The following is a 288,358-nucleotide window of genomic DNA, read 5'->3' on the forward strand; positions in this document are numbered from 1 at the left end:
CCCAATGCATGTTCTGTCCCATAGTGACCCAGCAGTGTGGTCAAAATTGGCTTGTTTTGTAACCCAGCATTGTTACAAAAGTGTGTAGGTTTCACACATGTGAAGATGACAATATATAAATGTTAAACCAGTTAACTAGAATTTCACTTGCCATTTTCAGATTGCTGGGGCGACATGGGCTCAGGCAGTAAGAGCAGTCGTCTGGCAGTGGGAGGGCTGTACGATCCCGCCCTGAGTGTGTCGAAGTCTCCCTGAGCAAGACACCTAACCCCCAAATGCTCCTGATGAGAAGGTTGGTGCCTTGCATGGCAGCCAATCACCGTTGGTGTGTGAGTGTGTATACGCATGGGTGAATGAGAAGCATCACTTTGGATAAAGGCGCTATATAAATGCCAACCATTTACCATGCTAGCTTGCCAAATCTGTTGTGAATATTGGATTCTTTGATGAAGTAACATCAGGTTTGTAGGTACAGTACCTGGAATCAGTTTTATACACTGGGTTCTGTCTGTCGTGTGGGGCTGCAGACAGCTGATGGTGAAACTGAGGGGGGCATGATAGCTGAATGAGTGGCACCATGAGAGCTGTGAGTGACACAGGTGATCTGATGGGCCAGGAAGTGGTCTCCAACCAAGACAATGTGACCCACATATAAACCCAGAGTTCATCTGTGGGAGGTAGTGATGTTAACACTATAAAGAGAATCAGTTACTACCTCCTGTTATAGAGGGGGAACCAGCTGAGTTTAGCCACTGTGTGATCCCACTATTCTGCGAAACACAGTGAAGAGAGATAAATCTATCACCCTTTGGCCTCTCCTTACTTAGACACTATAGTAATTCAATGTACAATGTGTTTGCTGGGTTGAACTGAGCTAAGTGTGTTGCCAGAAAAATATAGGCCTACATTTCTGGCTGAAATTTTCAGATTAGAATCTTTGCTGTAAATTGTGCAAGCGAGATGATTTGTTTGACTTTACTAAGGCATATGAAATATGCCTTAGTAAAAATATGGCAGGACTATTACAATTGAGCTTTCTGTGTGGAAGTAAATAAGCTTACTCTGCCTAAATAACTCATTGTGTGCTTCATGCATCAAAATTCACACGTAATACAGTAAGTAGGCCCACAATACTGTGACATATATTTTGATGGGATAATTTAGGATAACTAACAATAAAACAATGGTCATATTATTAGTATCGCTAGTAGCAAACCGGGAAAAGTAATGTAGCCAGTTTCAGCCGTAAACTAATTTGACATAGCGAATACTTTTTATTTTAAACGAGGCACGTGACACTTTTCACAATACTTGAAAATGGTCTTTCCATTCGTCCTGGTGGTTAGATTGAAATAATTAGACAATAGCTACGTTGAGAAAACGAATGCTGCAACAACTTCATAATGCATAGACCGTATTCCAACTAGTTCAGGAAGAAAGAAATACAGCTGGAATATTGTTTGTTCAATTAGCCTGTACGGTAACCGCAGACCAAAGGTAGCCAGGCAAAACCAACGGTTCCCTTTCCGCTTTCTAAAGCGTTCTGCAAACCTGGCACCGGGGAATCTACAGTCTACGTGCTCTTGGTCGTTCCCGCCACTGGACAGCGACTTCACCTCTTTATTCTTTCGTCTTGTGGCATCGTGGACGGTTACGCATTGGGTGTCGCTATTTTATTTGCACTTTCTCCATACAAACTGATTTAATACAGAAGTGTTGGATATAAACTGCAGGTGTTTCTGAAGCAATACTGACCCTACTGCGTGGGTGAAATTTATGCCCTCATCTCCACTTATCACGATACAATTTATCCTCCCAGCGGATACCGGACAGCACTACAGAAGAGTACAGAGATGGTGAAATACGGAGACTAGTCCGCGGACATGGGCACACCGGAGGGGAATTAAAACAAGGTTGCGATGTGCGTTTTCAGTCCGGCGTCCGTTTAAATGAACCCATTAGTCAGTAGAAGCCGCATTTGTTCTCGACAGTGCGGAAAATCAACTGCGTGATTGTGGAAAGTTTTAGACTGCGACCGGGATGCAAAAATATGATCACACGGCATCCGACTGCAGCCCAGCAAGAGGACTCTATCTTCTGATTTTCTAGAATAACTCTCTCGCGCCACCAACACTGACGAACTCAAATGAAATAAAACATTGGAACCCATATTTATTGTAGGAGGAAATATGAGCTCTAGATAGGCTACGCATTGCTGCAGAACTGGATGTGGATTGAGGAGATATCGTGAGTGTAACCCTACATACATCACAGTTGACCCACGGATCATACACAAGAGGTGTCTATTCACTTCTAAATCGGATAAGAATATTCTGGTGTGCCAAAATAAAATCAAGTGCGATTATATAGGCCATCTGTTTATTTTTTTGCCACGGCCATCTTCGTTAAAGACTATTGTATTAATTCGGCTAAGGAGAGGGGCTCATACGATGCAGACATATGCACCGCACACGCATCCACATATTTATGCATTTATCAAGAAAATACGCGTATAAAATATACGTGGGTGGGATTCCTTCTATTCGCTGCAAAGGATGTGGAGACCCATGACAATAAACCGGGGTGAGATGAACGACATTAGCACGAACAGCTGCCTGTATCGGTTAGCTGGCTATCATCAGCGATTCGAGAAATAAAGGGAATAGTATATTACAATGGTTCACTTCTTCGCGCCTAAGATATTCGACGTTCCTCAACGCAGCGCGAGTTCCGTGGAAGCAAGTTGAATTCTGAAACGGCTCCTGATTAAAAAAGAGAGCCCACTGTTTCCATGCGCCTTTTTCGTTGGCATCACGGTATGAATGTGCCGATTGTCCGACGGGGATCCGATCTCTCACTGAATGGTGATATACATTAATTACCCACCAAGTCGTCTTCAGGGAAACAAAAAAGGAACAATCGCACAACAGTTTCAGAAATAGTCGACATTTTCAAGACTATTTTACTCTTGAACCGGAAGGCCGTGTGGAGAGATTTTCTCTGGAGCTGTGTCTAATTGTTACAAGACACGTCTGGAAGTACAGTATTGGGTTGTGGATTTTTTTCTTTGGTCGTTGTTCTTTTTATCTCGCTTGGATCAAGTTGGAATTAAGGTGCGGTTTTCACGCTAATCAATGCGGACAACAACGGATTTTTTCCCAAGCTCTGCTTCCTCCATTTGATATTAATTATTTTCCTTTGGATTGCAAAATGATTGTTCGGGACTACGTTTAAGACGCGCTTCATCTGGGTGAACCGACTGCGATTCTAAAATAAAGAACCATATCGGATGTCCTATTTTTGTGCATGTAAGTATTTTATTGTGGTTCACGTTTTAAGTCAGGATGCTACCATTTAAAAAAAAAAAGATTTTGTGAGGAATTGTCCCTTGCCTGGAGACATGACTTCATCTAAAATTCGTGGGAAATTAATGGAACAGTTCATATGTAAATATCTATAATAGGTTACTGCTTCCTCGTCTCCGTTTGATATCGCGATTTTTACCTTTGGTAGCTACGGTTTTGCATCATGATTGAATTTGCGCATATGAGCCTACATGGTGCACTGTTTGCTGGTTCCGCTTTCATTCCACGTTTTGTGCATACGTATGGATAACTACAAACAAAATGCCTTAAGAAGTCTCAGTATATGACAGCGTCCTAGGGGAGAGATGCAGGACGGGTCTGCTATATAAGTAAAACTACTATTATATGTTTCAGTTTATAACACTGACAATTAATGTAGCAATGGAGATCTGGCAATCTTGGAGTTGGGATCTATCTTCAAATATAGCATGTAATTGAAAAGTAGCGTAGTTGGTAGGCTATGCGCTCCCTCCAGGATTACTTTATTGAGGGCAGAGCGTGTTATGTATGTAGCAACGCAGGGTGAAAATGTATGGGAAGACGAAGTAAGACCGTAAGCAGCGCAGCGGACATCAAGCGCTTTTACAGAGAAGAGAATACGATGGTGAAAGCCAAGGTAATTCAATATCAAAGTAAGGTGTGTGCTGGTAATGGCTTGACACACACATAGCCTATATATATCGTACGGTGTACTATAAGGGTTATGGAATAGTAATTGTCGTTTGTCGTGATTGTCTTGAACAATTTCTACCATTATAGGCTACTGTACTGTATCCTGTGTCTGTTGTGATTGCACTAACGCACATGGGCTACACTCGACCTTTAACAGGATCAAGGACCACATACCGACGTATTGCTTCCGAAAGTATTGTATTTACTTAATTGCAGTATTTTTAATAATCTACGACATTATTGATGTTAATACATGCATTGCAAGGAACACGCTTATAGGGTACTTTTTCCTGTTGGAGGCGCCAGATAAATGCATGGGTTTCTGTTTGATTTCATGACAATTTTGTATTGTGGCAGATCTTCATAAATATTAATGCAGGGAGTGTAAATGCATTTTCGTTTTCAGTTCCGACTTGGAATCTGTCTTGCAGGTTATTTAAGCCTTTCTTAAACTTACTGTATATCCACAAATATGCCTTCATATTTTATTCATTTTTTAAAGTGGCTTCACATTGCTACATTTATTAAATTGGTAGTATACGGCCAAGTACATGCTATACATCTGCATACGCCATGTTGATAAAGTTGATTATTGGAATAGTATGTACATCGCCTAGGCTCGACCGCCGGGCTGCCTTGAACGTAGCTGTAATGCAGCGGTAGGGGTTGTCTTTCCGACTCGGGTGTGTCCGCATCTGAGCGGCTCTGTTCTCTTGCGTCTGGTGCTGAAATATCTTTGACCAGTCAGCAGTAGCAACAGCAGCATCGGCGTCGAGCAGAAGCACTTTGGAGCAAACAGCAATGCCGAGTGTTCCTGCGGCCACTTGGGGCCACTGACAGATAACTCAGCACCAGCTAATGCGTTCAAAGCTAACTAGCCGAACTTCGCTGCAGTACCGTAACACTGGAGGTCTTTTTTTCAGCGTTACCGTCTTTATAGGGAGGGTGGCCGAGTTATTTCTTTTATGAGGTTTTTGTGTCATTCTCATAAGTCAGCAATTAACTCTCAAGAACAACAACAACAATAATAATGATGATGATAATAATAATAATAATAATAATAATAATAATAATAATAATAACAATAATAATCATCATCATCTTCATAAAATACTGGTGCTGTTTGTAGCAGTCAAATCTGTAATACTGCAATAGTATTGAGACTATTCCAAATAGCATACTGTATATGAATTCCCTGTTAAAAAGGACGATAAGGCTGACATCTTTGGCTGGTGATTGCTTTCTTAGTTATATAGGCCTACTGTGCTGAAAATCATGCTGAAATAAATGACCTGCCTGGGCTGACATGTGGAACATGAGAGCACATCAATTACACGGTGAACAAGTCTTAAAATAGCTAAGCTACATCTGAAATGAAATATGTCACCCTTTCACTGGCCAGCCCCTTGCTGTAAGGACGGGCTACTCATTTATCTTTGGCGCATTTGATTTGTTGTGCTTCTTACATACACATGACCTGTTGTTTACAAAGCCTTTTGCGTCTTGGACAAGAAGCACTTGTTCGAGACTTGTGCTTGTGTACCTTGCAGTGATGGCAACAGACCTGGGTCAAATACGTCATTGTTTTTGATTGAAATATCATTTCCTGTGCTTGATTGGTTTTGACTGGGGCAATTGAACCAACCAAGCGGACCAGAAGGCGGGGTTTGCCATTTTGGAGAGTATTGCATAGGTTTCAATACACCTGGTAAGTTCAGTAAAGCATAGCAAATAAAATAAGTATTTGACTCTAAAACAATGACTTATTTGACCCAGGTCTGGATGGCAATGGGCCACGTTAAGACACATGCCCTTCTCTCATGCCTGATCAATGCCTAGACTGGGACAGTATCTTCTTGTGGTCAGTCAGTGAAGTGGACATAGCTAAAAACAACCAGTGCAACTGTAATCATGGCAGATGCATTTCCTTGATCCAACTCTTGGTATTTTGTCATGTTACAGACTCATGGCTGTTTTATTTCCCAGTGACTAATGACTAAAGTTAGCGGTAAATGTGCTACTTATGAATGGAAACGAAAGGTATGATTCTGTCTGAGTGTGAATTGGAAACGTTTCAGCCATAGCTGAAAATGTACACCTGAATTTATGGATGAGTAGCGGCAGTTGGAGGCTGGGAAGCTGAACTGGCATGGTGGCCACGCCCCTTATGAGGACAGCTATCCATATCTTAAATAGATCCAGGTTAATGATACCTGGTGGTGAAAATGACACCAAGATGTTTTTGCCTTTTCTAGCCTGCAAGTCGGAATCGAAGAGGCCGGAACCATTTTGAGTCCCGGTGATTTGTTTTTACTTTGAGGCAGTCCCGTCAGTTTGATATGGCTTTCTCTCATACACAGTACCTTTGATACAGGAAGTCATGCCGTAATTCCAACCGAAGATAAGATTAAATGTAATTTTAAAAAAATCAGGAAACTCATGACAGATGGAGAAAAGAAGTTCTAAGTAATGTCAAAAATATTTTTAGGCCTTGTATTTACTACTCAAAGACACATATTTTTACCCTAGAGGATGACTAAGATGATTTAAAAAAAATGAAATGATTTATTCAAGAATTATTTTGAAAGATGTGAGGTGTTGTGTTTTGTCAGTGGGACAGACTGTTGGGTGGGTGGTGAGGGTGGACCCATTAGGGAGAAGGTGGGTGGGTAACTCAATGTCATGACATTACGTTACTTGAAGTGTATTTTCTTGCTTTCAACCGCACACCTGTTGTGTGCCAGCCATTACAAAGTCGGCATTCCTGATAATCCTCTGTAAGCATCTAAAATATACTTCCTTCCACACAAAAACCTGTCTGGCTCAATTAAATACAAACACTAAGGTGGAAATAATAGAGTAAAAACAAAGAGCAATTTTACATAAGCAATTAGGGTTATAAATGCAATCCGTACAGCTGCTTGCATTTTCTCAAAACATATGCACACATCCCCATATCTATATCCTCTTCACCCTCACATGGAATGTCCTTGAAGGAGCACTCCAGAGACCTTTTGGATATTTTTAATGATTTAGTGACTTTTAATGCTTAAAATCCAACAATAATGATAATTTCCCCTCACCCAAAATGAATTGAATACCTCCATAGTCCATTTTAATGACTTGAGGTTTCTGACCCTTGTCTCACTTCAGTAGGCCTTTTGTAAATATATCCTATACTCCCAAAACAACGTGCAGCTGTATTTTAATGAGAATAATGTGTTCATGTAAAGCATACTGAGATTAATCGTTCACATAAAAACACTGAAATAAAAGGTTGAAGACATGACCAATTGTATGTGAAGCTTAAGCTGCTGTGCAATTTGTAATAATGAACCCAGGTCGAGTGTGGACCAGCTTCAGTTCAGATTGATGGGTGGCAGTGAGATTTTTTTTTTTTTCCTCATAGCTTAACCTTTCCTTGACTGTGTGGTGTAGCGTGATAGCTCCTGAAAATCTTTGGCTCTTTTAATGTTCATAATTCAATCTTTCACCGATGTAGATAATAACTTAGACTAACTTAGATGGACGTATGCATGCAGGCAAAGCAATGTAAATCTCCTATTTCGAATTGCTTGGAGAAATGACAAAATCTGAAAATCAATGACTTGTAAATTACGGCATGAAATGAATATTCCATGAAGCAGTAAGCCTGCATGGCGGAACACGGGATGAACGTGCTGCAGCTACTGTCTGCGGCTGCAAAACGCTTCCAGGCAACTCGCGCCGCAACACTTAAACCAGAGAATGTGAAGAATGGCCCTGACGTTCCTGTCAAAAAGGACTGAATGAGTTTTGGCACAAACACAAACAGCCCTGTCAATAAGCAGAAGACAGACAGAGGACATTGGCTGGCAGCATGTGCAGCCATGGAGGTTAAGGGTTATGTTTCTGTATCGCTAAATCACTGCCAGTAAACACGGAAGCAATGTTCGTATAGCTTGTGTAATGGAGCGTGGGGAGAGCGCACATTACCGTTAACCTTATACATCTATATCAATCCCTGCTCACTCATATCAAGCTAGAACAAAAGTTAACGAGTATTTCAGTGTTAAGGGCTTGTATTTGATTAGGATTTTTAAGGCGAGCTGGATGCATGTTTTCTGTTGATCCTCAGGATAATTGTCGGGCGAGTGATTGGAATGCCCAATCAAATTCAATCTCATTTAATCTCAGTTCAGCTTTTTCACAGAACATAGCACCCAGTGTTAATTATTCTCAAGTATCTTACCTTTTTACAGACGAACGATGACTCATCCTGCTATATCAATGTATTGGAAGTGATTTGGCAAATTGTTTTTATGTCAAAGCAAGCAGCAATTTTTCCTCCTTGCGTCGTTAATTTGAACGACGAGAAGGTATTTAAAATGGAGAGAAACCTCCTTAATTTATGTATAGTGTTATCGGAAGCACAGCAAAGCAATTTGTATATTTGCAGGGCTTGAAAGCACTGGGTATAATTTGCCTTAACATGATCAACATCTCAGAGATTTGCATATGAAACAAATACTCCCGCGACTTATCAGATCAACCCACCTTCTGGTTTCAACATCCCTGGCAAATGACTTAGTGCATCAGGTCTTTGTTTTGGAGAGATCTTCCGGCAGATAAAAACAAGCATATAAATAATGCCCCACTTCCTCTTGTGTCTCCTGTGATTAGGAACTATTGTTTTAACTGGAAGAGGGTTTCAACAAAACAAAAATATTTAACTGGTACAGGGAAAAATGCATGGCATATTTGAGCATGACATTTTGCTCAAACGCCTACAGTGTCTCTTCAGCTATGACGTACAAGTATTGTGTTAAATATAAGCTTTGCAAGTCACCCTGTTTTGGGCATCCACCAAGTGAGTGAGCAACAGTGATGTGAATATTCAAACGCTCTGCCGTTCTGACTGGCATTTGGTTTCAGCATATAATAAACATTGCTCTTTTGTTGCAGAGTGAAATTCCCCTCAACTTTTCTCCTGTCATCTTTACATTCAAAATCGTCGGAGAGTGGCGAGCCAGCGTTTTCTGCCTTGTGGCTGGTTGTTCTCTTTCAAGCGGGCTCACTTGGGATAACTCTCGGGCCACATTTGTTGTTATAGATGTAATACTGGCAGCAGCTGGTCATAGGGGGGTGGATGGAGGCCCTTCCTGCATCTGAGAGAAGTGGGCTGCCTTTAGATTCTTTTGCTTTCCTGGAAAACATTTGCCTTGCCAACGCACATCAGATAATTCATCTGGAGTGAAAGGCCTGGATGACAGGACAGGCCTCCATCTCTCAAGTGATTCATAAAAATGCATTCTGACAGACGCCCACAATAATGCCCGGACTGTCATGTGGCGGAGAGTCATGTTTTGCATGAAGTCTGCCAAGGGGAGGGTTAGCCTTTATACCATGGAGAGGACTGATTTGGTAACGTACCACGTGATACTTTATATTTCGGGGTACGTCAGACGTTGAATCAATCCGCAAACTATGCCAGAAGGCAGTAGTTGGATTGAATATTTTATAGCATATTTCCACCTTTCTTGGAGCATTTTATTGTAAATAAAGTTTACACAAGCACTCAAAATGGTGACCTTTGTATACTGTAAGACTGGCTAGTGTCTGTAGCATCGACAAAAGGCTTAGGGCTAAATGTTTGAATGCCAATAAAACATTAAATCTATGACTGCATTGTAGTGAAGCATCATTAATGTCAACCTCTTTTGTAGGAAACAAGGCATTAAAGATTATACAGACCCTCTTACTGAAAACTGCTAATAGCAATATGACATCTCTTTATGACATGTCTATAATAAAGTGGGCTGACTGGATGATTAGATTACAATACGCAAACAAGAAAAGGAAATACAGGGATACAAATTCTGAAACACACATCTTGCTAATGAAGAGGTCTGACAAATTAAAAAAAAATCTCTTCCCTAGCAAGGTATAGAAGTTAGCATCGAATGTTGCCACCAAAAAAAAAGTAGCCATGATTATAGTCGATGTTAGCTGTAGATCCACCACCAGATCCAGCGCCTTTCAAAAATAGAAATGGATCTATAAAAGCATTTGGGTCATTATAGAAGGAATTTCCAAAGATTTTGCTTGCTAGTGTATGAAACACCTCCTGTGATATAAACATCAATCAATTTAAGAAAAGACACATTGCCCCGCCTGGTGAATGTGAATAAAATCTCTAATGTCAGTTAGGCTTTAGCTATGTACTTGGCTAAAGTAAGTTGGTCTCACAGTCTCAGTAGCGGGCTGACTCACTAGTGACTTATAAAATGGCGACTTCCCTTTGTGGTATTATTGAAAGATTGGGACACATTTTCATTTAAACAGATTGATGGACATGATAAGCTAGGATGGACTACACCCTCAGGCGAACCTCAAGCCCAAAACATGGCAGATGCTATAGCAGATGTATGCAATTTATTCTTTGAAGGCTGTTGTTCTTTGTTTGTTCCTTGTAATGGTTTCTATAAAGCCAGAGACTGGTGAAGGGGTGCTATGTATCTATATTATTTATTTATTTATTTATTCGTAAGGGACCATGTACAATATTAGACATAAATGTTGCTATTTGATGAATTGTACCATTACATTACAATACATTATTGCCATTTTGCAGACGCTCTTATCCAGAGCGACATACAGTTGATTAGACTAAGCAGGAGACAATCCTCCCCTGGAGCAATGCAGGGTTAAGGGCCTTGCTCAAGGGCCCAACGGCTGTGCGGATCTTATTGTGGCTACACCGGGAATCGAACCGCCGACTTTGCGGGTCCCAGTCATTTACCAGATTTAGCTTCAGCTAATTTCCATCTGCAGTGTCTTGGCAGGTTACAGTTAATACATATATAAGCTGCACAATCCACAATAACAATAGCAATATACAGCATGTCATGACACAACTAGGCAATAGACATTGGGGGATATAAAAGTGTAGTAGGACATATATGCAGAAACTGTTATAGTGCAGTAAAATGACACATTAGCTATACAATCAAATGGAATCCTGACATTTCATGATTACATGTTTGTTTAGCCTTAACAGATTTTCTAGATGTGCTGGGCATGTTTTGTGCATGTTTCGGAGATCCATTGCTGTCTTTTGGGCTGTTTGCCATGAATGTGACCACCACACATTCTCTGTGGGTAGGGGCTGTGATGCCAGGCTGGGGACGGCCTTGACGTCACGTGGTCAACAGACACACAAACTCAAATGAGGGTTGGCTTTTTGCCATTTATTAACCCCCAATCAAACATTAACAAAAATCCTTCACCAAAAATACTCCCAGATCGGGAAAAGGCAAGCAGCTAAGCATTTAAAAAAATTAAAACTAGCCAGGAAATCAAACCACCAGTCCAGCTCTGTTCAGTCAAAACATCTCTCTTTTTTTGGCCTGACACACCATTGTCATCCTGGAAGACCCCCCCCCCCCCTCCCAGCAGGAGAGAGATGCATCAACTTGGGAAGAAGGAGATCGCACATGATCATTAAGCTCTGATTTGCATTAGCCTGAGGGGATAAGTGCGCCCAAACATTCCGGGAAAATGCGCCCCTCGCATGGATTGCCAGAACCCTTCATTGTTGGAAGCACGCGGGCCTGTGAGTGCGCATCACGTGTGCACTTGTGCATTTATCAAGAACACGGCGAAGGATGATTTATCTGAGCATATCACATTTCTCCACTGCTTAGAGGTCCATTTTCTGTGCTGTGTGTGCGGCAGTGCTCACTTGCATTAGTCGGTGGAATAAGTGGTTTGAGCTCTGCAGGCCGGCGAGGGCATCCTGTTCTGCAGAGTTGTCTATAGAACGCTGATGAAACTCTCATATGCAAAAGGCACTTTGCAGTTGAATTTTATATTACGATCAAACAAATTGCATATGTCCTACAGATATAATACGATATTCCCATTCCTTTCTTACATGTCGGCAACTATACGGTCTAACAGGGCCGATAATCATGTAAAAATCTATGTTTTCTGTGTTTCATTTCGTAAAACAACCGTATATGATTTTTACAAACCTTTTGCATGTGGGCGTTCTAGATTGAAATTTGCAGTCAGTTTATATTGGAAGGAGTTATTAATTCTATTGTGATTATTTGCCCAATTGAGCTTGCTGAGAAGTGAAAGCGTAATTAACTCATGAACCTTCACTGTGTAGATACTTGCTTTTGGTTTACTTAGTGTCCCTCATTTGCCCAAGTTTTCCACTTTTTGGCTGCTTACTGTAGCACACAGCAATGATATATAGATATATAGTATCTGCTGACATTGAAGGTCCAAGATAATCAGATTTCAGTGTAGCTCATTTGCTATGCTGAAAAGAAAAAAAGTACATGGAAGTTTTGCATTATTCAGTATTAATAGAATTAATATTATGAATGTGTCAGATATTATTGAACCAAAATCATCTTGTGTTTTTATTTATTTATTATTATGACATACAGAGCATTTACACAGCATTGTACTGTAACAGGAAAAACTCTGTCTTTTCATTTATACATTGAGGTAATTCCTATATTACAGGGATGTTTTGCTGTATTTTCTGCTTACAGCAAATATTACACACCACATCTGAGCTTTTTCAGAAGCATATTCTAACTATCATTTTATTCAACTCATTATCTATAATTATTATTATTATGCTGTAAATGAATACTGTTCTGTTCTTGCATCACCTACGAGAGCATGAAAAGGGCACGGCAGTTTGGAGTTTGCAGCTTGGAAAAAGTCTCATTCAATAAAAGCCTTTGCCCGCTCAGGTCTCAGTCGCATACAGCACACATAAAACATTCATTGCGTTGGCTGTTGTGTCAGAAACGTGTATCGGCGAGGCGGTCTGAAATGACATGTCTGTGGCCTATCTGGGAAGCCCATTCAGCACGCACGGCGAAAAAGGTGGGCTCAAGCCATTTATTTTGAATGCCTTTCTTGTTTGGGCAAATTGTGAAATTTACAAATATAATTCTCTGTAAGCTTCTTAAAAAGGCTACCGCTATTTTCATATTACAAAAGAGAGAGAGAGAGAGAGAGAGAGAGAGATAATGGCAGGGAAATCCTTTGACTGCTGCTTACACGTAGCATTAGCATAGTAATAACACACGCGTATGGTGGTGATCCACACTACCGGTGAGGAAGTGGATTAAACAACGAGCGCACTGACTCAAAGCTGCGCGCCACTGCAGCCCCTCCCCTCCAGACTGGAGAACACGAGGGCTATACTCGTGATGGGAGAACGAGGTATCGTGCCAAGATTGTGGCTGACAGCAGATCGTAGTACGAGCAATTATCTTCAGAACAAAACACAATGATAAGACTGTACGACTAGTAAATTTATATTTCACATTCAGGCCCCCTCAGAATCTGCGATAACAGACTCCCGATAATCTTGTGTCGTACAGGCTACAATCACTGCATGTTCTTTCACTATAATCATGCTGAATAAGGAGGATCATGTGATCGCAGTGTCAAAGCATCGTTTTGCTACCAGAAGCCAAAAGAGGAAAAAGGTGAGTTTTCAACTCACCCATTAGTGGCTAGTATGTACTTTCTGTTCTATGGAAAAAGCTAGAGGCAAGCGAGAGAAAGTGAACTGTTGTCTTGACAGAAATGAGCAGATGGCATTATGTGGTTTGAGAATTTGCTCCTTGTGAAAATTTAGACATATTTTTCATATTTTTTTCCAGATAGATTGCAAGGAAGTAGTAGCTACGACCTCACAATTAGGAAATTGCTAGATGGGCAGCCTAGTGTAGTGATTTTGAGCTACACTCAGTGACCACTTTATTAGGTATTTATTATACAGATTTTTAAGACTTATCTTTAAGACTTCTGCTGCTGTAGCCCATCCAGAGCTACAGAGATGCTCTTCTGCATAGGACTGTTGTAATGGGTGGTCATTTGCATGACTGTCACCTTCCTGTCAGCTTGGACCAGTCTGGCCTCCTAATATCGGACCTCTCTCATTATCAAGGCATTTCTGCCCACAGAACTGCTGCTCACTGGATTTTCTGTGTTTTTCCACATCATTCTCGGCAAACTCTAGAGCCTGTTGTGTGTGAAAATCAGGCATTTCTGATTCTTAGCCATCTCTGCATGCTCTTATGCACTGTGTTGTAGCCACATAACTGGCTGGTTAGATATTTGTGATAACTATCTTGCGTACAGGTCTACGTAATAAGGTGGTCACAGAGTATATATATCGCCATTTAATATTTACTTTCACGGATGTTTAAATGGCAGTGCTGTTTCTCTCCGGGCGTGGCTGTCGCGGTAACCTTTAGACAGCGGTGGCCCTGCCACAGCTCCAACTGTTTTTCCTCCGTCTCCTCGGGTCCATGATGATGGGCATGCTGTTGCAGCCGCCTTCCTCTTAGCCAGTGTTTTGATCAGTATGACGTGTTTCCGCTGGGCAGTGACAGTGAGCAGTTGTACAGCAACCATGGACTTGTTTCCAACCGCCTATTTTTCTCCTCTTTTTTCCCTTTCCTTGCTACTTTTTATACTCCTAGCTCCACCTATCGGGAGAGGCTAGACTAAGACGTGAAGAAAATGTGAATTAGGCGAATGGAATGTCATTGGTCCTTCAAACGTCAGTTCGAAGGCACATCAGTTCCAGACCAGACAGATGCATGGCAGATGGAGAGAGGTGGACCCATAGGTTGATCATTTATACGTCACCCTTTCTGAAAAAATACTTAGGCACAGGATGTGCTGTTTTCTTTCTTCAAAGGAAAGATTGGGAGTTCCTAACGTCTACTTTTAGCTCCTAGAAGGAACACGTAATGGGTTGTAATGTCCTTAAAGATGGCAGAACTCAATCGATTTCCGGGATCAGGAGCAAGGAAAAGAAAATAAGCAATTGGAATGAGCCCTATGTCATAGCACTGTAAAAAAAAATGCTAGACTTTTCACTGGGGCATGTCAGGCTTTGCAGGTTTTTAGGAGGATATAGAGGCAATTAATCTCACTTCACTGATCACATAGGGTGACATCACCCTAATAACGACATACTGACTTCAGTATGTTCCTGATATAGTCAGTGACAAGTAAATTTAGACAAAATCCTTCTAAAATCCCTTCAATGCATTCCCAAGTATTCTTGGTGTCATAATTCTTTTCACTCAAGTCATTAAACAATCCTAGGCAAGCTAAATAGTATTTAAGATATGGATATTTCTTTTTCCCCAAAAATGTTTTGCTCAGGATCCCAGATGAGGATAGTGGGACATTGAGAGAGTATAACATTTTATGATTTTCTATAAATGATTACAAACTGATTTTCTGCTGTAAAGTGTTTTACAGCAGCAAACTAGCATAAAGGGATTACAGGGAATTTTCTCTGGTGCAGGCTAGCCCGGATGACAATAGTCTTTGATAAGATGAAAGCTTATTTTAAACCTTTTCCAAGCACTAGCCTTTGTACCTTTTCTGCCTCTCTCGGTGAGACTGCTGAGTGCAGCACCGATAACTATCATTATTTACAATTATTTTTGATAGATGTGAAAAAATATTAGCGACTTACATTCTTTTACATTCTTTTTTCTCAACTTTTGAGAATCTGCTGGCGAATACTCTCTGGGTATATCTGGGTACATGTTGTCCAAGTCGTAGAGGAGACCTGTCTACATAAGGTGCTATGACTTGCATGGTCATGCTCTTCTTTTATAACCTAAGAGGAGCTTAGTTATTAAACACACCTCGAATCAATGGAATCGGCCATTATCACCGTAGTTCCCTGTACTCTCCCTCTGGTCATGTAATCACGCGCTGGTGTTTATCTGTGGACAACATTGCTCTTGGATTGAGTTGAAAACCAGCAGCTTTCCCACTGTGCTTGTATTATGGCAGCCCCCCAGAAAAAGAAAAAAAAGAAAAGATTGTCACAGTTCACAATGGATTTGTGGCCTTTTTGGATCCGGTTGAGAGATCGATCCCGAGATCGGGCTTCGGGGGGGAGAAGCAGACGCTTGGCAGAAGTCTGACAGCTGAATGGCTGTCGGGTACAACAGTCTGTCGGGACGATGCACTCTGCAGCCATTTTATGGCGTTCAAAGACGCCATTCATGTGCTAATGACTGTGAAGTGTGAAGTGTAAAGCCTGCCTGGAGATATTTCTATTTTCGACATGCAGGTAGGAGAGATATATTTAAAAAAAAGGAGCCAGTTAAATGCTCTTCCCTCTTGGCCTCACTCAGAAATCTGTACGGAGGACCGGAGATGATTTTACAGAAGAATAAGGGTATTCAGCGAAGTACAGAGGATGTATGCCCATATTAGGTCATATAACTTATGCATTGCCGTGTAGCACCTGTTCTATTGTTAAGGGTTGAATTACATTAGCTGAGGGCATAATTATATTATTCTAGTACACAGATTTTTAAGCTTTCATTAACCTTAATGCTTTGCAAACTGTGAGCGATGTTACCAAAATGGCATCATCGTACTGAAGTACAGTTACAATTTTAAATATTATTTTCAATAAGCTGTTCTTTTTTGCTAGGTACAGTCTATTTTTAATAACGTGGTGGCCTCCCTGACAGCAATATCAAACCCGAGTGGTGCTGTTAACCTTCTGTAATGTTGAATGTTACCGTCCCTGGGTCTGCGAAACCCATTTCCTGCGAAAGATATCCTCAACGGGGGACGATAGCACAAATGCTGACACGAAGCCTCCGCCAAGGTGTATCCAAGGATACGCTAAATCAGTGTTTCTTATCATCCAGGGCCTCCTCTTATCAGTGAAATGTAGAATCACACCCTTCCTTTCTTTGCTGGGAACCTGCTGGGACAAGGAAGCTGGTATTGTTTCCGTTACCGTCAGTAATCGAAGCGCACCACGAGCGGGGACTTAGCACTTGGTACGAAGCGAGTATTTGCGGTGTTGTTGATGTCGTTGTCATGGGCAACTTGGCTGCCTAAATACATGTCTGTGCTGTGTTGGTGAATCATAATCTGATTTAATACCATCGCTGCTGGAATCAAACCCAAACTCATAGCATTTATGCATAGTGATAAGCCATTGACGTCACTGTTTCAAAATAAAGTATGATAAGTGAATATCAATTGGCTAAATTATAAATGCAGTAAACACATTGTAATACCGATACATTTCATAATAACATAGATCAAGAACTTCTGAAAATTATGCATTTGTTACAGTTCGTGATGTTACCGCTATATACACTCACCGAGCGCTTTATTAGGAACATTTTAACTTTATTACGCCTACTTATTCATGCGATTATCTAAGTCTAAAAAATAAGTAATAAATACCTAATAAAGTGCTCACTGAGTGTATATGTACTCAATTGTCAATATAACCAGTATTCAGTAATAAACCTAGAGATTAAAAATGATAGCCTGTGAGGAAGTGCATGGAGATATGCTGTGATGTGCAGCATTCAAGTACTGAATCATACAGGCTCAGTTAATGATCGTCATTTGTCGCATACTAGGTAAGAAGATCGTGTTGAATGCAGCTGAGCCTTAAACGGGCCATTTCAACAGATCTTCAGGCTGCCTGAGTCTGTCTTTTGAATATGCCTTTGATCCAAGAGCCATTCCCCATAATTTGCACACTCATGTTGAGGGAATGTTTGTCAACTGTTTGCGTTTCAAGCGGTGGTTGTGGATAGTGCTTTTAGACGCAGAATTTCCACGTGATGTGCAAACAAACAAGACAGCGGTTTAATGCGTAAAAAGGGATTGAAGTCAAAAGCAGTGATGTTGCTTGCTGTGAGAAGGGGGTGTGAATAGTTCATGTCGATGGGAAGGAAATAGAACAATCTGGATAGGAAGTATTGTGTATAAACCCAGTGGTAATATACAAGTTAGAGTATATAAAAGGGCAAGGACTTGTGAAACTCTTAGAGCTTAGCTTTTTATTTTTTCTTATTTTAATTTTAGGGAGAGTAGATGGTCCCCCCTCCCCCTTTCCCTTTGTGTTTTTTCAGTTCATTCACACTGGGGAAAAGCAGAGAGGCATACCCTAGACCGCAATGGATCACAGTACAGAACGCATCATGGTGGGGAATCAAATCCGCAAGCCACAACGTTGCACTATGGACTGTGACATACAGGCGCAGCCATCACAAACATTTCACAATATTAAATCATCTGCAGTGGTCTCCATTAAAGACCAGGGGCCTCATTTATAAACGTTGCGTAGGCACAAAAGAATGCGTACGCCACTTTCTAAGCAAACTTTGGCATTTATAAAAAACGAACTTGACCGGAAAATGTGCGGTCCTCCACGGAAACTCTGACCCATGCGTACGCACATTAACTGGGGAAATGAGAAACTGTGCCTTTAATGCTCGTGACGTAAGACCAGGAAAACGGGAAGTGAAACAGGATTTAAAAAGGTATAAAGATTTGCCAGGAGTTATGGCTGGGTATGGCTGCTGTAGGGACGTGCTTCGTCCCTGTTATACTTATTAAAGTGTTGTGTTGTTGAATCTCGCTATACGGGTTCTCTCCCTTCCTAAGTGCAACACAACATTTGGCGACGAGAGAAGTCGAAAATGATATACAACAGATACCACTGTGTAAAATAAATCGAAATTGATTGTTGTTGATTGTACTCTTAAAGGGTTCTGATTTTCTGCATGTTTACACTAGGACTCGGAACTATACTGTCCTCTCAGGTCCTATTTGCACTTTGTTGTACGTCGCTCTGGATAAGAGCGTCTGCTAAATGTAATGTAATGTAATGTAATGTAATGTAATGTAATGAAATATTACCTCTCACGTATCATATACGAAGAGTTAATTTGCAAAAACGGATAAAAGCCTCTCTTACAACGAATAAACAAACAGCTGTTTGATTGATGCTCCCTGGAGTGCCCAAAAAATATGATTTAGGATGATAAATATAAACGGAGATGTTGTTGTAAAATAATCCCTCAAATATGTAGACGAATTGTTAAACAATACTTCATGTTATTAAATGTATTCTCATAAATAATATGGTGAACAGTCGGACAAATTGCGCTGCACTGATGCCGTTTACAATGCGTCAGTCGGGCAGATACGAGCATAGTTTCATATATTGTTATCATATTCATATATTACGTTTTATAATGTGTTTATTATTATAAATTTTTGTTCGTTTTATCTCTTAATTTTGTAACTGTGTTTTCAATGGTGCTAGACAAATGACGTGTATTATTATTATTATTATCATCGTCATCATCACATTCGTTGTGCAGAACTGTTCGTCATTTACAGGATAATTCCCACACCTGTAGCTTTTCAGAGGTAATCAAATGGCTGAAATCCCTTTTCTTGGCCTTCTTTTCAGCGTTTGCCATTGTCGTCTTCGTGAAATGCATATTCATTAGGGGCGTTTCACTGCCTATTTATAGGCAACTGTGGGCGGGACATGAAGCCGGGACATGAAGCCGGCAAAGCTGCGCCACATTTAGAGTTGATTGTGATTTATAAAGGAAAATTGGCGTGGGACGTGCGTATGCACTGTTTTATAAATCAGACTATTGTTTTGCGTACGCACGTCCTAGGTTTCATGCTTACGCAACCTTTTGACGTGAATCCTAAGCACAGTTTTATAAATGAGGCCCCAGGCATGTAGTCTTTGATAGCTTACCTCACTCTTATTATTATTAACCTTAATTTATACTGTGTAGCTCAACTGAGTATGCATGCTCATTTGCAGCAATGCCCCCCCCCCCCCCTTCTCCCAAAATAGCCTAACCTGCATGTCTGTGGACTGTCAGAGGAAACAGGATCGCCCAGAGGTTTTTGAACCCAGGTCCTTCTTGCTGCTAGGCGACAGTGCTATCCAATAACAAAATTTGAAAACGTTCTCCCCCCTGGTTTTCACAGCCACTCCCCAGTAATGTCTGTTCAAAATAACCAAATAAGCAACTTCCAGAAAGCGTGATGGCTGAGGTGGATATGTCTGAGAGGTGGTAGCGAGGGAAAATGTGCCGCAGTACCGGATACAGGCCCTGAACACGCTACTGCAGTGCGCTCATATATTATTCAATATCTCAATTTTTTCAATTGAAAAAAGAGAAACCATGAAACATACACCTGTGATAATCATAACACGATGTGGGATACCATGGAGAGAAAGAATAGAACATTGATGACAATATCAGCACGACATTTTATGGTCTCCTAAATGATACACTTTGAGTGTTTCAGTTCAGAGACGGGTGACACAGAGATGCTCATTTCAAATTACACTGAAACACACACATAAGAATTTAATATGATATAATTCATGATTTAATCAAGAAAGGGTACACAGGTCTCCTACCTAAGGGACCTTGGGATGATTGTAGATTGTTTTTAGGGGGGGGGGGGGGTGTCAAAGGAGAGACCAAGAAGCAGAAAAGGGGGCATGGGAAATCAGCAAATTAGCCGTGCTTGAAAAGATAACCCTCATCTCGTAGACTGAACTGGAGTCCTCATTGGGAATGGTGTTTCCCTGAATGATCTTTGAAATGACAGAATGACAAACTCATTAATCTTTCTACCATTACTGCTATGGGTATGGTGAATTACCTGACTAAAAACTATAACTGCTTTTTTTTTATGTTTGATATGCATCTACTAAATAACTAGTCATGGTCTTCAATCAGAGACCTTGATAAGTATAATCAGGCGTCTTAGTGCTGGGCTAAAACACAAAATTCCACCCACATCACCCCTTTTTGGGTAAGATTGAACACCCCTGTTTTATTGTCTAATTGTATGTATGCTAAAATTGTCCAGCTCATAATACAGTTGGGGTGCATGGTTTCTGCATAGTGACATACTTTGTTTTGGATTGATGAATTACAACAAAATGGAGAGCGAGAGAGAGCGCTTTGTAAATCAATGTAATAAGCAGTTGTGGCACAATTCAATTTTTAACAGACATGACAGCATAATCAACACAATCTGTACATGTCTTAATTTATGCAAGGTAATTTTGTGGAATGGTTATAGTTTCTGCATATGTATCCGTAGTTCTGGATGACTGTCAAGAGCTTGTTCTGGTAATGATAAGGCTCAGGAAATGTACTCAATTTGCTCAGGGCTGTGGGTCAATTGCAGCATGCCCTCGTGTTGGAAACTAGCACAGGATTTTCACAATTTCAACACGCATTCATCCCCACTTACTGTCTTTATCATCTTCATAAAACAATTGAAATTAATTTGTATTGGGTTATTATACACTCACTGAGCACTTTATTAGGAACACGTGTATGCCTACTCATTCATGGGATGATCTAATCAGCCAATTGTGTAGCAGCAGTGCAATGCATACAATCATGTAGATACGGGTCAGGACCTAAAGGTAATTTTCACATCAACCATCAAAATGGTGAAAAAATGTGATCTAAGTGACTTTGATTGTGAAATGATTATCGGTGCCAGACAGGGTGGTTTTAGTATCACGCACATCAATCTCTAGATTTTCCAGATAATGCTGCGAAAAGCAAGAAACATCCAGTGAGCAGCAGTTCTGCGGCCAGAAACGCCTTGTTAATGAGAGAGGTCAGAGGAGAACGGCCAGACTGGTCAAAGCTGACAGGAAGGTGACAGTATCAAACCTCTAAGTGGACAGCAGCAAAAGGTATAAAAATAATAGGTATAAAAAAAGTGTAATAAATACCTAATAAAGTGCTCACTGAGTGTATATATTTTGCCAGTTCTTGATTGAGCGATTAGCCTGAAAGTGTTGGTCATTCAGTAGCTGAATAGAGTCCTGGAGGAGAGTGACACAGTCACGCTTGAGTACCAGTACTTCCTACTGGCTGGCAGGGGGATTTTTGTGAAGAAAAACTGCCCGCATTTCTTAATTGAGTTCATTTGTTGGAATTTCAAATATTTCGGAAAACCCATGAAAGGGTCCAAATGCCAAATGGCGTCGCGTTAAAAGGGTACCTAAATGGTGCTTGAACCAATACCTCCTTTAAGGTCAGTGTAGATTAATATGATAAGTAGTTGTGGCACAATTCATCTTTGAGCTGACACGATAGCCTAATCTGCACAATGTCTCACTTTAATTTAATAAGACTGAAGGCAGACTGTAATCGACCCATTTTTTCTCCTAAAATAAGTCCAATGATGTTTCACTGTTCTTTTGGCCCGTACTATTATTGATTCTCTATATAATAACTGGCTCTAAGATGCAGATCTTTATTTAGTACTGCAGAGGTTGTCTGTTTTCCTGAATTTCTAACTTGGTGGAAAAAGTATAAAAACAATCGTCATTTGAAAAAAAAGAAGAAAAAAAGATTTCTAAAATGAAATCCAGATTTTGTTTGATTTATGTTCTAATAATAATAATAGTCATTGCATGCAGTATTTATATGCATTATTCTTAATATGTTGGTGTCGCTACCTTTTTACATTACATTTTTTTACATTACCTTAATGGCATTTGGCAGATGCTCTTATCCAGAGCGACGTACAGTTGATTAGACTAAGCAGGAGACAATCCTCCCCTGGAGCGATTTAGGGTTAAGGGCCTTGCTCAAGGGCCCAACAGCTGTGTGGATCTTATTGTGGCTACACTGGGGATCAAACCACCGACCTTGCGGGTCCCAGTCATATACCTTAACCACTACCACTACCTTAACCGCTACCCCAAGTAAGTGGTTAATTATCATAGCACAGGAAGTGGCATATGAAATGTGGCACAATGCCTGTTATGGAGAAAGTACATACACCATGATGCCACCATGTCTTCGTGTCTTCCCCTCACCTCAGTGTGGATGCGGTGAACTCTCAGTGACCTTGTCTGCGTCTCAGCTCACCGCAGGGTGTCAATCTGTCTTCGGGTGTGACCGAAACAGCGCCCCCCTGTGGGGGGGGGGGGGGGGTGAACTGCCATCCATCTGTCGCTGTGTCCCGGGCTGAATGGACCCAGCCTGGGCACTACGTGTGCTGTATGTGTCCGCCCGTGGCCAGGCCCCCTCGTGGGTTTCCCACTGGATGCCCGACCCGTGGCACCATTCCTCGCCCTTCCTGCCAGTTCCGTCAGAACACGCGCCTGTCGGGCACTGAGGTGAGGGCTGGATCATTCACTCTCACTTCGGCTGCTCGGGCAGGCTGGGAAATGCGGTCCGTTTTTGCCGGCCATCGACGGGTCATCTGCATGCCTTTGTTAAAGTAGAACAGTTACTGGCAGTTTGAGCACACAGTAATGCCATGTTGTAGTCTATTGGGCGAGACACAGTCTATGCAAGATTAACAAAGGGTGACTTGATTCACATATGTGATGATGTTGGATGTGTAATTACTACTAAAATTACTGAAATGTTATTAAAAAACAATTCTAACATCCTCAATACCAGTCACATTTGCTGTGTAATACTTTTCTGGGGCATTCTCATATTAGCCTGTTATTGCCAGTTTTCAGCTCAAATTCTAATTCTTATTATCATTAAGGACATATTATAAGGTCCATAATCCTTATGGACATATTATATTGGCCAAATATAATGACTGTTTGGCAGCAGTAACATTCATTAATTCATTCATTCATTCATTATCCTAACCCGCTTATCCTGAACAGGGTCGCAGGGGGCTGGAGCCTATCCCAGCATACATTGGGCGAAAGGCAGGAATACACCCTGGACAGGTCGCCAGTCCATCGCTGGGCAGCTTACAACATGACAAGAAAAAATGGCCAAAGTTTGGGAATGATGAGATTGTTTGGAATAATTAAAGGTAGAATAGGCCATTTCGACTTCTAATGGTCAAGAGAGGAATAGCAGCAACAAACACCTTCAACCCACAACACCGTTTATCCCACCTCTTCTCTGTAAATGCTGATGTTGAAACGCCATTGGCTGTGGCATTTAGAACCAATTTTCAACCTATGAGCTTGAATTATTGTACAGTTATACAATGTTTTGGTACAGAGTGTCGGGCCGTCAGCATGCCAGTGAGCCTTTTTCAGTGATAGGAAGGGATTTACAATGGTCTTGTAGCAATGTTTTAACACAAAAATCTTACCTATTGTACCTTTAAGCATCTATCGTATGGGTTTTATATATGGGTTTAAGATAACAATGCACAGCCATTGCCCTACAGGAATAATCAAAATTCAAAATGCAAGGCACTTGTGAATTTCACAGTAAGTATATAACTACATTTACTGTAGTTTCTGCACATTCACCGCACCCGTCCACAATATCTTGTTGAAAAACAATGTGAAATTCCTAAAGAGAACAAAGGGACACTTCACTTATGCCAGGAAAAGGGGCCACTGTGTGCCTTCCGCATTGGATAATTGCGTGAAAATATATTCAAATGTATGCACGAGCTGTAAATCATTGCAGCAGGTATACCTCTCAGGTGAACATATGCAATGTTATGGCAGAGTAAAAAAAAGGCGAAGATGAAGAATGGGCTTCAATGAATGTGAAGCAGCCATTATTCTAGCTCCAGCACAGCAGCAACGATGCTTTGTCAGAAATGCTGTTCAGCTGTTTTTAAGGTTTAGAATACAGCACTCAGTTAAAACACGGCACTGTATGCGAAAATGTTGTCACATAGTATTGTCTACTTATGTCTACTTGTGCATTATCTGAATGCTAGAGGGGTCACCATTAACCGCATCCTCAGAATTCTAACCCTGAACTATAAGTTCCTGGCTATATGCCAGTGCTATCAATTTAGCGTCACGGTTCACTTGATTCAATCCGTGTGAAACCCAAAAGGTTTGATTTGGTCTTATTTTCAAACGATGGCTGGATCAAGTCTCTTGCCCTACATCTTTGGTGTTTTGTTAATTGATTATAAAAGCAGAAATGGAGACAGGGAAATAGTGGAAGTTAAATGTTTTTTTACAAAGTACATTTATCCTCTGAATCAGTACCCCAGTAAAATGATCTTTTTTTCATCAAGCTGATGAATGAAGAAACCATACAATTAGTGTTGCTTTCCGCTCATGAAGAATTAACAGCTTCTCAGGCCATACATCGCTGTCCTTGTGATACAATGGGCCCCAGAATAATTTGCACCCTGAATAAAAATGGAAAAGAAAATTGCATATGACAAAACAAAAAGTACAATAATCTATTGTATGTTCAAACATATGGAAAGAGTATGAATGAAGTATTATAGTTATGTCTCAATGTTTCTTATTTAGTAATCTCAATTCTTCTGAAAACCACAGGTGCCAAAATTATTGCAAATTATTGCAAGTGCATATTATCCCCATGGATGGTAAAGAAGATGGTGAGATTGCAGAGATTGGTTGGGGTGGGGTTTGATTTCCCATTGCAAGCAAAAATGGTTGGTTGCCACAGACTACACCATTTTGCCACATCCACATGTGATTTCACAAAAGGTGTCTTGTGTTTGAACTCGTTTTGTCTCCTACGCTCCAAAACAGCTAAAAGCGATGCCCTTCACTTATCCATTGCTTAAAATAAATGAATAACTCTGGTGAAATCAGTTAGCTAATGCTGTTAATGCAGTTCACAACATTAGCAAAGCGATAGACAGGAGTGTGGTTGCCTAACAACAGCAGAAAAGACACGTCCAGTGCTTTTTTAATAGACTTCATAAAATCATACATGTAGTGCGCCGATTGGTGAAATCGGCCTCTGAGAATTGCTCTGTGAGTGAAATTCGCTCATAATTGCTTGTACATTCCCTTTATAAAACTAGAGGAGAGGGCCTATAAATAGTACTGACCACCTACGTCTCGCTGCATTGAAGAGCTCATCAATATTTGACGCTGGCCTGTCAAGGTGGAGATATGATCCATTATTAAAAGCGTGCCACAACGCTGTAGGAAGAGGGGGTGGGGGAGATGATGGGCGGAGCTACAATCAAGCCAGCCAATCCTTCATCTCCCGTCAAACTCCCTCCAAAACAGGTTGGGGCATGAACCTGGTTATAGGAATAAGATGGCAATCCTCTGTGTCAGGTGGATGACTGGGCTGCGTCGATAGGCGCGAGGTCAGTCCGACCGCCGCATCATACGTTGGCCAGGTTGAGCCCGGATCCTTCATTTCGGGAGAATTTCCGCTTCAGGCTACTTCACGTACAGGCGGTGTGCATTCTTCACAGCTTCGGTTTCCAGGTGCCATAACGCTTAACATGCCTGGGAGCGCGGTATATTAACGGAATGTAAATCGCACAAACTTTGAATATGTGACAGAAAAATGATGGGGGGGTGGGCTGTACCGCTGTATGTACAAAAAGCCTCTGTATTAAAACACATTTCAGTCATTTGTGCAGAACGGTAAAAAAAGATTTATGTTTGGAGTCATGGATGCTCTGCAGAAGGTACGAATCACTCGTATTCGCAGAGAAACACACAGATGGGCTATGAGAAATCGCAGCAGGAGTGTTAAGTCTCGCTCAAAAGGGGCAGATTTATTTTTTATTTTTTTCTTGTTTGTCAGTTTACGTTCTTCAACAACAATTCGTGATTGATTAACTCAGCTATTGTTCCAAGTGGAACACGAAAGATAATAAGATGAGTGTTATGACTCGGCTGCGTTTGTTTAACTGAATTGTGATTGAAGGTATTGAAGGTCTGTGCCTAAGCCAGTCACAATGTGTCCTTTTCATTGGTTTATTAATCCACCACTCCCCATCTGCCACATCTGTAACTGACGTGGCTTCAAAATGAGATGTTTTCTCGTCTTCGGTTTTTTTTCTTGCCAGTTTCCGTCTAGTCACGAGACTCAAAATCTTTTTTTTTTTTACTCTCAAGTACAAAATATTAGCTTGTTTTCAGGTACTGTTTGCCTGACAAGTGAAATTTTCATACCTAGTTGAAAAAGATCGCTGGCAATATTTTGGCCTTATTTAGACTATAAGGATAAAATGCTTGTTGAGATTGACTTATTTTGTAGTTTGCAGTGAACAGCACATGAAGGGCCTTCCTCTATCTAATGTCTGCAGCCCACCTTGCAAACTGCAGTGTGACAAGTGTTGGCTGACAACTTATGCTTCAGAGGAGAGCGTATGCCTGCCTACTCTCCTGGGTCGTACACCGCATACCAATGCATACAACTGAGCATTCAAAATTGAGGAGAAAACCATTGTTAATCTCTACAAGCTGTATTTGAGGAGCCTGTGAGTTCCATAATGTTTGGGACAAAGGCATACTTTTCTCTTGATTAGGCTCTGTACTAATCAAGATTTGTAATCAAACAATGCAAATGTGGTTAAAGTGCACATTCTTTTTATACATGTTTCATCATGTAGAAACTACATAAGTTGTTATGCATACCCCCCCCCCCCCCATTTCAGGGCACCATAATGTTTGGGACGAAAGACAATCAGTCAATTGCTTCCTTAGTGCAGGTATAAGGGTTTTCAGTTTCAGTATCTAGTCTTGATTCCAGGATTTTGATTGCTACATATATAATTAAGAATATTCTGGATCCTTTTTTTCTATTTTTGATCACTTGCTTATACCGAAAGGGAGTCTAAATATCATTCTGAATATTTTAATCTGGTGAAACTGAAATGAAATGACCAATGATTCTGTCCTTCCCGGACAGAAAAGTGCTTGACTAAAGGGAGGAACCTCAACCCACTTACCATAATTTGTTGCAACAATGTACAGCAGCAATTTGTGCCTGAAAAAATCAACACTTCAGCTGAGTTGCATAAAGAAATGCTTTCAGCACGAGCTTTCTGCTCGGACTAGAGGGAAAATGTCCTCGCGGCTGAACAACACCATACCCAGCAGCCAGCAGGATTCCTTGGTCTCACATTCAAGCACCTACCAAGTCCAGGTAGCTGTAGTTTCACCAGATTGACAGAAGGCTGCTACAGGGTGGTGTGATGCAAGCACATTGCAATTTGCAGAAATCTTTTTAGAGAGCTGTTGTTTCGGAGGGATTTAAATTATGACAAGGGTGACAAATAGCACTTCATCGCTGTTGAGCTGCTTTTCATGGAATCATTTAATTCAGCATTTTTGCCTCTCAGGTTCCCATCAATAAGCATTGATCATTAGTGCCACTGTATTTGTTTTTATTTTCATTTTATTGGTAATTGCATTTTGGAGATTCAGTTTGGAATTCAGCTATTCCAATTCAATGAATTTTGTTTAATTAGGGAGTGGTTGGTCTTTTTATTTGGTGTGAGATGTGTTTTGTAGCATGAGAGCATGAGACAGAGCTAATATGCAGTATATACCCCAGAATCCCCACAAATCCACAACTTAAATGTTTTTTTATTTTCTTATGAAGGCCTGCTGCTTAGATATGTGAGCAGCATTTGTAACCTAGGCCCAATGGTAGGTGGGCAGCTATGTTTTGGCCCACCACCCAACAGATGTAGAGTTTACATTTGTATCTTCTAGAACATTGTTGCCAACTGCACATATACCCCAGAAATATACGGTTTTACTTGGCTCAGGAAAATAGACATTTGAGCTCCACTCAAGCCTGAAATAAATAAGCAAGATTAGCCAAGGAGATTACAGAAGTGGCTGCTCACTTCTATGCACAGAGCACTTCTTTATGCTTTTTGCCGAGACGTAATCTGTGTTTTAAAATGCTAAGCCATAATCTCTGTTCTTAGCCCCATTTCTTCCTTCAGTACCGTCATATTGAGATACAAAACAAATTCATGGAAACTAACACACACTGAAGGAGTGTGTGTGTGCGTGTGTGTGTGTGTGTGTGTGTGTATGTGTGTGTGCGTGTGAACTACACGTCTGTAATCCTTGCCTTGGGTTCAGCTCTTTCAGTGACTTCACATTCTTAATGAGATGAACAACAGAGGGTCATTTGCTGAAGGCTCAAAACCACTTGTGTGGTTGATGAGTGTAAACTGAAGTCAAGCGAAGCACCATCATTGCAGCATGTGAGTCAGGGGGAGTGAGAGAGAACAATTAGAGTTTTCCAGAGCACTGGATGTTCAGGGGCAACTTCTGTCACTTGTTGTGTAGGAAACAGGAGCCTGTTATGTATGGCATTCTCTGATGCATTGACAGAGTGGGCATTTTGAAATTAGATGTGGGGGTCCTTTTCAAATGTTATGAGCACACTTCATGCACATATTTCAGCATTGTTGTTATGAGCAGACAACAAAACAAATAAACTGACAGCTTATTTGAAGAGGTTGTCACTTTAACAGAGAAGCATAAACCGAAACCTTGAACAAATTTTGTCCTTGGAATAGCTAAGACAAAACTCTGCATCGTTTAAGGGGATGGTCTCGATTGCAGAGCGGCAAAGGGACTGTTATTTACAGTAGACGTGGTTGGGTTGCATAAGTTAGGCTATTGGGAAGGTATGTCAAGGTAAACAGATGATCACCGAAATAAACTACGTGACTAGCTAGTCCTATAGCTTGTCAAGGCCTACACAACAAATCTGACTGATTTGCTACCCGCCTTGCTACAGTCAAAAACTGCACAACTACACCATATTATTTCGCAAATAGCCTAATGACGGTCTCACAACGCACCCTGTTATTACTGGAGATATCACTGTACTCATTACATTACATTACATTATTGGCATTTGGCAGACGCTCTTATCCAGAGCGACGTACAACAAAGTGCATACCCATAACCAGGGATAAGTTCGCTGAAAGACCCTAGAGGTAAGTACAATTTCAACTGCTACCTGTACAACAAAGATAAGGACAAGGGCCATTTTTTTTTTTTTTTTTTTTTTTTTTTTTTTTTGAACAAACAAACAAACAGAGCAAAAGTCACCAAAGTTAACTATCCAAACACTGCTTACCTAGCCAACTAAAATACTGATACACAAGTCACAGAGACAACAATTAAGGTTCACAGGGAGGTAGGGAGGGATGGGGAGAGGTGCTGTTCGAAGAGGTGTGTCTTCAGCTTGCGCTTGAAGGTGGGGAGGGATTCTATAGTTCTGACCTCAACGGGGAGTTCGTTCCACCACCGTGGAGCCAGAACAGACAGTAGTCGTGAGCGTGAGGTGGAGGTTCTGAGAGGGGGAGGTGCCAAGCGGCCTGTGGAGGCTGAACGAAGAGGTCTGGCAGGGGTGTAGGGTCTGATGATTTTTTGCAGATAAGCTGGGGAAGACCCTTTAACTGCTTGGAAGGCTAGCACCATAACGTAGACTGTTCTGTTGACAGACGTTTTGTCACTGTTGATTTGGCAACTGATTTTTGAAGCCATCCATTCCTCCGTTTTATCTTTTCTGTGACCCACTTTTGTGTTTATAAGGCATTTGGGGCAACATTAGCTCAGGAGGTAATAGCGGTTGTCTGGCAGATGGAAGGTCGCCGGTTCAATCCCCCACCCTGGATCTGTCGAGCAGCTAACCCCCAATAGCTCCTGACGAGCTGATTGGTGCCTTGCAGTTGGTGTGTGAGTGTGTGTGTGAATGGGTGAATGAGAGGCATTAATCGTAAAAAACGCTTGGATTAAAGCTCTATACAAATGCAGTCAATTTACCATTGTGACTCCTTTATTAGGTTAGGACTTGTCTGTTATCATCACTAACCAGTAGCTACCTGACCTTAAAATTTCACGGCCAAAACTAGCTTTCAGTTGTGTCATTCTGCATTGCCACTTGATACTTGACACTGGACAACAACATAGTAATGGAACATTTCCCAGCAATCTTTGCATATCAGAAAATATGAAAATACAAGGATTACTGCCAAAGAAAGTACACCACAAATAATGAAATTAAGCTTGAAATGCCTTCTTCTTCATATGTTTCACATGCTCAGGGCTGCACTGCAAAAAAAACCCTAAAATTATTTTAGTCTTATATTGAGACTTATTTATTTTAGTTATGAAAATATTGTGACTGAGGTAAGACAGTTTGACTCAAATTTCACTTGTCAAGAAAACATTAGCTTACAACAAGCTAATATGTTCTACTTCAGAGAAAGAAAGTACTGATGTTGAGTACAAGTGTTGAACTGATGGTTTATAAGGCACAAACCACGCATGAAATTGAAATTAATAGCGTTTCTTGTGCCATGTATGTTTGGCTGTGGAGACCCAGTGCAGGGCCATACTCACTCATTGCCTGTGCCCGCTGTTTGTGATGTTCATTCTCTGTTTGATTGGCAAGATGGAGGCTAGGATGGGCAAAACCCAACCTTACCCACTCCTGTCGCCACGCCTGCTCTGACGTGTGAGATGCATCATGAGCCACTTCATCAAGCCAACATGTCCCGATCTACAACTACAGCTAACGTCACAACGGACACAAACTCTTCTGTGTCCCTCCATTTCCCGGGTACGGAGGCAGATGTCTTTGCAATCTAGTAAAAACGTAAAATGCCAGCACATGTTTAAATAGGTAAAGTTCATTACGATTAATCTGCTGTGTAAACGTATCTCTGGAATGTGCCCAGCTCCCCAAATTAATTTCTCCAGTGAGCGTGCCGAGCTGTAGAGCCAATAGCATTTAATTTATGTAACTCCCCTCATTCTCTGTATGGTCCTGGATGAAACGGTGATCAGCAAATATAATTTCCATTTCCAAACACACATCTGCGATGCAGCAGTAATGAATACATGCCCACTAATGAATGATTGACAATAGCTCTGATAACCGCGTGTGCTTTCGCTCTCCCGTTGACTTCTCGAAATGAATAAACACCAGTAAACACTCAGTAAATGCACCGCTAAATATCTGGTGTATGGCTGTAGATAATAAACACACAGTACACTAGTCTTAAATGTCATATGCTGTATTCCGATCGACTTGACACCGTACTGATGTTCACGGTTTTGTGTGCTACACTGCAATAAACAAACAATAAGTAAATCTCAACAAGTAATTTAGTCTTATATTGAGAATTAAAATCTTATTTATTTTTCCTAAGTAAGAGATAACTATTGCCAATGAACAAAGGGATTATTTCAAGATTTGCCAATGGGGTAAGAACATTTCACATGTCAAGCAAACAATAACATAAAACAAGCTACAATTTTTCTGACAAGACTAAAATATGCTTGTTAAGACTCTTTGCAGTGTAGTTTATTCATCAGGTAAAAATACAGTCTGTATCTGCATTTGGTGAGACTGCACACACGCCATACTTTGCATACATAATCCATAAACAATTTTACTTTAATTACAGATGTCTACTGGCTGCCATGCCCCCACAGTAGGACTGAAGGCAGAGCAGCAACATACTGTAGGCCCAGCATAACACCAGAGCTGACACAGAATCAAAAGGCATTGAGAACCATGTCTGGCAGCCTGAGGCTGGAATAACATCATAAGCGGAGTATTCCTGTGGCGTGCCAGTCTCCTATCCTACATATAGTGCGCAACACACATTACACAGCACTACCCAGCCTGTGTAACAGCTATAGTCCACTGCATGGGCACTACCCAGCCTGTGTAACCGCTATAGTCCACTGCATGGGCACTACCCAGCCTGTGTAACCGCTATAGTCCACTGCATGTGCACTACCCAGCCTGTGTAACAGCTATAGTCCACTGCATGTGCACTACCCAGCCTGTGTAACAGCTATAGTCCACTGCATGGGCACTACCCAGCCTGTGTAACCGCTATAGTCCACTGCATGTGCACTACCCAGCCTGTGTAACCGCTATAGTCCACTGCATGGGCACTACCCAGCCTGTGTAACCGCTATAGTCCACTGCATGGGCACTACCCAGCCTGTGTAACCGCTATAGTCCACTGCATGGGCACTACCCAGCCTGTGTAACAGCTATAATAAACTTGTATTGGTGCTGAAAAGAAGTGTGCTCTGCATTGCAAACGCATCGCGTCCAATGTTCCTACTGGAAAAAAAAGCTCAGTGTAGGTTTTGAAATAACTAGTAGCTGGTTGACCAGTTCAGACCAGCTCCCAGCTCGACATGGTTTAGCTGGTTGACCAGTTCAGACCAGCACCCAGCTCGACATGGTTTAGCTGGTTGACCAGTTCAGACCAGCTCCCAGCTCAACATGGTCTGACCAGCTCAAGCTATTTTTTGCAATTGCTGGTAGCTGGTTGACCAGACAAGCTCAGGCATGCTACGAGCACTAACTGGCAGCTCTTTGGTGGCTTGACCACGCTCATTGTTGAAGCTGGTCACGCTGGCATAGCAGGATGTTACAGCAGGGGTAATTCCTGCCTGAGAGTCGCCCTGAGATAGACACAGAAACGAAACCCGGCAGGGCATTTATTTTGACTTTTTTGGTGAACCACTCATCCTGACACTGGCCTTATTGCAATTTAATGGCATCTAGTTTTTCCAAACCATCGACTTTGAGAGATGGTCGGCTTTCAGGGGAAGAAAATATCCTGGTAAAGGTTGGACTCGCAGTGGCACTGACCCACAGTGAAGGTGCCTTTGTTTTCCCCACTAAATCATGGAGGGCCACTCTTTCCAGCTGCTGGAGCACTACATTGCACTGGATGGTTGGCAGGCCTCGTTCCTCTGATGCAGTTTTCTGTCTCTCGTCAGGCAGTTATCTTAATCCTCCTGCGTCGTGTGGTCTCGGTGCATGTTTTATAAGGCGCTCGTGGCAGATATTGATCAATTATGTAAGCTGCCTAATTCATATGCAGTACATAATCAGAAAAAAAAAATGTATTTCTTAAAATGTCCTAGGAGGTTTTAGATGGGCCAATTGCGCAGTCAAATTCTTTGCTCTAATTGAGTGTATTGTCCACATTTTTAATTTAGGAACAACTATGGAAAAAAGAGTTGGTGTATTATGTTATACGATATAAGAATCATGTTACGAAGCAGCAGCGAGGGAACTGCCATCCAAATGCAGCTTCGCACTTTGGCAATAAGGTAGTGTGTACATGGATGTAGAGAACTGTAAATATAACACCAGTGTAAAGTGGAATTAGTTTTATAATTGAAGCTGTATATGGTCTACTGGAGTTGTAGACCATATACAGCTAGATTAGTAATTGTAAACAGGTTTCAGGATTACATTTGCTGATAATGCTAGTTAATTAAATACACATGGCACTACATTAGACAGAAAATGAAACATAGTGGTTGAAGAGCATAAACTATGAAACATATTATTACATTTCCATTAATAAAATATGTATTTAGCTGTTTATTTATTCATTTTAATTCAACTATTTTTTTCCAAGGGAGACTAAATCAGTTTATCTGAAAACATGCCTCTGAATATGAAAATTATATAAATGGATAAATATTTACTGGAAGATATTAATCTGTTTCTTAGCCAAGGTATAATCTAGCTTCATTTGATTGCGTGTAACCTGAGTCGATTTATTTAACCAACATGCCATTTTCCTATCTTTCTGACATTATCTGTCACCATTCTTGGCTTCATAATACAAAACAAATGTGCCTATTAACATATTTATCTAATGTAGAATGAGATTTGAAGGGATCGCTGTCAGTAAAAGAACAATCATTCCAAAGAATTCACAAGAAAGGGCCCTACCTGTACCTTTGCGACCAGGTACCAATCGAAAATGAATACATAAATACATTCCTTGCAATTTTCCATAATCTATTTGATGGAAGGAAGGCCATGTTTTAGACGCATTAATGTATTATTATTATTATATATATTTTTATAATATTTTTTTTTTATGAATTATAATGAATAAATTATATTTTTATTGAATGTAATTTTCAAAGATACCCTGTCTATTACTGAAGAGCTCAGAGACATTCAACTTGGCTGTAGATTTTCCATGATTCTGCCCTCCATGGGAATACAGAGGGAGGATTATAAAACTTTTCTCTGCCCATGTTATTTATTCTGCTCTCTGTGGCAAAGCCCTTTGACTGGGTCAGTCTGCTGATAACATGATGGAGATAGGCAGTTTGTGACTGCTTTGCATTATGGGAATTGCAGTTTTTTGTTGTTGTTTTTTTCAGTTTTTCAGTAACAATGGCCGTGACTGCATTGCTCTGGAAATGAGTGCAAATGGTACAGTTAAACAGAATTATTTCCTGCATTAGTTCACGATTCAGTTCCTCTCAGGGCTTGCCTGCTGTATGTGGGAGCCCAACATGAAAAGCATCCAATGTTTTGATTAAAACTGCACTATAATTAGGTACAAATATGCATAACCATGGATAAAAAAAGCAGTGCCACACTGGGCCACGGCACAAGAACATACACTGATGTTCCTCCAGGAACCTACAGTCACATCCAGGGCTGCAATGTCCTCTGCTTGCTGGTTCCCTGTTACATCCTAAAACTTGATGAATCTCTCCTTTTATGCCATTGTCTGTGACGAGCGCCAGCTGCACTGTATTGGCAATGACCGTTGTTTCATCCACCATTACGGCTTGGACGCTCCCTTTATTTTCTCTTTGATGGGAAATATACAGTCTTCCTCTTTATTTTCCATTACGTGAGCAACAGCACTTATCAGGTCATTCTGTATTTTACCTGAGGTGCCAAAGAATGCCTTAGATGTGGATAAGTGATAGTGTAAGTCTTCATCCTATTCTGTTAAAAAGGGAGGCAGATCTGGGAAATTGCTGCAATCCACTGACTTCATGGCCCTCATCCTGGCCCCTGAAAGCCAAACTGCGGATGAGACTTCCAAATCTCCCCGTGTTCCTCACCTTTTCACTGTTTGTTCGGCTAGTAGCTCAACTCCAGATAGTTTTGAAATTCTTGCCTTAAGTTGACCTGTTGTGTGATGCTGTTTTCGTGCAGTCTTAGTCAAACAGCTTAGATGGTCAAATCTTTTACTGCTCCCTACACCTTTGTCGGTGGCAAACAAAAAGCAATCCCTGCGGCACAGACACTTATGTTGAGCCAAGAATGTTCGCCATCGGTATCACTCCCAGTTGCTAGGCTGAAAATGGCAAACATACCTTACTTTAACAAGTTGGCTAATATCCATTGGCTGCCCTGAGTAAATGTTCATTAATTTCATTGGTTGAAAAAAGTAAATCCAAAATTTTTGGCCAGGGTAGTCTATTGAGACACTGAAGGCCCTGATCCAATATTCCCCGTAGAGACACTGCATACAAATACTCTGATGGGTTTAATTTTTCTTCTTTCCCAGCTCCCTTGCAATTACTGAGCTCACCAGTGTGCTCTTTCCTCTTAATGATGTCCCAAACAGTTTGTTTTGGTAAGCCTGTAAACACAAGCCTATTGTTCGGGCAATGTCTGACTGTTTTTTTCTTATTTCTCAGCCTCGTAATGGCTTCCCTGGCACAACTCTGGTCCTCATGTTGACAAGCACCAATAACAGACTCCAAAGGCAATCAAAAGCCATTGTCAATTCTAGATACTAAAAGCTTTCTTGTACCTGCACTAAGGAAGCGATTGAATACACCTGACTAATCAGAAACAGCTGAGAAGCCAACTTCCCTCAAAATGAGGGGAAGATGTATGAAGAATTCCTACATGGATCACCCAATATGGGGATGTAAGTCACTTTAACCTCATATTTATTGTTTGGAGCTGTGGTGGTGCAACGGGCTAAGATGCAGTGACCCTTGCTGTTGCAGTTGCAGTTGCACACTGAGGACTAGGGTTCGATTGCCGGGTTTTTGATTTCCCTGAGTTTGGCCGACTCACGTGGACTCAGCAGGGGGAGGCTTGCCGCATACAACAACAGCCCCGATCGCCTCGGAGTCACGGTCACGGTCGCGGTCAGACACAACGCGGCTTGGAGAGGGCGTGGCGCTCTCCGGATCGTTACATACATTCGTGCTGCCCAGGGACGTGGTGGTATGCGTGTGGTGTTTCCTAGATAACGTGGGTAATTGTACCACTGTCTAAATGCTTATGGACTGCACTGTATACCCCAACTCACCCTATTTCCCTCCACTCTTCCTGCTTTTCTGACAGTGCCTTGTTTTTGCATTGTTGAAAAATGAGCACTTCACAGTCACTGCAGTTATTTGCCTGTTGGAGCCTAAATGGACTATGCAGCTCTTTGAATTAGCATATTTTGCATAATGCAGTGTGAGTTATTTAGACCAATCTGTGCAAAATGGATTGACCTGACTCTTTCCCCAATGCAGAAAACCACAACAGCTGAAATGAGAGATTTAATTACGGGTCGGCTTTTCTTTGTTATGTTTATGTAGTGTCAAACATCACATTAATACATTGCCTTGGGAACAGTCAGAGTGTATGGTCTCTAAAAATAGAGGTTGCTGATGCAAAGCACGACAACAGTTTTTAAAAACAAAATTGAGATTTCTGTGCAAATGTATTGGTGTGTTGCAGAAACTTTGATTTAAGTTGTATTTAATTAAATCAGCACAACTTCATGTAGCCCTTTCCCCAGCATAAAAGGACAGCATTCTCATGGAGATAATGAAATAATCACCAGTGACTTTGAAATGGAGTGGTCCAATCTTTGGTCGGGAGTACTTATGGAAATTATCATGTTAATCTTGCACTAAACGTCACAGAGCCTGATTATGAAATTCAATAAACCTACTGGTCTATGAAGAGCTGTGGTAGTCAATAAGCCTCTGAGCTGTGCCCTGCTGATATCCCTCCCACCAGGGAGACCTCATTACCATGTACAGCAGGGCCCAGATTAATACTGCCGGACGCATAAAAACCAGGCTTTCCCTGAGAACCCAAGTGGGGCCTTATTCATAAATCATAAATCATAAAGATAAAAAAACGAAGAGTTGCAGTCACTTTTTTATGCTACCAAATATGTTTTGCGGAGAATGCTAACAGATATTCAACATATACAAAACCATTGATTTATTGATATTGAATAATGGAATAAGTCCATCTAGTTTTGTGCCTTTGAATAATGAACCGCATACAAACACAAACACACGTACGGTACATGCAGTCCCGCACACAAAAATATACAGCGAGCTCCATGCGTCTTGGGACAAAGATGTGTCTTATTCGGCTCGTGCTAACCTTGACCGCTAAGCCACGCTTGCAAATGTGCGGTGTGAAGGAGCGCCCCCGGCATCAGAGTTGTTTTCTGCGTGCGTCTAAATTGGGAAAAATGCCAAGACGGCTTACTCTGCGAGCATGCATTATAGATGAGCTTTGTGTATGCAGTGCTTTTAACCGTGACTTGCAACATGCCTCCCTTGCCTCATTATTCCTCACGTAACGTGATAAATCCTAAGGTTTAAGTCTTTACAATGTCAGATTACATCCCTCTGGCCTGCCGCAAGTCTGATCCGCCCTAAAAATAAATAAATAAACAAATAAACACTGCTTGTCACTTTACCTCTTCATATACCACTTTCTTAAATTGGATATTCTTCCTTTTTTTCCTGTAGTAAGTGGTTTCGGGAAGGCTTGGCGTAAACAGTATTGGTGTTGCTGACGGTTCTGGCTGTGGCTTTGAATAAATGATTAGATTGCGCAGATTTCCTGTATCCTGTTGCATTGCATCTAGATGGGGCGAACAAAATGTGATTCCAGCTGCTTGTGTGCTTCCATACGTGTGTGTGTGTAGGTGCATTTGCCTTACTGACATTAGCCTTACAAGTGGTTACTGAATAACCTGCCCTATAATAAAGAGTAGCTTTGCAAAGCTTACGAAGTGCAGTTTTTGTTTACTTTCTTCACATTCTGTGGTCATTTTTGAGGTCATAGTTTTATGGGAGTATTATTGGCTCATAAATCATTAAATAAACAATATAAATCTTTCACAGAATATGTGTCATAAATATTAACGTATCTTACAATCAAAATAATTGGCTTGCAAATAAAAATAATTGGTTTGAAAATATGTTTTGTACACACCAGCAAATCTCTCCTGAACTGCATTGTAATTAAAATAAATTATAAAAGAAGATTTTTAAAGAGATATACCATGAATTGGCATTCACTCAATAACTCAATGTGCATTTTTGCATCTCCTGGTATGTGTGGAATCACTTGCACTCATTTGTTGATTCTTAAGACTTCTCTAAGGATTCTCACATGTGCAAATGTACAGTATGCACAAATAGGTCTTTTTTCCCCACTGAGACTACTCGAACCAATCAGATTTGAGGACATCCTTTTGCTTATGCCCACGTTGCTCGAACTAATCAGAGCATGTGTGTACTCATTTCAACCATTTTGTGAGATATGACAAGATGTGAGATATTTATTCATCTTTATTTGTGTAAGCTTCAAGCTATTTATTTCATGCTTTATGAGAAAGTAATACCCCCATATAATTTAGGGGTGTTTCGCAACAATGATACTGTGTCCATCGGTACACAGCTCTGACCGAAGTTCCTCTTTGCTGATGCGATGTGTTCATGTTTGACGCATGTTGACATAGCTTTTGATACTATTCTCCTTGCCAACAGTACCTGTGTAGTTGCCTTTATTTTGTTGAATATACAAACACCAGAGTTTGTTGATGCTCTTCTATGTGAATCATATATACCAGGGATTATGAACTTCCGGTTTTCCACCCTCCCTTTAACGTAGGAGTCAGGTGTGAAGACAGTCCGGCCAATCAGTAGCACTAATGACCCGGGAGAAAAGAAAACTTGGGCTGGATTTGGATCGAGGGCCAGAGTTGATAATTCCTGATATATACCATCGAGTGAATCCTGATGAGGCATCAGGTCCTCTGATTTGGGGGGTCACTTCACTTGTACGGTTCATATTCTTTATTTAATGATTTATGAGGCAATACTATCCCCATGTACTTTCGGGGGTAGCATCAGGGTCTCTGACTTAGAAAAATAAAGGAAAGTCAACATTAATCTTTGTTGGTAGCTTTGTTACGTAGCCTATGCTAATGGCAGCGCTGCTCTCACCACAGGTAATCAGTGATCTGTACAACAAAGCTGTCACAAGTAATCACCATGAATACGGGTGATGTATGTATAATTATACGCGCACGATCATTTGGAGCGCAGGAGCGGCGAGCTTTGATCCCATCAGTCCTCACGTGCTCCGTGTGACATTTAGCAGATTACTGTCCGTGTCACACCCAGTAGGAAGAGCACTATACGACGCGCGCTTCCCAGGAAAGGGGGAATAAATCACAGATTTATGTAGCGATTGGGTGGGGGTAAAGGCCTGGATCTGCCTGAATTTCACTCTCGAGTTTCTGTCCAGAAGAGGGTGACCCAGTCCTGAACCTGCTATAGCACCCAGACCTGGGTCAGATATTTTACTGTTTTTGTTATTTATACAGTTGTTATTGTTACAATCTCAGTAAAGCTTAGAAAAGTATATGAATCCAACTACGTTTTGAATCCAGTTACGTACTGTATTTGACCAAGGTCTGGCACTTAACAGAGTTTGGTAGCAGATTGAAGTCACAGAGCTTAAAACATTGAAAAATGATGACGGTCCCACCAGCCCTGTTATGTCTTGCCTGCAGTTTTTAAGGGCGCCAATAGAGATGGAGATAGCAGACCAGGCGATAGGTATTGCATTATGGGATAGGTACATGTGCAGAATTTTAGCAGAATTTCATCTCTGGCATCTCGTTTAGATTCCCTTCAACGCATGTCTGAGATGCAAGCAAATTGTATAATTGCTTCACTTTCCCCCCATGGGTGTCCCGACAGATTCTTAATGTCAGATAATCGGGTGCTTGTTATCAGTCAAATCTTGACCCCATGAATATTTTCAGAGCAAATTCCACCGCCGGGTAAACAACCGAGGGCTGCAATCTGTCATCGCCGCACCCGCCAGAGAGGGAGAAAAACATCCTGTCGCGAACGCTAAGAGGCTAACTTCTCCAACAGAAGCCCCGCAGGAACGCAAGGTGCAGGCCACGCGATTGCACCGCGGTAGCAGACGAACAGTATTCTTCCCTCCTATAAGCTCTGGATGAAAGGGACAGAGAGAGTACTTTCTTTTAAAATACAGTGCGGATGACTCATGGCTGTCTCTCCTCTCGTTTTCACAGCTCTCTCTCTCTCTCTCTCTCTCTCTCTCTCTCTCTCTCTCTCTCGCTGTAGTGAGTCACCCGCGCGTCTGAATCCCAGCGCGCCCTACCCTCCCCGGTGTCGTGCTAGCCTTTCGGGTTCTTCCATCCGGCCGTTAGCCCTGCTCCCCTGTGTGTTTCCATGTTCTCGTTGTGTTCCGTCTCCAATCTACCCTCTGATCATTGGCTGACTGTTCTTCTGCATGTGCAAAAGGTTTGTAAAGATGTATATAAGAAACACAGATGGAGTATAAAGAAAATCTAAAATATATATATGTTATAGAGCTGACATTTAAAATTCTTACATGACTTCACTAGCATTTTAAAGGTACAATAGGTAATAGGTACAATATTTGTGTGAAAACATTGTTACAAGACCATTGTCACTCACTGACATGTTGACTCACCCTCTGCCTTTGTTTATAGTCCTTAATTTGCCGGTTTCAAAATATGCAGTTGACGGACACTCAAACCCAATGTACCCAAGCATTGTACAGTTGTACAGTAATTCAAGCTCATTGGTTGAAAATTGGTTCTAATTGCCACAGCCAATGGCGTTTGGGGGGGGTCAACATCAGTGCATTGACAGAGAAGGGGTGGGATAAACAGTGTTGTGGTTTGAGAGTACTTGTTGCTGCAGTTCCTCTCTTGACCATTAGAAGTCACTTCACAATCCAATGTTGTGACATATAAAAGGGGTCATCATCATGTAAAAATTAATGTTTTCTGTATGTTTGATTCTGTAAAACATACTAATCAACAAATATGATTTTTACAAACCTTTTGCAGATGGGTTCCGAGTGCAACATAAAGCCACGTTTGAGTTGTCGTTCAGACCAAATATCAGAATCGGGAAGAAATGTGATTTTGACCGTGGAATGATTGTTGGTGCCAAACTGGGTGGTTTGACCATCTCAGAAACCGCTGATCTCCTGGGGTTTCTAGAGTTTACAGGGAAAGACAAAAAACATTGAGTTGAGTGGCAGTTCTGTGGGTGAAAATGCCTTGTTAATAAGAGAGGTCAGAAGAGAATGGCTAGACTGGTTGAAGTTTGACAGGAAGCTGACAGTGACTAAAATAAGCATGTGTTCCAACAGTGGTATGTAGAAGAGCATCTCTGAACACACAACACTTCGAACCTTGAAGTGGATGGGCTACAACAGAAGACCAATAACTAAAAAAATAAGTCTCATGAATACCTAATAAAGTGGTCATTAGGTGTATATTTCTGTCACCCTGAGAGCATGTCAGTTTCTGCCACGGCTGAAAAGTTATTTCTGCCGAGAGAAAGGCTGACGGGGCCACGTCCTGAACGCAATAACCCATAAATTAACTTAATCAACTTCCGTATGCAAATTCCTCATCACAACCGCAGATCCTGAATTTGATTACAAGGGTAATGAGTTCCGGTAATGACTACTGAGAAAGAAGGGTGTGACTGTACTAATAATTCTTTTTTAGTCTCGCATGCTACTGATTGTACAAAACAGAGCGGTGTAAAACATTTTATTCAAGATCCCCTTCTGAGATTTGTTCTTTTTCTTTCTGTGCGGAACAGAAATCACTCCAGCATCTTTTCAGAGGGGGTTATTTTTAACAACCGCGGTCAGCCAATCCGATCGCGTGTTGCTTGCGTCGCACGACAACAAGATGGATACTGATTGAAAAATGATGGTAACTTCTAACCACCACTGCAAGACAATCTCTTTTGAAACAGTGGTGGTGAGGCCTGTTCTGTTAACCCCCTTTCCGAAATTTGCCCGAGGTTCAGGTCCCAGACCGTACAACTATACCCTACTCATTACGAGGTGAAGATATCTCAGTCTCTGCAATGTTGTGATTCAAGATTTTTTTCCAGATGGTGCTCTATAATTGGCGGATTGTTATTGGCTGGAACATGTTGCTGGGTCAGAAACTGCAGGCTGTGAACAACCCAGCAATCAACCCAGCAACCGCGTCCTGATGCGTAAGCCCACAACAAATTCCATATGGGTGCTTTTTATTTTCGACAAACCTATTTTCATCTGGGGCTTGTTCAATCGGAAAACGTTTTTGCTACGGTTTCTGTGTCGAACGAGATGTTCTCTCCCAACTGTGTGCAACGTTTTGCAGCAGGCTTTGAGGTATGTTTGCTCCTCTTTGGTGGGTGTGTCGGGGGTGTAGCCCAAATCAGTAATGACGTAGGCCGATGCTTTAAAGGCTGGAGAATGCCTTCTCATACGCCATAGGAGGAAACCGTACTGTGTCAGTCAGTCCACCCATGGTTGGCAACAGGATGGTCAACGTGCCACCGTTTCTGTTGAAATAAACATTGCAAGTTCAGGGCTGAACGTGGGCCCGGGCTTCTTGTTCAACAGGCTAAATAAGCTTGTCCCTGGTGTCCAATTGTCTGTCTGACTGCTGCGGTGAGGCTGTGGGTGTGGCAAGGACACATCCAAGCATTTCACGGCCGTCCAAGGATGATAATCAGTCAAATTGATGGTAAAGAAGTCTATGAATTAATACAATCAGCATAGTTTATTTTCCTAACAATAAATAAGAAACATGCATGCAGAAGTAGTACATAGATGCATGGATGTATTAAATACTCAATGTTCAATACAGTGAGTAAAATGTTAGTCATATCTGCCATGTATACTATCTATTATATGGTTGATCTCATGAACCTTACATCGAAACGTAATTTTGCTTGAGAAATTGAAAATATTGTTTACATTTTATGCAAATATATTTGGATGTGGTCTTGAGAGTTTTTCCACAAGCTGCTTGCTTGCTGTTGGGATCCACACAGCCCGATTCCGATGATGATATTGGTTGAGGATCATTAACATTTGAGTGCCCCAGCCACAGGAATTGACTGAATACAGAGAGCCTGGTAATATTCCAGGACTGCTGATGAAAATAGTGTGCTTTATGTCATAAGCACCTCTAGCCAGAAATACAACCAGGCATCATCAACACTCCTAGAAACCATAGCTCAGCCCAGGGTGTGTCGAAGTGCCCTAACCCTCAATTCCTGACAAGCTGGTTGGTGCCTTGCATGGCAGCCAGTCACTGTTGTTGGTATGTGAGTGTGAGTGAGTGTGAATTAATTTCGATAAAGGTGATATACATGCAGACCATTTACCATAGAAACAAAGGTTCAGCTTCTGGCAAACGTACCCTCAAGCTTTACAACAACGTAGGTACTCCAAAAATTCTAATCTGTTTCAAGCCCTCAACATGAAATTGATGATTCTCTTTCGTCTAGCGTACATTAGCGCAACATTACCGTAATATATTCCAATTAGAAAGTTGCTGACAGTATCAGATCAGTTTGCATGCTTCTGCCATATAAATCATGCTCCTGATTTACATATCTTATGATGTGTTTGAAACAAATTGATTGTAATGAATGCGAAAATCAAGCTCTGCTCTTTATGCAGAAATTCTGCAGGAAAAAAACCCAGCTAGGTTCGCTAATTAATGTTTTCGGTCCCGCTCAAACGGCGTTAGCGTTCCGAGAACATTCGGCTGGAACGAATCTCTTGGTGCAGTCTGGGTCCATCCATTACGGCTTAATCCAGAGTTCCAATATTAGAGACATCTGTAAACGTTAAAAAACGCACCCCATTAGCATAGAGAATGGATTCCCTTTGAGCAGAGCTGGGGGAGTAACAGAGTGTATCACTCAGGTCCATCAACCAAACAGCCTTGACCCTCCAGAACAAATCTCGGCTGCTTCAAATAAAATTGATTTAATCCCTCGACTGGACCCAGAGTGAGGCAGGGCCCTTTCTCCCAACGAGCGATGCCCCTTCTGCTCTTTGGTGCTGCCAAAAAACGATAATTGTTTGGCGGCAGCCAGAGGTGAAAGGCTGAATCCCAGCAATGAGGTCGCTGATTGAGGCCTCTCCCTGGCAAAGGCTTTGAGATGAAACTTCTGAAGTCAATGTCACCGGCACTTTGAGAATGGGATTTGAGGAGGATTTGAGTCGCCATGTCGCAGACGGAGCGTGCGCTACAGCGTGGCGCATGCTCCCCTGGTTCGAACGCAGTCGGCAAATCTGCTTTTTATTTTAATGTGCGCATTTAAATCTGAGGGCTTGGCAACCAGTGATTACAAGGAGGGTTTTAATTTAGATTATCTCTTAACATGCATAACGCCTGCTTGTGCTACGAACAGCTGGTTTATATCTTCTGAGAGATTTTGTTATCAGCGTCTTGAGCTTTTTCTAATCAGTTATGGTGCTCTTCATTTCGGTAGCGTAATCAGAGATTATGTCCCTATTGAAACTGGGTACACAAAATGTACCCCATTTCTACTCTCTACCACAACTCGTTTTTTCTCCCTTTCCTCTCCTCTCCCCCTTTCTCCTTTGAACACACCTCTCCTTTTTTTCCCAACCACCTCTAGTCTCTCTTGCCTTCCATTTTCATACACCACCATATCCTTCTCATATTATATTCTCTTTCTAGAAAGCAATACCCTCCCCCCCGCCCTCTCCGTCTTGATCATTTCTGGGTGTGTAAAGTCTCCCTTTGCTCGACTCTGAGACAAATCAGGAACCTATCATCTTTCCTAACTTGTTGGCTCCCGTAGTCTCACCACGTGGGGGCTTGGCGGGACCCACTTCTGTCCATAGCAGCCGCTAGGCCGGCTCCACTGCAGTGGGCGCTGGCTGTTTACCGCCGGTAGTGCAGGCCGCAGCCTGTCCCCTGGGGGGCCTTGGAGAAAGTGGGGCAGCGGTTTCTATCAGCATTCTTCCGGCAAAAACCTTGCCGCTTGGAAAAGGATCATTTGGTGGCTTCCACCGCTCCCGCATCCAGAGGTAATGGAATCACGCTGCAGAGGAATTCACATACTGTGGCAGTTTGCATTATCTCTAATGTGGATGCCGGCGCTTGTTGTCATAAACTATTGACACGAGCATACAACCGTGTCGCCCGAGCAAATGGTGGGTGTTGTTTTCCATTGCAGCTCTCGTGTTTGGGCTGAACCTTCTGAATTGGGAGACTAGGTCCCAGGTGGAAAGGAATGCCAGTTCTTGATAGTTTATAGATTAGCTTTTTAAAATGGGATGAAGTGCCTTTGTAGGAGTAGGTTTCAGAGACACGGGTCAATAAGTGAAATGTACATGGTTAGATCATGTCTAATGCCAATGCAGGGAAAATCAGCCACATAGTAAAATGTTCAGTATTAATAAGTCAAGTGTCATGAAATAATTTTACTTTTGAAAGAGTACATTTGATTTCTGATTTCTCTTAAACTCACAGAAGCTCGGTTTGAGTTGCATTAACACCGATTATTTTACTGTGTGAAGTCAACTTCTGTCATTTCAAGTAATATTATAATTATATATGCGTATATTCTCTTGTAAGTGGTTTTGTGGTGTAAGTCAATGGGGAATATATTGGAAAATACATAATTAATAAAGAAAAAAACAGCACTTCACTTTAAATTATTTCTGTCACTGTTGTGCCAATTTTCCTTTGGGAGAACAGCTAGACAACCTCCTAATCAAACAACAGTATATATATATACTATATAATATATTCTATACTGTTGTTTCATCTTCCACATGGAAGCCTGTATCCATACAGAGGATAATGGTAATGGTTAAAGCATGGCAGCATAAATTAGACCCCTTACTGAGCATCTGAGACTCTAAGTGATGGCATGTGAGAAAGTGTTTACATTAGGAGGCGCTAAGGAAATGATCTGTGAATCTGATGACTAATCCAGTCACATCACAATTGAACCTTGATGAGCAGGACGTCTTTGTACGGAATGCCGAAGGGTCCACAACGTGCTACGTGTTGCGTGTTAACACGCAAATTTAATTCTTCTATCGTGGCAATATGTCAGGATAGGACAGCATTTTCTGAAATCTGTATCCAACCGTACTGGCATGAAACAATCGTGGTAAACATTGCATTACAGCGTACACTGAAGCACAGTAGCTAGATGACAGTAAGCAGTCTTTCAATTTAAACACAGCAAGTATGAAACACGTCTCTATGATAGCTTCGTTTTTCAAGTACAAGGGTGAGTTGTAGTAGTGGTAAGAATGAGTTCAAGTATCTCTAAGATATTTGCTGATTTTATCAGTACGTGAAATGTTTTCCACAACATCCTGGGACTAGTCGTGAGATTCAAAGTATTGTGTGTGCCATGTTAATCCCGTTCAGCCTTCATACTGCCAGAGGAAAAATCAATTACTTATCTAAACATACCGTAAACTATGTCCCCTTACCCTACTACAAATGTTTCAGACATGAGCAGTTTTGGGAAAGTGATCTTATGTTCTAATGCTTCTGCAAGCTTTATTCGTGTTGATTAAAAAGGCTATTCAAACTGCCTCAGTAAATTGGGTAGCCTATTGTCTAATGTCTAATTATAGTGCCCTCCAAAATCTTTGGGATAAAGACCCATTATGTCTTGATTTGCCACAATTTTAGATTTGGAATCACAGAATTAACGTGAGGTTAAAGTGCACATTCTCAGATTTTATTAAATGGTATTTTTATACATTTTGGGTTCACCATGTAGAAAATACAGTCGTGTTGGGACACATGGCTTCACAGGTGTTTATAATTCCTCAGGTGTGTTTAATTGCCTCCTTAATGCAGGTATAAGAGAGCTCTCAGCACCTAAGTCTTTCCTCTAGTCTTTTGATCATTTTTGGAAACTATTATTGCTGTACACAAGGACCAAAGTTGTGCTAATGAAAGTCAAAGAAGCCATTATGAGACTGAGAAACAAGAAAACGGTGAGAGACATCAGCCAAACCTTACCAAAATCAAGTGTTTGGAACATAATTAAGAAGAAAGAGAGTACTGGTGAGCTTACCAATCGCAAAGAGACCAAGGAAGACCTCCACAGTTGAAGACAGTTTCTCTCCATAATAAAAACAAGAAGAAATTCTCTCCTCAAACACCTGTCCGACAGATCAGAAACACTCTTCAGGAGGCAGGTGTGGATTTGTCAATGACCACTGTCTGCAGAAGACTTTATGAACAGAAATAAAGAGACTACACTGCATGATGCAAGCCACTGGTTAGCTGCAGGATGGCCAGGTTGCTGAAACTATTAGGCTTGTAGAACACCAGACCCAGATGGTAGACCAAATAAAGGCAGTTCGTAGTACAGTGTCCAAGCAATGGGTCAATACGCCAGCAAACAGGAACAGTAAGGATAATCCAAAATGTAGTCGTGGTCACAAGCGAAGGGTCGAAAACAAACAGGTCAATCGGGCAGAGTATAGTATAGACAATTAACAATCGGGCGACGAAACATACAAACAGAAGGGTTTTTATAAGACAGGTAACAAGAAGAAATGGCAATCAGGTCTGGAGAAACAATCCGGAAGTGAAAACGCAGGTGAAACGAATAACAATGTATGAACAAACTGACAGAGTAACTACGGTGTGGACAGAGGTTACTAAGACACGGAAACACGACACACAAAAGACTACACAGTGAAAAACGTGAAACCTGACAGAAACATTTACTTGTTTTCGGATATCTTCTGACCACGTGAAACACATATGAACATATAAAATATGAACTAGCTAGCTATTATTTATAACAGTAACTGGCTTGCTCATTATTTTGGAACATTATCCCAAATGTTTCTTATTCAACACAGGCTAGAGCTAATGTGTGGCTTTCTGTAGCCAAAAGAACCTCACTGCTCCTACTGATTCTGTATTTTGAAGTAATTAGACTGCCACACAACAGAAGGCAATAGGGCTGAGAATAAGCAATAATTATAACTAATAAGTCATCATTATTGGCGTATCGAATTACAGTACAACAGGAAGTCGTAGCTGGGTGATGGTCACTATGTCCCATGTTATGAGGTAACAAGCATGCAAAATCCCTTTGTCAACCATCAGCATGAGAAAAGCCAAAGAACTGTCAATACAGAAGACACAGATGTAATTTACCAGCACAAGTCGGGTAATGGCTACATAAATGGTTCAATACAAATACATACATGTTAAACATACCACTTAGCACTGTAAGGGCAATAATAAAAAGGTGTAAAACATATGGAATGATTTCAAACTTGCCAGGAAGAAGACGCAAGTGCATATTATCCCCACGGATGGTAAGGAAGATGGTGAGGGAAGATCACAGTTTAAGAATTGCAGAGATTGGTTGTGTCTTGGGGTCACCAAGTCAAACCAACAAACCAACAATCTCTTTGGAAGGGTGGCACAAAGACAGCCTTTACTGAGCATGATAAACAAAACCAAGCATCTTCAGGTTGCGAGACGTGACTGGAAGAGAGTACGATGGTCTGATGAGACCAAAATGTAAAAAATTGTACCCACCATCAACATGTTTTGCAGTAAAATGGAATGCATACATAAGCACCTCACAGAGCAACAACGGGAGTCGTCTGAACTGAAGAGAGGGAGTCAATGAATCTGAAAAGATCAGCTAGGTGTTTTCTAAATTTATTACAAATTATAGGAAAAGATGCATGGCTGTTATCTTTGCACAGTATAAAACCAGGGGTGCCAATAATTGTGGAACCTGATTTTTGGGGAGATAGTTTTTGTATTTCATTTTGGTTGATTCAATTGAATCATCAATAAAGCACACTGCTTTATGGACGTTGGAAAATAAAACTACTGTCAATAGCTGTATTATTTTTTAGTTTACAGCAATTCTTGTGCATATTTATCTAGGATGCAAATAATTATTGAGCCCACTGCATATGCCCTATTTCTACAGGAGATCTGCAAGTAATTATATGTATTTTAAGTAATTATATTTTCAGAAAAATAAAGCCATGTTAAAATGATTTGGTTTCATGCATAGGCGCACACACACACACATTAAGTCCCCTTCATGCTAAATATTGTTTCTCAACCTTTGAATTGGGCACATATGGCATATCCTGATATGTCTACCAATTTATTTAATCACTTGGTTTTGATTGTTTTTTAATTGAATATGCACTTAACGTCTTGACATCTATGTTAAAAAAGGTGCTTAAAAACATGCAAACAGGAACTTTCTGCCCCTTGAATGACTTGAAGCAGCTGTTTCAATTTAGCTCAATTCTATAATTAGTTCATTCATTATACTAGAGTGATACTATTTAATAACAGAATTCAATTAGGATAATTAGAGTCTGTATTAATTATTTGTGTTAGTCTCAAGTGGATAGAAACATTTTAATAAAAATACCTTAGTACACACATACTATTCCAATTCTCCATTGCTCTTTAACAGTAGACACCTTTCCAGTGGAAAAAAAAGTACAGGCCAATATTCAATTAACAACTTAATTAATGAAACCTAACAAACCGGAGCTGTTTGAGCTTAGTTAGCACAGATGAACACAGTGGGGAGGGGGGTGCATCCAACTAAGGATTGTCCCCTTGGCTGTGATGTGACACAAGGTCCTGAGGTCAATCCCCATTTATCTGGGCACACTAAAGCACAAAGATTAATGGCGATTCTTCACAACAGTATTACAACTCAGTTGGTGGGCCCTGAACGCTCCTGGGCTAAAGAGCAGTGCTCTTGTGCACACTCCTGTGTTAGTGAGCAGTGCTCTTGTGCACGCTCCTATACTAGCGAGCAGTGTTCCTGTGCACACTCCTGTGCTAGCGAGCAGTGTTCCTGTGCACGCTCCTGTGCTAATGAGCAGTGCTCTTCTGCACGCTCCTGTGCTAGCGAGCAGTGCTCTTGTGCACGCTCCTATACTAGCGAGCAGTGCTCTTGTGCACGCTCCTGTGTTAGTGAGCAGTGCTCTTGTGCATGCTCCTGTGTTAGTGAGCAGTGCTCTTGTGCACGCTGCTGTGTTAGTGAGCAGTGCTCTTGTGCACGCTCCTGTGCTAATGAGCAGTGCTCTTGTGCACGCTCCTATACTAGCGAGCAGTGCTCTTGTGCACGCTCCTGTGTTAGTGAGCAGTGCTCTTGTGCACGCTCCTGTGTTAGTGAGCAGTGCTCTTGTGCACGCTCCTGTGTTAGTGAGCAGTGCTCTTGTGCACGCTCCTGTGCTAGTGAGCAGTGCTCCTGTGCACGCTCCTGTGTTAGTGAGCAGTGCTCTTGTGCACGCTCCTGTGCTAATGAGCAGTGCTCTTGTGCACGCTCCTATACGTTTCATTTACTAAAACTAGCTGTATATATACACACCGTATATGATTTTAACAGACGTTCTGCACATGGGTAGAAGTAGAGGGCCGGGTAATAAAACAACAGAGAGTGATAGCAGCGATGTCATAAATCACTGTGGAACTGAAAGACCTCTCCGTCTTACATCGTCTATTTTTATCCCTCCTCCCTCTGCTCTCGCCCTGTGTACTGGCTGTTTTGTTGACTGTTTGCAGAATCCACTCGCTTTCTTTCATTAATTAAAGGCATGCAGAAAGAGCCTCTCGGATGTCCTCGAAACTGGGCACTAATTTTCCCCCAAGGTTGCTTTCGGCTCCTCTGGATTCCGGTGTGTGCCTGTCTCAGTGTTAGCCACAATCTCTCACCATTTAGATCACTGTAAATAATACACCTTAGCAATGTACAAAGACCAAATGATTAATATTAGCTACATCACACACAAAATATATTTAAAACATGCAAATAATATGTAAATAAGGGAAATCTGAATTTGGCACTGTAAAAGTCTGTATAATCTCCTGAAAAAAGGGGTTATATTTATTTTGGCAGTTGGCCCGGTGGAAATGTCAGCTTACTCGGGGCAAGTACAACACTGATGAAAAAATGCTTAATGTCGAGCTGAGTAACTCCACTTAACTCAAGGGAAAGGTTAGTCTGAGCCTTGTATACCTCTTAACATAAATGACTGTGATTGAGGCATTGAAAGTAATTTAGTTAAATTTGCAGAAGATACAAAACTATGAGGTTTAACTAACAGTTTGGAATCTACTAAAGTAATCCGGGAAGATTTGAGAAGTGTGGGCGGAACCTGGCAAATGAATACTGCACTATAAGAAAGATATAAAGGCGCTGGAAAAGGTTCAGAGAAGGGCAACCAGATTGATTCCATGTATAAAAAATAAGAGTTATGAGGATAGACTTAGGGGGGGATTTGATTGAGGCTTTTACATTTATTAAAGGGATTTACAAAGTGAAATATAGACTTCAATGTGAGTTCGGTTAACGAAATGACAGGGCACAAATGGAAATGCTATGAACGTTGAGGGAGAAACACTGGGGGTTTTCAAGACCAGGCTTGAAATGGTGCTAGATACTATTCAGTGTTTAGGCAAACTAAGCAGTAGGTACACTTTGTGGTCGGAAAAGGCAAGCATTGCTCGGCTGAATGGCCCATTATGTTTTTTTTTTTTTTACATTATATTATGTTATGTCATATTAACCAGGGCCGCATTTCCCGATAACGGTATCTCTTAGCATTTTACGAAGACTCGAAAGGTATACCGTACTAAAGTTGTGTACTTTTCTAGGTGTGTTCCCTGAACTATCCCTGAGGAGGTTGCTTTAGGCATAGCTTCTATGTGCAATGTTACTCGGCCCCTTATGAGAGAAATTAGTGTTCTGCAGGAATACTTTAAAATGTTGCATGTATCACTACTGGTGGGAATTAATTAATATTATTAAAAACTTACAAATGAAATTAATACATTTTCGCCAAATTATATATACGGTTTGTGATATGGTTTGTGGCTACGCCACCTAGCAATATGCCTTCTTTGCATTTTATGTTTTATTGACATTATTTTAATATCTTTGTCAAGGTGCCTTAAATGACTTTGCAATCAGGGTTGATTTGCCAGAAGCACCATCACATTATTGGTGTAATTCACTATTTTCTCTGATTAGCTGACATTTTCACCAACAAGCAAAACGCGCTAACACGAAACCAACATAAGCTATGGCGAAAAAAAAACAAAGAAAGGTCCCACAGCTTCACAGCAAATGAAATGGAGATATTGTTAGAGGAAGAACTATGGTTAAACATCACTCCAGAGTGGGAAATCTTCAGTTCATAAATATCATTTAAAAGGCAATTAGGCAACATGTTCAATAAAGTGCAGCATGCATTCTTAGTAATGTTCAATTTTATTATTTGGATGAAAACAGTGCCATTAATGTGGTATTTTAGTAAAATTATTAGCCAACTACAACTGCAAAATTATTAGTGTACATATTGCTTAACAGATTGGGATGTAACTAAGAGCAACAGCTGATTTCAGAGGCTTGCAGTCATAACAGTGGTGGCCACTAGTGGAATCAGCTAATTCGATAAAGGTATAGCATAGAGTGGTCCAGACTGACCTTACGAAGGTACGACATACAGAAGGTATACTTAGCTAGGAACATTTTGGGAAAACTGCTGAGACATTAAGGTAGAGCTTAAGGTATAACTTACGAACAACGTAGTGTTAAGAAGGCTTCGGGAAATGCAGCCCAGCTTGTTAATGCAAATACTTAATCAGCCAATCAAATGGCAGCAACTAAATGCGTAAAAGCATGCAGACGTGGTCAAGAGGTTCAGCTGTTTTTCAGACTAAGTGACAACACATCAATCCTTTAACTGGATGGGCTACAGAAGTCCAATAATCTAAAAAAATAAGTATAATAAATACCTAATAAAGTGCTCACTCAGTGTATATTGTTACCGTCCAAAATTGCAAATATATTGTGATATACATTTTAGGCCATATCGCCCAGCCCTAGTTGCTTGTTCATTTCCAAGTGATTTCAGATTTCCAGATTTTGAGCCCAAAAAGCATAACCAGAAACGACTTTGGAAATAACAAGCTGAAATTCACATATAATCAGACTTGGCAACCCTGCAGAGCATGTGTGGATATGTACATACCCTTCTCGCCCGGTCAGGATGAACAGGGACGGCAGAGGTAGAGAGATGGGATACCGCCTGCTCGTTTACTGACCGAGGCTGGCCTCGCTTTTTCAGATTGATAAAAACATAAGAAATTGGAAAAATGGGTTTCCAAGCGTAATTTGTCAGCCATTAATTTACTTGGGCGGCCAGTCCAAGTAACACCTATGTGGGAAACACTCATGTTATGTGACAGGTCTGTATGTGCCTAATCGAAATCCAATTATTTAATGCTGAGGACCCAGACATGGCAAGAATCTCGTCTCACTTTAAGCTGTAGTTCCGGCTGACTTACAAAATATTTAAAAATATTTAATTTTTTTAACAAATTTGAGGTTTAAATTATTTCGCCTTATTTTTCAGTTATACATACATGCAGATTACCACTTTTGGAGGGCACTGTATTTGAGTGAAATGTATTATTTTTGCTGTATATACATATATTTGGTATTTGGATTCGAGATGAAAAGATTAATATGAGGTAAAAGTAGCAGTCAGCTTGTATTTCATGGTATGTATTTTCATGCATAATATGGTTTAGTATTTTACAGAAACAGCTGTTTTTGTGGAGTCTCCCCACATTATTGCATTCCCAATACAGAACTGCACACATAGTATATAATGAGCAGTGCACATCTTATTAGTTATTAAGCCAAACCAATACAAAACACTACTTAGCAAAAATGAACTAAAATAAAAAAGTAACAATTTTTTAAGTTCTGAAATGAGAATGATTATGTTTACATTGTGTACAAAAAATATACAGGTACTTCCTTTGCCAAAATGCAGGAAGAGATGTAATATACTATATGTCTACCATATAATATATGTCATTCATATAATAGACAACTTAAAAAGGTGCTGTTCAACTGATCTAAATAAAAATGGACAGATATTTTGAACACATTTTATAAAGATGACATTTATTTGGATATACACTCAGTGAGCACTTTATTAGGTATTTATTAGACTTCTTTTTTTAGACTGCTGCTGTAGCCTATCCAATTTTGAGGTGTTGTGTGTTCAGAGATGCTCTTCTGCATACCACTGTTGTAATGCGTAGTTATTTAAATTGAAATGTATTTTCTTTTCTGTTATATTTGTTGTGCTCGCTAAATTAATGTATTTTGTGTGATATTCAAGAAATTGTATTGTATTGAAAAAATACCATAAAACTAATTGGGAAACACAAGCAGTCATTGTGAATGGCAGAAACACAGAATTAAAATATTGTGATAAAATGTCAATTGTGAATTAGATTTTTAGTTTTTTTTAGATTTTGAAATCCTGGCTGGCTTTTTCAAATGTGAAAATGAAATAGCATAGGTTACCCTTTCCCGCTCTCAACTGGTGGGATTGTTCTCATAGTTCATGTGTACTTTTCACATGTTGGGTGTTTACATGGTCTTTGGGTGTGAACTTGTGGTTTTTGGTAGCCAGGCTGTTAATATAATGGATAATTTTCATCAGAAATCTTGAATAGGTAATTCAAACAATGGATATTTCAAATAATATCAAATATAATTCAATCCACATAAGAAAATAAGATTACATTCTAATGAATAAGAATTTCATTCTGCAAGTCAATTTAATCAAAGCCAAATCTCAGCAAAAGCCAAATAGCTCTGGTTGAAATGATTGGCACCCTTTATTGAGTCAATGTGCAACTGACGTACCTAAGTGCACTTTCAGTTTCGACCATTGCAATATGAGAACCATCACTTGGCTTTGAAAAAAATCTATATTTTTTTGCATGTGCAAATGTGTGAGGACATACTGTATGTGTGTGTGTATGTGTGTGTGCGTGCGTGTGTATGTGTGTGTGTGTATGTGAGTGTGTGTGTGTTTGTATGCGTGTGTGTGTGTGTGTATTCACACTCTGTCTGCTCGTCCAGAAACATCAAGCATCATCAAAAATGGTGGCGTCAGATCCTAGGACTGGGAGGACTAGCGGTGTCAGGGCTTAACCATGAGGCCACGTGTAATCTTGCTCATCATGACAGTGCTGTGGACTAGTGGAGTAATGGGCTGATTAATTTGGAAAGCATCCATCCTCTCCTGACACTTTAGTGCCAGGCAGTGGACATAGCTATCTCATACAATATATTCACTTCACATGTGTTTAACCAAGAGAGGTGTGTGTGTGTGCGAGCGTGTGTTCCTCTCACTTTCTGTACCTCTCTCTCTCTCTACACCTGTTATTACATGTGACATTACCCTGGTGTCATCCAGGTCTCCGTAGGGGACTTCATGCAGGGCGATTCCACTTCCTCTTCTAAGCACGAGTGACTCATCACTTTGACCCGTAGGTCTCCAGTCTTTATATTCAACACAGTGTCAAATTAGGGTCAGTCAGAGTGTTTTATAAAAATAAAAGGGTTTTGTACAGATGTGTGGCTTGTATGCCTGTTCTTATGTCACTGCCAGCCCATACTAGCTCCTGGCTTAAGGGGGATAGGCTGAGGAAAAAGGCACTTTTGTTTAATCAGCCCGCCAGTACAGTGTACACGGAGTTCTTGATGTGATTAGGTTTGTCTGTACAATGTGCTATTTTTCTCACCAGTTTGTGTGTGCTCACATGACGCAATAGTACAGCAATGGCTTTGTATTCAAAGACACACACGCTGTCTTATCCATATTTACTTAATTTAATTCGAGTTTTTATGCAAAGGATGGGAAGCCTTGGATGTCTTCAATTATATGGGTATGGTAATTGATTCTATCTTGTAATGGCTCCTGTCCATAGGATTAACAGCATTTAGGGCAAAACCATTTTTCATTACAGTAAGTTTCTTCCCTTTTTTTTTTTTTTAAGATTAACTTAAAAAAACATTTGAAATATTTCATTCAGTGATGGTTATATAGGTGCACCAGGGTCCCTGCTCCAGGAGGGCCCATTTGTCTATTATGTGTCTTATATCCGTTATTTTTCTTTTCAGGTCTTTATATTTTAACCACTCACCGAAAAATAACACGAATACGTATTGTTCCTCAGTAGTGTGTATTTATATATCCTTAACTAAGCAAATTCGTCTCGGTCATGGTCAAATTACATGGTTATTTCTTTGCACAATATATGATCACGCTAAATTTATACCGTGTGTCTATTTTACAGAACAAAAGGCTACAATGAACTATTCAATGAAATAACTTGTGGCAGGCTTATTCATTTGTCGTTGGTGTTGTTTTCTGATGTGCCAGGAGTGCTGCTGGGAAATATGTTTGCTGTTTTCCAATGTGAACTGATCATGTGTTGATATTAGCTAGTCTACTGCGTAAAATACTGAGCGCCATTTAGCTGCCTACTGTGAAAATGCCCTTGAAGCACGAAAGTAGATCGCAGAAAAGAAAGGATAAAGAAGTACCAGGAGGAAAAGTTACGAAAAAACCTAAACTGGACGGCTTTCTGGAAAATAATCACTGAACTACTACCCTGTTCCCAGTCGCAGTCGCCCATCGCAATCATTGCACCCGACGGCGGCGAAACGTAGATATAACGTTAGCCTACTGTACTTTTTCAGGAGAAAATTCGGCTGAAAATTGAAGGTTTTCTAGCAACTAGGACGTAGCCATTCTACATCCAGCTAAACCCTGAGCTGTATTGGGATTAACCTAGTCCGTCTATATGTCAAAATGTCTCTCAACCTATATTTCCACCCCCTTGATTTTGCTCAACGCAGTCACCGTGAATTCGAGTTGTTTGTTAAATTGTTGGACTGGTTTTCTGCTGTAAACCTTGCGTTACACCAATGTTAAGTCAGGGGGCTGTTTTAAAAGAACGTATAGAAAGTATAAATTATATCCCTTTACAAAAAGGACGCGACCAAATATGTCCGTTTAGTTTTATCAACTGGAGGAGGAGTTACGTTCTCATAAAATTTCTTCTTACCGTGAAAAGTCCCGACCGGTTTACATTCCGCCAGATGTGCGTGCAAGCAAAATTGCTATCTTCGCGACAAACAGACTTCGCTGCACATTCGACTCGCGAGGTCCTTAGATTAGGTTTACCTGACCCGCAAATGTAGTTTAAATGTGTTTACAAACTTTTTTGATCTAAAGAGGTGACTATAGTCGACTATATATATAGATATATTTTTTTAAACCCTTTGAGGCTCAGGCACGTCATACTCGCGCTGTCCTAAAATTCCTTCTTACCGTGCAAAATGCCCTACCCGTAACGTTAGCCTACACACAAGCTATTGTCTACGAAATTGTGGATTTACAACAAGAGTAACATTATCGGCCCACGCTGTTTATTTACAGGGCACTTTTAAGCAAGCGTGTAATGCTTTTCAGTCTTAATGCTTTACATCAGTTAGCTGAACAACTCGCTCTTAGGGTTATGCTACATTACTTCAGATCTGTCTTATGAATAGGCTACATAACTGGGGGAAGCTGCTTAATTACGCTGCTCTTAACTGGAACAGGACACCTCAAACCTGGATGACCGAAATAACGTGGAGGGTTAGATAATTATTTTAAACGAGGTCTTGAGGATACACGCTGTTGTTTCAGGTAATGCTTTCCATTTTTCTTTCCGTTATTGTCGACGACTTTTTACCTTGATCTTGTCATTGTGTGATTGTGATTCTTCTTTCTCTGTATTTTGTACTGATATGATTTGCGCATTGTTATGTATCCCATAGCACTGCTGGAGCATTACTCATTTGGTCTTCCTTGGTTAAATGAAGGTTAAAATAAATAATTTGAACAAATTGCAAAGTGTCTTATTTCCTGGACAATGAATTAGTTGCATTAAATCAGTGCATTCTATCTGACAATTTATGATCTACAGCATGTAGTGGGTCATTGAGAAAGATGTAGGACTACTTAAAAGATGTATACTATACCTCTGCCCAACATGTAAAATGCATATAGGGAGCCCATATGAAATAAAGTATGATGTTTCTGATATGGTGTCTAGTGTAGGCTATATACGTTTGGGGGGGAAATGCAAGGCTATATCCTGTCACAGCATGAATCAAACACATAAATTGGAAAAAGAAACCTGCTGAAAATAATTCCATCGTAGCGGGGAGCGTTTAAAATCATTAGATAATGAATCCCTAACAAAAATGAAAAACTAGACTACACATGAAACTTTCAAGGTGGAATCGAACCAGCGATCGTACACGCTGAAAGCCTCGATTTATTCACGGAACCACCGTTTGACCAAAAATGGCGATGGGCTGCAGAGAATATAAAAAGGTCTGGATTTTTCACGGTAAGCAATTCTCATGAGCCAAAGTTACCAAAGTTACTCATGAGTAGGGATGTGTATCGTTAGGATTTTATTGATACCGATACCAATACCGATACTCCTTATCGGTGCCGGTATTTATTGATACTCTTATCGATACCACGGCGTGTAATTTAGTGTATAAAATAAAGACGTTACAAGATGGTAAAAGATTCAATCGTTTTTTATTACCACAAGGCGGGTAACACCCGCAACATCATTAAACAACTTACAGCACCTGCCTTTTAAGCCCTTAGCAAGTCAACATGTGCAGTGCGAGGTATGTCAAAAAAACGAGCAGGCAGCTCCATACAGCCTTAAAGGTAACTATCAATGTGATAATGCTTCACCAGAACAGAAGGTTAACTTTTTAAAATTACAAATGCTTCTCAGAATAGATTAAATAAAATAAAAAAACTGTTGTTAGCGTCTGCCGGGTTGCTAACTTTAGACATGTTGTTTAGGCAGTCAAACACGCCGCACTCCTTCAGCTTTATGCTATATGCTATGGGTAGACTGCAAGTGTTTCATGATGTTGCTGGTGTTACCCCCTTTGACGCAACTACTTTCTTGCATATATTGCATTGAGCCGAGGATTAATTGAGTTTGAAGTGAGCCCATACCTTGGAGCGCTTAGCTCTTACGGCCGACATATTGACTACTAGAGAAAACAACGGGGCGCTGTATTTAAAGTATTGTCTTTAAAATCTGTCAAATGGTGCTGTGTGTGTATGGAATGGAATAGCTTTATTGTCATTGCACAGTACAGAGCAACGAAATTACAGTTGACAGTTTCATCCCGTCCAAGAAACATACAGAGGCCATTTCGTGGCCAACATGGGGAGGGAGACAGGAGCAGGAGAACTATCATTAGATAAGAAAGAAACAATGGGGGGAGATGAGGGAAAAAAAACACAACTCCCCAAACTGGGCTCCTTTATGGGGGCCCAGTGTGGGATTAGGAAAAAAAAACCTCGGCACATAAGCAAACAATTAAACATCACAACAAGAAAACTCGAGACATGCACATTTTGGTATTGGGAAAGGTCTCAGGGAGGGGAGGTGTCACAGCTCAGACACTAGGGGGAGCGCGCAGCCACATGGCGCAACGCTCAACTCCCCAGCTGCTCTATGATAGGGAAAGACTCGAGGGGGCCGACTAAGGCGTTGAATCCAAGGGTGTGTGTGCGTGTGTCTTTGTGTATGTGTATGTGTGAGCCTCTGTACTTCGTCACCGCCCAGGCCAACAGTCTTCTCTATCGGTGGTGAGGATTGGAGACAACCTTAAGTCCCAAGTGGTGAAGTCCACAGGAGGAGTAGGGAGGAGAGGGGTGGGGTTTGGGGGATGGGCTGAGCAGCTGTCTGCATACCATCCAGGAGAGTAGAAATCGGCTGTCCAAGGCCGAAGCGGGGGAGCCAATGAAGATAAGCTTGTTTGGGTTAGGCCGACTCTGCAGTTTTCTGCCTGCCTTAAAGTCTCACTGGTTCTCTCGGTCCAAATTAGCCAAATGTGATGGCCCATTCCGAGTCGTTCCAATCCACTTCTCCAAGTCGTTATCCATCTTGCGAGTGAGGCGATGCAGTTCACCTATCGCTTGAGTCTGAGTGTTCATGATTCAGAGTTACAGGTTCAGACAGAGACTACACAAGGACAAGAGCAAAGCAGGAGAGATAAAGAAAATGCGACCGCCTCCATCGAGAGTAGCAGAGTAGCAGCACATGCATGTAGGTAATATGCGTTTGCATGTGCGTGCCTGCATCTCGGTTGGCATTTTTTGTCAGAGGAAGGGCCCATAAAAAAGTCTTGCACCGGGACCCATAAATAGCTGCCGCCACTGATTTAATTTGAACCAGGCCATAACAAAAATAGTTCAGATATGCCATAATAACTGTCTGGATGAAACGGCGTCTACTGTGCTTGATTCGGTTTGCTAAGGCCTGTATTTGGGTATTTATTTTTCTTACACAATACAAATGATTAGGCTGTGTCTGGTAGTCTGTACAAGAGAACAATTTTGACCTACAATAAGCTGTCAGCTGCTGCCTTCGGACCAGACAAAATGTTTTTTTGATTTCTACCGCAGAACAAAACAACTTCAAATTACATTTTCAAACATTAGAATTACCTTTAAATAAATCTGTTTTGTCGTTTCTCAACAATGTTAATTCACTAATAACAAAAATGTATGTGCCAAACTATGTGTCTGAAAGAAAGAAAGGTCAAGACATGGAAGGGTAATGTCTGCCTCCTAGTGTAGACCAGGGATGAGCAACTTGGGGTCCTCGAGGGCTGAGAACTGCTGGTTTTCCACCCTCCCTTTAACCTAGGAGTCAGGTGTGAATCAGTAGCACTAATTACCTGGGAAAAAGGAAAACCTGGGCTGCATTTGGATTTGAGGACCGGAGTTGGTGATCCCTGGTGTAGACATCAGGGTTGGTAACATCAGGGCCTGACATCACAAGACGACATGTTTATCTGAACTGTAGCAAACCTATTGGCACAGGTGGAGGCAACCTAGCTAACAAAGAACCCTTTTATGCTCAGACAGGAGAACAAGCGCATGCGAGGTGCTGGCTCTCAGGAACACTTGAAAATTTGAAAAGAAAATACTCATACCCTCACTCTATGCCCCAAAAAAACAAATAATGTGATTTTATTGAGCCTTGCAAACAGTTGACGTTTCAACCTCAACGGCCTTCATCAGAAGGGGACGTCGTAAAGTGCCTTTCCAAAGTGAGAAAGAAGGGGAAAAGCATTTATAAAAGTAGAAAGTTGGAGCTGAAAGGTAGGCCAGTGTTCACGGTTGGCTAATGCTCATGACCTTGCGTGCCACGGCAACTGTGCTTTGGGGAAGGGCAGACGGCAGTCTCTCCCTGGCTCAGTGACAGACGTGTTGTAAGATGTCCTCCCCCTGATTTCACTTCGAAAAGAACGGTGGTCAGCACAGATCATTGAAGTCTGTTGAGTAGCATATGTTTATAGAATGGAAAAACAGCCTGAATGCCTAAAGAACTCTTTGAAGAGTTGGAATCTCCAAAAAAGCACTGTTTGGCAAGCCCACGACAAACAGACTTAAAAAGCAGGCTGAGGAAATCCATCGTAGCAGCTTAGACATGTGGAATGATGTTTGGTAATGTTTTGTTTCCCCCATTTGTTCTTGTGTGCATCTTGAATGATTGTAATGTTTCAGATGCTTAGCTGCATGTTTACTGGGGACTGACTGACAGCGCTGATATTAAACATCCCATTCAAACAGCTGAATTTACACACAGGAAGTTAGGTTAGGGTGTTCTTTTCACTTGTGATACAGCAGTATTGAAACCCAAAACCACTAGGTTGTAAATCAGCTACCTCAAAATCATAATCCTGAAAACCAATTATTGTTGTTGGTTTTGTTGTTGTTTTTTGGAAAAAAAGGCCTTTCTTAAGTAATAATTTAAATGTCATTATCTCATTTTCATTCTAAAAAACTTTTACTTGAACTGCTATTTCACGGTTTTAAATGGTTGCTTAACGTCAGCCATTTTGAATGCCAAAGCATGAATTGATGGGGTAGATGGGGTGGTGGATGCATCTCTTAAGACTAATGTAGTACACAGTCCTCAGGGTAAGGTCACTATCTTACACAATGCTAATTCTTCAACTAAGGGCAAGTGCTGTGGGCTTAACCTCGGAAAGTAGTGATTTTACAGGAATTATTATGCATATGCTTAAGCATTCCCTTTAGGAAATAAGATTAACTGTGTTCACAAACTGCATCCATGGATTGTGTAAAAAAGAAAAAGATCATACCTTGGGCTCTTTCGAATCACTTATTTATCTCCCTCCTTTGCCTTACCCGGAAATCGATTGAGATATGCCATTTTTAAGGACATTCCAACCTGTTCAATGTTTCTTCTAGGAGTTAGAAGTAGAAGTTAGGAGGCTCCCAAACTTTCCTCTGAGCAAGGAGACGATTGCTTTCTTTGCTGAAGGATTCTTTGGGAAAGTGTGACGTATAAATTATTGACCAGTGGATCCACCTCTCCCCATCTGCCATGTCTAACTGACGTGGCTTCAAACTGAAGTTTGAAGGAGCAAGGACATTCCATGCGGCTAATTCACGTTTTCTCCATTTCCCCGTCTTCACTTCCTTTTCTTGCCTCCTTGTCTTGCTTCTCCAGATGGGTGGAGCTAGGAGTAGGGAAGAGTAGCAAGAAAAGGAGATAGGAGGTGGGGAAGAAGTGATTGGAAAGAGCCTGTTGTTTTATGCATCAAGCCGAATCAATCCAACGCATTCATGCTGTACTTATCCATTTATTCCAAGATATGCACAAACTACACATACTCTAACATTGTGTAGTTTTTACATTGTTTGCTGCTTATTGACCAATGGTGGAAATTTGGTTTCTTCCTATTACCAGCCACTGAGTTTTTCCTTGCCACTATTGCCCTAGGCTCTTCCTTGGCACTTTATCAGGACCTTACTGAGGTCACCAGTGCTCTCTGCCTTCTTAATGATGAATGTTTAGCCTAGGAGGTGCTGGGTCTTGTTGTCTATGCTGGGTTGATTTCTCAGCCTCGTAATGGCTTCCTTGACTTTCATTGGAACAACTCTGGTCCACATGTTGACAGCAATCAAACACCTAGAATCAAGACTACATACATAAATGTATCTTATGCCTGCACTAAGGAAGCCATTGAACACACCTGACTAATCAGGAACACATGTGAAGCAATATCTAAACATTGTGGTGCCCTGAAATGGGGGGACTACGTATAAAAAGTTGTGTAGTTTAAACATGGTGAAACCATGTAGCTTTTAATTAAATCTGAGAATCTGCTCTGATTACAAATCTAAAATCGTTGAGTACAGAGGCAAATCACTGGTTTAGTCGCTGGTTGTGAAATAATTTTACAAAATGCTCTTTTACAAAGGAAAAGTTTAAAACAAACAAACCGAACACAAGGGTTATTCTCACACTTGACAGTCCAATCATTTGGATTTTATAGGCTCTTCAAGTATAAGATAAGTCACAAAACTAGACACTTGGGGTAAGTGTCTATGTAAGGCTACATAGAAGGTGCTGGACTCTATGAGCAGTTAGTCTGCACCAATTATTTGCTGACATCTCCAAACTAGGTGGCTACAGCAGTATCTTGTAGCTTGAATTCACCGGTCTACAGAATGGGAAACTAGTTAATCACTTCACACAGATAAGGAAAAGTGCTAATGAAATGCCTCAGATTTTCTTTCTTTTTGTGGAAGTTCTGCTCATTTTTTAACTGCTCACCTTATAACTGATATCAACAGTTTATATTGATAATGTTATGTTATTTTGTTTGTGAACATCTGAACAGGCTAACGGATGACTTCCTGCACGTGCTACATAAAAAGCAATGCAGATGAAGAGTGACAGCTGTTAATTCAATGTATTGGACGGAGCCAACTGGGTGGGTTCCCTGTAATCACATCTTGAGACAGTGCCCACTGGGGGACATAAAGTGTAAGGAACGTAGATGCTATGCCAGAGTGCGGCTGGCACAAGCAAACAACTTTGCAATCTTTTGACATTTGTTGGATATCAAACTTAATGAATTGGGTTATGCCTAATGAAAACCCCGAAGGCTGGCAGCTGACTGATATTACAAACGCACCTGCCAAATATTAGGTTGTTCATAAACATGACTTGCTATCGACATGTTGCACATAAGTTTTCGTAAGACTTTAATACTGGTTTTGTTTATTTTGGATGACTGAATGATGCAACGCAAGAAAGATGAAGTGTTGAAATAAGTCCAGTTTGAGTCCAACAGAGATTGAAAGTAGAGTTGATCTTCCACTTGTAATTTTGTTGAGAATATTAATACACAGGCAGCCAGTAGACCACACACATGGGTGGTTAGACAGAAGAATAGATTTGATATCTTGTCAGAACTCAGAAAATGAGAAAAGTGATGTAGCATAAAGGTTGTGTGAGGTTTTATAATGTGCACAAAATAACATTCATGAATATTTATAAATTAAAAATTCCAAAGAGAAATTATATTGCAGTAAGACAAGCATTACATGCTTTAAGTTGTGTTTTGAAGCTTTGCGTTTTTTCTTCCCAAATACAATTTCCAGTTCAAAAAATCACATACTTTAATCGTATTTGGACTGTACTTTGATTATTTTAATCTAATTTGTCCAACTATATTCAGCTGAAGGTTGTCGCATCACTGTAGCCTCTTTGTTAATTCAAGAGAGCGCAGACAGCCAGTTCTCCTCTGAAGCACATGCCTCTGTCCGCCACCATTTTGTTTCACTCTGTTTTCCATCAGCTGAGAGGCATGGTGAGGCATATCAATCCCTCCTTGCATCACATTACATCATTTTACATTCATTTGGCAGACGCTTTCTTTCCAGAGCAATGCATAATCAAAAGAACATAATGTCCTGTCACCTGATTGATGTGAGAATAGTACAAGGAATCGTGCCAAACCTGACTAAAAACTTTGGCAGACCAGTGAGTATACGGTACACTGAAGCGCTAATACTAAAGTTAACTGCTAACCAAGAGCCAAAACACAATGCATGAATACATACAGATTACAGCTAGAACAAGAGACAGCCCCCAAAAAAGAGAAACAAAACATAAAAAGAACACCATAGACACAAAAGATAAGGGTTGGTGGTGGGAATGGAACGGGCACCAAGATTTTTACTGAAGAGATGGGTCGTTTGTCTGTGTTCCATTGCTGTTTGAAGATGTGTGATCCTGCTGTTGTGACCATTAGTGGAAATTCCTTCCACCACTAAAGAGTGCCATTGTGACTGGGAGAAGTACCTATGCAGAGTTTGTATAATATAGAGCATATACTGTATACTTATGATAGATGCAGATGGATAAGATAGAGAGAGAGATTTATCTGCAGGCCAAAGTTCAGCACAGTTGTTGATACATGTCATAGCTTACCTCTGATAGATCCAGGTAAGCCCTGTGGCTCAGCTCAGCTCAAGAGTCAAAGTCTAGTAACTGCCTTCAGATGTACAATCCGTCACCTTTCTGAAATCAGAATCGGAAAACAATGAGGAGTAGAGGAAGCCTCACCCAGCCGTAGCAGAGGTAATCTCCAGGGGTGGATAGCAGCTCTGCTGCAGCTCGAAATAATGTTTGCGATGCAAAACATCTTTACTGATGACAAACAAGCTGAAGCCAACGCAGCATATGTTCTCTATGAAGGCGTTGAGCTGATCACATGACTCATTTTTCATCCTGTGGCCTGATTAAGGCCCAGCAGTGGCACTCCAGAGTCAGGGGAACGAATTAAATCCAAGCTCTCGGCAAAACAGTAAGCAAACCCCTCCCGCTAAGGCAGCTTGCTTGTTTTCTTTGGGTTTTGCTAGAGCATATTGGTAATGAGTGATTTGTGACCCGATTACTGTTCTGACATTCTCCCATTCTGGATTTTCAAGGAATGAAAGAACACATTCATTTAGACATTCATTGGGCTATGTTCCTGTATTTGCGCACTGTTTTCAAATATATATTTGGTATGGAGGTTTGCTATCCTTCCAGATTAGGAGCCATTTCTCAAATCCAATCACTTCCATGGTTCTCATTGAGCTGTGACTGATCTTTGAATGAAGAAAGATGGCGAACTTGGCTTCTTCTACCATTCATATTCAGGTTCTCCACGTCGTTCAGTGCTTACCCTGGGGACAATCTGCAAGGGGAAAGAATTAACCATTCGAGAGAATAAAAGCCATGGACCTATGATAATCATAATTTGCTGCAAAAGGAGATGTAAGGTATTCGTAAAAGCTGTGGTTCCACATTTCACCGGAAAATAGCAGTTAAACAAAGTGAGTAGGCCTATTCAAAGGATTTTCCCTGGCAAGGCAGGTGATAGCGTCATCCAAATTTTTCACTTCTCCAGGCAAAAGAGTATGTTGGCTTAATCCCTTTTCAATATCCCATCGAAATGTCAATATGCTAACACAAATGCAGAACATGTCTTAGGAGGCTTACTGTAAAGAACTAGCGTTCAGTCTGCAGGTGACACTTACTGACAAAGCTAGACCTTTTCAGCCACAGTTGGAAAAACAGTTGGAAAAAACAGATGAATGCCCTTAATGTCAACAATGGCATGTCATTCAGCCCACGTTGTGCAATGTGCAGACAATCAGATTTTATTCTTATGCGCAAGAAGAATACCACATCATATACACTGTCCGACATGTTGAATGTCCAAAATAATAAAAAAAAGTCAATGATTGCCCACCTTTATTTATTTATTGCAAGAAAATTATGTAACATTTTTCAAGAGGGGTCAGCCCTGTTCAGCAGTGACTTATACAGAAGTAAACTTGCACACCCGGGAAAGCCTGAGGTCTGGTGTGAATGGCAAGGATATTGATGCAGGTTCAAGCTGTACTCCTGTGAACCACAACTTTGATCCAATCACTGGCATTCTCACCTTATTTCCTGGACACCTTTGTGATTTTGCTGGAGAGCAAATGCTACTGAAATGTATTTATGTGTGTGTGTTTGTGTGTGTGTGGTCTGAATAAGGAACTGAGGGCCTTGGATAGAGAGAAGGCAGGGCAGATGCAGATAGCAGGAGTGCTGTGTTGGAAGAATCTGTCTTTTGTGGTCTCTGACTATCTCCTTGTTATTTATGTGAGGGCTGTGAATGTGCTGATCTTGGCCAGCTTATAAATAGAGCTCTGGATATCATCATAACAAAGAGTGTGCTCATATGGATAGACAAATGCTGACTTGCTTATCACCGGTGAATAAGATCGTGAGTGCAAAGAAGAAATCCTAATGTTAAATAAACTTGACAGCATTGGATCAACTCTGAATACTGCAATAGAGCTGACTTTACACTGAAGGTTTTGCTGTGTGGCGGCCATTTTCTTGCCCAATGTATCATAGTGTGATATTGATACAGTACGTATGTGATATTGATAAGTATTGAAATGTGTTGATCATAATAATAATAATATTAGTGCAAACAAATCTGCTCAATGCTTATCCAAATAGCTGTCCAAAAATGGATTGTTTCATTTATCTTGGGGCTGTTGTTTCTGTAAAATAATGCAACAAAATGAAGGAGACATTTGTTTTGAGCCAAGACATTCAAAGCATATTAGTTTCTTTGAGCATTCTGCATTTACGTTACATTTGTCTTGGTGCGTTTTCAAAAAGGCCATTTGGGGACTCCAAAAGGTAGTCTGGGTGTAATGAGGTGTAATGTACTATATATCTTATATGAAAATTATCTTGGAAAAACTTTCCTGAAAAAAGTGTTCTCTTCCCTGGCTGTCACCCTCCCCCTAACTTTCCCTCTCAACCTCCCTCTCCTTTCTCCCCCCTCTGGCAGCAACAGGTTCATAACATTGTAAAAATAATACAATAATAACATCTAGTATACAAATGTATTGATTGAGTTTCATTGATTAATGTTTTTGTCTAATACCCAACCCCCATCAACAAGTCAAACATCCCACTATTTCACATTCCATTTATTATTCAAAAGCAGGCCTGCACCTTAGATATAAGCATACTGAATACTAATAAAATATTTAGAGAATGTAATTAGATGCTCACCAATATAAATGGGGTCAAGTCACTGAAAATGCCTTATAATGTGGAGTCAAAGGCTCAGAAATATTAATGTCGGAGGAGTGATTTCTTCAATTCATCCCGAAGCAGAGTCTTCTATTTAGACTTGGGCATCGCAAAATACAGTTTATGAATTGTTTGTTGTAAAACATCAACCTTTCTAGGCATGAAGTTTCAAGAACTGTTTTTTTCCGATGTGTAATGATCTCGGCGTGTGTACTGAAAAACAGTGTACACAGCCAAAAATCTTTTATTTATTTTATGCAAGACTAACAAACTATACTCCATTTGTAATTTTGTTAGCTAAAGGCTACTCAGTCATCACTGTAATACCGTACTCCTAGCTGGTTGTTGCTTACGCACAGAGATGTGCATTCCCTATATGATGTGACTACTTTACCAGTGCTGGTCAGAGAACCTCATAGCTGGTTGTGTTTCAGAGAGCCTATAGAAAATATTGATAATAGCATTCCTATGTACAAGTACTTTTGTCCAAGTATGCAATGGCAAAGCGGTCAAAAATGAGAATTCCTCCTGATACATTTTAAGTAAATAATGGAAATTGATGTTTCTCTTAGTTGGAAGGCATTTTGAATGATAAACTATTACCTATTTGGTTCGCTGGACCCTTGCCGTGAAAAGAATACTGAATTTACCCAGATTCATGTCGTCTGTGGATTTCCAATATCTAGTTAAGGTGCCCACCTTACCCACATGTTACAAAATAAAGAACCGTTGTCGCTAAGGCAAAGTTATCTTTAAATAGTTTATACAGATAGAAATGTGAGTTTTAATGCTTTCCAATGGTTCATCCTGTAAGCATATTGATCAAAAATTTCACAGTGGAAAAAAGAAATGAATTCTATTGACTTATGAGGCTAATATTCTGTTTTACTTATGATGTGAATATGTTGTCTGTGATCATTTCTTGTGTTTCTGATCAAAGAAAACATGACTACCTAAGAAAACAGTGTTGCTACATGTTGATGAGGCTAACTTAGCTGCCAAGGCGACCATCCATGCGCTTATGCACTGAGGGTTTCTGGGATCCTGGGATGGCTGTTCACACTCGCCATGGGAAACTAGACCTCTCATCTCTAGAGGAGTGACATTATCTTCCCTTAGGACACAGAGGTGGTCGTGCCAACAGTGTTTGCCCAGACAAGGCATGCTGGGAAAACCATATGGCTCGCATGAAGCCACAGCCTGTGGGACACATTAAGGCCTCAGAACCCACTGCCATTTCTAATTATTGTCTAATCAAGTGCATCTGCTTTTACTTGCCGTCTAATTACTTCAAAAACAGTCAAATGGAAAAAATAGAAAGAAACTGAAGTCAAATACGCCCATCCACTGTTATAAAATGGATAATATTGATGGTTAGAGGTTAGTTCCTGTATGTTACATTCTTACATACATGAATAACCTTCATGTGGATTCCCTGCTGTATTTTAATTATTAATGCTTTGAGAGTAATTGACAACATTTGGAATAGCAGCATCTGTTTGAACTGTACACAAACTGTGCACCGTGACTGGGTGTTGTTATTCATTAATTAGCACATCTTGATACAGAAGTCACCGGATACAGATACGTGAACTCGATGTAGCATATTGTTTTTCTATTTTGTAAAACTGAGCTATTTTAAAGTGGCATACGGCCTGGGCCATCAGCCAAGAGGCTGTTCCATCTCCACACCGAGTTTGATAGTGTTTATTTTGAAGTGGATCCTGAGATGATAGAGATAAATTCAGGTTTTTGTGTTTCTCGAAGTTGCTGTGGGTAGGACTAGGCTTATTGAAGTTTGATCAAAACGCTTTTATTTTAGAATAATGATGAAGTTTGATTGAAATGCTTTTATTAAAACTGTGAATGTTTAGAATGACATGCCGTGTAGAGATACACAGGAATCTGAAGGGATACACCCACCCGGGACTCAATTATATCCTAATTCTGTTACCTTTTTTTTTTTTTTTTTTTGGTTTTTTTTGGCATTTTTTTTAAACCAGGGACATATTCCATTTTTCTTTTGAATCTTGTCTTTGCATTGATGACAATATTTAGAATATACATTCAGTCGAGCAACACAAATATGTTTTGTCAAACTGATGGATGCATATAAAAGTGCTGTTGACACGTCTGAGACAAGACATTTTTTTTTTTTGAAGATCTAAGAAATGCACAGTTCTTCTTAAGGACAGAACATGCATTTGAGTCTTTTAGCAGTGTGTCATAAGTGGATTTTACAAATTAATGGCCCTTGTGTTAATTACAAAACAGTTTTCTGAAATGCTAAATGACATAAATGCTGAATATCGTAATTATACCTCAGTAGCAGGAAAGATGGTCATGAAATATCTTTTATTGAACAAATAAATTAATTGGCCTCGTGAGATGCAGAACATTACAGTTGTGCGTCACATGACAGGCATTAAAACTGGAGATCAAAATGGAGAACCTGGTTCTTCCATTGTGTAGCTAATAAGTTCATCTTGCAACCCTCCCTTGTGTCGAGGACTAAGAGTAGAAGCAGCACTTTTTTGTTAGGCAGACTATTCATTATACATGTTGGCAAAGTATGGGGGTGTTCTGCTTGTTATGCCCCTGTCCCCTCTCTCTCTTTTAAAGCTGGCAGTGACAGTGCACAGCGCGCTGTCGAGATGCTAATCACTATGGCTTCTGTGGCAATTAAATTTGACTGAGGAACATCAGCACTTGGCCTTTGTAATTACAGTGCCATTGGACAAGGTGACATGGGGGGGGGGGGAGGGCGGGTTTGGGGGAGGGAGCTTTCCTAAGAACACGTCTTTGCAAAGTCATCACGCTAAACACGATATCATCCTGTGTTTGGAAATGCGGCTGCCTTCCAGGCATTCAGTCCACTTTGTGCTTGTTTACAGCATGATTTCGCTAGTTCAGCTGTTCATTTGTCTTATTTTATGTATTGTTTTACGTGATGATATTTGGCAAAAATAAATATAGCATCAAGTGTACACACAAAATATAAGTGTTTAAGTATAATAACTACTGTTCATCTATACGTCACATGTTTTAATGACCCTACATTTATCTAGATTGATCTGAAATTTGCCTGCAGCATCCAATTCGGCTAGCTTTTTAGTGGTGTATATATAGTGCAGTCCATACTTATTTGGACAGTGACATAATTTCTGTTGTATTGCTCTGTACTCCAACACATTGGATTTGAAATGAAATAATGAATAAGGGGTTAAAATGTAGTTTGTCCGGGTATGTACGTCCATATCAGGCGTCAGAAGGGCTTCATTGACTTTCATACACAACTCACAAATCAAGATAAATACTGAAAGCTCCCTTTTCCTGCACTAAGGAAGCGATTGAACACAGCTGACTAATCAGAAACAAGTGTGCAGGGGGCCAGCAGAAAATTCTGAATGGGGTAGCCAAAGAGGAGCAGTGTCATATACTGTAAAATACCAAACTGGTAGCTGTCATCTCTGATAACTTTCAATACGTTTTGTGAAAATATGTGAAAAATGGATTTGTGAAAAACACTTGACACAAAACATCCATTTATGCTCTGTCATTAGTAGCATATTAATGTATACAAGTATATTTTTACAGAATTTTTAATGTGACTTTGTGGATGCAGGCGACACGGTCTTATACACATAACACTTCTACGCTATTGTCATGCTACTTGAAAAATAACCACCTGTATCTAATAAGCCAGCTGCATTTGGTGGTTGAAGCAAATAAATGCCACGGTGATAATTGGAAGTTTTATGGTAGTTTTTACATAAAATGTTCATGAAGGTAGCTCTATTCAATCATCAATAGAACTTTGGCGGTGGGATGGCAGTTAAGATCTGCCCCTGCTCTTGTGAAGCCATTTGTCCCAAGTATTATGGCACCCAGAAATGGGCTGTACACAGAAATACCAGAAATGTCCTACACAGATCACCCGATATGGAGGCAAACACCCAAACATTTAAGCTGACAGACTACATTTGAACCGCATGTTCATTATTTAATTTTTAAACCAATTTCATGGAGTACAGACCCAAAACAACAACAGAAATTGTGTCACTGTCCCAATACTTACGGACTGCATTGTCTGTCATGAAATCACAACACTAGACCGAAACAGAGATTTAACCAGATGAGGAGGTTTCAATTATTCCTGCCAGGCAGTCCTGCCAGGCAATTACATGTCAGAAACGGGCCTAATATATGTATTTAGTTTCTAAAAATAGAAGCGAGATGCAGAAAGGTACATAGATCTACAGACTGGGCTGTAGCAAATTGCAGTCGTTCACTGCAGCACAACAGCCTGTGGTTTAGACGGTCGTCAGGGAGGACTGGCAGAGTACAACCAACTAAGGTTACAGTGCTAGAGGAGAGCTGAAGGAGATTGAAAAGACAGGGTGGGGATTCATAAATGAGGACCAGTGAACCTACAGTATCTGTGAAGCGAAAGTGGATGCGCATGCACACTTGCGCATGGGGATTTGTTGCGGCGATGCATGGCTAGTTCAGAGGCAAAATAAATCAAATGGCAGACCAACACCCTCACTAACACAGAATGATATGCGCATTTGTAAAATGCTGCATTAAAATACAAAAGAGGAGAATATTACTGTGAGTGCCTAAGCAAAGAGTACTGTGTTACTGATTATGAAGATGAATCTTGGAGGTCTTTATAAAAAATAAAAATAAAAAAGAATTTCAGAATTGCTCATGTCTGTGTGATCCAAAGTATGCAGCTCTGTCGATAAGTAGTTCAGCTCAGCTTGTTGGATTGAATTGTACAAAGACAATGACCAACACATGCCTATGGTATCGTTTCTGTCCAATTCATACATTACTGGGAATTCTGTACCTCAGCTGCTTGCCTTTTGGGGTTCAGGGATTGTGTCGGCCCAGTTTTCCTCTGTAAAATGTCTTTGCGACAGCGTTTCTGTAAAAAGGTGCGATAGAAATAACATTGAATTGAACTTCATTGAATTAAATGTGCCATAGTTGGATTGTATACTAAACATACATTGCTTGAGATCAAGCACGAGTCAAAGACACCTTCCTCCCAGTTTTGATATTTTACATGCAGCCAAGATGGAGGGATAAGACGCATCAAATGGAATCCCTGAGGTTTAAAGTGTCTCCTCTTCCCCCATTTCCCCTCACTGGAGCATTAAAGGATTCATCTAGATAGTACTTTACTTGCCTACACTGTATAGTTGTTTAAATTGGATCCAGCTAAGCTAATTAAACCAATCCTGGCTATTTGGATTTTATTACATTCTCCTTGCCATAAATTGGAATTAATCTTTCAAATTACACATTGTGGAGAGATTCAATCCAGTATTGCATTAAAAACCTCGTCAATTAGTCCCGATACTAACTGCGTCGTGATTTTAATATGGTGCCTCAATTTGGTTATCAACCATTTTAAGAGTCTGTTTTTTATGATAACAAATCGACTTCCGTGTTATCTTGGCACGGCTAAATGCCCATTTTGATTTATTCAGTGAGCAATTTATCTTTCACGTCACGTGCACTAGGTATGCATTCTTCTGTAATGTCTGTGCTAAGGGTACAATTGTAACAAAGATTTGATTGATTGAGGTCTCCCCTCCAACTCAGCAGGTGACAAAAGCACCCTGGTATTTCTGAAATTGCCCACTGTTGGCTTCTGCTCAGAAACACTCTCAGGCAGGGTCTGTTATAATAATGTGAACAACCGGCATCTTATTTATTTACTTTTATGTCCGCATTTGTTACACAGTCTATTAAAGACCCCTAATTGCACCGACTGCTCCCGATTAGTTATTATAGTGACAAATTTGAAAGTCGCATATCAGGGTGAATTATATTTTAGAATCTGTGCCCCAGTCGCGTTGTTTTCAGAGTAAGTGAAAACATTGAGATTGCATTGATTGTTTTTTTTTGTTTTTTTTCATGCCAGCAATGAAACCTCTCTTTGTTATTATTTCTGTGCCGTAATTGGTTGAGGTCTTGCACCCTTCAGGAAGGCAGCCCTACGTGATTCCATTTCGGTCTCATTTTTTTCTTCCTGCAGGCTACATCGAGGTTGGCGTTGAACAGAACACAGTGAACAGAGAAAGCAGCGAATTCTGGTGAGTGTGTGTTTTTGAATTTCAATTAGCCGCTGTCTTTTGCATAACATGTGGGCTACTTGTCCATCTGCATGCAGTGACAGCTTCATTTGTGTCCGCTCACCAGCTGATCGATGATTCTTATTTGTCCTAAAATGCGCCAAAATGTGGATATTGGACATTACTGTAGAATTTGTGCAGTACAGGTGGCATTTTTTTTTTGGACAAAATCTAATGTTCTTTACTAACTGCAGTTAGCGTTTTTTTTTGCATTGTGATTGAGATTAGCAGTTGTAAGCAGTCCAGGAAGACCTTCTTTTTCCAAGAATAGTTTAACAGTCTTGGCCATAAATCATTTGGCTATGTGACAACTGCAGTATGAAAAATGTAAGCTGTCAGAATACCATTTCGATCCAATGACGTTGACATATAGAGAAAGATCACAGGAACACTGTGAGAGATATGACAGGGAAAATTATGAACGTGGGTGGCAATGTCTGGCTCACAGAAAAAATTGAAAAAATATATATATAATTGACATAATGGGTGGTAAATAGATTTTATTCATGACAATGGTGATTCTGTTTCCTTTTATAATGTGGTCAGATTTAGGACTGCTATTCTTAGTGACAAAGTCAGATCTGCTCTGGCTTGCGAGTCTAAATTCTTGCTAATTTATAATTGGTGTTAGTGTCGTGGTTGAGAATTGCTTGGTTCTGAAGAGACCTGAGAATACTCTGCCTAGAATAATCTGTTTGTCTACGGCGATGTATAACCCATTCAGAAACCCTAAAATATCAATGCTTTTGCCCTCCTATAAATCCCATAATATGCTTTCAGAGAAAAGCCTCTATTTTTATTGATATGATCATTTATTTATTTTTTTGTAAGCCGCTGGGGGCTAGAATAGCTTTTCGGTCAAATTCAAATAACCGGGCAGTCTTGATGTGAAAATTTTGGAATGCTTACAGTGCCCTGTGAATACAGGGGTCCATGAATTGATTGGGTAAAAATGGTGGTTCTCTTTGTTTTGGAGATGATAGTGGTCTGGACAGAATTGCCTTTGAACCCCGTCTGCGTGCTGACAGGGCTGTGGATTGGCCGGCTGCGACGATGATGGTGCTTGTGCTGTGAAACCTGGGAAAGATAACAGGCCGGTATCAGCGCGGCTGTAATGCTCCAGGCCAGCCAGGGCTGAGGCCAGCCGATGTATAATAAGCACAGGGCGAAAAACAAGACCTTTGACTCCTGGTTAGGTGGGCATGCTTTCATATAGGTGTGTATACACTCACATATTACAGGTTCTCTTCTTCCAGAGATGTTTTGTCAGTAGTTTTGTCAAAAACCAATGATCAAATCTAGGTGGAGTTCATCATACTCGAAACCCTGCTGGCAATTGTCGTACTGCAGGCTGCATATGGGGTGTGTACGGGCGACAATAGCTCAGATGGTAAGGGAGGTTGTCTGGGAGTTGGGGGTTTGCCGGTTTGGAGTGTGTTGAAGCGTCCCTGAACAAGACACCTAACCCCAACGAACTGATTGGTGCCTTGCATGGCGGCCTTTCACTGTTGGTGTGTGGATGAAAGGCATTAATTATGGAGTGCTATGTGCATGTAGTTAATTAACCCTTTCGCGCATACCGTCATACATTTACATTTACATTTTTGTCATTTAGCAGACGCTTTTAATCCAAAGCGATTTACAAGTGCATAGGTTCTTCCACAAGTTAAAGCATCACATCCATAGCTACTAAAATAAATACGTGATCACTCCAGAACTGGCCCAAACGTGTGCGATCACAAGTATGTGATTAGATATGTCATTAGAATGCTGACTTCATAATGTTTCAGAAGTTGAAATGGCTGATAAATTAAAACTGTTTTACATCTTAGTGACAGCAACACTAGCTAAGCAATTTAGTGGTTCTTGACCTTTTAAACACGGTCTAACAATGGGATCTTAATGTAAAAGTGCAAGCCTGATTCCAGTACGATGCCTACGAGATGTCTGAAATGCAAGTTGTTAGCTACACCAGAGTAACGTTTGTCGTCCATTTTAATTTTCACTATATGCATTGCTAGGTTACACAGTTGTATAAACACTGCAGATGATCTCATACATTCACAAATAGGTTGTAGATATTTGCACTTTGTCCAGCACCATCAAGAGTCCAAGTAGCATACATATTTAAATTTAGTGTTATACAGTGTTATATTTTCCAAAAAACATTGCACCAATTAACCTCTTTGTCATCAATGTAAGCATTAATTTGTTTATGTGGCTGTTCACACTTGCTAAAAAAAATATTTAAAAAATATACTAACTTTCTGACTGCTAACTGCTGGCTGTCTTAGTGAGCCAACTACGGAGTGACACAAAGCAGAATGTAAATGATATAATGGCGATTACAAGTTGCAAAGTCACATCACAGTAAACCCACCAGTGATCAAAATAATTCACTAAAGACTCTACAAACATTGACAAATGGGCGCTGCCATTTTGCTTTTCCGCATTCGACTGAAGGCAATACATTAGAGATGCTTCATTTGCTCCCAACACAATCCAACTTAATTCCCCATCAAATCTTCCGAAACGTGGTTGTGTCCGTGTTTTAGCCACAGTCTACAGTTTTAGCACATCATGTAATTTATAGGCTTAAAAAATAACTTTACAAACATCGTCTGTGTGGCCTCTGGAAATATTTTCCAACTTACATACGAAAGGGTTAAACACACTGTATAGAGGCCACTGATGTGACCCAGAGAGAGAAGGAGTTTAGTAATCATCTGGAAATGATTGCTTTTCTGCGCCTCAGCTCCCCGTGATCAATAATACAAACCCTGCTTGGCTTGTTTCTGGTCAGGGTATACACAAAAGCACATGAGTCCTATTCCTCAGGTTTGGTGACAGGTCCATATGCTGTACCAATGACAGGTCCTTATACACCACGAGTCCAGGCCACTTAGGCAGTGAGGTTTACTTTATTAATGTATATGTCATTTAAAATGATAAACAATAATTACTATCATAATTATTATATTCAACAACAGAAATGTCAAATGTTATGCATTATACACTCAGTGAGCATTTATTAGACATATTTATTTTTATTTATTGGTCGTCTGCTGCTGTAGCCTATCCACTTAAGAGATTTGATGCGTTGGGTGTTCAGAGAGGCTGTCTTGCACACCACTGTTGTAATTTGTGGTTATTTGAGTTACTGTAACCTTCCTGTCAGCTTTGACGAGTCTGGCCTTTCACTGACCTCTCTCATTTACAAGACGTTTTTGCCCACGGAACTGCTGCTCATTGGATGTTTTTTGTTTTTCGCACCAATCTCTGCAAACTCTAGAGACTGTTGTGCGGTAAAATCCGAGGAGATCAGCAGTTTGAGATATTCAAACCACCCTGTCTTGCACCAACATATTCATAGTCACTTTGATTACCTAATAAACCTTCCTTTATTAGGAACACTTGTACACCTACTTATTCATGCGATTATCTAATCGGCCAATCGTGAGGCAGCAGTGCAATGCATAAAATCATGCAGATACAGGTCAGGAGCTTCAGGTAATGTTCACATCAACCATCAGAATGGGGAAAAAATGTGATCAATGATTTTGACTGTGGCTTGACTGTTGGTGCCAGCGGTCTGGTTTGAGTATTTCTGAAACTGCTGATCTCTGATGACTGTTGGGATTTTCACACACAACAGTCTCTAATGAAAAATTGAATTATATCCAGTGAGTGAAAGTTCTGCAGACAGAAACGTCTTATTGATGAGTGAGGTCATATACATTACATTACATTAATGGCATTTGGCAGATGCTCTTATCCAGAGCGACCTACAGTTGACTAGACTAAGCAGGAGACAATCCTCCACTGGAGCAATGCAGGGTTAAGGGCCTTGCTCAAGGGCCCAAACGGCTGTGCGGATCTTACTGTGGCTACACCAGGATTAGAACCACCAACCTTGCACGTCCCAGTCATCTACCTTAACCACTACGCTACAGACCGCCATATAACTCAGATAACCACTGTACAATTGTGGTGAACAGAAAAGCATCTCGGAATGTACAACACGTCGAACCTTGAGGCAGATGGGCTGCAAAAGCAGAAGGCCACGTCAGGTTCCACTTCTGTCAGCCAAAAACAGAAAGCTGAGACTGCAGTGGGCACAGGCTCACCAAAACTGAACAGTTGAAGACTGGAAAATTGTAGCCTGGTCTGATGAATCTCAATTACTGCTGAGGCATACAGGCCAGAATTTGGTGCCAACAGCATGAATCCATGGACCCAACCTGCCTTGTGTCAACAGTCCAGGCTGGTGGCGGTGGTGTTATGGTTTGGGGAGTGTTTTCTTGGCACACTTTGTGCCTGTACCAATCAATAATTGCTTGAATGCCATAGCATATTTGAGTATTAATGCTGACCATGTGCATCCCTTCGTGGCCACAATGTACCCATCTTCTAATGGCTACTTCCAGCATGATAGTGCACCAGGTCACAAAGCAAAAGTCATCTCAATCTGGTTCATGAACATGACAATGAGTTCAGTGTTCTTCAGTGGCCTTCCCAGTCACCGGATCTGAATCCACATTCTCAGCTTTCATTTTTAATGCATTGTGGTTTCACCATGTAGAAATGACAACATGTTTTAGGGGAAAAATGGCTTTGTTTTGGATTAATCAAGTGTATTCAATTGCGTCCTTAGTGCAGGTATAAGAGCTTTCAGTTTAGTGTTGATTTCAGGCTTTTGATTGCCTTTGGAGTTATTGTGTTGTCAACATGAGTACCAGAGTCGTGCCATTTCATGTCAAATAAGCCATTATGAGGCTGAGAAATTAAACAAGAGAAATTAAACGTAATTCCAAAGGGCCTTGTAGGCCAAGGAAGGCCTCTTCAGTTGATGACCGAAAGAAAAAAAAAAAACACTGTCCGAGAGGTCAGACACACTCCTGAGGAGGCAGGCATGGATGTGTCAATGACTACTGTGTGTGGAAGACTTCAGGAACTGAACTACAGAGGCTACACTAGGACTACAGTGTGCAGAAGACTGATGCTGTCAAACGGTCTAGCTGTGTCCAACTTAAAAATTCTCAAACAAGAGCTGATTTTGCTGGAAAGCTGTTTTCACTATTACACATAGTCTGGTTAACCAAACTGAAAAGCCCTGAAAATATATTATTAAATTACCATCAATATTATTTGACTTTGCTCTAATAGTGTTTTATGTTTTGTGGGTACGGTGATAATCTGTAGGCTCTCTGCATGTTCTGTTCCAAGTAAGTAGTGTTCAATAGGTAAAATGTGTTTTATTGGATGTTTGCATATTGGGGTGGCCTGTAGCGTAGTGGTTAAGGTAAATGATTGGGAACGCAAGGTCGGTGGTTCTAATCCCGGTGTAGCCACAATAAGATCCACACAGCCATTGGGCCCTTGAGCCCTCCTGCTTACTCGAATCAACTGTGCGTCGCTGTGGATAAGAGCGTCTGCCAAATGCCAATAATGTAATGTAATGACAGTGCAAGTAAAAAAAAATGTCGAATGTTTGCAAGCCATTGGTTTCTAGTGTTCCAGAACAATCTGACATTGAATAGGTTAATGCATTTTGTTTTTGTTGATATTATGTTTATTAGGCAAACTTGTTGCAAAATATCGGATTATCCATAAAACTTAGTGTTTCCATAATATGTGCCAAATTGTGTTCAGTTTTTATCTAGTTCGGTATGCATTATAATGCCATTGTATTATCTTGAATGGTATGCATTATATGACATGGCATATATGACATTATCTAATATGTTATACATTATCACGGAATTGTATTATCTAGTTTGGTGTGGATTATCATGCATATTCTATTATCTATTATGGTATGCATGATCATGGCATTGTATTATCGAGTATAGTATGTATTATCATATGATTGTGTCATCTAGTTTGGTATGCATTATCATGGTATTGCATTATCTAGTTTGATATGCATTATCATGGTATTCCATCATCTAGTTTGGTATGCATTGTCATAGTATTGTCATGGCAGTACATGGTGGTTTTGAATTCTTTCCGAGAACCTTTTCCCTGCTGTGATTGCTGGGCAATCAAATCTGCGGGTGCAGCTCGGCTATCAAGCAGGCAAAGCTGGGTGAGTTTCGGGGGGGAGAAGCCACTGCTCGGATAATGGATGAAGCCCCACGAAGCACAAGTTGGGGGGGAGGGGGGGCAGAGGCCGTCAGGCTCTGAAGAATCGGTTCCCCCCTCCTCTTCATCATCTTCTCTGTGAACAACAGAGCAGAGCCTTCCCACATACTCCTCCTGAATCATAAGGCCACGGCACTCCGACCTGGCCTATGTCGTAACACCTTCTTTTCCTACTGCACCATTCATGGCTACGATGCACTTACTGCAAACAATTAAGGAAATTATGTAGGAATTATGTATGAAACTTAAATCATGTTATGAAATAAGGAAGGCACTTTGCAAGAGTGTGCAGTAAATAATGGTACATTCTGTCCTAAACTATAGAATTGGATGGAATAGCACAACAATTTAATTTCCCCAGGTAGGTATTAGTTTGCCAGGAGCTGCATTAGTACAGCACCCAGGCATTATATAACTGCTTATATAAAACTTATGAATAGAAAAAGGACTCTGAGTGGATGTTTACTTTTTGGCTGCCTGGGTGAATCATAATGAAGAATATTAAACTGTGATTCTTTTACCTCCAAGGCAGCAGGCAAACCTGGGTCAAATTGGATTTGGATTGTTCTGGTGCATTGAAATCTATGAAATATAAGTGCCAAGCCCATCTTCTGGTCCTCTTTAGTTAAAAAGAAAAGTATTTGAATCCAAAACAATTATGAACTTGATCCAGGTCTGGTGAGATGGCCATTTATGTCATATTTTATGTGAAATAAAAGGAATTTTGGTCAGGCAAAGTTTCATTATTGCTAGGGGACTTGGGCCGAATGCTGCTTTTTAATTCATAGTATATTTGTATTCACTATTACATTACAACGCATTTAGCAGACACTCTTATCCAGAGCGATGTACAATGAAGTGCAAATCGAACACAAACAAATTAGACATATGGAGTAACTACCACATGGAAGTAAGTATTCTTTAACCTCTTAATAATGTCCTATACTTACATTTTACTGTATGGCAGTTAGGTTGTTGCCAGCACCAATAATAGCCTGATGAAAATGTATGTAATATGCAACTGTTTTTTGAAGGACTGGATACTCAGTAGCTTGTGCTCTTGTATATCATATTTAGCTGTACTTCTCTTCATATTCAGTTTGTGGAATTAATGTTCTTCATTAAATGATTGCAGACCTGGGTCAAATACGTAATTGTTTTGGATTCAAATACGCTTCTGTGCTTGCCTACTGCAATTGAGCCAACGAAGAGGACCAGGAGGTGAGGTTTCACAGAGAGTATTTCCAGTACAGCAGTAAAACAAAGTATTTGAATCCAAAACAATTACATATTTGATCCAGGATTGAATGAAGCTCAAATTATCTTTGCAAAATATCAACAAGTGCAGTATGCTTAGATCTAGTTTATTCCTATAAGTCGCTCTCAGCTGAGGATATTGTAATGGCTTCAATGAAACATTTCTCTCCTCCAACATCTTGTTTAGTGCGGATAAATATTTAATTCATCTGAAGTGTCTTCTTGTTTACGTTTGAAGTGAGACTGTTACTGTTGCCAATGGTGACATCCACACCTCCTTTGAGATCAGGCCATGCATCTGACTGGGTCCTTCACACCAGTTAGACAGACCCTGCCAAAGCCTATCGTTTGCGCAATTTGTATAGTCTAAGAAAATAAATTGTCCATTCCAGCTCTCATGGGGAGTTAAATGTTGGTCATTTATTTATATATGTATTTATTTTGATGGAGAAATAAACAACTTAGATCTTATTCCAATCCTGCTCTCATTAACTGGGAGAGAGTCTGTCATCTGGCGTTACGCTTACTTTCAAATGAAGCCTTTAGAATCCCCACTTTGGTTTATTAAAACAACAATGCAGAAAATGAGGCAAATCAGAGAGGCAATTATGGAATAATAAAAACAGTGCCATTCTTGGTTAGTAATGTTCCCCTCAAGCATTTTTGGGTATCAAATTTGCTTTTGCAAAGTGACAACTTGACACACTGTGTGTGATTTTATTAATATAGCATGACAGTGGCTAGGCTATTCATTTTAGCTTTTTATAGGAGTGATCATATTCCCTTCCTTGAGTGTGTTCAATAAACTATACTAAATGAAGGCACCTCAGCAAATAGCCAGCCATTTTCATTGCTGTTTTCCTAATAATGTCCTTGTTTAAGCAACAAAGCTGAAGCCTTTACTCAGGGCTAATGGAGCATCCTGTTTGATTTGTCTTTGTCATCAGCAGCTTTAAGCCTTTGCCCCCCCTAGAGGGCAATTTCCACCTATTCTGTACTAGTCCTATAAAAGTGTCAATATCTCAAAATATGTACTGCACACACACGGTTGAAGATTTATCCTTCCTATTATGTTGGGGGTCACTTTGACCCCATTCAGTGTTTGACATCTCTTAAAAAGAGATGTCTTTTTAATTATCTGGCATTACCATTTTGCAGTTTTATTACGTCACAGTTTCTATTACAGTAGAAATACAGTTAGATGCAACAATAATCTGGGACTTTCACTCAATTCAAACTCAAGGAGGGAGGGTTTTTGGGTTAAGGAAGCCATCGTGATGGTCATTCATCAAATGTGCATCAGGCTGAACTTGAACGGTAGGTGGACTGAATTCCACAAAAGCAGAAGACAGACACCAATACACCTGACAAATAATATAAATGATTAATCGGTTTTATTTATGTTAATTTTCAGTGAATTAAAGTTACCAGGGCCCATAGAATGGTTGTATTTATAGGTTGAATTCCTTTTTTTCTGTGAGACATCTTTAAGAAAAATAAATAAATAACTTCTGTGGTAATGAAACACTTGATTTGTTGATTAGGCCTACCTTCAATTACAGTGCAATTAGTGGTGTGGAAACGTTTGGTCACTCCTGATCAAATTGCAGGTTTTTCTTCCCATTTTCTTTAACTGAAAATAAGTGAACACAACCTTTTGAGAACAAATGTAATTGTAATTAGCTGAATTTAGCTATTTCTTATCTGTCATTGCAGTAAATATGGCATGTACAAAAGTTTGCAGAAGTTAGCAGTTGTCTAGCAGTTGGTTTGATCCCCCGCCTGGGCGGTGTTGAAGTGTCCTTGAGCAAAACACCTAACCCCCAAATGCTCCTGACGAGCTGGTTGGTGCCTTGCATGGCAGCCAATCGCCTTTTTGTGTGACTGTGTGTACAGCGCTTTGGATAAGGGTGCTATATAAATGCCAACCATTGTAGTTAAATATTCTTGTGTTTTCTTGCATGCATTGCGTGTTTGAGATCTATTCAATAACATTCAAGTACAGTGCATCCGGAAGGTATTCACAGCGCTTCACTTTTCCCACATTTTGTTATGTTACAGCCTTATTCCAAAATGGAATAAATTCATTTTTTTCCCTCAATTCTACACACAACACCCCATAAATGACAACATGAAAGAAGTTTTTGAAATTTTTGCTAATGTATTAAAAATACAAAAATAAAATCACACGTACCAGAAGTATTCACAGCCTTTGCTCAATACTTTGTTGATGCACCATTGGCAGCAATTACAGCCTCTAGTCTTTTTGAATATGATGCCACAAGCTTGGCACACCAATCTTTGGGCAGTTTCGCCCATTCCTATTTGCAGCACCTCTGAAGCTCCATCAGGTTGGATGGGGAGCGTCGGTGCACAGCCATTTTCAGATCTCTCCAGAGATGTTCAATCGGATTCAAGTCTGGGCTCTGGCTGGGCCACTCAAGGACATTCGCATAGTTGTCCTGAAGCCACTCCTTTGATATCTTGGCTGTGTGCTTAGGGTCGTTGTCCTGCTGAATGATGAACCGTCGCCCCAGTCTGAGGTCAAGAGCGCTCTGGAGCAGGTTCATCCAGGATGTCTCTGTACATTGCTGCATTCATCTTTCCCTCAATCCTGACTAGTCTCCCAGTTCCTGTCGCTGAAAAACATCCCCACAGCATGATGCTGCCACCACCATGCTTCACTGTAGGGATGGTATTGGCCAGGTGATGAGCGGTGCCTGGTTTCCTCCAAACATGACGCCTGGCATTCACACCAAAGAGTTCAATCTTTGTCTCATCAGACCAGAGAATTTTGTTTCTTATTGTCTGAGAGTCCTTCAGGTGCCTTTTGGCAAACTCCAGGCGGGCTGCCATGTGCCTTTTACTAAGGAGTGGCTTCCGTCTGGCCACTCTACCATACAGGCCTGATTGGTGGATTGCTGCAGAGATGGTTGTCCTTCTGGAAGGTTCTCCTCTCTCCACAGAGGAACGCTGGAGCTCTGACAGAGTGACCATCGGGTTCTTGGTCACCTCCCTGACTAAGGCCCTTCTCCCCCGATTGCTCAGTTTAGACGGGCAGCCAGCTCTAGGAAGAGTCCTGGTGGTTTCAAACTTCTTCCATTTACGGATGATGGAGGCCACTGTGCTCATTGGGACCTTCAAAGCAGCAGAAATTTTTCTGTACCCTTCCCCAGATTTGTGCCTCGAGACAATCCTGTCTCGGAGGTCTACAGACAATTCCTTTGACTTCATGCTTGGTTTGTGCTCTGACATGCACTGTAAACTGTGGGGACCTTATATAGACAGGTGTGTGCCTTTCCAAATCATGTCCAATCAACTGAATTTACTGCAGGTTGACTCCCAATTAAGCTGTAGAAACATCTCAAGGTTTATCAGTGGAAACAGGATGCACCTGGGCTCAATTTTGAGCTTCATGGCAAAGGCTGTGAATACTTATGTACATTTCTTAGTTTTTTATTTTTAATAAATTTGCAAAAATCTCAAAAAACCTTTTTTCACGTTGTCATTATTGGGTATTGTGTGTCGAATTTGGAGGAAAAAATGAATTTAATCAATTTTGGAATAAGGCTGTAACATAACAAAATGTGGAAAAAGTGAAGCACTGTGAATACTTTCCAGATGCACTGTATATGGGCTTCACTTTGCATTACTGATATGAGAAGTTATCAGATTTTTCTTGATCCAGTTTGCCTTGACTTCAACAGTTTCCATAAAAAAAAGTTAACAATGTTTCTGGACCTGGAAATGTCAGGCTGGGAGCATTTAGATATCTTCTTCTAGCCTTGCTTTGTAAGAATCAGATTTCTTTATTTTCAAGTCCAGGGCTGCTTAGAGGAGTCCATGTTTGTTAAGAGAAAGCACAACACCCGGAGAGGTTAGAAGGGTCAGAGTATTTATTAAGCTCTGGAATTGTTTTCCCCTAGCTTACCTTCATGCCTAATGAGTCAATTAAGTTTTAAGACCTTACAAAGACCTTACAGAAGTGTTAATGGGTTAACTGGAAGGGTGTCTCTACCCTTTCGAGGTTGTGTTAACTTCTTTTAACTTCAAGAGGTTCAAGAAAAAGTACAATTTGACAAGGGGTGCCCAACCTTTTGCATGCCACTGTATATGCAATCTGCATGTTCACCTCAAATATCCACAACAACTTTGTAACATCATAAACTGGAGATCATCAGAAAGATGAAATCATTACATTAATGGCATTTGGCAGACGCTCTTATCCAGAGCGACGTACAACAAAGTGCAAAGTGCATACCCATAACCAGGGATAAGTGCGCTGAGAGACCCTAGAGGGAAGTACAATTTCAACTGCTACCTGCACAACAAAGATAAGGACCAAGGCCTATTTGATCAGTTTTTTTTCTTTTCTTTTGTTTTTTAAAACCGTAATACTGCAACACGCAAATGTATGACGAAACCGCTTACCTAGCCAAACACTGCTTACCTAGCCAAACTAAAAATCTAACATCTATAACTAATCATCAGAAAACCCACTCCGTTCAAGTACACAGCAAGAATGTGCAGTGTTAAATCAAGCCTTAGAGTTAATTTTACTAGAGTACATTAAATCCCGTTTTTACTCGGTTTGTCTCAAATGAATCCTTGGCTGTTCCGTGAGTCATCGATCAAACAGGATAGCTCCAGCTTATTTGGGTTTCTTGAAGCCCGATTGTCTATCCCTGTATGAGACCGTTGGCCCATGTCAAATGAATTCCACCATTACGTTCATAATATATAATACATGACAATTATTTCTGCTTTTAGCACAAGTCACCAAGTTTCATCTGATCTAGAGAAATGTAAGACAGCGAACCTAGTCCCTTGCACTTTGTCAATGCCTTCTCTCTGCCACTGTATGAAATATATACGCATACCTTCTCAAATTGGATATGGCAGAGTAACCATGCTTCATTTCTCAATGAATAAAAAGAGGTTGCAATAACTAGCATACAGCCTTTCAGGTATAACTGAAATTAGTTTAGTGTTTAATATAGAAGTAACAAGTATTGTAAATCCTTAACACACTGTTGATGATTTGTTTACCTAAATGACTGTTGCTAAATGTGTGAAGGTTGAAAACTTGCAATTCATGATGTATGCAGTAAATGCTTGTGCTTTTACCATGTATGTAACGCATATGTGTATGCGAGACTACTACACTTCAGCAATGTATTTATTAATTATTTATTTTGTAGTGAGTAATGCTTTAACATTAAACATTTAGAAGTAGATGTAGGATATACGTACTGTTTAATACATTTTTGCTCATTTATTATTAAAAATCAAAAACTGAAACCTCTTATTTATGCAATTATTCAGCCCCTTAATTCAGTACTTTTTAATTCAGTAATTCCCCATTGCCAGCAAATACAGCTTTGAGTCTTTATGGGTAAGTCTCTACAAGCTTTGCACAACTGTATTTGGGCAGGTTATCCCATTCTTCCTGGCAGATTCTCTCAAGCTCCATCAGATACTCTACCATAAAGGTCTGATTGATGGAGTGCTGTTGAGATGGTCATCCTTCCGGCAGGTTCTCCCATCGATGCAGAGGACTTCCCAAGGTCTGTTAGAGTGGCCATTGGGTTCTTGGGCACCTCCCTGACCAAGGCCCTTCTTGCCCGGATACTGAGTTTGGCCTGACGGCCAACTCTAGGAAGAGTCCTGGTGGTTCCAAGCTTCCTCCGTTTCAAAATTATTGAGGCCACTGTGCTCCTGGGAGCACTCAAAGCTTTAGAAATGGTTCCCAGGAGCCACTGTGCTCCTACAGTAATTCAGTAGTGACAATATACTCTCAGTACACTACATTACCCCCTTCTTAAGGTATGGTAACCAGCAGTTTCCCATCACTGTGAATATACACCAACACACGCACACATATACACTCACCGAGCACTTTATTAGGTATTTATTATAGTTATGGCTGAGGTGGTTTACCGTTCTGTTTATCACCAGGTGCTGAGCCACTTTGTCGGGGAGTGTTCTCACATGCAGAACTGGCTTAAGTGATGGGCTTGTCATCCGGAACAGCATTGTCAGCTGGAATGCCAGTCGGTTCCAGGCCTGGTGGTTCAACACAAGACCTCAGCTGATCTCCGTGTTGTCAGTTGCTGTCTCTTTTTTTCACCTTGTACGAAACCAGTCTGTTGTGTCACAATTCCTGGTATCCACAGTATTCCGTAGATACACTTTGTCTTCCATGTCGAATGACCGACCCACTGCATGTTGTGCAGAAACTTTTGACATACTGTTTCTTGTGGCCCGCAACCACTGTGTTGGGTCTGATGTGACCCAATCTGGTGCGTACGTGTCTGTTCAGGAACAGATCTGCATGTAATTGGCCTGCTGTGCAGTTTGGAGTGGTGCAATACTGCAGTAGAAACAAGGAGATCTTGTCTTCAATGTCCAGTACCTTGTTTGCCAGCTTTTTCATACGTTAGGACATCTGCTGACCTGTTCATCGCTGGATGTCCAGGGGCACTGGTGGAGTGTAGAAGCCCATTTTGTTTCACAAACCATTGAAATTCTTTAGACATGAATTGCATCCCATTGTCTGTCACCATGTATTCAGGCAATCCAAAAGATGCAAACAGTCTTGTAATTTTTGCTTGTGATGTGATGGTTGCCATTTGAGGCCTCAAGCCATTTTGAGTGAGTGTCCACGGCCAGTATGACCGAGGAATGGTCCTGCACAGTCGAGGTGCAGTCTTTTCCAGCACTCACCTGGGAATTCCCAGCCTGGCATTTTCTGTTCCTGCTGGCACACCTCACGCTCCTTACAGATCATCCAGATTTGGCCACCATACATACTTTAGGGCCAGGGCTTCTCCTCACTATTCCTTGGTGTGCTGTATGAAGGTCCCTCAGCACCCAGTTACATTACGTTACATTACGTGGCATTTAACAGACGCTCTTATCCAGAGCGACGTACAACAAAGTGCAAATCAAACAGAAGAACAAGTGCAAAAGTGGACCTGAGAGGACAGTACAGTTCCGAGTCCTAGTGTAAACATACAGAAATTCAGAACCTTTGAAGAGTACAATCAACTTTCAAACTAGCATACCACAGTTGGCAGCTAGAATACAACAATACAACAGCCAATAGTTGCACGAGATGATCGCTCTAGTGCCCCATAACACACACCTTCCTTCTGTGGATAGCTCATTTCTTTGCTTTGAGGTTCTCCCCAACTACGCCTGGCCAACCCTCCATGACATACTGGTAGACCTTGGAGAGTTTGCTAACCGTGTGTGTCACTCACACTACCAGGGTCACGTTCAGGGGTGCCTCTTGCAAATGCTCTGCCAGCAGGGCGTGGATGTCCATCACTGGTGTCAGGCAGGGGGACACGCGGCAATCCGTCTGAGTTTCTGTGAGCTTTAGAAGCGTGATTCTCAATCTGACAGAATTATGGCCTAGCACTAGATGTGTGCAGCAGCCATTACAGGGAGGCAATTTTGCTCCCCAAACAATGTCAGCAGGGGTTTGTGATCAGTTAAATGAATTTTCTCCCCCACAGATATTGATGGAATTTCTTTATTCTGAAAAATCAAGCCCAATGCTTGATTGTACTTGAATACATTTTTCCGGCCGGTGCTGGAGTTGGTGACGCATAGGCAATGGGGTGCAGCGGTGTGCGGAATAACAGCCCCAATGTTGTATGCAGATGCATCACATGGCAATGTGAGAGGTAAACTTGAGTCTTAATTAACCAAGACTCTCACACCTGCCAGCAGTTCTTTGCACAGGTTCTCTTTTCTTTTTCTTTTCTTTTCCACCGCCGGGTGACGTCATGCTTCAGGCGCCTGTAGAATGGTCCCAGAACAGTGCTCCGATTTGGTACAAATCTTGAATAATGATTACAGACCCAAGAATACCCTGTGAGCTCTTTCACATTTGTGGGTGCTGATGCTCCGTTGATGGCTTGGACCTTTTCTGCAGATGGATGGATTCCATTGCCGTCCAGAACATGACCCAGATACCCAACCTGTGTCTTCCCGAATTCGAATTTCCTCACTCGGAGTCCCCTTTCCTGTTGGCGCTGTAGTACTTGCTGGAGATTCACCAGGTGTTCCTTGTCAGTGTTTCCTGTGACAAACAGATCGGAGTACATTCAAGTTCTCCATAATTCATTGGAATATGGAGGGAGCTGCACTGACTCTATACGGCAAGTGGTTATATGCAAAGAGATCCAGGTGTGTGTTTATTGTGACCGATTGTTTTCGATTCATCATCCAGCAATACCTATTGGTTAGCTGAGGCAAGATCCAGTTTTGAAAACACTTTTCCTCCACTCAGCTTGGACATCAGCTCCTCCATGCGAGGCAGGAGAGACATCTGCGTTTGCTGCCTTATTCACAGAGTTTACAGTCCCCACACAGATGGACTTGTCTTTTTCACCACAGGCTTGACTGTAGCAGCCTATCCACTGTGTCTTCTCCACTCTGTCCAGTTCTTTGTCAACTGCCTCTTTCATGGCAAATGGTAGTGGGTGGCATTTTGGAGGCACTTCAGAATGAATTAGAACGTTAGCCTAAATGTCACGCAGAGTGCCTAGTTCATTGCTGAAAACGTCGGCGTGCATTTCTAAAGACCTCCTCAATTGACTTGGGCTTATGCATCGCAATTTGGCTCGCATGCTTAATCAGCTTCCAGTTGCCAGAGTGAGTTTCTGTAACCAATTTCTCCCACACAAAGCAGACCTGTTCCCCGTCACTACAATTAAAGGTAAGTGCTCCGTTTGATCCTCATAGCACACTGCAGCAGTGAGCCGTCCCATAACAGCCATCGTCTCTCCCGTGTCAGTCCTCAGTGTCACTTTCACGTTCTCTAGTGGCTGGTGCGGAGATGCAGCCTGGAACAGTCTTCGTGAAATTATTGAAACTGCTGCACCAGTGTCTATTTCCATCTCAATTTGTCGCTCTGCTATGGTAAACTCAGCCCTAAATGCCTGTTTGTCGTTACTTGACACTGTAAACATGGGAAGTTCATCTTCTTCAGTCTCTGTAAGGAGCGTGAGGTGTGCCAGCAGGAACAGAAAATGCCAGGCTGGGAATTCCCAGGTGAGTGCTGGAAAAGACTGCACCTCGACTGTGCAGGACCATTCCTCGGTCATACTGGCCATGGACACTCACTCAAAATGGCTTGAGGCCTCCAAAATGGCAACCATCACATCACAAGCAAAAATTACAAGACTGTTTGCTTCTTTTGGATTGCCTGAATACATGGTGACAGACAATGGGATGCAATTCATGTCTAAAGAATTTCAATGGTTTGTGAAACAAAATGGGCTTCTACACTCCACCAGTGCCCCTGGACATCCAGCGATGAACAGGTCAGCAGATGTCCTAACTTATGAAAAAGCTGGCAAACAAGGTACTGGACATTGAAGACAAGATCTCCTTGTTTCTACTGCAGTATTGCACCACTTCCTTTGATCTACATGCCTTTCTGTGACGGACTCTGCCGCAACTACAACATTTTGCTTCCTTAAAATGGCACTCAACGAGGCTGTGGTTCTGACTGTTGCGTCAGTAACAAAGTCGTTTGCCCGATTGTAGCGAGGGCTTCGCTCTCACCTCGGGAACCGTCTCGGTCGGCACGTCTTTGTCGTGAAGCTGTCGGGTGTCTTGCTCGCAACATCAAATGCTTTCTTGAACGTTAATTAGCCTCCGGATATTCTCTGGCAAGCTTCGCTTCGTATGCCACTGACGGAACGGTCATCCATTTTGATGCCAAAATCACAGTTCACGGCAGATTGTTGTACCTCTGCTGCAAACTCAGTCAGTCAGTTTCATTAGCTTTTTAGGGGCGACATGGCTCAGGCAGTAAGAGCAGTCGTCTAGCAGTCGGAGGGTTGCCGGTTCGATTCCCCACCCGGGCGCTGTCGAAGTGTCCCTGAGCAAGACACCTAACCCCCAAATGCTCCTGACGAGCTGGTCGGGGCCTTGCATGAAAGCCAATCGCCGTCGGTGTGTGTGTGTATGAATGGGTGAATGGAGAAGCATCAATTGTACAGCGCTTTGGATAAAGGCGCTATATAAATGCCTGCCATTTACCATCACCAGTTTTACTGTAGGGTATTAACCATGAGAAAGGGAGACGACCGTGCCATTTTAAAACATCTTTAATAAACAACCCTATCCCAGCATGCCCTCGGGCATACCGTATGAACTGCGGCAATTCAGTTGCGACAATTGACTCTTAATACACTACAATACCCTTGGCCCTGATCTATGCCTCACTACAATTTTATTGTGGTGGTCTACAGAGTTTCTTGGACTTCATGGCTTGGTTTTTGTCCTGACATGCAGTATGAATGGTGTACCTTATATACACAGGTGTGTGGCCTATGTCCTATATGTCCAGTCAATTCAATATTCCGCAGGTGGTCTCCGATCAAGTTCTAGACACATCAAGGATAATTAAAGCAAACAGGATGCACCTGACCACAATTTTGAGCACCTAATTATGGATTATTGCATGTATATTCATGGGCAAAAATGACAATATTATCCATTTAAAATTAAATCTACAACATCCAAGTGTAAAGGGGTCTCAATACTTTCTGAAGCCACTGCATGTGGAAAAGGCTGTTTGACCAATTGACCAATTTGACCATTAACGGTCTGTTAATGTAGTGTGTGCATTGGGACACTGTTCAACGTATATTTTCTTAATTGAAAAATGCTGGAGCACACACATAGTACTTAATATATCCACTCTAGAAGTAGACAAAAGGGAGTACATATTTTCCATTGCGTGGGATAACATCTGTACTTACTGGCAACGTCTTACTGGACCCATCAATGAAATTATCTTTGAAAGTTTCCTGGACTGTTCTATACTGTTAGTTTGCTTTTCAGGAGACCTTGTTTGTGTAGCTTTTGTTCCCACAAATGAATTAATTGGGCATATCCAGTAAGTTAATTAGTCTCATGAATGGCAAACTCTCCATTAAGCAAGTTCAGCGCATTGAACCATTTCTTAAACCCTTGACACAACCTGGCCATCATCCTTAACTGCTAAAATGGCAAATATGACAGTGAGAAAGTGTTAAGCCATTACAAGGAGAAAGTACAGCACATTAAGCATTAGTATGATTTAACAAGTATAAGTAGCACACCCACAAAGCACATAAAGAAACCAAGAAAGTATGAGTAAATAATAGCATAACCGCAAATTAAACCCCATATTTCACTATATGATTCACGTCAGTCATGGAATGATCTCCAGTCAACTCTCTGGCTTTAACACTTTATTCCTCTAAATCAGTTCAAACTAAATGTGTGCTGTTTTCGCAAGATTTGTGCTCCTGTTACTGATTCTGACCTGTTACTTTCACACATAATTTTGCCACTTTTATATTTTTACAGTATTGTGTGTTTTGTGTTTACTATGTAACCTGTCTGCCATTTTGCCCTGGTCTCTTTTGGAAAAGAGAATTTAAAATCTCAATGGGACCTCCTGGTAAAATAAAGTCAACATTAAAAAAAAGAAAAAAATAGTAAAGAGATTTTGAATCTCAATGGGACATATTATATAATATAATATAGCCTAGATAAAATAAAATAAATACCAAAGCATGAGGACTCCTTTAGTCATTAAACATCTAGGCATGGGGCTCTGGCCACCGATCTGCATGTGGGGCGTTTACCTTTGGTCTTAATATAGATCTGACATTACGGGTCAGATGACATGAAAGACGACAGGAAACACACAGGGCTGAGTCATCAGAATGTGTTGCTGTGCTGCTGTGTTCAGCCAGTGCTCTCAGTGATGAATACACAATGAGGACCCTGAGCAGGCCTGGCCTGCATTGTTATGCACAAGCGATGCTGGAGATATTTCACTCATGAAGAACTGAGGCACGCAATCACAGCGGATGAGACACGGAAACACAAACACACACGCACACTTGCACTCAGTGAGCTCCTTATTAGGTAGACCTGTACACCAGCTCGTGTAGGTTTTTAAATCAGCCAATCACGTGGCAGCAATTAAATGCGTAAAAGCATGCAGACGTGGTCAAGACGTTTAGTTGTTTTTCAGACTAGATGTCAGATTGGGGAAGAAATGTGATTAGACTTTGAATGGAATGATTGTTAGTGCCAGCCAGGGTTTGGGTGAAACTGCTGATATCCTGGAATTCTCACGCGAAACAGTCTCTCGATTTTGCAGAGAACAGTGCGAAAAGCATTCATTGAACAGCAGTTCTGCAGGCAGAAACTTGTTGTTAATGAGAGGTCAGTGGAGAAGCTGACAGAAAGGCGACAGTAATGCAAATAACCATGCATTACAACAGCGGTATGCAGAAGAGCATCTCTAAACCTCTAAATGGATAGGCTACAGCAGCAGAAGACCAAGAAGTCAAAAGAATACACCAAACCTAATAAATACATAGTAGACTCACAACAGGTCAAACCTTTTTTCACACAGAGTGGTCACTGTGGAATAGTTTGCCAGGTCATGTAGTGCATGTAGAGTTTAAGACCTGGCTTGATACGGTGCTAGATGCAATGATGTTTCTAGGTAGACTAAGCACTAGGTACACTAGTGGTAGTAAAACGTTCAGTATTGTTGGGCTGATCCCAGTATGGTTTATCCCAGCAGTTTACAGTTACTCAATACAGTATTTGGCTGATCTACATGGAGGCTACATTCCCACGGCTGAACTGGTTTCAGGGATATAGGATACAGTACAATAAGCCTGTCCATTACCTCCATGGGTATCCTGACTCACTCCGTTTTGTCAGTTGTATGTAGCACTGTGCAGATATTAAGATATAGCAGTAGAGTACGTTCTGTTGGTGACATTTGCTGACGTCTGGCAGAGGGAAGGTGTGATCTCCTGAGTTGGGAAGAAAGTTGGTATTGCATATATAAATAGTATTCTCACCTTTTTGTGGTGATGATTCTGCTTTCTGAGTAATGGAGTGACTGATATGTGCTTTGTAACAGAACTGTGCCGAGTTGTTTTTGCATATGATGTGTAATATGTGACTAAGCATACAGTTAAAAATATCTCTCGGTTTCATGACACCCTTGACATCTCTGGGACGTGTCAAGCGAATCTGAAAAATAATATTTGCCTCGCCAGTGACTGACCGGCTGTCGGGACTCCTTTTTTATGTCCTGGTTGTTTTTCCGTGAGATAAAATAATCTTCAGTGACTTTGTCGCCCAATACGGTTTCCAGTGTCATTCCTCTTGCTTTCTTTAAAACTGTGTTTCCTTCGATCTGTCTGAGACAAGGTAATGCTATCACAGTGCCGATTCGTTCTCCCTCTGTTATCTTCAGAGTTATCAGCAGTAATGATTATGAGTCATGGCGAGTCTATGCTTAGTTGAGCCTCGAGATCTATCCTCCATTAGAGTGCATTAGTCTGGTCATTATATCCCATTGTTTGTTAAGGCAAGTAATGTTTTAACTATGTAACTGCTGTAATGGCCGAACAGCGCCACTTTACCTGCACTTGCAAAAGCGGTTTCGCTGTCTGTGGCTTTGTCTGCTAACCGGCCCGTATCAAGCTGAGGCAAGCAACTTCGAGAATACCCTTGAAATGATTTCAGGAACTGCCAAGATGGAGCCACGCATTGTAGCTTCCCAGTTCAGAAGGGGAAAAAGGTGAAACTAGTGAAGATTAATAGTGTCACATGAGTTTGTTCATTCATTTTGTCTACAGTAGCTGGGTTGTATTAACAATCAGACTCAATGTTCAAGAGGATTTGATAAACAGATTAGAGGCAGAAGGCTGGATCGTTTCTTGAGCTACCACACACCAAGGCTGCGTTTGGAATGGCTCACTCATTCACTCCCTCCCTGTACACTACATAGGGGACCCTACACGGAGCACTGCATCGGGATTCGGTGGTGAAAAGAGGAGATGATTTCGGACACATTGGATTCTAAATAGGTTACTTAGCAACGCGTAACGCCTGCCAGACAGCTGTCAGCAACTTGCTGAGCAAGCAAGAAATGGTAATGTTTTTTTGTTTTTTTCCCCCAATAAGGGTTTTCCTGGCTTGTTGTGTACTACCAATTATTTAACCAATGAACAATTTAACAAAAAAAGTAGCGCTTGCTATTTTTGTTTGTGTGAACATGTGCTGCCTGCCTTACATTTGTACAGGCTCAGCTGACTGAAAATAAATCTGTCTGATGATCAAGTGGCGTATCTCGTTTGTACCCTACATTTTGCAGTGTATTGTGGGGAATATTGAGTGAACTATTTAAAATGTCAAATTTGATAGCGTAAAATGCCCAATCCCCTAAATAGTGGACTATAGGGAGCAATTCCAAACACAGTCCAATTCTCAAGAAGCCACTTCAACATGCTCAGGACCAATACGAGCCAGTTCAGCTTAACTGGGACATTGAGTCCAGTCACTCAAATATGGTACAACAGTGAAATATGAAATATTTGACATTTTACATTGTGTATTAATATACAATTAATCATATTTGTTAAATATTCAAACACATACATTGAATTACCCATGGGACCAAAGGAGAAGCATGTCAAATGTATTTCTCTGTAAAAAAAAAAAAAAAAAAAAAAAAGCATATTCATTCAATCTCTGCTTCCAAAAAAAACCCATTATTTATTCAGACTATTGCAGCCGAGCTATCTATTCACGTTAGTCGCCTATATTCAATTGTAAAACAGCAACAAAATGCATGCAAGCATCAAGTATAACTGTCTTGCCGTGTTTAATTTATGCTTTTAACATTGCACATCTCCCTAAGCATTCGCAGAATCCTAACAGCAAAGGGACATTAAGACCAAAGAAGCAAAGGAGAGGCAGGGAAAAATGCAAACGATTATTACAGCAATATGTAAATAAATTTCGCAAGCTATGCCGCAAACATTCTGATTTAAAACGCGAGAAAACAGTGATTGAGTGGATGGAGCTCATGCATATTAATGCAGTCTTCCATCTCCTCCTGTGTTTTTTCCTTTCCTTTTTTTATTCCGCACCGTGTGACAAAAATCATAACTCGGACGACCATGAATTTCATTTTTATCCCGTCCTGCTTTTCTTTTGAGCAAGGATGACGGGGGAAAGGGGGGGGGGGGCGGTCTGAGTAGTGTCAGGGTGGCCAATAATGACTGCGTACTCCCCACAGAGCCTGGCTGTCAAAATCGGGAGGATACGCCTCTGTCTTCCTGTCTAAAGCGTGGACTCGTGGACCCTGGGCGCCGCGTTTGCCAAAAACGTACTTTCGGTCGGCGCTTTTTTACACGCACGTCCTGAAGCCGCTTGCCATCGTTGCTGGGGAGGTCCCCATTAACTGTCAAATCAATCCCCAACCGCCCGGCGAGACGGTTTTCCGGCACGTCTGTCCGTAGAACGGACGGAGGCTTTCAGCAGCCGTGCCAACCGACACTATCTGAGCTGCTCCGAGGGTGTGAGTGAAAACCAGCCCAGAACTGGTAATTGGTGGAGAAGAGCGTGTTGCTGCAGTGTCAAGGGGGGGAGGGAGGGCGGGCAGGAGGGAGGCAGGGGGTCTTGTCTCAAATGTTGCTCTCTGCGGTACAACCATCAGAAATCAGAGAAATGACGCAGGCTGTGGGATTGCGGGGCGAAGGCAAATCAGCCGGCCGCCAAGGGCATTGCCCGTCTGCCTGCAAAAACAGAGCCGCGAGGAAGTTAATGCTCAACAGAATGAGTGTTTACACTGTTTTAGTGTACCATCTATAATGAAATAAAATGGATTAATGTGTACCTGTCCTTGTGTGACTTCTTTCTGTAGTTTAAAGATTAATGGCTTTAAGATTAAGTAACAAATAGAGTGAGAAGGCAATACTGTTGAAATTTATGGGAGAAATTGCTTGGAGATTGTGTTGAAAATATGCTATTTATTGTTGGATGATTAATATAAAAATGTAACGCTGAGAATTGCAGTACAATGAATTTTACGGTCATAGTGATAGGTCAAGAATATATATATTTTCCTGCACTTGCAATCTGTTTATTAACCTTGTAAAAAAGTTATATTCTGTTCATAAGTCATGTTACTGTACGTTTATTATTTCATCTCCAACAGCGTGAACAGAACTTAAATGTAATGAGAAATGCAAATTAGGTTCAGAGAGAGTGATTCTACAGATATAAATGTGGGATTTATTTGGGACAGATCCAAATTTTAAGGAAGCATGTATTACAATGTAGCACTCTCTACTGGCAACTGTTATTGACTCAAAAATAACATTTTATTTTTCCTCCAGCACAAGTACATCGACCAATACTTTGGATGTGTTAATTAAAACTTCAGATAAGGTCCAATCCAGTCCGGTTTTCCGCAGAAAAAAAGCCATTTTTAATTCTCTTACGGTGACAGGATTGTGCTACTTTCTGGGTTACGCTTGCTGCGATGAGACCTCAGAGGAAGAAGGGCACAGAAAATGCGATATCCAAGAATAGGATGGAGGGATCAAAGCCCTACAAGCTTAATCAGCTCACCATCCACGAGTCCCCGGCCCTGTTGTATATTTCATAAGGACAAAAAAAGCAGATAGCGTATTCTTCACAGCGGGGGAGGGGTTGAGTGGATGAAACAGGCGGTGGACCGCGTTTCCCAGCAGCCACGGTGCCAATCTCAGGGAGAATGTCGGCGAAGGCACTCATTATCTGTAGTCTTTCGGGCCCCAGGTCAAGGGCGTGGCTTCGTTCGTAGCGGCCATGATGAATTATACAGTGACTGTCACCGCAGATTAGTTTTGATCGTGGCTCAACTGTACCTAGAGGTACTTTCTGGTTGTGACCGGTTGTCAGTGCGATGCCACCTGATGTTGTTTCAAGCAGTGCTTGACAGAGCCCTGTTTCGACAGCAGTAGAAATTTGCATGATTTTCTAGGTGTGAGTGGGCACGGATTATGGAATGCTTGTCAGGTGTTACCAGAATACAATCAACACATCATAGTGATATTCTGAAGAAAGCAATATTTTTACAGCATGCATCTGTAGAAATCTGATTATTACAAGAATTGTAAATGCCAGATTAAAACAGCAGCAAAAATTAATAGAATATATTAGGAATTTGAAAGAACTTGGAAATAAAATGTCACAAATACATTTAAAACTATATTTAGTTAAATGGCACGGCATGGTCTTTCTTTGGCCTTTTTTGGTCTGAATGGCATTAAATATTAATTAGATTTAGAAAATGGTTACATGTACATGGTCAGCAGGGCTATACGAAGGCAGTGTCTCCTTTTAGCTGTATTTTATTATGAAACCCCAGTTAAAATGGCCTTTCGATAAGCTGTTGAGAGCATGTATTCTTAGGGAACATTGGCAGTATGTTTATGCTGGGAATGCAAGATGGCAATTTGTGCCACTTATTCTCTTTCAGTTGGGAGCTGGGAAGATCTTTGCTGGAATAAATCAATATGAGGGAGTGGGAATTAAAGTCAGAATGCAGCTGGAATACAAATTATGAATCAGGCCAATGAGAGGACAGTGAACGTTGCAGTGTGTGTGAGTGCGAGTGTGTGAATGCATGTTTCGGTGTTTGTACAAGCGTGTGTGTGTGTGGTTCCTGCCCACCGCCAGAAGTCAACAAGGTCTGAGTTTTGTGTCTCCTTTCGGCAATTGGCTAATTGAACTTTCTCACTAGAAAAAAAATAAGTCAAATGTTATGTCAACATGAGACCGTTATGTTCAGCAACGCTGTCGCATTCAGGTCATCGCTGGAGGACACAGACAGGCTAGCAGCAGCCAGTCTTACCGTCTGTCCAAAGTGGAAAGCAAGCGCTAAATTAGTGAAAACGTGTCAGAGACGTAGTGAGACGTAGAGTGTAATTATCGTCTTCACCTGTTCCTTATTTGTCAGTGGATACTCTACGGCTGCGTCTCAAACCAAAAGGAAGTCGCCTTGATACCTCGCTGCCTGATTAGTCGCTGTCTTTCAAAGGCGTCTTCATTGGTGCTTAAGCAGCACCAGAGCTGCGCATAATGAGAAGCACTTTGAAGGCTGGAAGAAAGTAATGCGATTCTGTGATGTGTGATTACAAGAAAATTAGCTGCCTAGTTCATGGAAAGCTCAGAGAGGCTGAAAAGCATTAAATACATTATTTCAATGTGTTAAGAAATTAAAATATTAAAAATATCGAGCTTGCTGTGTACTTGCACTTGTGGACGAGCTCTTTTAAAGGTCTGTGAACTCCGCGGCTTTTTTCACTCCCCGTTAATTTAACGGAAGTAAGAAGCCTAAGGTTAATTGCAAAGACTAATCAAGAAGGATATCCTCCCCAGCGCAGGATGCATGCATGCGGTCTTCAAAATAGTCTTAATGAAGGCACCTGAGAAGGCATATCTTTTGAATGAAATGGCACTTTATGCCTTGCTGCCTTAGAACACTGCCTAACGCGGCAACGTTTTGAGATGTAGCCTACAATATATCGGTTTGTTTGTCATTCAGTCTTGGAGTGTCCTGCCTTATGTTGGTTTGCTGTGCCTCTCGATCTCTGGTTTCTGTTGTACCCAAGATTTGCGTCTGCGTCTGCGTCTGCGTCTGCGTCTGCGTCTGCGTCTGGAAAATACACCTCGAACATGCTCCAGAATTTTGGCTTATTTTTGGTTCAGTAAATAGAGTCAAAGTGGAATCTGTTATGTCACCATACATTTATATACTGGACTGGTGAGGGCTAGATGAGGGTTAGTTCTCCTAGTATGTAAAACCATACAAAAGAGGGTGTACTTTTTTCACATCACTATATGTGCACGTGTATGCTTGTGGGTGAATGCACCAGATTTTGGAGGATTTTGTGTCAGACAAATAATGAACACTGCAGTCACATCAATAAATAATGGTTGCACAACAGGTATTAGGAGTTATTTATTATGCATAGCATAACCATACATAGTTGGGCTCATTGGTCTTTAAAAAAAAAAAAAAAAGTATTAAGATGAACAAATATACATATGCCTTGTGTATGACAGGATGTATGAGGAGGAATCATCTGAAACTGAATAATGAGGAAAAACTCTTTAGCAAATAAACAATTTTGACCAGTGAATACGCCTCGAGATAATTTGAAAATAAAACTTCATGGCATTGAAGTGGACAGCTGCAGACTTGAAATTGAATGTCCCTTCAGAATTAGTGTATCTATAACAATTATAAATTCAGTAAATGCACATTTTAAATCGTAAGACCCATTATTTAGGTGCTAGAACATAATTATTATTTTTTGCCAACAAAAATTGGATCCAAAACTGGCAATTGCTGGCAAACACTGTGGTGTGTGTGTGTGTGTGTGTGTGTGCGTTTGTGCCTGTTGTGTGTCTGTGTGCGTGTATGCAAATGTGTCTATGTATTTGTGTGTTTGCTTGTAGACAGTGGGCTAAATATAAAACTAATTGCGGACCTGCTTTGATATTGGCCAGCTGCTACACTCACTACTGCCTTATTGAATTAGTCAGAAGCCATTTTGTTTGGCATGTGCACTTGCAGGCTCCTCGACCGAAACTGGACAGCGAAACCCTGACAGTGTGAGGAAGTTATTGTTAAATCATTAAGGGGTGTTTCCTATTATTATTATTATTGCATGTCAAAACAATTACCTTGTCTTCATCTTTGGCTAACCAGTCAAAAAAAGCCAACTCTATTGGCATTGTTTACAGACAAAACACATCTCTGTGTTCGGAGGAGCCAATTCATTAATAGTCGTCAGTAGTCTGTACCGTTTGTTTACAGGGGCCTACTGGCGATAAAGATCAAGGGTGGAGTTGTGATAAAGGGGGTGAGGGAGGGGATTACTTGGGGTCATCTAAATATCTAAAGTGGTTTCTGCATTCCAGACAGAGTGATTGGTGTGTCGGTGTTCATGCAGTTTCACTAGGAAAGCAAAAACCACTCCGATACCACTATCTTGGCTGTCACTGTTAGTTTCATCTATAAAATCATACTTTCTGTCCAGGGAACATTCTTTCAGCTGCAATTCTTGAAGCAAACAATTACCTAAAGCCTATTGTGGCTCCATGCTTTCAGTAAAACAACCCCCCCCCCCCCAAAAAAAAACAAACAAACAAACAAAACAAACAAATGTGGAATGAAAAACTATGGTTGAACATTAAATAAAATAAAAAAAAACAGTATTGAATAGCCAACTCGCTTCCACCTCCACTTTACTGCGATAAACTATGTACACTGGAAATTGTGCTGACTCAGGGCAGGTGCTGAGGACTGAGAAGGCAAAGGTCACTTGCTGACTGGCAGAGGATGGGATACTCTATTACAATTCCATCTAGTAATGGAAAAGGAAGTCACATATACACTCAGTGACCACTTCATTAGGTAGGCACCAGTTCGTTACTGCATAATATCCAATTAGTGCTGCAGTGAGTCAATGCATGGAAATCGAAGTGGCTTTGACTGAAACGATTGTTAGTGCCAGGCAGGGTGGTTTGACTGTCTCAGAAACCTGTTTGGCAATCGACACTGAAAAACAACAAGTCAGGGACAACTCGCATATTTAGATGACATGTTTTAATTTATACGCAAGTAGGCCTTTTTTAGACTTTGCGCTGAACGGATCTGCTTCAGGTACTACAGTGCAGGTACCAGCGTGCGCTACCCTTTCAAACAGGAAGCATAATCCATCTCCCCTACTAAACAAGAGGAGTACCGGAACTCCCCCCTAGTATTTAGAAGACCCAAATAACAGGCTGTAGCTAGGGTGGTGGACGGTGAGCAGCAATATTGCAGCAGCGAAAGAATGCGGAGGCAGCACAAGCAATGACGCACCCAGGGAGTGTCTGACTGTTGATATGGTAAATGGTAGACGGTATCCTCAAAACAAGAGGGACTATTGTTTATGTTTAATGTTTAAGTTGCAGACACTATGTAATTATCGTGATCACAGTCTGACTAATTCAAAGATAGAAGAACTTTTAATATTGAGTACCTTATGTGGATATACTCAACTCAAGAATAAATGGCAAATTCAAACAATATTCGAAGGATATTCAAACTATTCAAACGATATTCAAACAGTGTTCCCGTGCGGCAAATGTAGCTAATCACCGATATGGTTAGCTAGCGGTTGTCAGTTTGCTAAATAGGTGCTGAATAAGTACCATGTCCTATAATGGATATTGTGTGTGTTGATTAAAATGCAAATGTGATCTCTGCCTCTCTACATCAGTGGTCTCAAACTCTCAGATTTCAATTATATAATTAGTTCAATTATGTAGGTTTGAAGATAATGGATATAAAGTGAAATGTGTTATTTTAAACAACTGTTGATTATATTGTGTGCTTTAATGCAGTTAAATGCATATGGTTGATGAGTCTCTGGAATCAATTAAGGCAGCATCAATTGGTCAGAAAGGAAATCTCCATACAGTATACAGCCCTCCTTGGCAATACGTTCATGACCACTGCTCTACATGTTTGATACCCCATAGATCAAATACATTCATTTCCTAACTTAACATTGCACAGTCTGGAACTGAAGACCACTTACAATCAATTCAAATTATAGTGCTGAGCTTCATTAGGTCTGTCTAGTGATTAGCTAATTTATTTAGTTCTGTATGATTAACGTAATCACTTTATAAGTATTTTTGTGGAGTTCTGAATGAAGACATGCTCTATGACAAGGTAATGGCATAAGTTGATACATTATTAAAAATGATGATGATGATAATGATGATGACGCTAATTACAGGATTCACAGTTTGGATGTTTGAAAGCCATCATTTTAAGCATGTGCAAAGCATGTAATATGCATCACAGATCAAATAAACTAATTGACCTCATTTAAAAAATAGTGTTTTCAACACCAGCCATTTTGAAGAAGAGAAATGTCTAAAAAGCAGAACTCAATGAAGGGGCTGTAATATTGATAAGCAGTCTGGAGAGTTTCTTTTATTGAATATCTGCTAGTGAGTACAGTGACGATGGGCAAATATCACAAAATGGCTGCTGATCGCTTTCCTTCATGTTTAACAGCAAACAGTGTAAAGAGCACATAATGAATTTACCAAGATTTCATAGATGTGACCCTATAGCAGGGCAGTATGTACCATAGCCTGCTCGAATAGCCCATCTTCTGAGTAAAAAAAAAAAGTTTATGGCCAGTTACAAAGAATATAAAACACTCATAATAGCAAAACGTAACACTGATTCCGCCAACAAAACCAGGGATGAAGGTTAGTGTAGTTAGTTAAACCCTTAGTTACCTTACCACCGGCGCTGGTTAGGAGCGGTCTTTCCCAGCTCTGATCAAACGGTCATACTGTACCAATGTTCTCCTCTTCATTCACACCCATTTGCGTTCTTAGCTTGAGGCACACCGCCGATCTCCAGCCAAGTAAACAAGACCACTGAGGGCTCAGCAGAACCGCTAAGATGTATTCTTCAGCTCAGCTTTGCACAGTCATCCGTAATCTGGAGCCATAATGCCAGTTTTCCTCTGGTTTTTGGAACCATTTACTGGTTTTGCAGACTCACTCACTTGGCTAAAGCAAGTTCTAGCCGTGCTGAGGTGGATTTGGTGACTAAGGACACTTTCATACCTATAGCTTGCTTGATTTGGTCCCAACCCAAATACAATGTTGTATTTTTTTGTTTGGTATGGTTATTTTTCCACATTGCCTTTTTTTCTAAACAGAACATGTGCTAAGTTTGTTCATTTATTGGACAGAAATTTGTAGCATGGAATAGGACAAACCGGAGATACGAAACGTTACTTTATCCCATAATGCACAGCGCAGCTCACTACGGCAGCTGGTTTAACCCACCACGCACTATGCTTCCTGTAATTGGGTCGGATAATGTTCTCACCACAAATGGTCCGCTCCAGAGTTAGTTTGTAACCGGGTCTGAACAGGGTGGCGGTACGGTTGTTTTGGTCCACTCCAGGGTTCGATACAAACGGACTAAACGAGGCAGATGTGAAAGCGCCCTCAGAAGATGACAAAGCATGGACTCTATGATACATATGCTCATGGTGGAATTGGACATGTTGCTTCTTGTAACATTTAAATGATTTATGCTGTGTAGTAAGGGCGGTCTGTAGCGTAGTGGTAAAGGTACACGACTGGGACCCGCAAGGTTAATGCGTCGATCCCTGGTGTAGCCACGATAAGATCCGCACCGCCGTTGGGCCCTTGAGCAAGGCTTTAACCCTGCATTTCTCCAGGGGAGGATTGTCTCCTGCTTAGTCTAATCAACTGTACGTCGCTCTGGATAAGAGCGTCTGCCAAAATGCCATTAATGTAATGTAATGATTGACTTGACCAAAAACATTCTTCTGATCAGCCCTGAAATTTGTCGTACTTTGTGTGTCATACTTTTTTTTTACACGGTTATATTTGCATTGGCCATAACAGATAACTGTTAGCCTTTGCTAATAATGCTAGGCATGCTATCATGCAAGTAGCTGTTCATATAGGAGCACTGTTGCATACCCAGGACAGGGCTAGCGAGTGTTCTGGCTCAGAGGCAACAAATAGGCTTTGTTCAAAAGCCACACAATGAAATTGAGTGTTGAAATCCCCTTGCAACCAAAGATGACATATTTTGAGTACAGAAAACTTACTACAGTGAATGATTACACATTTAGGAATGTGTACCACAGAAAAATCTGTTTGTGTACCACACAAATCTAAAATGAAAGGTCAACCTTCCATTAAAAAGCAAATGCCTTTAACCAAAGAGACAAAGGGTAACGGCCAAGGTAATTTCAGTTATTTCAGTGTACAGAGACACATGTTTGGACCTAGCCTACTCCCATGTGTCTTTCAACTATATTTTAACAAAAATCATTCATTAAAAATGGTTTATTGAGAGAGATTTCTGAAGATGTATGTCATTCATTCAAATGATCTTGCTCAATGCTTCCTTTTTTAGTCATTGTTACTTGTTCGCTGACATTTGTACCCCAGATTAAAATCAATCCCTTCTAAAATGACAGGCAGGTTTCCAGTTAATGCTTTTGAATCACCGCTACGAAACCTCTTACTTTTGTTGTGTATCTGAAGATGAATGGTCACCAACATCAATCTTTGAGTCGGAAAGAATCATTTTATTCAGACCAGCTAAGATGCCACAGAGTGCCACGGAGAAGGTGGAACTAGAAAATAGTTAAACATCACACTCAATGGAGGCTCAGTTTGACGAAGGCCTAACTGATGGCAAAAATGCCGTGTTCGCAATAAAATATGTAATATTATTGCATAAGCAGCAAAAACTGAACTGTACTGTATTTTCTTCTTAGTGACTCTACCCCTCAGTTGTTCGGAAGCTTCAGAGGTGCATCTTTAATATGCAGCCACGCACTCTGCTTCTCATGGGGAATAAAGATAGCACAATAATACATGGGGTGGGATCATAAATCAAATAAATGTACTTTTCTAGTCAAAATTGCGTGTGAACTTCCAAGACGTTATTTCCCTGAGAAATGTCTAAATATAGAATTCAATAAAATTGAACGTGGGAATAATAATAACCGCAGAGTTCTTATATGGCACACAGTGCGGTCCACAATAAAGTATGGATAATATAATAAAACGATAAACATTGAACAAAACATTAACGTGGGTGGAATAGTTGTATATATGTTTGAAAGCAAGTTTTTAAAAATGGGTTTTTCAATATGAATTGAAAGAACACACAGTCGGGGTCCTGATTAGGTAGTTCACTGCTACGGTTTTTATGTTGTTTTCAATTTCAAGTGTACAATTGCACACTACTTAGAAAATCTTGACATCTATTCTTATATAGTGGGTATATAATGGACATGGATGGGATGTCTAAATCCACTCTGTTGTGTTAAATGGCATTTGTATGCGTCTCTGTTTGGCGTCATATTCAACAATTAGCATTTTCCAGCATTGGTATGGTAAGCACTGGTAATGGAGATCACAGCATAAAAGCTCAATGAAGCCACGTTGATCAGTTTCAGATAAATCGGATCTTGAATGCTTAGACAATTGACATGTTTATACGCATTTATTTAAACACAAAACCGGAACCGTGAAATGTCAGTATGTGGCTAACGTGTCAATAAATCAGGTACCTAACATATTGAAATTAAATAAAACACAGCATGACAAAAAGCATTAATATGAAAACAAGCCACTTATTTACAGTGAAAATCAAAAGCCACAAACTACTTAAAATTATTTTCATGCTTCACAAGGAATAGATAAACATGATTATGATTATTTTTGCATCCAATATTTCCCAGAGGAAAAAAAAAAAAAAATTAACAGTTAAAATATGTCTTTCTCTCTTGCTCTCTCTCTCTCCCTTTCATATGTGATATTTGCAGCCAAGCAGAGAGATGAAAAATGTACAATACATTTAATTTAATTCTGCTTTTCATCCTAGCCAGCTTTGCATAGATGGTGCAATTTGCTGAGTGAGTGGAATATGAGCAGAATATTAACTAAAACTGCGTGATAGTTTCTCTGCACAAGAACAGTTTGGTGCAGCATAACAAGGTGATAATGTATACACCTGCATTGGCTATCATTTTGAAATTCAAGTAAATTGCAGCTGAACTGGTGTACAAAAGGTGCACCAATACCTTTACTGTGCAACCCAAGTAATGGTCTTGAATGCAAATATGAATGTTGCTCACCCTGTGCTGTGAAATTATATTGCATGTGATATTTGGGGCTTGTGGAGGCTGACATCTGTGTTTACCACCCCAGAGCTGTTTCTGATTGCGATGATCGGGAACAAATCTGACCACTGGAGACTTAGTAATCCTCCAGTAATGTCTTTGTACTAATTATCCATGAAAACCCAATTAAAACCTCATCATTTTGTTTTAAATGCCAAAAGTACTGCAGCAATTTCGCGAGAAAGACCATGCTGTGGCAGGTATCCTGGTGCGGAAAGCAAGAAACCCGGCCCATCTTAAAACTCCTTCAATCTGCTGGCGAACAGGATTACAAATGTAATTTGTTGGAAATTACAAAAACGTCTTTTGGGAATGAGAGAAATGGGGAAACATAATCCTATCCAGCAATTTGCTCTTTCAGGAAAATTGAGCTTGATTCTTAGTCATGGAGATGAGACCGTTTATCATCGAAATGGGATTTTTTTAAATGTGAAATTCACCCAGGAGATGAACTCTTTGACCAGGATGCAATCAGAGCACTTTTGCATAATACTCTAATCTTTAAAGTTGGTGTGAAAAATGCCAAGGCTATCCAAATCTGACAGGACTATTTTTTTTTTCCTCCTTTGCATTGTTTCCTAAATTTGAAGAACAAGTTAAATTAACAATAAACTTCTTTTGGATGTAGTCCTATATCCAACTTTGGGTTTGGCCCAAAACATTTTATTCATATGCTTTCACAAATGACAGGTTTTGCCATTTATACATAATTGTTTCTATTTCAGAGGTTTCAGCTTTGCAGTACCAACCATGTTTAACAATATGTTGCCTAGCCAACCATTTAACTGATGACATTTTAAAATGGCTGTCAGGTGCAGCATTCACTAAATACAGCCACAGATTTTCTGTTTACTGACACGATAATCTGCTCTGTGCTCCTTCTGCTCTTCTGCATAATGATGATTACGGTGCTGTTCACCAGACCTGGGTCAAATACGTAATTGTTTTGGAATCAAGTACTTTTCTGTGCTCGATTAATCTTGCTTGGTATAATTGAGGCGGGGTTTGCACTTTTTGAGAGTATTTCATTGGTTCCAATTCATCAGACAAGCTCAGTAAAGCGCAGAAGATTTGAATTTGAATGCAAAACATTACCTATATGACCCAATGAGGTCTGCTGTTCACATTGCTATGCCAACTCTGCACTGTCACTTGCCACATTGAATGTATATCCATAGAGAGCCAGAAATACAAAGCACTTCTGATTTTGGCTGTAGTAAGAGCCACATTTTCAGTGGTGTGTGCAAACAGCTGAAGACCTGGACATCTAAGAACACATCTTTGATGGGGGGACACTTGCGTTTTCACACATTGCTTTTGCGTGTGTGCTTACTTTTGGTTGAATAAATAATGACAATTTAAAGTATTTGTTCTGAGCTATTTGTCACTTGAATTTAGATTAATCTACTGTTAGGACTTGATGAGGACTAGATGTACTTTCTTTTTCACAGCACTGTATGAGGTATCAACTGGGAAATTTGGAAATGTAGGCATGTGGTTTTTTTAATTTTCAAATAAATTGTTGAACATTTTAAGTTTACTCTGAAGAATCAAGCAAACATATTTCCCTTGATTCAGTGAAACACATTTAGCCAAACAGTCAAACAGCAAAAGCAATATACTCAAGCCACTAAATGTCCAATCAAAACCAATCACACAAGCCTTAAACCTCTTTAGGACTAAATCCAAGAAGAGGGAAAGAAAGTGTGGCCTGAAAATTATTGTGCTAACTTAGGGACCTTTAACCTTTAACCCTATGGACTCAGATCTGACCAATATAGTCCATCCTCAATGCTGCCTTTAATATTAGGAAAATAGTTTGTATAGAATAATTTTCATGTAATAATGAAGAGGACAGATGAGCATGATAATAAATCATATTGTTCAGAGTCGAAACTATTTTTTCAATTGCTAATAGCAGAATTATCAATTAAAGTGTCATTAGGTTGCAGTATGATACATTTATAAATTGGGTGGCATTGTGATGTTTCAAATGATAATTAAGGAAATTGTAACATACTTTCTGTATAAGGTACGTGCACTATATCTTCAGCTTGGTAAAAAGTTTGCCACAGTTCTGTCAATCCAGCCCATACTGTAGGGATCATCACCTCTGGCCTTCAAATCCAAATCCAGCCCTGGTTCTCTTTTCTCCTGGGTAATTAGTGCAACCGACTGTCTTCACACCTGACTCCCAGGTAAAGGGAGGGTGGAAAACCAGCAGTTCTCGGCCCCCGAGGATCGCGATTTGATGATCCCTGCCATACTGTGTCCATAGAGGCCATTGAAAGCAATTGAGTGATCCATTTTAAGTCACTGTGTTGTCTAGCTTAAATTGTATCTGCCAACTGTGTTGTGCACTACCCTGGAAAATATTTCATTGAACTTGCTGCTAAGTAAAAGTTGGACCTTAAATAGCACTATTGTATTTTTATTATTTTACTGGTGAACTAATGTAGCTTAACCAGTTGATTTAGTCACCTGACCTAGCTTACAGAGGTATGCATTATTAGTAATTATGGACAAACTGATCTGAATACAGTAATTTAGCATCCTTTTTCAGGAGAGGTGATAGGACTTGCTCACAAAGCATGCAGTGCTTGGACCATTAAAGTTAAATTATTACATTTACTTTTGTAACATGGAACATTTCAGTCAGCCAGTAAAAACACAAGTGCAGTATTACAACTGCTGTATGTGTGTAATTTTACAATGACTGCAAGTTAGGTAGTTGGATTACTTTATACAGTAAAGGAAGGTACATAATGAACATTCTTCTCAATCGACATTTTTATAATGTGTTGTGCCTATTCTCTTGAAAAACATACATTGGAAAAAATGATTATTTATATTTATACATGAATATTTAATGGATATGCATTTTAGGACTTTAGAATTCCACTTATGTTCATTTAAAAACTGCAGGAACTCATATTATACATTTGAGCAATCTGTTGCTTAAGAGGTTTTATTTAACGGGCACTGTGATTAAAATACAAAAATACAGCATTTTCCATTTTCAGTTCTAACACTCAAATACATCAATGTAAGTTATTACCAGCTTATGTTAGTTCCACAAGGCCACATGCAGACAAAAGTTCGCTTAAAAATGGTCAAATTCCATTTCAATTACAGATTGACTTTCTTGGGGAATATCCACAAATCCTGTGAATCCAAACTCTGCTAGACAGTCTGTACACAATGAACTGCTCGGGTGAACAGCAAACATGGAGCCACTGCTTTGTTGCTGCCTCTTCATTCAAAATGTGTCTCCAGAAGTCACTGTTAAACATTGGATGAAAGCCAATATTTTTCAGGGTGTTAACATTGAGTTTGCACAACATGACGACATTCCTTACCGTAGTGGTATCAAACTATTCAACATTTTCAGATGCGTGGATTTTCTCAGGGCCTTCATGATTCTTCAGTCTATCAATCATTGGCCTGTAGAAACTGGCACAAAATTACTGTATTAAGTGTAATTAATAGTTTAGTAGGTCTACTTTACCATTAAAAAAGCTGTGATTGCATTGAATCTGCATCTTTAAGAAGGCAAAACTACCTCTACTTGTAATTTCAGCATTCGGTCACAGAAACATGCAATTAATAATGTTCTGTACATTATGATCATCCTTATGGCTTTCACGGTTACCGTATGCGTCATCAAAATTACAGTGCAATCCTGAAGAATTTGGACAGTGGTACAATTTCTGTTCTTTTGGGCCTGTGCTTTGGATTTAATGAAACCATGAATATGAGGTTAATGTGTAGACAGTCACCTTTACACCGTTACGTCCATATCCATGTAGGAATTGCATTCTTATGTGCAGGCATAAGAAAGCTTTCCGTATCTAGTCCTGATTCTAGACTTTTGATTGCCTTTGGAGTCTGTTATTGGCATTTGTCAACATAAGAACCAGAGTTGTGCCAATAAAAGTGAAGGAAGACCTTAGGCTGAGAACATACAACTGGTCCCTATGAGAATGTTTCTTGCGATGAGCTCTGTACTTTGAATAATTATTTGGCTTGCACATGTTGGTGAATAGCCTTGGTTGTTCAGTATAAATTGGTAGGTTTATTTGGGTAAAATATAGCATTAACACACGTACCTGCCTCTTTTAAAATGGGATGAAACACAATAGGAGCTGATAGTTGAGATTGCCCTCTTTCTTCCTACCCTCTTTGTCATAAAGACAGGTGGGTCAGGGTAGGCCACAAACTAAATGGTTTCCTGGACCACCCATTTATCTGACCCACTCTACCTAATTGCAGACACCCAGTTCTGGCCTACCTAGTTTGATGCAACTATGTGAATATTGCCTACACTGTTGGGACCAACAGTGACCTAATCGGCATGTCTGTAATTCAGTAATTCAGTTTATGCCTGGATTATTTTCATATTTTGAAATATTTGACATCTGTTCTCTGACCGATTGTTCTTTGGGTACTGTGCATCTCTAAATGACACACAAAGAATGTTTTATTTTTTTTATAGAAAAATTACGACATGCTGCCACGTCAGGGAATGTTGGGTAGAGATTTATTACAGTACATTAATCCGACATAGTGCTCTGCCCTGTTCAGTCTAGGGTGGAAGCCTTCCAGTAGTACTCAGGCTTAGCAAAAGGAGACCCGGGGGAATGTGGTTGGTCATGTCTATCACACTGCGAAAGGCTCAACTCCGACATCCCACCCTTGCAACAAATGTTTCTAGGAGAACGACTTTCCTGGAGTCGCCCACCAAATTATGCGACCTGGGGGTGGATTCCCCTGCACACTCCGGTTCCTCTGTTTGAGACGGTTTGTCGATTCGTGACGGGATAATGGGAACTTCACTTCTGCCTGTGGTGCAGATTTCAGGGAGGCACGAGTGGGCTGAAATCTATCAGGGAGCAGCTGACAAATTCTGGGACACCCCTGGACCTTCCGGGAGAGGTGCGATGCCAGTTCAACCAAGGTCCCATGAACATAGGCCCCCCTCACATTTAAATCAAGTTTCAAAAACCAAAACGAGTAGTTATGATAGACTTGTTCAATCTCTGAAATGTTTTGGTCATGTTTTGGTCAATGGCACATCGTTTACATTGGCTCATTTCTGTGCAGTCAATTTTCAGTGCAAGCTGTTTACTGTGTCAGTGTGTGTCAGAGTTTGAAATCCAATGGCCCACCACTCAATACTTCATTGAAAAGAAAGACAAATACATATGTTAATGTTTGTCCCGCGAATCGACTGGAGTACTGAGCATATACAGACTGGAGCTGGATGACAGCAAAGAAGCAATGTGAAATTAATTGAGTTCCCAGTCTTGCGCAGAACATAATGGTGGGGCTCTTCTTCAGTCACTATTTCTGTAGAAACATTGATATTTCTATGTGCTAGAATGTGTGTGTGTTTGTACAGGAATGTGCCTGTGCATGAACAGCAATTTTTCCAGCGATTTTGGCAGGTTCCGAGTTTCTTTACTTTAGTAAAGAGCAGTTATCCGGCTAAATAATCCTGCTTAATGGATGATAGATGATATAAATGCATTTGTTAGGGCTGGGGTGGGACAAGCGAGCGAAACAATGTGGTTTTACGTTGGGCTGGGCAGTGGCAGCCTGGATGCAGTGTTTGTGAGCATTGCTCTGATAAAATGTACCTATGGCACTATAACCCATTTCTGATATCTCTGTAGAGGCAGATTACGGAGAAAATTTCAATTGTTCATGATCTAAGATTGTCAAATCTCATACCCCTAGCTGAATGGTCTATTTTCATCACTTGCTTCTTATGTTGTGAGAACCATACCTATTAGACACACCAGAACTAAAAACACAAAAGGTCACGGATTTGAGATAAGCATAATCTTGTACATGGTTGACTTAAGAAACGAATTAACCCAGGATAGGAAATAGCACAAGGAAAGGGACAAGAAGAGAATAATGACAACTGGTACTTTAAGATTTGCAGGGAAACTGTGCGTTTCCCGGGTGACCGTAAGGTCTGGGATGAGAAACAAAAGCTGTCAGGAGACTCACAATTGAAGACATGGCACCTTGCGGTTTTCCCTTGAGGGAGGCATTTCTCAACTACATTTGTGATGTGCAACAAGCAAACTTATCAGGCGCTCTGCAAGGGAGGACAGACGATGGACTGAAACAGAACTCAGCGGCCCTCGTAACCTATATAGGAAGTGCTACCCTATAGTAACCTCGGCTCCGTGCTCAAGTATTTTTATTTATATATATATATTTTTTATTAAACCTCACTCAAAACACACAAAATATATGTAGGCTAAAGTCTCTGACAAAGTTAAATTCTCAGTTCTTAATCACCACTCCCCATCCCTCGACATGCGCTCATGAATTATTCCCGAACCTCCTGAACTCATCCTTCGTGTATGGAACATTGCATTGTGGGATTTCCCCTTCTTGCTGGAAGCCTGCATTTCATACCCTTGGCAGGAGGGAGGAAAAGACAAGGGGGCGAGGGAATATAATTGCTCTCTCCCCTTTCATAATTCGGAACAGAGCCCCACTTGGCGTGGTCTCCATATTTCATCCAGGCAATTTGGGAATTCCACCCCCTTGAAGCAAGGGAAGGGGACATCAGGAAGAAAGCATAGGATTTGGAATGGAACCCAGCCAAGGGTTTCACTTCGTCACGTGTGGAAATGGTGCAGTGAAAAGCAGAGATATACTGAAGAGAAAAGCTTAACAACATACTCATTTACCTTAACGATGCATTCATAAATAATGTATGACTGGTAAAAACTCAAACTGGTACCACATTTCATTTTCATTTATTTTAAATTCCAAAGTCTGGCTTTACGCATGAGAAGCTACTAAAACATTTTGACCGAGACCTCCATCAGAGCATGGTTTGTACCTGTCGTCATTGCTTTGGTGAAGTGAGCACTGCCTTATTTCACTCCTGTCCTATTTAAAAGGTGAAAAGTAAATGTTATTTTGGATTAGCAAATGCGTCACAAGCAATGCTGGACGAATAATACAAAGTAAAGACGATTCAAAATCAGTTTACTTCTCTTTTGATATGATACATACAAGTACGCACGTACAGAACTAGCTTTTGGTAAGCTTACAGTAGTTTTCTTTAAAGCGCCTTGGAACTTAAAGCATTAATTTATTAAAATGCAGGATATACATGCATATGAGTGGGCCCACACAGCCAAGAATAACCAAATAAAGTGGAAAATATTCAAATGCACCTTCTATTGCGCATTTGTCACAATATTAGTCACAGTTTTTATGAACTTAGTGTCTGGGATGGCTTGGATTCTCAGCCTTACTCTGCAGTGAGTATGCTGAACTGGGGAAATGCAAAGGTTGCAACGGACAGAAAAGAGGTGAGTGGTTCCCCTGTATGTGTCTGTGATTAATTAACCACACTCCCAGCAGCGCCTTTGTTCATTATTATACACTCAGGTATCACTTATAGGTATTTATTAGACTTATGGCTACTGCTGTAGCCTATCCAATTAGAGTTATGATGCGCTGTGTGTTCAGAGATGCTCTTCTGCATACCACTGTTGTAATGTGTGGTTGTTTGCATTACTGTCACCTTCCTGTCAGCTTTGACCAGTCTGGCCATTCTCCTCTGACGTCTCACTGGATTTTTATTTGTTTTTTTTTTGCAGCATTCTTTGCTTGTATTGCACTGCGGCCACACAATTGGCTGATTAGATAATTGCTTAAATAAGTAGGTGTAATAAAGTAAAAATGTTCCTAATAAAGTGCTAGGTGTGTAAATACAGACATTTTGGTGTATATTTGCATTTAGTAAAGCCCTTAAATCGCTTTGCTGTAAGCACAAGCAGGTAGTTTCTAAAAGCCTTTTACGGTTCCATTTACCGTGTCCAGATAGGGAAGATAAGATAAAATAACTTTCAGCTGAGTCAAAAAACACTCCTTTACTGAGTTCAACAGCAGTGAAAACCTCCTACATTTAAATTCTTCAGTGTGAAATCCAGTTACTTTTCCTGGAGTGACCCTACCATTAGAAAAAGTTAAACACTGCCCTTTTTAAATTTTTATAAAAGTGGTACACTGTCAGGGTACAAAGATTGTCTTATGGGTATTCTCTGAATTTATTAAATCAGTTACAGACTACTTGAAGTATTAATACATTTTTTATTGTGACTATAAAACACAGTAAAGAAGCTGAGACCATTTTGTCTTGATATCTTTGACTCTCACCCTCTCGCATATAAAAATGCGCATACATACAGTATTTTTTTCCTCACACACAAATACACACAGCACACTCCCTCTCGCAGATTTTTTGCAAGAAACACACACACACACACACACACACACACACAACACACCATTTCAGGCAAAAAGCAGGTGACGCTAGCCCTGCTCCCCAAAGGCCTGTAAGACTAACACAGAGTGCTGCAAGAGCAGGAAATACATCTGTAAAGCCTGCCCTTGCAGACTTGCATACTGTCATACTTGTGCTGAAAAGAGAAATACACAGTCAAGTGCCTGGTACTCTAAATGCTTCCTAAAACAATACAGTTGGTTTGTAAAATAGTCCCCAAGCTTGTCCTGTGCTAATTTTGTTGGCTATTGATGTGCTATCCTTGGCTGAAAAAAGAACGCAACCAAGTCTTACACTTATGCAGTAGCTTCAGCCAATGAAAGTGTGGTGCACACATACAGTAGAAATTACAGGAAAACTATTGTGTTTCTTTTAATAAAAACAAATGGGGTTGGCGGAGTATGAAAACACATTTATTCACAGGTTTGTTGATGAGTGACAGGTTGAGGTCATTTTTGACCTTTTGGGCATACATAACATGAAGATCTCACAATGGGTTAAGCAAATAAAATGGATAATATGATTGTGAAACAATGCACCACTGAATGCAAACGACTGCCATCTTGAAATTGGAGATAATGTACAGGATTGTCATCAGCTCAGATCTCTCCAACCATAGATGCCCCCCCCAACATCTTTTACAAAGGACATTGTTCAAGATGCTAGAATTATTCAACATACAAATACCCATAACATTTATGATGATCATAATTATGCTAATGAAGATTTTTATTTTTTATTATGCCAATTTGAGTGAGGTTAATAAATTAAGTACAAAACACCACAGATTCTTTTAAAGTGCTCAGTGAGTGTATACTGAATAGCATTGTGCAAAAATGTTTATTTTATAGTCAATGTGGAGTTTATTTATTTAAATATTGATGCAGAACTTGGTAAACATCAGCACTTTAAAGCGTATCTTACTGTGCTGACTTGGTGCTGAAGGTGAAAGCACTTTAATGCAATTTCATGCATGACCCGTAGACCTACACACAAATGCTGTAATTTTCTTGCCTTGTGTGAGTTCAGCCATTTTAAACTGTGTCTATGTGGTGAAAGGTCAGAAATTACCATTGCTGTTATCTCCATCTGCTAATAATATGTGCAACTTCATGCTTATCTAATAAGATTTGGTGGCCACGTTATCAGTCGAGTGCTGTCTTGCTCAAACGGTGTGCCCTTTCTTCAGCAGTTTTTAGCCATTACAGCATGTTTTGAATGAATTGCAATGATTTGAATCAGACACACTTAATGGCTCAAATTGATTGACTCAGAATTTAATTATGGATTAGTACCAAGGCCATTTCTGATCATTTTGGTGCCCTAGGCCAGACGCCCACTGGTGAATCATCGTACCAGTGAATATCAGGTTATTAGTCAGGTGTATTCCTTCACTTCCTTAGTGCAGGTCTAAGAAAGCTTTCAGGGTCTAGTCTTGATTCTAAAATTTTGCAGGTTCAATCCCGTCCTGGGTGTGTCAAAGTGTCCCTGAGCAAGACACCTAAAACCCAATTGCTCCTGACAAGCTGGTTGGTGCCTTGCATGGCAGCCAATCGCCATTGGTATGTGAATGGGTGAATGAAAAGCATCAGTTGTACAGCGCTTTAGATAGACGCTGTATAAATGCAGATCATGTACCATTTACATGTGGATGTCAGACACATGTAACCACTTAAACCACTTGAATAAAAGAATGATCTGCAAACAAGAGGACCAATTTTTATTCTGTAGGAAGAGTCGATGTGTGTTTTGTAACAGGCAAATGTAACAGCCTGTCATCAGTGGTAATTGCTGAGTCCTAAAGTCTTTGAAAGTGTCCTTTAATAGGTTTCTAAAACATAAGCTAGTTCATGGCTCATTGCCACCTCAAATCCTACAGTGCAGTTCATAAGTATTTGGATAGTGACACATTTTTTGTTGTTTTCACTCTGTACTCCCATGTATAAAAAGGGCTGCAATTCCTCTATGGTTCACCCAATACGGATGTAACCCTCAAATTAATGCTGGAAGTATGCACTTTAACCACAATTCAATTATTATTTTCCATTTTTGTTTTTTTAACACGTTTTATTTCAAATGTTTGTAAGTCTGGAAGTCTTGGTCTGGAGTACAGCTGAAAAGTGGTGGCACTGTCCAAATATTTATGGACTGCACTGCAGCACTCTGACAGGTAAAGTTAATTTTTTCCTGCAGTGACTCACCCGCTTCAAATTATTTGCAGACTGATTAATAGAGGGTGACTCACTACTTGCCTTGAATTTTGAATGACAATACCTCCCTTGAAGGAGTTACTTCCAATGAAACCACCTGCTTACATCAATAGGACTGTGATGCCTCTCAACAGGACTAAGATGATGCAGAACACTGGGAGGAACTATCAGAGATTTTCAAAGTCTCTTAGCTAGTGTCCAAGTCCTGTCTCAAGTCTCCACAATGGTGCAGCCTAAATAATGGCTATAGAAATTCATCATGATTCCTATGCTAATTGTATGAGGGAGCGGGGATGAAGGACCAGACACAACCGAAAAGGGAATCTTCAAGTTACCCACAGAACGTGTGATAACCACGTTATAATCTAGGAGTATAATCCCAAATATAATCTAGGCGAACCACTAGAGGAGAAAGGGGAAAACGAAAAACAGGACAGAAAACTCCCTGGCGAAACGCCAACTAAAATGGTATTGACAACTTGGTACAAGAGTCCATTTTGACTTAATAGGTGAAAGAAAACAAATAGAACCTGATACGGTTACCCGAATACAGGATAACATGCTTTTAAGTCTATAATGAATAACCAGCCATGAAGGCTACCTCTACCTGGCTCAGTGTCTGAAACACAATGTAACACAGAGTGGTGGGACAATGAGTCTTAAATAGGGTAAGGCCCGCCTCCCAATAACAGATAATTGGTTAGTAATTAGACTGCACCTGGAAACCAATTAACCAAGGCAGCAATCTCCATGTGAGAGCCCAAAAAACAGTACTGCCTGGAAAATGAGTATGAAAACCCTGACAAATTGAAGATATAGAAACCAGAATTGTAGAAGACATATTTCGTATATGACATCAAGTGTGTTACAACTGAAGAAGGAAGCAGTATTATCAGGGGCAGAATAAAGATAGTGATTATTTAATTTATTTATTCATATATCAATGAACTACAACGCCTGAGCCAAGGTTTTGGCAAAGCCTTTCTCAAGATGGCTGGAGATAGGCTTGCCAACACCTCAGGTCTGATGTGGTACGTAATTGATATATCAATAAATAATAAAAAAAATAAAAATAAAAAAAAGAACATGGGCTGTAATATAAGATGATGGTCAATAACAAAATAGGGGCTGGTTAATCCTGGACTAAATGCAGTTTTGTATGGATAATCTCCAATTAAATTTAGTCTAGGACTAGACTTAATATGCATCTGCTACTAATTATAACTTTATTTGTAAACAAAGTTACAAAGTCAAAACAAGCCGAAGATTTGTTTGTCTCCAAAGAACATAAATAGAGTTGGCTTCTCTTTGAAGAAAGGGTAAAACGTATCTTAAGAGTTAGGTCTAACAGAGAGCAAGTTCCTATCAATCGGCTTATACTTGGTGAGAGTGTGGACACTTGGCCACTAAAATAACCATTTGATATTTAATGATAATGAGCCATACCTGAATTGTGTTAATACGTTTAAGGACAACTTATGATAGAACTTAAACATATGTGTTCAACAGCCTAATTATGCACCTTGATTAACCTCAAGTCTTTAATTTGATCAGTTAAAACTTTTGGTTGCAGTTACCTCTTATTCAGTTGTTTGCAATATAGTGCAATAAGCAGAATGTGAACATGGAATTTTTAGTCTTTGTGGCATACATAGCTATTTCTGACATATTCTAGTTTAAGGGGGTAAACAATCCCTCTGAACATGGAAATCACCCAATTAAGAAAAATGAACAGCTTCTTAACAATCTGGGATTGCAGCTGTGTCTGGAACAAAAACTAGCATATGCAAGGGTCCCCCATGACTGCAGTTGGGAGCCGCTGAACTAAATGCTAAATGACACACAACTGTACCCTGTGTTAGGTTAAAAAATATGCTTCCCTGGAAAAAATGTGCCAAATATCAAAAACGATGTCTCAGAAAGACAGAAACATTCATTGCTGGACCAAAATAAAAGATGGAAAAATATCAATGGGCTCAGGTCATCTACTGCCAAATGATAAATTGGAAGAACAGCCATTATGGTTGCTGACTTGAGCCTTCAGCCTCAGATTAAAAGTAACAAAGTGGCAAAAGTAGCCTTTTCCGTCTTTTCCATCTATTAATCGAATGTCCAAAATGCGAATCAGTGTGTGTTTCCATCAACTACTGTTACACAAATATTCTACAGGATGCAACGTGATTCCATAATCAAAAGAGTGGCAGCTGTTGTTTTTGGAAACCTGTGATTTAGGTCCCGGTCATGTCAAAAATCTGTTTCCAGTCCCTTTATCACATCTTCTCTTTATCAATGTGAACTTTTTGCCAAGCGTAAAAAAAGTCTTGCGATATTTGGACTTTTCTTTTCGAATTTCATGTGTTTCCACTCAAGTATACTTATGCACAAATTCAAAATGAGCATAAAAACTGTTTAATCGAAACCCCACTACAGATGCTTTTATCGGACTACTTCACTGCTTTGTCCGCACGCATTGCTGTTGCACAGATTTACAGTACGCTGCAAGAAGTCTTACCCAGGAGAGCACATATTTGTCCAGCAAGCCGCTGCATTGGTTACCTGTCAGATTTACTATTGATTTTAAAGTTGTTTTACTTGTGTTTAAAGCCCTGGGTAGATCAGTACCTGAATACATTTCCGATCTTTTAATTTATTACCAGCCGACTAGAACTGCTGAAGCCAAGCTCTTATGAGTACCGAAGGTGAATTATGTATGAAGTGGTGAAGCAACCTTTTTTATCTGTATGCACCAAAACTATCAAAGCAGAAAAAATAAAGGGAAGCTTCACTCATTCATAAATCTATAATTTCAGGATGAAAATTTCCACCGTAAGGCTCTTTTAAGCAATTGATGATTTCACCATTTTTCTTCTTTTTCACTTCTTGTATATGATTTGCATTACATTACGGACACTCTCATCCAGAGTACCATACAGAAATGGAGAACTAAAAAACAACTATATCACTCAGATGCCCATTTATAAACAGTAGGTATGATGTTAACCAAATAAACAACCAACTAAAGAAAGTACTACAGTGGGCTCCAGAATTATTGGCACCCTTAATAAATATGCACAAAAATATGCACTAAAAAAATAATAGTTATTGACATAAGCTTGTGTTAAGCAGTGTGGTTATTTAATGATTCAATAGAACCAACCAAAGTCTTCCAATTTTCAAATAAAAAAACTATTTACCCAAAAAACAGGTTCCACAATTATTGGCACCACTGGTTTAATACTTTGTGCAAACACCCCTGGTAAAGATGGCAGCCATGAGCCTTTACCTATCATTTTTGATAAGATTATGGAACACGTTTGCATCATTCCTCCATGCAGAACTTTTCACAATCATTGATATCTTTGGGATACACCCTCTTCAGTTATGACAATCTACCAACACCTCAGTTTCATAGCTGAGGCAACCAGGTATTCTGCCAATGATTTCCTGGTACTTTCTTGAATTCATTGTGCCATTGTTGTTTTGCTGCCCTGGACCACTGGCATCTCCAAAACATCAATGACCCACCGCCATATTTGACAGTAGGTATGAAGTGCTTCTCCTCGTGTGCATTTTCCTGCCAAATATGTTGATGGTGTGTATGGCCAAAAGATTCAGCCATAGAACTCTGTTCCAGTCATAGTTCCGATGAGTTTGACAGACTCAAGATGCTTGCTTTTTTATTGTGCTCAGTAAGGACTGTTTTCATGCCACTCTTCCAAAGAGTTTGTTGGTATGGAGGTGCCATTTTTTGTTTTATTTTTGAGAATTGGTGACCCCAAGAGGCAACTAATCTCTGCAAGTCTTAAACTGCGAACCTTGGGTTACTTATGGTTGCCATCTTCCTTACCCTCCATGGGGATAATGTGCGCTTGCATCCTCTTCCTGGCAAGTTTGCAACCATTCCATATGTGTTACACCTTTTTATTATTGCCTTACAGTGCTAAGTGGCATGTTTAACTGTTTATGTATTTTTTTTTGTGCCCATTCCCCGACTTGTGACCGTCAATTACCATCTGGGTCTTCTGAATTGACAGTTCTTTGGCATTTCCCCTGCTGATGGTTGACAAAGGGATTTTGCTTGTTACCTCATTTTTATACTATAGTGAACAAGAAGTGATGGAATGACACAATATAGTTTCTTTAGACTGAGATTCACTCAATAAAAGTAAAATTATATTGCCAATTTCACTTTGTTTGATTTTATTTACAATAAATGTTAGGGGTGCCCAAATGTTTTTGAGATTACTAAATAAGAAACATTGAAACATTCGAGTAAATATATTGAAATAAAAGTAAACAGTTTTCCCATATGTTTGAACATAAAATATAGATCATTATCCATGGTTATTATAGGCAGGCTTTTTTATACATTTTTATTAAGGGTGCCAATACTTGTGGAGCCCACTGTATAAGAAAGTATCACTTGGCCTGTCTTTTAAACAGCTATACTCTAACTGTAACAGCATAACTATTCCACACTTTGTATTCTTTGTGCATTTCCATTTTATTTCACTATGAAGCACTTTGCTATGAAGTTGCTCCGATCGATTTTTAAAAAGATGGAATCGTTAGGGTCAGATCGAGTTGTGTAATACCTTGGCATCGAATATGTAATCAAACAAAGGTTAACTGGCGTTCATGTACTTTGATACAGAGCGACGCTGACAGGGGTGGGAGGAAGAGGAGGACCAGCTCTCTGCTCCTCTCTCCATTCCTGCCCATGGCACAGCTGTGCCTTCTCTTTGGTTGGGCAGCTGGGCCTGCTCCTTCCCACAGCCTGGGAGACTAGCGCTACCTTGGCCGTTGGAGTGTCGTATAGAGACATGCGCACACAAAGCTGCAGTCAGCTGAGGTGTCATCCGTTGTCTCCGGTTGGCCTGTTATGAAGGCCCTGCTGCCAGCTATGCCAGCTTGAAAATTGAGCCGGTCAACATGTTATAAGCTGTTCTAGCTGGGTATGAGCTGGTCAACCAGTATGGGCAAGCTGGTCATAAAGCTGGTCTAGGTGGGTATGAGCTGGTCAACTGGCTATTTCAAAACATAGCTTTAGCTGGTCAAACCATATTGTGGTGGGAGCTGGTCTGAACTAATCAACCAGCTACCAGCTGTTTCAAAACTTAGCTTGAGCTGTTGGGCTGTGTGTAGCTATGTGTCTGAGTGAGACCTCAGTGTGTTTATATTGGTGTGCTTGTGTGGTAAGGTGAGGTTACAGAGTGTGAGTGATGGCGGTGCATTCACCATTTGTTTGTGTGTTTCCTTTATTCTTTCTTTTCTATGCTTTACTGAGGTTGTCTGGTGTATTTCCAACAGATTAAATGCTTTGAAAATGTTCAAACCCGGCCTTCTGGTCCTCTTGGTTGGCTCAATTGCACCGGGCAAGATCAATCAAGCACAGACAAGTATTTGAATCCAAAACAATTATGTATTTGACTGAGGTCTGATATCTAGCGGGCTCCAGAATTATTGGCACCCCTGACTGGCATTGCACAAAAATACTGAAAAAAAGAAACAATATGATAGATAAACTCAAAATGCTGAACATGTGGAAAAATAGTGCACTTTATTAATGTTTCTGTGTAACCAACCAACATTAAACATTCATTTTATACAAAATGATTTCACCAAAATTAAGGTAATTTTTGCTCAAGGACTGTTTTTTTGCACTATTCTTTTGCAACACTAGTCTAGAGACTAGTGTGCGTGAAAATCCCAGGAGATCAGAATTTTCTGAGATACACAAACCACCCTGTCTGCCACCTAAAATCATTCCATGATCAAATTGTTTCCCAATTCTGATGGTTGATGTGAACATTAACTGAGGCTCTTGACCCGTATCTACATGATTGTATGCATTGCACTGCTGCCACACAATATTAGCTGATTAGATAATCGCATGAATAAGTAGATGTAATAAAGTAAAAATATTCCTAATAAAGTGCTCTGTGAGTGTATATAGAGAGGGAGGGGGAGGAGAGAGAGTGATTCAATTGACTGGGTATCCATGGTTTCATCTACGAGACCTCTGCTCAGCTAAACTACTGAAGGATTTGAGTTTTTTTACTTCAGCCTTATTGAAAACGTTTGATGATCACTGAAAGTAATTTATTTTTAGAAGCGCACACGTGCGAGTTATCTTTTTCAGTTAAACATTAGCACTAAATGGGAGGGACGGGTGCCTCTTGAGGTTTGGTGTATTGTCTCTTGCCTGTTTTAAAAGGCCCTCCTATCTCTAGCACTGGGCATTGAGACAGAAGAGGCTGTGTTACCGTGCCCACTGCGTTTTTCAGCGGGGACTAGTGCGGCATTCAGAAGACCTCCTGCTTTTGTCTCTGCGTGGGTGTGCGTGAGCGCTGCATATAGCGGAGACACTTGGGTGTAAGGTGAGGTTACAGAGTGTGAGTGATGGCGGTGCATTCACCATTTGTTTGTGTGTTTCCTTTATTCTTTCTTTTTTTTCTATGCTTTACTGAGGTTGTCTGGTGTATTTCCAACCGATTAAATGCTTTCAAAATGTTCAAACCCGGCCTTCTGGTCCTCTTGGTTGGCTCAATTGCACCAGACAAGATCAATCAAGCACAGAAAAGTATTTGAATCCAAAACAATTATGTATTTGACCAAGGATAAGAGCATGGAGTTTTTCGCTGCATTGCTTGACATGGTTAAGGAATGCATTTTGAGGGATTTTGGATCATTCTTCTTTGTAGGTCCTTGCAGTATCCTTCACATTCTTGGGTTTGCAGTTAGCAACTGCCCTCGTCAGTTTAGCCCACAGGTTGTCGATTGGATTGAGGTCTGGCACCTGCAGAACATAGTTTTTTTCATGGTAGCATTTCTGTATGGATTTTGAACTATGTTTTGGGTCATTGTCTTGCTGGAAAGGCAGCCAGATTGTCAGCCAAAACTGCCTGGTACTTGATGAAATCCATTATGCCATTGGTTTTAACCAGTACTCTTGGACATCTGGAATTAAAACAGCAGTGACCCACCACCAAAGCAAAACTGAAAAAAAAAATCTCCTATTATGCACCTCTGTTTCAATGCCAAAAATGCCGATGCTGTATCTGACCAAAACATCCGGACATGGTCTCATTAATGAAGGTGCTGTGGTCAGATGAGACCAAATGTAACATTTTGGTCAGCCCACATAATTATATATGTGTGTGTGTGTGTGTGTGTGTGTGTGTCTAATACAAACAGTTTTTTTATTACCAGCATGTACTACAGTGATGCAGCACCAAGAGATTTATAACGTGGGATGTATACTAAATTTGCTGAATGACGACCGGGCAATAAACAGATAATATAAATGGCTATCCAAATAAGACAGATGGATCTGCTTACTCTAATCATTTATTTTGTGTAATGAATGACACTTCTGTGATCTGCCTGGAAGTGATTTTACAATTCCTAAAACTGATGTAATGAAAACAAGCTATCCATTTATTTAAAACATGGCAGCCATTCATCACTGGATGTTCTCAACATGTGATTGCAGATTATTTACGTTATTTCTTAACTTGCCCGGAAACTCCTAATGAAGAAGAAATCACAGATGACAATCCGTAAGTGAACTCAGTCAGAGTGCAAATTTAGCAAAAGGTTCACTGTTTTTACTTGGTTTGCAATATGCAGATTCATGGTTAAAATCATTGCTGTGTTTGTCCCTGTAATCGGTCTTTCTCTTTACATTCCAGCACGACAGAATACTGAGAATCCATTTCAGAAGGTTCATGTTTACTTATCAGAGCAATGAACTCTTCTCACAATATGAGGGTGAAAAGCAAGCGGCAACCTCCTACTTCATTTTATTTAATGCATGTGCCCTTTATTTCTACAGGACAGAATGCACATTATGTATTCCTGTAGAATACATAAGAGACTTCTAGCCCAAATAATTACATTGTTGTTTTGACAACACAACACTGTAACATACAGTATAGTACAAGCTGTATGAATACTGTTTTCTACCATATGAATCTGGTAGTATACAAAATTGCACCCTGTCAATATGAGGCTTGTTATTGTCTCATGATAAAAAAAATGTAAAAAATGAACTGAACTGAACTAAAAAATCGGAATTAGACAAAGGGGAATGTCTTGGCACTATTGTTGAAGTGAATCCATCACAGGGAACTGTGTTTGATATAGGGAAGGGGCAGGAGTTGGAATATGTATAGTATGGAAAATGAAAGTAGAAAAAAACAAATGTTCTAATTAGGTCCTGATTAACCCTAGTTTTATTGTTGTTAAATAAACATTTTTGTCACAATAAGCATCTTTGAAAAGTATATGGGATGATTCCATTTTAGAAACTATATTAGTGTTTTTAGTTAGTTAGTGTCATGTGTAGCATTCCATAACACCATCCTGCTATAGATACTGTACACTCAGTGATCACTTTATTAGGTATTTATTAGACTTATTTTTTAGACTTATTGGTCATCTGCTACTGTAGCCTATCATCTTAGAGTTATGATGCGTTGCGTGTTGACCAGATGCTCTTCTGCATACCACTGTTGTGATGTGTGGGTATTGTGTTACTGTCACCTTCCTGTCAGCATTCTCCTTTGACCTCTCTCATTAACAAGGCGTTTCTGTCTGCAGAACTGCTGCTCACTGGATGTCTTTGTTTTTTGCCCTATACTTGGCAAACTCTAGAGACTAGTGTGCATGAAAATCCCAGGAGATCAGAATTTTCTGAGATACTCAAACCCTATCTGCCACCTACAATCATTCCATGATCAAATTGTTTCCCCATTCTGATGGTTGATGTGAACATTAACTGAAGCTCTTGACCCGTATCTACATGATTGTATGCATTGCACTGCTGCCACACAATATTGGCTGATTAGATAATCGCATGAATAAGTAGGTGTAATAAAGTAAAAATATTCCTAATAAAGTGCTTTGTGTCTGTGTGGAGAGGGAGGGGGAGAGAGAGAGAGTGAACAGACATTCCATAATCCCTCTATGTATACTGTATATAGAGAGGGAGGGAGGGAGGGAGGGGGAGGAGAGAGAGTGATTCAATTGACTGGGTATCCATGGTTTCACCTACGAGACCTCTGCTCAGCTAAACTACTGAAGGATTTTAGTTTTTTTACTTCAGCTTTATTGAAAACGTTTGATGATCACTGAAAGTAATTTATTTTTAGAAGCGCACACGTGAAAAGCAAATGTCTTCTTCTCGGCATCCTCTTGACTGCCGCTATTGCTGCGAGTTATCTTTTTCAGTTAAACATTAGCACTAAATGGGAGGGGCGGGTGCCTCTTGAGGTTTGGTGTATTGTCTCTTGCCTGTTTTAAAAGGCCCTCCTATCTCTAGCACTGGGCATTGAGACAGATGAGGCTGTGTTACCGTGCCCACTGCGTTTTTCAGCGGGGACTAGTGCGGCATTCAGAAGACCTCCTGCTTTTGTCTCTGCGTGGGTGTGTGTGAGCGCTGCATAAAGTGGAGACACTTGGGTGGATTCCCGGCGTCATGCTATGAATAGCGTAGCGTCGACGACAAGGGGAGGGGAGAGAAGACGGAGGGGTGGGAAAGGTAACAAGGTGCGCCCGTCTTCTCACTGTGTCCGAGCGGCGTTGGAAAGTCAAAGTGATGGATAACGACTAGACGGGAGCCGTCCTCCCGACCAAAGGTGCCAGGAGTGCAAGAGTGATTAATCTTTTGCGCTTCGTACCGAGGCCTTTCGGAAAGTCTGGCCTGTCGGGGAAAAAAAAAGAAGTGGGAGAAGAGGGGGAGAGATGGAGAAAAAACCGACAGGATCGCAGAAGAGTGTGAGAGGCGCAAAAAGAAAGGAGAGGCTTTGATACAGTGAAGGGGTGGTTCGGGGGAGATAAACCGAGCTTGCCTTGTCCTGAGATGACACAGGAGCTATCTGTCTGGCCTAGGCAATGGAGCCGGCATATTCATCATTTGCACAGGTAGATGTATGCCTGTGAACAGGTCCCATTTCACAAGGAGCTGGAGTACAGGCTATTTCACGTTCAACGGGGCTGGGCTGTATGTCTGAAGTGCCTGTATTTGGAAATATTGAAGAATTTTGTATTCAAAGGGACACAAGGACATCCGTCCTCTTCTAAATGTACAATCTTAACATCATTATTATTGACAGATAATTAGGTATGTGCACTCAATGACCACATAATTAGGTAGACCTGCACGGCAGCTTGTTAATGCAAATATCTTATCAGCTAATCCAGTGGCAGCAAATCAATGCATAAAAGCATGCAGAGATAGTCAAGAGGTTCACTTGTTATTTAGACATCAGAATGGAGAAGAAATGAGATCGAAGTGACTTTGACCGTGGAATGATTGTTGGTGACAGACGGGGTGGTTTGAGAATCTCAGAAACTGCTGATCTCCTGGGATTTTCACGCACAACTGTCTCTAGCATTTACAGAGAATTGTGTGAAAAACAAACAAAAAAACATCTAGAGAGTGGCAGTTCTGTAAGTGAATATGTTCATTGTTAATGAGAGAGGTCAGAGGAGAATGGTCAGACTGGTTCCAGCTGACAGGAAGACAACAGTAACTCAAATGACCATGCATTACTGGCATGCAGTAGAACATCTCTGAACATACAACAGATTGAACCTTGGCTACAGCAGCAGAATACCATTAAGTCTAAGCAAAAATAAAATAAACACCTAATAAAGTGGTATTTACTGAGTGTAAAACCCCAAGTCTCTGTCTCTGCTCAACCGATTGCTTGTTTTTTGACCCCATTTCTTCAGTTAAGGAGACATTCTGATGTCTGTGGGCAGAGAGTGTGCTCGAGCTTACTGACACATTAAATCTAATATAGAATAGCATGACCTTCACACAAGGAAACCATGAGGCTTTTCAGTCTTCTATGTCTGGAGACCTGCATTATGACAAATCAGTTTTTGAGCACTGTTTAGCAACAAAGTTCTTTTGGAGTTAAGGATCAGCGAAAGCTCTGACATTTAGACAGTTGCAGTCATGATGTGACCTTTGAGGCTGGCTGCCCTGACCAAGTGGCATTGCTTCTGTCAAAATGCCAAGGGTGCACAATGGCACTGACTGAATGGAAATAATATTCATTCACTCATTGGTAACGGACTTGAGTTCATTCATATGTCCTGTATATGCATTTTCTCTGAAGGGAAGTTAGAAAACAGCTGGTAGCTGGTTGACCAGCTCAGGCCAGCTCCCAGCTTGACATGGTTTGGCCAGCTCAAGCTATAGCTGATAGCTTGTGCTCATACCCAGCTAAATCAACTTACATTATGACCAGCTTGACCAGCTTGAAAATTATAAATTTAGCTGGATTTAACATTTTATTTGGGTTTAAATCAAATCACCTTCGATAGTTTTAGTGTGAGAGAACTAGCAACTGCAAAAGCCACATGACGCAAAACCCGAGTAGCAAGCAGTCATATCAGTAGCAATCAGAAGAAGCAATTGTTGCATCAAGGCATTCATTAAATCACTAATTTGTTTTAGTTTTTGAAGTGTGTCACATAAGAGCATTGACAAAAACTGGCTTGGCTACCGACATGTTGGTGATCTTTATACTCATTATTCAGTGGTCGGATGACGCTCTGAGGAATCTAACACACTGTGCAGTGACACATTTTCTATTTAAAGCGGTGTAAAAATGAAATGACAAGACATGAGAAATATCTGGATTGCTCTTCCCTGACAACTAACCCAACCCCCCACCCCCCCCACCCAAACACACGCACGCATCCACACGTCCTCTCTCCCTCTGTTTGGGTCATTTCTTTCGTGCCAGAAGTTTGTTTCTGTTATTTATGAATATAGCTGTTACATGCTCTGTGAACTGAAAGCACTGCTGGCATATTAGAACTGAGAAGTCACACCCAGGAGAACCCTTATCAGTTTAGAAAAGCATTTTTCACTGTGAATAGTGCATAGTATGTTTAAATAACTGAACTGCACATCCCATAGACCACTCCTATATCGGAAATGACTGTAGACCAGAAATACTGGAGCTGAGAAGTGTGGTTATGCGTCACAGTTGAGCTGCTAGCGTAGGGGGCTTAGCTCGGCTAGTTCACGAGTGAAGCACAGTGAGGTGTGGTAAAGGGAGGGCTTCAGAGCAGGTTACTGTGACAACACTCTCTGGCAACTCAGCCCTCTAATTCAAAATAACATTGTTGCCTTTGGCTAAGGGTGACTTTGCCTTTAGCTGACTGGTAACACGTTTGTGACGTGACTCCGATCAGCATCGGAAGACAAGTGGTTGCAGCGGAGATTCAAATGGTGGGGGAGTCAAGGCGAAGGCCTTATAGCTAGTTGCTGTGACAACTCTCTGGTGACTCAAACCTCAGATTCTAAATGTTAAGGGCGATGTCGCTTTTAGCTGACTGGTAACACGCTTGTCTGTGGACTCTTTAGACGGGAGAGAGTCCAGGGCTGAAATCCCACCGCAGACCTGGGCATCTCTAACTTCCTACAATGAATTCAGTCGTCATGTGTGCAAGTGGTAGCAGTAATTTGCCTTATATGTTCTGGCCTTCAAAGGCTTGTACTCCAACTGTGCACCCGGGAGCCGTATTAGTAGTAAAAGCGGTTAAAAAAAGCACTGGCAAGTTTTGATTGCATTTTACAACTGTTTTGACTGATGGAGGTAGTTTTAGAAAGCATAAAGTCTCCTGGAAATCTTTCTTTTACACATTAAAATTTACAATCTCACTGTGAGACGAAAATCCAATGCAAAAATAGGTTGTGCATTGGACGGATAGATTCAAAAGTGTTGTCATAATGCATGTTTAATTTTTAATAATACTTTACACTTTATTGTCACTTCTGCAGCTACGAAAGCGTGATTAAAAATGTATGATAGGGCACACAGTTGCAGTGTCAGAATTCATTTTGACTTGGATCCTGATCTTTTTGTTTGTTATATTTTCGTCTTTTGTTTCATTGACACGTATATCGCCTTTAGGGACAAGATTATAAAGGGTGCTTCCCACAGATGAAGCTGGCAGATGTCACAAGAGTAGATCGGGGTACATTATTATGTTTTGAATTGGAGTTGTAGTCTCTTTTCTCCCAAACAGCACCGGCAGATTGAATTGGAAACATATCCAAACACTCAGGAGACCTTTCAGTGTCACTGTCTGAGCCATTTCAAAACTGCCCTGGGTCAAAAATATGTAATTGTTTTTGATTCAAATGCTTTTCTGTGCTCGAGCACAGTTGTCTGGAGCAACTGAGCCAACCAAAAGGACCGGAAGGTACTTTTTCAGAGTATTTCATAGATTCCAAGACACCAGACAAGTTCAGTAAAAAGTAGAAAAGCATTTGAATCCAAAACAATTCCTTATATGACCCAGGTCTGCTGTGCACATTGCCTACCACATATCCCTCGAGCCAGAGATAAAAAACACTGGCTTTGGCTGTGATGAAAGACACATTTTCAGTGGTTTGTGCAAATAACTGAAGACCTAGACAGCAAATAAGACATCTTTGACGGGGGACAATTGACTTTTTGAGATTGTTTTCATAGGTTCCAAAACACCAGACAAGCTCAGTAAAGTGTAGAAAGCTATTTGAATCCAAAACTGCTACGTATTTGACCTGGGTCTTTTTGAAGAGGGTTGGCGTGTTGGCGTGTTTTGACGTGAATGGTTCCTTCTCTCCAGGTGGAGCGTTCTGCCCTGACGGCCCCGTCTCCGCTCCTCGATCTGCTGCCCCGGCCGGGCCCAGAGATGCCTCTGTGAGATGAGTTATGGAGCCCTCCGCTTGAATCCCGGTGAGTGCACCACGCTGTTTTTCACCCCCTTTGTTTTCCTTCTCCTTCCTTCCTTCCTTATTTTCGCTTCGCTGCTGCGGTTCTCCGTCCAGCTCTTTCACCGGGGCTGACGTCCCCGAGCTGAGGAGGAGGAGGGGGGGGGGGGGGGGCGGGCTAAGCCTTCCTCCGCGCCTCACCTGGTTGCTTGGAGACGGCCAACCAGACTCGGGGCTGCGTCAAAGCGAGCGTCTGAAATGAATCATAGAGGCCCGCGGCAGCACGGAGACCACAAGGAGCACGGCTCCGCAATCCCGGGCCCGTAAAGAAAAAGTAATAAGCGTCGGAGCGAGATTTCTGTATTTTCTCTCCTCTGTAAATGATTTATGCCTCCAGAGACTCACATGAAACGGAAGTGCAGGCAGCGGCCGGGCAGCTGATGCATTCCCCGCCGCTGTGCCGGGAGCGTAGCCGTCGCGCGCCGACGGCGGGTTCAGTCGATCTCGCGGCGAAGAGATAACGCTCCTTTGTTCGGTCAGGCGTCCCTCGTCCTGTTTTCCGAGACGCGGCGTCACGCCACACTCTAAGATCCGGACCGCCCCCAACAGGGAGAAAGAGCTCTACTACTCTAACCCCCGTGAAAACATAAATACATACAAAATGGATGCCGAGAAGTATCAGTAGTGAAAACTCCAGCTTTTGCAAATGGCCTTATAAAAGGTCACGTGCCATCAAAACTGACAATGAGAGGGTGGGGGGTGGAAAAAAAGTTTGTGGACAACTTTTCTAACAAGCTGCAAACTGACTGACCCCCCGCCTTCAGAACTCCTGTAGCTTCTGCGGTCCAGAGGTTACTGTGCTGAAAACCCCCTTGCCTCCCCAACTCAATGGAGAGAGACGAAGGAGAACACAGCTAATGAGCTAAAACTCTTCTGCCCTGCTCCCTTCCTCCCCTCCCCACCCTGTTTCTCATCCCCTCTTTTAAAAAAAAGATTGTGCTATCTCTGTCGGTCATCCGCTCTGCATGGGCCTGCATATTCTCCGAATACGGAATGGACAGGAAATCGTTTTTATCATTTCCACTTGACACGGTAGAGCGACCATTCTGACTTTAAGGGTGGCTGATATGCATCTGACCAGTCAGATTCTGACATTCTGACTGGCTGTTATGCATTTACGATTCAGTGTTTTCTTCTTTTTGAGGAATCGTATCTTCTGGTTAACAGGAAGTTATTCACTAATCCTCCTTGCATCATGAAGCTAGCTTTGCATTGAAGCCTGAAGCCATCTCAGGTAGGGGCACTAAAAGGATTAGGCAACTGGAGACGTTAAAATGCAGACCAGACGTGAATACAGTCCCTCCAAAATCGTTTCACTTTTTAATCGGTATGGGGGCCAGCTCAGTAACTATTTACATCTACTCAGTTTTGATAGGATGAATTATCAAGTGGCAGGTTGGAAAAACATGGGGAACAGAGGGGTGCATCAACAGCCAGATATGCAGTACACAAACCAATCGATAAAAACACAAAGGTATGTACGTTCAGAGGTGGAATGTCCGGGGGTCAGAAAGTACTGTCCTGCAATGTGTTTCTCCCACCCATTAACTCAGCTAGGTGATTTCACTCATTAGTTCTTCCTCCAGGTGATTTTAGCCCAGGTGATTGGAAGAAAATACTAGTTTGTACTTTTACTTTACTGTGTACTTTTAGGACTTTCCACCTCAGTCTTTGCATCAGTAAAATTGGTCATCTCGCGTCCCTGAGAAAGACCCCTAACCCCCAATAGCTCCGTCGCATGGCAGCCTATCGCCATCGGTGTGCGAGTGTGTGTATGAATGGGTGAATTATTCGTCAAGCGCTTTGGATAAAAGCACCATATACGTGCAGCACCATCAGTACCAATGCTTCTGTATATGTGCCTCTCCCAGGAGCATAGGGGAGAGTCCACAGCTGCAGTTTCCTGGCTGGTGGAGGCCTCAGCGAGCTGTGGTGAGGGGGGAGGTTGGGGGGTGCAGGGCCCTGGGCCAGTCTGCTAACTCGTGATGAACGCGACAGCGTCCCCTCAGCAGCTTGGCTCCCCCGAGAGCCGACAGGGCGTCCCCGGGCAAACGCCGTGACCCATCTTCCTCCACCGCCTGTTTATCGCTGACAGACACCCGGGAAGCGGGACGTTCCCCTACGCCACCACCGCTTCGGGTCCCGGCTGTCTGGTTTTTTTGGGGGGTTTTTTTGGCTTTGTATTTCCCCAGTGTTGTCGCGAATCTTCAGCTCTTTGGACGGCGCGGTAAACCTTTCGACAGGGCTGCTCCTCTCGCGTTATCGTCTGAGCGGCAGAGACGGCACGCTGGCGAGAGCCAGGCCGCGGGGCGCTACGCTTCTTTTGAGGATGTAACCGCCGACTTTTAGCGAGCTTCCCTCGCCCCTCTTTCGGTCTTTTAAGATTCCGAGGGGACACGTCGTCGTCCTTAGTTCACCCGTGCGGTGATGTGAAGGCATCAGGCTTTCTGGGGCTTTGGTGACTGGCGAAGGCAGTATCAACCTACACGGGATTAAACAAAAGATAAATCCATGATCCTACGTGTTGAAACGGGGGCGGTCTGGGGAAACAATACTTTTGCCCCTCTTGTTTCGAAACATGTTTCTAAAGGTTTCTGCTTATCCAGTGTATTAAGAGTTCAATCAATCTTACATGTTGAAACGGGGGCGGCCATTTATTTGGTTTTGCCCTTCTTCAAACAAGGTTTCTGCTTATCGTTAGTCCATGTATTTAGCGTTTTTGTCTATGCAGGGCTCTTTTTAGACAAGAAACATTCAGAATCAAAGGAAAGCATGTCATTTTGCCATACTTACATAAGTGTCTTTCATTCTGTCCAGGGAATAGGTTTAGCCCTGTAGTGTGTGTGTATATAACACTTGGTAATTATATTCATTAATGCTTGGTTGAGCAATAACTAAACCTCTTCACCATGTCTGCATGCTTTATATATTGAGTTTCAGCCACATGATTCACTGTTTGGAGGCAAGCTATTTGCATTAACGAGCAGATGTACCAACACGGTAAAATGCCCAGTGTTAATTCAATTCTAACAGAGTTCCACTGTGGTCAGATTGGATTTATAATCAATTTCAGCTAGTTCTTAAAATGTGAGATATTAGTATGTGCCATACTTGTGAAAACACTTCTTACAAAATTGTCTCTTTTTGCTTTTCACTCACTGAGCACTTTATTAGAAACATCTGTACACCTACTTATTAATGTGATTATCTAATCAGCCAATTGTGTGGCGGCAGTGCAATGCATACAATCATGCATATATGGGTCATGCTTCGATTTATGTTCACATCAACCATCAGAATGGGGAAGAAATGTGATCTAAGTGACTTTGATCTTGGAATGATTGTTGGTGCTAGACAGGGTAATAGTCTCAGAAACTGCTGATCTCCTGGGACTTTCACACTCAACAGTCTCTAGAGTTTGCAGGGAATTGTTTGAAAAAAATAGTGAGCTGCAATTCTGCAGACAGAAATGCCTTGTTAATGAGAGACGTCAGAGGAGAATGGCCAAACTGGTCAAAGCTGGCAGGAAGGTGGCAGGAACACAAATAACCAGACATTACAGTAGTGGTGTGCAGAAGACCATCTCAATGCAACACATCAAACCTCTAAGTGGATAGGCTACAGCAGCAGAAGACTTAAGTCTAAAACATAAGTCGAATAAATACCTAATAAAGTCCTCAACTTCCTGCTGAGTGAGAGCTTTTCAGTATTGAACTCCTAAAAATACAATGTTGATTTTGAAAACAATTATTGCTAAATTGTGTCTTTTTGCTGTTCATCCTCAACTCACAAGTGAGAGCTGTTCAATGCAAAACTATGCCCAAAAATGCATTCATATCCTGCTCCTCTGTTTCAAGAGGCCTAATTTTATGGGCGCTCATTGTAAATAATGAAAAGTAAATTATAACACTGCAACAATACTTGGCAACTTTATCACGTTTGGGACATTTCTGACCTTCACCAGAGTTGGGAGCTCGTTGAGAAAACCTATTTTGGAAAGCACTGATATTAACTGAAAGATTTAATTTGTGATATAGTTTTATTGATGTCATTTTTTATATGACATTGATAGGGACTCTCTCAGGTACGTCTTGTAATGCAAGGAAAAGGCATTGGGGTAGTTCTGGAAGGAAATAAAAAAAATCCATCTTTGAAAGGGTCATTAACATGCAACTGGTTCCATATAATTAAAGCCCTATTCGATTTGCATGCAAAATCACAATTGTCAGGGACATACATAGCAAGGTTTTGGTTTTCACAGGAGTTCTTTTAGGAGCTCTTTAAGAGCAAATATAACTTAAGGCAAATGAGATTTTTACTGTCTTGGTTGTGTTGCAACACTTTCTTGTCGTCCTCAGTTTGTATTGATAAATTAACAAGCCGTAATTGCTACTTCAATGCTTCCCGAAAAGTTCAAATAAACTTCAACATCTTTAATTGTCTGAAAATGGAGTATGCCATTTTAATTATAGCCTGGTACATTTGTTTCTGTTTATTTGAGATGACTGTGATTCTTAATTTGGAAGCCCATTTGATGAAAGGGATCTTTAGCAAAAGAAAGAAAGTGGTCTTTGTAAACCCAAAGAAACAAGTATCATTAAACATAGGACAAGGAGTATAGCAGATGGCCTGAGCTTAGAATCAGCTATTGCTATGAACATTGCTATGAGGCAAGAGCTTGTTTAATCTATACTCGGTTGACATTAACCACAAAAAACCTTGCCTTTCAAGGTTTCTGTACGGAACAGGTTACTGTTGCTTTTGTACTTAATTAATGGTTCTGCAGTCTGAGCGACAATGAGTTCACTGCACATTTATGAAAACGGAGGGGATTTAAAAAAAAGCATTTAAAGAAGCAATCAAGCTACTGCCTTTAAACTCAGTATAAATGTTGATGTTTTTGAGGAAGAGTTCTGCGTGGGACTACAAATATTTTAATGGATTGTGATCCATTTCAGTTTGTTTGCTTTTCTTTTTTAAAGGTCCCATGTTGTGGAAAATTACATTTAATTTGCTATGTGGATTATAAAGGTGTTGAAGCTGTTATAAAAACACTGTGAAAGTATCAAAACGCACTGTCCCCGAATATATCCTTACAATTTATCTGAAGAAAATGTGAATTTTAGTGAGCAATGTGGAGTTCCATGAAGTTAAGACATCCCAATGATGCAGTCATTTGCTTCAGCACAGCATGGCACAGCCTGCCTTGTAGCAGGAGCAGGAACAAATGGGCGGCCTGTGGCGTAGTGGTTTAGGTACACGACTGGGACCCGCAAGGTCGGTGGTTCGAATACAGGTGTAGCCACAATAAGATCCGCATAGCCGTTGGGCCCTTAACCCTGCATTGCTCCAGGGGAGGATTGGACTACCGCTTAGTCTAATCAACTGAACGTCGCTCTGGATAAAACCGTCTGCAAAATTCCATTAATGTAATGTAAAAATCCAAGTGATCGGCACTGATTCGGTTCAGTTCATTGGAGCTCACCAGCCAATCAGTTAACTTGTTTCAATGAGCCTTAAAGACACAGCCACTAAGACAGCCTGTTCTTGGTAAAGCTCATGAGAGGTACTGATGAATGGACATGTGAAACTGGATAGAGAATATTTTTGGTATTTAAAACCACACAATCATTTTGTTATGGATAGCAGGAGCTAAAATAAAAGACTGGAAAGGTGTACAATATGGAACCTTTAAGAAACTGCGGTGAACCTCAAGGATGTAAGAGCAGTAAAAATGATAGAGTAGATATATAAAAGGGCTGAAATGCATTACTCCAAATCACAAAATGGTTGCCCTTTTTTTTTCTGGAGACGGAAATAATCGTTGACAAACACTTACACTGCATTAGTACATTTCTATAATTCCCTTGACTGGAAAATTAACTTTCTTTTTTTTCTAATTTCTGAAATTCCACCGAAATAGATGTCAGTGCCCTGCTTTAAGAAGCTATCATATTATGTGCGCATCACCACCCAAGCTTGTGAAGATGGTAAAAATAGACACATGTTGCTATTGAGGATGAGCAGTCGCTCTCGTGGCTCTGTCTTTGCCGAGAACACAAGTCTGAGTCACGCCGAGCTCATACGGAGACAAAGCCTAGGACGGCTAAAGAGGGCCAGACTCGCCGGATGTTGATAAACAGCGACCGAGAAAAATATGCAACAGTAAAAAATAAGAAGGCCACTGCGCATCTTTGTGTTGGAGCCAAATCCTGAGTCAGTTCTGTTCCAGCTTGAGGTTAATTGGCACTCACACCCAGATCTTCAATGCTAATACACTTAAAAGGGGCAGGAGAATCTCAGGCCAAATAATATAGCTGGTTCTACTTGGCTTTTTATCTTTGTCAGAAACTGTATCAAACAGTTTAGGAGATGACAGAACCCTCCAAGAATCAGTCAGAACCATGGCCATTTATAACTACTAAAACACCCGATTAACCTGCTCTATTGTTTTTTTTTTTTCACTAGCTAGGCTCCAGAGTTGACCCAGACTCAGAGGTACTCTTAAAGGAGTAACGTGGTGGTGGACTGTGACACTTACCAATTGTCTTTAGGCAGCAACAAAACAAAATGTGCATACATCTTTTATTATTCGGTCATTTAAATGTATTTTTAAACATATTTTCCTCAGTCTAAATTTCCAACCATAAAGGTTTACCCAAACCGTCTGGGCGTGGTAATGAGAACTGTCAATTACCTATGACATGCCCCCACTTCCTGGAGGCCAGCGGTGTAAACTATGGGTCACAAGTTACAGGGGAGGGATAAGGGGAGTGGTTATCCTGGTGTGACGCACAAAGAGGAGAACATTCTCAACCGGTTGAAAATAGGACGATAAATTTAAAGCGCTTACTTCGCCAAAACTAAAGAACGAACATATTTAATACTTTCATCATGTTTCTTCAATGCCCTCTTGTGCAAATTGAATATAAAGACCTAGAAAGGGCAACCAACCACCATGTTACTCCTTTAAAGACTCAAAGATTCTTCATGCCCGTGTCTTTCTCACATTGTATCTCGCTTGCACCGTGTACATACACAGCCATTTTGAATAATGATCCATTGCACAGTGTTTATTTATGCATTGTTTGAATAGAAAGTTCCAGAGTCTGCTTCTCTTTAATGTGTCTTTAATGTGCCCTGCCGTGCTGAAGAAGGAATAGCAGCTCTATTCTTGCGTTATATCTACAGCTATTTTAAAAAATTGATCACCCCCTTTCACTCCTTTGACGAGCTGGAAGGTACAATGCACAGCACACACTTAAGGAAATCCTTTGTCTGCTTTCTCAACGCTTACTCCTCTGTTTCCCTCCACCTCTGCCATATTTCCTCCTGCCTGCTCCTACCCCACCCCTCTCTTTTCAATCAGGCAAATAGCAAGCAGGTGGATGCCCAGATAATACACATGGCCATCTCCGGCAATCGATTGCTTATCCGGGTGCCTTCATAACACACATTTTTTTTTAAATATGTTTTTTCTATTTATAAGTTACTGGGGTTCCGTGATTTAAAAAAAAATGTGTTCAGGTTGCCATTCGAGTAGAGACGGAAACACGACTGACACCAGTTAATTGGAAAGCCTGATTATTTTAAACAGGTGACATGATTTTATCACGATTACATGATAACATCATGTCAATGTGTAATTGAAGCTAGACAGGGATGATTGGCACTGTCAGGCAGACAGGCATCGAGCTGGAGCCGAATCAACAGTGTCTGGAGGAGGCAGCTCAGTCTGAAGGAGGTTCAGTCAGTCTGGAGAAGGGAGCTCACTCAGTCAGGAGGAGGCTCAGTCAGTCTGGAGAAAGGAGCTCAGTCAGTCTGGAGAAAGGAGCTCAGTCAGTCAGGAGAAGGCTCAGTCAGTCTGGAGAAAGGAGCTCAGTCAGTCAGGAGGAGGCTCAGTCTGGAGGAGGGAGCTCAGTCAGTCAGGAGGAGGCTCAGTCAGTGTGGAGGAGGAGGCTCAGTCAGTCTAGAGGAGGCTCAGTCAGTCTGGAGAAGGAGGAGCAGTCAGTCTGGAGGAGGCTCAGTGAGTCTGGAGGAGGAGGAGCAGTCAGTCTGGAGGAGGCTCAGTGAGTGTGGAGGAGGAGGAGCAGTGAGTACGGAGGAGGCTCAGTCAGTCTGGAGGAGGAGGCTCAGTGAGTCTAGAGGAGGCTCAATCAGTCTGGAAGAGGAGGCTCAGTGAGTCTAGAGGAGGGGGCTCAGTGAGTCTGGAGGAGGAGGCTCAGTGAGTCTAGAGGAGGGGGCTCAGTGAGTCTGGAGGAGGAGGCTCAGTGAGTCTAGAGGACGCTCAGTGAGTCTGGAGGAGGAGGCTCAGTCAGTCTGGAGGAGGAGGCTCAGTGAGTCTAGAGGAGGCTCAGTGAGTCTGGAGGAGGAGGCTCAGTGAGTCTGGAGGAGGAGGCTCAGTCAGTCTGGAGGAGGAGGCTCAGTGAGTCTAGAGGAGGCTCAGTGAGTCTGGAGGAGGAGGCTCAGTGAGTCTGGAGGAGGAGGCTCAGTGAGTCTGGAGGAGGGGGCTCAGTGAGTCTGGAGGAGGAGGCTCAATGAGTCTAGAGGAGGCGCAGTGAGTCTGGAGGAGGAGGCTCAGTGAGTCTGGAGGAGGAGGCTCAGTGAGTCTAGAGGAGGCTCAGTCAGTCTGAAGGAGGAGGCTCAGTGAGTCTGGAGGAGGGGGCTCAGTGAGTCTGGAGGAGGAGGCTCAGTGAGTCTAGAGGAGGCTCAGTGAGTCTGGAGGAGGAGGCTCAGTGAGTCTAGAGGAGGCTCAGTGAGTCTGGAGGAGGAGGCTCAGTCAGTCTGGAGGAGGGGGCTCAGTCAGTCTGGAGGAGGAGGCTCAGGCGGTCTTGTGGCTACAGCTCAGGGCTGGTGCCTGAGCAGGGGAAAAGCAGGGGGAAATATCATTAGGAAGCTCAGATATGTTAATGAGCTGAACAGGAAAGATTGAGGCATCTGTGTGCAATAAGGGGAAAAAAAATCCCTGGCAGAATAAGACTATGGCAGCATAGCTAGTAGAACAGAAGGTAAAGGGCCAACACATCATGAGGGCAGCCCTGAGACAGTCAGACTCAGACCATGACTGGCTCAGCTCAGTACAGATACCATGCATGATCTTGCAACAGTGCTTACGTCTCAGTCCACTCTATGGCTTACGTCAGCCAGTCTCTCAACGGTAGGCCTCACACTAATACTCACACGTCACCCCCCTGCTTACTTCCCTCCTCTGGCTGCCTGTCATGGCATTAAAAACATTGGTGCTAGCCTTCCAAGCAGTTAAGGGGTCTTCCCCAGCTTATCTACAAAAAATCATCAGACCCTACACCCCTGCCAGACCTCTTCGTTCAGCCTCCACAGGCCGCTTGGCACCTCCCCCTCTCCGAACCTCCACATCACGCTCACGACTACTGTCTGTTTTGGCTCCACGGTGGTGGAACGAACTTCCCGTTGAGGTCAGAACTGTAGAATCTCTCCCCACCTTCAAGCGCAAGCTGAAGACACACCTCTTCAAGCAGCACCTCTCCCCATCCCTCCCTACCTCCCTGTGAACCTTAATTGTTGTCTCTGTGACTTGCTTTGTGTATCGGTATTTTTAGTTGGCTAGGTAAGCAGTGTTTGGATACTTAACTTTGGTCACTTTTGCTCTGTTGTTTGTTTGTTTCTTTGTTTAAAAAAAAAAAAAGAAATTTGGCCCTCGTCCTTATCTTTGTTGTACAGGTAGCAGTTGAAATTGTACTTCCCTCTAGGGTCTTTCAGCGAACTTACCCCTGGTTATGGGTATGCACTTTGTTGTACGTCGCTCTGGATGAGAGCGTCTGCCAAATGCCAATAATGTAATGGAATGTAATGTAGGCCTGGCTGCGATCACATGGATCACGGTGAATAGTAGATGACAGAGCTGAACTCTTGGGATGGTACAGGAGAAAAAAGGCACAATGGCACAAAGGCAAATAAAATATATGTTGGTATGGTGATGTTGCTCGGTGACTGTCTGATACAGGCCATTTCCAGCATGGATAGAAAAAGAATGATTGTACTTTTTATCTCTTTATCTTGGTTAGGAAAAAAGGCAACAAATGAAATTCTCATTTTGTTGTTGTGTTGCACCACATCTGGTTTGGAATTCTATTGAATATAATGGTAAAAATGTAAATCGTTCTTAATTTCAACACAAGTGCCATCTGCTGCTGCAATTGACTATTTTTTACCGCTGTGCTCTTGAGTACTGAAATAACATCCAGTGTACTGTCTGCCATCCACCACAATCATGAACACAGCATTTACTTAAATATACATTGCAGTCCGCAAGTACTGTATTTGGACAGTGGTACAATTTATTTTCTTTTGGCTCTGTAGTCCAGCACATTGGATATGAAATGATACCATGAATAGGAGGTCAAAATGCATATTGTCACCTTTTAACTTGAGGGTATTTACAGCCATATTGGGTGATCCTTGTTAGAATTACATCACTTTTTAAACAGCAGGCAGATTGCTAGGAAAAGGCTCTACCACCTATGGTACTTTTACTCTTGTAATAACACGGAGGCCAGCACCTTGTGAATGGAGCGTTCATGAGGGATTATAGGGAGAAATAGATTATTCAGTTACACGGGGGCTTGCCCATGTAAAGCTTTAAATGCTCTGAGGAGTAATTTACAGTTTATCCAGATTTTAACTGGTCGCCAGTGGGGAGAACCTAACACTGGGTTGATGTGATGCAATAGCTTAATATCTATGTTCTGGTAAGAATATGAAGTGCTGCATTTTTAAACAGAGACGCTTCCGAGACGAATTTGGACATCCAGACAAAAGAGCATTACGGTAGCCTAATCTAATTTTCTGATTCGTGTAATGACATATTTTTTCTCATTTTGGTAATATTCCTCAAATGATGAACCTATATTCTTTGTTTGAAATGAGAGATCTGGAACAAAAGTAACACCAAGATCTTTGAACTAATATAAATATATATATATATATATATATATATATATATATATATATATATATATTCACATCTCAGGCACTTTGGCCCAAATACCATTATGTTGTGTGAGAATTTGGCAAGATAAAGTTGTTGGTCATCCAGTCCTTTATGTTAATGAGAGACTTCCATCTGTGACAGTTGAAGTTGAATATCTTCTTTTGGCTTAATAAAATTGATTGATCACTAGGGTCCTCCCTAAACCAGAAATTGACCAATTGGGATCCATTCTATCATAATCAGTCAATCACCAATTTCACATAAATTGATGTTTATGTAAAAACATGGTTTGATGGCACTCACTCAAAATGAAACAGGACACAACTATCTGGTGTAGAGATATAGCTTTGGTATCCTTAGAAAGCTTACATTCTCCTCTTCCGAATAGTTTTTAAAGTTCAACATACTTTTTTGGGGTCAATACGACTGACTTTCAGAGAGCATGTCACAATTGTCTAAAGGGGTGGAAAGCTAGGTCAATAAGCGTTAATAATAAATTACAGACTAGATTAACCCCCATATAGATAGTATTTGATTGACGTAACTGACATGCTGCCACCATTTTGTTGACATAGAAGCAACAATCATAGGCTAAAATCAGCTGACAGTAGCATTCTGGGGGTATTTTGTGAAGCTAGATTACGGGGTTAGCTAGAGAACTGCACTGAATGAAACCCCAAACTCTCCCAAATCAGGCACATGGGTGTAAAAAGCTGCTATGGGCTTTATTCAGTGCAACAATCCTGCTTTCTGAAATACCACCAGTTCAGATAGTTAGCTACAGCAGATTTTTCAGCCATCCTCGCACATTAAAGTGTGTTCAGACCCCTTAGATCACATATAATCTACCCACAAAAATAGCAAGCTCACTAGCTAGCAAGATTTAGCTACGTTAACATTATACAAATATTATAGAAAATCCACCACAACTTCAGCGCAAACAACTTCAAACAAATATAAGCCCATATCACCCAAACTTGTCAGAGCGACGCTCTGCAAAATCAGTTTGATCTGTTGGGCCACTGTCAGGAGGGTTTTCTTCAGCACAAAGAATATTCTCCGGTCATCCACTGCAGTGGTCTTCCTTGGTCTACCGGGTCTTTTGACATAATTGAGTTCACCAGTTGTTTTTTTCTTGTTAACAATGAACCAAACTGTTGACTTGGGCATGCTCAGGTTTTTTGCAATATTCCTGATTGATTGATTTTCATTTCTGAGCCTTACGAAGGCCAGCTTAACTTGCATCGACACTTGTCTTCCTCATTGCAAAGGCTAGACTAGACATTAACAGCTCTCTTCTACATTCACTAACAATACAAATGAATACTCCTGCCCAACGAAACACATCTGTGAAGCTAATTCATCAAACACTTGTATGTGTATGTATCTGTAAAATGGGGGACCAAGTACAAAAATTGCAGACAGGGGCTCCAGGGGCTTATTTTTGTGACTACAATCCGGAACAGTAATGCTGTTCTGTTAGAATTCTACTTGGGGAAAGTCCAACTGCTGCTTCAAAAAACGGAGAAAGATTCTATGAACTTTTCACTATCTGTCATTTCTAAACGGTTCAGCTGATAAGAATGAGAATACCCTCAAATTAAAGATGACAGTCTGCACTTCAACCTCATTGTCATTGTATCCTTTTGAACTCAAAGCGCTAGAGTACAGAACAAGCATAACAAAAAAATGTGTCTCTGTCCAATGAACTATGGTGCTCACTGTATTTCTAAATTTAGTTCTGTACTGCAGCTTGTTTGAAGCACATGGCTGTGTTTACAGCATGTAATGAGAGGAGGCTGGGTTTGGAGCTGTTCTTGACTGAAGCCAGTAAACAGCTTCAGGCTAGTAACACGTTTTTTCTATGTCAACAAAATGGTGACAGTTGACTACTTCCGTGTTTTGTGAATACTATCTATTGCTCAAGTTTTATCCATATATAGCCTGGCTACAGTCTAGTCAGCTTGAAACTTTTTACCCAAATGTAGGCAGGTTTTTGCCTGGATGGTATTTCAACAACTTTTCACCACAAAAATGCACACTGGAATGCAAGCAAAGCATAGGTATCTGTGGTTGACCAGATTTCCATATAACATAGGACAATCACCATCAACTTTAGCCATATATAGCCAGCTGGTGTTTGAGTTAGCTATGTTAGCTTAGGGGACCGGACAACCTCTTTTTCCTGGAGATTTCTTCTACTGAAGATATCGATCCAGATGAAATGCACCAGCCTATCAATATTTTACTCATAGGCTATTTGCTCCTAGCAGCCTGTTAATATTGATTTCAATTTTTTTTTACTTCAAGCACTAGTTACTTGCGACAGTTGCGCATGTTATTTCAGTTGCTTCCCACTGCTGTATGAGATCTATTATCTAAGAGATGGGTGATTTCCTTTTTAGAAATGTCAGTTTTCTGTGATTTTCAACAACTTTGCCGTGACTGCTTCATTTATAAGAATTGCCTTAGGCCTCAATTATCTTATGCAAATTTATCAAATCTTTATCTTGTTAATTTATCAAATCTTTATCTATGTAATTGGATACATTACTTGTAACTGTATAGGGTGTAATTGTTTTCAAGTTATAAAAACAAATGCCCCTAATGGGATTCTTTGATAGTTTCATTTAAAAGATTGAGTCATAGGCAATCCTCAAAAGGATAATTATTGACAACAGTTTTAGGGAACTAGCATTGATTTGTGTATGACTGTTGATCTGCTACGTGGCCTTGGGTTTAGGGAGTCAGGGATTTTAATTTCTGAGACCAAATTACTCTAAATGAGTGGCACGCTCCCACGAGGGGTGAACAGCATTGCTTTTCAAATAGCCCATGTTATGATAAGCACTGTTGTTTAGATGAGTGCTATGTAAATAAAGATGGAGTATTTTTAAAAAAAATCATGAATCATATGAATCATTATTAAATGATTTAGTGTTGTCAACCTTCCTGAGAGGGGATGGGGCCAGAGCAATAACTGAAGTAGACACCTGATTTGCTACTTCACACTGATTTATAATGAATATTATTGATCACCGATTGCTTCAGCCATCATCATTAGTGCCAATGTGCATAACAATCTTAAAGAAATTACGCTTTGGCTATGATATCACTTTTAAATTTGCCTCATTGTTGATGGCTCTAGCTCCAGAAAAGCACTGCACTATGGGTGTTGGAGTCTGAACTATTTTAATGTTTCTTAATATAGTCACCAATTACAAGAGATCTTTAGACTGGCTTCTCAGCAGGGGCTTTGCAAAGGGCAGACAACCTGCTGGGAAACATGAACTGGTGGTAGCTGGTGCACCAGGGGCTTATTTTTCTGACGACAATCCTGAACAGCAATGCTGCAAAGGCTCTGTTGGAGTTCTATTGGGGAAAGTCCAACTGCTACTTCAAAAAAGGAGAAAGATTCTATGAACTTTTCACTATCTCAAATGTTGAACAAAGTACTGATGCCAGTTTCCAATTCAGCAATCTTAGCGTTTAAAGACAAACTGGAATTAAGATGCACTTTTATCCTAATTTAGTAGATAACCACACAAATGTCTTAAAGTGCAGTGCAGTCTATATGTATTTGGACAGTTGGTACAATTTCTGTTCTTTTGGCTTGTAGTCCAGCACATTGGATTTGAAATTACTCAATACGTGTGATGTTAAAATGCAGACTGTCCCCTTTAATTTGAGGGTATTTACATCCATATTGGGAGATACGTGTAGGAATCACGTCCCTTTTTATACGTAGTCCCCCACATTTTAGGAGACCAAAAGGAATTGGACGGTTTGCTTCTCTGCTGTTTCTGATTAGTCAGGTGCATCCAATTGCTTCCTTAGTGCAGGTATAAGAAAGCTTTTCGTATCTAGTCCTGATTTTAGGCTTTCGATTGCATTTGGAATCTGTTATTGGCGTTTTTCAACATGAGGCACAGAGTTGTGCCATTGACAGTCTAGGAAGCCATTATGAGAAGAAGACAAAAAAACGGTCAGAGATATCGGCCAAACAATGGGCTTGCATGGCAACATGGACCGTAAACATAAGTGATTCCGGTTGATTGTAACAGCTCATGGATGAACTAGGTAGTGGTGATAACTCGAAATGCCTTATTGCTGATAAGAGTCCAGAGGTATGAAGTGACATTCAGTGGGAGCAAGCTCAGCACGTATCTTCTGCAAACAGCAGACAGCAACGGCAAACAGGATTTAAAGGTACAGTAGGTAATTTCGGACTTCTTAACAGTCAAGAGAGGAATTGCAGCAACAAACATGCTCAAACCACAACACTGTTTATCCTACCCCTTCTCTGTGAACGCGCTGACATTGAAACGCCATTGGCTGCAGCAAATAAAACCAATTGTCAACCAATGAGCTTGAATTATTTTACAGCAGTACAATGTTTTGTTTCAGAGTGTCGGCCCGTCAACTGCATATTTTGAATTTAAAGGTAAAATAGGTAAGATTTTTGTGTTCAAATATTGTTACAAGACCATTGTAAATCCCTTCCTGAAAAAGGCTCACTGACATGTTGACTCACCCTCTATCTGTTTATAGTCAAAATGTCAAAATATGCAGTTGACGGGCCGGCACTCTGTACCAAAACATTGTACTGCTGTACAATAATTCAAGCTCATCGTTTGAAAATTGGTTCTCAGCCAGTGGCGTTTCAACTTCAGCGCGCCAGGAGTGGGATGCAGTGTTGTGGTTTGAGCATATTTGTTGTTGCAATTCCTCTCTTGACCGTTAGAAGTCCGAAATTACCTATTGCATCTTTAAGGACTATAAAAACAGGCAGAAGGTGATTCAAGATGTCAGTGAGCCTTTTTCAATGATAGGAAGGGATTCACAATGGTCTTGTAACAATGTTTTAACAGAAAAATCTTAAAAAATGAAGCTGGGTCTTGTTCTCGCGGGTGACTTTCAAATAAAGACTGATAATGTCAGGGCCTCAGGGTCTCCTGTGGTCACGCAGATAGGTGCACTTGAAAATCAGAGAGCGCTTATGATTATCTCCTTCCCCCCACACACACTGTCTCTCACCAGCCCCCCCCACACACAGTCTCTCACCCCCTCGATTATCTCCTTCCCCCCCCACACACACTGTCTCTCACCTGCTCCCCGCCCACACACACACACACACACACACACTGGCCTCCCAGCATCTGCCATCAGACCCCTCCAACTCATCCAGAATGCAGCAGCTCGTCTGGTCTTCAACCTTCCCAAATACTCACACGTCACCCCCCTGCTTACTTCCCTCCACTGGCTGCCTGTCATGGCTCGCATCAAATTCAAAACATTGGTGCTAGCCTTCCAAGCAGTTAAAGGGTCTTCCCCAGCTTATCTGCAAAAAATCATCAGACCCTACACCCCTGCCAGACCTCTTCGTTCAGCCTCCACAGGCCGCTTGGCACCTCCCCCTCTCAGAACCTCCACCTCACGCTCACGACTACTGTCTGTTCTGGCTCCACGGTGGTGGAACGAACTCCCCGTTGAGGTCAGAACTATAGAATCCCTCCCCACCTTCAAGCGCAAGCTGAAGACACACCTCTTCAAACAGCACCTCTCCCCATCCCTCCCTACCTCCCTGTGAACCTTAATTGTTGTCTCTGTGACTTGTGTATCAGTATTTTAGTTGGCTAGGTAAGCAGTGTTTGGATAGTTAACTTTGGTGACTTTTGCTCTGTTTGTTTGTTTGTTCAAAAAAAAAAAAAAAAAAAAAAAAATGGCCCTTGTCCTTATCTTTGTTGTACAGGTAGCAGTTGAAATTGTACTTACCTCTAGGGTCTTTCAGCGAACTTATCCCTGGTTATGGGTATGCACTTTGTTGTACGTCGCTCTGGATAAGAGCGTCTGCCAAATGCCAATAATGTAATGTAATGTAAACACAAACTCACTCCCTCCTGACCCCCCCCCCCCCCCCCCTCCACCTCGGCCCCACCACCCACAGACTGACTCTCTGCTGCCCCCTAACCCCTTACACTGAGTCACCCTTGCCCCCCTGATGACTCCAGTGCACGGGCCTTGATCATGGACAGGCTATCAGTGGGACATGTCAGACAGGATCCGTTCACCACAGCGAGAAGGCGAGAGGGGACGTCAGTTGTCAGGAGCGCAGCTCAGCTTTTCGCCTGCGAAGACAGGCAGAGACAAAGTCTGACGCTTGCACCGGAGATGGGCTCATTCTTCGCCTCTCATCACCGTCGTGCCCCTTTTCGGAAAATGAACCAATTATCCCTTCCCTATTCTAACGGAGGCCGCTATCTCCAGCTCGGTAACACAGTACTCTGCCCTCCTGCTGGGCTTACGTTCTGATTAGGTGGCATGTCTTTCACCAGTGTGAGACTCTCTTCCGAATGAAGAGAATAGCTGAAACTAGGAAGGCTTTTTTTGGACACGGTTCCCCTCTCTCTCCTTTGGTTTATTTTAATTTTTCCTGCCGTGTCTACCTCTGTCCCATAATCACATTCTATTTGCGTAGCAGACACCTTTACACAAGGCAGGTTTACACGATAATCATTCTCACACTGGAAAGAGTACACAGCACATCCTGTTTGCAGATCTTGATCAAACCCCCAGACCTTTAATTCCTTCTAAGAATCGAACCTAACCGGCCAATTTAACTGCCCCATCAACCAAAGATGTACACTTCTCCTGCAGTCTTACTGCATGTAGTTTCAGCTGTCACTAGGCTTTTAAGCCTTCTAAGTGCAGGCTTTAGTCGTTGAACTTTACGGCTTCTGACATATTAAAATGACAAACCCTTTTGTGCACCGCCAAGAAGAAAGCATTTATGGTATAATGCCACAGTTGCATTATTTATTCGAAACGAAGACTTCGGTTCAAACAGCGAGCAGCAAGAGGCCTCCGAAATTTGCTCCTGTGAGAGATGATCTTGGAATCATATTACTTTATCGATATATCCACCTACGTAAAGGATATGGATTTCATCCATCTAAAATCTCTACTGTTGGAGAAGGCAGTGTTTTTATTGGTTCCATTTTTCTTTATCCACTGAACAGGCGAGGTGTTAAGGTGTTAGAAGCCGTGAGGGAAGTCCTTGGAGAGATCCCAATCTTTATTCAAGTAAAATTAATATTGTTTATCATTTCAAAGCCCCTTCGCCCGAGTTACAGGATTGATATGAATGGAGTGTTTTGCGGTCGGCCAGGAGTGCATACACACACACACCGGCGCATGAATACACCCACAAATGTCAAAAGCCATGTGAATGGTGAGCAGGGTCACGCATATAAAGAGATAGACTGAGTCATAACAGCTGTCCTTTCAACAGTATGTGGTCAAGATTTTTTAAAATAAAAAAATAACTTCCCTTAGCAACTGTCGCAACAGAAGCCTCGCTCTGTTCTTTCTCCTATTCTTTTGACTGCCACGAAAGGTCAGTGTTTATGAAACTGCCTTCGAAATTACTGAGAAAAGCGGCTTGATTTTATTATGAGCCACTCTCCATAAGCAAGGGATTGAAATACGACCCGTCGGCGTGCCTTAAGCACTTAAACACACTGCTCTCATCGATACTCCCAGTCAATAAGTGGCAGGCCATATGCGTCGGCCGTGACCTAACCTAAGCCTGAATTGTGAGCTGGATGCGCCTCTGGCTTTGGCTGCGTAAGTGAATAGGACTCTTTGGGAAAGCCTGTTGCCCTTGCTTCTGAGCACAGTCAAAGGGAAGCATTTTTGAGAAAGAAGCATTTTTCAAGAGAACACAGCTCAAGCTGGTCGCTGCTTGACCAGTACAGACCTATTCCATACTGACCAGCTCAGGCTATGTTTTGAAACAGCTGGTAGCTTGTCATTTCAAGCTGGCCATTGCTGGATTTTACACCCATGGACTAAAGGGCTTTCTGTCTTAAATACAGACTCACACTCCTGCTCGCTCTGCTGTTTGCTAGTGCATTCTTAATTGATTTGCTGTTGCATTTACGAATTAGCATTCTGTATTTTCTCAGCTTTGTTTTATTAGGCTGATTGGATTTGTTGGTCTGCTTTAGAGAGCAGAGTGATGGAGGAGTCTTCTAAAGCCAGCGACCACTCTCTTTTCCTGCCTGTAGTTCAGCAGCTGAGGTTCAGCTGCATTGCATGATCAGAGAATGAGGCTTCATAGGGCGGCCTGTAGTGTAGTGGCTAAGGTACACGACTGGGACCCGCAAGGTCGGTGGTTCGAATCCCGGTGTAGCCACAATGAGATCCGCACAGCCGTTGGGCCCTTAAGCAAGGCCCTAAACCCTGCATTGCTCCAGGGGAGGATTGTCTCCAGCTTAGTCTAATCAACTGTACGTTGCTCTGGATAAGAGCGTCTGCCAAATGCCATTAATGTAAAAATGTAATGCTTCATGCACTCCTGGCTCACTGACTGAACCTGCTTCGCTGGCCAGGGGTGACCAGTACTGCTGTCACCTGACTAGTTGTCAGAGCAATAGTCTGAATATCTGGGGTGCATCCATGCCAAACCTGGGTCAAATACATAGGGGTGACATTGGCTCAGGCGGTAAGCACAGTTGTCTGGCAGTCGGAGGGTTGCCTGTTCGATCCCCCGCCATTGGTGTGCGATGCGATGCTTTGGATAACGGCGCTATGTAAATGCCAACCATTTACCGAATACATAATCAAATGCCTTTCTACGCTTTACTGAGCGTGTCTGGTGTTTTCCAAAATACACTGAGTAATTAGCTGTGATATATGCTCAAACCTAAATCTACTCAGATGTGGAAAGTCCAGGGGTCAGATATTAGTCAGAAGGGTCAGAAGTCCTTCCATGCGTTTCTTCCACCCAAGAGCCAGCTGATTTCACTAATTAATTGTACCTCCTGGCTGAAGAATTATGCCAAATCACAAATTCAGGTGATTGGAACAAAATACTTTCACTTTCTGAACCTGGATTTTGCAGAAGTGGATCGACTCATATGCATCTGTAGACCTGGCATTCAGATGGAAATTAATATTATCTAGCTTAGGCAGTGTGAATTATTTTCAGTGTCCTACTTCACATGGCACAAGCGACTTGAAGTCATTGGATTTTCCCAGCATTGTTTCCTTGAACATGACTGAAAAGAAAGCAATTATTTGAAATAATCTACTGTAACATTAATTACCATGGTCTAATGCAAAGCTAATGCATGTCTCACTGATCCCAGGATATTATGACTGCATGGTTAATTAAATAGACTGACAGACTGACCCCTGGAGAAAAACAGCCTGTTGATGTTTTTTGTGCTTAATATTTTAATTTCCCAGAAGAATCATATTTTTTTTAAATCAATACTTTTCCTTCATACAATCTTTGAACCAATTACTACATGATTTATGTGTGCATGGGGAAGGTAGAATTTGAAATCAAAACCACAGTATACAGTATGTTATATTATGGTACGTGTTCCTAAACACTAAGCTAAATAAATGCTTAAAGTTTGGATTTATGTTAGGAGTCTTCAGCCAACAGACACACACGTTGCCTTGAAGTCAATTCTGAAGACAATGTATTTACATATGCCTGGGCGATAACATGTCGAGAAATGATCAATACATCACCCGACTCATCAGAGACTAAATTATGGAGAACATTCCACCGCTGACCAGCCGAGAAAAAGCCACCAGCTTTACCTGCTGTGATCTAAATTCGTTGTTCAGCGGATTTCACGGTGCTCATTAGTGAATTGTGTGCATCATCCCAGGTCGGCGTTATAGTATATTTAATGTGTTTATCCACCACTTACGCTGTAATGAGGCGACTGTACCCTCAGCCGCGATAATGGGAAACCTCATCGCAAGGGTGGATCACATTTTCAACTCAAATTATCCCCAGTGGAGATACTTCAGCATGCATGCAGTCGCACAGGTCAGAGTAGCACAAATGCTCATTATAAATGTATGCATTAATCATTTTCAGGGTAATACATGTAAAATATTCATTAAAAATGTGAATGTTATTAAATTGCTCCTTAAAAGGAATGACATGACGATGCCTAACTTATACAAAACTATGGTTAGTAGCTTGTGCATTTAATTACTTGCAACACAAGTTATCGCTGGTATTTTGTACTGCTACGCCTCATTTTAAGACTAGTCTACTGGTATCTGAACAACTATTGCCAGTCTATAAAGTTTTACAGGGTTTTACTGTATGTTTATCTGTTATCTGTTATTACCATTTTATTAGGTACACCTATCTAGTACCAGGTAGGACCAACTTTTGCCTCCAGAACAGCCTGAATGTCTTGTGGTATTGATTCAGGGATTTCGGTCCATGCTGACTTGATAGTGTCATTCAGTTCCACCTCATCTTAAAAGTGCTCTATTTGTCTTGAGACCTGGGGAATGTGCAGGTACACTGAAGCCACTATAATGTTCTCAGAACCAGCTTGTGATGACATTCCCCACACCATTACACCACCACCAGCCTGTATGATTGACACTAGGCAGTATGGTTCCATGGGTTCATGATGTTTATGATGCTACCATCTGCATGTTGCAGCACAAATCAAGATTTGTCAGGCCAGGTGACGTCTTTCCAATCTCCAGTCCTCCAGTATTGGTAGTCATATGCTCACTGTAGCCTTCATCTTCCTGTTCTTTGATGACAGGAGTGTAACCTGGCCTGATCTTCTGCTGTTAGCCCATCCACTTCAAGGCTCAGTAAGTTGTGCATTCAGAGAATCCTGAGATTGTAGTGCAGCTCTTTTTGAAAAATCATACCATAGGCAAAGTCACTTAGATCACCCGTCTTGTCAATTCTGTTTGGTTGAACCACAACTAAACTTCTTCACCATGTCCGCAGGTTTTATATTCTGAGTTGCAGCCACACGATTCTTTGTTTGGAGGAGCAGGATATTTGCATTAATTGAGCAGGTGTACCGAGTAAAGTGACCACTGAGTGTAGTATATGCCACATGCTTGGGGTCTGATCTATTATAAAGTTGCTGCTACTTCATCAAAATTTTCTACGGTATTCAACATTTTTATGTTACCACTGCAAAGTATTTTGGCTGCCCAGTGATTATAAGAGAGTGGCTTTCACCTTCATTTATATGGATTTGTTCTCAGCTATTAAAAGAAAACTGCTCTCGTTCGAGATTGAGCATGCAATGACAGTTTTACGGCGTACCCATATACAAAATATCATTTGCCGGCATAGTGACCCTGGGGCCACCGGTTGCCCTCCAGTGCTCAAAGCACATAAATTAATCCTTGCGATACTGCTGCTCTTGGTTTTCAGTTATTCTGCTGATACCAGTTTATAAAACCTGAGGCTGTCTGCAGATGATGTGTATTTGTCTTTGAGCTGACATGACTTATCATTTTAAAGTGACTGTGAAGGTAAAAGTGAATGGCTTCAAACTACATTGAATGGTGTTATTATGGTATGTGTAAAGCATCAGCAAAATTAGAGAAAGCAAATGCATTGCAATATCAATTTATATCAGTGTAAACATTTCCATCTATTCCTATGTGGGGATTAAATAGGTGGAGTTGAATTTGTTGTTAGACTCTGAGCTATTGGGTCAGGTACCTTGATGATGGTAATTGCAGTGGAATTGCAAATATCAACAGTGTCCCCTGTGTTGTGATGCAACTCAATAGCCAAAAAAAAGAACATGCCATAATCCCTCATTAGGACAAGCCCAATAACATCATGAGGTGATTAGTAGCTGACCAATGATGTTTAAAGTTTCAAGGTACAGGGTCCTATTGTGATAAAAATGATGAGTTGACATTTTGGGATGCAGAATTTAGGCAGACCTGTCACTGGGGAAACAGCGTCTTAAGCCTAAACCTGCAGAATCCTAGAGCTTACCTTTTGTAAGCAAGGTTGTTTTTCTGTTTTTTTTTTATATTATATATTTTATATTAAATATATTTTTTTACTCAAGGATGAATACTCAAACAAGAAAAGCATGTTTAAAAAAAATACTTTATAACATTAATTTGCGATCGATTCACTTTCTGCATGTCCACGAAATCTCTGTCAGTTGACTTTGTTGATCCTGTTTGTGAACATAATTTAAGCTCTATTTAAGCTTTATTTATTTTTATGGTCTTTTAATAATTGGATTTGTGTTATAACAAACTATTGAAAGTACATGCAGTGGGGTCCAAAAGTCTGAGACCACATTGAGAATCTAATTAAATTACAAAAGAATGCAAAATAGAAGCATTTTCACTAGTGGTGTCAGACTTTTGGACGCCATTGTATTTGCTTGTGTTTCAGGGAGACGCTGAGAATGAGCATCACGATAGAGCTTCTTGGCACAGTGCAGATCCGGAGAGGAGAGCAGGCAGCATATTTACAGAAGGACAGATTCAGATTCAGAATCTGAAAACTATTTATCCCCAAGGAGCAATGAGAGAGAGAGAGAGAGAGAGAGAGAGAGAGAGAGAGAGAGAGAGAGAGAGAGAGAGAGAGAGAGAGAGAGAGAGAGAGAGAGAGAGAGAGAGAGAGAGAGAGAGAGAGAGAGAGAGAGAGAGAGAGAGAGAGAGAGAGAGAGAGAGAGAGAGTATAAGATGTAAGTGAGAGGAAGAAGAAAAGTAGGAAATGTTGGAGAAGAGACCAATGCCAGGCAAGAGAGGCCCTGGTAATGCCACTCCATAGTCCTATGAAGTCAGTCAAGTCGGTCAACAAAAAAAAATTCAGATATTACAAAAGGAATTCAGAAATCCAGCACAGAAAAAGGTGTGAAAGACAAGGACAAGATTTACAGTCTCCAGATGAAAAACCCAGCAACTGTTAGGGAGGTTTCCTGGGCCTGGTGAAGATTGCAACACCTTAGTTCCCCAGCATGTCCAACTAAATAACATAAGGCAAGAGCGTGCCTCTACAAAACTCTGTGGAGTTTTGGTGTCTGGGAAAAATCTTGAAAAAAATTCAAGGTCCAAAAAAGAATTCAAGAGTCTCTCCGAACGTCAAGAAAGCAATTTGGTCAGAACGACAGTAACCTAGGAAACAAGATATCCATCAGCTCCAACAAATTAAAGCACACTCTAAACCATATGAGTAACTCGGGTCCTTTTTCACAGGGGAAGAATACAGTCAGTGAACGACAGGAAAATCTGAAACAATAATGAGAAAAATGAGAGATGTACATACCGTAGGAGATTCCTTATTGAGAGCCCCATTTGCACATCTCCTATTGTTTGCCCTGCTGTTTGCTGCCCTTCTTGGTGATCCACTCATCTATTACAGACAAAGAGACCTGCTTCCGCAAGGTACATGAGAATCTCTTTTCTTGTACACAAGCTATTCTCTCAGACTCATTGAGAGCACTGGCTTGGGGGAAACGGCAGGGTGACTATGCTGTGATTCAAGCTCAAAGAACTGCATTTTACAGTTGCAAATGAGGAAGAAACTGTGCTTCCTTTACGCAGTGGACATTGGAGACATTGGTTGTTAAACAGATAAAAGAAAAAACAACATGGGCAAAAAATGAGCGTACAACTAAAAAGCACAGAAAACTATGCTTGTGAGTACACCTCAGAAATTCAAGCCTTATATTTTTTGCCTCAAACCAGCAGCAGGCAACACTCCACTCAGAAGTTCTTCATATTGGTGGAGTGGAAGACCGCAGGTGCCACAAAATGTCTCCATCAAAGGAGAAAGGCCCAGTCGCAATCCGGACCCAGTGCCACTCCACTGCTTGAACTGGTCAAGGTATCTTTTTCCTCGATGAGTGGAGTGCACTTCTTTAGTGATTGGGCCATACGCTCAGTATTGTGAAAAGGGGAAAAGAGAACTACTTCTTCTGCACAGAGCGGCACACAATTGTGTGTCCAAAATCTGGCACTTGGAACTTCTTTGAGGCGAGCCACAGTATGGGCTAGAGATGGAGATTGAGGACTGCTGAAAAGAAACGACAGATAGACTTGTGGATGAAGGGTCAGGCATTACAAATGCAGAGCATTTGTTCAACACACTGGTGAACGCCCATACCTCAGTGAAAGTATTTTACGTTAATGAGGATAATGTTGATGAAGCTATGACAGTTGGTCCTCTTGGTGGTGCTGTTATATGTGTTCAGAATTAATATTTTCTAATCTGTTTAACAGAAAATGTCAAACCTCCTTCTGAATGAACCCAGGAACTTTTGAACAAATACTTTCTTATATGTGAACTGCTTCATTCATGTCTTCAAGGACAGAACTTTTGTCAATCCATCATGTTTTCTTTCACATCAATATTAAAAAGTCTTAAGACCTTGAGCTCAGGAATTTGTGAATTTCACCACTTAGAGGGGCTTATAGGAACAACCATTTGATCTTGCAAAAAAGTGATTCATGTGCCTTTTGTTATATATGAATTGTACCCCTAATTGTGAAATGGGGTTGGGTTGCATTATCGTCCTCCAAAGCTTTCATGTAATCATGTGAAAAAGGGCCCAAGCAATGTTCATGTTTTAAATGAACATCTTGTGTTAATATAGTAATATGGAAATAAAATATATCAGAAGACTTTTCAATCTGCTCACAAATACCTCACATTTTCTATTTTTAGTACTAAAACGTATACTGAACTATAAATGTTTCTGGTAACTATTCGTTTTTTTAAATATTGTGCCTTCCACCTTTTCTTCGTGTGCAATTCAGCAAATGATGTTTCCTGTTTCTATCTCCTGTGTATAATTACAGTACTCCAACAACCAGCTGCTTATTTAAAGAGTATGATTTATTATTTATTCCAGTATACCAGTATGATTAAATACTAACTGCTTCCTTTTTTATAAAACAGAATGCTATATCAACTATGAATGCTGCCATAAAATGTATAATGCACTGCCTAATGGTGCCCAAATCCCACTCATTTCAATGAAAAGCTATCAAAGCATGTCACATTGCCCCATGGAGACATTTATTGCCTTGCCCAATGCAAGCATGTCAGACTCTTAAGCTTGACCTGCAGAAGGACAGTTGTGAAGCAAGCCTGCATTAGACTATGTGCCACGCTGCGTGCGTTTTATCAGCATGCAAGCTCCGTTACATGTATAAATATAACCAAGAAGCAACTGACCCTGCCTTTCCTTGACAACCACGTGCAAAGGCATTCAAAATAAACCAAACAAAGAACAATATGTCCGCCATGTAGCTCATCAGTAGAGAGGTGGAAGAGGTCAGATTGATTGCACGCAGGCTTCTCTGAATCCAGACACCTTTTAGTCAACCTGCCTGGTCTAATATGTGACGCCGTGCTGTAAAGGGTGTATCATCGCATGATTCTCCATTTTACAGAATACTTAAAAAACTGTCAGTTTCCATTTTGGTAAAAAATGAGATAAACGCAGGTCTAGAATCTTGAAATACTCATCTATCATTAAGCTATAAATCCATCATGTGTCACACGTCCCTGTGCTCAGAAGACCGTGTTAGCTCACGATGGTCCTAACACCTATTCGCTCTGCTATGCAGGCTGAGCCTGCCCGGTTCGTAGTCTCTCGTTAGCAACAGCTTCCCCACCACAGTGTCATATTGGATCACCATTACGATGTCACAATGCTGAAACAGAATGCGTATGTGACTCATACCAATATTTTATTAAAAAGGGAGGAATTAGACTTTACACACACAAAAACCAACGCTGATCTGGAAGTAATTTCTTATTTATTCGTCATGAAAGTTGCACTGTTCAGAACATTGTCATCTAACTTAGTGTTCGGAACATGGTGAGTCTACGTGACTGTTTAAAGTGAGACCAGTTAGGCAGCATAAATTGTGATTATTGTGATTAAATACGAAATAGAAAAACACATTTTTATTCAAAATACAGTGGTATTGTATTCTCCTTTACTTGTTGCTAGTGTCTGCACACACTTTTTCCAGTCTCTCTTAAAGATGCTCTAAATAAAACTATTTGCCACACATCAATATACTAAACATATTTGTTTATTTCAACAAACATAGGCAATGATGCCAATAGGCGATACAGTAACGTTCGTTGTCTTGTTTCATTTGTACTATATGTAGTGGTTAAGGTGCATGACCCGCAAGGTTGGTTGTTTGATCCCCGGTGTAGCCACAATAAGATCCGCACGGCTGTTGGGCCTTTGAGCAAGGCCCTTAACCTTGCATTGCTCCAGGGAAGGATTGTCTCCTGCTTAGTCTAATCAACTATAAATCGCTCTGGATAAGAGCATCTGCCAAATGCAATGTAATGTATAAACACTACTGATGGTTTCATGTACATATATTCACAAATGTTCTGGCGACACTGAATCAAACTACGATTAGCTGCTGTACAGTCTGTGGACAACAAGCTGACAATGCAATAGCCTATTGCTAAAATGCATAGCCTACGCTTATACAAATAACCCACAGCACCCCCACAAATTCCGCTTCTGTTACTTAATTAGCCTATAACAAAAAGGCAATACTTATATTATACGAACGTAACATACAATTTCATAGTCTTTGTGATCGGTCGTTATGGGTGCAGAAACCAGAAAGCTGTGATCTTGGTCTCAAATTTTAAGCGCCAAACCCTCTGAAGTGGTGGCTGATGAGTCCGTTTTTACACCTAGGTCACTTTGAGGTGAGAAACTGTGACAACTGCTCCAAAAACCTTGAAGGCTGATTTCTGTCAGACACACACACTTTAACAAGCCATATCTCCAAAACGGATTGGCCAATCCCAACAAGTGATAAAAATAAAAATTGAGATCTGCGCCACTATATTCCATTAACGCCTCACGTCACATCTGTTATTAATGGATCTATCATTGAAACAAGGTTGAGAAGACATTTTATGCTGAAGCTGCACAGAAGCTTGGTTTTTGTTTGGCACGGGCAAATCATTTTCACTGTCAAAATATCTTACTATTTGGTGGCAGTGAGACATGCTAATCCAGAAATTAAATGTAAATTATACAACGTCGTAATTTAATTGGCTGAGATATATTCAAAGGAGTGACATTATTTCATGTTATACCATGATCTGGGTACATACTTGAACACTCATTCTAAATTGATACGCTTCCTGCGGTTTGATGCAAGGAGAGACCCAAAGCCATCAGTGTGATACGAGTTAAAATGGGTTTTTTTAGTTTTTTTTTTTAGTATGACTTTGTTGTGCTCATGAAGCTATTGAAAATGTATAAAAGCATCTAAATATTGTGAACTGGCATCTGATATAATTGTGACTGGTTTTGTGAAGTCGATTAATGTTACATTGAGATATTAGCCTGCCAGCAATGGTTTGCTAGTTTTCTAGCATTAGCATTGTGATGTCCTGAAATGGTTGTTTGTAAACGGACAACTCTCAATTAGCTATAATCTTTTCCTATAGTGGCTAATGTTGGCTATCACGAGCACAAAGGAGAGAAGCTAGCTATGTTGGCTACATTGTGATATTGTTATGTAATGTGTGGCCCAAGACAATTTTGGCATTTAAAAACTTTTCTGTGAACTTGCATATAGGCAGTTGCTAAACTGGTGTAAAAAATGTAAGGTGGACCAAAAATGTGATTGAGGTTAACCAATGAAAAAAGTTTTATTTTCAGGGCTAGTGAGGCAACCACCCTCCGCTACTATACATAAATAGCTTTTTCTCCAAAACTCTTGACTGTGTTGATTTCAACAAACTCTTTTTCTTGCGCAGAGCAATCTTCCAGACACTGTCTGGTTACTGTGCAGCAGGGTATGAGCTGGTAAATTGAGACCAGCTGCTTCAAAACTTAGCTTCCGCTGTTTTGTTTTGTTTTCAGCAGGGATGTATGTAGCTATGTGTCAGAGTGAGTTTGCATCTGTGTGTTTGTTTGGTACAGTGAGGTTGTGTGTAATGGTATTGCATACATGCGGAGGGGAATTATCAGTTTTGTGGCTTAATTTCGCTTGGTGCATTTGAAGTGCTCATTTGGAGTGTCTACTGCCCCCTCAGCTGCGTAGAGCAGTGTGAGTCTCTTAGCTTGACTACATGGTAATAAAAATACAGTACCAAACTTTTATGTAACAGGCATGAAAACATTTACGCAACTTGTCAACCTCTTTAAAGAAAAATAATCAAACATTGTGACATTTTTATTGCAGTAAGTGCAAACCCATGCACTCCACTCAGATAGCATAAGAGTCATCTTTCATATATTGTGGCAGCAAGCCTCGAAATTAACAAGACAAAGTGCCCTATACTGAATTCTTGCTCTCTCTCCATCACACCCTCTACACACACACACACACGCACACACACAGCTCCCAGAATATCATCCAGTTTTTACAGGCAAAGTTGGGAGAATTTGAACGTCACCTCACAACTGGCTGGGTTTCCTGTGGAGCACAGTGGGGTCTTGACAGGCCTGTTGATGATCCTGGCTCTTGGAGACATGAGCCCATCTGCTCCTTGCAGTCATGGAGGCCTTGCAGAGTGAAGGGCCTGTGATACCCAGCAGACGTCACGCCGTGTCTGCTAGCAGCACAAGGCTGCCCGCTGCTCTCCTTCCTCCCGCCAAAGGCCAGCGCCCGCCTCGGTTCCCTCGTAGACTGCGGAAAGTGACTGTCTTAAACGTTTTAGTCTGGTAAAGAAGACTTAAGACTTAAGTACAAAATATTACCTTTTTGGTGTTATTTTCTTATTCCATCGGCAAATCTTGAAATGAGTCATACTGACTTATCTCGCTGGTGATATATTCGTCTTATTTAAGCAAAAAAAAAAGATTTTACTAAGACAAAAATGCGTCTTTTTTTGGGGGGTGGGGGTGTTGGGGTGTAACGCGATGACTATCGGCCCTTGTGACGATAGCTAGGGCGCCACCATCCCTGAGATTTTCATCAGGAAACGAGGAGAGGGAAGTGTGGAGCCAGGGCTCTGATAGGCAGACGGATGAGATGCGGTGATTGTGTGTTTCGCCGGTAGAACGCGTGAGCTGGTCTTCATTAAAAAGTAATGATGGCAGAGGGGGGAGGTGACTCTTCTGTCGTGCAGTAAGACTGATGGGGTGTGGGAGGTGTGGGGGGATGGGGGGGGGGCACACAGAGGAATTACATGAAAATGAGATGTGTTACAGAAATGCACACAACCCCCCTTTGCGCTCAGACGTTTTTGCCTAGCAACAGTGGGGCTCGACAGATCCTGCCTCTTGATTAAACATACGATCTTGGCGGCAGGAGACCAACACGGAGTACATCTGTTCCCATGTGCAGCCTTTGCATCGCGAATTAGACAGTAACACCGTGTCCTTGTTTGTATCAGGGCGGGGCTACTTAGTTGTAAACAGTCTTTTGCACATTCCTCATGCTAAATTTTGGAAAATGAAAGCAAAGTGAGTTGGAAACCAAACCGAAAAGAAACATTGCTGAGAGCAATTAAAAATGGTATATTGTATCCATGTACTGTGTGTGTGTGTGGGGGTGTGTGTGTATGCGTGTAAATTAGAGTAAAAAGTATCCTCGCTTGGAAGTACAATTTATGAAATAATTTACTTAATTAAATGTAACAGAGAATACGTCACTACCCATATGGAAAAAAACCTAAGAGACAATCTAGTAAGATTCTTATAATATTCAAGTCAGGACTTATGTTATTCATGTCATGTTCAACAACCGACAACCTATGAATCATATATTGTATATGCAACATTTTCCATTATGGATTTCATGTATACTTTATGATATGAAAGTGGCCATAAACATGACATGAATAAACACGTCATGATGACTGGAATGATATCAGAATCTTATGAGACTGTTTTAGGTTTTTTCCATATAGGTAGATTTCAATCCAATATAGCACCTTTGGTATGTGGTGGAATGGGAGGTTTGCAGCAGTATGGATCAAAATCCTTTAGGAATATTCCCAGCACCTTGTTGAATCCATGCCGTGAAGAATTCAGGCTGTTCTGGAGGCAAAAGGGAAGCCTACCCAGTACTAGATCAGTGTGCCTAATAAAGTGCTCATGGACTGTGCATTCACATACAGTGTGTGTATACATACACATTCAGTGACCACTTTATTATATATTTGTTAGACTTCTTTTTTCGGACTTGGTCTTCTGCTACAGCATTCTCTGTATACTCTAGAGACAGTTGTGAAAATCCCCAGTCTTTTTTGTTTCGTCTGTACAACAACTGAACCTTTTGACCATGCCTGCATGCTTTGATTTGCTGTCACACAATTGGCTGATTAATATTTGCATCAACAAGCTGGTGTACAGGTCTACCTAATAAAGTGGTCACTGGGTGTATGTGTGTTCTATGGAAGGTGTTTAACTGCATTGTGCTTTCTACCACTCTTGAATAAATTTAGCAGTGTGTATACGGTCATTATCATGTCAGCGCATTAACAGTGCTGACAGCATAGGATGCATCTGGCCTTGTAAAATTGCTTATTATTCCTTGGCTGTTTATGGCCATGCAGAGCAATCAGCAGCCCCAGTGACCCCCATGAGATGGCTGCCAATACCATTATACAGTGAAATGCAAAAGTATTTGGACAGCAACACATTTTTTTTGTTGTTGCTTCTATGCCAGCACACTGGATTTGAAACAGAAACTGTGAATAAAATGCAGACTGTCAGTTGTAATTCTGAGTGTATTTACATCCATCAAAAAAACAAAAACCCATAACCGTGATCCATGTAGGTATCCAATTAGTTTTTCACAAAAAAGAACACCATGTCCATTGCAAAGTCAGGGTCTAAAGGCGTTTTAAGGCTAAAAGGCAGTTTAGTTTGAGAGTCTAGATAAGCTGCGGCAATGTGCTGACTGCTTTTATTCATTGATTTATTTTTATTTGCCAGCAGTCTCATAGAAGCATATGAGTGAATAGATTGGTTTTTTAGTTTTTTTTCTGTGCTGTTATGCTTTACAAAAGCCCTGAGATACTCGCAGTGGTCTGTCAGAGCAGGATACAGTGGGTTTCAGAATGATTGGATTGGAAAAATTTAGAAAAAAGGCTGCATATGATAAAAAACATAGATAATGATCTATATTTTATGTTCAAACATATGGGACAATTATATACCTTTATTTCCATATATTTACTCTCATGTTTAAATGTTTTTTTATTTAGTAATCTCTTTTTTTATTGGCACCCCTAACAATTATTGTAGATAAAATCAAACAAAGTTCATCTTAGTCTATGGGAACTATATTGTGTCACTTCCTGAGTATAAAAAATGAGGTAACAAGCATGCACAATCCCTCTGTCAGCCATCAGCATGGGAAAAGCCAAAGAATTGTAAATTCAGAAGACACAGATGGTAATTGACGGTCACAAGTCGGGGAATGGGTCCAAAAAAAACTTAAATGGTGAAACATACCACTTAACACTGTAAAGGCAAAAAATAAAAAAGCATAAAACATATTGAATGGTTGCAAACTTGCCAGAAAGAGGATGCAAGTGCATATTATCCCCATGGGCAGAATGGACCGTGAGGGAGGCCATAAGTAACCCAAGGATCGCAGTTTAAAAATTGCAGAGATTGGTTGCATCTTGCGGTCACCAAGTAAAAAAAAAAAAAAACATTAAATGGCACCTCCATACCAACACAATCTTTGGAACGGTGGCACAAAGACAGCCCTTCCTGAGTACAATAAACAAAACCAAACCTCATTGGAATTATGACTGGAAGAGAACGCTTTGGCCATACACACCATCGGCATGTCCAAAAATAGAATGGAAGGAGAAGCAACTAATACCAATATGGAGGTGGGTCATTGATGTTTTGCTGTCAGTGGTCCAGGGACACTACTTCAGATGAATGGCACAATGAATTCAACAAAATAAAAAATAAAATAAAAATTGTTCATTCCATTGAATCATTAGTAAAGCACACCACTTTACGCATGTTGGAATAAAGCTCATGCCAATTAATATCATTTTTTAGTTTACAGCACTTTTTGTGCATATTTATCAAGGCTGGTAATAATTTTGGAGCCCACTGTATATGAGGCATATTCAAGAGCATCAACATTTTATGTGAATGTTTTAAAATGTAAATTAGAGGTTCCAGTATCCAGTTACAAGTATTTGGTGACTGGTGTGCAAGGCACTATTCCCACCCCCACGATAAGCATACAAAACAACTCCCAATGTGTGCTTCCAAGCATAGGAATCAGTTCAAAATGATGTAGGCAATGGATGACATTTTTAAAAAGAGTTGCCACTGAATGGAAACAATATTATTTGACTAATATCGTCATGAGTAATGACTTTTACTGCTTCAGTAAACACTTGATATTGATCATATTGCCCAGCATAGTTTTATTAAAAATACCAGCAAGCTTTCCTATTATTCTAAACCAATCCTAAAATTCTGCAGAGCCTGCAGGCTGTTGATGATTTATTTTAATCAGCAGTTGATATTAGGCCTGGGAAAGTTTGTACTTTTTATCAATCGATGATGAATGAATCACTTGAAAGCTAAAACAAACTTATAACTAACAGATAACGTGGCCCTCCAGGACATTGACACCTGTCTTCTGTATTAATCATCTGTTATTTAGCTGATGCTTTTATCCAAAGTGACTTGCAGTTGATTATACTAAGCAGGGGACAATCCCCTCTGGAGCAATGCAGGGTTGAGGGCCTTGTTCAAGGGTCCAACAGCTGTGTGTATCGTGGCAACACTGGAGCCACTAACCTTCTGGGTCCCAGTCATGTACCTCTGCCACTAGGCCATAGGCTGCCCCAGTATACTGCCATTTAATTTCTCTGGAGTTCATTCACGCCACATGCAGATATAGTTCTGGATCATCAGTAGCCTGATTATTCAACGGCCATTTAAAAAAAAAGAAAGAAAAAAAAAGGCAGTCAACATAGTTGGTTCAATAATAAGATGCACAGTGTAACTATTGATTGGGGTTACATGCAAACAAGTGGGCGTGCAAGTCCACATCAGGTATATGAGGAGGAATACAGTTTGTATGAAGCTATATGAAGTGGAAATATTGCTTGTTCACTAGTACTTCAGACATATAATCGGATGTTATTTTCCCCAGTGGTGCATGCCGGATGCTATGCTAATGAAAGCCGTCCAGACTGTGTGGGATGGGATGTGCATACTGTATTGAATTGCTTAAAAACCTGTGTTTTAATTTTGTGTTAATTTTATCATTGAAAGGGCATATACAGTCAGGTCCATAAATATTGGGACATCGACACAATTCTCCTCGTTTTGGCTCTATACACCACCACAATGGATTTGAAATGAAATGAACAAGATATGCTTTAACTGCAGACTTTCAGCTTTAATTTGAGGGTATTTACATCCAAATCAGGTGAACGGTGTAGGAATTACAACAGTTTGTATATGTGCCTCCCACTTTTTAAGGGACCAAAAGTAATGGGACAAACTGAAAAGAAAGAAGGGCAAGCGCTTTCCCCTTTTTTGTACCACAACTCCTCCGGATTTCGCCTGGAAAACAAAACGTATCCGACAAGGAAATCGAATGGAAGGCCTCAAGTAAGGTTGTAACTGGGCATATATTATAACTAGCTTAAACTCAACCATAACTCATGTAATTGAATGTATACAACTGTTTTAATGCTCCATGTATTGTATCGTTACTTCACACACTTTATTTTGGTTGGCTCCAAGCCATCCACCTCTCAGCGTTAGATTTAATATACATCACGCACAGATAGTTTGGTATCAGCAGAATGTATAGTATTTTGATTTAGTTAAGATTAACAAGGGGATATAGTCTGTTGGTCTGGGGTTAAGAGTATCGTACTGGGAGAGGGGGAAAGGGTGTTGAGGCCGGAGGGAGGAAACTGTCAGGCTCCTTTTTCCAGACGGTAGGATGGTGAGAAGCCTGGGGAGAGCTGGGATATGTCGCTAACAATGCTGGAGGCTGGGAACACTTTTGCAGTTTAAAATCCCACACCCTCCGAATACTATAATCACACTCTCCAGTCTCCACAAAAAAAGTGTTTTCACTCAACAATGCAAAATGTACATTGAATGAAAATTGCAGAAATATGTGTGGATTCTGGCCGAATGCCAATAAATTGTCGTTTTAAAAAAAGCATACGTATTAACAAAAATGGACAAGGTGGTTAGGCTTTTTTGTAAACCTGCAAGCATGGCTGAGATATTTAGAAAAGTGTGAAAAACCAAATTACCCAGAGACATGTGACAGCTTTGATCACGGATGTATGTGAGCTAATTAACACTTTGCTTCCTGCCTGTGCTGTTAACAACTTACAAGCAGAGAAAGTTTTGAAGAAGCCTGACAATAATTTTCATGTATGAGCCAACTGATATGCACTGCATTTGACCCAATTCCTCCCCTCAATTAGGCTGCTTGGCGGGCATAAACAGGGCGTTGCTGCAAAAGAGCATGCATGCTCAGTCAACTTACCCTGTATAAAGGTCAATAAATAAATGAATTCATGTATTTCTATAATTGCGTACATTATATCTACTGTATGCATTTATTAATACATAACTTGTATTACATGATGAATAAAGGCTAGACCACGGGCAGGGAACAGGTAACAGGTAAGACAAGCTAGCAAAGAGAACAGTAAAGGACATGCTTAAATACACTCACCAAAATAACTAAACGATAAACAGGTGTGCAAACAGAGATAAGGAAACAAGACTCAGGTAAAACGCATAACAAGCTGACAGGACTACGGAAAGCAACAGGGGACAAACCCGAACGCAATAGACCAGTACTCAAACTGTAAAAAATACAAAGCATGACAGAACAGACTATGTACAGCGAAGTGGAGGACAAGACACAAACACTGGACAAGAAAAGCACAGACACACAGAAAAAAAAACAACAGGCAAAGGGCACGGACATGACAACCATTCAGTTTTTAAAATCCACTCTGTAGATGATACTATAACCATGGATAAACGCATTGAGCTCTTCATAATACATTCATTACAACAATACAAAACAATATGCATGTACTGGAACGGATGAGGCAATGAAGTGCTCAGCGTTAGCCTGTGAGCTTCCTTGCATATGCAAAGGGAAAATATAATGAGAAAAGATAGCATAGATAAGAAAGTAAGGAAGTCTAAATAAAACTACCAGAATACGTAGAAAGTGCTCATAATTAGGCTATGTAGGTTACATATCCCACACCAGTGTGGTGTGAATGGGGCATAGCCCTACATAGCTCAAGAAACATAGCTAACATTAGTGAGCACTTCCTGTACTACTGTTTTTGCAAACCTTGCTGTAGTGTTGTTATTCCAACCACTATTCATTAGCTAATGGCAGGTACTGTATCAAATGTTTTCCATTACTTCATCAATGAATGATACCTTACCCAAACTGGTGGATGTAAGGTGCAAAATTGCTACACCATAAAACAAACAACCCTGTTAAAAAACCCTGTTAAACCATGTTTAATTATTTCCACAGTTTGATGTTTTTCCCATTTATACATTATTTGTGATTGTATCAAGCCAAGCTACTTTATATACTTTCAAAGATTGTCAGCTCACTCTGTTTTGTCATATATAGAAACAGTCACTACGGAGGGTGGGACTTCAGGATATTTTACTTATGGGCTGTAGCAGTTGTCAAAGCTATGTGTTGACATGCCTTAAGGGAGCAGGCTGATGTTAACCTAAGGCCTGCTTAATTAAATGTCTTTTGAGGCTTTTGGCAGATGCAAATATTTAACTTTGACCATTTTTTTTGTGAATACTCAATATAATATTTCTGATATAATGCTAGCAAGTAATTGTCCAATGATTTGAGCAGAGAATATTATTTCAAACAATATAATTTGGTTCATATTCAAGGCACTTTTATATTTCTCTGAGGGGAAATCTAAAGAAGCAAAGGAAAACTAATATCTGGACCCAATAATATCTGATTTCATATCTGATATAAGAACAAAATGCACTGAAGAACATACAGTAAGAATGCAAATGAAGAATACACAGTAAATGCATAAATAACTAAAATAAATATGTACATTTTGCACACTGACATTTTGAAACTTAGATCCGAATGCTGGCTGTGTACCAAAATGAATATTTATTTCAGATGGAGCTGGGAATCCAGCTAATGGACAAGTCTTCTGCTCACATACGAACCTCTAGGCATTGCTGTTCAAGCACATAGCACTTCAAACTATGCAGGTCGGTTCTTAAGATATTGATGTAGGATTATAGAATAAATAAAGTGTTTCTTGTAATAACAATTCCATCTACAGCAGGTCTCCCTGACCCCTATGAATCCCGGTTTGTTTGTTTCCTGGCACTCTGAAGTAGTGTTACTGCCCTTGGCTAAGCTGAGCCCTCTATATTCTCCCTAACAGGAGAGGCAGGTTAAGTGTCTTCTTTGCGACTATAGATATCTCCCACTCCCCATAGGCATGATTCAGAGAAAGCAGTGAACTTAATCAGATGAATAAATAAATATTAAAAAATGCCAGTTTGTCAGCGCTGGAGAAGAAAGATTTCCCAGAGGTTCAGAGGTAGAGAAAGAATCGTTAATGCACAGCGCGTCGACAAAGGGAGAAGGCCGAAGTAACAGAGCTCTTCAAAAAAAATTCTATATCTTTCCTCTGTTCACCACATAACCTTTTTCCCCCCTTTCTCCCTCACTGACATTCACATTCATGCTCGCCGATGACAAAGGAATCTCCTCAGTAGTCCATGTGTGGGTCTGTCTGGAGCTTCTGTGTGCATTCCTAACCAAAGGGGACAGGAGAATTCAAAGCTAGAGTGTGTTAGCTAACGGTGTTTTCGGCTGAGCTGAAATCGGTCCGTTTGAATCGGGTTGTTGAAACCAAGAGGCCAAAACCAAGCTTCTTTTTTGATGCTCATTTCCTGGTCACGCTGAGAGACCGCGAGAGATGGTGCTCACTAGCACCACCGTGGCTGGCTCCAGTATAGGTCCTTCAGACCCATTTTCAGTGTAAAGCCAATGGTACAATCGCGGTAAAAATACAAAGTCAGTATTTTCTTCTCCACAAGAAAATGTATTTGGAATCTGTGTTTCTCCTCTCATGCCTCCCCACTTGGCAATTTTCTTTAAGTTATAATGTTATTAGGACAATACGGCAATAACTTGTGGATGAATCATGGAGGGATAACGTCACTCTCTCTCACACGCTTAATGGAGGTGCCGCACTCTGCTTCCCTGCTGCGCAGTCTCTGGCTCTGTAATTGTATAATGGTGGTGCCGGCACACTTGACTTTGTGGGCTTCAAAAGGCATCTCACAAGTCCATGGATAGTCAGTGGGTGACATGACAAGCCCTTTGTCCATATTTTTCTACATGGTTGTGTCAGGAACCGGGCAGGGGGAACCAAGAGCAGACTCAGGGATGACAAAACAGGCAGACTAAAGAGAACAGGGAAGATCCAAAAAAAAACTAAAAATCCCCAAAATCAGGGTGCAGAAAAACAGGGTAGCAAAAAGGCAAGCATCGGGGGGGGGGGGGGGAGGTGAAAAGGACAGGTACAAATACAAAACTGATAAACAGACAGCGGGTGAGAGACATCCCAGAAAGACAGGAAGGAAATACATATAAGGAGTGGGAGGCAGGGACAATGAATGAAGAACAGGTGAGATGAATGAGTGGGAATTAATGGAAAGAACAGATAGACTACGGTGGTCACAGAGGGTAAGAAAAGGTGAAAACGCTCGGGACTTAGAAAATGGAGAATAGAGAAACACTGATGGCAAAAAGCGCACAGACGTGACAGGTTGAATCATAAAAATTTGGCGCGAGTGGTGAATCCATTTATCAGAACAATTAGGCAAAGTTAATGTTGTTTTTGATCGACATTGTAAAGGTTTCACTTATATGAAGATACATTGTGAATTTATTTTTGAATGGAGAAGCATCTTATATCTTACTGTTTCAGAAGCTTCACATGTATCACCTGGACTCAAAGACAGACATATCCGAGAAAGATTACATGCACTCTTCTTTGGCTTGTCTCCGTAGAGGAACCCGTTTCTATCACAGGTGTGAAGTGTGAAAACTTCCAGAAAATAATTATTTCGCCACACAAAGAAGCCTTACATAGGGTTCTCCTATGGAATCGAAGGGTTCCTTTTGGAGTCGTTTTCATTCTGAGAGTGTACTTGAAAGAAGATAAAAAACGGCACATTTCACCAAATTAAATTAATTAAAAATAACGCCACACATTTTTCACGTCAGTAAACTGATACGAATCAGACTATTCCTAGGGTGACTGGAAACTATTCTGTGCTGTGCGGGTACACATATTTCTCATAAAGTAACAGAAACTGAGCTTCAGCGCTGCACTTTATTGGTCTAAATGCCTTGCAGGGACAAAGAGGATTATGGGAGAAAGAGGAGGTGCAGGCAGATCCAGAAACACTTAAATGGACAGAATGATGAGACAGAAAGCAAGTTCATCACTGTCCTGGGTCACCACTAGATTAGTCCTACTTGCCATTTTCATTAGGTTAGGATCAGGACCATAATTGCAATAAGCGTTTGGTTATTGTACAATCGTAAAATAGGAATAGATGTTGAGAAGTTCTGCATTTACAATGTTATTGTTTTCAAGTTCCTGGGCAGGGGCTATAGTTTTGTTGCTGTTGTTTGTGTTAATTAAAAGAAAGACCAGTACATTCAGTCATATTCTTTTCTTTTCATTAAGTCATGTTTTTATAAAGGATTTTAATTTTTTTTTTTAGTTAAAGGGAGTCTTAGACTCGCTAGGGATTCTTAAATATCTGTGCGACAGGCTTATGGCACCACCTTCATGGATGCGTGGTTCTTGACATCACAAGACCGAAACCACTTTGCAGAAGAAATGCCAGATGCATTCCTCAGAGGGTGTCAACATTGCCATTTGGTTCTGGTCCAAGAGAACACCTTTCTTCAAACAGGGCTGAGCACAGAAGTAAATAAATATCAAAATTTGAAAATGACTTGGACACGAATTAGGTTGAGAAATTGAATAGTGCCCAATAATGAGATTGGTGGTGCACTTGACCATTTGATTGTTCCATAATTCCGGAAAACAGTTATTATTATGATGACTGTTATTATACTAATACATGTCCTCACTATACTGAACTTAACAATAATTATTCAAAGCCAGTGATTATTTAGCATTAAAGACTAAATGTGTTAGACTCACACTGGAAAGGGCACACTGGTACTTCTAAAGGGAAACCACAGAAATGTTTTGTGGTCTGCAGAAGCACTAACTGGCTGCCTGGCTGGCTGTTTTCATCAACATTACTGGAAAGGAATAAAAGAAACAAACAGGGTTCATAACTGACAGACACTACAGTACTAAAAGGGGCTGGAAGCACACGCGTCTTGTGTAATGAAGCGTGTCTCCAGGAGACAACGGGAGACAGCGTACAGTTTTAATGCTGAAAACAGCACTCGGCAAACATGATAGGGAAACATTAGAACAGCTGTAGGACATGAGAATAAAGGGATGGGTTGTGACTAATCATCTGTGAGGAGGAGTCGCTGTGTTTGTGTTCTGTAATCAGCGGGTTCCTGGGTTTTCACGGCCATTTGTTGTGCTCATGTTTGCTGACCGTTTCTTGTACTGGCATTCTGTTTGTACATGCTGTCGAGGAAGCGAGGATTAATTAAAATGCGTTTAAAACCTGAATCCTGCAGTTTTAACCGTCAGCACCCTCGTTTAAATGTCCAGCACTCTGAACAAGTGTGTCAAGAGTTGAAACACCTCACTTAACCAACATGTAAAATATGTTTATTTGATTTAATTTGGTAATTATTAATTATTGATTAAATCGCCAAATTCAGTGATAGGCAGAGCAACCTGTTGGATCAAATCAAAATGCATCCAGGTGAAAATCAAGATATTTATTTAGTTATAGAATATATGCACATCTAACCTATAGACGTGGCTCATCTACCTTAAAGCAATAAATGTTACAGACACAGACAACAGTCACAAAGGAAATTAATGGAAGACCAAACCAGCTTGTTTCCTCCCAAAATGCGGAAGAAACCTGAAGACAGCCAAACATTCCAAAAGGCCAATGAAGAAAAATTGCAGTAAAAGGTGCAGGACTTGGATGATAACTTCCAATTCAAACCAAAAAGTAAAAAGCCAGGTCTGTTGCAAAGTTTGAGATCTTATTGCAGGATGTCAGCATTGATACAGACATACAGACGCACGCAGGCACACACACCCAGAAACACAGAAACACACACACACACAAACACATACACACGCACACACACACGGCCGACCCCCCCCAGTTCTGTCTCTCTGTTTCTTATCTCTGGACCAGGCCGGTCTTTTGAAGTTCCCTACGGCCCAATGGTGAATTAGGAATTAGTTCCTGACAATTCCATTACTTGTTACGATGATGTACAAATAGGGAATTAAGACATTTTCGAACATGGTTTCTTGCACAGATAAGTGGAAAGAGATTCACCCTATTTGAAATTATTAACAAAATAACCGTTGCTGACTTCTACACACTAAGTTTCTCTTGGTTTACTTTTTATGCTGGTCTGTTAAGCCTTTAAATGTTCCTTCTAGGAGCTAGAAGTAGAAGTTACAAACTCCTAACCTTCCTTTGAGCAAGGACACGTGAGCGCATCTTGCAGAAGTATCTTTTCAGAAAGATGACGTATAAATGATTGACCTGGGGATCCTCCTCTCCCCATCTGCCACGCATCTGCTACCTGTGTAAGCGACGTGGCTTCAAACAAAAAAGTTTGAAGGAGCAAGGACATGCAATTTGCCTAATTCACGTTTTCTCCATTTCCCCATCATCACATCACCTCTTTTTCTAGCCTCCCGCAATGGGTGGAGCTAGCAGTAGAAAAAGGAGCAAGGAAAAGAAAGGAAAAAAAAGGGATTGGAATGGGCTATTGGGTGCATCCCATTATTATTCACTCCAACCTCCTTTACTCCACTCCCCCACTACCACTCCTCCACTCCACTCCTCCATTCCAACCTCCTTTACTCCACTCCCCCACTACCACTCCTCCACTCCAACCTCCTTTACTCCACTCCCCCACTACCACTCCTCCACTCCACTCCTCCATTCCAACCTCCTTTACTCCACTCCCCCACTACCACTCCTCCACTCCACTCCTCCATTCCAACCTCCTTTACTCCACTCCCCCACTACCACTCCTCCACTCCACTCCTCCACTCCACTCCTCCATTCCAACCTCCTTTACTCCACTCCCCCACTACCACTCCTCCACTCCACTCCTCCATTCCAACCTCCTTTACTCCACTCCCCCACTACCACTCCTCCACTCCACTCCTCCATTCCAACCTCCTTTACTCCACTCCCCCACTACCACTCCTCCACTCCAACCTCCTTTACTCCACTCCCCCACTACCACTCCTCCACTCCACTCCTCCGTTCCAACCTCCTTTACTCCACTCCCCCACTACCACTCCTCCACTCCACTCGTCCATTCCAACCTCCTTTACTCCACTCCCCCACTACCACTCCTCAACTCCACTCCTCCATTCCAACCTCCTTTACTCCACTCCCCCACTACCACTCCTCCACTCCACTCCTCCATTCCAACCTCCTTTACTCCACTCCCCCACTACCACTCCTCCACTCCACTCCTCCATTCCAACCTCCTTTACTCCACTCCCCCACTACCACTCCTCCACTCCACTCCTCCATTCCAACCTCCTTTACTCCACTCCCCCACTACCACTCCTCCACTCCTCCACTCCAACCTCCTTTACTCCACTCCCCCACTACCACTCCTCCACTCCAACCTCCTTTACTCCACTCCCCCACTACCACTCCTCCACTCCACTCCTCCACTCCAACCTCCTTTACTCCACTCCCCCACTACCACTCCTCCACTCCAACCTCCTTTACTCCACTCCCCCACTACCACTCCTCCACTCCACTCCTCCACTCCAACCTCCTTTACTCCACTCCCCCACTACCACTCCTCCACTATAGAGTAAGTATGGAGAGCAAAGGAGTAGAGTTAACGAGCGGAACAAAAGGGGTGAACGAGTAATCAGGACAAGCTTTTCGGCTTCACCGTCTTCAAAGTCAACATCCTGTGTTGAAGAAGTATCCCTGCCATAAGCATTCATTTTTGCCGAGCCCACAAGTATTCCCATAGCCATTTACAGATCTTACACGTGGTAAAAACACGTACCTGACATTGACATAGTTCGCCTCGAGACACTAATATGTAACCAGCAACATTGGATCAAAGTAAAAATCTGTACAAACATAACAATTTACTGTAATCTGAGAATCCTGATGTGTCTGATCTGAATCCCTTCTTCTGCAACAGTTCATGTTCTAGGCTATTGTCAGTTGCATGACAGTAGCATTTCTGTCGATTAGTGAAACGTAGCCTATCCTATATGGTGCTTCATATGTGAGTTATCGTTTTCCAATGTCCAGTGTTCACATTGGAAAACAATTATGTCCCACTGTAACATCTGTAACAAATTTATTGGTAATAAATATGTAATTTGGAAACGGTTGGTTGAAAAAATTAATCCATGCACGTACAGAAATAATTGTAGCTTCTGTGCTTATTTGGAACCAGCATGAGCTGGTTTTATGTACAAGCGAATATATAAACCCGTTGTTTGTACGATATGAGCCACAAAAACTGAAAATTTTCAATCTGGGTTGGTGATATGCATGATAATGACAATTTAGCAAATGTTTTGCATAATTGGGGGATTTCAAGTTCCCTGCCATCTCCACTTTCTGGATCTGGACAGTGCCAGATGTTGTGGGTCGGGTTTTCATAGTGTGTGGGCATGAGCATGATGAAGTCACCCTGAAATGGGAAAAGACTTCCACTGAAACATACATTGTTGTACGCATCGCCAGGGGAATGGACAGGGGTGGAGTTGAAGCCTTTTTGTTTGTCTACTTCGATAATGGGGCAGTGGAGGGAGTGAGTTCACAAAGATTGGTTGGATTGAGTGGAGGATACTGGTAGTGGAGTAAAGGAGCATGCATTCTAATCATGAGGCGCACCCATAGTCTGAACTAGGCACACACTGAGATGCCATATTTAAAGTTCAAAAGGGCATGACGCTCTTCCAAAGTAAAAAAAAGTTAGTCTCAACAAAAAATAAAAGTCTCTTAAACATAAATGGAATTTAGTGAAAATATTTGTTTTTGTCATGGTATCTAACTCTTGAAGTGTTGTGAGGTTGTACAGCAGGAACATTCTTCGATGGACACATGGGCACTGGGAAAATATTTTAAGCACCTCCATTTTAGAGCAAGCCACATATGGATCCAACAAATGTAGTTGGTATCATTTTTGCGGCATCGCCCTTTTAATGAGAATGCAGTGGGACCCTGCTGTTGTTCCTAATGCTTCGATGGAAATACATTTTAACATTGCTTCTCTTAACACAACATATATATTCCTTACGCCTTCATATATCATGTATAATGCCTTCGCTGCCACAGCATAGCTTCCTTACTAATCATTTATAAACATTTGTTAATGGCTTTCAGCCTGAGGCTCACCATTTAGTGTTGCGAATAGCATTCGCGTACTGCCATTGTTCTTTATACTTATTTAATACCTCAGTCCAACCCACCTCAAGCTCATGTGGAAAAATGCTGCTTCTGCGTTGTTTGAATACTGCAGTTGTTGAATGATCATTTCTGATGTCAACAGTTTGAGACACTCACCTCTGTAGACCTGGATCTAGCCTTAACTTCATAGACAGGTTCCCTCTGTTCTTAGAGGATTTTATTTCAGATTCAGTATGTGCAGATGCTGTCATGTGCCCTTATCTTCCTTTTGCATATGACACGCATTTAGGAACTTTGTTGTACGTCGTACTGGATAAGAGCGTCTGCTAAATGCCATGTAATGTAATGTCATTTCTAGGAAAGTATTAATGAATATTTAGGCAAAGCGCTTCCTTTATCAAAAGTTTATTGAAATTTTGTTTGTTTTATTTCCTTGATATTTCAATTTTAGAAAGTAACAGCTCAATGTTCCTCAATGTATTTTCTAACATTTCGAAAAGTTCTTAAAAATACAAGTTCTTAAAAATAACTCAATCTAGATAACTCACAATATTTGCTTTCTGTGTTTTCATTCTTCGGTTGTTCCGATTTTTGTTTTCTACATGTATACATTAATAATAAGTTAACTAAAAGACTCACAGTAATACGATTCTGCTTAAAGAACGGCATATGTTTATAACTGTTATACATGGCATTTTAATTATGGTGGTATGCATGCAGGGTAAGCATAATTTCTTCCCAATTGTCATATGCTGGTTATTGCAATGCAACACAATGACATTCCTTCCTAAACATCCCACAAGAAATAATAGGATATATGCAAATGTTATTTTCACACGTCAGTAACAGTTAATCTCTGTGCTCTGAATTAAATTAGGAAAGCAAAGGTTTTTTCCTGCAAAGCACCACACATTAATGCTGCTACATGCAGCACTACATAAATGGCAATGAGAGAAAATACCTTTGAATGCCTTTTTGCATTCTTAGGCATAAAGGGACTGGGCTGTGGAAATAAATGTAGCCTTAATGGGTGGCATGTACATACCTGTCGATTTACAGTAACCACTCAATGTCTGATGGTTGTTGTATTGAAGATATTCAATATTTCAAAAGTGTATTTGTACTAGGTCTGGGTACAGTGACAACAAATATGGCATAGTGACTCTTGACGCATGAAAGTAATGGAAGAAAGGATAATGGATCATGGATAATAACCATGAAAGTCATTTAGCATTGCTTTATTGTAATCATCGTTAATGGAAAGGGCAAGCTAATAAAGTTGTGTTTTATTCTGGTCCATTCAGTACCAAAATGCCCCAGGGCCTCTTGTGCCTTGCTAGGCTCTGCTCAGATGTCGGATGACTTTGGCCAACGGGCTCTGGAGAGGAAACGGGGAGACAGGCTGACCTATGCCAACTGCAACTGCCAATACGTCCACAGCAGTTCCCAAGTCGCGCTAACAGTTTGCTGCTTCCAGTGTCTAATTGGAAATTACTTTTGCCTGCCAGAATCAGGAAGAGAAACGCTTTCTCCATGAGCTCTCGAGTGCCTTGTGTACCAAGGCTGCAACATTAAAAGATCTGGAGGACTTGGCATTCTTCATTCTCGATTTTTAATGTCAACACAAATGTGGTAGTTGAAACCACATTTATTAAAAAATGTGTAAATATATCTTTTTTTATTTTCACAGTATATCAATGGAATTAGAAAACTAACTATTGAATTTGTTGCACTCCTGGCCTTTGAAATGCATAATCCAAGTACTCAAATGTTTACGTTTGATCAAAGTTGTATTCTTAGAAAACTGCAATTATAATGGCAGAATGAGGTTGTAGCTATATTTATGATGTCTCGGGCCTTGTTTTGGACCATAGCGGAACTGCACAGGAGGGAGTTAATTTAGCTTCAACTCTAGTTTGATTTCAGTGTGGTTACAGTTAAAATGACTCAAAAGACTGTGAGTAGGCTCAGTATGAGTGGGCTGCAGGATGGATTGGCAGCCTGTCCAGGGTGTATTCCTGCCTCTCGCCCACGGCATGCTGGGATAGACTCCAGCCCCCGTGATGCTTACCAGGAGTAAGCGGTTTAGAAAATGGAAGGATGCGTTATTATTATTAATTATTATTATTATTATTGTTATTATTCTTAATAATAACAATAATAAATAAAAAGCTGTTTTATAAATTGGCTAGTTGGTATAGTTAGTACATACACTAAACGGTGAGATGTGTTTCTAGTCTTTGTGACAATACCATATTTATGTAGTTTGTTTATGTCTCTGTATTAGTGAATGTGCCTGATTCAACTGCAGATTTTATACAGGCTGTATTCTGTGACTTGGGGATATTTATTCAGAGTATTCAGTGCTATGTAATGAATTATTCATTGCGCCTCCGGGGGCGAGGAGTTGGGAAGTGTGTGTGTGCGTCTGTGTGTGCAGGTTTGTGTGTGTGTCTGTGAGACTGCATGTGTGTGTGTGCGCATGTGTCTTTGTCTGTGCTTCTGTTCAATGTCCAGAGCAGTCATCTTCAAATCTGGACCTAAAATCCAAATCTGGCCCTGGTTTTCTTTTCTCCAAGGTAATTAGCTGAACAATTCTACCGTTTGGCCAAGTCTGTCTTCACACCTGACTCCCAGATAAAGGGAGGGTGGAAAACCTTATACAATAATTTGCGGATCCCTGGTCTAGAGTATGTGCGTGTCTGTTGTGCCTCTGTGTGTGTGCTTGTATGCAAATTTGTCTATTTGTTTGTGTATTTGAATGCTAAGGGAATTCTGAGTGACACAGAAAAGAAAAAAAAAGAAAGAAATCCTTGTCCACTGACCTCTTATGACCTCTTCTGACCTCTTTTGGATGACTTGGTGATTCTGTTTATGCCACTGCCAGAATAGAGCCTTACAAACAGCACTACCAAAGGTATGGTAGTGGACGTGACTTTTTTTGTAAATGGATTTGTGAATACTTGAGTCATGGCTTTGGGACTATGGGAGGCGTGGCCATGCTTGTATGTGGGGCATGGTGAGGTGTGTACGAGAGGTGTGGCCATGCAGGTATGGGATGCATGACCATGCCTTGGGCCCGCCCCCTGCTAATCCAGGGGCCGCAGCCTCATGTCCGTTCACTAATGGCGGCGACGTACAGTTGATTAGACTAATCCTCCCCTCGAGTAATGCAGGGTTAAGGGCCTTGCACAAGGGCCCAATGGCTGTGCAGATTTTGTGGCTACACTGGGGATCGACCACCGACCTTGCGGGTCCCAGTCATGTACCTTAATCACTACGCTACAGGCCGCCGCGTTCCAGAGAGCTGACAGTCCCGTTCTATACTCAAGCACAACAGGCTTTCCCTGCGCCGCGCCAGAACAAACAAAGATGACTACATCATTTCCTGCATTCAAAGTTCCACCCCATCCACCATAGGCTGGTTAATTAGTCCCCGTGGTGACATTTTGGAAATGGAAATCAGTCATCTGGAAAGCTGGGAAGCACGTCTGAAGACGTGGGATGTGTTGTGTGTTCAATTCGGCTTGGCTCGGGACTCCATTTCTTATTTTAACTTGTGGGCGGTGGTAAAACAGCTAATACGTAACAGTGGCCTGGAAAAGATAACCGGTCCTCGTCTTGGCATTTCCTCTTATTATGTAATACTGTGTGTGCGCGTACCTGTTGAGTTGTGTATTCGACACTCACCTCTGTAGACCTGGATCTAGCCTTAACATGTACTTCAAAATAAATCTAATTTAGTCAAGTCGTTTTGGCCGGTTCAGTGATTTCCGAAATGAACTTGCCAGATTTTTTAGGGTATAGAAAATTAAAACATTTTTGCAAGTCAAATATTGATTGAATCCAGGCTTCTGTTTTTAATCTGATAATGGGATTATTTGTGCAAAAATAAGCATCAAAGCGTATGATTATATCCTTCTTATTTCTATAAATGATTTCCTAACATTACATTGCATTACAGTCATTTGGCAGATGCTCTTATCCAGAGTCACGTATAATAAAGTGCAAATCAGAACCAGTGCTCTGAAATCCCTAGAGGGAAGTACAGTTCAAAATCCAAGAGTGATCACACAGATAAAACTTTGATAAAAACCCTTGAAGACTAAGTCAACTTTCCAAGTTGCATGCCACGGTTGGAAGCTAAAACATCCCAAATACTAAAATAGTTGTACACAAGTGCAATTATATCCTATATGCTATATATGTGGGGGACTGCCCCACATTACATACAATCCCTGATCACTCCCTACTCCCCAGCTAGACCACTCCGGTCTGCCAGCTCTGGTCGCCTTACGGTTCCCTCTCTACGGGCACCTGGCGGTCGAGCTGCACGTTCACGCCTGTTTTCCGTTCTGGTTCCGCAGTGGTGGAATGACTTGCCTACCACTGTCAGGACAGCAGAATCCCTCCCCCTATTTCGACGCAGACTCAAAACACACCTCTTCAAACTCTACCTTAGTCCCCCCTCCTGATTTACCCCGCCCCCCCCTTCTGATACCCCTATCCCTGTCTAATCCCCCCCCCCCCCCCCCCCCAAAAAAAAAAAAAAAAAAAAAAATTGCACTTATGATGACGACTATAGGTTTAGAACAGCAGTCTAGGTGTATTTTTCTTGTTCTGGATGTGATGCTTTGACTTGTGGTAGAACCTATGCACTTGTAAGTCGCTTTGGATTAAAAGCGTCTGCCAAATGACTAAAATGTAAAAATGTAAATATGGCTAATTATAGCGGTGAGGTAGGGAGGGAAAGGTGCAGCAGGTGAGTTTTCAGTCTGCACTTCAAAGTGGTCAAAGACTCTGCTGTTCTGAAATCCACAGGAAGATCAGTCCACCACCATGGCTCCCCTATGACATTATGTACAATGAATGTATCTTATTCTTTTCATTTATGTAAGCAGTCAGCAAAAACCAAGCAAAGGAGTTTAGCCACAAACCTTTGAACCAAATCTGTCAGTGTAACATTTCACATTATGCTAAATGTTCAGTGGATCCTGCATTCTTCTCTGAAAATAAAGAACAAAAAAGGGAACTTGTATCAACAGTACTTGTACGTTCAAACCCTTTGCTCGGTGTCTGTCTTGTAAATTACAGACCTTACATCGATAGTTTATAATATTATTATTATTAATATGAAATTTGCACTACAACAGTCGGGTGGACCTGCTATATGTATTTTTTTTCTAACCCGCTTCAGCCATGACCTCCGGTCACACTAGGAATGAAAACATTCTTAAGAAATGTGCATCGCCACTCTCGATTACCTTCAAATATTAGATCGAATTTGCTTCAAAGACCAAACTTCTAGAAAAGACTTGCAATGGTAACTAGGTCTTTTTTATTTATTTTGTGTTTTTTTACAAGGAAACATGAAAGATCAATAGAGAATCCTTGGTGCTGCAGGAAAGAGATGCAGTCAGACAGGCCGATCTCTGAGGAATACATGCAGTATGAGTCAGTACAAGACACAAAGTACAGTCCTATAATCAATTTCATTCAATAATAACTAAACAAACTAATTATTTGTACAAATGTAATTATATTTATAATATACATATATACTCAGTGATCACTTTATTAGGTAGACCTGCACACCAGCTTGTTAATGCAAATATTTAATCAGCCAATCATGTGGCAGCAACTAAATGTATAAGAGCATGCAGATGTGGTCATGGTCTTTTTTCAGACCAAATGTCAGAATGGGGAAGAAATGGGATCTAAGTGACTTTGACCGTGGAATGATTGATGTTGCCAGACAGGGTGGATTCAGTACCTCAGAAACTGCTGATCTCCTGGGCTTTTCACACGCAACAGTTTGTAGAGAATGGTGCCAAAAACAAAAAACATCCATCGAGCAGCATTTCTGCAGGTAGAAACACATTGTTAATGAGAGAGGTCAGAGGAGAAGGGCCAGACTGGTCAAAGCTGACAGGCAACAGTAAATAAATAACCACACATTACAACAGTGGTATCCAGAAGAGTATCTCTGAACACACAACGCATTATAACACTAAGTGGATAGCCTACGGCAGCAGAAAAAAATAAAATAAATAAGTCTAATAAATACCTAATACAGTGCTCACTGAGTGTATATTATATTGTATATTTTGTAGTGGCACTCCCAGCCTCAAAAATGTGTGACTTAAATTAAAGAGGGCACAGCACAAGTGTCAGTGTAGAATTTCAGCCAGGACACCAGGGAACCCCCTACTCTTTGCAATGGGATCTTTAATGGCTACAGTGAGGCAGGACCAGGGTTTAACGGCTCATCCGAAAGACAATGTCTCCTACAGCACAGTGTCCCCATCATTGCACTGGGGCATTAGTGTTTATTTGACCAGGAAAGATCGCCCCCTACTGGCCCACCAAATAGTATTTCCAATTTCAGTTGCTTTTGCACAAGGAGGACCAAACTTGTGTCAGTGCAATTAAACGGGTCATCGTGAGGTCCCAAAACCCATCCAGATGTAGGTAAAAATCCTTGTCCTAAATCCCAGCTTTTGTACAGCTCACGTCACAACATAAAGTTTTTGTTTAGACTTGGTCACAGTGTTCAGTTCACATTTGGCATATGCTGTTATCGTGTTCAACACTGTTCCACTTGCCACATTAAATGATGGTGCAGTTTTTGTGACCAATGCACCTGCAATTTGGGCTTGGCCTCTTAGTTGCCTGAGGTATCAAAGTGGTTTTCAGACCTCATAACTTACACAGAGTGCTAATTGACATTCAAATAAAAATTACTTATCCGTGTAGCTGCCTTTGTCATTGAGATTTAATTACTTCAAACTTAAAGTCGTTTATCGTGTGGCGTTTCTCTTATTTTGTCCAACCCCTGTTTATAATTCTGTAAAACGTCTTGTTGAGGAATACATCTCAGTTTGAATTCAGCCTTGTACCATGGCCAAGTTTGGCTTGCAGGGAATGTAGCAGTCTGAACTCATCACACACCTGAGAAAGCACAAGGGGCACAATGAAATAATGAGTAATCGCTGATAACCCCGAGATGAAGGCCAGGCTACTGTTGCCAAGGGATAATAAAACCACACATTTAAAAATAACCCCTGTACAATGCCTTATGGTTCCAAGAGCAAGGCCAATTCCCAGGGAAATAGTCTTTTAGAGGACTGATATCATTTTTAATACTCCGTGTTCATGCTTATGCAAATGAAACACAAAACTATCATGTGGGTGAAATTCAGGGGTTATAAATGCTGCCCCAAGAAGACAAAAGAAAGAACAAAAAGCAGGCCTGGTGAAAAAAAAGCTGAAGCTGGGTTTTGAAACAGCTGGCAGCTGGTTGACCAGTTCATACCAGCTCCAAGCTCAACACGGTTTAGCTGGTTGACCAGTTCACACCAGCTCCGAGCTCAACATGGTTGATCTGGTTGACCAGTTCAGACCAGCTCCCAGCTGAACATGGTTTAGCTGGTTGACCAGTTCAAACCAGCTCCCAGCTGAACATGGTTGACCAGTTCAGACCAGCTACCAGCACTACCTGATTGACTAGCTCATGCCCAGCTAGACCAGCTTATGGCCACAACTTCAAGCATAACCTTACATCAGGGCAGAGCAGCCAGTGATGATGGCCATCATTCTTATAGCCATTTTGAAAGATTTCAACATAAACAAGGGAGTTGTCACTGCAGAAATTCCATGTATGGCCTAAATCGACAATGTCCACTAATGTGAGATGAGCTCGCGGGTGGGGTTTCCTTATTCAGCTAAATGGCAACCAATCATGTATGACTTGGATTTTCCAGTTACTAAACCCAGCTTTCTGTGCCTGCCAAAACACAGATGGGTCAATCGTACTAAATGTGGTACATAATCAGAATCTCACCAATATCCAACTCCTCAAAGACCAGTTGGATACAGAATTAGACCCTGCTGTAAAATCCAGCTATCCTAGTTTGACCAGCTAGAAAATTGAGCCAAGCTGGTCAAGCTGGCAATACGCTGGTCATGCTGGTTAGCCAGCTACCAGCTGTTACAAAACCCAGCTTGAGCAGCAAGGGAAGGCATTTCTCTCTTTCTCCCATTCGTTTTTATTATCATAATTTTGCTATGGTTATTATGAGAAAGCACTCAATCCTGCAGTCTTTCAATAAGGGATGTTAGAGATCACTGTAGAGCTGGGATCCTGGGAAGGCATCCATTTCCAGTGCTGCATCTGCATAGTACTAGTGCTACTTGCTGTTTACTCATATCGCCCCCAATACACTAAAGGCTATATCTTCACACTCTTATCCATTTGCCTATCCATGTAATCTACTTAACAAAATTCATTTTTATAGGTAATAGCATCACATAAAATAAGAACAGGCCATTCAGCCCAACAATGCTTGTCATTTTCCTACCACTAAAGGGTACTTAGTATCTAGCACTGTATTAAGCCTGGTCTTGAAACCCCCCAGAGTTCCTGCTTCTACTACGTGACCTGGCAAGCTATTCCACACAGTGACTACTCTCTGTGTGGAATAAAAAGAAAACATCCTCATGTCTGCACGGAAGACATCTTGAGTTTTTCCTCATGACTTTTATCTTTCATTCCAGAGCTTCAATATCTTTCTTGTAGTTCCCAGAACTGCACACACTACTTTAAGCATGGTCTGACACACTTATACGAATCAAACATGTCACATTCAAAAACCTCTCTGTCGGAGCCTTTTCAAATCCAAAGTAGGCTACATATGTTGAGTTTAGTTGAATTTTCCACCACTACCCGGGCCTGATAAACTGCCTGCCATTTTATTCTCGACAAACATTCAAAAGCCAAGCTGATGGGTAGCGAACTGGGCTCATAACTCTGAGGTTGTCAGACCTTGGTCAAAAATGAAATAGTTTTAGATTCAAATACTTTTCTGTGCTTAATTGATATTGCCTGGTAAATTGAGCCAAACATGGCAGAGGACCAGAATGCAGGGTGTGCACTTTTTGAGAGTATTTCATAGGTTCCAATGCACCAGATAAGCTCAATAATCTTAGCAAAGTATTTGAATCCAGAAATGATTATGGATTTGGTCTGGAGGTTGTAGTTCTGATTCTCAGGTGGGGCACAGGTGTTGTACCATACAGTAGTGTGCAGTGATGATTATACACCACCACGTTTGTCAAAAAGGGGTCCTAATATATTACTAATATATATATATTTTTTTGGTGAAAATGTATTGAACAATACTATTGTAGGCAATGAGAACAAACAAAATCATTCCCACAATTACATTGGGGTAAAAGTATGGCTAATAAACAGAAACACTGAAAACATTTGTTGATGCTAAACAATTTGTTTAAATTGGTTTGAAGCAACATTATTCTGCAAAATTACTTCTGATGGTCAGTGGTTCCGGTTTTTAAGGTAATAAGAACTTTGAGCAGTGTCACAGTGTTAAACACGATGGCACGACTGAAGGAGCTCTCTGAGATTGTTCGTAGCCGCATTGTAGCCTTACATGATGCCAGTTGGTCACTTGAGGAAAAGAATCATCTGGTGCTATAAAAGTATGACTTGGCCCGCTCAAAGTCCAGACCTTACTGGAGATTTACTGGATACCAAGATAAATAAATCTGTTGTAACATTGAAAGAATCTCTTTGGAATTAAATTGAAACCATATGGAATGGTTTAACGAGTGAAGAATTGTTTTTAAAGGAGAACAGAACATTCTGTCCTCCTTTCATATGGTTTGCTTTATACAGAAGAAGAAGCAGGGAAGGGTAGCACAAAGAGGAGGGAGGACCAATGAGGGATCTTACCAGGGATCTTACAACCGCCATCAATCGAGAATCAGTTGCACAAAGGACTGCAGCCCATGTACCATCCAGGATTCAAAATGGCTGAAACAAAATGGCTGCAATTTGGATAGTGGATTTTTTTCAGCTAATGCAACCTCTGGTAATGTCATGGTCACCTTGTACGTATGTGATCGTAGAAGAGGACATTGAAGGACAATTGGAGCATGCTTACCTGCAGTTTAAGCCTCAGGTTTATACCCCTGGACCATCAAGCTACATTGGGACCATTATCCGAATAGGTGAAATAAGGATGAGCTGTTTTAGTTTGTAAAGCAGGTCTATGTTTCTGTGGTCTAGGGGTTTAACAGTAGGTGCAACAGGCTTTTTTGGAGACAGGCTTCACCAAATATCATGCCATACAGCGTGTTCCTTTTCCTCTCATTAATGAGCCATCAGTCAGGGATAACAGCCAGTGCCTAGCCCGCAACAAACCATGAGCCTAAAATGCTAATAAACACTTGTCTGGTAGACAGCTTCTTAAAGCGTTACTGTTATTTATTGTACACTTTTAGCTGTGCAAAACTGACGACTATTGATACACTATTTTCACTAAAAAATGTTTCCAAGGTTGCACTGCACACAACTCCCCAAACAATCATCTACAAAGTGGGCTGTGCATAATTGTTTAGATAATAGTTTTTTATGTAAGTCATTTTAACCTCTTACTATGTCGTTTGAACAGCTTACTGAGCCATTCTAATGACTTAATTTATTCATTGAAAATTACAAAACATTCCACCCTGATGAGCTTTAAGTGGAAATGCCAATCCGTTGCTGAGACCCTGGATCGGCAGGTCTAAACCTTGCTCCCATATCGCCTTCAAAAAAGTGTTATATACAGAAACTCCCTCACTAAATAAGCCACAGTTAGGTCACAATCAGCTATTAATTGTATGACAAAAGGTTTTTCAAGTAATGTCTGTTCGGGGAAATGTCTGTGAGAAGGAAAAGTGCAAAGTACTGTTGTATGAATATTTTTACAAGGCCAATTATACTTAGCCTGCTCCATTAAATTATGGGGAGTCTCTATAGACCATTAAAGTTAGTTGTGTCTTTAGATAAAATTTATTTAGGGGTGGTGCCAGAATATTTTTTTTTCTTGCTGGCGATACAGTGGGGCTTAATTATTCAGTGGTGGTGTCCTAGAATTTGTCGTAAACACATGCATAGGCTACCCAAGGCTTGTGCAGCTATACAACATTCAAAAGTCCATTTCCAGTGTTAATGAAAGCTGTTTCTTTGTGCACATACTGTATAGTATTTTATGCCAAAAGCCATAATATAATTTCACATAACATAAGGTCATGGCGAGACCAGTCCATTCAGCCCAGCAATTCTCACCTTTTCCTACTCCTAAGTGTACCTACTGCTTAGTTTGCCTAAAAGCTGATTAGTGTCAAACATCTTATGAAGCCTGATCTTTAAAACCCCCAGTGGCTACCATGTGTCTCCAAGTCCCCTTCTTTCTGCCTAGACATAGCAGAATACGTTTGGTGACCAAATATTTTCATAAAATATCCACTTCCACTGTGGACATTTGAGCCTCTGAAACTTTGTTTTAGTAATGCTGACTCTTAGAAAACAAGCCCTCAAGGGTTAGCCTACCTTTCAGAAGCGGGCAGGATTATGCCGGTAGTCAAAAGGGTTCAAGAATAGAAACCATTTTATTTTGGGTATGTCATTTTCAAGCTTTTGAAAATGACATACCCGAAAAAAAAGACCAACACAGTGTCAAAACCTCTTTTTTTTTTTTAGGCCAACAGAAAATGTAGCGAGACACTTTCAAAGAGAATCTTGTTCTCTTTTTCACCAATGGCGTAAGAACATTCTATCATGAATAATGAACCCGGTCATCATAACTTCAATTATTTAGAACACAAATTGAACAGCAGGGATATTAAAATGTGTATTTTAATTCACAAGAGGGTGCAGCGTGTAACCTGAATGAAAATTAAACTGTATAATTAAACTGCACCTTTCTCACAAACATTTCAAGAAAATAAATTATTCAAAAAGCTTACAATTAATGGCTGATTGTGACCTAATTTTGGCTTATTTAAAGGTACAATAGTTGAGCTTTTTGTGTTAAAACATTGTGACAAGACCATTGTCAATTATTATTATCATTGAAAAAGGCCCACTGATGTGTTGACTCAACTTGGGGGGGGGGGGGGGTTATTAACCTCAGTGAATTCACAGAGAAGGGGGAGGGGATAAGCAGTGTTGTGGTTTGAGTGTGTTTGTTGTTGCAATTCCTCTCTTGACAGTTAGAAGTCCGAAATTGCCTTCTGTATCTTTAATGACAAAATTTCCAAATAGAACACTTTTGTCGAAGGTGATAAGGGAGCAATGTTTATACCAGCTGATAAAACTCCCACCGTAGACATGCAAAATTAGATAGAGCTGTTGACATTTTACTTTATATCTTTCCATCAGTATCTATTCCAGATTTGCAGATGTGGAGATAAGCACATCACCAGGTGTGTTGGCACAGCTCTGGTATAGCTTTTGTGTTCTGTTCACCCTTAACAGAACATGGCAAACAAGCATAATTCCAATATACAATGTGCTGCATGTTTTGAGAAATGAAATAATAATTAAAAACAGTTCTGTGTTTACTCACTAAAGATCTGAAACCATGCAAGCTAAATGTCGCTATTAATCATCCATAGTGGATGCACTGATGTGTTTTTTTCGATTGTTAAAATAATTTCAGTACAAATACATACCGAAGAGATTACGCTTTTCAGACATGCCTATACAGATAATCAAGTGATGTAAGAGGTGATGTAATCGCAACACTCCCAGTAATTAATGAAACAACAATGTAATTCAGGGAGGAAATAAAAGTAATGTTTTATTTTTTTGTTCTTGTCCTTGTTATGTAGTGTAATTCCCTTAAATGTGTCTCGTATAACTGTCTAACGCAGGGGTCACCAACCCTGTTCCTTGAGATCTACCATCCTGAAGGCTTTCACTTCAACCCTAATGCTACTAATTAGCAGCTCAATGAGATGAGAGAAGCTGTTGAATGATGCACCCTTTGTTCGGGTTGGTGTAGAAAATACAATTGTGCCTTTTAAAGCTCAAATTTGCCGATTCCGATTCTCTACCGATACTTTGGTGCATCGCTAATTTCAAGAATGCATTTTAAAAATAATGAACTATTATCAATACAACAAATGAAAAATACTCAACCTGAATTTTAACTGACGGATCTAACACAATGTATCTCAGATTTCTTTGAATTATGTATGTTAGGATGACATCACAGCATGACCCTCATCGTTAGATACGCAGCAACCTCTGAGAATGCCTGGAATCAAGTCTACGCACAAATCGTAACAAATTAGATTAGCTGTTATTTTTTGAACATCACTAACCAGATTATCTCAGTAGCCCTTGCTTCTTTTGTATCCTCAGCCTTGTTTTATTCCAACTGCATAGTCTAAATCAAACTACCACCCCTGAGACTGAAACAAAGCCCTAAACTTGTTATTAACACTTGCAAAGGAAAATAGCACAGCATCACCAACAAGCAGCACTAGCATACAATTACAAGGTGTTTAAATTTTCAACTGCAGTGTAATGTTAAGTTAATGAAAAATGTGACAAGGGGGAAGCTATAGTCGGCACACAGTGTTCTATACAAAGACGTGTATGTTAGGCTACTTGGGGAGGCGGGGGGAGCATGCGTGCTCAGTCAACTTAACCTGCATAAATAAAGGTTAATAGCAAATAAAATAATATGATTTTGCCATCCCTGACACAGCACATTGAACTTGGCCAGATTTGCTACTCATGTTTGAAATCTTGTTTGCTTGTTCATTCATAATTATTCATCTACAAACAAAGATTTGGACCAGTGCCTATTTGATCATCGGAATTATAATTTTTAAAATAATAGTACTGCAACACGCAAATGTATGAATAAACTGCTTACCTAGCCAAACAAAACTAGCAAAGGCATTAGACACATCTAAAGGAGCGTGGTAATAAATCATATCACATCCATTTATATTTACATTTTTTCCCTATGTGGGTCAATCTCTTTTTAACATTTATTTTCCTTAAACTTGTAATATGTCTATATTAACCTCCTAAGACCCACACTCTTTTTTGGTATGCATTTTTAATTTCTCTTTGCTATTTGGGCTTATTGGGACCTGATAAGTATAAAAACTAAGCATCATCTTTTGACATGATGTAGTTTTTGAGAAAAATGATGTCCACATATGTGGACTCTCGGTCTTAAGAATTAAGTATTATGGTTGTACAGCCCAAAATGTGGAGTCCACGCATGTGTACGCCAGGTCTTAGGAGGTTAAATCACAGAGGTACCGTTTTTACACATCTTTAGGCAGATGCCCATTTTCATAATTAATTTTTGACATATATTTGGTGTCCATATTCTGGAATATCTTTGACAATAAATGTTTTAAGCTGTTATGTATGTGTTCATATGGAAAATTATATAAAATAGAAGACATTTTCAAGCAGCTGGACTGTTTGTTTCTCATCTTTTGGAATGAGTGATGAATACATGCTGCATAATTAGTCTTAGTAATATGCTTTAATTAATTCAAAAGTGAAAACCCTTTAAAAATCTGACTTTTTGGGGTCTGCCATTCCCATTGTTCTTGGAAGCATGTCCTTCAGAAAGTATTTCTGGAAGAAAAAAAACAGTAAGAATGATTCTACTGTCTGTTGAAAATTTCATATATTGTTGCCAACCATCTGCTTCCTGTCAAATCAAAAGAAGAACTGAATATATAGTTCCATTCTTTTGGTAATTTTCATTATCTGCATCAGTTTCAAGGCAGCCCTTCAAAGGTGAAGTAACAGCAGTACCCTGTGATTTGGGATGAGAAAGGCCATGGGGATTAGGTCAATATATACATTATTAGAAAACAATGTATACATACGGTATATAAAGTATATTTACTTTAATTCGATACAGAAAAGAAACAAGCCAGCTAAAGAAAAGGTGCTCCCAAACCAGGACAAATAGACTACACTGCATGAGACTCCTTACCTGGACAACTACCCAAAATAAGAGACGCTCCATCACACTGAGCTCAGATGTTGTTTATTCGTAAAACTACATTTTCCTCAGAGTCAAAAACAGATTTTGAAATAAGAACAGGGTTTTTACGAAAACATAGCAGCAGCATTGTAACATACCATTTGTCATTCAGTATTAATATGGTTATGCATGTTTTAACTTACACAGTTTAATTGAAACAGTTTGTGAACTGTGGTTCTTATTCCACAGGAACTTTATTTTGTTGATACAAATTAAAAGCAAATGGAAAGAGAGGTTGCGAAATATTTCATAACATGAGCAGATGGAATGTGTTTCACGACACACCCCTATTTGTTGTTGCCATGGATCCATAAATGCAATCCAAAATGTAATTGGTTCCTGTCTTTTGCCCTGTTCGGTAGTAATTCTTTTGTTTGTATTAAATCTCTCTCTCCCTCTCTCTCTCTCTTCATCTCTCTTGCTCTCTATCTCTATCTCTCCCTACCTCTCCCTCAAACACACACACACGTTCACACATTACATTACACCCCCTCTTGGTGGATGTGTAATGACACCATGGTCTCCTATTAGATAGGTAGATTAGATAAGTGCACACACTCACACACTTACACACACACACACTCACAAACACTTGCACACTTGCAGTACAAACGACGATACATACCCAGGAACATTTAAGAATTCACACTTTCAGCCAAGTTGTTACAGCATATATTAGCACATGTGCACACAAACACTCAGGAAGCCCTGTTCTGTGGGCAGCATGCTGGTGCCGTGAGTAGTGCTGTTGTCTCACAGCAGGAAGGTACCGAGTTTGAATCCTGGCTGACAGCCTTTCTGTGGAGCTTGCAAATTCTCCCCATGCTCATTTGAGTTTCCTCTGGGTGCTCCAGCGCCCTATCACAGTGCAATGACATGGAGGTTAGGTTCATTGGAAAGTCTGAATTGTCCTTGTGGTATGAATGTGCAAGCGAATGGTGTGTGGGCCCTGTGTTGGATTGTTGACCTGTCCAGGGTCAGGTCAATAATACTGTCCAGAATTCCTGCCTTTCACCCAATGTCTTCTGGGATAGGCTCCAGCCCCTCGGTGACCCTGAGCAGGAGTAAGCGGGTTAGAAAATTATTCATGTAACTCCGCACCAACATACAGCTTGGCTTTGGAATAGCAAGTAATCTTTGCTCTCTAGTTTCTCTTTAGTTAAAGTATTACTTTGTTTTGTTTTCTTTTTGACAAACTTTCCATTCCAAAGTAGAATGGCACATCTTAACTGCATGGAATGTGCCACATCATATGTAACAGGGACAAGTCATTGAAATGCTGCAGTACAGGTTGTATTAGCAAACAGCCATTACATTACATTACATTAATGGCATTTGGCAGACGCTCTTATCCAGAGCGACGTACAACTAAGTGCATACCCATAACCAGGGATAAGTGCGCTGAAAGACCCTAGAGGGAAGTACAATTTCAACTGCTACCTGAACAACAATGATAAGGACCAGGGCCTATTTGATCTATTTTTTTTTTTTTTTTTTTTTTTTTACCGCAACACACAAATGTATGAACAAACAACTAGCCAAACACTGCTTACCTAGCCAAACTAAAACATCCATTACAAATGAACATGAGAAACCAAAATGACATTACTCTAATACAATAAAAATGGATGTAGTTTGTTGATGATACAATATGTGATATGTGTCAGGGACCAGAACAATAGACCCAGTAGCAAGGCCACAGGAGTACATTTTAAAGTCAGTATTTAATCTGCAGCAGAGTAAATAGGGTCAATAACCAGCAAGCAATAGCAATAGAGATCAGTTCGTAAATAGGAGTCCAGGCAATGGGTCGGTACACCAGCGAACCAATATAGCAGGGATAATCCACGATAAAGTTGATGTCACAGGCAAAGGTGATAACACACAGGCAGTCCAAACAAAAACAGAATCCAGAAACAAAAAACTAAAATCCAAACAGGGTTGAATAACTACGGGTCAAATCAGAACAGAAGGGTACATCCAGAGACCGCGGTCTAAGACAAAATAGGTTGTAACAGAGAGCAATCAGGAAATAACGCTGGAGAGTATGGTCGGGACACATAACAATCTGGCAACGAACTAAACTAACAAAGGGGGTTAAATACATAGACATAATAAGCATAACAACGAGGAACAGGTGAGTGGAATGACTGGAGACAGGAAGGAAGTACATAAAAGGACTGGGAAGGTGGAGGCACGAAACTAGACACAGATGAAACAAATAAATGGATGAAACTACCAGGAAACACTATGGTGTGCAGAGAGTAAAATATGTAAATATTGGAAGTCTCAGATAGTGGAATGCTACTTTTCGTCTACCCGGTCTACTTCATTTGGCCACTTGTTCTCATTAACATCACACCCTATGTCCTCTCTTTCCCTACACTTGGGAAAATAACCTCTGTGCACGCTTGATTCCTCCCTGGCGATCATCAGCTGATATATCCAGGCATCCGCCATCAATCCTCTACGTTGAATTCATACTCCTCTCCCTCTCCCCTTCCAACGTCCAGCCATTTGTCTCCACTTTTTTATTTCTTCCCCGGTCCACCTTAAACAAAATCATTCCAAAGGAATGTGTGATCAGGTGTGATTGTTCAATAACCAATTCACAATCTGCATCAACTTCAATCTGCGCTTTGTTTCAATAACTATTATGGCAAGTTTTTGTGGGGTTTTGAATTCATTTCAACATAGTATTTGTGGCTTATGAAATTGCTATCCACTTGAATTCTAGCCTATATGTTCAGTTTGGAACTTGATTGCATCAGATTTGAAATAGTGCATGCAAACATTTGCAAATTGGGCTGTAGAAATGTACTGTTTTTTGGGGGGGTTGAATCTGACTGAGAAATGAATTCAAGATTTTTGAAAACTGTGAACATTGAACATTTTTTAGTCAAAGCAATGACAATATTATTCACAGTTTGGTCCACATAGAGTGTTGTTGTGCTAACTATGTGAAGTTCTGAAAATCTAAACTGGGTATCAAAACATTATTGTTAGCAATGGTGAAAAAATGTAATGAGCTGCACTGGAATAAAAAAACTAGAATTACCATGACACTTTTTAAGCAACTTCATAAGCAAGATTTTTTCCCAAATTTAATTAATGAGACCTGACATGCACTTCAAAGCTGTTTATTAAATAGTGGTTATATTTTAACATAATTGTCCATTTTTTCTCCTAACCTCCGGACCCCAGAAAATATTAAATGCCTTAATAAAGACATTGAAACATGAGAGTAAATGTATTGAAATAAAAGTGTATAGTTTTCGCATAAGTTTGAACATAACATCGATTATTATCTGTTTATTATTTGCAGCCTTTTTTCATTATTTTTAATTCAATTATTTGTAATACTTCTGGGGCTGACTATCTCATTGCCTTTCTGATATTTATACATGGATATACTGTATATTCATGGCCTTTCTGATATACTGTATATATGGCATATGTTACTCTATTCCAGAAATTCTCCAGAGTGAAGGTGTTTCTCTTTGTCTTCCGTGTTCAGGAACAGTGAGCTGATATACCATGGAACGGCTGGTCTTGTGTGTGCTGGTGTTTGGAGCTCTGGTGAAGGGACACAACTGCCCCGGCCGTTGCATCTGCCAGAACATCTCCCCCACCCTGACCCTGCTCTGTGCCAAAACAGGACTCCTCTTCGTCCCTCCCACTATCGACCGTAAGACCGTGGAACTGCGGCTGACGGACAACTTCATCACTATCATACGTAGGAAGGACTTCTTCAACATGACCAGTCTGGTCCACCTAACCCTTTCCCGAAACACCATCAGCCAAATCGCCCCCCAGGCCTTCGTGGGCCTTCGGTCCCTACGGGCCTTGCACATGGACGGCAACCGTTTGAGCACCATTAAGACCGAGCACTTCAAAGGACTGGTCAACCTTCGGCACCTTATCCTGGGAAACAACCAAATCCACAATGTGGCTCCCACCTCTTTTGATGAGTTTGTGTCCACTATCGAGGACTTGGACCTGTCCTACAACAACCTGCGGACACTGCCTTGGGAGGCCATTGCCCGGATGACCAACATCAACACACTCACCCTGGATCACAACCTCATCCACCACATCGAGGCCGGGACCTTCAATCTCCTCACCAAGCTGGTGCGTCTGGATATGACGTCCAATCGGCTCCAGAAACTTCCCCCCGATAGCCTGTTCCAGCACGCCCAGGTCCTGTCTGACGCCAAAGGCTCAAACCCCTCTTCTCTAGCCGTAAGCTTCGGGGGAAACCCCCTCCACTGCAACTGCGAGCTCCTGTGGCTTCGCCGGCTCACCCGCGAGGACGACCTGGAGACCTGCGCCTCCCCGGAGCACCTCATGGACAAATACTTCTGGTCTATCCAGGAGGAGGAGTTCATCTGTGAGCCTCCCCTGATAACCAAGCACCAGGCCACCAAGCCCTACGTGATGGAGGGCCAAGGGCTCACGCTAAAGTGCAAGGCCATGGGAGACCCGGACCCGGTCATCCACTGGCACTTCCCAGACGGCAAGCTGGTCCACAACAACTCTCGGACAATCTTGTATGACAACGGGACCCTGGAAATCCTCATCACCACGCTGAAGGACAGTGGGGCCTTCAACTGCGTGGCTTCCAACGCTGCTGGGATCGCCAACGCATCCGTGGAAGTCAACATGATCCCCCTGCCCCTCTTTGTGAACAACACCGGCCACATGAAGGAGGCAGACCCTGGTCTCTCTGACATCACCACCTCCACCAAGTCAAACAGCAATGACACCAAGAACCAGGACAAGAGAGTGGTGGCGGTCGACGTGACATCCTCCTCGGCCGTGATCCGCTGGCCGTCGGAGCGCCACATCCCAGGCATTCGCATGTACCAGATCCAGTACAACAGCACATCGGATGACACGCTGGTCTACAGGTAAGGCTTCACAGTTGGAGTGTGTGGATCCAGGCAGAAGGCAGATTTCAGTTTGCAATCTATTCAGAGCCCCACGTTCATTATCTGTCCCATTTTAGTTTCGGGTAACTAGAAGACCTCAGGTTTGCAGATATACTAGACTCAGTACACGGCTCAAATATTGAATGGGTTCATTTTTTTAAATCACTTAAGGTTCTGTTCCACTGAAAAAATCTAATTTTCAGTCAGATGTACCTTTTTCTGTTTACTGCTGCAAATCATCCCTCAACTATTCAACTTTCAGGATAAAACCGCATTTTGAATGATTACGCCATGTGTATGGTGAAATGAGTATGATTATTTCTATCTTTGGAGTCGATTTTCTCAAAACCTGATTTTGTACGATATTACAGGACTCTCATTGTATAGTTATTCTACCATCATGTGTTTTCAGCCAATTATTTTCTTGTTTATATTTTTTCATTTTTCATTTTTCAGAAATTTCTGGAAAAATTACTATTTGGTACTAATGATAAGAAATGATAATTGAAGCATGTACCTGGGGTGGCCTGTAGCGTAGTGGTTAAGGTAAATGACTGGGACATGCAAGGTTGGTGGTTCTAATCCCGGTGCAGCCACCATGAGATCCGCACAGCTGTTGAGCAAGGCCCTTAACCCTGCATTGCTCCAGGGGAGGATTGTCTTCTGCTTAGTCTAATAAACTTTACATCGCTCTGGATAAGAGTGTCTGCCAAATGCCATTAATGTAATGTAATGTACCTCTGAAATTAAGACCAAATTTGTGTTTTCGGTGGAACATAACCTTAAGTGATTACAGTTTTTTAACCATTGTTAGGATTCAACTGTGGTTTAAGACTGCAAATGCAGTGAATCAGTGATCAAATGCATTCACTGATCTCTTGATCTTTTCTGGTTCTGTTCTGGTTTGCACAATTTTCTTCTCTTTTTACACAACTATCACATTGAAAACACAATTACTGTATTTGGTCCTACATACAGTACATCAGCTGTACATTCTACTTACTTTGACATTGTGTTAGCAGTGTCAATATGTTACGCTATGGGCTTTATTGTATGGAATCATATGGTATACTATTGGGCTGTGTGGATGAAAATGCAAATGACAGGCAAGATATGGAGTAGTAAACTCCTATGAACTTTAGACAACCTAAAACATTTTGTCAAATTATTTTTAATTTTTTTGTATCAAGACTAAATGATTGCTGGTGTGAACTTATGATTTGATGTACTGCTGTCTTATGTAGGCTGTTTTTGTGATGGTATGTTCTTTTTCTTTATAGACACCATTATGTGATTTTGGTAATGGTATAAAGAGTTTTGAGAATACGATTTGCAGCTTGCATTTACTGTTTTGCAAAATGAAACAGCTTTGTTGCTTGTGTCACCTATTCTCAAAACTGTTTCTGACAATAAACTGCACCATAAAATGCAATTAATTTGTACTCGTTAACGATGGCAAAATCTAGAGCTCATATCATACTTCATTCATTTCATTCACTGACATGTTTTCTCAAGGTGACTACATTGAGATGAGGTGAAAAGAGACAACAACTACAATATCTGAAAATGTTTTTTAATGTTAAGCGTGTGGAGGGGAAACATTGAGCTCCTTTGTTCCTTTGGCTTCAACACTTCCCACACTTTATGACTAGTAGGATTCATTCACTGATTTCTTTCATACAAATAATGTTGTTTCTGTATACTTGGATGGATTAAGATAACGACTTGTATTTAATGCTTACTGCTAAAGTAAACAAACAACAGAGCACCAAGTAGAGGTTCTGCTGTATCAAGGGTGAAAATAATCCAGAGTGTGATCCATGATATGCAGTTCTTCTGAATTGCAAGGTTAGTCAAACTAATTGTCATTATTTTAATGACTTTTTTCCCTTAGCAATACATGTTCTTCCATAGCTTCCATGTGTTTTGCAAGCATAAGCCCATAATGCTGTAAGTATCTCACACACCCACTTAACATGCTGTAAACCTGTAGCATGGGCGTTTATTGCTTACAATAACAGTTGTTGTTGGAGACCGGCATCTATAATATTCTCTGTTTACCGATACACCATGTTACTGAATAACACTACTGGCATTAAAACTTAAGTATAAGTGCATATACTGTATTTAATTCATGCAGCATTACATTTGATGATAAATATGATGATTTCCATCAGAACTGTATCTCACCATTTTATTTGTCATGCCTGTAGAATTATTATTATTTTTGCCCTTTCCATTTATGTACTCACTTTTAAAAGTGAGTTGGAGACTTCATGTCTCATAGAATATTTTCAGTCCATGCTGTTTTTCCTTATCTCTTCTTTTTACTTCGATGGACTTCATACTTTTTTATTTGTTTGTTTTGGGACATTATTATACTATCCCAGGCCTTCACATGAATCAAAGATTATCTTCAATGAAGTAAGAGACTCAAACCTTTCACCAAATGTTTTCAGATATTTTCTTGGCCTTAGCAGAGGCTCTGCCAGGAAGCTCAAACTATCCAATTATTTAAAACGGGTGAATGAACTGGAAGAATTGGCATATTGTGAAAAGCTTGATCAATGTCCATACATAAATGGTTGCAGAATAAATCGGTGTAGTACATCACAGGGCTTCAGAATGACAAAGTGCTTTCAGAACCATTGTTTACATGAGAGATCAGAAAATTAAAATAGGCAGAATTTATAATAATAAGAATAATAATAATAATAATAATAACAATAATAATAATAATAATAATAATAATAATAATAATAATGGTGTTAGAAATGAGGTAATTTATTAAAACTCACAAACTGAAATCTCACATTTATATAAGTATTCAGACCCTTAATTGAGTACTTTGTAGAAGCTTCTTTGGCAGAAATGACAGGTTTGAGTCTTCTTAGGTAAGTCTCTACAAGCTTTGCACACCTGAATTTGGGAAGTTTATCCCATTCTTCCTGCCAGATCCTCTCAAGCTCCGTCAGATTGGATGAGAAGTGTCTGTGAACTGCCATCTGCAGGTCTCTCCATAGATGTTCGATGGGGTTTAAATCTGGGTTTGGCTGGGTCCAAAACTTGTCCTGAAGCCACACCAATATTATCTTGGCTGTATGCTTCAGGTCATTGTCGTGCTGAAAGGTCAACCATCACCCCAGTCTGAGGTTGTGTGCACTCTGGAGAAAGTTTTCTTCAAGGAACTCTCTGTAGCTCCATAGCATGATGCTGCCACCACCATGCTTCACCATTGGGATGGCATTAGCCAGGTGATGAGCAGTGCCTGATGTTCACCAGACATAGTGCTTGGAGTTCTGTCCAAAGAGTTACATTTTTGTCTCATCATATGCCTTTTACTTAATAGTGGTTTCAGTCCAGCCACTCTACCATAAAAGCCTGATTGATGGAGTGCTACTGCAGAGGACTTCTGAAGCTCTGTTAGAGTAACCATTGAGTAACCATTGGGTCACCTTCCTTCCCGGTTACTCAGTTTGACTCTAGGAAGAGTCCTGGTGATTCACAATTACTGAGGCCACTATGTTCCTGGGAACACTCAAAGCTTTAGAAATGGTTTTATATCCATGACCTAAGATATGTCTTGACACAATTTTATCGCAGAGGTCTACAGAAAGTTCCTTGGACTTCATGGCTTTGTTTTTGTCCTGACATGCAGTGTGAATTATGGGACTTTATATACACAGGTGCCTTTCTAAACTATGTCCAATCAATTCAATTTGCCAAAGGTGGACTCCTATACTAGACACATGTCAAGGATAATTAAAGCAAACGGGATGCATCTGACCACAAAAGATTGCTACAGCAAATGGTCTCAGTGCGTATGTAAATGAGAGATTTCAGTTTTAGATTTTTAATACATTTGCTAAAATACCTAAAAACACGTTTTTACTTTGTCATTATGGGTTATTGAGTGTAGATTGATGGGGGGGGGGGGGGGGGGTGTAATTCTGAATACTTTCTGAAGCCACTGTATAGGGGGCCATGTTTTGTGTGAAGTTATACATCTTTGGTTATGTGTGAAGTTATACATCTTTATACAAACATAGGCTTTGAGACTGGTTCACAGACATGTTAATTCAATTGTATGGTACAAATCTATACAATGTAATGTTTAGCAAGAGAAACAAGAGAGAGACATAGATGTTTGTATCTTAATCTAGTTTTGAGAAAACGATAGAAGGAAGAGAGGGACATTATGTTGCAATGCAGAACATTTCACAGTCCATATAATGTCACATCATTACAAAATGGCTTCCTCTGTTTCACCTGATAACAAGGCCGTTGCTTGTTTCTCCCTTCCCTGAAAATACTCAGGAGTTCCACCGGCAATTTGCATTCATATCTAGGGTGAAATGGTGTCTCCTGTCACTGGAAGGTTTCATTTCCCCTGAAAAAACACCGGAACGCAAATATATCTAAAATGCCAGTGCCCTGCATGGCCAAAGCATACAACAAAGTCATTATTGTCTATTGGATTTAAAATTTCATTGCCCAGTCTGGAATATACATTTGAAGCAATCAAAAGTTTTGGGAATTTCAGATGGTTTATTTGTAATTTCTTGCACAGCAATTAGTCACATGGCTTAAATGTGTGACATGCTACTGCACACCATCTTAAAATATTCTCAGACAGAACTAATAAGAGAAGTGTCGCATATCTACTGCAACACTGTAGAAATGCTTCTTTCGGTACACTTATTTTTACACTGACATTTCATTAGGGTGGGCATGATGAATGCACCCTATAAAGCTTGTCAGCATTAATGTTCCTTTTTTTACTTCTTTTGAGGGTGCATTTTCCTGATTGACAGCTACATCTATGTCTCTACATTACATTACATTACATTAATGGCATTTGGCAGACGATCCAGAGCGACGTACAACAAAGTGCATACCCATAACCAGGGATAAGTGCGCTGAAAGACCCTAGAGGGAAGTACAATTTCAACTGCTACCTGCACAACAAAGATAAGGACCAGGGCCTATTTGAATTTTTTTTAAACAAACAAACAAATAAACAAAACGCAAAAGTATGACCAAACCCCTTAACTAGCCAAACAATGCTTACCTAGCCAAACTAAAAATACTGATACACAAAAAAGTAAATCACAGAAAGACAACAATTAAGGTTCACAGGGAGGTAGGGAGGGACGGGGAGAGGTGCTGCTTGAAGAGGTGCGTCTTCAGTTTGCGCTTGAAGGTGGGAAGAGATTCTACAGTTCTGACCTCAACGGGGAGTTCGTTCCACCACCGTGGAGCCAGAATAGACAGTAGTCGTGAGCGTGAGGTGGAAGTTCGGAGAGGGGAGGTGCCAAGCGGCCTGTGGAGGCTGAACGAAGAGGTCTGGCAGGGGTGTAGGGTCTGATGATTTTTTGTAGGTAAGCTGGGGAAGACCCCTTTACTGCTTGGAAGGCTAGCACCAATGTTTTGAATTTGATGCGAGTCATGACAGGCAGCCAGTGGAGGGAAGTACAGGGGCGTGACAAGTGAGTATTTGGGAAGGTTGAAGACCAGACGAGCTGCTGCATTCTGGATAAGGTGGAGGGATCTGATGGCAGACGCTGGGAGGCCAGCCAAGAGGGAATTGCAGTAGTCCAGGCGGGACAGAACCATCGCTTGGACCAGGAGCTGGGTCAAGTAGGGGGTGAGAAAGGGGCAGATTCTCCGTATGTTCTATCGGAAGAACCTGCCTGACCGGGTCACCTCCGCAATGTTCTCGGAGAGGGACAGCCTACTGTCTATCACCACGCCGAGGTTCCTTGCACTGGGTAATGGCGTAAGTGTGGTATCCCCGAGGGAAATGGAGAGATCCAGATGGGGAGAGGTAATGGCAGGGATGAATATCATTTCAATCTTACCTGGGTTGAGCTTTAGATGGTGGTTGTCCATCCATGTCACTCAAGCAAGCAGAGATATGGGCTGAAACCTGTGTATCAGATGGTGGGAATGAGATGAAAAATTGCAGTGGTAGGATAGACCATGTGCAGTGATCACAGGGCCATGGGAACGAGTGTAAAGAGAAAAAAGAAGCGGGCCAAGGACGGAGCCCTGGGGAACTCCTGTGGCAAGGGGCCGAGGTGTAGATACCGTACCAGCCCAGGCAACCTGGAAGGAGCGACCAGAGAGGTAGGACTCAATCCAGTCCAGGGCTGTGCCACAGATGGCCGTCTCTAAGCTGTATGATGTTTATTTATAGTAAGTTAGGACAATTAGACAAATGTATTGCTTTTATTTGAAATAAAGAGATCACATTCGTGCAGCTCTTTTAGAGAAAAGACCAGTCACCATCCTGTGATTTGGTTTACTCACTCTGGTATGTTATTCCATGAGCTATACTAATACTATAAGTGAAATGTAAAGATACATGCTCATCTTATTATTGTACTTGGCCAGGCTGAAAATGCCTATATTCAAAAAGCCATTTTGTTGTTTATTGTATTTAAGTATAGTTATGATTAAATATAAAATGTGCAAATGAGATCAATGAACAGTAAAACAAATAGTTTACATGGCAGCAGATACATTCTCTAATCTGAAATGTGATATTGATGTATTCCTAATTTAGGGAGTTTGAGTATCAGTCTGCTTCTGCTATTTATGATAACATAAAACAGAACGGTTGACTCAATGGGATCTCTTTTTCTTCGCAACATGTAAGAGCCAGGTAATGTTGCTAGGCAACACAGGCATGTTCACAACAAATTTCTTGTTCACAAAATAACCAGGATGAAAATATCTAACACCTTGCTGCAAATCTCATTTATTCATTAATTTAATTTATTGAGGTAACACTTTCTTTTCCCCTAAATACTTTTCCTGGTCAAAATAACACCTTACGACTGGACAAAATGGGTAAATACTAAGAAACTCAAACTGAAATTCCAAATACCTGCTCTTAAATATTCATTGTAGTGACAAACTTGTTTTCAAAAATTTAGGGTGGTTATAGCCTGAGGTTAATTGTGTAATTCCTAGGAATTTAGATAATACATTCTTGGAAACACCTCTGTCAGTCTAATTTTCTAAAACGTAGGCAATTACACTCAGGCTATATCCAAGCTAAACCTTAGATAACTACAAGATCGATAGAAAATAGAGTAGGTGTTTCTGAGTATTTCAGTGGTAATTATCCAGTTAGTATGTACTCTTCTTTCCGCACATAGTTGTGTGCTAAAATGTGGGCACCCTTGGTAAAAACACCTTTAACAATTAATTTATTGGTGAACAGAAGCAAACCTGACCTCTAAATGGTACAAAGTTAAGCATGACACACAATTATAAAGCAAGATTACTTATAATTTTTAATTGTTACACTTTCAACATAATAAAAATAGTTTGGGAACCATGACTTATTCCATTTGTCTTCCATTTTCTAATTACGTTTTTAACAGTGGAAATACAGTTTTAAATATTGAGAGAGTTTTTGTAGCCTTCTTCTTGGTGGAAATGAACCATCTTCATTCTGACATCCTTGGACAACTGTTTAGAGCTACTGGTCCGTGGTTGTTAGCACCAGACAGCCACTACAGTTGGATACTTTAGAAGTCACGGTGTTGCTTCAGAATAGAAAGTTCAGCCCTGGAATTATATTCTCCTGACTCATTGAAGCCCTAACAAGTGAAGCCTATTCACCTGTCTCATTGAAGCCCTAATTACGAAGGCCCAGACCCAGTAATATTATATATTACTGGGTCTGGGCCTTAGTAATAATCTTTTTAAAAAGTAACAAAGAATAATCCAAAAGGGTTCCCACATTTCCGCACATGGCCCTTTTCCTTTTCATAATTTATAATCAATAGAAAATGAAAATAAAAAGCAATCTTGCTTTAAAATTTTCAGAAAGGTCTCATGTTTAACTTGTAAATGTACAGTTCAGGTTTGCTTGTACAGATGCATTGTAGCAGACATTTAAACCAGGGGTGCCCAAATTTTGGCATACCACTGTAAGCTGGTAAACCTAGTACTTAGGGGATGGTAAAAGGTAGCTTTAGCCTTCTTTGTGATATATAGCACTGTTAAATCACCCCCTGTCACGGGGGGGAGGACAGAGGAACCAGAAGCAGACACAGGTGTGTGGAAAATGGCAAGTTTACTTGCAGGTGAAAGGGCAGACAGAGCGTAGTCACAAAACAGGCCAAGGTCAAAAACCAGGGGCTCAGTCCAACAATGCAGAGGTACAGATATCCTCAACAACGAAAGAGTCCAGGGAAGCAGGCAGGGGTCAAAACAGGAAATCCAGAAAAACAAGGGCAAGGACTCAGGAACAAGGGGGCTAGAACTTGGGGAAGGAATAAAGGGCTCAGGAACAAAAACAGGACAAGACGAACTAGCAGCGTGCAACTGAAAAGGACAGGTATAAATACAAAGGGGAATGAGACAAACTAGGCGGGGCATGGGAGTGAGGGCGGTCTAACAAATAAACATTAGGTGAGACACATGAAAGGGTGATAGCACAATAACGAGGGGAAAACAAAAACACGGACTGGATTCACAAAGACACACATGTAATACAAACGGCTCCGGACTAGAGAGTAGACAATTGCAGAGAATCAGGAGATGCAGATATGGAGAGACAGGTGCGAATACTTCGCTCAAACTAAACAAGTAATCAGTGATAGAATAGGGAGGCGGAGTTACAGAACAGAATTGATACTGGAGACGCATTAGTAAGTTAGTTAAGTGATTTAAATTACAAATACCCAAAACTAGTGAATGTTAGTTTGACAAACATATTAGTGTGTTAGTATAATTAGTACTGTACAAATTCTATGTTAGTTGGGATTAGTATATTAGTGCTATGTACAAACATGAAATGAAGGGAACTCGGGGTCTTGGACGGAAATGAGGGTCTCGGACTGAAAAACGGGTTTCTCGGAAGGGAGCTTGGGTCTCGGAGGGAAGGAAGGGAGCTCGGGGAGGGTTCTTGGAGTGAACGAAGGGAGCTCGGGGGGGGTCTCAGAGGGAACAAGGGGTCTCGGAGGGAACGAAGGGGTCTCGGAGGGAACAAGGGGGTCTCGGAGGGAACGAAGGGGTCTCGGAGGGAACAAAGGGGTCTCGGAGGGAACGAAGGGGTCTCAGAGGGAACGAAGGGGTCTCGGAGGGAACAAGGGGTCTCGGAGGGAACGAAGGGGTCTCAGAGGGAACAAGGGGTCTCGGAGGGGTCTCGGAGGGAACAAAGGGGTCTCGGAGGAGTCTCGGAGGGAACGAAGGGGTCTCGGAGGGGTCTCGGAGGGAACGAAGGGGTCTCGGAGGGGTCTCGGAGGGAACGAAGGGGTCTCGGAGGGAACGAAGGGGTCTCGGAGGGAACGAAGGGGTCTCGGAGGGAAGGAAGGGAGCTCGGGGGGGTCTCGGAGGGAACAAGGGGTCTCGGAGGGAACATGAGGTCTCAGGCTGGCACGGGCCCGGGGTCTCAGGCGGGCACGGGCCCGGGGACTCAGACGGGCATTGGCCCGGGGTCTCAGGCGGGCATGGGCCCGGGGTCTCTTTCTTCTTGACCTCGAGGGCTCTGGAGCCCAAGTCCGCGTATGGCGCAGGGGCCAGACGAAGGTCCTGGAGCAGAAGCGGCTCGGGGGCCCGAGACAGGGCTTCTCCGGGCAGACGGGGCTCAGAACCCGGAGACGAGCAGTCCTCGGGCAGACGGGGCTCGGAACCCGGAGACGGGCAGTCCTCGGGCAGACGGGGCTCGGAACCCGGAGACGGGCAGTCCTCGGGCAGACGGGGCTCGGAACCCGGAGACGAGCAGTCCTGGGGCAGATGGGGCTTGGAACCCGGAGACGAGCAGAACTGGGGCAGACGGGGCTCGGAACCCGGAGACGGGCAGTCCTCGGGCAGACGGGGCTCGGAACCCGGAGACGGGCAGTCCTCGGGCAGACGGGGCTCGGAACCCGGAGACGGGCAGTCTTCGGGCAGCAGGGGCTCGGGATCTGGATTCAGGTACTGGGGTTGAAACGGAAGCTGGAACTGGTGTGGTTCTGGAAGCCGGGTCAGGAATGGAGTGGAAGAGTGGATAAGGGATGGGAAAGGGAGTTGGATATGGCGTGGTCCAAGGAGCTTGGCCTGGATCACTGCGAGCTGTGCAGTGATCTGCTCCAGCCTCCACATGCGGGCCAAGTGGACAGTTGTGTAGTTGCATGACACCCCCACCCAGGTTCAAAAGAGCCTATTTGAAGGTTGATACAGGATTACAATTAATGTACTTTTCTATACTTCCAGGTTCCTATGTGTACTGTTCCATAGTTATTCAGGTTTCTATGTGTACTGTTCCATAGTTATCCAGGTTTCTGTGTGTACTGTTCCGTGGTTACCCTGGTATGTTCTTGACCTTTCCCGTCTTAGCTCTAAAGGTTTCTGGTTTTCCAGTTCCTTGTGGAAAACACACGTTTGATTGTGCTATGTGGAAATGTGATCATAAAACTGTAACGTGCATTTTTTGATTGATTGATATCAGTCCTTATTTCATTTCCATTTCATAGCCTGTTCCACCACATATCACATTTATGCACTAATCTTGGATTGGCAGTGTAACAAAAATGAAACCAGTGAGAGTTTTAATAAAACCGGAGAGACTTGTCTACAAGATATGCAAAAATTTTTAGAATTCATAGCTTCTTTTGCCATAAACCTTACAAGGAACATAATTTTAAATCTCCACAAAACAATATGCAAAATTATGCAGAATTCAGGTATGCAAAGCATTGTGGGAGAATGGTAAAAGCAGTCGGGACCAGATACTAAAAGCTTTCTTATACCTGCACTAAAGAAGCAATTGAACATACAGTACCTTACTGATCATTTGTAAAGCAATTTGTCCCAAACATTATGGGCCTGTTCATTTACAGTAAATGACGCACATGGTTATTTAAATTCCTTGTGCATTTTAGCACATTTCATTAATTACTTCTGCTCCTGGGGAGTTACACAGCAGTTGTCTTCTATTGTGGAAATAAAGGATACTATTTATAGAGTAACCCGTTACATGGCTGTTTAGTGCATATTATTATCGTTTGCCAATATCTGGATGCCTAGAGGAGAGTAACATCCTAGCTAAGAGAAAACATTCTCCCAATGTTGCTGCAATGTTATAATATTGACAAAACATTCCAGGAATATTGTGAGAATGTTTGGGTTAGCTGGGATATCATTCTGTACAAGATATCAGGAATATGCTCTTACATATATAGTGTCCATTAAAAACATTTGGCACAGGCTGAAATACAGGCCACCCGGCTAATATGAGCAGCATTGTAGACATATAGTAAATGGCAGCTTCCGATGATTGAAGAGTCTGGCAGGGTAGAAAACTTTGCAGGCCAGCATGTATCCAGACCAGATTTGAGCTGAAAACAATTGCCATTTCCTGTCAATCCCCTGAAACTGTGCTGGTCCAGAACACCGGCTGTGCCCACTCAAAGCAAATGACCAGGCTTAGTAGTACAGAGGAATGAAAACTGGCTTCTGCTAGCATGTTCTAATGTGAAAATGAAAACAACCACCAAGCTGACTAGCTACTATTGTACCTGTGGTTGGAGACTGTGTCTTGGTGTATTTTTGTTGTTGTTATTGAGGATCCTCATGAAAATAAGCATTTATTTGTGTTAAATGATTAAGTAGGTAATTGGGAATATTCCTTGTAGCACCATTTTTACCCTATTTATCAAACCTTTCATGCAGAAAGCACCCAACCATGTGGCCCCAGTAGAGCTGATTTATTGAAATATTGACATAGTAACCTTGGTGTACCTGGTATTTCAAGAAGCAGGTTAGTTTCTTGTCTAAAAAAGAGCCAATGTTTAACTTTCGATGCAATCTTTCAATTAGATGCTAATCAACTGAGTGCTAATTGTGTTTGGCACCTGATTTTAATTTGTGTAATATTAATTGTTTGTGTACCACTGGACAATCACATACTAGCACATTGTTAACCAATTACTTGATGCTGTGTATTGGAGCAGATGATAACCACAACTGTCTCAGATGAAGTGAGTGGATAATTAGTGCAGTAATTGCTAAAGACTGAACAACAACAAGGATAAAACACATTTATCGTTTTAGTCAATGTCTTACTGTCACCCAGCAGGCATTTTGAGATGCTAACAACATCTCGCATGCTCTGCATAACTCACTTTTATCTTAATAAGATCAGCAGCATTTTTGTTGCCATTGGATGTGCTCATGTACATTTGTGCAGACCAGCTGTTGTGGATGTGTGATCACCTGCGCTTGTGCCCAAAGTAAACGTATGATAATCAGACAGAGACAGAGGACCGAATGCTCCCATTTTAAAAGTGCAGCTGCTGCATGATGTGCAAGCAAATTATCTGCAGGCTCTTTCTCTCTCTCTCCCTCTCTCTCTCTCCCTCGCTCTCTCTCTCTTTCTCTGCCTAATGAAAGGCAATGGCTTAAAATACTATGTTTTTTAAATAATAATTTTGTGTGTACTTTTAAGTTTTCAAACCCAGTTGGTGCATAAAGAGTCATAGACCCCATTTTGTAATAAGATGTGTATGTATTACTAGTGTATGTATCTAGTCCAATATTATGGATGACAGGCTCAGAGTCCAATGGAAATATGGAGTTATGGAAATATGGAGCAGGGTGGGTGGGACCTCTCGGTGGCTTGGTGGTCCTGCCTACTACACACATCAGCTCTGGTGGAGAACAGTTGTTGCTCAATGCTCATTGACCTTAACACATTTCTTAGGGTGATCTTGGAGCAGCAGAGTGATTGGTCCGGGCGTTTTGTTGGTTTTTCAGGGACAGGATGAGGGTGAACAGGAGCTAGTGCAGATGCATTGAAACTGCAGGTAGAAGAGCATCTCTCGGTTATCACGCAGTATTAATGTCCTGCACAAATAATTTATTCACTCTGATGAAGGCCTGTGTTCTTTAACGCATCCATATTAAGAGTGCCTTGGTCGCTATCCTTTTCTCATCATTCACATTTATCATAAATCTGAACAAAAACCTGGTTAGTTTCATTTCGGGCCTATGGTTTGTTTAATTTGAGGACTCGAATAAATCATATTGGCCTTTTGAATCGTGTCTTGAATTGAGTGAGACGGCCCATTCTTTTAATGCTGATGAAAACATTCCATAAAAATCATGTTAAGGGACAGCACATCGTTTTAAATAAGCCTTTTTGGCTAATTGTTTTATTCGTTTTTATATATTAAAAAACAGTTAGAGAAACAGTGGACTCTAGGTCTCATTATGCACATGGACCGACCTTTATACATGTGTATATTCTCATTAAAACAATTTTCAGAAGAAGAGTTCAAGTTTTCAGAATGGCGGCATGGATGGTGCAGTGAGTAGTACTGCCGCCTCACAGCAAGGAGGTCCTGGGTTCGAATCCCCGCCGGACGGGGCCTCTCTGTGCGGAGTTTGCATGTTCTCCCCGTGTCTGCGTGGGTTTCCTCCGGGTACTCCGGTTTCCTCCCACAGTCCAAAGACATGCAGGTTAGGCTGATTGGAGAGTCTAAATTGCCCGTAGATATGAGTGTGTGAGTGAATGGTGTGTGTGCCCTGCGATGGACTGGCAACCTGTCCAGGGTGTATTCCTGCCTTTCGCCCACTGTATGCTGGGATAGGCTCCAGCGACCCTGTTCAGGATAAGCGGGTTCAGATAATGGATGGATGGAAGTTTTCAGAATTCATGCATTCATTCGCCCATCTATTTATTTATTCGTTTATTTAGCTATTAATTCATTCCATGATTGGAACAGGCAAAATATTGATAGTGGTGTGGGCGGGCGGGTCCCAGTTTCCACGGGAACGCGCGGGAAGGGAACCGAGCCTGCGCTGGAGCAGGCGGGGATGTGGTCGACGTGGGTGGGCGACTCCAGAACTGAACAAAGCTGAAGACATTTTAGACCAATTGTGTGTTTTTACACTGAGTATGATTCATGGGTCTGGTGTAAATAGACCACCACAAGGCACAGCTCTCCACGGGGGATGCTATCAGCTCACAGTGAGAAAGGCCTAGGACCTAAGCACAATTGAACTATTCAAACTCTTGTCACCACTCCTGGGACCATCTTCGCCGTCTACGGCCTTAAGAACGCACCAAACGACTCAAATATAAATAGTACACAAACCCTTTGAAAGTCAGTTTTGAAGTTTCAAAGTGCAGTTGAATCTTTGAAGATGATTCAGGGCCTTTAATGTCAGAGCAGAGATTGATAATTTTGAATGCTCTAGCAAGATTTGATGCAGACTAAACACAGGCAAAATCTTCTCAAATGATTCTGTTTCACCATTTATGACATATACTGATATTTATTACGGCTGCGTGTTATTCTCAGTGGTGTGTCATTTTAATATCACACTGCAGAATTTTTAATCTTGTATAATTAGTGCAAGCATAATTAGATATTCCCAGTAACACACAAACACACACACAAACATGCACGCAGACACACATTTTGGCAGCTTGGCCGTAAATAGCTTGATGAAACTCATTTTATGAAAATGTTTTACTCAAGTCCTTTCGGCCTGTTATGGTTTTCTAAGTAACTTATTTACCAAAAGAGTTCTACAACATATATGCACCTGGAGATATTTTTATATCCCATATTGCAGATGAGTAGCTCAATCAGTGTTGGGTATAAAGCCCTATACCCTAGATATCGCACGTTCAAGGCTATTCAGTGTCATTAGCCAGCTGTGATTGGGTGTGAGCAGTAGTGCCACACTATTGGCTGCTCTCCCAGCGTGTGGGGGGGGGGTTATGCCAGCCTGGGCTCCTTCGTAAGTACCCACCTAGCTATTTAGCAGATGGTGAGAGAGAGGGAGATGCACCTCTAGAGACTACCTTTCCAGTATTACACTGCATAACTTGCAATGTGTCAGACAATGCCTGGATTTTGTGTGATTTTAGTGCATACACTTAATTTGTAATGTTCACAGAAGCCCTGCCATGTTCTCCAAAAAAAGGCTGTAATAATTCAACACATATCAACAAATCATCATCAATACAACCATTAGATAATTGCATTGATTTGTTTGGTGAACCTGTTAGGTCTAACACGTTATTTGCTACATTATTTAACAACAAAAAAAATAGCTTGAAAGAAAATGCTATTTAAAGAAATCATAGCATGCTGAGCACTTATATCACTTTAGGCAAGCTCCTATGTGTCCTCTGGTTTCTGTTCATCTGTTCATTCTCTCTCTCTTTCTCTCTCAAGTATGGTCATTCTTATGGTCTGAATCAGTCTCAAATAATAATCAGTTGATGATGAATAATGATCTTTTTTTTAAAAAGATGTAGCATTTTTTAAAATCTGTAGCGATCAAAAAACAGGAGAATGAGAAGTGCAGACAGCCAGTTCTAAGCCCAAGGAGAAATTGTCCAGCAGACTGTTTATTTCCCCCCTTGTCACCTCGCAAATGTCATATTAATTTGCATTCCCTGTTTCCTGGTACATTGGGCCAGGCAATGGGCCGCACAGTTGTTGAGCATGCTGCATTTGCTGGTGGCCCTCCCTTGAACGTCACCTGGCACTTTAACATTTGCCCTCGCCACATTCAGCCGCTGATACTGCCATTCCTCAATGTCGGCCGTGACATTTCCCTGAATCCTCTTGATGCATCAAACGACTTTTGACAGCGAAGTGTATTTCCTGCTCCCGTTACCCTGAAGTCAGCTCTCTTTCAGCTCTGTTGGAATACAGCCGATGGCCGTCTCACTTGCTTCAATTAAGTTTGGGTCTTGGCCCTTGCATAAGAAAACCATCATCAAGTAAACTTTCTTCTCTTAGAGTGACGATTGGTTACGTGTGGCTTTGTGTCTGAAAAGTGTGTCTCAAACTCATGGTTATGCGTGTTTGTTTTCATCTCAAGCAATTCCTGTGTGACTTAATTAGCCTGGCTACTGAAGCAGACGGATGTTGTACATTGTTCCACATTACAATATACTGCAGTTTGTTTACAGCGTAGTTATTGAATGTTTGAGGTGCACATTTGAAATACTTCATTTTAGAAGTATAATATACTGAGCAGTCCTCATGTAAAATTTCCAATTTAATGTTAACTATGCTTGTTAACATATTTTTGACTAAAACATATTTAATCAGAATGAGGCCTGAGATGTTCATTCTTTCTGAAGGGGACTTATGGAACTGGTATTGTTTCTCAAAGGTTTCTGGTTCAATTTCAGTTCAGTGGGGCAATGCTGTGCTACCCTGGTTCTAGGCAGTTAACAAAAGCTTAATTACAATTATATGGATCAAGTATAAATGGACCAAGCAATGTCAGTTATATCCATCTAATTAAGAGGAATGAATGCATTATAACCTATGCTGAACTTGGGCACATGGGTGGATATGAGTTCAATCTAAAGCTCATACCAGATTTTGGAAGTTTCTAAATGTCTGGTACAACTTTCTAGGTAACATAATAGAAGCAGAGACCAGGCTAGATAGAGTACCATCTGCCAGAACTCTAGACCAGGGATCAGCAACTCACGAGGGCTGAGAACTGCTGCTTTTCCACCCTCCCTTCACCAGGTGTGAAGACAGTCTGGCCGATCAGTAGCACTAATTACCCAGGAGAAAAGAAAACCAGGGCTGGATTTGACTTTGAGGGCCAGAGTTGATGAACTCTGCTCTAGACAGCAGGCAAAATATTGGACCAGGTAGGCTGAATGCCCTGCTTATGTTCTTATTTCTCTCATCAGAATGATACCCTCGACGAGCAAGACCTTCCTGGTGAACGACCTGGCAGCCGGCCGGGAGTACGACCTGTGCGTGCTGGCGGTCTACGACGACGGCATCACCTCCCTGACGGCCACGCGCGTGGTGGGCTGCGTGCAGTTCCACACGGCCAGCGAGGCGCGCCAGTGCCGCTTCATCCACAGCCAGTTCCTGGGCGGCACCATGATCATCATCATCGGCGGCATCATCGTGGCGTCCGTGCTGGTCTTCATCATCATCCTCATGATCCGCTACAAGGCCTACAGCGCCCCTGACGACGGCAAGGCCAAGGTCAGCAACGTGCACTCGCAGACCAACGGGAGCCAGGCGGCCCTGCGTCGCTCCGCCTCCAAGCAGCCGGCCGAGGACCTGCGCCTGGAGGAGGCCAAGCTGTGCAAGGCCCTGGTCCTGAAGGTGGACTGTGAGACCCGGGAGGGCCCTCCGGCCACCACGGCCATCCTGGAGGTGGAGCTCCCGCCCCTGCCCCCTCGAGCCGGGGACCTGGGCGCCCGGCGCACCAGCTTTGACGGGCAGCACTCGGGCCTCTTCTCCGAGGACCTGCAGACAGACAGCAGCCTGGCCGGCTCCACCATGTCGCTGTGCCTCATCGGGCCCAACGCGGGCACCAAGGAGGCCCCCCGGCTAAAGGACAAAAAGGCAGCGGCGCTGGTGAACATTGGGCTGCTGCCCAGCGAGCTGGCAAGAACTAGGCACCGGTTCTCCTTCGACGGGGACTACTCCCTGTTTCAGAGCCACAGCTACCCTCGCCGGGCACGGAGACACAAGTCCTCCAATCAGCTCAACATGGACTCCTCGCCCCTGGCCAACCGCAAGGTGACATTCAGCAGCACTGAGTGGATGCTGGAGAGCACTGTTTAACGGCGTTCCTTTCGCCCGTCGAAGGCACGCGGGGGAGGTTCGCGGGCCATTCCGGTTCCATACTCCGCGGTGCCTTTATTCAAAAGAGATGTACCAGTGGAGGATGCTGCTACATTTTGGTCACAGTCATTACCTTTTGACACACAAACCCCCTCCTCCCCTCCCCTCCCTCTCCCCCCATTCACCCTTTACCCCTGTTTTTGGTGGTGGGGGGGGAGGGGGGTACTTTTAGTTTTCCCTTTTCTATGTGATGCTAATAACAGTTGTGGCCAAATGGAAGTGACTGTTTTTTGTTTCCTTTTTACACAAACAGTGATAACGAATGAAGCATCAAGAAAAACAGTGAAAATGGACAGGAATACACCCCCCCCCTTTCCTCCCCAATGGTTGTTAAGACATTTTTGCACAGAAGACACGAGTTCAAAGACAAGTATCACACCAGTCTGCACAATGAGAGAAAAAAATTAAAATAGATCTATACACATACTGGTTTCATATATTAGCACAGAGAGAAGATTGCTTGGAAGGACTGATGGAACCTGTGAACTCTACATTGCTGACAAGGCTGTATGATATTGATAAGTATTGTATGAAATGTGGCTGTATGATATATTAATAGGTATTGTATCTGGCTGGTCTAGATAAAACAACAACAACCAGGAAAACAAACAGTGCCGAAAACAAAAAAATATATAAATATATTAAAAATATCTGTGTATGTGTATTAAATATATAAGGAAGTCATATGCAACATGACTTTTTACAAAGCATTTGAGTGTTGAACACAAGTTTTTACATTAAAAACCTGTGCATCACATTTTCTCCCCTTATTTAGTATATCAAATTTTGGACCACCTGTCCCTTGACAAAGGGTATTAAAAAGTTTTGTGTGGGTTAACTTTGTGTGGGTTCCTTGTGTCATTCTCTCGTTTTCCTATTCTGAAGATGGAAGCTGGATACATGCATCAAATAAATAAAATATACAGAATATAACTAATATGCAATTGTATATAAAGGCAAAAAAATAGACATGCCCAACAATTGTCCTGGCAAAAAAAGGAGGATGCATTTCACGATTTCAATTTTCTGACCAGATTCCTGGCCAGTTTTCTGTCATGATGATTTTTTAAATATTATTTTTGATAACATCCTATCTGTATTTTAAAGTTCTGGTCACACCCACTGACTGGATTTGTTGTCATCAACAGCTGTGTTTTACATAAGTTCAGAAGAGTCACATTTTCATACATAATGGAACAGGTAAGGGAAAGCACACCGGTTTTTAGTCCAAAGAATTCAATTTTCTGTGTTGTAAAATCGTCCTAAATATTTCAAAATTACATTAATTAACAATAATATCAGTCAAAATCAGCAAAAAATGCCAATTACATCACAAGACAAGTCAATGTTTATAAATGTATGAATAAAGATGATGTTTCCTTGTTTTTGTGAGTATTCTTCTAGATATCCATTCCAGGAATAATGTATGTATTCATTTATCACTCTAAATCACAGTTTAGAGTGGACAAAGTATAAGATCTGTAGCTCATTCAATTCAGATGATGAGCGTGCATTAAATTCATATGAAATATGTATAAGTATTGCTTATTGTTTGTTTATTTAGGATCCCCATTAGCCAACATACAGGCGACAAGCTAGTCTTCCTTGGGTCCAGTATGTTGTATCATTGTTTTCAGCTCCTGCAGCCACTTGGTGACATACAGACCTATTTTGATGAACAAAAGAATGAAGCGGATACATATAACCATGGGTAGCTCCTGGATTGCTATGGGGGGCTCATTAATGTATAGGGTGGCGAGAGAGAAAAGCTGATTTTAACACCTTGTTCTGCAACAATATTGCCATGCAAATCATTCAGTCACTTGGAGATCTGATTAAACCAACACGGATATGCTTATTCAGAGAACATATTGAGGCCAAAAGACGTAATTGTAAATGTTCCTCAAAGACTGGTCAAAAGGATGACTTTTACATGCACACACAGCTCATTCATGTGCCGATATAAAAATTTAATCTAGGTGAATATTTGAACAAAATACAATAGAATCTCAAACATTTATGCTCTAATTACTGAAATATGATGAACGTCTTCAATTAAAAATACTTTATACCAGTCAGAAAACATTTGTTTCTATTTTTCAACAATCTTTCATTCTTAAACATAGCCTTCATTTTTTATGCCCATGCCAATAACAAACACAATTCAGCAGTAAATATAAACATTTTTTAATGTAATTTAATCTATTATTTAGTTGACGCTTTTATCAGACTTACAGTTGCTTGGACTAAACGGGACAGTCCCCCCTGGAGCAATGAGGGGTTAAGGGTCTTGCTGAAGGGCCCAACAGCTGTGCAGATGGGGCTAATACCAGAGCTTGAACCACCAACCTTCTGGGTCTCAGTCATCCACCTTAGCCACTAGGCAAAGTAAAATCCAGTATATTCACATTGTTCAGCTTGATAAAATATTTGATAAAGTGCTGGCAAAGATGATCTGCCATTTTACAACAGTCCTGAACTGTTAGTTGGAATAATAATACTATGCCATGATTTGCCAAAAAATAGCCTAAGAAGTTTAAATAGCCTAGGCTAAATGCATAGTGTAGCTATACTTTTTCGAGTTTGTGTTCATCTACGGATCTTTGTAATTTTTAGCTAATGTTTTTCTCTGCCCTCACCTACAACATTGTGAGTGTCGGAGCTAGAAGCCAAAGGAATTCGTACAAGTTTCCTTGTGATGGACATTCTAGGGGCACTACAGATTGTTTCAGTCTTTGATGAAGCTTCTGTTTGTCACTGTAACAGGGGAAGGAGCCCTCAGCATTAACACTATTGACAGGGGTCAATCTTTATCCCAGTGCATTCTAGAATCTGGATTCATTGTCACACTTTATATGGTTAAAATGGCAATATGGTTAAAATGCATACAATTATACAAATCACATGGTAGGTTCTGTGTAGGTTGGCAATTACCATCTAAAATTGCTAATAAATAAATAAATAAAAAATAAAATCACAGAAAGCACTAGAAATGGGCAAATCATGGAAATGGTAACAAAATAAAAAAACTTCCCCAAAAAAAGACTAATCCTGGAATGAGTGACAAACACCCAGCCATAATCATCATGCCTTGTCCATAACTTCCTGTTGGCAAGTCAACTTTATATTGAATTCATAATTTGATAAAACAGTAGGGTAGCAAAAAACTATCAGATTGACATGTCATTAAAAAAAATCAATAGCCTATCCACTTTGAGGTTTGATGTGTTGTGTGTTCAGAGATGCTCTTCCGTATACCACTGTGTGGTTATTTGTGTAACTGTCACCTTCATGTCAGCTTTGACCAGTCTGGCCCTTCTCCTCTGACCACTCTCATTAAGGTGTTTTTGCCACTCACTGGATGTTTTTTGTTTCTCACCATTCTCTGCAAACTCTAGAGACTGTTATGCATGAAAATCCCAGGAGATCAGCAGTTTCTGAGATACTCAAACTAGCAATCATTCCATGGTCACAGTCACTTAGATCATATTTCTTCCCCATTCTGATGGTTGATGTGACAATTACCTGAAGCTCCTGACCCGTATCTACATGATTGTATGCATTGCACTGCTGCTACACAATAGGCTGATTAGATAATCGCATTAATAAGTAGGTGTAATACAGTAAAAATGTCCTTATTAAAGTGCTCAGTGAGTGTATATAGTTATGGAAAAATGCCAAGGTCAATCAAGTGGACATAGGTGTGTGTCGACTACACTGTTATTGCAGTCAGCTGTCAGGGCTCTCTGAGGAGCTTGCAGTACTGAAAATGTGCTTTGGATGTTTGCATGAGTCAAGTGGAACAGTACAGCCCTCAGATGGCCCAAATATTCTTTGTAATGTGTTGTGTGGTGCATAACATTGCCAAAATTCATGGATGCCATGGACACTAATGAGGACACATTACAGAACTTCAGAAGGTGTGATGGTGAACTGCATGTCCAATTAATGAACTGGAATGCAACAGAAGCACTGGCAAACAGGAATCAGCTGGACAACTGCTTTATCTATGGCCTGGTAAGCAGATGGACAGGGTTTTTTTTTTTTAACTTTTGTGGAAGATGTTGGTCATCACTGGATCCTAGCTCCCTGACAGAAATATTATTATCAATATTACACTGACAACACTGATCAGACTTTGATGTACAATACGTAATCGTATTCTGAACTCCATGGAAGTCCTCCCCAGTCCAAGGCCTGAACACCACCAACTTCAATGCTTCAGACTGTGCAAACTCATTTTGGGAACTAGTGGCCTTTCAGGTTTATGACCCAATGTGAGGTTTGATCAGCAGTGCCCTGCAGACTCAAAATGCTAATGTGATCGGATGAGTCAGCTCACTCGAATTTGAAGTGTTGGAGGCTTTTGTCACAGCATGTCCTTGTTAATTCATCAGACTAGTATTTAATGTCTGTGATGCCATTTGAGAGCAGACAGGAATTTGATGCTTAGAACGCCATAGTGTCTGGGACAGCTTGTGAACTAATGGATATTAAAATGAAGATATGGGAGGAGCCATTTCCTGCCCTTACCTTCAACCATTATGTTAACCTGCTAAATGGGCTCCCCCCAGATAAGACAAACTACATTTACAATTTTGTCATTTAGCAGACGCTTTTAATCCAAAGCGATTAATTAAATAGTTAGTGTAATTGTGCACATGTCTTGTGTATGTTATTTGTGCTGATATGTACACATTTCCACTGCAAAGGTGATTGCACATTAAATCAAACTTTGTTGTTATCTGTGAGCGGGGGCGGGAGACCAAGAGTGACCAGGATGTGATCACAAAGTTACCCACGTTGTATAATCTAGGAACCCCTCACGACTGTGTGGGGCCACTAGAGGGGGGGGCAACTGAAAAAGGGAACCAAAACTCCCCGGTGTTTCGCCAACAGAAAATCAACCTGAGAGAAAACATAGGTCGGAAAACAAAAACGAGATTCCTCGGTGGAAGAGCCTCGACAAGCCTAACTCAGGGTTCTTCCAGAGACGTGGAACTCCGTCTCTCGCTCCTCTAATGTGAAGACGACTAAAGAAACTAAAAATAAGGACATTCCAGGGGAACCACCCAACCAAAGAAAAGCCGAACTGCCAGTCCCTATGCTACAATGAATTATAAGGAGGTTCCTGAATGCCTTTCAAGAGTAAAAGCAATTCAGTCCTCCAGCTACCTCTTTACCAGCTTAGAATGAAACACCAAAGCCCAGAGCAGTGCCAGGAAGAGACTTAAATATCTCTCCACTCAGCTGGCCGCGATTGTCAATGATTACATCCGCATTCCGCATGCGGAAGGCAATTTATCATGATGAACGTAGCCGGCACACCCTCTCGTGGTCTAGAGAGGTAAAACCCGGAATTTCCGTATTTAGGCTGGGGAAACCATGACAGTTATCTATTTCAAAGAGATGATTTCCTCTAAGAACTGATCTTAATTAATCAACCGTGATAAAATAAGGGTTCAAATTTCAAGCAAAATTGTTATTATGCAATTCTCACCATTTCTGCCTTCTGAAGTGTTGAAGGCAGATTTGTACTGATGAGAGCCTTCACATTTAATGGTCCATATTCTTGAAAAAATACTTTGAATGGGGCCAGAAGGCTGTTGTCATTGGGCAATATTCTCAGCAACTTACTCTTCAAACTGGGAGACTGGGATTCAGTGACAAGCAGCTGGCCCAACACTGTTCATAATGAGCCACCATGTGTCTGCAATTGTTTAAAAACACCTGTAAGAAGTAATTGAAACAATTATTCCACATATATGCATCTGTTTAACAGATGTGATTTCACAAACCTAGCGATGCTGGAAAGACATCACACCTTCAGCAGTTGATCATTGCATGGGTTGAACTGTGTAAATACTGTATATCTGCTAATAATATACTATGGAAAAGTACAAGAAGGAATATGACTGTTTGGGCTGTGATGAAAATATTAGCCTGTGTATTTCAGTAACCACCTAAAAACAAGTTTCCTTTCCTTTTACTGTGCAGAACTTTGCAAATTGAAATGCCCAGGACACCAGACTGGCACAGTTGGAATATCTAACAAAATGAATGAATAAATAAATAAATGTACAATAAATATCTGGAATTTAGTAACCGGTTTTTTCACATTTATGGTTGATTAACGGCACTTGCTTGCTTAATAATTTTGCGATTAGTTTTGCTAATCCAGCCACCCTCCGCAACCATTAAACCCTACCTACTTGTTTGGGTTTGTATTGGCGGTGAAGTAGCTTATTGCTGCCCTCATTCCCACGGTCAATCTACGTTCATTTGTAGTGCTGCTCACTTTCCCAATTCTTTATGCAGGACAGCAAGATGCAGAGTGTACTTAGGCTGAGCCTCGATCTTTATGAAAACTAGACCTAATTTCCCAAAGCCCCTTTTCTTAAGCCTCAGCTGATTGTAAGTGATCTTAAGAAGCATATTTCATTGCTAGGAGTTTCCCAATGTCTTCAATAAATACAGCCTTAGAAATGATCAAAGACTTTCTAAACAATGGATGTAGAACATCTCCAAATTACACTCGGTGAATAATTTATTCGGTGTGTATTAAATGTATTTCGAATTTTGAATCTTGAATTTCTTCTGCTGCTGTGGCCCATCCACTTCAATGTTTGAGGTGTTGTGTGTTCAGAGTGGCTCTTCTGCATACCACTGTTGTGTCGCATCGTTACTTCAGTTACTGTTGCCTTCCTGATAGCTTGAGTCAGTCTGGACATTCTCCTCTGACCATTAACAAGGCCTTTGTTGCCCACATAACTGGCACTCACCAGATGTTTCTTTGTTTTTCCCACCATACTCTGTAAACTCTAGAGACTGTTGTGCGTGACAATCGCAGGTAATCAGCAGTTTCTGAGATACTGAAACCACCCCATCTGGCATCAATGATCATTCCACAGTCTAGGTAACTTAGAACATATTTATTCCCCATTCTGTTGTTTGGTCTGAACAACTCAACCTCTTGAACATGTCTGCATGCTTTCATGTTGCTGCCACATGATTGGCTGATTACATATTTGCATTAACAAGCTGGAGTACATGTCCACCTAATAAAGGAAACTATTTTTGGAATAATTGTGGAGCTCACAGTATATAATAGAAATTGGTAGTTAATGTTGTTCCAAGCATATCAAATGCATATCAAACAACATCTTATATTTCGACCATGCCTGACCACATACTCCACACAGCTACTCATCCAGGCTATGGTAATCTCCCAGCTTGACTACTGCATCTCCCTCCAGCCTGCCCCATCCAGCAGCTACAGCGCATCCAGAATGTGCCGGCCTGGCTCGTCTTTAAACCTTCCTCACATGTCATGCCCCTGCTGAAGTACCTCTACTGGCTGCCAGTTGCTGCCAGGATCAGATTCAAAGTCCTGACACTACAGGACATAGTTCAGCCCTAAGCACCAGCTTGTCCACTCCGCTCTGGCGCCACAGGGCGTCTTGCACATCCTGCCGGCCGTGTGAACGGCTCTCGCTTGTCCCGACTGCAGAACTTCTCCACCCTAGCTCCAGTGATCCACCCTCGCTCCCCAGCGGTGGAATGACCTCCCCATTCCCATAAGAACTGTTCTGTCACTGCCTGTTTTCCGAAGCTGTCTCTTCACGCTGTACCTTGGTACTGTAGCTAGTCCTAATTCCTTACTTGGTAAATTTTCCATGTGTACTGGAAATTACGTTCGTGGCTATCCAAAATTTTCTTTTGTGAATTGTAGCTTATCAGACCTGCTCTGCATGTTCTAATGACCTAATTAAATAAAATGTAACGCAATATTGTGTCTTTTAATGTTAGAGTTATTGTAACAGCATTTCATGCCTCACAAGCAGTCTATTCAGTTATTATCAAATAAATATTGAACTTATCAGCACCTTTCAAGTGGACAGTGGTTCTCAAGATACACTTAAGTATCACACGTGCTATCTGGCAAAGTCTCGGTTTGGGAAATAGATGTAAAATTAACAAACGTCCTCAAGTCCTCAAGACACAAATCTTTACCTCTAAGATTATTTGGTAATAGGAAAGAGGCTATGAACAGATCCAATGTTACTACACCAAAATGTGATAAAGCAAATTCAGCTGATGAACAACACATGGAAAGACACAAACAGAAGCAAATTTACACTGGCTTAGTGACTGGTTATGAAATACATCTCTCGAACATGTCAATCCTCTTGTAAAAGAGTGTGATGCAGGATGGAGGTACTTTGCCCATTCCTAAGAAGTACCAGCTACATCACTTACCACGGAATCAGATTTTTATCAAAATTATCAAGCAAAACATTTCTTATTTACAGCAAAGAAATAAACAGTGCAAAGAAAAATACTGATTTCATGAAGCCTTTTCAGCTTGGGACAAAAAGGAAAAATATTGCAAGCAATTTGTTTTCTATGCCTGCGCCAACTGCTTTGTTTGATACTTTCTATAGCAGAGCAGTAGTAAGCGACATAACTGCTACATATTAGTAATGGCCAAACTACTTCAGTGCTTTGTCGCGATTACCTCCCACAGTTGGAATGCGAAACAGCGCCTTCTTCGACCCTATTTCGCTTTTCTCTCTGTGCTGTTCAGGTTGTTCTTTACAGGAACAAGGCACTTGACTTGAAATAAAAAAAACTATCATTCACTATCAATGATTTCGCCATTTTTTGCATGATTACAGCAGTTTGTAATATTTGCTATGACAGATATTAGATAGCATGGGTGTGAACACCTTGCCATCTGTAGCTGTATCTGTGTTTGTTCTCAATCCTGGTCCTGGAGAACCCCTGTATGGGGTTAAGAACTGATCTGCCTATATGTTCTTTATGTCATCAATTTCTATTTCTGGCTAAATGTGAGAAAGTGCTGAAACCAGCCCTCATGAAGCATTAACATGTCTAATTAAAAAACAATTAAATGCAATTAATGACTTAAATAAAGAACAGGGAAGGTTGGAGCAAAAGCATATCAGCACGTACAAGTGTTCCTCCACTCAAATTGTGTTCCGTGGGTAGAAATAAAAGTGTATTTTGTGTGGATCCATTGTGCGCATCATAGTTTTAAAATGGCTTCTCTTTAACAACTTTCATATGTTCTGCATGGGAGGCCTTGAACAGACCTCACTAACAGGCATGCACACCTGGTAAACCTACTAACCTACTGCTTTTTTACTTCAATTGACATTATACAGGACTGACACTTTTGAGAGATCTATTTCATAACCAGTGATTAAACTAGTGTGTGTTTGGTTCTTGTTTCCTGTTTCTATTTGTTGTTCAGCAGCTGTGTTGTGTTTTTTTGCCTATATACGTTATTTGAATATAATAAGATACAATAGAAAATATTTCAGAAAGAAATACCAAGAATCTACTGCACGAAAACCTTGTTTCACTTCCAGTTTTCACGACAGTGATTTACAGTTATTTATTTATTTATTTATTTTCACAAAAAAATGGTTAAATGTGATCTAGCAGTAAATGACGACCATTAACAATATTGTTCATACAGTTTACAATTTAGATATACTCATTATTGTCTACATATCTTCGTAAATGTTATTTCTGTAAATCTGGGCATATTTCAGTTTCAGAGGGGCTAATAAGCAAACAGAACCAGGGTTAATGTCTTCTTCCTGCAAAAAGGATAGGCCTTTTCCTCTCAGTTACTTTTGTCCTTTATCACTCAGCTCTTGAGATGGAGGCAAAAGGTTAGCTTACCATCTTAACACACCTGACTATGGTTTGTCCTTCACAATCTTGTGTTTACTTGGTCAAAAAGCACTCATTTTTATTAATAATTCCTGGTGGTACAAGGATTCATTTTGAACTGAAATCACATTCCCGGGTGCACTACCACTCAAAAGCTTGGGGTCACCCTTTTCTGCTTATTATGATTTTATATTTTATTTTCTCTGGTTGTAATCAAACAATTCATACGTGGTCAAAGTGCAGACTGAGTGCTTTTATTAAAGGGTCTATTTTATACCCTCTAATAAAACACTAAATGGTTTAGGTGCAAAGGGAAGCCTGTATGTGTCAGATATTACCTGTTCAAATTCAGGTCACCAAATGATAAATTCTTTTTGATAAACTTTTTAGGTAATTCTCAAGAAATGGAAGTGAGACGAAAGTTCACAAGTATTGGATCAGCAAGGCCAATTCCTTTGTTTTTGCAATACACTGAATACATCTGGGGTTGAGAGTTGAGAGTTCAACATTTTTTTATTTCCTGGTATTTATACCTTGATGTGTTCAACTAGGGGCGGCACGGATGGTGCAGTGGGTAGCACCTCACAGCATGGAGGTCCTGGGTTTGAATCCCCGTCGGCCGGGGCCTCTCTGTGTGGAGTTTGCATGTTCTCCCCGTGTTCGTGTGGGTTTCATCCGGGTACTCCGGTTTCCTCCCACAGTCCAAAGACATGCAGGTTAGGCTGATTGGAGAGTCTAATTTGCCCGTGGGTTTGAGTGTGTGAGTGAATGGTGTGTGTGCCCTGTGATGGACTGGCGACCTGTCCAGGGTGTATTCCTGTCTTTCACCCAATGTATGCTGGGATAGGCTCCAGCCCCCCTGCGACCCTGTTCAGGATAAGCAGGTTAAAATAATGGATGAATGTGTTCAACTACTTAGAACATACCCCTTTGGTATTTGACCACCCAATTTTTTCCAAGTGTAAGAATGCCCATTATCTGTGTTTCACAAACTTGCATCACAGTGCTACTCGCGTCATCCGAGTCTGAAATCGCTCCTTCCTGTAGTGGAGGTTCCAGCAATCTTGCGCAGGAGGATTTGCAAGATGGTGGGACCACCTTGCAAGCTCCACGCAGAAGCAAGCGTATTGCCTCGTACAGAAGAGCCCACATGCCAACTCTTCTGGCAGCTGTCAAATCTTTACTACGTCAGAGATCCCCGTGGTGGATTGTGTATTTAGGTTACTTCCGCATAAGCCATTTGTACTTATGCTCTTCGTTGCCTTCTTAGTGCATGTTTGTTTCTATGTGTTACACTAAGGTTAAGTACGCAAGTTTGGAGTTATAGCTCCTCCCAGTAAGAGCTATGTGGACAGCAAAGAACTTTGTTCCGGGTGGATAAGGTTGAGGAATGTGAATAGCAGGCAGTGTTTTCCGTATCATTTAACCAAGGTCTCAACACGTAAAGTCAATGTTGGAATATAAAAATAATTTATGAAAACTGAACAAAATAGTTTTATTTATATGAGTTATATGATGCTAGATAATGTAACGTTAATGATATATGTCAGCTCCCCCCTAACGTTGTAGTGAGTGGAATTAGAGACGGGATGTCTTGTGTGTCTTTTGTTATCACTTTACCATTCCTGGTCCTTGGTAGGCTATAAAGCAGTTGGGAGCCTGCATAGTTTTCTCCCTGGCGCTGTTTTCCTACCTACTTCCTACTTGTTTTTACGACCGCTGTACTCAGTGAGGTTGAGTTACCCTGACATTTGTTATTTCCTTGCTTGAGTCAGATTATGCTTCTCGATCATTTTGATAGTTCGTTATATCGGTTGGCTAAGTGCCCGGGGAGTTATTTATTCCCTTTCTCGTTTTCTCCTTCCTTCTCTGGGGTGTAACCCTTATCTCTAGGGATGCCCCCCAGAAAATATTCACAGCTTCTGGGTAAATTTTAGAACCCATCTCGGTCGCACATGGTCTCCGCTCCCTTAAAGTCCATGTTTGCAGGTGTCAGCTTCCTTCTCACCGGATATGGGAATTCAGTTGTCTTCATCTGGTAGGCCATATATTTTCTCTGCTGTGCTTCTCCTCATGTACGAGCTCAATCTTGCAAGGTAAAGACGTTAACCTTGTTGCCATCACCTGAATAAAATAAACAGATCCTTGATTGTGCTGACGTGTCTGTCCTGTTAAAGAATGCTGATCTTTGCCGACAGTGTTCTCTAAGCATAGGTAAATTCGTTGTGGGTTTTCGGAGTTTAGTGCTTCTGGAATTTATAATTTCTGCTGTGTATCCTGACCGCCGTCCAGAGTTTGACTCTTATCTCTCTCGTATGCGATTTACAATTACATTATGGTAAAGGACTGTTTTATTGAGTACCACAAATATTTTTCTGTGAAAGCTGCTTTGTTCATCTCCCAGTTCAATGTACGTGTTGATCGGTTCTGCCTGGAGCTGCTGATTGGCCATTTCGGTGGTCACAGAGCTCTGGCCGGGGCGTTGTGCAGCTCAATCAGGCACTCTGGCAAACTTTGTTCAAGTTTCTCACCCTCTCGTATCTGGTACCATCTTTTAACTTGCAGAATTACGATACCGACAGACGCAGTTGGAAGGTAAGTGGCCGGTGGAAGACCTAGTTTCTGTCAACCATGAACCAATTGTTTGAAATTGGATCACATTTTTTTAATGAATCCTATATTAGCCGCATGCCTTTTGTGGGGTTGTACGTGGCAACACAAACAAATATGTATAAAAATCATATTCTGTTGTGACAATGAAGCTGTAATAGGAATAATAACCTGCTTAACCTGGCTTTCCGTCATTAATAATTTCATCGCTAGAGCAGAGCACATTTCAGGCTGCAAAAATACTATCGCTATTGCTCTCTCCCAGGGACTTCAGGAATTCCATTGTCTCTGTCCGACAGCCAATCAGCATCCAATCCCATGTCCATCTCTGTCAGAACTGCTCCTGAACTGAACCCTACTATGACTGTACTGTTTGATTCTGCCAAGCAATATATGAGAAATAGCCTGGCCAAATCTACTTTAAAGGCCTATGATTCAGCTTGGAGACTTTTTCTCTTTTTTTTGTTTTTCTCTGTATCCAGTCCTGGTATCAACTGCCATTTATTGTGTATTCATTTGATGTTGGTCGTGTGCAACCTTCGTATATTCACATCTTGGTGGCAGGCATTCAGTTCCATTTCTTCACATTAGGCCTCAGAAGGAAATAAACCACTGGCCATAACAGCAACCGGAGCACCAATGAGCAGGCATTGGTTCAGCTGGCAACTCAGTGCTATTCTGGTTAAATGCAGAATGTCACCCAAGCTCTACTGCACCCAAGCTTCATTCAAGATGAGAGCAGCTACCACTACCAATGTTGCCTGCTCGTCCCTAGCCCGCTGGTCTTCATCTGCTTACACAGCATAAAATAATCAACGTTCAATATTCCATGGCTTCATCTTAGCTGATATACATTCTTCTCTTGCATATATACGTAAGTTGGTGGTGGTGAGCATGCATGTGTTGCCATTAATCTGATTGTATATGATGGCGTTGACGGTGTAAACATGGCATTAGCTGGTTTCCCTCTACCTTGCAAGTGTTGGGAGTGGCAAGCGTCAAGGTTATGGGAGTACATTTGCCAAGCTGGCAAGCCTTCACAGTAAGTATCTGCCTCACGACCAGTAGCGTTTTGGTAAAATGGCCTCATGGTGCTAAGCTAACATCATTGTTACAGGAGCACGTTTGGCAAGCTGGCAGACCACCACACACTAAACGCCATAATCTTTTGGGGGGCTCTTTCTTTTTCACAATCAATGTCATTTCACTTCATTTCAATTTTAATATATCTTGGTGTTTTATTCCAGGTACAGCCATCCATGACTTCGCCTGTGCTTCTAAGGTCACCATTTCTTTTGGGGGCACGGAATCACGGTCATAAGCATGAGACAAGACGGCTTGAAGAAGGCGTGTTGTTCTCGGATTGCCAGATCCCTTCGGGCCGCCAAGGGACGGGGTGTGGGTGGTGTATCCCCCAGCTAACACTAATTGGATTAGATAGGGTACAATTGGTTACCAAATAGAAATAAATAGGGACAAAATAGAAATACATTTATTTAAAAAACACATTTTATCCCCATTCTAATGGTTGATGTGAACATTAACTGAATCTCCTGATCCATATCTACATGGTTGTATGCATGCTGCACAATTGGCTGAATAGATAAGCGCATTAAGGTGTAAAAAAGTAATAAAGTGCTCAGTAAGTATATATATATATATATATATATACTTACTGAGCACTTTATTACTTTTTTACTTTTTTACTTTTTTTTGTGTACTGTTATTACAGCACTCTTGCTACAATCTCAGTCCCCTCTTGCTTTACGTGGCAATTTGAGACCAACTTCCAAGTTTTTATCTCTAAGATATTAAAAAGACCAATTATGAACTTTTATGAGTCAAAATAACAAAAATCCAGTTTGGCCACTTGATGCATCGCACTGAAACTGTCTTACTTAAAGTGACCAGAAATGCTGATACTAGCAATTCCTCTATTTTACTTTTAATAGATCTCATTGTCACCTTTAATACAGTTCAGCATGACATTTCACTGAACTGCCATAGAAATTGGGTTGGCATCGCTAGCATTGCTCTGGTTTCTTCTTCAGCAGACAATTTTATAACTTTAATGGTGATATATTGTCCTTGGCCATACATGCTTTTGGAGTGCCTCAAGGGTCAATTTTAGAGCCTGATTTGCTGTCAGTATGCTTCCTCTTGGCCACATCCTATACAAGCATGATGAACTGATTTTTACGCTAATGATAGTGGGCTGTGTCTGTTTGTTAATGCTGGTGATTTGAGGAGGTTTTATGTTTTCCATGCTTGCTTTTCTGGATGGCTCAATATTTTTTTTACAGGTAAATAGGGAAAATACAGAAATTGATTTCAGGGACCAACCGGAATCTGTCTGTAAACGTTCTGGTTATCTTTGTATCATCCTTGAATTTTGGGCTGCATAAAAGTCTAATACTATCTTGTTATTGCCAGCTGAGAAACACTGCTAAAATTAGGTCCTTTTATCTCTTGCAGACACTGAAAAGGTCAGTCATGCTGTTATTTTTCTCTTGGCTGCAGTTCTCTTTTTACCTGCCTGAGCCAACGCACCATGTCCACTAAAGATGTCACATTACTCCTTGCCTCACTGCACGGGTTGACAATAATTTACTGCACCGGTTTTAAGGTTTTATTAATGACGTTTAAAGCAAGACATGGGCAGGCTCCTGATTATATTGCTGAACTTTTAATCCTTTACTCTGTCTTCAGAGAACTGAGATCACCTAACAAGGACTGCTCTTTACTCTAGGCTTACACTAAACGGAGGCCTTCCTTTTGTAGTTCAGGCCCCTCGACTCTGGTACTGATCTCACTAAATCCCAGCCTGATAAAAATAAAAGCTGTCAAGTCTGTTCCTTCAATTTAAACTCTATTGAAAACATATTTTTATGAATACACTTTGAATCAATTATTATGCTGTAATGCTCTGACTGTTTTGTTTTATTCTTTTGTCTTTGTATTTCTTTAATCTTTTAACCTTCAAAATTCAAACTCAAATAGACTCCCTTGTCGTACTTGGTCAGCTGAAGGAATAGATATACTCGGCATTACGTAATATTTTATGCCGATTTATTTTACTTTATTTGAATTGAGTTTACTGATTTGTGTTTTATGAGTTGGGGTTATTGTAACTGAAACATAATTGTAGTTGTGTCTACAGTTGTGTCTTTTGGAAACGTGTTTTGTCAGCAGGGCTCAGTAGGACCTTCACATTAACCAGTAAGGTTAGGAAAATAAATGAATAAAATGGCTATGTTCAATGGCTCAATGTGTTTGTAAAAGCCCAAACCCAGGATGTGTCATGGGGTTAACGGAAGGCCAGGGCTAGGTCTGTTGACAAAAAGACAGTGCCCTCGCAGGGCACCCATGGGTCAGGCTAAAATCCACTGGCACACCTACATTCTACACTGAAAAAAGGCATAAAATGCCAGACAAAGCTATGCATTTTTCTTATGAACAAATATCATATTTCCACTGGAATTTCTCAAGCGATGACCATGAGACCATTTGCGTTATGTAATTTAATTTCTAAATATTAATATTTTAAGTTTGTTGTACGCACAGAAACCTATGGAAGAAATGGCCGTGAGTGTGGAGATGCGTAGTCTTCAGGAGAGTTTGAACAGCATTAACACAAGAGGAAGAGGTATTCAAACACAGTTACAACAATGGCTGAAAGTACAAGTAAATCAACAGATTTTGATGATAACCCATCAGGTGACCAAAAAGGCTGTATGAGTGTAACTATGAACTATGTGAATTGGTGTGCTGAATAGGCCTGGTATGACTGCCAGTCAGCAGAGGACAATGACTCTCTCATCCGGGCAATGGTAGCAAGCTGACAAGCAGCACAAGCTTCTACCTTAGCCAACCATGCAGTGGTGGTGAGACCTCTACCACAGAGAGCGATAACCTGACCAAGCTGTGAAACGATGCAGCCAACACATCAGATTGTGAGATGAAGGTGAATGGACCCAATTTGGAACTTGTCTACTTCAACCAAAAATTGCACCCTTGGAAAAGTTCAGTACCACTGAACAAACAGGATTTGCGCCAGGGTGTTTTATGTTATGTTGAATGTAGGAAGCTGCATTTCCTGGTATAATAGCATATGCACCGCAAATGTGAGTGCACGCATGTGTGCGCGCGCACACACACACACACACACACACACACCACATACGGTATATACACACATATACAGTTTATTGTCCATCAATGTATTGAATTGTGCTTTGCCATTCTGATACTTTCTGTCAATAAACTTAATTATATTTCCCAAGGTTGTCTGTCTTAATATTACACATTATTGAACTGAGCTAACCACTGCTAATGAAAGAGATTCATCAATATTATGAATTTAGTATCTAAAGCTATAAAGCTCTGATTTGATAAGGATCATTATTAACACTGTAAGCACAATTCATTTAATAATTCTGCAAATTTAAATGAATAGTTAAGCATATTCTGTGTGACCAACCAGGTTGGTGCTATCGTGTTGGGGCTAAAAGCCTACATTGTTGATGCCTCTTTCAACAAAATGACTGAAAGCCTTCAAGTAAATATATTAAATAAATATACAGTACTGGGCAAAAGTCTTAGGCACCATGGCAAGTCTTAGGTCGCAAGTCTATCTAAGATGCAGTAGTAACATGTTACAATTGTGCCTTATGGGGATATTCACTACACATGTTAGCATATGCTAGGCTACTGAAACACATAGTCAATCAGATTTGCTAGCTTTTGTAGATTAACACAAATTAACAACACATGGACAAGAGACTGAATGTTGAAACCACACTCATCCAATCTTGCAAATAAACTAAAATAATTCCTAGCTTGTTCAAAATGTTTAAACATTCATGCAAAACACTTTGGATATTATTGCAGATAACACCGGACAATGTATATGTTTGTTTAAATTGTACACAAATCATTTCTGATCACATCAAAACTAACGTGTCTTATTCAAGCAGACAACTGTATGCCCTTTGTGGTAAAATTTTACAGATTTTGATCGCATTACTTTGGAGTAATTGAGTATAAAGTGGAAAATGTTACAATTTTGCCGATTCTACCTATGAAACTGGCGCAGTTTGATCACAACAAATATTGATTTGATGTAGTTTTTTACAGTTTTTGATATTTGTATCTGTTCATTTCATTATTTTATCTTTTCCTTACGGATTTTGTGGCAAAATCTTTTGCGCAGTACTGTACATTATTTTATCCATAACATAGTAATATCCTACAGCTGTCTCTATATTTATGATGATTATACTGTGTATAACTCCTGTTTCTAGGCTATATCATAAAACACATTTTGCAATATTAACTGTCCTCCTAAAAATACTTGATTATCTTAGAGGATCATCCCTAATACATAGGGTTGTAGCAGCAAGTGAGGTCAATAGTGATTTAAATCCTTCATTTTCAGAAAAATTAATGGTGTGTATCTCACAATTCAACTTAGCTGCGGGCACTTCTAAGTCATGTACGGTTATTGGGTGCAGTGTCGCTCATGCTGATAGAAATTGTAGACGGATGAGGTTATTAGACTTTTTTTGTGTACTACACAAGTGATGCCATGGTGATTTATAATGCAACAAATATTTTTTCATTCTCATATTGTGATACAGAGCATGCAGCGCGAGAGAGGAAATGGGTTCTCTATTAGCGCATTGCAATTTGATGAGAAGGACACCAGTGATTTACTTTGCCTAGTTATCATACAAGAATGTGTTTTTCCTTCAGTTTGATCGATTGTTTTCAAAGAGCAGATCTTGTTTTCTTTCTCTTTTTTTGCCTCAGCCACAGGGAAACATTTGTTTGATTACAAGATTACAAATTTATAAGGAAGTAACTTTTTTTTTTTTTTTTTTAAGTAGACCAGGCAGGCATGCCCTCCTTTTGTAGTTTTAAACTTTATTAAGACAGATAGAAAGCAAAGAGAGTAACCGATAGAGACGGGATTACAGTTCAGAAGGTGCCACGTGCGGGCTTAATATCCCACCATTACATTACATTAATGGCATTTGGCAGACACTCTTATCCAGAGCAACATACAGTTGATTAGACTAAGCAGGAGACAATCCTCCCCTGGAGCAATGCAGGGTTAATAACACCCAACGGCTCTGCGGGTCTTATCGTAGCTACAGTCGTGATCGAACTAGCAACCTTATGGGTCCCAGTCATGTACCTTAACCACTACACTACAGGCCTCCCCCAATGTGGAGGGACATGAAGGTCTCCTAGCCTATGGACCAGGCGTAGGTAAACCCGGTCCTGAGATGGTCCTGGTTTTTGCTCCCTCCAAACCTATAACTATATTACTGAATTCATTTCCATTTGTTTTAATTAATCAGACTTAATGAATGCAGCTGGATGCACTGAGCACTTCAGAATATTCAGACTCAAACTTGTAATCACCCATCATGCCCAGATGGAACAAAAACCACTGGCACCCCAGGACCAGGGCTGGCAGGCTCTGCTATGGACTGCAGCAGACTCCTCACCTGGCATTAATGGTGCTTTATTTAAATGTTTGCCTTCACTTTAACAATATATGTAATCAGAGGTCAAAGGTTATGGTTATTTTCCACTGAAACCATACATTGTATTGCTGATGTGAAGAGAGTTTAAGTGGGCACTCTATTAGGTAGACCTGCTCATTCATGTGAAACGCCTGCTCCTCTAAACAGCAGAATCTGTGGCTACGCCTCGACATATAATGCATGCATACATGGTGAGAAGGTTTAGTTGTTGTTTGACAAACAAGACGCATAATGTAAGCAACTTTGACTGTGGTAGGATTGTTCATGCCAGATGTACTGGTTCCAGCATCTCAGAAACAGCTGCCCTCCTAGGATTTTCACGCACTGCAGTCTCTAGAGTTTACAGATGGTGCAATAACAAAAACATTTAATGAGTGGAGGTTGTGTGTGTGACAACACCTTGTTAATGAGGGAAATCTGAGCAGAATGAGATGAGGAACTTTCACTGTCCACAAATTAAAGGCCCCTGATTATTTTTTGGCAATTTTGGCAAGGTCTACCAACCATGTTGATAAGGTTTTTTTTTTTTACTATGCATTAAAAACTAAAACAAATCCAATAAGTCACATGCTTTGCCTTGATTGGGCATGATAGGAGGGCCCATCACCAGCCCACAGGTCCTGCTTTGAGAGTGAACATTGTGGCCACACATTACAGGAATTAAATCAGGAGTTAGATCCTGAATTTGAAGGCAGTTTGGAGCAAAAAGGAGCCATGCAAGGATGTGTCCAAACAGTTTTTTGGAACCAATTTTACCTAATTGTAAACTATATGTTACCTATATTGGGGCTCAGGTGGTAAGAGCAGTCGTCTGGCAGTTGGAGGGTTGCTGGTTCGATCCCACCCTGGGTGTGTTGAAGTGACACCGAACCCCCAAATGCTCCTGATGAGCTGGTTGTTGCCTTGCATGGCAGCTAATCGCCGTTGGTCTGTGATTGTGTGAGTGTGTATGAATGGCTGAATGAGAAGCATCAATTGTACAGTGCTTTGGATAAAGGCGCAATATAAATGCCAACCATTTACCTAAAGTCAGGGCTTTTGGAAGCGGGTGAAAGGTGATGATGATTTTGGGGCGGCCTATAGCTGGAGAGGGCCCAAGAAAATCCAGTAGGATGATGGGTCCAGAACAATATTCTTACTGGGGGCCCAGGGATCATGGTCCTCGAGGTCCGTGAACTGCTGGTTTTTCAACCTCCTTTTACCTGGGAGTGGGTGTGAAGCGCTAATATTGTGAAGCTAATTACCTGGGAGAAAAGAAATCCAGGGCTGGATTTGGATTTGAGGGCCGAAATTTGATGATTGCTGCTGTTGCAAAACAGGCTACTTAACTAGAGAGCTATCGTGCATTGAGAGCTTAGCTCTTTCTATGGTAATTCTTGCCAAAAAGATTGTTCAGGAATGCCCACCTAACAGTAAAATATATGTTGCTGTGAGTGTTCACGCAAGTAGTAGATCCAAAATGACCGGCTGCTTTAATTGAAATCCTGAATCTAGAGCCAAGTCTAACTTGCTTGTTTTGTCCGATGATTGTTTCTGGCAAAGAATGTTTTACAGATACATATTTCCCAACTTAGTTGGAACATGTTAACACAAGCAACACAAGTGACCAAGCATTTTACAAAACCTGAAACCAATAAGTGGGGGCATTGAAGCTCTACTACATGGTTGCATATGTATGTATAAGAATGGCTGCTAACCATTTTTGGTAAGCAGCCAAAATGGTTTGTCCAGGTACCAATCATTCGTCCAGGTACCACTTTACTCATCCGTTATTGAGCACAGGATAAAGGCTTGTCAATTATAACACATATCTGAAACAATATGTTAATTTGCTGTAATTCAACAGAAGTATGGCAGTTATTTTCCTGGAAATAATCCAATCAGTGTTCCCTATTGTACAATAAACCTTGAGTTATTTTAGATAATGGCACATATAAAGGCTAAAAAAAAGACATTAATGGCACTAAAATGATTAATTATTTTATACTGACAGTTAAGGCAAAGTTTCATGGCTGTAAATGTTATGGAGAACACCTTTTCCCCCTTGTGTCAGAGTGAGCTGGGAGTGGGTTTGAGCAAGTCAGTTTCCCCCAGCCCCCTAGTGGTATGACTACCAGAGGTCACAGCATTTTTGGACTCAGATATCAACAGTTCATATAAATATATTCCATAAAATTTTTGCCATTCCTATAACCATGGATAAGTGCACTGAAAGACCCTAGAGGGAAGTACAGTTTCAAGTGCTAAGAGTACAACCAAGATAAGGACTAGGGCCTATTTGCTAAATCTGATAATGGATTATATCAAAAACTATTTCAGCACAATGCAATAGAATGATAAACACTTATGTTGCAACAAAAAACAGCTTACATAGGCAAATGAAACTAGCAAAAAATATCATCCTTGCGAACAATTTATTACACAAGTAATGATACACTATTGAGAATTGAAAAACAACAACTAACAATCAGTTAAAGATTACAGGGAGGTGTGGGGGAGAGGTGTATCTTGTCTTCTGTGTTTGAAGGTGGTCAGAGTCTCTGCTATTCTGACCTCCACGAGGAGGTTGTTCCACCACTATGGAGCCAGAACAGACAGTAGTCGTGACTGGGAGGTGGAAGTGCAGAGAGGGGGAGGCACCAGGTGTCCTGCAGTGACTGAACGAATAGGTCTTGTAGGCGTGTAGGGTCTGATGATCTTTTGGAGGTAAGCTGGGGCGGACCCCTTAACTGCTTGGAAAGCTAGCAGCAATGTTTTGAATTTGATGCGAGCCATGACAGGCAGCCAGTGGAGGGAAGTAAGCAGGGGGGTGACGTGAGAGTGTCTGGGAAGGTTGAAGACCAGAGGAGCAGCTGCATTTTGGATGAGTTGGAGGGCTCCGATGGCAGCTGCCGGAAGGCCAGCCAAGAGAGAGTTACAGTTGTCCAGGCGGGCCAAAACCATCGCTTGGACCAGGAGCTGGGTCAAGTTAGTCTCTGTGTGCCTTTTACATTTGATGTAAAGGGTTGCCATACATTTTTTTGAAATGAGTGAACCTGTCTTACCACATTGCCAATACCAAATAAATATTTTATTCTCAATATAAGGCTAAAACACTTGAGGTTGACTTATTTTTTGTTTTTTGCCAGGGGAGGCAAAGTTGAAGCTAAGACGATTTGTTGTTTAGCCATCTTATTTGTGCAATAATGACTCAGCAGCCACATCAATAGACAAATGCAGTCCCTATCTCATTTTCACACATCTAGACCTGTTAAAAAAAACTAATTCTATAGCAGATCTTTGGCTCCTCAGATCAAAGGTTTACCAGTTATGAAAAATTAATTAGGATTTACTTTGTGGGTGTTGCATGATCACATTCAATTTAGAGATGGCATGGCATGTAAGTTCCTTGGCAGGAATAAGCCCAGATTAATTAGATGCAGGTCTGATCACAGGTTATGTTTTTCCCCTTTATTTGTTTCAAGAACAGAATGTGGAATGGAATTTCAATCTCAAACCCTTTATCCACCCTCTGATTTCACCTGAAATGTTACTCCCTGTGATCGCATACGTTTCTCTAATGAATTCAACTGATGTTAATTATTCAACTAAGCAGGGACTTTAGTCCACAGATGATAGTATTTTGGCATATTATAGTTAGAGGCATTAAACTACCTTGTAAAATAGACAGTCCATTCGGCTTTAAAACAGCATCAATTCAATTCAGGTACACTGCCCTTCAGTTCTATAAGAAAATCAGCAGGCAGATTGTACCAAACATATCAGAGAACTTACCAAAGTTCTCCTGCAGACTTTGGCTCTCTCGCTTGCATCAGGCAATCCAAGTAATCCTCAAGTTTCTATCTGAAAAGTGACTGAAACTCAAATTTGGTCTTTTCTACTGACACGCCTAATGCTGAAAACAAAACAAAAAATGATGTAAAAAATAATAATATCTGAGACCATATAATTTATATAATAAAAATCTTGGGTGTCTAAAAACTTTGCACAGTAGTGTATAAAGAAGGAGACTCAGCCCAATATGAGATAGGCCATGGGAACCCCAGTGGAATGCAATAGTGGGGGGACTTGCTGCAAATGTACAGTCAAGTTATCCTCCCCGATTCCATAATAGCATGGTACATTCAGAACAGATGTTTGGGGCTCAAGTCTGTCACCTCCGCCAGGACATAATTTCCTTCCGTTGAAAAGCGTCTCTTAATTTCATTTCATCTGTTGATGACTGGATAGAATGAGCGCCTTCGTAGGTCGTCCAAGGTGACCATATGCCTTCCCTCTATTGGAGCCTTGACTGCTTGCATCTAGGGAGCACTGTGCTGTGATACCAGCCGTCAGACACAGGCCGCCACTCTCTGATGGCGTTCCATGAATCCGTGTTTTTCCGAGATGCCAGTGATTACAGACTGGGCTCTTCACTAATGCCACATCAAGGAGCTGACATCCAGAATTGTTGGCTGGAGTAAAATATAGATATTCATCATGCAGTGACTTTATACAAAAAGCATGCTCTCTTTCACTAATGTATTTACTCACATCTACCGTTATTGAATGATTGTATGCCTCCCTCACTTTACTGGATCCTTTTCCTAGCATTTCTCAGCTTTACAGTGCATTTGCTATTTTATGGACTGCTGGCTATTTGTTTGGCTTCTGTTTATCAAGAGCATACATTAGCTCGATGAAATGTCCCCAATTAGACACTTCATGCTCACCCATAATGTGACTAGGCTGTGGGATGCCTTCGCAAGCTGTGTAGCGTAAACTCTGAACTACGGTCTTCACTGTACTGTAGTTTTTCTGTCACTAACACTGAATGTCAAGCATATCTGCTATTTTTGGCTTGTCTTCCAGTTTTCCGATAAATCCGCTCCATGTCTCCACTGAGCATTTGTGCCTCAGACTTTCATGATGAGCCTTGAGAGATGCTGTGGCATTTTGCCAGTTTCGGAAGCGGGTGACAGTGAGTGCTGACTCGGCATTAAATCCCTGGCCTCATCGTAAGAACAAAGTACCTGCAGGCGAAACAAAAAGAGGCATCCGTGGAAATGTTACATTCTAGCCAGGTATATGGATCCAGCCAGCTTCTGTTTGAAACCTCTTTGTTGATCATCAAATGTATGTGCTGAGTATTTCTTATGGAATGGATGTCTTGTTCCTTCCTGTGGGCGCTGGCTATGTACATTAGCTGCAGCACCTGTGATGGCTCCTGGATTCTGTTTCCACTTCCACTTCTCTTGTCTCCTTTCAATCTGGTATTACAGGGCACATATTTTCATCAAGGACTGGAGGTGGTGATGTTATGGATATACTTATGGATTAGATTCAATTAAAAATGATCAGCAAATGTTCGAGGGTGAAGCCAAAGAAAGTCGTATTAAAAAGATCGAATTTGTTGACACAATTCCAAAGATTGAGTGGTTTTTGGAATCATGGCAACAAGTTGGATCTTTCATATATATCTTTCCTTCACCCTCCAACATTTTGATGGCCAGACTGGTTTGAGCTGACAGAAAGTCTACAGTAACTCAAATAACCACTCTGTACAATTGTGGTGAGCAGAAAAGCATCTCAGAATACACATGTTGAACCTTGAGGCAGATGGGCTACAACAGCAGAAGACCATGTTGGGTTCCACTTCTATCAGCCAAGAACAGAAAGCTAGGGCTGCAGTGGGCACAGTTTCACCAAAACTGGACAGTTGAAGACTGAAATCATAGCCTGGTCTGATGAATCTTAATTTCTGCTAAGGCATACAGTCAGAATTTGGTATGGTCAGAATTTGGTGCCAACAGCATGAATCCATGGATCCAACCTGCCTTGTGTCAACAGTCCAGGCTGGTGACAGTGGTGTAATGGTGTGGGAAATGTTCTTGTTCTTGGCACACTTTGGGCCCATGAATACCAATCAATCATCGCTTGATTGCCACAGCCTATTTGAGTATTGTTGCTGACCATGTGTATCCCTCCTTTCGAATGGTTACTTCCAGCATGATAATGCACCATGTCACAAAGCAAAAGTAATCTCAAACTGGTTTCATGAACATGTCAATGAGACATGACAATGAGTCAAGTCCCTGAATCTCAAGGAAAACATTCCTTGAGATTCTGTTCCATGTTGACATTATTGCATCTCACAATTTCTGCAGATTTGTCAGCTGCAGAAATTGTGAGATGCAATCATGTCAACATGGAACATAATCTCAAGGAATGTTTTCAAAGTCTTGTGGAATCTATGTCATGAAGAATTGAAGCTATTTTGAGAGCACACTCAGTGAGCACTTTAGTAGGTATTTATTATACTTATTTTTTTAGACTTTTTAAGTCTTCTGCTGCTGAGTGTGTTCAGAGCTCTTCTGCATGCCACTGTTGTAATGTGTGGTTATTTGCGTTACTGTCACCCTTCTGTCAGCTTCAACCAGTCCGGCCCTTCTCCGTTGACCTCTCTTATCAACTGTGGCTCACTGGATATTTTTTGTTTTTTTGCATCATTCTAAGTAAACTGAGAGACTGTCGTGTGCACAAATCCCAGGAGATCAGCAGTTACAGATATACTCAAACCAGCCCGTCTGGCACCAACAATCATGCCACGGTTGAAATCACTGAGATCATATTTTTTCCCCATTCTGATGGTTGATGTGAACATTAACTGAACCTCCTGGTCCATATCTGCACGATTTTATCCATTGCACTGCTGCCAAATGATTGGCTGATTAGATAATCTATGAATAAGTGGGTGTACAGGTGTTCCTAATAGTACTTAGTGAGTGTATGTATATACAGTATATTTACTCTTTTCATATTTTGTCTTTGTGATGTGTAATGGAGGTACATCTGAATGATAGACGAGTATTTAAAAATTGACCAAAATCTAGTCTGACGCAGTTTAAGTATTCTGTAAAATTGAGAACTGCATGATGATACACCCCTTGCCGCACCATGTCACAATTTACAGATTTGCCGTCTTGATCACTGGGCTGGGAGTCTGCTCAACACACCATACATAATCTGGCAAAAAAATAAACCCCAAAAAGGTAGTAGAAACAGCTTTAAAAGGAAATTAAATAAAACTTACTAAATGGCTTTTTAAAAACAGATGGCTCCTTATCCTGCTGGTGCCCCAATCAAGCCTGCTGTGGGAACCACCGGCCTGGCAGGATGTGCAAGGACTCAGCCTCAGGCACTGTGGGATGTGCAAAACCCACTTTTGGGCCCGGCCATTGGACCCGTATAGATAAAATGAGTTTAGCTTGGCATGCTGAAAGTGAGATGTTTGCTGAACAGCGAGGAGCTAATATACATATGCTCCCGAGCAGCTGGGAAACGTCAGGGCAGAAAGAAGCAATGGTGCTCAGTGGAGCAAAACACATTTCCACACTGCAGAATTCCTTAGGTTAGATGGACTCTTAACAGTATGAGAACAGTAGGGGCACAGGGACTGCATGGCAGCTCAAAGTAATCTTCCAGAATGAATATTTTGCTGTGCATCCAAATCAATGCGCTGGACATGGTGAGAATGGTGCTCAGCCCAGCTGTAAAATCCAGCTATGACCAGCTTGAACATAGCTTGAGCTGGTCAAACTATGTTCAGTATGGAGCTGGTCTGAGCTGGTCAACCAGCTGCCACCTGTTTCAAAACCTAGCTTGAGCAGTTTTTTTTTCAGCAGAATAGTCCCTTCCCTTTCTACAGTTGTGACTGGGCATTCTAAACCAAGATAAAATGACCAAATAAAGGTGCTTGTCACGACCACTTCCATTTGACACGAGCAGGAACCCTTGAGTGCTTCACCTGCCCCTCTGTAGATTTTTGCTGCTGTGCGCTAACAAAGTCATTCCAATTTGTGTCGGCAGGCCTGAGGATTTTCTCATGCGTCCATCAGGGCTCTTATCAGCCACCATTTTGAAACACCTTTCCCGAAAGCTTTCTCTCTGCTGACGGTTTAAAGTGCCTGACAGGGAGAGCTGAAGGAGCTGTCATTTTCTGGAGGCGGTCTGTTATAACTTTTATCCTGCTGTGTAAAACTTTCATACTAATCTGGCCTTTTTTGCCATGTTCTGCTGCAAGGGCCTTTGTGTTATCTGAATTCCACTCGCTACGGAGGACAACGGCGGAGGGTCTCACAAGCTCTGTGTGGTACCGGCTGTGGCGGTGTGTGTTGAACGCGCACGTGCCGTGACGATTACGGACCTAGTTACCGATCCGTCTGGATGAGCGAACTGCGGGGGAAGTCTCAGGGCCCGATCGTATCGAACTCGCTTCATTGGCTGGGATGACTTTATCATCGTTTTCAGTGGGTTTGAAGGGTTTTCCACGCTGTTTTTGCGTGCCAGGCACCTCGCGGTTATTAGCCCCTTGCGCCTCGTTGTTTTTAGTTGCGCATGGAGCTACTAATGATCCTATTTTGATGCGCTTTGAGAAAAAAGCACCCCCCGTCAGGCTGAAGCCACACATCCTGCGCATCGCATTGCTCTGGCCTCCCACAATCAGTTGCTTGTGGTCATGTTTGTGTTCTTCATAATAGGTGTGGGGTACAAAAAAACCTTCAGTAACCTAAACTGATGATTATTCTCTGTTTCCAATGCCTTTTTGATTAACAAGCAAGGAATTAAATAACTGAATAACAAATTCATATAATGAGTTTAGCACTACCGCCTCACAGCAAGGAGGTCCTGGGTTCGAATCCCGGTTGGCCGGGGCATCTCTGTTTGGAGTTTGTGTGGGTTTCCTCCGGGTACTCCGGTTTCCTCCCAGAGTCCAAAGACATGCAGATTAGGCTGATTGGAGAGTTTAAATTGCCCATAGGTATGAGTGTGTGAGTGAATGGTGTGTGTGCCCTGCGATGGATTGGCGATCTGTCCAGGGTGTATTCCTGCCTTTCGCCCAATGTATGCTGGGATAGGCTCCAGCCCCCCTGCGACCCTGTTCAGGAAAAGCGGGTTAGGATAATTGATGGATGGATGGATGGAGTTTAAATTGTGAAACATTTAATATATGGGCCTAGCATATGTAGTAGCGGCATGTGCAATGGAAAAAAATCTTTAAACTGCGCAGTACCCTACCCTACTCAACTAATTTTGTTTATTTTGCTGGATTAATAATCAAACACATTTTCTGAATAATCAAGACCAATATGTAGCCTATAATAATTGAGAAATTATCATGACAAAGAGATAACTACAACGTGGGATTGTTTAACAACGATTGCAGTAATCATAATAATTACAATAATAAGCCTATAGCAAAGAATCCCAAAGCTTTCTAAATTCTCTCATTTTGTCGCGTTTCCTTCTCAACACTTTACAGAATGTATGGCAATTAAAGGTACAATAGGTAAGATTTTTCTGTTAAAACATTGTTACAAGACCATTGTAAATCCCTTCCTATCATTGACAAAGGCATACAGACATGTTGACTCACCCTCTGCCTGTGTTTATAGTCTTTAAATTTGGGTTTCAAAATATGCAGTTGACGGGCCAGCAACCAAAACAGTAATTCAAGCTCATTGGTTCTAATTGCCACAGCCAATGGTGTTTCATTGGTCTTTGTTATTGAGCTAAAACATTTTTTCATTGTTAGTCAAGCAATGAAGGGGGGGGGGGGGACTTCACCCTGCTTGCCTCACATCACCAGGTATCCCAAAATGCCTTGCAGAAGCGAAAGATATCCCCAGCCTCACTGTCTTTATTTGCACTGCACTCCCATCGTATGAAAACTGAAGCAAGGTTTGATTTTGCTGTAGGTTCCATTGTAAACAAAGATGGGGGAGAAATTGGTTCCTGCAGTAGGCACCGTTTCAGTCAATCCTCACACAATTTCACAAAAGTTGTTATGCGTTTCAACTCGTCTTGTGTCTCGCTCTCCAAAATAGGTAAAGCAAGCCCTCCACTCGTCCACAAAAAGAGAAACACACCGAACTTTCTGGTGAAGTCAGTTTGCTAATGCCGTTGATATTGTGAAGAATGTTAAGCAGAGCAATTGACAGGAGTAGAGTGCAGTTGCCTAGCGACAGCAGAAAAGACATGTCCAGTGGTTTCTGCCTTGAGTTTTCCAGGCGGTTACGTGTATAGTGTGATTGGCCCATAATGCAGGCATGCATGTCAAAAGGGTGCAGAAGCCATTTCCACAGCATATGTGAGCACCCTAGGAGATCATGCTGGTCATAACATCCAAGTCTGCTAATAGCTGATATCCATGCTGTTGCCTGGTGGACATCACTAAAGACCCTATCCAGGGCCAACGTGCACTGTAAGCATTATATTCAGTTTGTCTTGTGCAGATTAACTATGTAAGGTTTAGTGCCACTGTTTAAGTTGAGGAAGAAACCTTGTTTTTATGCTATGAGAACTGTCTGGCTCTACCCTACACATTAGTGTTTGTGAGGCTCTAATTACAATGTAGATCAGATTTCTGTTGTGAAATAAATGCACAACTCTAATAACTGTCACTCAAAAGTACTATGGTGAGTGATGGTGGGATCACTAGTTGCCAGTGACGTCTTAAACTGATCAAAATGTACTGTGTACCAATGTTTTCCTTCCCATGTTTCCTTACCATGTATAGCAAATGTTTGAAAGATAAAAAAACACTCAATTTGAGTGATTTGAGGGTTTGTCAAACAGAGATAAACTGTTTGCATTTCACATAAGCATGTCACTTTTAATTTGTCTGTGACCTATCATACCTTAATTGTGGATAAAAGGGGCCAAGTTAACTATTTTGTTGGAGAGAAATGGAGGAGCAGGTGCAATTGCAAAGATTAAATTAACACTTTAGAAAAGTATTAAGATAAAAATGTTAATGACATTTTGTTAATTTGTCTCAAACATTGAAATGCGGAGCTATGTATAAAAGAGTACTGTAATTATTACATGGTCAAACTAATATGTACAAATACCCTTTCATAAAAGCTGAGAATTTGCACTTTGACCATGTATTAATTGTTTTATAACAAACAGAAAATAAAACATTAATAGGAAAAAGCAGAAAAGGGCAAGGTGTCTCCGAACTTTTGACCAGTACTGTATATTAAGCTCATTAGTGTTTATACTCAAAAGGAATATGTGAAGCCAACATCACTCCTGCTATCAACTGATGACTGATGAGTCATGGAGCTGGGTAGTAGGTATCTCTCCTTCAGCAATGAGAATAGGCGCATCCCCTTTACAAAGTGCAAATCATTGCACAGTACACTTGTCTGGCTGCATATCATAGTCCCATTTGTCAACACTCTCTGTTTATGGAATTGAAAGAAAAGCAACTTTTTAAAATGGCTTCTGGGAACAAGCTGGACCCTATGACGGAAAGCAATACCATCTCTCGAAATAAAATATCGCATGAGATTATCCAGGGCAAAGATACATGTCCAAATATTGATGTGTGAGGTTGGTCACTGCAATGTTTGACTATTTGATTCTAATCGTGTTAATTAAGAATTAAAAACACAAACAAACAAACAAACAAACAAACAAACAAACAAAAAAAGACATATACAGGCTGGTATATGAGCACTGGGTAAGTAAACCATGCTAAGTTATACTCAATTCTTAATATCAAACTCTGCAGTCTTTTTCCAATTGTGCTGAAACTCCTTTTTCAAATTTGTATTGTATTGAGTTTCTTATAAAATGGAAAAAAAGGACAAGGCTTATGCTACCTCGGGTCTCTTGCAGTTTCTCGCAGGCTTCAATGAACCAGGTGGCTGCAGAGAATCACAGACTCCAGTGAACCATACTTGAAGTGGACAATATGTTTTATGTCTTGAAAATAGTCCGGTAAACTCATAAAGTAGTACAATCTTAAACAACTTTTACTGCTACAAATTACAATGAGAAGGCAACTAATAAATCAACGCTTTCGGTTTTATATCCAGCCGAGATGAAAGTGTCATCGATGGGCATGTGAGACCACTGCATCTCCTCATCCAAGTATATCACACAGGACAAGACTGCTCGCCCGCGACCTTGATGCAGTCGTATTATAGGCTGGGAAAGAAAGCCTTTGATCCGATTGGCCACAATGAAGCCAGTGCTCCACCACACCTACAGCTAATATATTCCTCTTAAACAGTATTTTTTTTACAGCCGCACTGCAGGTGCGCTGCAGTTCGGTCACAAAATGACCGCAGGGGATTTGCACACACCTTAATTTGCCTGCACCGTGAATTGTCACGAGAAGCGGTTGTACCTCGACTGCAAAAATAGGGCCCAAAGGCTTGCATGTGTAAAGCACTCCCCAGATTATATATCATTACGTTTTGGTGACCGTATCATTATAACGCCATCTAAAACTACTCCCGGTTCAGATTAATAGCTTTGCGTCTTTGAGAACGCGTTCTGGGATTCATGTTTCATTGTCCTCAGCTTCTCACGGGAATAGTGTGAGACAGCCTGGATTGCACACAAACTACGTTAAGCAGAGTTTTTACCTAAGTTGCTTTCATGGTCTGTGTTTGCATTAAAACTTAATCTGCCCTTTCTGCATTTCTCTACACACGAACAAGGTCAATCCATTGGAACTGCTGTCTGCTTTGAATATTTTCCCTTCTCTTTTTATGTGATACCGAGCAAGGAAATAAAAAAAAACACCACCCCTTCTCTGCCTTGTCTGATATGCAGTTCCCTTCATTTTCTACTCCCCCTTTGTATTTTGTACTATTACAAACTCATTTTGATTTTCAGGCAGCTCTACTGTATCTTTTGGAACATCACTCTTTTTCTGTAGGTTACAGTGCTCCAGAAACCATTCCTGCCAGCACTGCAGCTAATGCTCGGTCAGATAAAATGAAGGTTGACAGGCCTGAGTTTCACCAAGGGACCGTCTTGAGGTCACTGGTCACTGCATCCCTTTTCGAGACTGTGCATATTATCGCTGAAATATTTATGTTTAATGGAAGTGTACAGTATACAAAGGAAATAGATTCTGGGCTTCAGGCAAAGTTTTGCCTGTGTCCACTTTAGCCTCAGTTTCCTGTTCCTTGTTGACATGAGTGGAACCTGGTGTGGTCTTCTGCTGCTGTAGCCCATCCACTTTAAGGTTTGAGGTGTTGCAAGATCAGAGATGCTCTTCTGTACATCACTGCATGGTTATTTCAGTAACTGTCACCCTCCTGTCAGCTTGAACCAATCTTTCCTCTGGCCTTCTTCATTAACAAGGTGGATTCGCCCACAGAACAGCCGTTTCCTTTATGTTTTTTCGCACCATTCTCTGTAAACTCTAGAGACTGTTGTTTGTGAAAATCGCAGGAGATCAGAAGTTTCTGAGATACTCATTCCACCATTCAGCCATCAGAATGGGGAAGAAATGTGACTTTGAGCTTGGATTGATTTTTGGGGTGAACAACAACTGAACCTCTTAAACATGTCTTCATGCTTTTATGCATAAAGTTGCTGCCATGTGATTGGCTGATTAAATAAACAAGCTGCTGTACATGTCTACCTAAAAAAGTGGTGTATGAGTGTATATACACAGTGAGCTCTATAAGGCTTGGGACAAATACATGTTAACTATTGATTTGGCTCGATAATCCACAATTTTAGATTTGTAATCAAACAATCCACAGGCAGATTCCCAGCTTTTATTCAAATGTATATTTTTGTATGTATGGTTTCACCATGTAGACATTGGAGCACTTCATAGAACTCCTTAACCCCCCCTCCCCATTTCATTTTTCAGTCTGGTTAATTTGATCCCAGCTTTTCATATGCAAATGACAGCCCCACAGATGCATTCACATTGAGAGCATAATGCTATAATTTCTTAGGGTCATGACCTATGACAGTTATCAGCAATGGGAGAATTGGTTGGAGGCGGGTCATGGTCACTGCTTTCAATCAACATTTATTTTTCTCTGGAAAGAGATTCCAAATAAATTAACCAGAGATAATTGCAGTTCCTGCCAAGGGAAAGATATAAATATAAGCACATTAAAATGTAAAAAAAATGGCTTCAGTCTTTGAAAACTGGTACTGGTCTTTTTAATCACCGGTTATAACAAAATCAATGTCAATATTCACACTCTCAACTTAACCTCCCTGTTAATTATCAAATTATTTCAGGAACGGTGGATTCAAACACTTTTACAAAGCTGAGAAAGGTTGTGTAAAGGGATTTCTGTCACTGCTGTGTTATGTTCCTGTGTTCTCTGTTAGTTTATCATTGTTTATTATTGCTATTCTTGTAATTTATTATTTTTCATATTCATGTCTGGTGTTCTGTTTATATTCATTAGTCTTTGCACTCGTCTTCCCCTGTGATGTCTGAGTCTGAATGTTTACTAGCCCAGTCACTCCCTTGTCTGCATGCCCCACTATTCGGGTGTTTACGGTAGTTCCAGGGTTCAACCTTCCTCCCAATCTTGCATTCCTTACTTCCTGCTTTCTCTCCATTTCATGTTTGTACATAGCACTAATATACTAATTCCAACTAACATAGAATTTGTACAGTACTAATTATACTAACACACTAATATGTTTGTCAAACTAACAAACTAACATTCACTAGTTCTGGGTATTTGTCATTTAAATCACTTAACTTACTTACTAACGCTTCTCCAGTTTCAATTCTGTTCTGTAAACCTGCCTCCCTATTCTATCACTGATTATTTGCTTAGTTTCAGCGAAGTATTCGCACCTGTCTCTCCGTATCTCTGCATCTCCTGATTCTCTGCAATTGTCTACTCTCTAGTCCGGGGCCATTTGTATTACATGTGTGTCTTTGTGAATCCAGTCCGCGATTTCGTTTCCCCCTCGTTATTGTCTTATTACCCTTTCATGCGTCTCACCTGATGTTTATTTGTTAGACCGCCCTCACTCCCATGCCCTGCCTAGTTTGTCTCATTCCCCTTTGTATTTATACCTGTCCTTTTCAGTTGCACCCTGCTAGTTAGTCTTGTCCTGTTTTTAAGTCCTGAGCCCTTCATTCCTTCCCCCTGTTCTAGCCCCCTGTTCCTTATTCCCAAGCCTTGTTTGTTTTCCCGTGCCTTGTTTGTTTGCCCTTGCCGTGTTTCTGTTTGGATTTCCTGTTTTGACCCCTGCCTGCTTCCCTGGACTCTTCTTTGGTTTGCCTTGTTGCCTTGTTGGACTGACCCCCTGGTTTTTGACCTTGGCCTGTTTTGTGACTATGCTCTGTCTGCCCCTTCACCTGCTAGTAAACTCGCCATTTTCCACACCCCTGTGTCTGCTTCGGGTTCCTCTGTCCTCCCTGCTGTGACATGCTGATTATCTGAGACACATACAGTGATAGGCAAACTGTTGGTTTTTGCAACACTGCTCAATTTTGTTTGTTGTTTAATTTCTAAGTGAAAAGGAGTTAATGCAACCTCTGTAGGCTAAAACTGAAAAAAGAAACTGCTTCATTAAGACCTAAGATCTCAAAATTTGATTTACTCTCTAGGCCTTAAATTAAGCCAGGTGAAAGACAATTCCTTAGCTTAATGAGTACTCTGACCTTTCAAATCCCACAGGGTGTTTACTCTTAACAACAATGGGTTGTTCTAAGCAGCTGACTGAGGAAAAAAAAAAGAAAGGAAAAGAAACAGACTCTTACAAAGCAGAGGAAGGCGAGAAGAAGATGTCTAAATGTTTCCAGGCCAGCAGTCAGAAACATTGCTGAGAAATGGAAGTTAAGCGGAAGTAAAGATAGGGAAGACCTGGGGCCTCATTTATAAAACTGTGCTTAGGATTCACGTCAAAAGGTTGCGTAAGCATGAAACCTAGGACGTGCGTACGCAAAACAATAGTCTGATTTATAAAACAGTGCATACGCACGTCCCACGCCAATTTTCCTTTATAAATCACAATCAACTCTAAATGTGGCGCAGCTTTGCCGGCTTCATGTCCCGCCCACAGTTGCCTATAAATAGGCAGTGAAACACCCCTAATGAATATGCATTTCACAAAGACGACAATGGCAAACGCTGAAAAGAAGGCCAAGAAAAGGGATTTCAGCCATTTGATTACCTCTGAAAAGCTACAGGTGTGGTAATTATCCTGTAAATGACGAACAGTTCTGCACAACGAATGTGATGATGACGATGATAATAATAATAATAATACACGTCATTTGTCTAGCACCATTGAAAACACAGTTACAAAATTAAGAGATAAAACGAACAAAAACGTATAACAATAAACACATTATAAAACGTAATATATGAATATGATAACAATATATGAAACTATGCTCGTATCTGCCCGACTGACGCATTGTAAACGGCATCAGTGCAGCGCAATTTGTCTGACTGTTCACCATATTATTTATGAGAATACATTTAATAACATGAAGTATTGTTTAACAATTCGTCTACATATTTGAGGGATTATTTTACAACAACATCTCCGTTTATATTTATCATCCTAAATCATATTTTTGGGCACTCCAGGGAGCATCAATCAAACAGCTGTTTGTTTATTTGTTGTAAGAGAGGCTTTTATCTGTTTTTGCAAATTAACTCTTCGTATATGATACGTGAGAGGTAATATTTCATTACATTACATTACATTACATTGCCTGGCATTTAGCAGACGCTCAACATTTAGCGACGTACAACAAAGTGCAAATTAAACACAAGAACAAGTGCAAATAGGACCTGAGAGGACAGTATAGTTCCGAGTCCTAGTGTAAACATGCAGAAAATCAGAACCCTTTAAGAGTACAATCAACAACAATCAATTTCGATTTATTTTACACAGTGGTATCTGTTGTATATCATTTTCGACTTCTCTCGTCGCCAAATGTTGTGTTGCACTTAGGAAGGGAGAGAACCCGTATAGCGAGATTCAACAACACAACACTTTAATAAGTATAACAGGGACGAAGCACGTCCTTACAGCAGCCATACCCAGCCACAACTCCCGGCAAATCTTTATACCTTTTTAAATCCTGTTTCACTTCCCGTTTTCCTGGTCTTACGTCACGAGCATTAAAGGACCGCACATTTTCCGGTCAAGTTCGTTTTTCATAAATGCCAAAGTTTGCTTAGAAAGTGGCGTACGCATTCTTTTGTGCCTACGCAACGTTTATAAATGAGGCCCCAGATCAACACTGGAAGTCATTAATTCCAATGGAGACAGTTAATGGACAGTTACCAGAGTTACCCCTTGTGCATGTTATTTTCGTTGGCCAACAGACGATGGATTTTTCCAAACTCTGCGTTGCTGCTGGACCATCGCAATATGGAAGAGAAAATGATTCATTTCACTGCTTTCAGGGATAAGAACTTCCAACAAACCAATTAATGTTCACAGAAAATATGAACTTAGTCCCGTTTTCATTCTAAAATGTTTGTTAATATATAAATGATTATTTTATATTATAAGATTGCATTCAAAATAACAGGTAGGTACATAAAAAGAACGGATGAGTTGTGAACATAGCATTAGACTGCTCAGGTATACAAAGCAAAACAAGTATTGGAACAGCAAGGTCGATTCCTTTGTTTTTGCTATACACTGAAGACAATTGAGTTTCAGGTCAAAATATTTTTTTATTTGTTCAGCAACTTATGACTTTTTGTATCAGACCACTCAATTTTTAGGTGAGCATTGATTGATTGTTAAAAAATAAATAGTTCTGAATGTCTACTCTTGGTTTTAGCCTTGGGTTTTGCATATGACTGCATTTGTGTTAGAAAACATAAACCAACATTTTAAAGCTAAGAGAAAACATAGGCCTGAAAAAGAAATAAACCGCTGGTGTATTGAGCAACAGGCATTGAACAGGTCGATCAAGGAAAACAACAGCACTTGATGACAGAAACATTGTGAGAGCTGTGAAGAAAAACCCCAAAACATCAGACATCATAAACAATCTCCACAGGGCAGGGGTGAAGGTATCTTAATCAACCGTTCGAAGAAGAGTTAGAGAGCAGCAATATAGAGACTACACCACAAGATGCAAATCAGTCATCAATAGTAAGAATCAAAAGGGGGGATTACAATTTGCATAGAAGTACAGAGATACAGGTGCATCTCAAATCTCAAAATATCGTGGAAAAGTTCATTTTTTCCTGTAATTTCATTCAAAAAGTAAAATATTCTAGATATAGCTGATATATTCCAGATTCATTACACAAAAAGTGAAATATTTCAAGTCTTTTTTTGTTTTAATCTTGATGATTATGGCTTACAGCTCATGAAAATATTACATAAGACCAATCAAAAAAAGGATTTATAATGCAGAAATGTCGACCTTCTGAAAAGTATGTTCATTTATGCACTCAATACTTGGTCAGGGCTCCTTTTGCACAGATTATTGCATCAATGCAACATGGCATGGAGGCAGTCAGCCTGTGGCACTGCTGAGGTGCTATGGAAGCCCAGGTTGCTTTGATAGCGGCATTCAGCTTGGTATTGTTGGGTCTGGTGTCTCATCTTCCTCTTGACAAACCCCGTAGAGAATCTAGAGTTCAGGTCAGGCTAGTTGGCTGGCCAATCAAGCACAGTAATACCATGGTCAGCAAACCAGTTACTAGTCATTTTGGTACTGTGGACAGGTGCCAAGTCCTGCTGGAAAAGGAAATCAGCATCTCCATGAAGCTTGTCAGCAGACAGAAGCATGAAGTACACTAAAATCTCCTGGTAGACGGCTGCGTTGACTCAAAACACAGTGGACCAACACCAGCAGATGACATGGCACCCCAAATCATCACTGACTGTGGAAACTTCACACTGGACTTCAAGCAACTTGGATTCTGTGCCTCTCCACTCTTCCTCCAGACTCTGGGACCTTGATTTCCAAATTAAATGCAAAATTGACTTTCATCTGAAAAGAGGACTCACGTCTCATGTCTGTGCATGGTGGCTCTTGATGCACTGACATCAGCCTCAGTCCACTCTTTGTAAAGCTCCCCCAACTTCTTGAATCAGCTTTGCTTGACAATCCTCTCAAGGCTGCAGTCATCCCTCTTGCTTGTGCACCTTTTCCTACCACACTTTTCCCTTCCAGTCAACTTTCCATGAATATGCTTTCATACAGCACTCTGCAAACAGCCAGCCCTTTCAGCAATGACCTTCTGTGGCTTACCATCCTTGTGGAGGGTGTCAATGAGTGTCTTCTGTCAAGTCAGCAGTCTTCCCAATGAACTTTTCAGAAGGTCGACATTTCTGTATTATAAATCCTTTTTTTGATTGGTCTTTTGTAATATTCTAATATTTTGAGATATTGGATTTTTCATTTTCATGAGCTGTAAGCCATAATCATCAAGATTTCTTTTTTAATAAGGATTGACATATTTCACTTTATGTGTAATTAATCTAGAATATATGAAAGTTTCACTTTTTGAATTAAATTCTGGTAAAAGAAACCCAACTTAACCTCTACCAAAGTCATGGAAAGGCCAAAGTGTGGGGAAAGAATGGATCTGCTCATGATCCAGAACATACAAGCTCATCTGTGAACCACAGTGGAGGAAGTGTCTGGGCTTGCATGGCTGCCTCTGGAGTGGGCTCACTAATCTTTATTGATGATGTAACTCATGATGGTAGCAGCAAGCTAAATTCAAAAGTCTACAAAAACCTAAGATTTGGGTGGTCTGATGCCAAATCTGTTATGTTCTAAGTAGTTTAACACATCTAGGTGTAAATACCAGGAAATAAAAGCTGAAAAAGCTGCAAAAACAAAGGAATTGGACTTGCTGTTCCAATGCTTTTGGAGGGGAATGTTTATCTAACACCAGAGTAGTGTTGCACCGGTTCACTGTACAGCTTTGCGGACACAAAAACATTTCTACATGGTTGTTTGAAGGGAACCTTTCCTGTGATCTCATCAAAAAAAAAAAAAATGCCTGAAGTATGCAATAAAACACTTAGTTAAGCCAGCAATTTTCTGGAACAATTTTCTGGAACATCCAAAATTTGTTGATTTGATTTTGGGATGTGTGACAGCTAGTGACACAGTAAATATTGTGCCGGTGGAAGAAAAAATAGGATTGAATTAAATATTAGCAAATGCTAGAAGTTCCTGAATCAGTAAAGTAATTCATGCCAAAATGAGCTTGGGTATTTTAACCAGTCAGTGAGTCAAAACATACCTCAAAATCAACCATGAGCTTCTTAAGGAATAAAGGATTACGTTTTTGGAATAGCCTTCACAGTCCCCGGACATGAATAATTTGAAAATCTGTGGGCAGATCTCAAATATGCAGCGCATGCAAGAAGTAAGAACTACGAATATTTCTGAACTCAAAGGATTCTGCAAGTTGGAACAATTCATAGAGCAAGAATAGAAAGACTGCAATGAAAGTTTGGAAGCCGGAAGTTTGGAATCTCTGCGAAAGCAGGTGTTTCTAAGTACTAACAGACAGGGTGCCAAAACTTTTTGCATGCCACATTTACGGTTTTATTTTCTTAAATTCGCTTAATTCAGCAAATACATCAGAAACAACGAGCCTATAGCGCAACATTGTGTACCCTTCTTGAGCAGGATATTTCTCTCCAGAGGAAAAAAGACTGATAAGGATGGATGGTGAGGAAGAAAATAATAATCATGATGACAAAAAAGCAACAGCATTGCTGCCAACAAAGCCAGGGTAGCATTGCCAAAAAATTGCTAAACGTGTAAATGTGTTAGTTATTAGGCTACCTTATTTACCTTACCACTCCATTCCTGGAATATCTCATACAGCTTGGGGGTCTCTGTGCAGGGCCAAAATTATTTAGAGACCAAATTAATTGCCTGGCTTTCTCTGAGGCCACACAATATGAAAAGAATAGATTCCCAACAGAAGGAATACATTATATATGCTTCCTGAACTGTACATGGCTATATCCACATGCCCCCTTCTGGAATAATGGCTTGTTTCCACATAAAAATGATGTCTGCACACTGTGTGATACTCTCAAAAAGAAAAAAAGTTTATCAAATCCACTTGACACAGAAAAAGGACAGACAACATTTTGATCCCCCAGGATTTTTGTCAGGTCAAAGGCTTGAGTCCCATAATTCTTGAGTTTATGAAAATAGATCAAATGGATCAACATGAAGTTATAGGAATGGACAGGGCCTGCTCACTGTTTCCATTTTCACTCCCACAGTGAGACACAGTACTGAGCCCAGTGCAGGTAACACACTGGCAAATAGGAAGTCGCAGAACTGTGTAGGACAGTGGGGGGTCTCTGCGTGAAGTATCCAACGAGGCTTCATATCACAGTTTTCATAGTCTCAAATCAGTTACTACGGTGAGTCATATGTAATCGAAGAGACAACGTCTCCTATGGTACAGCGTCCACAACACATTGGCCTTTTCTACTTATTCCAGTTGAGAGGCCATCCCCAAATGACCAAAAAACACCGTTTCCAGCTGAAATTGAGCTATTGCTGGAGGTTTCCTATCAAAGTACTAACCAAGCCCAGCCCTGTTTAGTTTCAGGCGTGAAGCAGGTACATCAGAGAGCGGTATGATTTGGGGAAAATAGCTGCCAGAGAGAACAGATATTTTGGGTAAAATAGTCATTCCGGTGAGGCAGCAGTAGTACAGCATCATAAAAGGATATGGAGCACAGGTAATGGAGAAGTACTAGATAAAGGGGTGACCTGGGAAATTGCATGTAGCGCTCCATTGCGGTGTTTGAGTTAAAGAATTCGTTTAAGTTGGAATTGCACACGGTTTTCAGCGGAGAGGGGAATTTACTGCTCAAAAAATGGCATCATACCATGACAGCTCTTATTTGCTTTCTTACTTGCTCTTTTATATATACACTTTATTCCACTGCAAGGGTTTACTTAGTGGCGCTTTATAAATGTTTATGAGGCACAAAAATCTCCTCTCCGTATATTTCCCTTGATTTTGTTCTTCATGCCGAGAAAATAAACAGCAGATACATGAAGGCTTTTTAACACGTAACCACGATGACCATGTCTGAAATTGTTGCGCTATCGTTAACATGAGAAGCGGGCAAACAAGACAGAAACAGGGCATTAGCAAAAGTAATCTTTCCGTGCAGCCATGCTGAAAATTAATGGAATAGGCCCCTGTACGTTAAACGCTTCCAAAGGGAACGCCGGGACACAGAGGGGATCGGAAGCTGCCGGTTTATCCCATTACTCACAAAGCACACTCCCTACTCCCTCCCTTGAAAATTGAGACCGTCATTTTTGTGACAGCAATTGTAATTTATCTTTCATCCCAGTGCATTGTGGGACACATTTTTTCAGTTCCTTTCCCAGTATTAATATTATTATTATTTCTTTCAGTTATTTTGAAACCATCTATTTTTCTTTTTAATTTATTTTGGATTTCAAGTCACTTGTCAGAACAGCTTGGCCTCGTGTTACGAAATGCACAGGAACAAGAAGAGCGTTTTCACTTACTACACACACACACACACATACGCACACACACACACACACACACACACACACACACATGCCCACACAGTTCCTGTGGCATTACTTTCAAATTATTATTCACAGCTTGTTTAGTTGAACATAAAATAAAATAAAAACTTGATAACACAAAACAGGCGTTCAGCGATAGCAAAAATTGCAATCGAAAGAAATGCAAGGTCCAATGTGTTTATTGAACACAAAGTCCTTGAACTATTTGAAGCAAAGAAGGGAATGATTGAATATTGAAATGACAGCACACTCACAATCACTCAACAGAAGTTAAAATATGTCTGGGGAAAGAAAAGTTTGAGTTAAAGGACATTTGAGAGACACCATGCATATGTAATGTGTTCATGTTTTTTTTTTTTACTAAACTGGACAGTTGTTGCAGTCAACATCTGGAAAGACTGTTTATTATTCATTGACTGGCTTCAATATAAAATTAAAAAACAAAATAAACTTTATCTGGGTGACAGTTAATTTTTTCATGAAGTTCTTGAATGTTTGTACTAATGCATTGGAATTATAGTATTGTTATTTAATTATAATTAAATCAAATTAAATCCATTTAATTCAAGAAGAAATTCATGATGCTGAGACAGGTGGGGCAGAGCAGAGAACTCTTCTTCCATTGATTGGCTGCTATCGGTTTCCTGGTGCTCCAAAAAGCACGAGAACAAGTATTGCTGTGCTTTAATACCAACTAAACCCTTGCAAATTCCACAAAACAAATGGCAAATTATCAAAAAGCACTAAGTAAGCAAAGAAAAATAAGTAAGTAGGAAAAAAGCACATGAAAAGCACAGGAAATTCCAAAGAGATCCATTTGCTGATCTTTTGTCTGATCTTGTTTGTAGTTCCTTTTTAAAGTCATTATTATTCAGATGCAATTATATCAGACCTGGGTCAAGTATGTCATTGTTTTGCATTTCTTTGCTTTATTGAGCTTGTCTGGTGTATTGGAACCTATGAAAGATACAAAAAGGTAAACCCAGCCTTCTGGTCCTCTTGTTTGGTTCAGTTGCATCAGGCAAAAAAACAATTATGGATTCCAGGCCATGGGAGCCATCTATGCACAACAATGAAAAGTGCACCAAATGAAAAGTATTCATTTTTAATGCAAAAAATAAAAATTAATGTTACATATTATTATGCTTGAGAGACCCATTTGTTTGAAGAGGTCACTAAAAACCATGCTAGTCAACAAAGTAGAACATTATTGAGAGCATTGAATGCTGCCTGGAAACCGGAGGAATTCTCCATTTGATTGGTCTAGACAATGAGAACCATGCTCATAAATGTTGTACAACGAGCAAAATCAAACGAATGTGTGAACCGTGGTATACCATAATTAGCTTACCTTCAGTCAGTGTCAATACCATGCCTGGGAACTACTTGGCTGGTTAAATTTTCTGTAGATCTGCTTTATTTCAACCAGAGACCCCATAGAACTGACATGTGTTATGTGCAACCATACAAGTTATATATAGCTTTGTCCTGGCCCATTGTCTTGGCACGTTGACAATATCTCCAGTTGACATTGTATTCACTTGTTTCCATGTAACTTGGTCTTCTGAGTTTTTACATTATCATCGACCTCACGATTGCATTGTCACTATCAGTAAGCAGTACACATCTCACACTATCTGGCCCATGTCTAATAAATGCTCAAACCAAAAACAGAGAGATCTTCAAGTACAATATCAGAGCTACAAAACGAGGTATAATTTGATGAGATTGAATATGTATTTCAGGAGATATGACAGTTTGGATATTATGTATTTACAAAAGTTTTGAGAAAATCAGCTAAAATGATTTTCTTGGGATTTTTACAGATCATCATCTCATCATAGAATACACCCTCAAAGCAATAACTATCATATGAAATTGTTATATTTGTGTAGACCCTAACCCAGTGCTTTCTATGATTTTGAATATGATTGATTATGATGGTGTTTAAACCCCTGGGGTAGCACTGCCGCCTCACAGCAAAAAGGGTTTGAATCCCTGTCAGCCGGGGCCTCTCTGTGCGGAGTTTGCATGTTCTCCCCGTGTCTGCGTGGGTTTCCTCCGGGTACTCCGGTTTCCTCCCACAGTCTAAAGACATGCAGGTTAGGCAAATTGGAGAGTCTAAATTGCCCGTGGGTATGAGTGAATGGTGTATGAGCCCTGTGATGGACTGGCAACCTGTCCAGGGTGTATTCCTGCCTTTCGCCCAATGTATGCTGGGATAGGCTCCAGCCCCCCTGCGGGTAAGAATAAGCGGGTTAAGATAATGGATGGATGGATGGATGGATGGATGGATGGATGGCATATCAGGTTTAAGCCATGGTTTTGTTGTTTGTTGTCTTTATTTTGTATGATGTTTTAAACTTTTACCTGGTACAGCACTTCGGTCAACTTCTGGTTGTTTTTAAATGTGCTTTCTAAATAAATTTGACTTGTCTTTGCTTTAACTTGTTACCTTATCTTGTTATCTCCTTTCATTCTTCCTCTTCCCTAATTATTTCGGTATGACTCCCCATCATCAAGAAACTTAAAAACATAGACCTACTACTCCTCTTATTGAAATATAATAGTAATACTTCAAGGAGTGCCCCCAAGGGTTCATGGCCCTAATCAACAGTTACTTACTTTTGGCCAGGTAGCTATGCAGGATGACAAGAATGCTTGGGGGAAAATGGCTGCCTGCTGTCTCTTTTGTCTGTTCACACACAAATTTGAATCTTGGAGAACTAATGGGCCCGCTGTATATATCTTCCAGGGTACAGATACTGCTTATTTTTCTGCTCACGTTTGTCAATTGGGACAAGACTACACAGTTTTTAAATGCAGGTTGAGTTGATTCAAGGTGTTTATGTACATGCTGTGTATGAAACAATTATGGATATGCAACAATTTTAATATTGATATTGACGTGAATGACAGACGTGATTTCAGGAATGTGACTCTGGTATCAACTCAATTTTGACCAGACAGTGATTTTGCAGTGTTTCTCTTACTGTGAAATGGTTAAGTGTGAGTCATGTATCTCGGGTCACATTTACATATGAAGGACAAGAATGAAAGAAAACCCAGCAGTAATGGCTGGACAGTGTAGCCATTAGTCCTTCAACACATGCCAAAGGATCTTCTGGGCAGATAGCTGACTTACCCTGTCTTACCCTAACTGTGAAAATGCTGTAATGACAGAAAAGTAAAACACTATCTGCTGGGCAATGTAAAGTACGTATACTGAAGTTTATGCAAAGATAAGAAACAATAACAAAAAGGGTAGCGCTGACATCTGCGGATGACTGTGGGAAAATCAACCGCCTATGGTCTCGGTTGACTTCTATGTGTGCCACTTTGTACCAATTACCCACGTCACATACAGAGAAAAAATGATCTGTGACTGCTTATAGCAAATATACGTATAATGCATTAATAAGTGCATTATAAACTACTTTAATGCAGGCACGAGGCATATGCATGTGCCTCTTAAACTTTTAATTTTATGTTTTGAATTAGATATTGCAAGAATTACCTATTGTGAAAATCAATGCTTTACACTGAGAGTTTGAAATGAAAGCAGTGATTTGGAAAACAGTTTCAGTTATAGTTGAATTCAGAAATAAATGTTTTTGTCAGTATAGAAACAAACAAACAAATAAATTAATCTGTGATAATTATGGAAATTCTGATACAAGTAATTTACTAAAACATTTCTTGATATTTCTTTGGCACATTTATTATTATGCGATAAATGCCCAATGAGGAACTGCATGTGCTAAGATTGAAAAATGAAATCTGGTATTCTGTATGTCATGACTGTGTTATTCATTTGTATCATATTATAGGTTCAAACTAGAATTTTTGCCCTCTGCAGTGAACTTGTAAATTATTCAGACAAAATTGTGGTGTACAAGGCAGGTGGCGTAAGGCTCACCCATTGAAAACAAAGGAGGCAAAGTTGTTTTTAAAATAATACAGGAGCACTGTTTTTGACAGGCTGTCAATTTATGGTAAGCGCTGAATTTCAATGAAGGTAGATATTAAAGTGAATTATTTTAAAGTGAAGGCAAAGAAGAAAAATAAAACTTGTTTTTAAATAAACCTGAAGAATCGAGTGGGATGCCAAGCATCTAACGTGACCATCATTCTAGATTAGTTAAGGCCATTTTTCCCCCATTTGCACTGCTCTTAAATAAAGAGTTATAGCTGTGGCAACACACTCCAGAGACTTGAATGATGGCGGTATTTACATACAAATAAAGATATATAAAAAGGTTTGACGGCAACTTGGCTCGTCATTGCTTTTTTGTTTAATATTTGAACTTAATCATTTGAATGACACAAGTGTACCATCAAAACAAAAGTATCAAAAATCTATGAAATATGAGAGGAATTATTCATGGCACGAACAGACTGTATTTAAAAATTGAACAAAAAGTGCCTCTTAATTTAATACTTGTTCTACTGTTTATTTCTCCAAATCCACTTCAGGCAGTGGGGAAATTATGGGTCCCGGTTAATCTCCAACATATTTCCCACTGCCGGAACAAATTCACACATACCTGTCAAATTCAACCTGGGTTTCAAAGGAAAAGCTATGCTTTTCACATCGAAATGTCACTTTTTTGAAGTTCATATGCAGCATTGTTCTCCGATTACATTTTTTACGTGGATATCTAAGTCCAAAACATCTCAGTTAGCCACACTAACTGACATCTGTTGACTCCGAGTACTATTGTCATGCCCCCCTGCTGCATTTATCATTTTTCCCTTTTGCCTTCCAACAGGTTGATTGGTGGGCATGGTCCCTCCACAAGCGGCACCTGGAGCTAGTTTAATTTCGGGTTAAAGGAGCTCCAGTGTTTCTGCTTAGTAGGACAGACGACTTGGTTGGTTTTTGCACCCGCAACACTGCTACACCGACTGCATCCAACACCGCTGTCATACTGATCGTTCATACCCCATTCTAACTTTCTTTAAATAAATAATTGGTAATCCCGTAAGCCTGTTGTCAGTTTCCTGTTCACAACTAAAACGAGCCAGTCGTAACACTAAGATTACTATGAGTCCTGCTGCATTACACACGCAGTACTCCAGAACTCCATAAACACGCATGGAATATTGGAATGGCTCTTCACAAGTCTCATTGTCACTCCTGGAGTACAACTTCTGATGGGGTCACATCTGTCATATTCTGAAAGCACATCTGGGAATCTGACATCTCTGAAGTGAAAAGAAAGACACTTTGGAAACAGGCACAACCAAAAACAGTACAGCGTAAGGACACTTTATTTGGTGACCCTACTGCATAGTTGGACAAAGCAGTAAATGTATGTATACATGCCTGCATTCGGAATGTTTGCCTGGGAATGTTATTTAGATGATGGCTTAATCTAAAGCAATTTACAGTTGTCTAAACTAAGCAGGGAACAATCCCAGCTGGAGCAATGAAGGGCCCAAAAGCTGTGTGGAGCTTAATGTGGCTACACCGGGGCTTGAACCACCAACCTTCTGGATACCAGTCATGTGCCTTAGCCACACAGTCCGCAAAGTTACTTGAGCATCCCCAACCTAGATGCTTAAGCTATTTGGTGAGACTGTGCATGTGGGTACTGCACTGTTTGCTGTAGTGGCAGTGGGAATGGGTGAATGAGAGGCATCAATTGTAAATGGCTTTGGATAAAAGCGCAATAAAAATACAGTCCATTTAGGGCAGTTTGTGAACGGTGAGACTGAACCAATCTGCACTCAACTGTGTGCAGTTGCTGGGGCCCTATTGTCGCTGGTGTAAGAAACTCAGCCTCTGCTACGTCCTCAGCTAACCCGGACTGTTAGTCCACTGCACCTGGGTGTTGTGTCAGCACACTTAATGTTTGTGCTGTTTTTATACGTACCACAGAAAAACTGCATTTTTTTGGGGGAAGATACAGAATAATGGAAGGCAGCCAAAGATGAGAAAGGAGTAGCAGTTATAATGCTCAGGAGAGCACAATATTAACCAAAATGGAGGAATGGGGCATGATGCATGAAAATGGCTAATCGTTTGCTTGGAGAGTTTCATTACTCTTGTCACGACAAAAAGTACATATACTCTATTTAATTGTAGAAATATGCTCACAACATGTTTTTATTTTCCAGTTATACATTTTTACTTCACTACATCACTTGTTCAGAACAGTGCGGTTCTTTGATACTTTGATATTTCAAATGACTTCAGTTAAGTTGAGTTACACACAACTTGTTGAATCAGGATAAAAACCTAGAATTCAGCACTAAGTGCAAGTAAGTATCAACGTAACATTTAACATTTTACTAGTGCCCTGGGATGGGTTGACAACCTCATCCCAGGGTGTATTCCTGACACTTGCCCAATGCATGCTGGGATAGTCTCCCAGCTCAGTCACCCCCCCTTCCCCCCACCCCCATAAATCTAGGAATAAGCGGGTTAGATAATGGATGGATGGATTTTACTTTAGTATTCATGCAACGTTTCTTTTAAAGCATTTTATCATAAAATGAATGGCCTGACTATAATTATATGTGCGAAAATAAGCCTTCCTCTCCTAATCATGCCAAAACACAATTAAAACATTTTTATTTATGTATTTATAAGGCATATTCCTCTCTGACAAATTACAGTGCTGCTTCTTGGAAGTAAACAGTGTCTGTAAATGAAGACAGCCAATGTCAATGAGAATTAGAATGAGCTCCAATCAAACAAATGAATTAAGGCAGGCTTTTTAGGAAAATATTTTCAGTTTATTTTTGATTACGCTGGTGATGCTTGGATGTATTTATCCCACCGGATTTCAGAGTTGTTATGGAATAGTTGATTCAGGCTGCTTGGTGGCACATCCTGTTAAGGCACTCTTGTTGTGCTCAAGGTCTGGAAGCAAATCTGGACCGGACCTAAAATTGTTTTGGATTAAAATACTGGAGGACCAGACGGCAGGGTTTCAAGACCTTGGAATTAGAAGGTTCTAACTCTAATTTGGAAAAAATAACAAAAACAATATTCCATGTTATTGTCATAAATATGTTGTTTATTGGTTTATATGTTATACTTTTACACAGAAATACTGTTTAAAGTATGAAAAAAATGCAATTGAAAGGTTGTATCTGGCACCCATTCACTTTGGTATCTTTGAAGCTCAATATCTCTCAAAACCACTCATAAGGCAGATAGAACCGCTTGCACTTTTTTGAGTGTATTTCATGAGTTCTAATACACCACACAAGCTCAGAAAAAGGGCAAACAAAAGTCTTTGGATCCAAAACAATTACGTATTTGACCCAGGTCTGAGCTGGGCCTTGCCAGTGCCATCGCTTCTACACAAGCAGGTCACAAGCTGGCTTCAGGACAGGTTGGAGGATGACGCATCGTGCTTAATGGGCATACTTACGGGGGTGGCTGTGCCCAATGAGTCAACTGTGAACCCCATCCAATGTGTTTTAAAGGTTAATTGGTAGAATGCCAACTATATATATAGAGTGTCCCAAGTGCAACGCAGACCTGAACAATAATGAATGGGCCTTGCCATCATCTCCCAGGAATAAAAATCTTCAAGCAGTATTTGTGCCAGCCTCTTACATTTTATGAGGTGTCTCAACCAAAAAATAAATGCATAAATGTTAATATGTGAGAAACTAAAAGTAAAGTAAACTTAACTAAACAAGTAAAGCAAGTAACAACGAATGTGTTCAGCCATAAACAAAGTGTAGGAGTCTCAAAAGGGCCAATGTGTATGTTGGTTTTAGTTACAATCACAACTGCAAACTGTTAATAAACAAATTTTCTTTAATTATGCTTTGGATTTTTTTAGGAACTGTTTACTCTCTGAAGCCACATCAGAGGTTCAGGTTCTGTCTCACGCTCTCATGCCTAAACCTAAACACATTTAACGCCAATTAAAAACCTTAACTAAGTATGAAACCATAGACATGCATAAAACTCGCAAGGCATTTTTTTCTGCATAGTGAACTGAGATTGGTTCATAAACATTACAGTGAGGTTGTGACTACATATGTTTGACAGCAATGTCTGTAACATCCTTTTGCACCAATCAAATTTCAGCCTGCAGTGTGACTGTCTTGACAGTGGAATCTTGATATGAGGCGGAGACAATGAAGTTGGTGATCACACGTACCCCTAAAGCTATTAGCTACTGTATATCGTCATTTCATTGGAATTATAAATGTAAGTTTAGACGATGACAGCGAGGGCTTGCTACAAAGTATAATTTAGGGTTGCTGATCATGTTCACAAAGTGACAGTGGGTTATGAAAATGGTACAGTATACTAGATCTACAACGGGATGTAACACCATTCAAGTTTAAAAGTGAGAAAGTCCCCAGACGAGTTTGTTAAAAGTATTTTAAGTGTAGAGAGAAGGAAACAGGGGACAGAAATAGGAGAGAAAGCACAACTGCCAAAGAAGAGCAGGAAAAAAACTGATGAGGTAATGGAGGAATAGGGGAAGAGGAGGCACAAATGAGTGAATGGTCAGAGGAGGAGAGAGTGAACAGAAGAACATCTCAGGTAACCAACACAGCAGCAGAACATTTCTTAAAGTGATATTATAGTTTGATAATTACATCAACTTCAATCGTGAAGCTTATTCACTATAAGGTTATTCTCTGTACAATCATAGTTGCACTAATCATGCAACGCAATGATATGTATGATATATATATACATATATAAACATATGATATTACATTATAATGTCTAGCATCCTGCTCCCCTGGGATTCTATGTGCCTTTATTTTGACCTTAGTTTCAGTGTAATAAACCTATTTTACATAACATTACATTCCATTAATGACATTTGGCAGATGCTCTTATTCAGAGTGATGCACAGTTGATTAGACTAAGCAGGAGACAGTCCTCCCCTGGAGCAATGCAGGGTTAAGGGTTTAGGTAAAGGTTTATTATGGCTACACCGGGGATCCAACCACCAACCCAGTCATGTACCTTAACCACTACGCTACAGGTCACCCTATATATACATCCTGTATATCAAGGGTGCACAACAAGGCTTGATTCGTTTCAGAAGTGCCAACTTCTGGTCTTAATTATTTAATAGACTCAATCATATCTTATCTGACATTGAAGCCACAGCAAAGCTGTAAATAAGAATAGATAAATTAAATGAATTTTTATTTTATTTTTATAAAATGAAATTTCAAAGTAAAAAGGTGTTCTGTTTTGGCAGATTATGGTGATTTGCCACTCCCAAGGCCAAGTGATTTTGAGAAATTTAATCAGTTGACAAGAACTTTTTTTAAATACAGCTTTTTTTATCCACGGTTATTTATTTTTTTGTCAATTATTTTATGGTATGTACATTATTATTTTGTATTTACTTTATAAATAAAATGATTTAAATTTTGGCAATGAGCTTCAGATATTTAGTCATTTTATAACCTCATAAACATAGAATTTCATTGGATAGGTGAGAAGGTTTCTCAAACCTGCCTCCAGAATTCCACAGCCTTTGGGCAAGCTGTAAGCCGAGAAATTTCCGGAACCGAAGGCAGTTAATAAGTTAAACGTGCTAAACAACCGCAATCGATCGAGAGATTGGTAGGAATGAAAACAAGCATACACAGGGGTCCCACCAGGACCAAGTCTGAGAACCACTGGTGTAGAAGGATGTAGTCTCTGTCGACCCTTGAGCAATTTTTCTGTGATCAAGAAATAATCCATCGCCTGTGCAATTCAACCTCTGGAATCTTCCATTCAGAAAAATGGCATTCATTTTTTTTTCCGTCACGCAATGAGACATGACAAATACTCCCATCCAGCAGTACTCACTGACAGGGGAGAATATAGATGGAGGTGAGAGAGACAGAGAGGGTCAGAGGAAAAAGGTATGAGTGGAACAGACTTTAATCACCGTCAAGGACAAACAGCTCAGCCGTTTATTAAATAAGGGCTAGATGGGACACCTAGGCCATGGGGAATGTGCGGGCACAAGATCCCTGTTCTCTCACACCATTGATTAGGCGAGAGTCAGAACGGAGCAACTCCGGGAAGAATACAGAGGAACGGAGATGAACAATGCTCTTCTTTGCAGTGGAATCACAAAGGGCTTAAAACTGACACATTTTTTTTGGGTGCCTGTAGAACACGCACATCATCTTCAAAACCCCATTGCCTTAGAATTATAAACACTTCTACTGCTTCTGTCCCGCCTCAAGCCGATCCGTCAGGGAGCTGGTCGTAAATCCCACGCCTTGGTGAGTTGGGGCGAATGTTGAGACTACCTCTTCGGCAGATCGAACGCTGTCCGGGATGATCTTGTAATCTCCGTACTTCATCACTTGGGGAGAGAACAAACAGGGAGCTGAGCATGACGTGTCCAAGTCCCAGCCAACTCCTTCATGATTTAACAACAAAATGGAGACCCACATTCTAAATCTTGTCAGTGAGCCACCGTTTCGCTGTCAGAGATTGTCTTATGGTGTGACTACTTTTCATTACTTTGAAATTAATTCACTAAAATGCACATACGTACACACTGTGACCACTTTATTATGCATTTTAATTTTTTTGCACTAATTGGTCTTCTGCTGCTGTAGCCCACCGACTCCAAGTTTTGATGTGTTGTGTATTCAGAGATGCTCTTCCACATACCACTATTATAACGTGTAATTATTTGAGTTACTGTCGCCTTCCTGTCAGCTTGAATCAGTCCGTCCATTCTCCTCTGACCTCTCCCATTAACAAGGCCTCCATTTTTTCCACATAACTGTTGCTCACTGGATGTTTTTAGTTTTTTTGCACCATTCTATGTAAACTCTAGAGAGTCTTATGCATGAAAATTCCAGGAGATCAGCAGTTTCTGAGATACTGAAACCACCCTGTCTGCCACCAACAATCATTCCACAGTAACATAAATCACATTTCTTCCCCATTCTGACAGCTGAAGCTCTTGAACATGCCTGCTTGCTTTAATACAGTTGCTGCCACATGGCTGATTAGATATTTGCATTAACATGATCTACAGGTCTACCTAATAAAGTGGTCACTGAGTTTACTTATTACTTCATTACTAGTTAATAGTGTGCTATCATTGTAACCAGGGGCCTCATTTATAAAACTGTGCGTAGGATTCACGTCAAAAGGTTGCGTACACATGAAACCCAGGACGTGCGTACACACAAAAATATTCAGATTTATAAAACAGTGCACACGCACGTCCCATGCCAGTTTTCCTTAATAAATCACAATCAACTCTAAATGTGGCGCACCTTTGCCAGCTTCATGTCCCGCCCACAGTTGCCTATAAATAGGCAGTGAAACACCCCTAATGAATATGCATTTCACGAAGACGACAATGGCAAACGCTAAAAAGAAGGCCAAGAAAAGGGATTTCAGCCATTTGATTGCCTCTGAAAAGCTACAGGTGTGGAAATTATCCTGATTGATTGTAAATGACGAACAGTTCTGCACAACGAATGTGATGATGACGATGATAATAATAATATTAATAATAATAATAATAATACACGTATTATTTGTCTAGCACCATTGAAAACACAGTTACAAAATTACAAAAATCCATAACAATAAACACATTATAAAACATAATATATGAATATGATAAAAATATATGAAACTATGCACTCGTATCTGCCCGACTGACGCATTGTAAACGGCATCAGTGCAGCGTAATTTGTCCGACTGTACACCATATTATTTATGAGAATACATTTAATAACATGAAGTATTGTTAAAAAATAATAATAATTAACTCTTCATATATGATACGTGAGAGGTAATATTTCTATTTATTTTACACAGTGGTATCAATTTCACACCATTTCTCGCGTTTCATCCCATTGCCATCGGAGTCGCAGTTTCTCATTTCTCCAGTTAATGTGCGTACGCATGGGTCAGAGTTTTCATGGAGGACCAAACATTTTCCTGTCAAGTTCGTTTTTTAAAAATGCCAAAGTTTGCTTAGAAAGTGGCGTACGCATTCTTTTGTGCATACGCAACGTTTATAAATGAGGCCCCAGGACTGATGGATACTCAAGGTAGACAGTGGGTAGATGTCTCTAGTGAAAGTTGTCACCATAAACACATTACAGCTTCACTCCAGTAACAATCAATGTTGTCCCACATTTACACACACATGAATATACAGGCTGCATTACCAGGTGAGATTTTGGATATTTATGTATTTATTTGACTTATGTTATTCACTAACATTAAACACTGCCCAAGATACAAGTATAGTGCAGGTGTAGAGATTCAGCTTTCCCTGGAATAACACTGCAGTTTATAGGCACTAATGGCATGATGCATATTCTGTCAATATCAAGGTAATCAATTTGCCTGGGTTTCAATTTGCCGTGTGTATTGGCCTGTGTAATCGAGCGAAATGGGCTCTGTTACAGCTGACGCAAGTGTCCGTTCATGGGCTTTCACCCCCAGGGGATGCCCTAAAGTCTTGGACAGCAGCCAGAGGTCAGCATTAAGAGGCAGTGTAATTCACACTGCAGGACCGGGCCAGAATAATCAGTCACGGCTTTTACTGTTAGATTTTCATTCCCGGTCTTCCGTGAATCCCCACATAATTAGCCTGATCACTTAATTTCTTCAATGGCACAGTGTCTCCCGTGGATTTTTTTTCCCCATCACCCTTGGTCTCGCTACTTATATATACTGATATACACTCACTGAGCACTTTATTAGGAACACCTGTACACCTACTTGTTCATGCGATTATCTAATCAGCTAATCGTGTGGCAGCAGAGCAATGCATGCAATCATGTAGGTACTTCAGTGAATGTTCAAATCAACCATCAGAATAGGGAAAAAATGTGATCCAAGCGACTTGACCGTGGAATGATTGTTGGTGGCATACATGGTGGTTGGAGTATCTCAGAAAATATTGATCCAGTGAGCAGCAGTTCTGCGGGCAAAAAATGAGAGAGGTCAGATGAGAATACCCAGACTGGTCAAAGCTGACAGAAAAGTGGATAGGCTACAGCAGCAGAAGACTTCCATCCATCCATCCATCGTCACCCGCTTATCCGGAGTCGGGTCGCGGGGGCAGTAGGCAAAGCCGGGTATTCTAGGCGTCCCTCTCCCCAGCAACGCATTCTAGCTCCTCCTGGGGGATCCCGAGGCGTTCCCTGGCCAGGAGAGATATATAATCTCTCCAGCGGGCTCTGGGTCTCCCTCGGGGTCTCCGCCCAGTTGGACGAGCCCGGAAAACCTCCAAAGGGAGGCGCCCGGGAGGCATCCTGATGAGATGCCCGAACCACCTCAATTGGCTCCTTTCGATGCGAAGGAGCAGCGGCTCTACTCCGAGCTCCCTCCGGATGTCCGAGCTCCTCACCCTATCTCTAAGGCTGAGCCCGGCCACCCTACGGAGGAAGCTCATTTCGGCTGCTTGTATACGCGATCTCGTTCTTTCGGTCACTACCCAAAGCTCGTGACCATAGGTGAGGGTTGGGACGTAGATCGACCAGTAAATCGAGAGCTTCGCCTTCCGGCTCAGCTCCTTCTTCACCACAACGGTCCGGTGCAACGCCCGCATTACTGCTGACGCTGCACCGATCCGCCTGTCGATCTCACGCTCCCTTCTACCCTCACTCGTGAACAAGACCCCGAGATACTTGAACTCCTTCACTTGGGGCAAAGACTCGTTCCCAACCCGGAGGGAGCAATCCACCGTTTTCCGGCAGAGAACCATGGCCTCGGACTTGGAGGTGCTGACTCTCATCCCGGCCGCTTCACACTCGGCTGCAAACCGCTCCAGTGCGTGCTGAAGGTCACGGTCCGATGAAGCCAGCAGAACCACATCATCCGCAAAAAGCAGAGATGCGATTCTGAGGTCACCAAACCGGACACTCTCCTCACCTCGGCTGCGCCTTGAGATCCTGTCCATGAATACCACAAACAGGACCGGTGACAAGGGGCAACCTTGGCTGAGTCCAACACCCACCGGAAACGTGCTTGACTTTGTGCCGAGAATGCGGACACAGCTCTCACTTTGGTTATACAGGGACCTGATGGCTCGTAACAACGGCCCCGGTACCCCGTACTCCCGCAGTACACCCCACAGGGTTCCCCGGGGGACACGGTCGAAAGCCTTCTCCAAGTCCACAAAGCACATGTGTACCTGCCAAGGTAAAGAGCTGGTCCACTGTTCCACGGCCAGGACGGAAGCCACATTGCTCCTCTTGAATCCGAGGTTCGACCGTCGGTCGGAGCCTCCTTTCCAGTACCCTAGAGTAAGCTTTCCCAGGGAGGCTGAGGAGTGTGATACCCCGGTAATTGGAGCACACCCTCCGGTCCCCCTTCTTGAAAATGGGGACCACCACCCCGGTCTGCCACTCTACAGGTACTGTCCCCGATCTCCACGCGACACTGAAGAGGCGTGTCAGCCAAGACAGCCCAACAATGTCCAGAGCCTTCAGCATCTCAGGGCGAATCTCATCTACACCCGGCGACTTGCCACTGAGGAGCTTTTTGACTACCTCAGCAACTTCCGCCAGGGATATAGGTGCAGATTCCCCCGAGTCTTCAGGCTCTGCCTCTTCCACAGAGGACGTGTTGTTCGGGTTCAGGAGCTCCTCGAAGTGCTCTTTCCACCGCCCGACAATATCCCCAGTCCGGGTCAGCAGTTCTCCTCCCCTGCTGAAAACAGCCTGAGACAAGCCCTGCTTTCCCTTTCTGAGTCGTCGGATGGTTTGCCAGAACTTCCTCGAGGCCAACCGAAAGTCCTTCTCCATAGCCTCCCCGAACTCCTCCCATACCCGGGTTTTTGCTTCAGCGACTGCCGAAGCTGCAGCCCTTCTGGTCACCCGGTACCTGTCTGCTGCTTCAGGGGACCCCCGGGCCAGCCAAGCCCGAAAGGCCTCCTTCTTCAGCTTGACGGCCTCCCTCACCGCTGGGGTCCACCAGCGGGTTCTTGGGTTGCCGCCCCGACAGGCACCGATGACCTTCTGGCCACAGCTCCTGCTTGCCGCCTCTGCAATGGAGGCTTTGAACATGGCCCACTCGGACTCCATGTCCCCAGCTTCCCCCGGGATGCGTGAGAAGTTCTTCCGGAGGTGGGAGTTGAAGACCTCGCGAACAGGGGCCTCCGCCAGACGTTCCCAGTTCACCCTCACTACACGTTTGGGTTTACCGGGTCTGTCAGGCAGCCTCCCCGGCCACTTGATCCAACTCACCACCAGGTGGTGATCAGTTGACAGCTCTGCTCCTCTCTTCACCCGAGTGTCCAAGACATACGGCCGCAGGTCTGATGATACGACCACAAAGTCGATCATCGATCTTTGGCCTAAGGTGCTCTGGTACCAAGTACACTTATGAGCTACCCTATGCTGGAACATGGTGTTTGTTATCGACAATCCATGGCCAGCACAGAAGTCCAATAACAAAACACCGCTTGGGTTCAGATCAGGCAGGCCGTTCCTCCCAATCACCCCCCTCCAGGTTTCTCCGTCATTGCCCACGTGAGCGTTGAAGTCGCCCAGCAGAACTATGGAGTCTCCGGGTGGCACCCTTTCCAGGATGCCACCCAGTGACTCCAAGAAGGCCGGATACTCTGAACTGCCATTTGGTGCATACGCACAAATGACAGTCAGAGCCTTCCCCCCAGCGACACGTAGTCGCAGAGAAGCGACCCTCTCGTTCCCCGGGTGGAACTCCAACACAGTGGCGCTCAGCCGGTGGCTTGTGAGTATCCCCACACCCACCCGGCGCCTCTCACCTTGAGCAACTCCAGAAAAGAACAGAGTCCAGCCCCTCTCCAGGAGTTTGGTTCCGGAACCAGTACTGTGCGTGGAGGTGAGCCCAACTATATCTAGTTGGTACCGCTCCGCCTCCCGCACTAGCTCCGGTTCCTTCCCCACCAGAGAGGTGACGTTCCACGTCCCCAGAACCAGTCTGCGACGCCGAGGATCAGCACGCCCGGATCCCCGCCTTTGCCTACTGCCCGTTGGGCAAAGCACCCGACTCCGATGCCGACCCCTGCAGGTGGTGAGCCCACAGGGCGGCGACCCCACGTGACCAGTTCGGGCTGTGCCCGGCCGGGCCCCATGGGATAAGGCCCGGCCACCAGACGCTCGCCGACGAGCTCCCCTCCCGGGTCTGGCTCCAGCAGGGGGCCCCGGTTTCCCTTTTCCGGGCGAGGTAACTGGGTCTTTGTGTGGCCGTGTCATGGGAGTCTTTGAATCGCTCTTAGTCCGGCCCCTCCCCCGGGACCAATTTGCCTTGGGAGACCCTACTGGGGGCTAACAGTGCCCCCGACAACCTAGCTCCCAGGATCACCGGGACACACAAACCCCTCCACCACGTTAAGGTGGCGATTCCTCGGAGGGGCAGCAGAAGACTTAATAAGCCTAATAAATACCTAGTAAAGTGCTCACTGAGTGGATATAGGAACATAAATTGCACTACTGTCCAAATACTTATGGACTGCATGGTATACACAGTAGTACAAATAGCAAATATTGAGAAAAAGTTCTACACCAGCAAAAACACATAATTTCCGCTGTCTGAGTATGTCATTTTTTAACTGCTGTTGACTTTTTAACTGGCTTTTTAACTGCCTGCATTACTTAAGTAACAGCACATTGGCCAACTAGAAATCTTTCGTGTCCCTCTTGTATCCCTCTTTCGTCAGTTCGAGCAGTGCACAAGGGCGATTCCACTGCAGGTGGTTCGGGGAAAAGCACAGTACCATCTGTCATCTGACCTCTGCTGTCAATACATTTCAATGCAAGCGTTTGAGACTTGTCAGCACGCAATTTGTCAGAATCCTGTCCTTTACTCTCAATGAGAGCGTGCCATTGAACCACACAGGGAGGATTATGCATTCCAGTCGGAAACATTCAGCCGTCAAAAAACCTCACTTTTTTCTCTGGAACAAGTGAATTTCCTGAAACGGCTGGATAATGTTAAACTCTCTTTTGTGGACAGGTCCTTCTGTGTTAAATGTCAAGACAAGCAATCATGCCAGTCCTTACTGGATATAAAAATTTACTGCAGTCCTGGGTTCAACAGCTCACTGTAGAGCTCCAAACCGCTCTTGCGCTCTTCTGCCTTGAGATTCTATGTGCAAATGAAATGTTATACATTATACCTCAATTTCTTTCTTGCAACTTTGCAATAAGTTTATGACTAACCCTTTGATTTCACACAAAAAAAACCCACACGTCTGCACTTTTTATTGTATTTTCACGGTCCAGAAATACGTTTTTATTTCTTTTATTTCTAAAAAAATACATATTCAAAGACAACTAACAGGTACAAATGGACCTTCGCAACATCAGAATTTCACACTGCTAATTCATGTTCTGGTATTCCTGTTTCCTGTTTTCTAGAATTTTCCCCGCTTGCCCCCCCCCCCCCCCCAGTTTCAGTTTGGAATGCTCTATCACGCTCATGTTGTAATGCTGATCACTGTTAAATCAGGAGAGGGTGGTCAAGAAGAGACCCGAGTGAAACATATAATTGTTTTGGATTCTTTTCTACATTTTACGAGCTTTGAGCATATGAAATGCTCTCCAAAAGTACAAACCCCACCTCCTGGTCCTCTTGGTCGGCTCAATTGCACCAGGCAAGAACAATCAAGCACAGAAAAGTATTTGAATCCAAAACAATTTCTCTCAGGTCTGGTCAAAAATGTACGGTCCTCAAAAGCATGTGATATCAACCGACACATCGTATCATACTGCAGTGCATAAGTCAGGGTCACAGAACCATACTGTAATTTGGAGGAAGCCATTTCATGTGCAGCTTAACAGACATTTCTGTTCGCCTGCCTAGAAGGGGCAATAAGATGCTGTCATCCCAGCTGATCGAAACCCTTCCATCCCTGGGAGATGGCAGAGGCAATTGTACTGTATTCAATTCAAATGTGCTTTAACAGCCTAAGCCACTTATGTTCCACTTTTTACAAAACTAGTTGACGTCACAACTTACAATGCATTAAGATTACACTGGGTTTGAGGACAGAATGCTTAGGGTAACTATTCAGAGCCCCTTGTGGAAGCTGCAACATCTGTGCTACTCTCCCAGCTGAACAATTGTACATGAAACCATTCGGCAGTTTTAATATTTCTATGGCAGTTGTTTCCATGGGAACTCTCCCCTGCCAAGTGCAATGGGAAAAAAACAACTTGGTTTTTGATCATCAACGCTGGTTGATTTGTCACAGTGAAGTGTTCACAAGAGGCTAGCCTTTCGATAAATTGACTCTTACCAATTTGCAAATTGTCAAATCCCCTTCTTACTTTGTGCCTCAATAGCTGGGGGAATTTCCGTTCTCTTTGCTTCCAGTATCTACGCTGACGGCTATTGTCACAGTTGCTAGTCACTTAAACTTATTTCAAATTATATTAAGATGTTTACGATGAAATCCAGTGTTAGCAAGGAGACATTCCCTCATTTCTGCATATAGGACATCTATCAATCTGCATATAGGACAATCTATCCACGACTCTATATTTATCTCCCTTATGAGTTTAATCTTGTTCTGAATGTTTTTTGTTTGCTTGCTAGTGCTGAAAGCAAGCGGTATCGCAAAACACACTGGGCCTCATTTACTAAACGTGAGCCGAATGAAATTGACACTAAATCCGAACACACTTCACGAGCAGTCTCAGTAGTTCATATTGTGTGTGGTTATTTAAATAAGCCAGTTGAATATTATAATCATTCATATAATATAAAAACGGCTTAAGTGGAGTTAAATATAAATTCCATAAAACACATAAACAAAGTTTACTATGAATAGAGCGTACAAATCATATGTTGCTATGCCTGACTTCTCTTTACATTACATTTACATTTATTGCTTTTGGCGCATGGCATAGCCAACTTCAGAAAAAGTGCATGTTCAAAGTCTGAGCCGATTTCTTTGGTGAGAAAAAATTGGTTTATTCCAGTCCTATGTCGCACATACATAGTTTATGTAGCCTATATAAACAAAAGTAGGCTAATTGCAAAAAACAATGTTTAGATGAACGAACAATAACAGTGAGTTCAAGTTAACACACCATAGAAGATTATAGATATAAGTTTTAATGATCGCAAAGATAAAATAGAAAGAATGTGTCGTACACACAGTCGTATAATGATAAAAAAAAAAAAATCTGATCATGTGGAGGCTACACAGCATTTTAAAGTTTTTCATCAGCCAGAAATGGATTTCCGTGGTCCTTACAAGGTATTTTAATTTATGCTTTTATTTGCGATTGATTGGTATTCATGAACATATACACTTGGACATGAAAAAAGCTGAAGAATTTGTTTGTTTGTTTCTGATCGCACAAGGAGTTGATAAATGAGGCCCACTGTGTCCATCCATCAAGAAGACATAACGTTGAGCTTTTGTAACAACTTGTTTAATCCTTTCCTACTTTCCTAAGAGCCAGATCGCTCAGAGTTCAGGCCTGTCATTAATTAAACAAGCCTGTCCGTTTCATTTGGCTCCTTTCACCGATGTGCGATACGATCATTTTACAGGTGTAGCGACTCTGTTTTACTGCTCTAAAGTAGGTCACAATGTAGCACGGCATGGTGGATCACGTCACGCGACATCAAGGTGCCAAACAGCCGGTGTAATAGAGTTTAACACCCATGGAGGGATTCCATGATCTGTTTGCTTATTTCCTTTATCTTCCTCTCTACTTTGTGTCTAATCATATATTCCCTCCTGAAGCTCAGTCAAATTTTTATCTGCAAAGAATTTCCTTCTGGTTCTTATGCATGCAAATAGGCGAGTCCCATTTCAAGCTTTTATTTATTTATTTTTCTGCAAGGATTCTTTTTTCGGCGGATAAATTATAAACACGGGTCGGTAAGGACATATTACTGAGGAATGCTTCTCTGCATGAAGGATACAGAAGGCTCCACACAGGAGCAAGTGTCAAAACAATAGAATAATAGTCCAACAAGTGAAATGACTGAGCAAATGAATTGTTCGAGTAGAGGCATTATTTTTCATGCAAAACCCCTGTTTGATTGAGTCGTCCGGTTTTTGAAAGGCTTGTGTAGTTCGTTCAATGAAGTGGGAACCTGGAATTGAGAAGGAAATGAAATGAGAGAATCACATTCTTTCCCAGATGAAGAGATTTTGGGACATTAAGAAAGGCAGCTTCACTGAAGCGTTTTGTTGTGTTTTCCCACTTCGTCGTGAGAGAGGCCTGCTGTTTCAGGGGACAGCTTCTGCAAATAAAGCATGGTAGCGATTGAACACAGCTGTGCCATTTGTACTACACCTTTCTCCCTGGCAGTGTCAAATATTGTTGAATGACTTATCAGATAAAACAAAATAACGCTATTCAAATAAATATAATAAATAAACAAACACACCGAATCTCCTCTGATAATGCAGCCTGTATGTCCAGATGATAGCGATACAGATTGCATGCATATAACATGCATAGACTGTTACTGGAGCTAAGCCGTAATGTTTTCAAGGCTTTGACCACTTTCAAAGGCAGCAATGGTGTGGGACACAAATAAATCTGCCCACTGTTTGCCTTGAGTATCCATTTGTCCTGGTTATGTGCAGGGATGGTCTTTATTTGAGAGAATCTTGTAAGCAAATGTAGAAATGGAAAATTATTTTGAATATCAATGATTCTGTGCTGATATAGTTTGTCTGGATAATGTAGTCTCGCTTTTAAAAGATACGGTGATCAAAGCATCAATTTTTGTAAAAGTTGCAAAATGGATTAGAATTGAAAAGAAAACAAAAAAGGTTGAAGGTCATCCCATCTGAAAAGATGATATGCTTGGCACAATATTGATACTGACACAATAACTGTAGTTATTCAGCTATGAGGTTACAATAATTCAAGCCTGAAAATGATGCTTATTTTCTGAAATAGCTTGACAATAAAGCTGTGATGGGTTTATATATTCCTGTATTGTGAGTCTGTATGTTACTCCTTATTCAGTAAAACTTTACTTTTCTAAAAAATGCCAGCACATGACAATGGTCTCAGGTTGCATGTACAGAGCAGAATTTTTTATTTTTTATATATATATTTATTTCAGATTTTTCCCTTTTTCTCCCAATTTGGTAGGCAATTGTACCCCATCTAATCCAATTAGAGTTAGTGTTAGATACCTCGCCCACACCCCGTCCCTCGGCGGCCTGAAGGAGAGTGACACGCCTTCTTCAAGCTGTCTCGTCTCCTGCATGTGACCGTGATTCCAAGGCACCCGGGGCGCTTTATTGTGCAGCGATCAGCTAACCCTGCCAAGACCCTCCCTCTGGAGCAGCGAGCCAATTATGCCGCTCCACGAGAGCTGGCCAAACTTGGATTTTGGCAGGACCGGGAATCGAACCCCGGCCCTCGGTGTGCAACTGCAACAAACTGCAACCGCAAGTCTGCTGCATCTTAGCCTGTTATGCCACTAAAAATATCCTTCAACAGACACACACACGCCCACATGCACAAACATGTGCACACACACATACACGCAAAATCTGAGCTGGGCCAATCATAAATATAAGAAGAAAAAAAAAAGTTTAATCCAAGAAAGTGGGGACGTTGGTACCACATTGATATAATTTTTCAACTGGAATATTTATTGGGGAAGATTCATAAAAGGACCAGACAACCTCATCTCAACAGGCAACCATGGTGCTCATGGGCTTGCTGGCGATGAGGAAAGGTTTTGAGTTCAGATGTCCGGCTGATAGAGATGACATACATAGCACTGACAAAAAACATTTTGAGTAAAGAACCCTCGTACTATATGACTCCCACATGGAGGTAATGGTGAAAATCTGCATGGATGATAATAAATAAATAAATGAGTACGTTCTTGAGAAACATTTGTTATTCTTCCATCCAGACTTATTCCACCCAATGATCTCTTTTTGAGGGAATAGAACCCATCCATCTTTGTGCCTGAACTAACCAAATAACTAATGTCATTAAAGATTCTTTACTTTACACTTGGTGGAATTCACAAGTTGTTCCCAAACAATCATACTGAACAAATCAAATTGCCTTATTAAGCAACAGAAAATACCAAAATCATGCATTTGAAAGGAAACTGTAGTTTGCAGCAGGCACACAAACTGGGCATTGTGAAGACCACTGCCTTTGTAGTTTTTTGACTGTGGTCAATAACGATTACTCACTGATATTTTTCCTGATGGAATACTACAACATAAATACCACTACCTGGAGCATTTCAGACCTAGAAGATTTATTGGCCTGAAATTTGAGGCAAGGCATAGATTTTAAGATAAGGGTGCATGACACTCACAAATTCAAGAACATTCTTTTGGCAACCAAATTTCAGATAACGTTGTTAATCTTGATGCTTTTTGCTTTTTCAAACCACACCATGTTGCAAGGTAGAAATAATATATGATCTGTACCACTGAAATCAGCTTCAGAGAAATAAATACCATCAATAAACGAATGGCCTTATTCCCTGAGGTACATACATTACATAACATAACATTATTCACTTTTCCAGAGTGACTTACAACAAGAAGTGCATAAATCGGGGTTAAGTGGTAACCCTCGAGGTAGGAGTTAAATACCCAAACCACAAAACCTAGGATCAACTGTAAACTAGCTATGCCTGTGAAGGGAAGAAAAACAAGATGGCTGCACAATTGCAAGGTGTTCAACATCAAGCAAAATATATAACAAGATAAATTACGTGCTAAGATGGTACTCTTATATCTGCAGGACAGATCTTACATGGAGCCTTTTATTCCATGTTTAATCACATTAACAGGCCGTTCGGTTCGGTATTCCATGTTTAATCACATTAACAGGCCATTCGGTATAAAAATGCCTCATGCAACCACTCAATCGGAAGAAATTATCCTATTCCAATTGAAATTTTATTTTGTTTAAAAGGGGTAGTCAAAACCTTTTGACAATCTGATTAACAAGAGAATATATGCCATGTAAAAACTTAAACAGACTACTTTCTTTGGATTAAATACAAATTCTTTCCACAGGGCAAGTGATGCCACCAAGTTTCGACCCAGCCGGGGAAATTGTCAGATTTCTCTGTGAAACACTTTGATGGTCGAAAGGTGGTTCCGACCCAGCCAATTTTCAATTTTATGAATTTACTAATTCATTGGAGACTGCGGTAATCCTACTCTTGCACTGGCCTTCTCTCATTTAGTTGCAAGATAATTATATTCAGCAGACGCTGTTGCCTGAAAAGTGACAACAGAAATGCAATTATTGATGTGCGACAAACATGTATTGTGTATTGTGCGCAAGATCATTCAGTGCATGTTAAAAGGTAAAACATGCTTGGCATGTGAACATACACCTTAATCCGTTCAAATGAAACGTTTAACGTTTCATTTGGAATCTTCAATCAAAACAAATTATATGGAATGAAGGAATATTCTACATGTAAACACAGCTACTGTTGGGGTTTGCCAGAGATCTAAAAGATCTACAGAGATCTCAAAGTATGTTGTCTTTCAGACAAATTAGGTGTCTCTACTGGCAAAACACTGGGTGATGACAGGTATCATTTGACTTTCCAACTGTGACACACTTTTATTTTGTGCTTATTGCTTTTTTATTTCAGCAGTTTAACAAGTATTACACTTTGAATCATGAGGTTGAAAGGCAGCAAAGTGCCTCATGAATTATGCTGAAAAGTATTAACTGTTAACTTAAAGGGATTCAAAGCCGGAAAGTAATGTGCAGTCATTGCCTAGATAAAAGGGATATATCTCCCTCTCCCCTAGTACACAATTGTAGTAGACAACTAGAATCCTGCATTATTTCATGAAAACTGTTTGTAGTTATGATGATATTACTATTCTGACAGGAACCACAGAGTGTTGCTGTGTGCCCTGATAATACCAGGAAAGTTCACATTGATTGACTCAACTTAATCAGCTAGAAGCTATTCTCTCTGAAAAGCTGGGTCTTGGAGTATTTTCTGGACCAAGATTCTGGAGGTGAACTATATGATCTTCACAGACATGTGAAGCTAACCTTAGCCTTGACACTGCAAGTGTTTCTCCTGCACTCAATGACAGTGAATGTACTGAAGAGTAGAGTGAGAGTTAAATATACTGTAAAAAAATCTCAATGGTCATTGGTCAACTTGACCACAATACTAAGCAGCAATGAATAGCTTTTGCAGGCTAGTTTACTGGATGTTGTCTTTGATGGGCAACATCATGAATGCAACCTCACTCAAGGTGACAGAAAAAAGTCATTTCATTGTGACAGGGCACTGAAGCTGAAGAGATACACACCCAAGCAGGGCCGTTAGCAGGCCCTGCCTATCCATTACATTACATTACATTACATTATTGGCATTTGGCAGACACTCTTATCCAGAGCGACGTACAGTTGATTAGACTAAGGAGGAGACAATCCTCCCCTGGAGCAATGCAGGGTTAAGGGCCTTGCTCAAGGGCCCAACGGCTGTGCGGATCTTATTGTGGCTACACCGAGATTAGAACCACCGACCTTGCAGGTCCCAGTCATTTACCTTAACCACTACGCTACAGGCCATCCCCAGGGCAAGGAGGACCCTCCTTGGCATAAATAGCATCAATGTTTATTTTGTAAAATATTATCACGTTGTGAAAGGTCACCATTTCATTTAGCCTTTACCTATTTTGTGAAAATGGTTTAGATCTGCTACATTCACATGCAAAGCAGCTGTACATGATCTTAGATTTTCTCTTTGTATTACTTTAAATAATTAACAGCCTAGTTAAGCAGTTTAATTAGTGCTTGAAGTATGGTGTAGCCGACTGGTACCACCCCGTTCTGTTGTTCTTCTCATTATTAGGCAACAATGCAGTTGCCGACATTTACAGAAATATACGGTTGGGTCAAGAAAGTCATTTTAAAAGAGGTAATCAGTTTTGCAAGCTGTTTCTAAATGGCATCAAGTAGATACGCTCAGAATTTTCAATTCAATAAATGTATGGGAGGCATCAGCTGTAGTGGAAATTCGAACCATAACCTACGCAGCATGTACTTACACTTACTTTGGTTGTAAAAGTTCACAAATACAAATTGGCAGGCTAAAGAAAATAATAATAATCTATAAAAAATTATAAAATAAATGTATTAAGCAGACGTACAAACACAGAACATAAACAGGGTTGAGCTAACAGGAAGTTAGGTAGGATATAGTATTGGTTTGCGCACGTACACACAAGTGTCCTTTGTCCGATTGCTGGCTCCAGGAATGGTGAGGTGCTGTCCGTGTAGAAGTGGTGGTGGAGCCGTGAGTCGGTGTCCTGGGGAAATGTGCAAAGCCGGGATGTTCCCGTATGCTGCGCAATGTCATCTGGGCCGTTCGGTCGCTGGTCCTTTTCCATGTGGTCAAGTTGAGGCAGCAACTGTTTTCACTTAATATAGGCCTTAAAGTTACTGTGAGGTAAGCTAGGTGTGTCCTAGTGGTGCGCTGTGGAGAACTCGGCCTCTGTCCAAGGGTCTGGAGCAGGCCGAGATGTACTGTAGTTGCAGAAGCCAAAGGCAAGATGCAAGAGACTGGGCAAAAGCAAAGAGAAAAGAGGGCAGAGAGGGCTGGTCAATGTGATTGTCCAAGCTCTTATACTGTGAAATTTTATTGCTGTGGGTGGTGTTGTAGAAATTGCGGAAGTGTCCTGTGGAATCATGGGAAGTGTAGTCCCCACACCGCACATGTAGGACGAGGACAGCTTTGCTGAAAGACTGAAGATTATATGCATGTTTGTTATTATTTTAGTGAGCAGGTGTTCTACCAAGTGGCAAAATCTTTTCTGTATGCGGTAAAAGGCAAAGAGAGTCTGCATTATGACCGATTCTGAGCCCAGTCACCACTGGCATGAAGAAGAGGTTGGCTGGCAGGGGGATGGGGTGAAGAGAGAGGGCCTATGGAAATTATTCCGTCTGGGCCTGGGTATCATGCAGGGAGACCCTTCACCCAAGGCATCAAAATTGGAATTCTTGCAGCACTTAAAGATGATGCCACTTCCAACCATTCAGATTTTACCACCACAGCACTTGGAGGAGTAAAGCATGCTGGGACACCTCAGGGAACAGTGTATTTGAACTGCGGTTTTGCCTGCCGTATGCACTTAGCACTGATTAGCACAAACCAGAAGATGGAAATTACACTTCTGAGGTAATGAAGATTGGATCTCAGTGTCCCTTAAAAACACCAACTGATGCAGTCCAGACCATTCTCCAGTTGGGCATTAGTTAGGCAGTAAGTGATGAATATCAATATTCAAAATGTTGAGGAGCCTTGTTTTTTTGTAAAAGTTTCTAATTCTTCCAGCTTTCTTTAAAAGTTTTATTTCCCACTGACACTACTATGACCTGCCGTTTGGTTAAAAAAAAAAAAGAAAAAAAAAAGTTGTTTTCTTAGTTTTAGGTCAACAAATTCAGTCAATATTTTCACAAGATACAAATACAAACTGTTTAGGTTATTTTATGTTTGGCTGTTAGAGCAAGGTGCAATACACTAAAACAACTTCTGTTGTGAAGATCCATTTTGCAAGTGTACCCATTTACTGCTGCTTGCTGCAGTATAATTATTTTTATTACGTCGATTCTGGTAGGTAAGCAGATGTGATTCAGTATATCTCTTTGATTCATATCCCATCCATGACAGTTTACGTTATTCCATAAGTGGCATAAACTTTTTTGGCATTTATATGACATGTTTGTGAGGCAGTAAAGACTTTATTTTTGTTGTGAGCTTAGAGTGCAATGCTGTGAAATATAAAATGTTAACTGTACCCACATGTACACAGAACGTTTTGACACTATTTGATTGTGTTGTGCAGTTGTTGATTGGTTGACCAAAGAGTTCCCAAGCACCTTTATTTTGAAGATACATTTATTGGAAGATAAATATGATATGCTAATCTGAAGTGTAACTTCATATCAGGCTTTGGCCAAAAGTAGAGCTGAGCTGAGCTTGGCGGTGCATCCCTTTTTATAGGGAGAGGTAAAGGGAACGTAAAAGGGAGATTTTACTGACTGACCTTTATTGGGTATTGCCACCCATTAAAATTGCAAATGGAGTGTGAAATTAGCATATACAGTAGGGATTAGCATACATAGAAGAGATTCAGATGCAAGTCATTATGTCATAGGACAAGCTCTCTTGGACTAATTTCCAGTGGTGGCTTGTGAGCTCAAAATTGGTGGGGCACAAATTTCCTTTAAACTGATAATTCCTCAACAATTGATCTTAATTATCATTGATTAACGAGCGTGACAACGATTTGACTAATCAATCGGAAAATTAACAGCAACTTCTCCATATTGTGTTAAATGATAGTTTAGAAAAATCTTTTTTAATCACGAAGCAGTGCTGGAGATTTTCCCTGATTTTCATTGAATATCAATACAATGATTAATTCACTAAATACTCAGTGCCATCAGATATAGCCAGCTCTCCCCAATTAGGCAGTTTAGTAGCACATGCCTTATGCATTTATTTTTATTTGCATTCAGAAATTATGCATATTTATCAAGAATATCTGCTGACATGTAGACTTCTTTCTCTGCACTCACACTTGTAAAATAGACATGAGTGTAAAATTTGCAATGCATAGATTGTAAGCCACCTTTTATCTATCCGTTATTGGTTATTCTGAAAGCTAGATACGGTAGATAACAGAGTGTGTATCTTTTTGATAAGTGTAGGCTTGGCTACGTAGTGATTAAAACACAATTGATGGATAAATTGAATGTATGATTTAATCCAAAGTGTGTGTAATTGTGTTGATTAGTCCTATCATTCGCATGCTTGTTAGTCAAGAGAAATGAATGAAAATGGGTTGAGTTTAAAGGAAAGGTATTGTGCCCCACCAACTTTGAGCTCATGAGATGCCACTGCTAATTGCCATCAAACTTGCTGTATGTTTTGATAAATATATAGTGCCCTCCATGTCACTTTGGACAATAATTTTTTTGTGATTCTGTCCTAAGTAGGGATCAAATTTGCCAATAGCGATGCTAAAACAATACAACAACAAATACCTAAACATCAACATTAAAGAACGTAATTTGTATTGTGAAGGCAAATAAATTGAACTATTTAATTGTTTTATTTAATTGTTTCAATTATACTTTATTTAAACAATAAAGTAAAGTAACAACTTTGTTTCACTTTTTGCAGTTTAATCTTAGCTAGCTTGTTAACAGTCCCTGTTTTCACCAAGTTCATTGATTAACGACAGCCATGCTGTTTATTCGATTGTTCAAGTTAACTAAAGCTATCCTGAAAATATGATGCATATTTATTGACAGACACAGGATTTATTTAATAATAACATTTATTGAGCTCACATTTGCAGTTTCCATTCTCTGTGAATGTTACTCGTTAAATCATTAAATATCTTGCAGAGATTGGGGTTATTTGGACCACCTAATTCTGGTAATCAAATTCTCTGAAATAATATGGAATATAGCATGTCATGGTACTCGGTTGTATTTAATAGTTACTGTTTTAGCAGACGTGACTTCGGTTGAATTTTTACACTGCTTCATTCAAATAAAAGGTTTTTGTCTGCATTTTGATTGTTCCTCATTGGGCTCTTCTCTGGATGGTTCTAGGCCCTTTGTCAAGATGAAATGTCAGAATAAGTCTCTGAACAGCCCATAAAGCACATACTCTGTTCCTCGGTGGGCCATTGTGGGAAATGTAGAAGTTTTATTGCAATGCATTGTAATTGTATTTAACAGCCTCATTCATTGCCGTGACCTCCGGTATAAATTCGGTAGAGCAAAGACAATCACACGCTGTCCTCCAGAACACATTGAGTCAATCCACTGCTAATTTTCACAGTGCAGTCCGCAATTTGAGCTTGCACAGAAATGAGGAAGATCCTTAATGTGCAGACTGTGGGCACCCAACTGACCTGCCGAAGTCACTGGTAAGCAATGAAAAATGGTCATCCTGGTCAACTGAAACCCATTGCAAGACAATGCTATGGCCAGTTGTGCCTGTGCCAGTTGACATTGGTACAGTCCAGATTCCATATCAGAGTACCGGGCCTATCTACACACTGGAAGAGTGCCAATCACCTAGTGAACATAATTTTGACAGACCAGCAAAATCACATTAAGAAACCACCCCTAAAACAATGAGAAATTATCCTATTGGTATAATTTGGTCAAGAATGAGTTTCGTCTTATGTTTTGACTTTGCGGATATCCATGAAGCGTAATGTCCGTACCATAACATTGGCAGAAAGCTATATAAGCTATTCTCCCTCTTAATAACATATAGTGACATGTTACATTGTGAAATGCACAATTAACAATACAGCAGCCAGTTGTGCTGGCAAGGAAATGTTAGCCTATGAGCATTCTTGATGTAACGCGTTACAAGTTTCCGAGTACTCAACACCCTACCTAACGAATAGGCTAGGTGAATGTGCATGCCCGTATCTGGTTTACTGACGCGCATATCAATGAATTCTGGGGGCCTATAAATAGGCTGCAGTAACGAGGTTGCCTTGCCTTACCTAGAGGAAATGCCTTACCTGGTTGTGGTTCTTGTACCTCCCTTTTCCGGTATGCAAGTTCCTGTCTGACTTCAAGGTATGTTGCAGTTTGCTCAGTTACTTGCAGCCACGTAATGTTCCATGTAAGCCTGATGAGAATTTTTTATTGTAGGTCGCCATTGACAAGGTGGTGGAGCTTGAGACTCTGCACGTACATAGCCTATTGAGGTATTTATTTTAATCTATCTTGTTAACGGTATGAGTAGGAAAGCATTTAATGTTGTAATTAGAATTAGAAATTTGCGTTTATCGCAAGACCAACCGGCTAATTTTATCATTTTTGGGGATCCTGTGGGTTTTTGTGTGGGTTTTCTATTGTGTTTTCTATTGTGTTTTCTTGGATTGTAACAAATAAACTCTGTTATTATTGAATCACGTCTCTGCTTGTTCATTTAGTTGAACACACCTGTGTGGGGATTGATCACCAATCCTTGATTCTTAAACTATTTCCTTGGGCGTAATTCCCTAGGTGGCGTAATCGAGTGGTGTTATGCCAGGTCACATTGAGTATGCAGAAAAACCAAGTAAAAACAATATAAGAAATCAAATCAAAATAAATAGGTAAGAAAGGATCTATAAAAAGATCTGCCAGAATTGGTGCATGATTAGGCTATGCAAGTTAAATCTCCCAAAATGGTGGTGTAATTGGGGCATGTCCCTACAGGTCAGGTAGTGAATGTTTAGATAATGTTAGATATGCTTCTGTAACAACGGATGATGGATGAGGACCCAAAAGCCAGACACAGACCACAGTTCAGTTAAGCACTCCTCTCCGGAGGCATTTATTAAGGGTATACACGACAACTGCTGGTGCTGGTGAGCAAAACTCGCAGATAGTCAGACAGTGGAAGGTCCAGCAGCACAGAACCCACAAGGCAAAGTCACCCTCAGGGCAGGCAGGTGAGGGTAGACTGGCAATGAAGCAGCAAGGCAGAACAGGAAGCGAAGCTGGCAGGGAGCAGCGAGGCAGAACAGGAGGCAAAGCTGGCAATGAAGCAGCAAGGCAGAACAGGAAGCGAAGCTGGCAATGAAGCAGCAAGGCAGAACAGGAAGCAAAGCTGGCAATGAAGCAGCAAGGCAGAACAGGAAGCGAAGCTGGCAATGAAGCAGCAAGGCAGAACAGGAAGCGAAGCTGGCAGGGAGCAGCGAAGCTGGCAGGGAGCAGCGAGGCAAGCAGGAGGCAAGGCTAGCAGGGAACAGCAAGGCAAGCAGGAGACCAGGGCTGGGTGCGAAACCAAAAACAGGACAGACCGAAAAAGGACTGACAGGACAGATCAAGGGCTCTGTCAGGAAGCGGTCTGGCAACAAAAGGAGTGTGGACTGAGACTAAGAAGTGACAAAGGCAGGTGTAGGAAATCTAACGAATGATTGACTAAATGGGAGTGAATGATCTGCATGTGCCTGCCAGTGCCTGGCGATGATCTGCCAGTACTGATTGAATGATTGACGAGGGCGAGTGAAATGTGATCAGAACTGCGGGGCAAATTAAATCAGTGCTAATGGAATAACGGAGCGGCATTGGCTCAGGCGGTAAGAGCAGACGTCTGGCAGTCGGAGGGTTGCAGGTTTGATCCCACCCTGGGTGTGTCAAAGTGTCCCTGAGCAAGACTCCTAACCCCTAAATGCTCCTGACAAGGATTTGCTTTCATCATGCGGTTAAGTTGGCAAAATAACAGTAGCAGCCAGTGAAACCAACAATTACAACTTAAGTGCCTGTATATTACAGCGTAATATTATGCTTGGACGCACAATACTGTGTAAATGAACCGTTTATGCTTAGTCTGCAGTTTTGAGTTTAGCTCCAGTCCCTATTTGTATGTCTATTTCTCTATCAGAATGTTCAAGATTATAAATGACTCCAGAATCTGGAAACATACATGTCTGCATGAAAACCAATGTGAAGAGTGTATACACTGATCAGCCACAACATTCAAACCACCTGCTTGAACCAGTCTTTTGAATTGCATTCAAAAAATTTATTTTTAAATAAAAAAGGAAATCTTGTAAGCTGGTGCATTGTTTTGTTATTTAAATATCTTGGTACTTCTATCTTGGATCTCTCTCTCGCTCTCTCTCTCTCTCTCTCACACACACACACACACACACACACACACACACACACACACAGATGGCTTTCAAAGAATTCAAATAATTTCAAGTAATAGGGCGGCCTGTAGGTTAAGGTACATGACTGGGACCCACAAGGTTGTGGTTCAGTCCCCAGTGTAGCCACAATAAGATCCACACAGCTGTTGAGCCCTTGAGCAAGGCCCTTAACCCTGCATTGCTCCAGGGGAGGATTGTCTCCTGCTTAGTCTAATCATCTTGCTGGTTTTGATTGCAGGGTGAAGCTGCCTTCCAGTATTCTGCTTTTGGAGAGTGGGAAGTTGATGTTCAGTGTTACAGTGTAACTCTGACGGTATTGAAAATGACACTTGTGCATGCAAGGGATCGAGCATCATTCTATGAGAAAGTCAGACCACTCATGCCCACACATTACCAAACTGCCAGAACCCTTCACTATTGGAACCAAACACTCTGGATGTGCAGAAAGTTATAAAAAGAAATGCACTCAACTCAATATATCAAATGTAACTGGGTGCTGGTCCTACAAAAAGGATAAATTGAGGACCACACTGCCATAAAAATGTTTTAATTTCTTAACTTTCTTAAAGAATGTAAATACACAATAATTAAAAAATGTAATAATAGTTCCATCCTTTAACTCAATTCTCTTTCGATGTGCACCTGTAATTGTCCACTGAGAACATGACGGATGATTCTTCTGTCCACATGACATTTCTCCACTTGTTTGTCAGCCGTTGTGTTCTTTGTGCAACATTACTTGTAAACATGCATTGCCAGGTGTAGTGAGTGTTTTTTGAGATGTAACCTAACTGCATCCTTGGTTTTATTTTTAGAAAACCTTCAAGATAACGTTGTTAGTATTCCATAGTTATAGAATAGCGTGTTATATGGGACATTAACTCCAGGTTTAATGGGAAATTAAAACTTCATAAATGTTTTGGCAGAAGACATTACAGCAGAAATGATATTTGCCACCCGTGCCACTTGCTTTGAACTCTCCTTTTCTTGTCTGGAAGATAACGAGACACGCCCAGTGCACCCCTGCCCCATGCCATTGACCGCCGCAACGTGCCACGCGAGGATGATTCCGGAAAACAGGGCCCGTTTTTGTACGCTTGATATTATAGTTCTATGCGCTAAGAGGAATGGGTTTGAAGTTTGCATCCTGCTGCAAGTACATGCAACTTTAATGCCAAAGCTTCATTCCTCCGGGCCTCACTAAATACGTTTGGCACATTCATGATGAAACTTTCATGTTTCCACATTTATTTTACCAAACAGAGCACAGCAATATTGGAAGGCAGCTCACAAAAATACAAGAGGATCTGCATGTACCTTCTTTGACCTCATACATATTCCTGTCATGTGCAGTGCCTCTGTCTTGGAATATCTATATTTTCTGAGACATGGGCAAGAGCAGCAAACAGACAGACCAAAGAGGAACAAGTCAATTGGTATTGCAGGCTGAAAGCTACTCTGTATTTCATTTGATTAAAGGCTACAGCTTTGGCCTTCGCTATCTATTTATGTAAAGCGTTTCCCATTTATTTCAGCCAAAAAACTAAAAAACACTTTGAAATCCTGATGGTTCTTGCTGTTTGTATAAATCCTGTTTTATGAATCCCATTCTGCAAACAAATAAAAATAAATAACATTGGGCTGTTTTCTTAATGTCTTGATAGTCTGCCACTCTACAGGCTAAGCCACGCGTCTCGCTCGGTCTGGTGTTGTTTTTAACAAGCTGAATCTCGTAAACGGTCGTAAATGTATT

At 41.0% G+C, this 288,358-nt stretch overlaps 1 protein-coding gene across 5 annotated transcripts; it reads left to right on the top strand.

The window, feature by feature from the left end:
* Window positions 1-2,663: 2,663 nt before the first annotated feature.
* lrfn1 (leucine rich repeat and fibronectin type III domain containing 1) lies at window positions 2,664-214,631 on the top strand. Of its 5 annotated transcripts, none has more exons than XM_061217094.1 (5): window positions 2,664-3,308; window positions 74,512-74,569; window positions 131,833-131,942; window positions 194,744-196,136; window positions 212,839-214,631. In XM_061217094.1, the coding sequence occupies exons 4-5, from the start codon at window positions 194,764-194,766 to the stop codon at window positions 213,731-213,733; spliced, it is 2,268 nt and encodes a 755-aa protein (XP_061073078.1). In that variant the 5' UTR covers window positions 2,664-3,308; window positions 74,512-74,569; window positions 131,833-131,942; window positions 194,744-194,763; the 3' UTR covers window positions 213,734-214,631. The 5 variants fall into 5 exon arrangements, with proteins under 5 accessions (XP_061073078.1, XP_061073079.1, XP_061073077.1 ...); XM_061217095.1 differs by lacking the exon at window positions 2,664-3,308 and adding an exon at window positions 3,966-3,981; XM_061217093.1 differs by lacking the exon at window positions 2,664-3,308 and adding an exon at window positions 57,756-58,135.
* The last annotated feature ends 73,727 nt before the right edge of the window (window positions 214,632-288,358 follow it).

The sequence above is a fragment of the Conger conger genome, chromosome 13 (genome assembly GCF_963514075.1).
Source record: "Conger conger chromosome 13, fConCon1.1, whole genome shotgun sequence".
NCBI lineage: Eukaryota > Metazoa > Chordata > Actinopteri > Anguilliformes > Congridae > Conger > Conger conger.

Coding starts and splice junctions, on each gene's coding strand:
- lrfn1 (XM_061217094.1), top strand. CDS start 194,764: ATGGAACGGCTGGTCTTGTGTGTGCTGGTGTTTGGAGCTCTGGTGAAG. Junction 196,137..212,838: donor GATGACACGCTGGTCTACAG/GTAAGGCTTCAC, acceptor TTCTCTCATCAG/AATGATACCCTCGACGAGCA.